Source organism: Miniopterus natalensis, chromosome 6, assembly GCF_054644295.1.
Source record: "Miniopterus natalensis isolate mMinNat1 chromosome 6, mMinNat1.hap1, whole genome shotgun sequence".
Classification (NCBI taxonomy): domain Eukaryota; kingdom Metazoa; phylum Chordata; class Mammalia; order Chiroptera; family Miniopteridae; genus Miniopterus; species Miniopterus natalensis.
This window is the reverse complement of record NC_142086.1, coordinates 43,956,482-44,224,628: the sequence shown is the minus strand read 5'-3', so window position 1 is coordinate 44,224,628 and position 268,147 is coordinate 43,956,482. Positions and strand designations below refer to the sequence as shown.

At 39.5% G+C, this 268,147-nt stretch overlaps 8 protein-coding genes and 2 pseudogenes across 9 annotated transcripts; 5 read left to right on the top strand and 5 right to left on the bottom strand.

Annotated features, from left to right (window-relative positions):
- Window positions 1-9,978: 9,978 nt before the first annotated feature.
- DTX3L (deltex E3 ubiquitin ligase 3L) lies at window positions 9,979-17,548 on the bottom strand. Its single transcript, XM_016199932.2, has 5 exons — window positions 17,359-17,548; window positions 16,326-16,531; window positions 13,118-14,665; window positions 12,496-12,713; window positions 9,979-11,577 (listed from the first exon to the last, which is right to left on the bottom strand). Exons 1-5 carry the CDS (start codon window positions 17,546-17,548, stop codon window positions 11,508-11,510), a joined length of 2,232 nt encoding a protein of 743 aa, XP_016055418.2. The 3' UTR covers window positions 9,979-11,507.
- Window positions 17,549-20,593: 3,045 nt separating this feature from the next.
- On the top strand, window positions 20,594-44,238 carry PARP9 (poly(ADP-ribose) polymerase family member 9). Its single transcript, XM_016200157.2, has 10 exons — window positions 20,594-20,608; window positions 21,401-21,542; window positions 23,922-24,769; window positions 27,504-27,731; window positions 28,783-29,001; window positions 32,274-32,334; window positions 36,083-36,460; window positions 39,603-39,739; window positions 40,362-40,536; window positions 41,903-44,238. Exons 1-10 carry the CDS (start codon window positions 20,594-20,596, stop codon window positions 42,295-42,297), a joined length of 2,598 nt encoding a protein of 865 aa, XP_016055643.2. The 3' UTR covers window positions 42,298-44,238.
- A 12,994-nt stretch (window positions 44,239-57,232) lies between these two features.
- KPNA1 (karyopherin subunit alpha 1) lies at window positions 57,233-114,030 on the top strand. Its single transcript, XM_016199931.2, has 14 exons — window positions 57,233-57,397; window positions 74,413-74,546; window positions 79,845-79,952; window positions 82,602-82,701; window positions 85,311-85,405; window positions 91,694-91,825; window positions 92,820-92,908; window positions 93,183-93,282; window positions 94,061-94,224; window positions 95,567-95,645; window positions 100,672-100,797; window positions 102,684-102,811; window positions 109,111-109,289; window positions 110,674-114,030. Exons 2-14 carry the CDS (start codon window positions 74,418-74,420, stop codon window positions 110,859-110,861), a joined length of 1,617 nt encoding a protein of 538 aa, XP_016055417.1. The 5' UTR covers window positions 57,233-57,397; window positions 74,413-74,417; the 3' UTR covers window positions 110,862-114,030.
- LOC148092893 (inhibitor of growth protein 1 pseudogene) lies at window positions 97,167-99,448 on the top strand (annotated as a pseudogene).
- Window positions 114,031-119,992: 5,962 nt separating the features above from the next.
- On the top strand, window positions 119,993-122,861 carry WDR5B (WD repeat domain 5B). The gene is made up of 2 exons (XM_016200156.2): window positions 119,993-120,127; window positions 120,488-122,861. The coding sequence occupies exon 2, from the start codon at window positions 120,561-120,563 to the stop codon at window positions 121,545-121,547; it is 987 nt and encodes a 328-aa protein (XP_016055642.2). The 5' UTR covers window positions 119,993-120,127; window positions 120,488-120,560; the 3' UTR covers window positions 121,548-122,861.
- On the bottom strand, window positions 122,240-152,528 carry FAM162A (family with sequence similarity 162 member A). The gene is made up of 5 exons (XM_016199930.2): window positions 152,410-152,528; window positions 131,036-131,158; window positions 129,195-129,303; window positions 125,345-125,453; window positions 122,240-123,328 (listed from the first exon to the last, which is right to left on the bottom strand). Exons 1-5 carry the CDS (start codon window positions 152,441-152,443, stop codon window positions 123,236-123,238), a joined length of 468 nt encoding a protein of 155 aa, XP_016055416.1. The 5' UTR covers window positions 152,444-152,528; the 3' UTR covers window positions 122,240-123,235.
- Window positions 150,289-150,430, bottom strand: LOC148092892 (U1 spliceosomal RNA; annotated as a pseudogene).
- A 1,000-nt stretch (window positions 152,529-153,528) lies between the features above and the next one.
- MIX23 (mitochondrial matrix import factor 23) lies at window positions 153,529-177,244 on the top strand. Of its 2 annotated transcripts, none has more exons than XM_016199928.2 (5): window positions 153,529-153,616; window positions 165,767-165,892; window positions 169,575-169,721; window positions 174,139-174,198; window positions 176,954-177,244. In XM_016199928.2, the coding sequence occupies exons 1-5, from the start codon at window positions 153,566-153,568 to the stop codon at window positions 177,002-177,004; spliced, it is 435 nt and encodes a 144-aa protein (XP_016055414.1). In that variant the 5' UTR covers window positions 153,529-153,565; the 3' UTR covers window positions 177,005-177,244. The 2 variants fall into 2 exon arrangements, with proteins under 2 accessions (XP_016055414.1, XP_016055415.2); XM_016199929.2 differs by lacking the exon at window positions 153,529-153,616 and adding an exon at window positions 156,665-157,010.
- Window positions 177,245-189,862: 12,618 nt separating this feature from the next.
- CSTA (cystatin A) lies at window positions 189,863-201,798 on the bottom strand. The gene is made up of 3 exons (XM_016200155.2): window positions 201,733-201,798; window positions 193,250-193,351; window positions 189,863-189,991 (listed from the first exon to the last, which is right to left on the bottom strand). The coding sequence occupies exons 1-3, from the start codon at window positions 201,796-201,798 to the stop codon at window positions 189,863-189,865; spliced, it is 297 nt and encodes a 98-aa protein (XP_016055641.2).
- Window positions 201,799-237,263: 35,465 nt separating this feature from the next.
- Window positions 237,264-266,977, bottom strand: CASR (calcium sensing receptor). The gene is made up of 7 exons (XM_087817881.1): window positions 266,556-266,977; window positions 264,017-264,323; window positions 259,317-260,201; window positions 249,297-249,527; window position 249,124; window positions 240,031-240,183; window positions 237,264-238,771 (listed from the first exon to the last, which is right to left on the bottom strand). The coding sequence occupies exons 1-7, from the start codon at window positions 266,738-266,740 to the stop codon at window positions 237,264-237,266; spliced, it is 3,270 nt and encodes a 1,089-aa protein (XP_087674007.1). The 5' UTR covers window positions 266,741-266,977.
- Window positions 266,978-268,147: the final 1,170 nt, after the last annotated feature.

Here is a 268,147-nt window from a genome sequence, read left to right as displayed (position 1 = left end):
TCTATTTGGATGCGTAATTATCATAAAGGTAAAGTCCTATAACTATTAAAACTCACTGAAAATTTGAGGGCACATGTACAGTGGTTAAGACAATACACTCAGAAGTCAGAATGTCTAATTTGGAATTTTGACTCAAATACTTATGAGCTGTGTGACTATAAGCAAGTAATTTACTCCTCTCTAAGCCCAGATTTCTTCATCTTTACAATGAAGACAATAATAGTATTTATCTCATAGTGCTAATATGTTATGAGATAAAGTAAGTAAAAACTTAGCATAGTGCTTAGCATAGAGCAAACACTTGATAAATGTTAGCTATTAGAAGTACCAGAAGTAGTAATACATATTTCCTTGCAATTATCTCACTGGGAGTTAGAAAGAGCACAACTTTTAAAGACCCATTGTGAGATGCCTGGAATCTCAAAGTTGGATACAACCACAATTTGTAGATGAAGGGTTAAAAGTTATCATCTGTCTTACCAATATTTTTGAGAAAAGTGACAACAGCAACTTTAGTATTGTGTATTGCTTCCATCCTGAAGTCAGCATTGGCTTCTGACAGGCCACAAGTCAAGTCCAAAAGCAAAGGTCGCCCATTCTCAGTCACGGTGTCTTGGATATTATAAAATGCAACCAACAGAGAGGCTTTACGAAGGGTCTTTTTAAACTTCATCAATTTCATCCACTTCCATTTCATCCACTGTACTCACTCTTCTGACAAGTTTTACTTTTGTACTGAGGTCTCCCAACTCAGCAATTTTTAGGGAGACAAAAACACTTAAGATGTTAGTTTTTATATTTGATTTGGGACTTGAAAGGCTCTGTTCTTTATGTTACTTACTGATGTTTTAAATGCTTAAAAAAATAGATTTCACTCATTGCCTTATTTTTAAAAAAAGCAACTCTTTGGCTAAATGATCATGTGAAGTTAAACATTATACATTGTAAAGACAGATTTACTCACCCAATCACAGGAAAACAAAAGTAATAAACATGACAGTAAATGATGGTGTTCATCTACTGAAGTAAACAGAGCTACAACTTGTTACTGAAAAGAAAGAAGTTTCCATTATGGCATAATGAAAGGGCAATCTACAGAGATAACCAAAGTACAAATACGCTGCCTATTTACTAAGAAGATTAGGTATGAGTAGGCATTTATAGACATAGGGAGAACAGAGACTTCTAAAGACTTCTCAAAAAATGCATTTTAAAGTAATAAGTACAAAACTAAATAGTTCTAAATTAAGAATAGGTAATATGACAAGAGTAGAATAAAAATTCCAGAAATAAGTCTCAATCTAGGAAAAAGTACAGTGTATGAAGTATTAAGAGGAATAAGAAAGTGGAGAGATGAATCATAATTTAATAAATATTGTTGGGAAAGATGACGGCAGACTGAGTGGAAGCTACACTGACACTCTCCCAGGACCAACTGGAATTACAACTAAAATATAGAAAAACCACCCTGAATAATCAATTGCAACTGAGGACGAGCTGGAGAGCACCCTCTTAACCAAGGAGGAAAAATGGAGACTGCATAGAGACTGATAGGAAGTGCAGAGGCACAAGAGGGCTGGCTGGGCTCCCACAGGAAGCAGCTGAAGGTCCAGAGGGATATCTCAGCTGTGGGGGGTTCCCAGTGAGGATTCTGGGGCCTAAACCCCAGGCTGGGCTTCCCAGTCAAGAGCACCAGAACACAGAAAGGTGCCCACATAACATCTGGCTGTGAAAAGCAGCTGGGTTTCTGTCAGCTGAAAATGCAGACACTCTCTTAAAGAGCCAATGCACAAAGTTTCATGTGCAGCCACTCACCTTGGGCTCCAGCAGAGGGAGGGCAGAATGGACTGGAGCTGTGCAATGAGAATCTAAGGTTGTGGGCTCTGGATATAGAGCTCAGAGGGCACCCCTCTGATTCCTGTGCCAAGTCATTCCCCCATACTGCAGAGACAGACATTTACTTTCCAAGCAGTTTTGCTTGAGGGGGAAGCAATTGTCCCACCCTGCTGGAAAACCTCTCTCTCTACCCTGTGGAGTTTCTACAGCTGGAGGCTCATTAAGAAAATCAAATTAATCAGCCTGCAGCCAGAGGCAGATCTCAGAGTGCTTTGAGTCTTTGTTTGATCTGCTCCTGGACCTAGGCCTTGGAAAAGCAGACTTTGGTGTGCACCTTGGTTGTGTCCAAACGCACTCAGCCCCAGCAGAGGAGACCTCAAGCCAAGGGTTGTTGACAGCTCCAAACAGGTTACTCAAAGCCAGTCACAAACAGCATCAGAAATTGGCCTGCACCAGAGACCTTCCAAAAATCCTGAGAGTCCTAGCAGGCCTACCTAACACATAGAAACAAACCCAAACAGGCGGCCAAAATGGGGAGACCAAAAAACAAGCCCCAAATGAAAGAACAAGAGAAGTCTCCAGAAAACAGCTAAATGGCCCAGCTGAGTGTGGCTCAGCGGTTGAGCATTGATCTAGGATTCAGGAGATAGAGGTTCAATTCCTGGTCAGGGCACATGCCTGGGTTGCAGGCTAGATTCCCAGTTGGGGGTGTTTAAGAGGCTGCCGATCAATGATGACTCTCTCATCACTGATGTTTCTATCTTTCTCTCTCCCTCTCTCTGAAATCAAAAAGATATATTTAAAAAAGAAAAAGAAAAAAGCTAAATGAAACAGAGATAAACAATCTATCAGATATAGAGTTCAGAATACTGATTGTAGGGACGCTCAACAGCATGAAAAAAGATATGGAAACTATGAAAAATGACCAGTCAGAAATGAAGAATGGCATAGCAGAAATAAAGAATACATTGGAAGGAATAGACAACAGATTAGAGGAAGCTGAGGATCGGATCAGCCAATTAGAAGACAAGGTAGAAAAAAATCACTCAATCAGAGATCCAACAAACAAACAATTAAAAAACAGGAAGACAGTCTAAGGGAATTGTGGAGCAACATAAAATGTAACAATATTCACATCATAGGAGTGCCAGAAGAGGTTGAAAGTAAGCAAAGGTTAGAGAACTTGTTTGAAGAAATAATGGCAGAAAACTTCCCTAACCTGATGAAGGAAAAAGTCACACAAGTTCAGAAGGCACAGAGTCCCAAGCAAGAAGAATCCAAAGAGGCCCATGCCCAGACACATCATAATTAAAATGCCAAAAATTAAAGACAAAGAATATTAAAGGCAGCAAGAGAAAGGCCGTCTATTACCTACAAAGGAGCTCCCATAACATTGTCAGCTGACTTCTCATCAGAAACTCTACAGGCCAAAAAGGAATGGCATGAAGTATTCAAGGTAATGCAAAACAAGGATCTGAAACCACGACTACTCTATCCAGCAAGGCTATCATTCAAAATAGATGGTGAAATAAAGAACTTCCCAGACAAAAAAAAATTCTAAAGGAGTTTATCACCACCAAATCAGCATTTCAGGAAATGTTAAAGGGATGGCTGTAATAATAAGAAGAAATAGAGAAACATAGGCATAAAGAATTAAAATGGCAATAAATAAGGACCTAGCAATAATAACCTTAGGACTTTAAGAGAGAGATCAACAACAATACAGTCATAGTCATGGACTTTAACACCCCAGTGACTTCACTACATAGATCTTCCAGACAAAAAGTCAACACAGAAACAGTGACTTTAAATGGCACACTAGATCAGATGGATTTAAGTGATATTTTCAGAACATTTCACCCCAAAACTGCAGAATATACATTCCCCTCAGGCGCCATGAGTCATTCTCAAAGACAGACCACATGTTTCGACACAAAACCAGTCTCTACAAGCTCAAGAAGATTGAAATCATATCAAGCATCTCAGATAATAATGGCATGAAATTACAAATCAACTGCATTAAAAGCACTCAAAAACATTCTAACACTTGGAGGCTAAATAGCATGTTATTAAACAATGAATGGGTTACCAAAAAGATCAAGAAAGAAATCGGCCCAGATGGGCTTGGCTCAGCGGTTGAGCATCAAACTAAGATCCTGGAGATCACGGTTGGATTCCTGGTCAGGGCACATGCCCAGGTGGCGGGCTGGATCCCCAGTTGGGGGCGTGCAGGAGGCAGCCGATCAATGACTCATCATTGATGTTTCTATCTCTCTCTCTCCCTCTCCTTTCCTCTCTCTGAAATCAATAAAGGTACATTTTTAAAAGAAAAAAATATTAAATGAGATCCATTCCTTAGACCACATACAAGAATAAATCCCAAATGTGCTAGAGATCTAAATATAAAAAACAAAAAAAAAGCATGGGTGATGATAAACTGGGTATAGGGGGAAAGTTTTAAAATATGACTAAAGTCCTGATGCAATAAAACAAAAGATTGGTAAATTGTATTACATGAAAACAAACAAAAAAGTTTTGCGTGGGGAAAAAAGCCACCATAAGCAAGCTCAAAAGACAAATGACAAACTGGAAGGAAATATTCATAACATATATCAGAGATAAAGGATCAATATTCCTAACTTATAAGGAACTTTTAAAAATTTCAGGGGGAAATTCTCAACGCAGTCTATGGAAAAAGATGCCCCACACTCTCTTCCTGGACAAGTCAGGGTGGTAATTGCCTTCCTAGAAGAGAGGGTTCTGAGGGAGTGGGGGGTCTCTGCGCAGCCTTGTGCTACGCATGCGCGGAGAGCCTGGCAGGTCAACCCTGTCGCCCCCTCCTCACCCCTTCCCCGGGAGAGCCTCTCACCATCCTGCCAACAAAGAGCCCCAGGAAGCGGGGCAGGCTGCCCAGCTCCTGGCAGACCTCAGGCTCCCCGCCTCCGATCTCTTCCGGCTCTGGAGGTCCTCCTGAAACTTGGTGTGCAAGTTCTTAGGTAGACCGGGGCCCAGAGCCCCAGGACTCTCACACCAGCAGCCAGGGGCTGGGCACGGCCATCCCCAGCTCCATCTGCCCCCACTGCCGGCCTGCCCCACCCGACAGGCTGGTGCCTAGATCTTTCGCTTTCATTTCTATGAAAACTGCTTCTGCTTTAGGTTGCAGTCTTGGCTAACAAACAGCAGCTGCCTCGAATTTATGTCACCCTTTTGAAACAAATATTGCTGTCAATCAAATTTTGGATCTAAGTCTTGGGCTCTATAGTTTCTCAGTCAAGTAACAGCAGTCAATGGCATCTGTACAATGGGCATAGCCATAACTACTTCATGATATTATTGTGAGGATTCAATGAGATAAAGTCTGTAGAGTGTCTAGCACATTTTTTAAAAATCAGTATTCTCAGGGATCTCGGACCCTTGATAAGGCTTTTCCAGGGGATCCTGAACTGCTGGAGTGGGGGCCACCGGAGCAGCAGGAGGTCCTGTCCCCCGGGGAGCCACTGGTTTGCCCAGCTGAGATCAACAGCTCCTGCACTTCTATACAGGGCAGTGCCAGAGCCACCACTCAGCACTGCAGGCAGCTGTGGTGGCCCTGATGTCCAGCCACCATGGGTCAAACAACCCCCATGCCTCTTTGTGCCCCATGGTAAGCAGGTGATGGTAGCTGCTCACTGCCTGGTGTTTATTGGGGCCACCCTGGACCAGCCGGCAGCCTCCCCCCTTCTCTAAGCACAGGTCAGGGCTGCAGGTACAGCACTGGGCCAGGCATTGTGGGCTACTGTGCTCCCTGGCAAGGGAGCTGCCTTGGGCTACCCATCCCGTTCTGCAGCCCAAGAGATGGTGCAGTGTGCAACACAGCTGGAAGGGCAGGCCCTGCAATTCACCACCCTGCTCACCAGTCCGGCCCCATAAGGGTCCCTTGGCCCTGCTCTGCCCCTCCCCTGCCTGCCCCAGCCCTCTTCCAGTCCTCGGGCAGCTGGAGGCTATGTTTTAGAGACTAGGAGAGGTGGTGGTATCTTTCCCCATTCTTGCCCCTTTCAGTCATCTGTGTCTCACAGAGGCATCTCTTCCACCACCCACAGGTGTTTGTATGAGCCATTTTGTAGAAATTATTTTTCTTTAATACTATTTTTTGCTTTGTCAGGGGCAGGTGCCAGGTCCTCTGGGGGAGGAAGGAACTGAATGGAGATCAGGTGGCTGAAACTTGGGCCACCTGGAACCCCTTTCTTGTCCTGTTTTTTGGCTCTAGGACATCAGTGCCTCACTGTTCGTCGGGAATGAGGCAGGACATTGACCACTTAGAATGTGAAGGTCTGAGAGAAACCAGAGGAAAGTTGGAGAGATCTGGACCTTGAGCACTATGCATGCACCTCAATAAATCCTATTGTCTAGTTAAACAAACAAAAAAAATCTGTATTAGTTCCCCTTTCTCCTGGGCATCCCATTCCTAACCCACCCCTCTTTCCCTACCTACTCATCTTCAGAAAAATATACTGGGTCCTTTTCATGCCCACTAAGACGGGTGGTGGTGGCTGCTCACTGCCTGGTGTTTCCTGGAATCAGGTCTAGCCTGACAAGACATTATTTAATTCAACCAACATGTATTGAAAACCCTTGATATGCCTGGCATTGTGTTAAGATTATAAAGAGCAATTGAACACAGACCCCTTCTCTCTGGGGTGAGCATGGGAGTAAAGAGAAGGAAGCAAAAAAGCACCCTAATACACATTTATCTGGTATATCACACCTGGTGTATCCTGGTGTATTATGGTACACTCAAAATAGGTAATTGAGGAGAGTTTAATAAAGGGATTAGATAGGTGTGGGCAAAGAGTAAAGAGAAACCAGTGAGAAATGGTGAAACACCATTGCCTTCTCCTTAATATCTAGGCTGAAGGGGCAAGGAGGGGGCATGTACTGAGCCTGGTAAGAGCCATACCTATAGGAGAAAGCCACTGCAAGAGAACCATGGCTGATTTGGCAAGACAGCAAGGGGAGTGAGTCCCCCGACCACTCTCTCTGCTGAACCTCCAATCTCTTGCTGGTACCTCCCTTTGCTGAACCCAGCCAGTAATCAGAGGGCATGAGAATGGGGTTGCTGCAGTACTTAGAGGTCAGTGCCCAGCACCACGCCAAGGCAGAAAGCTGGGTAAATGGATTCTGGCATCACTGATGGTTGCTGGTGCCGATTCAATGGGAATCTCCGATTTGGGGTGTGGTGAAGAAAGAAACTATTCAGTGCAAAACAGCTCAATTGTGATACAGCAGGGCTGAGGTGGCCCTGGGGTCAGACCCCTCTCAGGCTAGACAGCTCTGCTCTACTCCTCTCTGATCTGCTTTGTTCTGCACCAGTCTACCTGTTCTGGCCTGTGCTGCTCTGCTCTGCTCTGTTCTAGTGAGACATCTGCATTTCAACCCCAACAGGGAAACAGTTTTTTTGTATGCTTTTTTAATTTATTTTTAAAAATTTTATTATTGTTTAAAATATTACAGATGTCCCTTTTTCTCCCCAATGACCCGTTCCACCCTGTTCCTTCCCCCTCCACAGTCCCTCTCCCTACCATTGTCCATGTCCTTGGGTTGTGTATATATGCACATAAATTCTTTGGTTACTCTCTCCCCCTCCACCCACCCACCCTCCTCCATCCCTCTGACATTCATCAGAAACAGTTTTTGGTGGAAAGGGAAAGCGCACTCTCAGGGCCAGAGGAAAACTGACTTATATAGACAGAAGTCCCTGCCCCTGGCCCCTGATTGGTCTGTCTTCATGCAAATGAGGACTCCAAATCCAGTTTGATTGTGAGGCATTGTCCTGGTTGGTCAGGGCCATTCTGATTAGTTGATGAAGAAGCTGATGGGGACATAGCTGCACAGCTCTGGTTAGATGGAAAAAGCCTCAGTCCTATTGTTTGAAATAGGATTCCAGGAACTTCTTTATAAGGGCTGGCCGAGATGGCAGAAACAATACAGGCAGGCAGTGCAGACACAGGTAGTTCAGTGCAGGTTTTTCCCTGAAGTGCAGTTTACATGAGAGGTTCCTGGGTAGAAATGGGTGCTGGGATGTTTTTGTTTTTAATTTGAGCCCAGTTAGCCACTAGAAGCCCTTTTTACTAAGTATCTTCTTTCTCAAGGTCCACAGCGTTAATAGAGATAGGTATAAATTATTAAGGAACACAGGGAAATACATGATTCATAATTTAGAGGCAAGACTGAATGAAAGTTCATCTAGTAGTGACATTTGAGACCTTGAATGATGAATAGGAGAGTTCTAAGAGATGAATGAGGTGGAGAGGCATCCCAGAGGGAGGACACATAGAGCAAAGGCCATAATAATAAATGTATGGACTAAAGGTTTGGAAAAGCTGGTGGTGTGGTGTGACTAAACCATGGGGTTTTGGTAAGGAGGGAAGGACACGAGGTAAGGACATGAGAAACCCCTGATGGACATGCTGGGGAGTTTGACTTTATTTTCTAGGCCAGTGGTCCTCAAAATGTGGTCTGAAGATCATCATCAGCAGCAGCAGCAGCAATGGGAACTTGTTAGAAATGCAAATCCGTGAGCCCGACTTCACACCTACTGGGTCAGAAATTCTGGGGGAGGGTCTTAGCAATCTGCACTTTATTGAGCCCGCCAATGATTCTGACACAAGATCAAGTTTGACAAGCACTGCTCTGGGCATCAGGGAATCACTAATGGCTTATCATCAGAGGAGTGATGAGATCAGAGCTATTTTTTTCAAAAGATAGTTTTCAGTGGGAGGAAGAAGAGAGATGGGGACAGAGAGAGTTTTTAGTGGTGAGAGAACTATGAAAATACCAGCTGGGAAGCAAGATTTGAAGTGGAGACAGGGCTGATGATGATGAACATGCGGGACAAGAGGGAGAAGCCAAAGGTGCCACCAAGACTACATTTTAATGTATACTATTACTATATTTTACATTGTTGTTTTCCCAGGAAATAAAACTAAGTTTCCTACTCTATAAAATAAGACATTTCAACATAATTTTTGCAGTCCTTTTCAACTCCTGTGCCAAGCAAATAAAGCTGCGGAGTGACCTGCTGTCTTTTCACAGCTTTATGAAGCAGTGGCTGGGCATTGCATTGTATCACGTCTTAGGTGGCCTCACTTCTCTTTTTGCTTGTCCTTACCTTCACTGTCCTGGGCCTGCACCTCCCAAATAAGTTGGCAGCATCTTGATTTTTGCCTAAGGCTCTGTTTTAGAGGACTCAGAACCCAATCAATAGAAAATAGTACCCAACTCCCATATGGAAATCAAAGCAAAACCAGTACTACACAGTACGATAAATGTAAGGAAATACCACAAAGGTTTGATTTTTCTCCAAAAGTCTGCTTTGATGCTATCTGTGATATTGTGATTTATAATAGGAAATATGTATTTGGCCTTTGTCCCAGTTTGTGGCACAGACCTCCTAAGACCCTTGGAATTTCCTAAAAGCTGAGAGCCCATAAAGATGTCTTTTATGTTAATGGAGTGATTTATAATGAGGTGACTAAAAATGGGGCCTGGCTGCCAAAGGAACCAACCACATGATTAGAGGGTTGGAACTTTCAGTCCCACCCCCTGACCTCTGGGGAGGAAAGAGGGGCTAGAAATTAAGTTAAATTACCAATGGCCGATGATTTACTCATCATGACTATGTAATGAAGCTTCCAAAAAATCCCAAAAGGACAGGGTTCAGAGAGCTTCTGGGTTGGTGATCAAGTGAAGGTGCTGGCAGAATGGGATGCTCAGAGGGCATGGATGTTCCGTGCTCTTTTCCACATACTTTGCCCTGGGCATCTCCTCCATCTGGTCTGTCATTTCTGAGTTATATCCTTTTGTAATACACAGATAATCGAATGAGTAAACTCGTTTCCTGAGTTCTGGGAGTTGCTCTAGCAAATTAGTTAAATCCAAGGAGCAGGTCATGGAAAGGAAGGAAGAGATGAAACCTGCAGCCTACTCTTACCTTTGTAGTACTCTGTGTGTTAAGGGGGGAAAATATTAAGAAATGTGATTTTCACAGCTGAAAGTGACAGCAATGAAGTCGAATGTAGTTTGTTATACACTGTATGTGTTGTAGGAAACCACCAGAATCTCAACCTAAGAAAAAAGGAGTGGGGAAAGAGCACAGACAATCTGTTCCTAATGTGTAACTTTATTTAAAGCAGATACAGATGATAATACCTCCCAAAGAGCAAAAGCAGCAATCCAAAGGCTCACCAACCACTCGCACCATTAACTGCCTGTGCACACACTACACTGCAATCAAGCATCTAGACCTAAGCAGGAACCAAACTTTTGGTTTTTTGAAGCAAGCTAGCTAAAAGGTGAGTAGATACAAAACAACTACTCGTAACAGTGAAGACTTTACTGAATCACCAAAAATTAAATGTATCATCTGATTAACCAAAAAAAAAAAAAAAGGCTACCATTTAGTTTAAGCTTCCTCAACTCTCTGGACAAAGGAAGAGATTCTGGATTCTTCAAATAGGACTTCTTCAGGGGAAATTTGCTGTGAGCACTGTGTAGAAATGCATTTCTGAGAGAGGCCCGGAATAATAGGCACTCCCCAGCCAGCTCCATGGAGGAGAAGTCCCCCTATGGGAGGCAGTATAGCCCTGGGGTGCAGAAGCTGTGGGGACAGACTATCTCCTTCAAATCCCAGCACTTCTACTAATTAACTATGTGACCTTTGTCAAGGTATCCTTTCTGTACATTAGTTTTCTCAGTTATAAAATGAGGGTACTAATAGTATCAATCACACAGATAAAAAGATCTTATAAAGGGGATAAAATAAGTCCACAATAAATACTGACTATTACCCTCTAACCAAAAATATATGTGTGTGTATATGTGTATCCGTAGGGAAAGAAAAAGACATCCTGTTCATCCTTTTCGGAGAGAAGCTGGGATGTGGATGACCAGATAAGAAACTCAGTTTTTCAAATCAGGGTGAGGATTCCAGAAATGGATTCCTTATTCCTGCCTCTGCTAAAGATTTAGGGAGCACATATCCCTCTGCTGGGGTATTAACCCCGAGTCAGGCAGCAAAAACTTATTAAGCACCAACTGTATGTACCAGGCTCTGAGTCATGACAAATAATAGCCTTATGCTATTTATTACCCAAGGTTGCACAATCTTTGCTCCTGGCAACTTTTCTGGCCTTGAGGGAGGGGAACATGTGTCTTTTAATAATTTACCATAGCCAAAGCGTTCCCCCATACCCCCCTCCCCCATTCACACTAGGATTTTACCTTTAGGGTACTTAAAGGGCAAACCAACCAACCAGCAAACAAAAAAACTGAAGGACCACCCCAGAGATGGTAATAAAAAGAGGACCAATTGGCAGCTGGTATTTCAAATGAAGAGCACAGAAGATGATTTCAGACCCACAGCACTCCATTCCCCTCTCTCCCCAACAATGACACAAGAATGAGGCACAACACCTCTGCAGCAAAAAATCACACAGGTCTTTGGGGCTTTTATCTTTCATAAAAAGTAAGACTCCAGAAATGACAGACTATCAGATTCTTGCTCTTACATGAATCCCCTTGAGATGAGCATTTTAAAAAGGTGTTTCTACATTAGGATTTAGATTGGTATTTACTCTGCTTCTTCAACCGTGTCTTTTGAAAGCTTGGCTCAAGATATCCTGCCAGCAGTCTTCTTACTCAATTCCTTTATCTTTCAGCTCCAGCTTGACGCGTGTCAGATAATTAGCATCAGGGTAGCCAAACCTGCAGAAGTAAAAGCCCTTTAGCTTTATCACACATGATTTTAAAGAATCTGTTAAGCAGGTAACTGGCATTAACATTGTATTGCAAACATTAACAAGCAATCCTGGCGGCAGATGATTTATAATTATTTGTAAGTGTGCAGATGTGAGTCATTTAGCTAGTGAGTAAGCCTAACTGTGTGTCTAGGATCTGCCTTCCAACAAGATATTTTTATTTTCAGCTCATGGTAAGCAGTGACTCTCAAGAAATTATACTATACTATAAATTTATACTATACTATAAAATATATATAAAAACATGTTATATATAAAAATATAATATAGTATATATATTTATATTTTATATATAAAAATGTAGTATATGCTACAAGAGGATTTTCAAATTTGGAAAATTTGCAAAAGTCTCAGGGCCCTTTTGAATTCTAAGGGTCTGAGGTATTCTATCTGAATTTCACTAGGAACAATTGGGTTGCCTACAACACAACTTCCACAACATTAAATAAGAGTTTTTCTAAAGTACTATTAGCCAAGTGAATTAAGGATCTCTACAGAATGATGGAGGAGAGGGTAGAAGAAAGGACGCTCTTAAAAGAAGGCAAAGTAAATAACATTCTTAGGATCTACCCTTCAAATAAACAGGAAACCTCAAATCAAGTCATCTGAGATATCACTGATCCTGGATTCTGAAGACCCCTGCCTTTTGATGAAAAATTTAGTAACCGTATGATGCTTTCTGGTTGGGAGAGTAGAAGGTGATGGGAACCAATCTTTTTGCCTTTGAGATTAACATCTCTCAAAATACTGCACTATATCTAATCCCACTGCGAAAAAGAGTCCCTGATAGCCGTATCCTCAAATTGCCATAGTTTACAACCTCTAAATTCTGTTTAGCAAGTATTATATTTCAAAAGGTTCTCACTTTGCTGGTCCGCCATACTGGGACGTTTTGTGGTGGATATCATTCCATGTAATGACATCTGACATTCCTGAAGCTCGAGAAGTCCCCACTGTGAAAATTAGCTTTTGCTTAAAGGCCTTACAAAGCAGTGCCAAAACCTCTTCTCCTTCCTCGTTAGCAGGCAAGTATGCAGTTCGCAGTGTTCCAGAATATGGAAATCCTGGGTTTGGGTGCTCTTTCTGTGTGAAAACAAAACAATGTCACGTGAAAACACTCCGAGTCTAAATTTTACTATACTATGCAGATAGAGCAAATCAAAAGCAAAAAAAAGTATTAAAGGTTTGCTCATATTCCCATTAGTTCATATTTCTCCTCTTTTCCTAAATTCATGCTGGGAATATCATCCATCTTCCTGACTCCCCCCACCTTGACACATAATCATCATCCACCCCTTCTCTCCCTTAATAGACACAAGAGATAAGTTATAAGCAAACACTGTTACTTTCATAACTACTTAAAGCGATTGCCTATGACCACGGAAATAAGTCCCTGCAAAATCCACTAATTGGTAACAGCACAGTCTCTTGTGTGCTGGTAATCCTAGCACATTAGAAAGAAACCCAGAGATCTCAGAAACACTTACTGTTTGTATGCCTCCCTTCATCTCATAAATAATCTCGATGGAGCCACAGCTTTCATAACCTGGAAGTGAAGTTTTTAGGTAACGGGTCGTCATGGTTCCCTCTGGCTGATTTCCTTTCTGGACACCATAGGGAACCTGGCACAGAGGACAGACTGGCTTATACACCATGGCTTGGTCGATACAACGGGTGCAGAATTCGTGCTTGCACTTTGATAGCACTTTCTTGTTCTTAATGGGCTCCATACAGATGGGACATGGATCTTCTTCCTTGTCTACTCCTGACGCCCCAGAACTGGCAGAGCGCTGGGATGTTGGTAAAGCTGTTTCTGAATCATTACTATCAACGTCCATGGGTGTTTCATGATCCCCATTTGACTTCTCTCCAGCTAACAGGGGTATTCCCCCTGTGTTTAAGACATACTGCTTTGCCTTTACAAGGTGATTTGGCAGCCCAATAAAAGTTATTGATTCTTTATTTAGCAACAAGTGTACCCCTGGATGCTTTTTTCTAAAGTCAACAGTGAACTTGGTCCCAAACAAGTTCTTTCTCTCCTTGCCCAGAGGTTTCAGTGAAAGAACTTCTCTAATCAGCTGACAAGAAATATGTTGATAGGCATCGATGAAACTTGCATAAGCATGCATAGACAAATCTAACTCCTTGTCCTTAGGTTCAAATATAATGTAGGTTTTCTGACTTTTCCCCAAAACCTTATATTGAGTGTTGTACTTTTTTTCTATCTCTGATATCTCCTGGAGTAATTCAGCTTCTAAAAGCTTATAGTGAGCTATGTCAACCTCAATTCCATTCATCATGCACCTGGGAGTCAATATTTTCACAGGTGCCTTGACAAGACTTTCAGAGATTCGGAGGGCAAGAAAATATTTGGCAGCTGAAATGTCATTTTCTGTCCCAAGGAGAGTTAATTCTGCTCCATTCTCCTTTATAAAAAGCTTTTCAAACTGGTGACTCAATTCCTGTTTGATTTTATTTGCCTGCTTACTGTCTGATAATGCAACACTTTCCTGCCTTGTAGTTCCCATGATTTTCTGAAATTCACTGATAAAACAGTCTTGAGCTGCTACTCTGAGGTCATGTGATTGACTTGAGGTGAATTCTAAAGAGATCGTGTTCAGAGAACTCTCCCAGCTTTTTATTTTTACACCAAATCTTTTCTCTATTGACTCCATTTTTTCAGGATTGGTATATTTGAAGTATTCGAAGAAAGGCAGGGGAATTTCATAACTGTTGCCTTTTCCTTCTGACTTCGTTTTTGGTGCAGAGAGAGAACCGTAGCTGTTCTGGTCCAACTGATGGGGTGGCTCCCTCTCTGTTGTCAAACGGGATGATTCGCGTTTCTGCTCACTTTTTAGGAGTTGCTCACTGAAGAAGCCATGTATTTTTTCAATATCTCTGAAGTCACCACACACCTTCTCAATTCCATCATAGCCCTCCATTTTTTTGACATTGGGACAGAGAGTGGTTATGTATTCCCTCTGCTCTTTAGAGAACAGGTTACAGTTCAGGTCAGCTGTGACACTGAGGAAGATCTGAAATTTAAAAGGAACAAATGAAATCTCTCAGACACCCAAGCCCACAGTCTCCTCTCAGGAGAAACAACAACTTAGCACAGGGTGACTTCTTCCAAATCCTTTTCACAGAGGACATAGCACACTGTCACCCAGAGGTTCTCCACCCTGTCTGCACATCAGAATCACCTGGGAAGTTAAAAGGGGAAAAAAAAAAAAAGGCCAACGCCCAGACACGTCGCCAGAGATTCTGATGTAAATGTAGAGCCTGGGCATGAACACTTTTAAAGGCTCTGTGGACAAGCAGTTTGGATTCTAGAGCTGCCACTATCTGTTTGACCTTGGGGAATGGGGTGGAGGGAAGGCATTTTGTCTTTCCACGTAAGCTGCTGTTGTTCTCACAAAAGTCTGAGAGCCTGGAAGGGAGTCATAAATTTGAGAAATACGGTTTTTTTCCTATTACTTTTTTCCTAGTCTTCAACCACCTCTTATTTATTTATTTATTTATTTATTTATTTATTTATTTTACTAAACACCTAAGTGGATGAAGTGTTGCTGGACTCTCTAAACCCTAGCCTTTAGATGCTCAAGTATAAGGCAAGCACAACAAATTAGGCTAAAAAAAAGACAGGCAAATTGAATGGAATAAAAAAAACAAGATTTCTAATGTTTTGTTCCCCCTCAAGGCCTTTGCACATGCTATTTCCTCTGCATGTAACATCCTCATTCTAGATCTTCCTTCAAAATGTTTCCTGAATCCAGCCACTTCACACACCTCCATCGGGACCACCCAGAGTCCAAGCCATTATTGTCTTGCACCTGGCCCACTGCAAATCCTCCTAATTGGACCCTGACCTTCCACTCTAACCCCTTCCTACAATCAGTTATCCACACAGCAGCCGAAGTGATCCTTTAGAAACCCAAATCAAAGTATTCCACTCCTCTGGCTCAAAACTATCTGATGAATCCCCTAACATTTAAGTGAAAATCCAAAGTCCTTACCTTCATCCCCCAAAATCTGACCTCTCAAAGTTCCTCTTATAACACTCTCTCCCTTGCTCACTGCCCTAGCCACACTGGCCTCCCTCCTTGAAGCTCCTGGAGCTCAAGATGTAAGCTCCTGTCTTGAGGTCTTTGCTCTTGTGCTTCCCTCTGTCATTTATCTTGCTGTATTCTTCTTCCTAGCACTTGTCACTGGCAGACATTTTATTATAAATCTATTTGTTTACTATTAGTGTCTTTTTCCTTCACTAGAACATAAGGTACCTGAGGGCAGGGTCTGCTGTGTTCCTGGCTATAACCCCAGCTCCTGTGACAGTGCCTGGCACACACTGTCACATTGATTTGTCAAATGACTCTGCATGGCTGATTCCTTCTCATTCAAGTCTCAGGCCCAATGTCACCTCAGAGAATTTGTCTCTGACTCCTGGTCACAAGTAGCATGATCTCCTTTCCTTCCTTGCTCTGGCCCAGTCACTGTCTAAGGCACACAGCACTCTCTAAAATTGTTTTATTGTCCTTCTATGTAGCTCCCCACCCCCAGCAGGGACCTGTTATCCTCTGTGCCCCAGTGCCTAAAACAGTGCCTGGCTCAGCCAATGGTTGTTGGACCAATAATGAAAGCAAGGTGACTGGAGAGAAAGTTGCAAGTACATACCCAGCTGCTTCTTTCAATACTCACCTTTTGGACACGGGAATCCACAGCATTAGGAATATGTTCTTCATTTGGATGCTTCTCACCAGACCTAGCCCCTTCCTGTGATGGTGTTTGCACTTGAGACATTCCATTCTCCTCTATTGGATTTTCAGAGGGTTCCAGGAAAATAGTCACAAGTTTGTCGTCAACTGTAATTTGGTGCTTTTCTTTTTTCAACACTCGCTCCTTAGCTTCAGTGGAGACATTAAACACACACATACACACAGACATGGGAGTGATTTCAAATAATCGTGTTATTCAGGCATCTGCACCCTGCCCAAGCACCCCACAGTACGGGCTCCCTGCATGCTGGGATGGCCTGTTGCGATAGGGATGTGAGGGAGCTATTCAAAACTCACAGGTGGGCAGCTTCAGTTTTACTGTACAAATGAAAGCTCAATAATAATGAAACATCAACAACTCATGAAAAGTCGTCTCTGAAACTCTCTCGGTTTCCCTTTTCAGTCATATGGAATAATACTCATATAAAGTAGATTAAAAAACAGGGAGTCAACAGTGCAGACTCAGAATTTTGTAATTATCCGTATGCGTTTACTGACATTCATAGAAAAAGGCTGGAAGAACCAGACTGGTGTTCTTCTTCATTCTTTTCTCTCTCTTTTCTATAGTGTGCATATATTACTTTTGTAATCCTCAAAAATAAATCAATGGAACAGTTGTTTAAAACATAAAAATGCAATACCTAAATGGCAAAGGGTGACAGGCGTGGGGGGGAGGAAAAGGTGTTCTTCGGGGAGCTGAGAAAGACGAGTCAGGACCGGCCTGCTGGAAGGTGGCCCCGTCAGGCCAGGTCACCAACCGGACGCGTTGGGCTCGATCCTCCACCGGGGGCGGCGTTTCTTGGCAGCTAGAGCCCCCGGTTGCTGCGGCCGCACCAGACGCGCCACACCTTCCCCCACCCTCTCCCCTGGGTCGGCCCGCTGGGCCTGCCCGCAATCCCGCGGGGCTGGGCCCCAGGGACGACCTTTGCGCCCCCAGTCCCAGGCCTGGGGCTCACCTGCCCTTTCCAAGAACTCCACCTGGTAGGTGTGGGGGGTGCCGGGGCCCAGGTGTCGGACGGTGCACTCCCCGCCGCCCGACGGCCGGCTCTGGAAGTAGCTTTCCAGCTTCCGACGTATGTTCGTCGGGGGGCCGGGCTCGGACACCCGAATGAGCAGCGGGGACGGCGGGCAGGGCGCCGAGGCCATGGCTTCGGACATGGGGCTGCCGTGGCGGCTCCGGCCGTGGCTGGGCCTGGACTGAGGCAGGGGTGCGTCCCGCCCCGCCTTCCGGGGCTGCAAAGTTTCAGTTTCGCTTTCCCGAAGGCCCCTCCCCGTTCCCGGCAGAGCCGTTCCCCCTCCTCTCCTCGCAGGCTTCTCCTCGACAGTTCGCCTGGTGAGTGGGTAGCGTCCGCGTCCCCCGCGCGGTGGGCGACCGTCGCCCGGGGGTCTCCTCTCCCGCGGGCTTGGGCGCGGGCTTGGGCGGGCGCGCGGGCTGGCAGCGGGCGCCAGGGCCAGGCCTCCCATGTGAGGATGAGACCGGGGAGAGGCTGAAGTCCAAGTTTCTCCTGAGTCGGTGATTCCTTTGAGCTCTTGGTGGTGTTACCATTACACGCAGCTAAAATGTAATTCCCATTTGGAATTCAGATTAATACCTGCATTTTTTTTTAAATTGCGTTCACTTGCGTTATGACATATCACCTGTTACCTCCCTCCAACTTTAGCCTTTAGACTGGCTCTCGGGGTCTGCATGCCCTCATTCCTGGACTTGACCAAACAGTATGGACCACTGTGTACTAGGGAATAAAGGTGATCATGGAGCCCCCCACCTCACCGGAGAGTAAAGGGAGGTGGGGATGGTGGGTGGCATCTGAGACACAGGGACCATTGTGACCTGAAGCACAAACCGAGCACTGGAGCCTTGGAGGAGAATGAGATGGGTAAGGGATGTGATGGAGGAAGGGCTAGATCATTGCTGTCTAGTACAAATATAATGGAACCAAATATGTAATTTAAAAGCTTTTATGAGCCATAACTTAAAAAGTATAAACAGGTGAAATCAATTTTAATGATGTTATTTAACTCATTATATCCTAAATTTAATCATTTAATTTGTATATATCCTAAATTAATCATTCATCATGTAATCAGTGTTAAAACTTATGACATATTTTTACATTCCTTTTGTCATATTAAGTCTTTTCAATCCAGTGTTTATCTCACACTTACATCTCAGTTTTGGGACTAGCCACATTTCAGAAGCTTAAGAGTTGCATGTGACTCATGGCCCACATTGGACAGACCGCACAAGTCTAGGTAGTGAAAGGTCTTGGAAGATCAGTGGGGAGAAATGGAAGGGTTGTGAGCAGGGGAAACAGGAGAGTGATTTGTCAGATGTGCATTTTAGAAAAATGGTGTTGACAGCCATGTGGAGGACACATTTCCAAGCATGGATCAATAGAGGCAGAGAGGCCAGAGAAGGTTTTTCACATGGCTGGTAAGACTGGAAATGGGTCAGTCTTTATGGAGAGCAATTTGGCAGTACTATCAGAATTACAACTGCATAGACTTTACGATTCTGCAGTTAGGGGTCGGAGGGAGCCTTTCACACCTCTAAATTGAATCCAGGAAACATAATACCTATCCAAAAATAAAATGTAAATTGAATACATTTAAATCTTTAAAGAGAGTGTATTGACATAGCTCAGGCAAGAGGTCCTGAGGCCCTGAAGTGGTCAATGGGCAAGGAGTGTAGGGGCATGAGTGACTTAGGTGTTCTAACCTAGTTGATGGGTTGGTTATGGCACAAAAGAAAAGATTCTAGATTTCTGACTTGAGTAGATAAATGGTGTATCATTGATTGAACTGTGGAGTCGAGGAGAGAAAGCATGGATTTTGGAGGAGGTCATATAAGGGTAGGGAGGTGAATCTAGGCAAAAGGCCTATAAAGGTAAAGTGAAAGGTTACAAAAGAACCACGGGAAGATGGCATAGGAGAAGCTAAGAAAGCAGAGTTTTAGGATCCAAAGAAAGAGGTCAAACAAAGATTAGAACAGAAGAGAGTGTATTGGGATTAACCTCATGGAGGACACTAACGATCAGTTTCAGAGGAGTGCTGGGAGTGAGGCAGGAGCCCACTACAGTGGGCTGAGCAGGCAGATGGATGGAGGAGAGTCAACTTCTTCATGTTGCCCATGCAGAGAAAAGAACACAGTAGGAACCAGTGATGGAAAGTTGGGAAGGGGATTAAATATTCCCCCTTCAAGTCTATCCCTATGCCTTTAAAGCCTGATCTAAAGGAAAAAACAAGTGAAATACCATCTAAAGCAAAAGCCCACTGGAAGACTGCTGCCAAAGCAAACACAGACTTCCTTCTTTTGTGAAAACAGCAGTGCCCTCTGGAGGCAAAAATTCATCTTGTCCTCTTACTGTAGGATTGTTCGGGACTTGCTGTTTTTCCTGACCTGTAAGAATAATAGTGCTTTGATGCTGTACATAGCCGCACAAAATTTTTCTATTGCAAAGGCATTGCAAATCATTTTAGAGGCCTTTTGGCAACTATGTGGGCAGCAAGTATAGGCTACTGTGTCGTTAAGCATTTTCATTTCTACCTATTAGGTGGAAAATCATTAAAATAGTTTTTCCAGAGTTTCTGATTTTTATCCAAATATTCCCCTTCCTTATTAGATCAAGGAATTTATTACAAACTCAGTACACACACTCTGATAGGCATAAGTACAGTTCCTTTCTTCAGACACTCTCCAGGGTTCTTTACACTCACTCATAAGGCTTGTTTTTCCTCATTGCTTTTTTGAATGCTGTGCCCAGTCTTACCACTTGGTATCAATCTGCTCTTCTAACTATGTAAGAACCTGTTCCATCCTTCAAGGTCTGGTTCTAGTCTCACTTTCTCCCTAAAGCTTTCCTTGCTGTAGCCCACATGGCTCTTTCCCTTCTCTGAATTGCCATTACGATTTCAATTGGAACCTCTCTGTAAAGGTTAGAAGGTAAATAGTAACTATAGCAGCAAAACAATATTGCCTTTTCACCAGTAAAACTAAAACCTACTCAAGATCAGAAATCATGTTCAGTCTTCCTATGATGCATTCTTACCAAATTCCCTAAGATGCTGGTCAATGCTTATTGCATCCTTTGTGTTCATTCCTAGAAGTGGGCCCCCATATTTGGGAACAGCAGTCTATATTGGAAAAGCAAAACAGAGTGTAAAGATTTGAAGACCCCAGGGCCCTGAAGGATGGACTTTTCCAAGGTAAAAGTACTTATATATAAACGTATATAAATCATGAACTTTGATCAGCACATGAATAGTTCTTCCTATAACAGTAAGAAATCTGGGTCTTTGATTTGGTATTAGTAGCCCAATAAAAGTTTCTCCTTACACCATGTGAGACAAAGGGAATAAAGAATACGCTAATCTAATCAATGGAGGCACCAGGAGGATGGATGATTTGTAAAAATGTGCCCTTGGTGTCATTTTTATTTTGTCTACTCATTCAGCAATTCTGCTTTTGCAGGATGGGAAGAGGAGGATTGTGGAGGAAGAATAAAAACAAAGAAATAGAGAAAAAACACCTCATATGTTTAACCATAAAATTCTACATTCATGCTTTTGTCATGAAATAAGTAATTGAAAGTGGGTCCTTACTGGTAGATGGGGAGGTGTAGCTGATGAAGCTCATGTCCCCAAGTCTTCTGTCTAGAAAAAACCCACAAGCCTTTGGAAACTGGAGGTCTGTCAGAAAGCTTTGGGTCATTTTGGTCTGTGACATTTGGGCCTTTACCAGTGTTAATCTCTAACCCTTCAGCTCAGCCTGAATTAGAAATGCATTGATTGGCCCCCTAGGAAGCCGCATAGGGTCAATGTTTGCTAAACATTTAGTATTTCAAGTATGTCAGGCACACAGATTAAACAAATGAACAAACGTGTTCCACTTCCCCCTCAAACCCAGGGCTTTTAGTAGAATTTCTGTTGCGTTGTGATTATTAAACTGTATTTGTTATCAGTAATCTGTAGTCACTCAGTTTCCATTTTTTTTCACAGGGTGCTGGAGCAGCAGCTTACAATGAGAAGTCAGGTAGTACCAACTTAATCCCACTCTTGTGTCAGAAATTGTTTGCTCAGATCTATCCTCAGTGGAAAAAGGGGAATACAGAACGAGACTGTCTCCCCTGCAAGCATTCAGGTGCGTGATTGCAGGACCTTATGGCAACCCGGTGCCTCAGAAGGGGAACTGCCTCAGGGCCAGTGTACATCAGCAGGCATGTTCTCTTAGGGTTTCCATTGATCCCTTGCTTTGCCCACAAGATGTGAGACTCTTCTGACCACAGCCTGAGAACTTGGTCAGAAGAGGTGATCCACTGACTGTCCCTTGTTCAACAAGGGCTGTAAGAGGCAAATGGAACTTGCCTAATTCTAAGGATGGCCCACTTGAATTTTCAACCAAAGTGCAGGCCAGTGGGATCTGGCTACTCCCATGCTGCTTCTTTTAGGTAAATGAAGCCACCAGAGGTTTTTCTAGGTGGCTGAGATTAGAAATGGGAGTTAAAGTAAAATATAATTACTACATTTTACCTATTTTAGAACACACAGCTTTTCACATCTCTGAAATACAGCTATTCTCTGTCAATCATTAGTGTGCCATGGTTTAACCGGCATTGTTTTTAAGTGGCATATAATAATGATGTCTTAGCCCGTCTGGAGTAGCTCAGTTGGTTGAGTTGTCAGTTGTCCTTTGCACCAAAAGGTTGCCAGTTCGATTCCCCATCAGGGCACATACCTGGGTTGTGGGTTTGATCCCTGGTCAAGGTATATTCTGAAGGCAGCCAATCAATGTTTCTCACATCGATGTTTCCCTCTCTCCCTTCTCCTCTCTAAGCATGTCCTCGAGTGAAGATTAAAAAACAATAATGATGATGTCTTAGATTCCATGAAATACAGTGTCACAGGTTGGGTTCTTAAGGAAGGTAGAAACTGAGAGGGAGTTAGGAATGCAAAAGGTTTATCGTGAAAGGAAAAGAGAAGAAACTGGATTGAATAGGTGGAGCTGTCAGACTGTAAGGAAAACCTGATGAAGCTCTGCCAGTCTTAGATTGCCCATCAGGAAGGTCCCACATTGGACATAAATGACCTTGATCAGCCATTGATGGGGGCCACTCTGAAAATAGGATGGCCTTGGCTGGAAAGCTGAGATGGACCCTCAGGGGCTAACAACTGGCAGCTGGTGGCTAACTGTAGTCCCTCCTTCATAACCATATTGAAGGGGGACTCACATCTTCTTTTCCGCCACATGTAGTAAATAATTTTTAGTCAATCAGTTTTAATTCCACAAAACTAGAGTATGATATTCTACCCATTTGCTGGACCATGCCCCCCACAGAACATCCTTGACCAATGACTGACAGAAGTTGGATGAATATTCCAACTCCTTTCCCTTCTGGTGATATAACTCTAAGACACACTGTCGCCTGGTGGAGTCAAGTTTCATTTGATTTGTAACACATCCTTTGTTCATTTCCTTCCCTTTTCTGTCTTACTTTCTTACTCTGCCCTCCCATCTCATGCCTCTGATATTTTCTAGGATCAACTCCCAAGTAAATTTACACTCAAATCCTTATCTCAGAGTCTGCTTCTAAGAGAACCCAGACTGTGGCACTAAGACTATGCAAACAAGTTATGAATAAAGCCTCCACTTGATTTTGACTCATAATGAATTCCTTTTCAACATTTGTGCCTTAAACATGGTTCTTCCCAAGCTTACCATTTTTATGTGGATTTTAAAATTCATGAGCCCCTGCCCAGCCAGTGTGGCTCAGTGGTTAAACATCAACCTATGATCCAGGAGATGGAGGTTCAATTCCTGGTCAGGGCACATGCCCAGGTTGCAGCCTCAATCCCCAGCGGGGGGCGTGCAGGAGGCAGCCGATCAATGACTCTCTCTCATCAGACTCTCTCTCATCATTGATGTTCCTCTCTCTCTCTCCCTCTCCCTTCCTCTCTCTGAAATCAATAAAAAAATATATATTTAAACAAAAAATAGCCCAGCCAGGCGTGGCTCAGCGGTTGAGCGTCGACCTAGGATCCAGGCGATCGGGGTTCGATTCCCGGTCAGGGCACATACCCGGGTTGTGGGCTCGATCAATGACTTTCTCATCATTGATGTTTCTATCTCTCCCTCTCCCTCTCCTTTCCTCTCTCTGAAATCAATAAAGATATATTTTAAATAAATAAATAAATAAATAAAATTCATGAGCCCCCAAATACATAGTTTTCTTACCACCATCATTGTATCATAGTAGAGTAGCTACCACTTAATGGAGTATTTACTATATGCCAGACAGAAGACTAAGCACTTCATGGGTGATTTATCATTGAAAACTCTTGGGTATTCTTGGTCTAATTACATATCTAGGTGAGAAAGAGAATCAGGAAGGAGGCTAGAGGAAGTTCCTCTCTCTTTTGTATATAGGACACTCATTCTCCTCATGTGAAGCGGAATTACATTTTTTTCAAAAGAACCCTTGCTCATTTCTTGATTTTTTTTTAATCTTCTCTCCTTTTCCAGAGACGGACATTCTTGGAGAAAACTATATTTGGCAAATACCCGTTAATCACAATGACTTCAAAATTTTAAAAAATAATGAGGGTCAGCTGTGTGAAGTCCTCCGGAATAAATTTGGCTGTGTCTCTACCCTAGTCTCTCCAGCCCGGGAAAGTAACAGCGAGTCTCGGCAAGTCTTCAGGAAAAGGCTGACTCCTGGGCTAGAGCTATCTGTCTGGAAGGATGACCTCACCAGACATGCTGTTGATGTTGTGGTGAATGCAGCCAATGAAGAACTTAGACATGGGGGAGGCCTGGCCCAGGCCCTGGTGAAAGCTGGCGGCCAAGAAATCCAAGAGGAGAGTATACAAGTTGTTTCCACACGTGGTAAAATACCAACTGGTGAGATAGCTGTCACACGAGCAGGGAAGCTTCCCTGCAAATACATTATTCATGCTGTTGGGCCTCAGTGGGTGGAGACGGAGAGAGAGAGATGTATCATTTTTCTGCAAAAGGCCATTTTAAATATTCTGACGTGTGTCACTTCTGGCCATCTGCACAACACTGAGACAGTAGCAATTCCAGCCCTAAGCTCTGGGATTTTCCGGTTCCCTCTGAATTTGTGCACAAGCACCATTGTGGAAACTATCGTTCATTTCCAAAGGAAGAACCCTGCCTATAATTTAAAAGAAATTCACCTGGTAAGCAACGAGGGCCCTACTGTTAATGCCTTTAAAACTGCTTCCGAAGTCTTCCTAGGGAGCAATGAGCTGGGGACCTTGGTGAGTCAAGGAGCCATCCTTCCTTCCAATACAATGGTTGTGAACAGCCTGACTCTCCAGATTGTCCTAGGCCACATCGAACTGCAGGAGGTAAGCCTTTGTTTCTATTCTCTTGCACTGCCAAAGGGGATCCCTGAACTGTTTATTACCTATCAAGTATGTTTTGAGTATATACTATTTCAAACACTGTTTAATCTTGTTAAGGTTAAGAGTATGGACTTTAGAGATGGACCATCTGGATTTGAATACTAGCTTTGCCACTTACTAACTGGGTGACGTGAATCTAGTTTATCTTTTGGTCCTCAGTTTCCTCATCTGGAAAATAAGGGTAATAATAACACTTATATCTTAGAGTTGGAATCAATACACATAAAATGCTTAGAATAGAGCTCGGCACATGACAAGTATTTATAACTATTATTGGTATTATTCTTAGGCACCATGAGGAAATAAAACAATCCTTGATTCCAAGGAACTTAAAAGCTATTATACTCTTTTTATGTTAAAAAATTCTTTATTTGAAAAGTCTCATTGGTAGACAAACGATCTGAACATTTCTGAAGCAACCTACCAAGAGTAAACAAAAAAATCTTAATACAAAACAAATTCATAGTATTTAAGAGTATGTCAATTTGTGACAAGAGTGGAGTGGACTAAGAAAGATTACTTCAGAAGATGTGAGTTTTGGATCTGATCTCAAGTTATAATGGATATGGATTGCCAGGAGGAATGTCCTGGTTGTTAGAATGACTTGATCAGAGAAACACAGAGGATAATAGATAGAAAATAATGGCTGGACCAGTCAGGAGGCTTAGGTGGGGCTGTAAGTTGTTTTCTGAGTATATGGCTCTGTGCCAGGGGCCAGGAGGATATGAAGTGTGACTTAGCATTTAGCCAGGGTTCAGTGAGCTCAAAGGAGAGGACTCAGGCAGGGAGGGGAGGGAGTCAGGGTAACAGTGAACCTAGGTATTTCTGGGTTAATGCAGCTCCCTTGCTAGGCAGAGAGCACCTTGAGGATGGGGATCATGGCTAGTTCATCTCTGTAGCCCCAGAGCCCAATCTGGGCATGCTTCTAGGTGTTAGCAAATTATTGGTGAATAAGTGAAGGAGGAAGCAGGGAGCAGGGTGCTGCAACAGAAAAAGAGAAAGAATATAAATATTCTTTTTATTTTCTGGATCAATGATGTCATACTTAAGACTCTCCTTTGGTCACAATCAAATAGACTTAATCGTATGTGAAAAAATACCACGTACTGCCTGCAAGACAATAGAAAGAAGGTTGAGGGGACCCCCACAAAATGCAATGCAGTCAAACCTCAGTTCTTGACCATCTCTGATCTTGAACAATTCGGTTCTTGACCAAGTTGTTCATGGAAAAATGTCTCAGTTGTCCAACAAAACTTTCAGTTCTAGAACCCTTTCATTCTGATACCTGTATGATCAGTCACACGTCTCTCAGGCAACAAAGGAGAGAATGCTCGAGTATGAGTGAGTTTACCCCTAAACCCCGAACTGTTAACATCTCAGGAAATTGTGCTGTGAATATTTTCATGTTTTGTTTTTGTTGCTGCTTATTATTATTAAATATGTACAGTAAGTCACCATGGGTCCTAAGAAGGTTAGTGATAGCAGCAAAGTAAAAAGGAAAGTTGTGAGAACAATGATAGAGCTTAGACATGTACTGTATATAAGAAAGGTTAAAACAGGAAATCATTTGGGGGTCTGGAACAAATTAATTCAATTTACATTATTTCTATTGGGAAAATGATTCGGTTTTTAAACAAATCACTTCTCGAACAGCCTTCGGAATGAATTAAGTTCAAGAACCGAGGTTCCAATGTATTTATTTGATAAGTCATTAATATGCCAATTTGAAATTAAAGTGGAAACATCCTGATTGAATAACTTGTTCCTTTAACTAAAATTTTATTGTATTTATTTATTGCCAAGAACATTAGGAACCTTAAAATTTTTAAAGGGGGCCAGTTCCCCCAAATTGCAAATTCTGATTGTACTTTCAAAATGAAGCATTAATTAACATCTATAAGAAATACCTAAGTTACCCCCAAAGGGAGCCAAAACCATCAAGATGATTTAGGGGGATTTGGGCATGGTGGATGAAAAAGATTACAACCCTTTTAGCACAGTTCTTACAGCTAAGTAGGTGATATTACTTAAAATGTAAATACAGCCCATATGAATGTACAGTCTGTTTCTGAAAGGACATACGAAGAACTGGTAAAAGCATTTGCCTATAGGACAGGTGGGTGAGTGCGGGATCTGAGGACCCCACCAAGATGGAGGCCTACTTTTCACTGAAGATTTTTTTGTCTCATTTTTACTTTCTTTAACCATGTACTACTAAACTTTAAACAAACAAAAAAAAAATAGAAGGTAGAAATTTCCTGAGAAATTTTACTTCTGCTCTGTTTAAAGCAAAATAGAAAATTCACACAAAAATAGCAAAAAGAGATGACAGTGGGGCAGGGAATGAAACCATTCATTAATAAAACTTAAAATAAATCACAGGGAATGCTCAGAATCTGGGGATATGGGAGGTATAAGCCAGCAAGGGGCTGACAGATATTTGCAATAAAAATTGTATCATCCACACACCTTACCTAATTACTGAATAGGATAAACAGACTGATCAGATGATCGTTCTTTGGAAATATGAGTTTCTATCCATTATTAAATGGTATTTTTTGTGAATTTAGGATCTTCAAAAGTATTTTTCAAAGCTCTTCAGGGATATAAAGATTTAAATTAGTCATTTAACAAAAAGTAATTTAACAAGGAATCTTGTCCATTTTTCCCCTTTCAGACGAATATAATTGTTAATTCTGTTCATCCAAAATCTGGTATCAGATCTGGTCCTGTGTCAAAATCAGTTTTACAAAAAGCAGGAAATGCAATGGAAGAGGAATTTATCAAAGAACTGAGTCTGAAATCTCAGGATTCCCAGCTGCTACTGGTCACAAGAGGATTCGGATTGTCCTGTCAATATATATTCCATGTGTTGTGGTCTTCAGAATATTCTGGACAAGTTCTGGTAAGGTCACAATAAATTTATCTATGTAGCTTGTAGTCTGTGTGGTCTTTGTTGAATTTCCATCATGCCATTACTTTCATGAAATATTGTCAAGTGGTATAGTCCCCATTTTCTACCACTCCTGTAAACACCTGAAAATAATGAATAACTCTTGTGGTCTTAATAAATTATCTTAAGAAGTTCAATCTAAAATATTACCTAATACATGTCTAAATTTTAAGTGGGCGTACCGCCAATAGGCACAGAAACATCAGTCTGCACACCCATCCACCTCACCACACTGTGACCCTGTAGGCCGTTTCCCAAGTGGGCCCGGCAGGCAGCCTCTCCATATTTCCCTCCATCTGTTAAATTCCAGGAGGACCTGGGATTTCCTTTCTAGCACCATGCTGGTCAAACTTACTATCTGTGGTGCCTTCCCACCTGCCTTAGTCTATATTTTGTCACCATTTCTGGCTCTTTCCTGGCTAGAGGGCCCTGTAACCCCAAATTGGTCCTCCAGTCATCTCTACCCCTCAGTTTTCCAAGGTCAACCTCCCGGTGTTAGTATTCAGTTTGGATGTTGAAACATTAAGAGAAAGTTTAAATCTGCCAAATATACTAGCACTTCTCAAGGAGAAATTACATGACAGACCTTAAGTGACACTGAATAAATGCTGCTTGCTTATTTTAACCTCTGTCTCCTTTATGAAACTCCCAGGAGCTCTTTATGTTGACCTGGAAGTGGCAGGTGAGCGGAGATAAACTGGGCGGGTCAGCAAGGCCACATAAACTGGGGAAAATCATGGTGCCCAAAGGTCCTGAATAGCACATAAAGGACCACTCAGTTACTTCAGTTTCTTCAGCCCTTTCGTTTTTCATCATTTAACCTTATAGCTGTAGTGGGTTCCCTATGGAGTGGGACTTTTCCTGCCCTCTGAGGAGGCGTGGACACAGCCCCTAGGGAGAGTGGAGACTAACATTGTTAAACATGGGCAAGATCAAGGGGTAAGTGAAGTCTTATTTTTGATTTGAAGACTGATCTTAAAATTGTTTTTTTCCCCCCCTACAGATATTGAAAAATGCAATGAAGGAGTGTTTGGAAAAATGCCATGAGCTAAATAAAACTTCCATTTCTTTTCCTGCCCTTGGAACTGGACTCGTTGGCATTAGGAAGGAGAAAGCAGCAGAGATTATGTTTGATGAAGTTTTAATGTTTGCCAGAAACTCTTCTGGTAAACCGCTAACTATAAAGTTTGTGATCTTGCCTGAAGAACTGGAGACATGTAAGGTAAGTTAATATCTTAGAAATGTCCTACAGTTCGTTCGTTCGTTCATTCATTCATTCATTCATTCATTCATTCATTCATTCAGTCACATCTGTTTAGTATCTCCAGTGTAAGACATGGGGCTAAACTGTATGGCGTGGTGATATTCTAATTTGGTGAAATTTAACTTTTATAAATTTTCCACTTCAAGCATAGTAAAGAACGCCATTAGAGAAACCATGTTTAACCCACTGCCCAGCTTTCCTCTTTTCCTTTGTTGGCACTTATTCTTCCCTCTGGTCCTTAAAGGTAAGCAAACTCCTAGTTTCAGTGTGGGGTCCTGTGCTCCTCTCTCTTCTTTCTTCCTCTAAGAACACAGCTGTTCTTAAACTTCTGCCATAACTTCTGCAGAATCCTATCTTCTGAGCCAACTCCATCCCCAACCGTCATCCCCAACTCTCTCTCATTTCCACTTAGATACCTGACTCTCATCTTAAATTTAACATATTTAAAGCAAATTCTTTGTCTTTTCCCCTCCAATCAATCAATGTCTGTGGGCCAGTTAAGTTCCTTATTTGTACCTCAGTTTCTTCAGCTTTAATATGGGTATAATAACTACCATCTTAGAGAGCTGTTGTGAGAATTCAGTGAGTTAATACATGTAAAACACTTAGAACAGTACCTGGCATACAGTAACTCCTGTCATATTAGCTGTAATGAGCTGCAGTTCACTTAAGTGCTGAACTGAATACTAAATTAAGTGAATTATTTTTTTCCAATTAGAGTATAAGTTTTTTAACATCAAGAGTATATGTAACTACTTTTGCCATGTCCCCAGTATTGCCCTCAAATTCAATCTATTCTTTCTTAACTCGTCTGTAGGTGACTTCAGAAGGAAATCAGCTGTGGTCTGACACAAATGGAGGGACATGTGGGGGGCAGGGGCAAGTGTCTATATGTGTCTGAGTGCAGAGATCTGGTGTCCAGCTTCTTTCGTTTTCACTGCATCTCAGCTTTTTGCTTTCAAGTGGCCAGGTCAGCTGAGTTTCTCACATGTGAATAGGTCGTTGATATATTCAGCATAATTAGTATTTCTGTGCTGCCTTTAAAGTGCCATCTCTGCTTTATTCTCGCTTAGCTGGCATTTTCAGAAAGGACTTTAATGATGTTAAGGAAAACTAAAAAAGAAATGAGAGAAGATACATTACCTTACACTAGATTTTGAAGACATTAAGTTTCTGATTCTATCTACAGCAACATGGAAGTGCTAGTGCGACCTCCCAGGCGTGTGTCTGAGTTCTGGGTGTAAAGGGTCTTCTGAGTGCCCGGCCCAGAGTGGCTCCGAACATTAGTCCTGTTTCCCTCTCTCAGCCTGTCTCCATGTGGGTGGTTGCCATTTTATCTCCTTGTACAGGAAAACAGATTTATATTGGTTCCAACCTGCTCTTTCCAGGAACAAGTGTAAAGGTTCTTACTCCTTTTGCTGCCTGACTAGACACAAGGAGGTTTGTAGTGTTGCTGATTTCCTCTGCTGACTTCAAACTATCAGTGTGACACCACTGAAGGTGGAGTTGAGAAGACATGTGAACAATGGGCTCTTGTGAGCCATTGTCAGCCTCTGCCAGCATACCACTGTGTCTCGTCCCAGCCGACCTGCAACAAGGTGGTGAATTACTGCTTCTTGACAAAATGAATCATCCTGTCCTTCAAATGAAGTCCACCAGTTCCCCCAAGCAGAGGACTATAACTGGGCCCACATAGGTGTTCTGAGTATATTTTTGTACTGTTCATGAAGGACCATATCCCTACAAGAGGAATTAGCCACATCTAGAAAAGAAGGTTCATTCTTTCCAAACTACAATAAAAAATGTACATGGAAGTTCAATAAATGTAGAAAGATTAACCACAGTCTGAGGGCTGATAATAAAAATAGCTGCCCTGTATTACATCAGCCAAGTACTGTGCTAAGAAACTCATTCCATTCTCCCCCCCAATCCTGTGATGGAAAATCATTCATCTGTTGAGTTAACAAATATTTATTGTGTATCTACCTTGTGCCAGGCATTATGTCTCAGAATAAGGAACACCTCTTTAGGAACACACTACTAACGTCCTCACATTAGGCATTGGTCATTTGTGGACAGAGCTGGAAAAACTGCCAAATTCTTGCCATATTGTTCCACTTTTCCAAACTTACAGACCACCTGCTTGTTATCTACACATTTCTTCTAAGTTATTATACTAATTAAGTTACTGATTTCTTTCAAATTTAATTCAAAAGCCTTGCCTGATTGACTTCTCACCCTGCAACACATCCTGACATTTAAAGGGACTTTGAGAGAGAGCTGATTTTTATCCATTTTGTGTTGGCAGCTCTTCTTAATCTATTTATCAGCAGATGATGTTATCTTATTTGTTTTTTTCCAAGTTTTTGGATAGGGAGTGCAGGGAAATGCCCCATAATGACCTCTCTAGGTACAAAATATGGTAAGATGGAGGGCTTTTTGCTCTGGAAATAGCAGCTGCAAATATAATTCATGAAGAAAATGCCTACAGATTAAGAAATTTTATTGTTCAAGTTTCAGATGCAAAGCAAAATCTAGCTTTCACTTCATTATTTACCATCTTTTCCATGAAGCAATTAATGCCAATTGTATCAACTTTAAAAAAGGAAGACGCTGCTTATGGTAATTCCAAACTCTAGGAGAGATGAGTTTTTTTGTTTTTGTTTTTTGAAATAGACAAATCTTTGTCCATAGACTGCCATGTAATAATAATTACAATAACTAACATATTGAATATTTACTAAGTGCCAGATACAATATTAAGCACTTTATAGGAATTGATCATTTATTTGATCTACAGAAAAAGCAATGCGTATATAACTTTTTAAATATGAATTTATGTTATTAATTACAAGAGCATCTGCCTGTGTATATTTCTTCTTCAGGGCCATATCCAGAGCTTTAGTTCAGTGCCTAACACACAATAAGCAAGGCATTAATATCTGTTGAATGAATGAATGATAATATTTGCCTTGGAATATACGTTCTTCTTTTTTATACCAGATTTTGGTTTTCTTTCCATTTTTCCTATACTTGTTTCCCCTACATATTCCAATAGATTGTGGCGCTGTACTTGCTGTTCCCCAAGATTTTCCTACAGGCCGCTTTATATATGTAGCAGTGGAAATGGGGACTCACAGAGTGGATGAGGTCAAGTGTGGTGTGTGCAGGTAGAGGGAGGGATTTTGATGACATTGGTTAAAAGCCCTGTTCTGTTTTGCTTCTTGTAGGCTTTCATGACTGCAATGGAGAAGAGTAAGTCCAAGCTGCAGCCTCCCAACAACTACAGTGGTGAGTAAGAAATATATGGGCCTAGAAGTAGCATCTCCCACCCGAGGCTCATTCTGTTCTTGGTCATCTAAACTAGTGGAGGGAAGAAGAATAATAAAGAAGCCAAATATATTTCATTGTGCTCCTGCTTAGATACCAACCTGCTCTATACCTGACCGAGTTCTTGCTCAGTCCAGTTTTACGATATGAGCAGAGCGAGGCAAAGTTGCATTAGGTAATCCACAGTGTGGATAGTTCATTTACAAATGCTGTGTATAATTTTTTTCTAAGAAGAAGTTCTGCCCTTCAAAAGCTGACTTAACCAGCACTCTTTCTACTTTGAATGAGCAACCATCTTAATGGAGTTACCCTTTAATAATTATAGAAAACACATCTCAGTAATACCAGATAACAATAAATGGATTAATCCAATGCTACCCAAACCTAAGTAATCACTGGGATCATAATGGAAGCTTTAAAAAGCAAGCACACCAACAATCGTATGTATAAGCCCCAACTCTACAGATTCTGATTTAGGAACTCTGGGTCTGGGCCAGGCATGTGTATTTTTCAATGCCCCCTTTTTCAGTAGTTTTGCTACTGAACCACGTATGGGGATCACTGGAACTAAACCAATCCTGGTTGTTGGGAGCTGGAGAATGTTTAACTTTGTCTTATAATTATATTCCTTCAGTGGAGTTTAGGTGAACTGAGATGGAATTGCCTCATGACAGCTAGGTTGTGTACATCTGAAATAGTCTTTTCATCTAAAGTATTCGGTAGATGTTAAGAACACTAGACTTTCAACCAGCAATAGAAACTGTTAGGAGATTTCCCATTAGGGTCAAAATGATTTGTTTATACCTTTTAATAGAAGAGTTCAGTTATGGATGTTCAGTGGTCCAGCAGTGCTGGAAATAAAGGGGGTATTTTAAGAGCCCTGGTCTGTGACTGCACTTCTTATGAACCTGTTTATGTTAATCTGTAAAATGATAATGGCAGACTGTTGTGAGGATTAGAGATTATGTATGTAAAAATGTTCTGTAAATTGCAAAGCATGAAATAAATGCTAGGGGATAAATAATGAATGGACAAACTTCCCTTGTAGCCAAGAGGAGGGAGAGATTCCTTCTACTGCAAGGGATCAAGAAGAGCTTCATGGATGAGATGGTTCTAAGCTTGGCTTTGAGGATGGCAAGGTTTTCAATGACCAGAGTTGGTAGGGTGGGGCACCCAAGGTGAAGAAAGCCCACAGAAGCAAACAAACGCAGCGCATGTTTGGGGATGCTAGATAGCAGGAGTTTTGGGTGGGAATAATATGAAAAAGAAACATACAAATGTTGCTGTGCCATTTATCTGAATTATGGAGCCAGGCATTATCACCATTTGCTTCAGTAATTCTTAAGGACATCTATAAAGGAATTATAGCCCAGGACAATAATTGACATTAATAATGACGAATGATGATGATCTCAGATTATAAAGGAAAAGTTAAACCGTTTAGGAAGGCAGTGTGGTTCCATTAGAAATATTTAACTAATAGTTAAAATTAAGTATGTTTTGGTGTTAGAAGAGTATCCTTTAAGTGATCTGAACAATGTAGTTACCTAGAACAGTTCTTATTTCATGATAGTGATAAATAAATTATCAACATGTATTGTTTTTATTTTCTCCTGAAAAATAATGTAAGCTCCCAAGCAGAACAACGGTTAAACCTCCCCACCCCCTACCCCCCTCACCAAACCCTGCCCAGCCGGGCATGACTCAGCAGTTGAGCATCAGCCCAAGATCCAAGAGATAGAGGGTCAATTCTGGTCAGGGCACATGCCTGGGTTGCGGGCTCAATCCCCAGTCGGGGGCGTGCAGGAGGCAGCTGATCAATGACTCTCTCATCATTGATGTTTCAACTCTCTCTCTCTCTCTCTCTCTCCCTCTCCCTCTCCCTCTCCCTCTCTCTGAAATCAGTAAAGATATATTTTTAAATTAAAAAAACACCCCTACACCCACACTCACACACACACAGAGTTGTCTAAAACATTGGTTTATATTTTTACTCAGTGGGAGACCATCTTCCCTCTCTTCTAGGCCTGTCCTGATACTTTTTCATAGTTCCTGGTACCACCCAACTACTACATTAGGTAAAATATGCTAATTGCCACTATTGTCCTGGGATCACTCACTGGGAGGCAAAATTGTGTGAGCACTGGAGTCAGACTGCCCACACCTACTAATTCCATGGCCACCACTTACTAGTCCTAAAACCATGGGCAAGTTACTTACTAACTCTGAATTCATTCCCTCATTTGTAAGATGGGGCTACTAATAGTATCTGTCTCATTGGGTTGTGAGGATTGAGTGACATATGTAAAGCTCCTAGAATAACACCTAGAACATAGTAAGTTCTCAACTTACTTTTTCCCCCTCAAAATATGTTACTGAGATTCATCCATGTAGCTAAATTCACTACTTTTCATTGCTATAATATTCCATTGTTGAAGGACACGGGTTATTTCCAGGTCTTGGCTGTTCCAAACAAGAATGCAAACTTCCTTGTACACGTTCCCTGATACATGTGTGCCAAAGTTTCTTTAACTACTATGATTACAGGAGTGATTGTTTACATCAATCATGAATACGAAAGAATGCCAGTTGTTCTTCACCCTTCCCAACACTTGAGATTGTCAGACATACGAATTTTTGCCAATCTGGTAATTTTTTATATTCCTGGTTACCAATGAAGAGGAACATCTTTTCACACGTACGTGGGCCATTTGTGTTTCCTTTTCTGTGAATTCTTTTGCCTACCTGGCTACTGGATTGTTTCCTTTTTTTAATGATTTGAGGGAATTCTTTCTGTATTTTAGATACTGCCTCACCTATGAATTCTCTCTCAACTAGTCCATCCCCCCATCACTTTGGTGTGTTTTTTTGCAGTTTGGGTTCAGAGCCACCCTAATCCATCAGCAATTCTTCTCCTTCTCCTTCTCCTTGTTAATCCTCACCTGAGGATATTTTTCCCATTAATATTTAGAAAGAATGGAAGGCTGGGATTGAACCTGCAACCCAGGTATATGCCCTTGACTGGGAATCGAACCCTTCCGTGCGCGGGCTGACACTCTAACCACTGAGTACACCAGCCAGGGCAGTGATTCTTCTTCTTGATACATATCTTTACTCCTTGTGGAGGGGGTTGCAGAGAGAGGTATACATGGATGGGTATGAATCAAGTTCCATTTCCTTTTCTGCTGGAATATACTGTGTCCAGCAGCAGGAGCTGCTAAGCTCCCAGCTCTGGTTGTGCAGGTGCAAAAGGTCCTGTCACACACAGATAAGATGTAAACAGGAATCCTAGGTAGTGGAATTACAGGTATTTCCTTCTTTCTTTCTACTTCGATAATTTTCCAGTTTTTCAGCAATAAACATCTATTATTTTTACCACCAGAAATACATTTTTTAAAGGTATTTTCAATCTTTAAGCTCTACGGCTTTCTGAGATGTTTGAATCTGTATATTGGTAAATGCAACACAGCAGGGGCAAGACATGATAAATCCAACCTCTTACAAGCTAACTGTGTTCTCAAGGAAACTGGAAACTATACATTTAGATTTCCTTTATACCCTGCACGGCTCTCAGAGATAGTACTTAATTGAAGCTGCTATGGCAGACCATGGTGACAATATCCTGGGGCAAACACTGGCCATGGTGTATTGTTCTGCTCTGGTTTAAAACCCACCAGCCTTCTGTGGTTGCTTATAATAGTCTTTTCAGTCCCCCAGGGAACCAGAGAGAACCAAGAAAATGAGCTAAAAGCTAAATCTCCTGCCATCAATCTGATGGGATCTAACCGGGATAAGATGTTTGAGGCCCAAGAGTGGATCCAAAGGACACTGGCCCACCAGGGCCCGCACATCATTGAGAATAATCATATCTTCTACCTTGGAAAAAAGGAACATGACACCTTGTCTCGGCTTCAGGACACCTCAAGGGTCTCTATCTCAGAGGTTCTCAGTCTGGGAAAGGCAATTTTAGAGATTAAAGGAGCCCAGCCTGACCTCCTTGAGGTGGTTCTAATCATTGAACAAATGCTGTGTGCAATTCAAGAGGAAATGGCAAGAAAAAAGGAGCAAGCCCTTTGGAGCTTGTCAGGTGAGTAACTTCCTGTGAAGTTGGAAAGTCAGCTCTCCCAGCTGTCCTTTTGGGTGTGATTATGCATATATATATTTGGATAAGAGGTATATTAGAAGAGACAGAGAACAAACTATGTAGGTTCTGGGCTAGGCCATAAACTTTTATAACCATTTTGGGGCTCTGTTTGTAAGAGCAGGGTTAATGAATAGTAAATCAACACACACACACACACACACACACACAAAATTGAATTTACTTATGATGACATGGATTGCCTAAGAGGCAATTATCTGGAAAGCCTGGAGTAATCCATTCCCTGGCAGTGGGGGAGGAGGGGGTACATCTTTAATTCTGCAGATGGAGCATTCAAATGTGGACACATTCCACTTGATTTTTTTAAATTGAGTTTTATTGCATTTATTTGTTGCTGGCAACCTTAGGAACCCTAAAGTTACTTTGAGCCTTCTCACCAAAGTAAATTATTAATTGATACTGTTAAGTACACACAAGCATCACCCATTTAGTGGGGCAAAATCCATCAGGATGACTAGGAATTCGGGTCTGGAGGGACCCTTTTAACATAGCTCTAGAGCTAAGTAGGAAATTATACATTGAAAACACCACCTTAGGAGACAGAGGCTTATTTCATTCATTTATTCAATTAATGAATATTGCATCTATGATATGTACCAGGCATTGTTCTAGGTGCTAGATATACATGATAAAATGGACATTGTTTTCACTCAAAAATCCAATTGGGGATATAGAGAAGCAAGCAGGGTTAGTTATGAAAGAGGGTGAAAGTGCTCTGGGTGCACTTAGGAGAGGCCCCTAACCCAGATTTGGGAGGTCGGGGGAAAGCTGCTAGGTGGTAGTGTCATAAATGGGAACCTGGCTCTAGCCAGTTTGCTCAGTGGTTAGAGCGTCGGCCTGTGGACTGAAGGTTCTCGGGTTCAATTCCAGTCAAGGGCACGTACCTCAGTTGCAGACTCGGGGGGGGGGGTGCGGGAGGCAACCAATCGATGTGTCTTTCTCACATGGACGTTTCTCTCTCTCCCCCTTCCACTCTCTCTGAAAAACAATGGAAAAAATATCCTCGGCTAAAGATTAAAAAAAGTCATTCATTCATTAAATAAATAGAAAACTGAAGGAAAGGAGACCTTAGTAAGGCAAAGAAAGAAATTTTTAAGAAATCAGACCATAGTAGGGCCTAGATTATGCAAGACTTTATAGGCCCCATGAAAGGATTCAGTTTTTCTTGAAACAAACAGGGAGCCTTAAAGGATTTTAAGCAAAGATAAGGTCAGACTTGTATTTTAGAAAGATCACTGGTTGTAACATAGAGAATGGATTTAGTACAGAAATTCAGATGCAAAATTTCAAAGAATACCTTATATTCACCATGTGTTTATAAAAATAATGTAGACAGAAATAGTCAAAGTGAGTGGGAGTTTGTGGTAAATGTTGTATCCACATTCCATAGAAAACCCAGTGCCCAAAAACATGGACAACAATAATACACGAGAATGAGACCCAAGATTATGATTTCTACTTAGCTTTTTAAGTGTAATGTCTGTGGATATGTAAACTGACACTGATACCTCTCAAGAGAACAAGAGACAAAAAATACTGATCTCCTGTAAAGTAATGCTTATGGCATTACTTTAACTGCATTTATAAGGTTGGCCCATCCTCCCAGCTACTGGCAATTTAGTCGTGTAAGTCCCTTGTTCTGCTGCAAGGTGGCATTTTTAGTAGCTGATGACTAAGCATACTATTCCACAGCAGCAGTCCAGAGGTTCATACAGACTCATCCTCTCTTAATCAGATTAAGATCATCACTAACAAAATGGATCAGTTTGAAATGAGCTATTACTGCAGAGAACATCAACGATCCATCAGAATGATAAAATTTAAATAATAGAAGTTAGGCATCTCCTCTCTTTTATGTTGCTCTTTTAATACTTCTTGGCAAGCTTTTCTGACAGCAAGAGTTTGTAGATTTTGAGTCTCCAGTGCATGGCATGTAATAGGAATTCAATAAATGTTTGCTGAACTCAGGTCAACTGAACTTAATACTGTACTTCATCAGTGCGAGCTATTGCTCTCCAGTTTAACTTAGTCTCTTCCTTTGAAATTTCTCGGCTTTGGAGTTCCTTTGCTATGGAGTTTTGTCCCTCCTGCCTTCCAGATTTACAACTTGACCTTCAATTAAGTTTCTCTGGACTTATCATCTGTTTTTTGTAGTTAAATTCAGCCCACTCAATTAGATAATGTGCTGGGAATTAGGTCATTTTAGTATGCTTGGTCTAAAGTCAAAACTCAAACTGAAAGAAAGCCTTTTCGGGGAGTTTCCATTTTGTCTACCTGTATATTTAGTCCAATAAGGAGCTTCTTTGGACAATAACAGGTTGTCCCTTGAACTTAAAAAAGGAAGGAAGGAAGGAAGTTAAGCAAGAAAGAAAGGAAAAAAGGGAGGAAATACATGATACAATTTACTGTTAATCTCCAAACTTTGCTCTTCTTGGTTGGGTGGTGGCATATGAGTGATATATATGCCAAATATTCTGCCTTGCCCCCTACAGAAAGTACTGATGAAAGCCAGGTTTATAATCTTGGATCTCTCTACTTATTAGCTGTGTGATATTGGGCAAGTCACATAAGTCTCTGGGTTTTAATTTCCTTATTTGTAAAATTGTGGTTGTGTTTGTAATGATCAAATGAGGTAGAGGTGTGAAATCTCTTTGAAAACCTTGCTTTGTTATATAAATGGCATATCGTTTTTCATCTTCCTTAAAGTTTTCTTATGCCTCTTTTTTTGTTGCTGGGCATCTTGACTTAAAATGCAAACATTTCCTATGAGCATCACAATTATATATCATCATTACAACATTAGTGGGGGGAGATATATTAATGTTCTTTTTTTTCTCAGCCTCATAATCCAAATCACCTGAGGGCAAATGTATTAATCCTCTTATTTTTTCTTATGGCATCTCACAGTATTGTAACTCTCCTTGCCTGCCCTAAACATATGAGGCATACAGTTTAAACTGGCTAATCTATTCCTCCAAATTTCTTTAATTTGTTTCATCAAATTATTTTACAAACCTGTTGCCTCTTACAGAGCATTGAAAAAGAGTTCTGTGTTGTTCATTTTTAGGACAATGGACTAATCAGCAACCAAAGCACCAAGATGAAATGAAAGAAAATAAGTTTCTGAAATGTCTAATGCTTTCAGCTCCAGAAATTCAGGATCAAAAGAAACTGTTTGAAAACTGTGGTTTGCACGTTTTAAAGGTATACATAATTAAGGGAAAGGTTTGACTTATTTTGCTATTAATCCACTTGGTTCTGTAGCTGAAAGAAAACACTTACCTGCTGATGGCTCTAAGCTAGCTGCTCATTGACCAAGAATTTCAGAAATAAGGCTGAGAGGAGGCTAGAGATGGGCAGGTACTAGGGTATAGCTGGAATCAGGAGGTAGAAATTCAGGATGTATAGAAGCATAGATCAAGATCCAGGAAAAAGCTGCCTATCTTGATGCAAAATAAAAGAACTGGTATAGCATTTTTCACAGTGCATTATTATAATTTTTATCTCGCATTGAACTAGGAGCTTTCAGAGGGCAAACACGGTAAATATATTGTTGACCATTTCATTACCAGTGCCTGCACGTGATTGTTCGGTGCATTTTTATTAAATGAATTTGTCAAAGAAAGGACAGGGAATTTTGAAGAGATAGAAGTCAAACTAGTAGAAGGTTGGGGCCAGGAGAGACTCTTAGTACTTTGAAATGAAAAGCAAATTGCATGCAAAGGAATATGCACATAAGTGCCTTTATTTTTGAAGCAGTGGGGCAGGCCATTTAAATAGTAGTTCTCCAGTCTCTTTTTCAGTTTTTCATCCCCTTGGGTTCTAGGTAGAGAAGATAGACAACATGGCTCTCATGGCTGCCTTCCAAATAAAGAAGAAAATGATGAGCGAGAGAATGACTGGGAAACCTGTGAGCCACAGATTGTTTCAGCAAGTCCCACAGCAGTTCTGCGAATTGATAAGCAGAGCTGGCTTTCAAAGAATGTACTCAGTGCCCTGCGGTAGGTGTCAGCCCCTCAGTATTGCAGCTACTGTGTGTGGGAATTGGTGAGCAGACATTAGCAGAGGACTCACCACAAATAGCATTAGTTGCTGTGATGAGGGGATCATTTGCAGCTAGGATTTAGTTTCTATCAACTAGGAATGATGTTTCTCTCTCTTCCTCCCTCTCCCTTCCTCTCTTTGAAATCAATAGACATATTTAAAAAATAATAATTGTCTATTATATACATACCTGCATACATATCATATACATGTCTGTTCAGTTGACTTTGTTCTGAGCTTTGTCCTCTCTGCCCCGGAGGTAACAAGTAGCAAGAACTCAATGGGTGGAGGAACAGAGAACAAGAAGAAACTCCCAGGAAAGAAATCTTTGATTTTTTTAATCTCAAAATATTTCCTTGCCACATAAAATTGTACTATAATTTATCTGTTTACATATGGGGAGTTCCCTTTTATGAACTTCTGAAAATAAGGATCACGTCTGAGTCATTTTTGAAACTCTAGAGCTGTACAGCCCAGTATGGTAGCCACAAGCCAGCCACATGTGGCTGTTGAGCACTTGAAATGTGGTTAATCTTAATTGAGATACACTGTAAGTATAAAATACACACTGTATTTTAAAGACCACTACCAAAGAAAAACATGTAAAATATCTCCTCAATAATTTTGCATATTGATTACATGTTGAAATGATAACATTTGGATATAATAGGTTAAATAAATTTATTATTAAATTAATTTCACCTGTATTTTTTTACCTTTTTTTTAATGTGGCTACTAGAGAATTTAAAATTATATACGTGGCTTACATTGCATTTCTTTATTTTTAAATATGTTTTTATTGATTGTTAGAGAGAGATGAAGGGAGAGGGATAGAGATAGAAACATCGATGAGAGAGAAACATCATTGATCGGCTGTCTCCTGTATGCCCCCTACTGGGGATCGAGCCTGCAACCCGGCCGGGCCTGACCTCTTGGTTCCTGGGTTAACGTTCAACAACTGAGCCACACCAGCCAGGCTTACATTGCGTTTCTATTGTTGAGTGCTGCTCTAGAGCCTGATACAGTGTTTGGTTAAGTTCCAAGTAAGTGTAAAGAAAGAAAGATGGAGGTGAGGGAGGAAGGGAAGAAGGGACAGTAGGAAGGAAGGAAGCTATATTTAAATGTAAGCTATTATTATATTGATGATATCAGTATTTTGTTTCAAGGGAACAACTTTGGGTCTCTTTGCTACAGACACAGGAACTTGGGACCAGAAAGTTGTGATTATTTGGAGGACTAGATATAGAATATATATTAGTACCCAAATAGGCAATATGACTCTCCAGATCATAATAACTGTTTACTTTTTTTTTCTTTTATCAGACCCAAAGTATGGAGCTGGCATATACTTCACCAAGAACCTAGCATTCCGGGGCAAGAAAGCATCTGCCACAGATAAGCTGATCTATGTGTTTGAGGCTGAAGTACTCACAGGCTCCTTCTGTCAGGGTCATCAGGAAGATATTATTCCCCCACCATTGAGTCCTGGAGCCATAGATAGACATGACAGTGTGGTTGACAATGTCTCCAGCCCTGAAATCTTTGTTATATTTAGCAGTGTACAGGCCATGCCCCAATACTTGTGGACCTGCACCCAGAGTCCTGTATGGCCAAAAGAGCACTCATCAAAATCAATGATGCTGGCGCCACAGTCGAATTGGGGGAAATTCTCAAGAGGCAGTCCTGTTGATTTACCTCCATTTCATTTTAACAACTGACATGGCCTTGCTTTGGAGGAACTAACCAATAATGACCATCGATGACTCAAAGGGTGGTTTGAATTGTCAAGTGGGTTGTCTGTATGGACTCATTGTGTTAGAAGGAACCAGCTACATACTACTGGCATCTTAGTCTTTGTCTCCTGGGGCTGGGATAGATAGATACCAACTAAAACACTGTCAGGATCATCCCTCTCCTTCAAGTTGTTCTTTCACCTCTTTTACTATAGGTAATATCAAAAATGTTTTACATATAATGAAGAGACTTTTCTAGTATATAATCCAAGTCTTTTATTTTCTAAAATGATGAGAGTGTGACATTTTAGGACAGAGGATGATTTTAGATTTTCCAGATAATCTTATACAGTGCTTTAGATATCAAAATAAATCACCTTTGCTTTGAAAAATTACACGTAAAATGAAATTATTTTAAGTGGAAGGACATCAAAAGGCTGATATTCTACTGATAACCTGTGTGGATTCAGCCATATCAAGCAATACCACTCAAGCACCACTAGGCCAAATTATTAATTAACCATGTATTTCTTGAGTATCCTTACAATCAGTATTCTGAACTCTATATCTGATTGATTGCTTATCTCCATTTCATTTAGCTCTTTTTCTGGAGACTTCTCTTGTTCTTTCATTTGGGGCTTATTTTTTGGTCTCCCCATTTTGGCTGCCTGTTTGGGTTTGTTTCTATGTATTAGGTAGATCTGCTAGGACTCTCAGTCTTTTTGGAGGGTCTCTGGTGCAGGCCAATGTCAGACACAGTTTGTCACAGGCCCTTACTATCCTGTTTGGAGCTATCAACAACCCTCAGCTTGAGGTCTCCACTGCTGGGGCTGGGTGCATTTGGACAGGACTAAGATGCGCACCAAAGTCTGCTTTTCCAAGGCCCAGGTCCAGAAGCAGATCAGGCAAAGACTCAAAGCACTCTGAGGTCTTCCTCTGGCTGCAGGCTAATTAATCTGATTCTCTTAATGAGCCTCAGGCTCTAGAAACTCCTCTGGGTAATGAGAGAGGCTCTCCAGCAGGGTGGGGCAATTGCTTCCCCCCTCAGGCAAAAGCCGTAAATTGTCTGCCTGAGAAAGATGCCTCCAGAGTCTGGGGAATAACTCGGCACAGGAATCCAGACGAGGGTCCCCTGATCTCACTCTCCAGAGCCCACAGCCCCAGATTCTCCCCACACAGCTCCAGTCCCCTCTGTCCTCCCTCTGCTGGAGCCCAACGTGAGTGGCTGCACGCGAAACTTTGTGCATTGGCTCTGTAAGAGGGTGCCTGCATTTTCAGCCATCCCTCCCTGGCAGACAGAAACCCGGCTGCTTTTCACAGCCAGATGTTATGTGGGCACCTTTCTCAGCTCTGGTGCTTTTGGCTGGGAAGCCCAGCCTGGGCTTCCAGAGTCCTCAGTGGGAACCCCCCACAGCTGAGATATCCCTCGGGACCTTCAGCTGCTGCCTGTGGGAGCCCAGCCAGCCCTCTTGTGCCTCTGCACTTCCTACCAGTCCCTATGTGGTCTCCACTTTTCCTCCTTGGTTAGGAGGGTGCTCTCCAGCTCGTTTTCAGTTGCAATGGATCATTCAGGATGGTTTTTCTATATTTTAGTTGTAATTCCAGTTGGTCCCGGGAGAGTGTCAGTGTAGCTTCCACTCAGTCTGCCACCATCTTTAATCCAAGCAGCCATACATTTCTTGACCACCAGATGTTTTTCAGTCACTTTCTGGGTGCTAGGGATATGATGCTGGACAAGACAAATGTCTTCATACAGCTTTCAGCCTGAATAATTAGAAAGGCAGCTATGGACAAATGAGGAATTACAGATTCTTTGGGAAAATGTAAGGGGGAGAGGGATCACGGGTTGGGTGGGAAGGCCTTCTAAAAAAGTGAAACTAAAGCAGAGACCTGAAAAATTTGTTAAGAGTCAGATAAGTCAGGTGCAGCAAATAGCGAACAGAGTCAAAGAGTATTTATGCAGAGAGAATAGCTCTGTGACTGTGCCCAAATTTGGCTTCAGTTCTGCAATGTAGAGGCCAGCTAATCCCTCCATGCATCTCTTGCCTATTCTGAAATCCATATTTCTCTATGCTTCCAAACTTTTCTGACTCTCACATCCTCAACCTCTTGCATGAACACACTTTCCTTCTCATCTTGCCATAATCAGCCTTATTCCTCTTGAAAAAAGCATGCTTATTGTTTCATATGGCACTGCCCTTGGATTGGACAGGAGGACCCTAACTGTGGCCTTCCTCTCGCTGTGCCCATCTCCACAAAGTGAGGGGTTGGCATGTTCATGTATACCTCACTCCTAAACCAGCCAGTAGGTACCTGGAACCCCCAAATTTCCTGCCTAAACAGCTCTATGTCTACTTACAAGACCTGATGGGCCTCTTCTTGGGTCTCTCCTCTCAAGGGTGGAATATGCCACAGTCTGCATCAAGAATGGCCTCAGGGTGACTGTTTGCAGGGATGGGGCTTGGACGTGAGTCTCAGGTATTCATATGCCTGTGGATGATGCCTGTGGCTCAGAGCTGAGGATGACAAGATAGCTTTGAAATATCGAGCATATGTTTAATAGGGATTTCGAAAGAGAATGGAGGAGAAGCAGTATTCACAAGGGCAAGAACAAAAGAAAATCCATACCAAGAAACAGTGAAACTGTAGACCACCAAAGAGGCAATCTGTAAAGCGCCTAGAGAAAACAACCAGATAATCTACAAAGAAATGACAATTAGACCGACAGCACAGGTCTTGTGGTAGGCAGAATAATGTCCTCCCCAGCCCATTGCAAAGATATCCAGGCTTTAATCTGAATCTGAATGTGTTACCTTACCAGGCAAAAGGAATTTTGCAGATGTGATTAAGGTTACCCTTCAGATGAGAATATTAGCTAGACTATTCAGGTGAGCCCAATCTAATCACATAAAAAAAGTAGAGAACCTTTCCTAGCTGGGTCAGAGACATAGCAGCATGAGAAGGACTTAATGCCCTGTGCTGGTTACGAGATGCAGGGGGTTATGTGCAAGGACCAGAAAGAAGCTTCTAGCAGGGAAGGGTAGCCCCCAGCTGACAAACAGCAAGGAAACTGATATCTCAGTCCTTTAACTGCGTGGAATTGAATTCTGCCTATACCTGAGAGAGCAAGGAAGTAGACTGAAAAGGCTTCCAGAATGGAGTGAAGCCTGCCAACACTTTGATTTTAGTCCAGTGAGGCCCATAGCTGACTTATGACCAACAGAACTGTGAAACAATAAATCTGTGCTCTTTTAAGTCACTAAGTCATTGTAATTTGTTACGGTAGTAATAGAAAACTAATACGCTTTTTTAACAGCAATAATAGAAACCTGAAGACATTAGTATAATATTTTCAAAGAGGCCAAGAGAAATTAACTGTTAACCAAGAATTTTGTATTTAGCTAAACTTTTATTTTGCCTTAATTTTTGAATAAAGACACTCTCAGACCATCCAAAAACTGAATTATCAAAGAGACTCTCATTTAAGAAACTTAAAGGGTAGACTTCAGGAAGGAGGGTGGGGAACAAAAATCGAAGCTGCAAGAAGGCATGATGAGCAAAGAAATGGTAAATACGGACACACGTAAATAAGCATTGTCTTCATAAAACAGTAACAGGAACTTGGAGAGTAAAATAAGAATGAAATAAAATACTGAAAAGTGAACCATGTAAAATGGTAGAGTAATGACTACAGTTAAAGGGGTTTAAAGGCCTTGTGTTGTTCAAGAGATTAGAGTTAAATTTCTTAAACAGATTAAGACTTAAGGGCAGCTACTATAAGGAAAGAAATAAAGTATCTAACTTCTAAATAGTAGACCTAAAAAAGGGAATTTAATTGTAGGTTTGATTCCCAGTCAGGGCACATGCCCAGGTTGTGGGTTCAATCTTAGTCAGGGCACGTGTGGGAGGCAACCAATATCGATGTTTCTCTCTCTCCCTTTCTCTCTAAAATCAATGAAAACATCCTCAGGTAAAGATTTTTTTTTAAAGGGAATTAAAAAAAACAAAAACTGGGAAAGCAAGGAAGGGGGAAAAGGGAATTAAGGGAAAATAAGTCAGACAAACAGCACAAAATGGTAGAAGTAATTCCGAACACATAAGTGACCAAAGTGTGTGTAATTTGGACTAAACTTGCTAGTTAAATCACAGACTGATAGATTGGGTTTTAAAAATCCAACTACATACTGTTTACTGGAGATATAAAAAGGTATTAAAATACAGAAAGATTGAAAATATAGAAAAATGTAATTAGCAAATACCAAAAGAAACCTGGTGTAGCTTTATTAATAACAACAAAATAGACCTTAAGTTAAAAAATGTTATTTGAGAATAAAGATGACTTCTGATAATAACAAAAGATTCAGTTAATGTGTATGCAGTTAATAATATAGCCCCAAACTATATAAAGCAAAAACTGACAGAATTACAGGCAAAACTGGCAACTCCACTATCCCAGAGATTTAACATAGCCTTCTGAGTAATTAGATCAGCAGTAAAAAGAGAAAAAATTATACTATAGAAGATCGGAAAAACACAATGTTTAACTAATGTACTTTTTAGAACTCTATACCCAGTAATTACAGAATACACATTCTTCTCAATTTTACACTAAACCTTTATGTATACTGACCATATTCTAAGTTCAACAATTTTAAAGACATTTTCAGCTGGACCATGTTCTCTGACTACCATCCATGGTGCAATAAACTTAGAAATCAGTAAAAAACAGCTTAAAAATAAATGTTTGGAGATTAGCTATACACTTCAAAATAACACTTCATGGGTCATGAAAATGTAACAAATTAGAAAATATTTTAAACCGAATGATACAATATTACTAATACAGTTTGTGACATAAAGCTAAAATAGTGCTTAAATTATTCCTAACCTTAAAGCTTATATTAAAAAATATAAGCAGTGCACTCTAGTACACTCCTGGTGCTAAAATTTATATGGAACCAAAAAACACCCCGAATAGCCACGGCAATCTTGAGAAAGAAGAACAAAGTTGGAGGGATCACAATACCAGATATCAAGTTATACTACAAAGCCACTGTCATCAAAACAGCCTGGTACTGGCACAAGAACAGACATATAGATCAATGGAACAGAACAGAGAACCCAGAAATTGACCCATGCCATTATGGTCAATTAATATTTGACAAAGGAGTCAAGAACATACAATGGAGTAAAGACAGTTTCTTCAATAAATGGTGTTGGGAAAATTGGGTACATGCAAAAAAATGAAACTAGACCACCAACTTACACCATACACAAAAGTAAATTCAAAATGAATAAAAGACTTAAATGTAAGACATGAAACCATAAAAATCCTAGAGGAAAACATGGGGAACAAAATCTCAGACATCTCTCGTAGCAATATGTTTGTTGATACATCTCCTAGGGCAAGAGAAACTAAGGAGAAAATAAACAAGTGGGACTGCATCAAAATAAAAAGCTTCTGCACAGCAAAAGAAACCATCAACAAAACGAAAAGGGAGCCCACTGTATGGGAGAACATATTTGCCAACTAACGACACATCTGATAAAGGGTTAATATCCAAAATATATAAGGAACTCATACAACTTAACAAAAGGAAGACAAACAATCTAATTAAAAAATGGGCAAAGGACCTAAACAGACAATTCTCCAAAGAGGGACATACAAATGGCCAAGAGACATATGAAAAAATGCTCAACATCACTGCTAATCAGAGAGATGCAAATTAAAACCACAATGAGGTATCACCTCACACCTGCCAGAATAACTACCATCAACAAATCAATGAACTACAAAAGTGCTGGCGAGGGTATGGAGAAAAGGGAACCCTGGTACACTGCTGGTGGGAATGCAGACTGGTGCAGCCACTATGGAAAACAGTATGGAGTTTCCTCAAAAGATTAAAAATTGACCTGTCATTTGACCCAGTGATCCCACTTTTAGGAATCTATCCTAAGGAACCCAAAACACCAATCACAAAAAACTTATGCACCCCTATGTTTATAGCAGCACAATTTATCATAGCTAAGATCTGGAAACAGCCCAAGTGCCCAGCAGTAGATAGTGGATAAGAAAGCTGTGGCACATTTATACCATGGAGTACTATCAGCTATAAAAAAGGATCTTTTATCCTTTGGCACAGAATGGAGGGAACTAGAAAGTATTATGCTAAGTGAAATAAGCCAGTCAGAGAAGGACAAATACCACATGATCTCACTCATATGTGTAATATAATAAACAAAATAAACTGATGAACAAAATGGACCCAGAGACATAGAAGCATGGAACAGACTGAGGGATCACAGACATTGGTCTGGGGAAAGCCTGGGGATGGGATAGATATAGGGTGGAGGGGATCAGTGGGGATTAAAAGGGGACATCTGTAATACTTTCAACAATATAGATAAAGAAAGTTGAAAGGGAAAAAAGAATGTATCCAGACACATGGAAGCATGGAACAACAGACTGGTGAGAAATAAAATAAATAAATAAATAAATAAATAAATAAATAAATAAATAAATAAATAAATAAATAAAATAAATAAAAAATAAAGGCAGAAATTAAAGGACCCAACTTAAGAAAAGAAAATCAGAATAAACTTTTAGAATAAACACAGAAAATAAGAGAATAGAAGAAAAAAATACAACAGGGAGAAGTAATAAAGCCAATAGCTATTTCTTTGTAAAGATTTGAAAAATAGACAAATCTTTGGTAAGACTGATCAAGAAAAAACAAGAAAAGGTACAAATAAAGAATTTGAGGAATAAAAAGAGGATGTAACTAAAATATATTAGAGATCTAAAAGTAATAACACTAGAAGTAATTTTGTGCTGAAGTCGAAAATTAGACAAAATGTAGATTTTCTTAGCAAAATATAACACCAAAACTGACTGAAGAAATAGAAATCCTGAATTTTTAAATATGTATAAGTTGAATTAGTAATTGAAAATTAACCCACCAATTAAACAAGTAAATTCAACAGGTTAAATTGATTTTACTAGTGACATTTATGTAAATAGATGCACAAATCCTAATCAAAATATTCACAAATACAATTCAGCTCTGTATAAATAAATAAATCATAGTCAATTTGGGTTTATCTCAGATATACAAAGATAAATTAACTTTAGAAAATCTATTAATGTAACTCACCATATAAACATAGTTGACCCTTGAATAACTCTGGGGTGAGGGGCACCAGCTTTCCAGCACAGTTGAAAATCCTTATATAACTTGATTCCCCATGGATACCAAAATCTTTGGATGCTCAAATCCCCTATATACAATGGCGTAGATCAGTGCATATAGTTGGCCCTCCACACCTGCGGAATCCCAACTGCAGATGGAATACATTACAGGTATTTATAGAAAAAATTTTGCACATAAGTGTACCCATGCGGTTCAAACTCATGTTGTTTAGGGTCAACAGTATATTAAAGGGTATGCTCATTTCAATACATAGAGAAAAATCATTTGAAAAATGTAGGTTTACAGTTGTGAGAACAGGGAACAGAGTCTATTCTTGTATTATTAGTTATTGTATTATTTTCCATACAAACAACTGTAAAACTACTTTTGCCCCACTCTGTATATGTATTTCTATATATGTATTGAACATATATGATACATAAAAATGCCTGAATATATATATTTAAGATACACATCTCTCAAGTTTATATATTATATATACTATATAAATTACAGAAATATATATTCTACAATATTTATAATCCACCTTTTCACATTGCAGGCTTTATGGTGTCAATATTTTATGGTACATTTTAAAATTTCCAGCCTGGCTGGTGTGGCTCAGCGGTTGAGCATCAACCTATGATCCAGGCGATCGAGGTTTAATTCCCCGTCAGGGCACATGCCCAGGTTTCAGGCTTGATCCCCATGCAGAAGGCAGCTGATCAGTGACTCATCATTGATGTTTTTCTCTACCTCTCCCTTCCTCTTAGTGAAATCAATAAAGATATATTTAAAAACAAAAATTTCTAGTCCTGGTCATGGCTCAGTTGGTTGGGCATCATCCTGTCCACCAAAAGGTTGCTGGTTCAATTCCCAGTCAAGGCACATGCCCAAGTTTTGGGCTCAGTCCTCAGTAGGGGATGTGCAGGAGGCAGCTAATCAATGTTCTGCTCTCACATCAATGTCTCTCTCTCCCTTCCTCTCTTTCTAAAAATCAGTTTAAAAATCTTTAAAAAAAATGTCCAGCAAGTATTTTTAATTAGCAGCTAAATACCATTTAAAAGTCAGAATTTGTGGGATGAAGAATATAATTGATTTCTTATTCAAGCTTCCATGATCAAGTCAAAACTGCTACTCAATACTTGCATTTTTGCTCACTAGTTCTTTTTATTTTCTGAGTATCCTGTGACTATATGCATAGTTTTCTCAATATAGAGCTCTGAGTGTGTGCTCTTGTATGACTGACAGAGGTAAAATTTCAGATTACTGGGAAAACAATGGACTATCTCAGTAAGTGGTCTTGGCCAACTGGTTAAGGAAATGGAAAACAGTATATTTGGATCATGTTCTAGGTCGGGTTCCCTAGAAGCAGAGCCTGAGATGGGGATTCTTGTTCAAGTGATTTATTGGGGGAGTGCTTTCAGAAATATGGGGATGAGGGAGACAGCACAGGGCAGGGGAAAACTAGCAAAAGTGTGGTCTCGGCTGATGACTAGCTTTAGTCTTATTACAGGGGGAAGATCTAGAACACAAATTGTAACCATTAGAGTAAGTCCCGCACTGCAGCAAGGGTTGGCCTTTTGAACTCTGATACTAGTTATTGGCCTAGATCGGTCCTTGGGGGTGGGAGTGGGAGCCTTCTAGCAAGCTGGGCAGTTAGGCCTGCAATTCTTCAGAGAAGGGTGCAGCTGAGTGTTATCAGCCAGCACTCATAGCAGGTAGGGGAAGGGTGTACTGGCTAGATGAAGGGGCTACATCTGGCCAGTGCAAGTGGAAAAGAGTCATCAATTGTCCTTATTTGCCTGACCTTCCAGGTTTTAGCATCAAAATTCCCACACCCTGGATAACCCTCCCAGGACACACACACAAATTCCTGGTCTTCTGTGATGGATGTGGGAAGTTGGGGGGAAAACTACAAAATCCATGACTGCCCCCCAAAATAGGGGATGAAAGCCACACTGCTTTTAGTGTCGAATGGATACAGCATAGATTATTTGACATCTATGTTTTTTTCCTGACCATTGATATGGATAACCATGAGCTGCAGTTCATAGTAATGATCATTCATTGTTGCATCATTCTGAAGGATGTGACCTAAGTGTACAATTTAAGTACATTGTAATCATAAACACTAGCAGTCTATCCTTGGCTTTGCCTGTGGATTAACCATTGTGACTTGTGTAAGTTAAATTTTTTAGCATTGTGAATATGGCGGCCATATAGAATGAGTTAAGATAATAAAAATGAGAATGATTACAATACCAACAACAGCATGACCCACACATCACTGAAAAAGAAAGCTAAACGACTGTGTAATATTAACAACAGACAGAGGGCAATATAACTGGATTAGGAAGGTAAATAACAAAAACAGAGCATACTGCATAATATGCAGAGAAGAATTTGGGATTGGGTATGGTGGAGAAGGGGGTGTGAAAGCACATATGGAGACTGAAATTTTTAAGTCTGGAATGAGACAGACGAGTACTTCAAAATCAATCAAAAGTCTTATAGTTTTCCCTAAAGACACCCATACTCGGTTGAAAATAGTGGGCATCACACGAACCAACATACATTATTTTATCGTGCCTTTGATTGCTCCATGAGTTCGTAAGGTTACATTTCCAGATTCAAAAAAGTGTTCCCCCAGCTCTTAAGGTAATTTGACATGAAAAATGGAGTTCAAATTGTCATCTTGATATCAATTTAGATTTTAATGAAGCCACAACACATAAAACAAAGGATATTATATCTTGTCCAAAGACAAAGTAGATTTGACTCATTTATCTGCTTTCAGTGCAAATGTTAATTTTGACAAATTCTACTCAGTTTATAAATTTCTTACCAAAGAAAATGAAATGATCTCACCCGGTAAACACCTTATACAGAACACTGTTAAAAGAGGGGTGTGGTATGATTGATTACCTGTGATATGGAGGTTTTCATAATGAAAGTGTTTGGTCACTTTACTTTCCTCACAATGTGAAGAAGCATTTAATGAACTTTTTTACTTTATACAAATAGAAGGAGATAGCTCCCTTAAATATGTGTCTACAAGATAGTTATCATTGTTGCCAGCCATAGAAAAATGTTAAAATGTTGGCCTGTCATAAAGTCATATTTTGAAGTATGGAACAAGAAGAATGTCTTGCTCCAATTTGAAAATATGTTGAAGATGAGAATGGAGAGAAAGATTTCAGTGAAACAGAAACTTGTTGGTTCTCCAAAACTGTCTAATAATCTTTGAAGAAGCCATAAGGAGTCTAGAAAAGGAACAACCAACTGCATCTGAGTTATTCAGTGTTGTATGTAGATTGTGACAAAAACTTCAGAACCTAAAAAAAAAAAAAAAAAAAAATGTCCCTAGAAAAAGGCAACCACATTAAACAGAACTTTCTGAGGAGAGAGGAAAGGGGGGACAAGTGGTGATGAAATGCAGCTTGACTTGGGGTGTTGGACACACAATACAATATACAGGTGATGTATTATAGAATTATACCCTGAAACCTATATATTTTATTAACCAATATCACCCCAATAAATTCTATTTTAAAAAGAACTTTCTGAATTTCTTTACTAAAACTGTGATCTTAGTTGGGTTCTAACTTCAGTTTCACAAGTTCAAATTACCTCTTCTTTTTTTTCTTTTTTTTTTTTTAATCCTTACCAAAAGATATGTTTTCATTGATTTTAGAGAGAGAGGAAGGGGGAGAGAGAGAAACATCGATGTGAGAGACAAACATCAATCAGTTGCCTCCAATACGCACCCTGACAGGGGATCTAACCTGAAACGTAGGCATGTGCCCTGATTGGGAATCGAACCCACAACCTTTTGGTATACAGGATAGCACTCCAAATGAGCCAAGGCCAAATTACCTCTATTCTTTAAAACCATTTTCCCTGGGGAAGAGAGGTTTAACTTAACATGACATACAATGTGCTTCAGAGTGTTTTAAAAATGATGGGCATTTTAGATAAGGAGAGCCTGCATGGTTAATTTATAGATGCTAAGGGCCCTGATTGACAAGCAGTTGGTTTACGAAAGTAAATCTTAGATACAAAAATGGGTGGACATTTTAGAGAGTTGGAAATGAATTCCAGTAAGTTTAAAAATCTGCTATGCTAGTAAATAAAACCTATGGCCAAACAGTGTTGTTGAGAGAATATTTAGTTTGACATCATTTGTACCAACAATAACAGTCAATGTAGGCAGAATAACAGAGCTGTAAGTAAAAATTAATTTTATACTTGATTGTATGTAGCTTCACCATTACATTGAAGAAAAGAAAGATGTCCTAAAGGCTCCAGGCAGTTCAGAGGAGTATTAATGAAAAAAAGAATAAAAATATCCCACTGTATCATGGGACAGAAACATATCACGGCATTCTTTTTTTTTTTTATCCTTGCCTGAGGATATTTTTTTATTGCTTTTCAGAGAGAGTGGAACAGGGAGACAGGGAGAGAGAGAGAAACATTGATGTGAGAGAGACACATCGATTGGTTGCCTCCCGAACGAGCCCTCCCCGGGGCTGGGAATCGAGCCTGCAACTGAGGTGCTTGCCCTTTGCCAGAATCGAACCTGGGACCCTTCTGTTTGCAAGCCGACGCTCTAACCCGTGAGCCAAACTGGCCAGGGCTGCATTCTTTAATTTAATATAGGTAGTATGTTTAATTAGTTCTATTGTATTTACATTCTCTTTTAAAAATTAGTATAGAAACATAAAAATATTGTTATATTTTCTCACACATATTATTTGCTTGGTTAATCCTTCTATTTATTACTAGTTGCCATTTTTAACTAGTCCTATTGCTATTTTGTTTAATAGCATTTATGCAACAGAAAAGAAATGTAACAATACATAATTTCAAGTAAGTACCAATTTTTCACGTTTTTAAGTTAAATAACGTGTGTGATTATTATATATTATTTTCACACACATCAGATTGGCAAAAATAAAAAATGTCAGCCATTTCCAAATATTATCAAGAATGTTTAGAAAAAAGAATCTTATACACTGCTTATGGAGTATAAATTGGTACAATCACTGTGAAATAATCCAACAATATCTAGTACATTACTTTTCTCTTGCTGTTGAAACCTAGTGACCTAACATACCTATTATCTCAGTGTCTTCAGGCCAGGAGTCAAGGTACAACTTAGCTGGTTCCTCTCTTCAGGGTCTCACAAGCTGCAATCAAGGTACAAGTCAAGCCATCATTTCATCTGGAGGCTTGACTAGGGAAGCGTCTACTTTCAAGCTCTCTTAGGTTGGCAGAATTTATTTCCTTGTGAGTAGGACTGAGGGCCCTAGCTTCTTACTGGCTATCACCTGGAGCTATACTCAGCTCCTACAGACCATTCATAGTTTTCAGCCATGTGACCCTCTCTGTAGGCAGTTCACAACATGACAGCTCACTTCTTTAGGGCAAGCTCCAGGCTGTTAAAAAACTTACATATGAAATGTGATCATGGGAGTGGCATCATATCATTGTTGCCACATTCTATTGGCTAAAGTCAAATGTTCTACCCACATTACAGGGGTAGGGATTATACACAGCAACACCAAGTAGGCAAAGACTATGGGAGCGTTTTAGAATTCTGTCTACCATCTCAAGTAAAATTAAAGATGCAGTGTCCTAGTATCTAGCACATTCCCTGTATACATGAAGATATGTACATGAATGTTCATAGCATCATTGTTTATAATAGCAAAACTATTGTTTTATAGTTTTTAAATTTCTCAAAATACAAAAGATATAGTCAGAGACATTAGCTAATAAAATACCAGGTATGATATGATAACATTTTAATAAAAGCAACATATATATAGGAATTCTGTTTTGATAATGGCCAACTGCTGTTGTCTTGAACAAATCCTCCCACCATTGAAAACTGGACAAATATAAAGAAGATTAAGGCAGTGAACGGCTACCATGGCAGTGAGAATTTATGGGTCTAGGATTTGGAAGAAAAGGGAGCCATAAGGGATGAGCCAGGCATTTGCCATAACTTTTCCACCTGAGGTGATTGCTAATTCTGAAAGCAGTGGCTAGATAAAGCTTTTGGCTGTTTCTCATCAGGCTTAAGAGGCCTGACTGAGGAAGAGAGGCCCTACTAAATATGCCAGACTTTTGGTTTTGTTAACCTAAAAATAAAAGGCCTTTCAAAGTAAGAGGCAACAAGCATTTATTTGAGATCAAAGAATAGCTATTCAGGAATCACTGATTCAGAAAGAAACCCAAATAGTCTTCCAATTAGAGACTAAGGCAAGGGATATTTATGAGAAAGGGGAACAATTACACCAAGAAAAAGAAGTCATTTGTATTGGTGCAAATAACAATAGTGATGCTAATTCCACACAGTTTTTAAAAATTTCAGTACAGTATTCATCAGTCTGGTGAAATAATATCTGCTTTTTCTTTATCTTTGCAACCAGTTCTTTGGGACACAGTGTTGCCTTAGGCCCAATCCAAAGGTTATTTTGCCCTGCTTTAAGTTTGAGGCATAAGATGTGTAAGGCTGTTCCTCTGGGATGGCACCTCCGGCTCCATTTTAAAGTGACTCTGTTTATATTATTTTTACAGTTGGAATCCTCAAGAGATAGGATAACCTAGTTAGGATTAAGGATGTACTGGAAATAAACTAGTTTTCACAAAGACTAAAGTCCACCTCTGAATAATCTTAGCTCCTGAATGGAATAAAGTGATCTGTCCTCAGATTTACTGTGGTCAGGCATGCTTGCCCCTAAGCCTCTCAGAATACCTTCCCTTTCCCTAGGCCTCTAACTCAAATTCAACTCTGATCTTAGAAAACACACAATCAATGTTGAATACTGATGCTGCAGAGAGAGATCCAGGACAAATGAGCATTGTATAGCCTAGGATTCAGGTAATGTGATCCTCTTTCCCACACTTATGAATGTATTAAGCTATCCCATCTCTTTCATCTTGCTTCTTAGTGGGTGTTTTAAATCGATTTGATAAACCATGTCACACGTGAGACTTTCTATTTCTTGATCTCTGCTCGTCTGGCTTCAGTCTTTCTTCGCTCGAAGCCACTGCTCAAAAAGAATTCACCAAAAATATTCCATCCAATTTAACAGTAACAGTTAGTTGCCTCAAATTTTCGTTTGAGGGCACTGATTGAGAGTCAAGCAAGATTCTGTGTTTCGTTTAATTTCTTAATGATTTTTTATAACCCTCATACAAAATACAAAGGGGATGGGAGAGAGCTAAAAAAAGAAATAACCAGAAGCTTCCTCAAGCATGCTGCACGTGAATGCCTGAGACTCGGGGCACCGACTTTTAACACTTTCGTTATACTCCCTCAGACTTCATCCATCCCATCCTGCATTCAAGAAACGTGTACTTGATACCAACTGTGCTAGGGGCTAGATACGGATAGAGGTGAGCGAAGACCGATCCCCCGGAAGAGCTTCGAAGATAGGTTTGTGGACTTAACCTTGCAATTCAACCTAAGAAGTACCGTTTAGTTGTCACCCCACCACGACTCTGCAGCCTTTGCCATTGACTGCAGCCTTCACAGCGACTCCGTCTTCCGGCCTCGGACTCTTCCCCTGGTTCGGGGCTAACCGCTAGGGCTTCCAGTGAAAGGCCTCTGAAAGACTACAACTCCCGGCAGCCTCTGCAGCAAGGCAGCGGAGGGGCGTGCGCAGGCGCGCGGTCCGGCCCCTATGCGCAGACGCACTGCGAACGCCGGCTGAGCTGGGTCTTGCTGCTGGTGCGCGGCGGCGGAGAGTGAGGCCTGGTGAGCACCGCCCGGGTGCGAGCCGGCTCTTCGAGGCTGTGTGTGCGCGCTAGGTACGGCGGGCCGGCGAGTGAGCAAACGGCTCACCCCAACAGTGGCACCGACGTCGGTTGCCGTTAGCCTGGTGAGTGCTGGGGTCCCCTGCGGTCCCGGCCCCTCCCCCTCCCGCCGGCGGATCCGGCAGTTCGGCGGGACCCGGGAGAGGTCTCGGGCGAGGTCTTGGGCTGAGGGCGGGCGCCGGCCGTGCTCGAGCTGGGTTTCCTGGGCCCAGGAGCTCGCTGCGCGTCTGTGCGTCACGGGCCCGGCACTGTTAACGGCCGCACGCCCGGCGGAGTGGAGGGTGGGGGTGGGGAGCACTGGTGTGATCGCCATGGGGAACGCCGGTTGGGGCGGGGCGGCGGCGGGGCTGGAAGCGGCGCCGGGGACTGCGGGGCGCCGAGACGTTGGGGCGGAGAGGAGGCGAGCGCGGAGCGTGCGCCGCGGCCGGGCGCGAGCGGGCGGGGGTGGCCTGCGCGGGGAGCTGTGACAGAGGCTGGGAGGGGTGGGGGACGTTTAAAAATCTTAACCTTCGCGGGAAGGGACCGTCTCGGGATTCAGAAGTTACAGCCCAAGCGGGAGCCGCTGGTTTGGAGGGAGGTACAGGAGGTGGGGGACAAGGGTGGAGACCGACGACTGCAGTTTACCGATGTCATAACAACACGGGCCTGTAGTGGCTGACAGGGGTGTGGTAATTATAGGAATGACAGAACTTCGTCTGCACACAGAGTGTGTAAGTGGTGATTCCCGGGAAACAGCGGAGTATTAAGCTCAAAATGGGAGAAAACTGAAGGATTACTGGAGTCAGGGAAGTCGTTGTGAAGGAATGTTTCAGGTTCCAATGAAAGTATTTAATGTTCCACTTTTAAGTGGAAGATGCCACAATAATTGATTTTTAAGGTTTAAATTTAGAATAAACAATTTTGAAGCATTTTTCTAAAACACTATTAAGTAATATTGCTAACTCTTTCAATCCTTTTTCTTTAAAAAGTTTCTTCAAAATCTCTGTTTCTTAGCAGTAGATGAATGACTTTTTCCTCCCTCTTGTTGCTTCAAATCTCATTCTTGACATTGTTTTTTCCTTAACTTGTTCTTGCATTTGTAATATTTTGGAAGTAATTCACAAGTTATCCCCCCTCCATTTTAAAAATTGAAGAGATGAAATTTTAACTTTTCAAAGGAAAGTGAGAATGAACTGTATTTTTACTGTAGTACTTTATTCTTGGAAGGGATTGTTTTATGTGTAATACCTGATTTTAAGTTGGAGGACATGAGCGAAAGTAAAGGAATTAGCATTTATTGAGGTCCTTTCCAGGTATTGTGCTAAATACTTTATGTATATTAAAACATTTAACACGGTAACTCTGAAGTAGATACTAATTTTTCCTATTCTACAGATGAAAGCTTTGAAGGTCAGAGAAGTTAAGTAATTTAGGTAAGGTCATCCAGCTCCTGTTGGAACCGGCCTTAGAACCCAAAGTTTCTGCCATTTTAAGAATTATTGCTCTTCTCTTCTTAGTTGTGTTTTCTTTATTTAATCCATTCATTCAGTGAATACTTATGGAGTGATCAGGTGTCCTAAGACTGGGGATATAGACATGATCGCGACACTGTTTTTGTCCACATGGAATTTATAGTGTAGTGGGGAAGACTAACAAATACCGAACATAAATACTACATGACATTTTATCTGTTGTCTTAATTGAGCAGAAACTGTACTTTACTGAATAGCAAAGGAAGTTCAAATAGAATCAAACAACATCATCCTTGAGTTTACAGTCTAGTAGGGAAACAAAACACGTTTATAAAAACTTAGAATAAACTAAACAACAAATAAATGCCTCACCTGAAGTCAGTATACTTGCACTATGTTACTTTAGGTCTTTACAGACGTTTCTTCACAGAACTACAAGTTAATAACGCACTGAGACTTTTATCTAGGATTGGTACTTAAGAAAAGGCACCGTGAAAAAAAATCTTCATTGCTGTCCAAGACACTATTTGTATTTTATTTATCAATTTTTATAAAGTAGAGACCTTAGAGACAATTAAAAAAACAACAACCACCCAGTGATAGGCCTTTTACTTTTCTAGTTTTGCTTTTTTTAAAAAAAATTTTTTTTTTAAACAAATGACCGCTTTTATTAGATCATTTGTGTTTTGTAAGCCATCCTGTTTCACTTTACATTTTGGCTGTTGGGAGGCTTAGAACTGGGTCCAATTTTTGTAATTTTCCTTAGCCTCAACTGTGTTATAAATTATACCATATAGTCTGGAATTGCTCTCAATTGACTCCTGGACTATTTCTTTGTTCCCTGTTGCTCTCAGTTTTGTTTTTATCTTTTCCCTTTCATTTGAAAGTAGAGATTGTATCTTATTTTTTTAATTTACAGTATTTTAGCTTAGTGTTTGTTGAATTAATGATAAAATCTTGATGATTTCTGATGTTTGTGTTTTTACATCTGTCAGATTGTTTTTAGAAGTGTGTATGGAAACTTTGTAGAAAATCCATTAAGACTTTTGGCCATGCAAGTAAAGATGACTGACCCTAGTGATAAAGATAATTCCCTATTACTCTCTTTGTTTTAAAATCTCTGTACTTTGCCAGGTATGAATTCAGTGATAATGGAAGAAAACATTGGAAATGGTAAACAATTTAATTAGCTGATTGGGGCTGATTTTACTCTCTTTTTGCTGCAGTAAGTAGGAGGTGGCCCCAGGTCAAAGAGGGGGTCAGATAGGGCCTGCATTAGAAAATGTTGAGGCCCTGCAGTGAAAGAGCAGGGATGAAGACTGATCACAAACAGTACAGTTCTTTTTTTAAAAAAAGATTTTCCAACTCTATAAAACAGACCTAAGTGACAAAAATGGTTCTGACCTAGTGTAGTAGAGTAATTGGGACAGTTCTTGAAAGCAGGCAATAATCCACAATGTGGATAATGGGGATAATCTCCTCCACATAACAAGAATAATGCTGCCCGTCATATACAAAGATAAGTCTGCTTACTCATCATCATTGATTTTCCAGTGTGAGGAGGAATATATGCTGAGTTGTCCATGAGTTTCTATACTCTGACCAACAAAGCAGCTTGGGGTCAGAATGTGGGTTTGTAGCTATGGAACAGAGACAAGCAGAAAGTTTTAACGTCTATTGATGGGTCAGACACTACATCAGGTACTTTCACTTAATTATCCTTGCAAAACCACTTTGAGGAGGTGGTTATGTGTACAGGATGGTTAGGTAACTTGCCCTGCTTCACGGAGTAAGTGGTGGAGCTTGGATTCAGACACAGGGTTATTTGGACTATGTTCCCATCAATCATTAAAGCTTGATTTTGTTTTTTGTTTTGGTTTGCAGTTCAGTGTCCCCAGCAGAACAAACTAGACATAGTTTGTTTAGCATCAAGAAATAATTTTGTGAAGATTTAATTTACTGAAAGCTGAAAGCTGTTCATGTTCCCTGCTTTATTGTTATTAAAAAATAATTTAAAAAAAAATTAGAATAATACCTAAAAACAATTGTCAGCTTTCCCAGCCTCTGCACATTAGAGGCTAACATTTTCTTTCTTTTAGCTGTTTCATATTTATAAATAACTTGGTTCTCTTGCTATTTCTTGATAAAGCAGTGTTGGACATTATTTAATAACTTTTCTCCACATCTCCACACTGCCTGTACTGTCCTCCCAATATAGTTATTGCAGGTGTTTATTAAGTAAATATTTAGTGTGTTTACAGTATTACAACTTTCAGTATGCACAGCTGAGTCATGTAGTGTATTGTGTCATTTATTCACTCAACCAATTTTTATTTTTCCAGGAGTTATTACCCCACCCCTTCATTTCCTGGGACAGTTGTCCTGGAAGCCTCTATTCTGTTAATGCAGTCTGGACTGGTTACTTTCTAGGCCTACTTTATAGTTGTTATCCTGGAGTTTCTTTTTATGTCATCCTTAAAATTCTCTTTGCCCCTTTCCTATATTGGATTTTTTATTTCCCATATTTTCTTAGCTTTCTGAGAAAGAGTACCTGGGAAGTAAAGACTTTCCGAAAGCTTCCACAATTGAAAAAAATCCTTATTTTACCTTAACATTATCAATTATTTGAGCATAAAATTCTAGGCTTAGAAATTATGGAAGTCATAACTCTATTGTTTTCTGCATTCTAGTGTTGCTGTTGAAATCCAAAGCCATTCTGATTCTTCTTTTTTATATGACCTTCCCTGTTATTCCTCCAGTCTCTAGAAGCTTTTAGGATATTACTTTTAACCCCTGAATTCCATAATGATGTGCCTAGATGTGGGTCTTGTTTCATTTAAGGGCACTCTATGGACCCTTACAAGCTCGGAATTCATGTCTGTTCTGGGAAATTTCTTTTATTATTATTTGACTTTTGGCAAAATAAGTCTTAGAATTATTCTTCTCAGTTCTTGACACCTATCAACAGACCATACAAGCTCCTTTAAATTTTTCTCTTTCATTTCTGAGCCCTACTTCCATTACCTTTTCCAGCAAGCACCCACTCCATTGTGATTGCTAGTTCTTGGATTGTATATGAATTATTGTAAAATATGTAGAGGGTATGTGTGTATTTAGTTTATTTGCAGTCATATACCACTTAATGACATTTCAGTCGACGACGGACCACATATACTACGGTGGTCCCATAAGATAACGGAGCTGAAAAATTCCTGTCGACTAGTGACATCATGACATTAGTCCTATGACATCTTAGCCTACGTGTTTGTGGTAATGCTTGTGTAAATAAACATACTGCACTGCCAATCATATAAAACTATAGCATATGCAATTAAATGGTAGGCTATACCATGTAGGTTTGTGTAAGTGCACTCCATGATGTTTGCACAAGATGAATCAATATCACATTTCTCAGAACATGTCCTCATTGTTAAGTGGTACATGATTGTACAGTTGACCCTTTAGCAGCTTGGTTGGAGCAACAACACCATGCAGGACAAAATCCAGGTATAACTTTGACTCCCAAAACTTAATTGTCCCTTGGTATCCTTGGGGGATTGGTTCTAGGACCTCCTCCCTTCCCTGTGGATTCCAAAATCCACTGTTGCTCAAATCCCCAATATAAAGTGTCATAGATCAGTGCATACGGTTGGCTCTCTGCATCTGCAAACTCCCAACCGTGGGTCAAAAACAGTATTGGTATTTATTGGGAAAAAATTATTAGTGTAAGTGGACCTATACATTTCAAATTTGTGTTGTTCAAAGGTCAGTTGTATTGTGTTATAGACTTGATCTCTATTTTACTTTTTTAACAGCATTGTTTTGCAGACCTTCCTGTTTTGTTGCATGTACATATAGTTGTATGTAATGTAGAATTCCATAGTGTACATCTACCTCATTTTACTTTTTATTCCCTAATAATTGATTGAAACATGAATTGCCTTTCTGGCATCACAAATACATTGGTAAATATACTTTTACTTGTCATTCTTATGGATCTGTGTGAGAAGTCCTTTGGGATATACTGTACCCAGGAGTGGGATTCCTGGATCATAGAATAGAGCTAGTTTATGTGCTTACTAGCAGTGCAGGAAGGTTCTTGTTTGTTCACATCTTTGCCAGTACTTGGTTTTATCCAACTTTCTATGTTGGATAGTTGTAAAGTGGTATCTCATTTTTTCAGTTTACATTGTTTGCTAATGAGTTTGAGCATCTTTTGGATCCTTTTGGTAATTGTCTATTTTTGTCCTTTGTCTATCTTTTCTTTGGGTTTCCTGTCTTTGTTTTTAGTTGGTTGAAGTTCCTTGTGGAGATTAGATTGGAATGGACTGTTGTTTTGGGACTTGGAAAATATTTTCTCTAAACCTGTCATATTTCTGTTAATTTTGTCCTTATTGTCTTTTATTAAACAGATACTCTTAAGTTTGTTTAGAATATCCATTGTTCCTTTGATAATCTCTTCCTCATCAGTATTTTGTTTTCTCCATTGGAATTTGGGTATTGGGATTCTAAGGTGGTTCTTTTAATTTTCTTTTCCTTCCTATTTTCTCTCTCAGTCTTTTTGTTCTGTTGCCAGAGAGATTTCCTCAGTGTTATCTTCCAACCCTTCAAATGAAATTTTAATTTCTATATTTTAAATTTCTTAGAGCTCATTCTTATATTTTAAATATAGATTTTATTTCTTGGAAGAGTTTTTAGGTTCACAGCAAAACTGAATGGAAAGTGCAGAGTTCCCATCTACCTGTACCCCCAAATGCACAGTCTCTCCTACCAACATTTGTATCAGAGTGGTACATTTGTTATAATTGAATCAACACTGGCACGTCATTGTTACCCAAAGTCCATAGTTTACATTAGGGTTTATTCTTGGTGTTGTATGTTCTATGGGTTTTTACAAATGTATAATGACATATATCAGTCATTATACTATCATACAGAGTAGTTTCGCTGCTGTAAACATCCTCTGTGCTTTGCTATTTATCCCTCCCACTCTTCATACCTCTTGCAAAGAACTGATGATCTTTTAATTGTCTCCATAGTTTTACCTCTTCCAAAGTGTCATATAATTGGAATCATACCCATACATTTTTCAAAAAGCTCTCAATGTGGCAAATATAATACACCTTCCCCTCCCAAAGAGGAGAGGAGTGGAGGGTATTTATATAATCAGTCAATCTCATTTATGGATAGTGGTATAGAAATATTTAAGAAAATATTAACAGAATTAAAAAGCATGGTACTCCATGACCAAGTGTGTTAATTCCAAGAATCAAGAGTCGTTCAGTATGAAGAAATCTATTAATAGCTCATTATATTTAATAGGCCAAAGGAGATAAACTGATCATTTTAATAACTGGCAAAAAGGCATTTGATATAATTCAACACACATTTCCGGTTTTAAAAATTTTAGTAAAGTAGGTACTTATTTATATATATATTTTAAAGAGAGTATCTCAAAACAGCACTGCAACATGGAGATCTCATTCATTGCTGGTAGGAATGCATGATGCTGCAAGCACTTTGGAAAATAGTTTGACAATTTCTTATAAAGTTAAACATATACTTACTATAGACCCAGCAGTCTCACTCCTAGGTCTTCACCCAGAAAGATGAAAATGTTTGTTCACACAAAAACCGTGTGCAAATGTTTATAGTGACTTATTCATAATCACCCAAAACTGCACACAACCTAAATGTCTAGTAAATGGTGAATAAACTAATTGTGGAAAACAGTTCAGCCAAAAAATTAATGAATTACTGATAGATGCAACAACATAGATGAATCTTAAATTAGTTAATAGTGAAAGAAGCCACACTTAAAAGGCTGCATACTATATGATCCCATTTATTTCACATTCTGGAAAATGTAAAACTATAAGGACAGGAAATACATAGTGATTGCCTGGGGCTTGAGGGACTAGATTTACTAGAAAGAGATCTGACAGAATGCTTTGTAGTGAAGAAAGTGTTCTTTATCTTAATTGTGGTGGTGTTTACTTAAATGGTAAATTTTACTGTATGTAAATTATACCTCAATAAACCTGGCCTTTTAAAAAAACCCAATATCATGTTTAATGGCAAAATACTGGACATAGATCAAAATTAGAAATGAAATAAAAATGCCAACTCTAACCTTTGTTGCTTAACATTGTTCCTGAAGTACTAGTAATATTTTTGGAAGGAAAGTGAAATGGGATACAAACTTTAAAATGGAAAAGGCATAAGTTACAATTTTTTAGAGGTAGTAAATCTTAAATTATCAGCTGAAAGTATTAGAAACAATTCAGTAGCTGATTTAATTCAATGGCTGGCTTAAAATTAATTTATAGTAATGAGTAATTTTCCTGTATACAGACAGTAACCAATTAGAGTATAATTGAAGGATTTAGAATAGAAGGAAACTTCACATTTATTGTAACCAAAAAGGTAAATGGAAATACATATTTAATTCTTGAATGAAACATTGTAAACATGTTGTTTTCTTTTGACTGCTTATCTGAATAAGTCAGGGGACTCTTTTAACCAGACAGAAAAAATTATTTGGACCAGGGGTTCTCAAATTTTTTGGCTTCAGAACTTCTTTACACTCTTATTGAGGACCCCAAAGAACTTTTATGTTATTGTTTTGTATCTGTAAATATTTACTGTATTAGAAATTAAACAAAATTTCAAAACACAGGAATGTACAGCACATAGTTTGTTAGGAATAAGAATGACAAAGCCATCACATGTGAAGTCTCTGAAAAACTTATGAGTGAAAAAAGCATGTAATATCTTAGTATTACAAAAATAGTTGTCATGAGATGCTGTTTGTTTGTTTTTTTAAAACATATATTGTCAAATATGAAAAAGTTTGAATCAGTCCTGCATTAGTGGTGGTGGTCATGGGGAACTGACTATCACACTCAATATTACTATAAATTTGTGCAGTATTGTAAGAGGATACTTTTATAACATCAAAGTTTTAAATGTACATACTTTTGACTTTGAGGTTCCATTGTTTAGAATTCATTCATGGATATAATTGCACAGTGTGTGCAAATAAATGAAAAAATATTGGTTATAGCATTGTTTGTGTTAGAAAGTTAGAGACAAGCTTAATTGTGTGATGTCTAGGGTCTGGTTATGGTATACTAGTTAATTACTGTATTAGTTAAAAAATGATTTAGCTCTATAGGTATCGATATAGAAAAGTTTGTCCAAAGTTGAAGTGCAGAACTCTATGTATAATTATCCCATCAGTGTACAATAAAAACCAAAAGAATATGTGTATTCTTGTATAAGTTTTTAAAATAAATCTCTTGCATCTGAATACTTTTTTAAAAGTATGTTTTTATTGACTTTAGAGAGAAAGGAAAGGGGAGAGAGAAAGAAACATCGATGTGAGCACACACCCCAACGGGGGATTGAGTCTTGGGCAGGTGTCCTGACCAGAAATCGAACCTGTGACCTCTCGGTGCACGGGATGACACTCAACCAACTGAGCCTCACCAGCCAGGGCTATAACCAGTTTTTGAAAAGATATACAGAGAATTTGAATGAGGCTTTCTTTAGAAACCAGGAAAAGTGTACTTTGATTTTTCTCTTTATACCCTTCCATATTTGGGTTTTTTTAAAAAACGAGTTTTTTTGTTGTTTTTTAAGATTTTTAACTGATTTTTAGAGAGGGAGAGAGAAATATCAGTGTGATGCTTAACATCAGTTGGCTGCCTCTTGAACATCCCCCACTGGGGAATCAAGCCTGAAACCTGAGCATGTGCCTTGACCAGGAATCAAACCGGCAACCTTTTGGTGCACTGGACAACGCCCAACCAACTGAGCCACACTGACTGGCCAGGGCCTTTTTATAATTTAAAAGGAAGGAGTATTTGAAAGGCAGAAGTACACTGTATGGATGGGAGGAATTGTTAAGAGTGTTGGAGTCATTTGTGAGTTCTTGGATACTGCAGTTTAACAGAAAAAGTAAGAAAGAAAAAAACCTAGAGGCCCTGGCATTTCTCAAGTATACCTGCCCTTTTGAAGAATAGTTGCTCCAGTCATTTGGGATTTACTGTTGTTCCTCTTCAGTTATATTTTCTAACATCTGTGTCTTTATTTTGTCGTCTTCTCTCTGCTTCGTGGGTCTTTCTCTTTCAACCTCAGTTGCTGAAACTCATCTATTCTTCACAACCTATCTGAAACATCGTCTTCTCTTTGAAGCCATCCTTGATCATTTTAGTAAGGAGATCTTTTTTTGAACTTTTAGAGCAGGGATGGGGAACCTTTTTTCTGCCAAGGGCCATTTGGATATTTATATCATCATTCATAGGCCATACAAAATTACCAACTTAAAATTAGCTATGAAAAAAGCTCCTAGATTTATTGAATTTTTGAGTCCCGCCTGTGGTTGCCTTTGCATGGCCAGATCACATGATTTTGGCCCTCAGACCAGACATTCCCCGCTCCTGTTTTAGAGGTAGTTGTAGCTATTTCTTCAAAACAAAATTTTATCAGGTGTGAGCTATATATGGGCCAGATAGTGGAAGTATGCTTTCATATGTTACTTCTCTTCCCCTCATAAGCTATCTCCACTGTGAAAATGAGGAAACCAAGACTTACAGAAGTTAAGTATTTTCCCTACATCATTGTGTTGAGAAGTAAAATTGAAAATGGGGGCCCAGCTGGGCGTGGCTCAGTGGTTGAGCATCGACCTAGGATCCGGGCGATCAGGGTTCGATTCCTGGTCAGGGCACATGCCCGGTTGCGGGCTCGATCAATGACTCTCTCATCATTGATGTTTCTAGCCCTCTTTCTCCCTCTCCATTCCTCTCTGAAATCAGTAAAGATATATTTAAAAAAAAGGGGGGGGAGGCTTCAAGTCCAGACTTCTCTGGACTTGCTGCTTATGTCACTTTAATAAAAGAAAACAAATGAATAATTTTTGTGTGAACATTCCTTTCCTCTTAGATTTTTTAAAAAATTTTGAAATAATTTCAAGCTTACAGAAGTTTTAAGAAGACCTCTACTCCTGTTTACCCTTCATCCACATTCCCCAATTATTCATTTTATCTTTACTCCATTTGTTTTATCATTTATTCTCTCAGTATATGTGTACTGTGTTCCCAATATGCCTTTTCTTAATTGCTTGTCCTTCCAATTCCATGTGGAATACAGGCTTCCAGTTACTTAAGTCTAGTTGGCTTTTGATCTTTTCTTGTTACTGTAGGCTTTCTCCTTCCTTTGACCTGAAATTTCTGATTCTTGACCTTAGATCATCATTGCAACACTGCTGTTATGCTATTTTGTGATATTTTGGAGCCAAAATGCTGCCTATTTCAGGAACTCAGCTCCTTGTATCATTTTTCAGCAAGTAAATATGATTTCTTTAGAATTATTTGCAAAATCTTGTTTGTATTGCACCTACCTTTCAGTCTAATACAGTCCAATCTGTCAAAATACTTCTGGGTAAATGTATTAGTTGGCTTGGGATGCCATAAAAAAGTACCACAGACTGGGTGGCTTAAACAACAAAAAATTCATTTTCTTATAGTTCTGGAAGCTATAAGTCCAAAATCAAGGTCCCAACAGGGTTGATTTCTGGTAAGGCCTATTTCCCTGACTTGCAGGTGACCACCTTCCCCCTGTGCCCTCACATGGTCTTTCTCTGTGCACATGCTAAGAGAGAAGGGGAGAGAGTACAGTGTTTTCTTCCTGTTCTTACAAGGAAAACAGTCCTGTTGGATCAGGGCCCTAAAAGGCCCTATATCTAAATATAGTCACATTGAGAGTTAGGGTTTTAATATATAAATTGGAGGGGGAGGGCACAATTAAGTTCATAACAGTAGAGCACAGGGTTTATAATCAGGAGACCTAAAATCATGTCCTTGCTCTCTTTTCTATTAAGTGTGTAACCCTGGCCAAGTCACAACTTCTGTGAGCCTCCTGAAACCTTACTTATAAAAAGGATGAGAATAGTAATTCTTACCCTGTAGGTTTGTTAAGAGATTCAGATAAATTAGATGATGTTACACAGCACATTGTAAATCAGTTATTCTCAACCCTGGCTTGCATGAAAATCATCTTAATAACTCTTTTTGTGACTTCTAACCTGACAGCATAAGGAGCTCTGCAGATCAGCTCTCTAGTAAAACTGGGGGAAATAACTAAAAAACAATTATTTAAAGCCTCTGGAAATGGTCCTAGTACATGCAGTTAATGAAGAGCTTCCAGTTGGAGGGAAGATTTTCTTACTGAGAGGAGCAGGACATCGGAATTTCTCATCTTGCCCCCAGCTACCTGCTGCTGAGGCTTAAATTCTGGGAGAATGCAGTGGACGGGTAGGAGACTACTTTCTGTCCAGATCCCATTTGTGGAAGAGAAGTTTTACCTTGGGCACAGAGCTACTGAGAGTACTAGGGAACAGATTACCTTTTCCCTTTTGTAAAGGTGGTAGTTCCATGTCAGGAGAGTCAGGCTGAGAAAACCTCAGGCTACTGCCTATCCCCCATCAGATATGCAGCTCCTAAAAGGAGGTGTCACCCAGAGAAGTGTACTGTTCACACCCCCAGCTTGAGAGCCCTGATTCAGAGAATTTGCTTGGGGATATGGGGGAGGGAAGAAGTGGGTCCTAAAACAGATAGTTCTTTTCTTCTCCTGAAGGAACTGACTTCATTTGCAGTAGAGCTGGAGACGTTCAAACTTAAGAGTATTTTCAAAAATAGTGGAGGTTATGGTGAAAGGCAGAGGTAGGAGATTTGTAGATTCAAGAAGATACTGGCTAAATTGCAGGCTAGCTAGTTTTCTGGAAAGAACTGGAATAAGATACCTGGAAGGAGTCTTCCTGGGGCCAAAGCAAATTTCAAAACCTGACCTCTGGAACTACTTTAAAGGAACATGAATTTGATTGGATTTCTTTGTAGAGCAATTTATGCCTGAGACCATTGTTGAGAACAATAGAGTAATCAGCTGGCAATGATTAGTGGAGGTTAACAGCTGGGAGTTAACAGGGAAAGAAACAGAGCCTTGCCAAACTACTGTCTTGGCAAGGAGGCTGTGGGCATATTTAGGCTATCCTCCCTGAGGATCAACATCAGAGGCTTAACACTGCAGGGAGGGGTGTGAGGATGAGAAAGTAGTCTTCTTTAAAATAATCCAGCAAGTTACTTAACAAATAAGCAACTAAAAACAAAGAAACCTGTGTGAGGTAACCAGAGTTGCTACAAAACATTATATAAAATACTGAATTTCCAGTAAAAAGTTATGACATGCAAAACAAACAAATAGACCAAAAAAGCAGGAAAGTATGTTTAATACACTGGAAAAAACAGACAGCAGAAACTGCCTGAGCCTGACCAGTGTGGCTCAGTGGTTGAGCGTCAACCCATGAACCAGGAGATCATGGTTTGATTCCTGGTAAAGGGCACATGCCCAGGTTGTGCACTGATCCCCAGTAGGGGGCATGTAGGAGGTAGCCGATCAATAATTCTCAATAAAAACATTTTTAAAAAAGTTTTATAAGGACTAAAAAATATTTATCATGCAAACAAACACAAGAAAGCTGGAGTGGCTATACTAGTATCAGAAAAAAGTGGACTAAAACAAAAATGATACTAGAGATAAAGAGGGACATTTTATACAAATGAAAGAGTCAACTCACTAGAAAGATAGAACAGTTCTATGTGTACTTAATAAACAGCACAAAATACATGAAGCAAAAACTGGCAGAGAAGGAGAAACAGATAATTCAACAATAATGGTTGGGAGACCAATATTCCACTTTCAAAAATGGATGAAACAACTAGGTGTAAGGCCAACAAGGAAACAACAGTATAAACCAAGTAGACCCAGCAGACATCTATAGACCACTCAGCAACAGCAGAATGTACAGGGTGGGCAAAAGTAGGTTTACAGGTATAATACAAATTAAGAATACAATCATAATACAAGAATAAGCTTTGTTTCACGTACTCACAACTGTGAACCTACTTTTGCCTACTAGGCCACAGAACAAACCCTAATAGATTTAAAAAGATTAAACTTTAAAATAGCCCTAGCCAGTTTCGCTCAGTGGTTATTAGAGTGTTGGCCCGAGGGCTAAAGGATCCTGATTCCAGCCAAGGGCAGGTACCTCAGTTGCAGGCTCAATCCCTGGCCCTGGTTGGGGCATGTGTGGGAAGCAAACAATCAATGTGTCTCTCTCACATTGATGGTTTTCTCTCCCTCCCTCCTACTCTCTCTGAAAAACAATGGGAAAAATGTCTTCAGGGGAGGATTAAAATAATAATAAATAAGTGAAGAGATTAAAATAATACAAAGGATGTTCTCTGATGACAATGTAAAGAAATTAGAAATCAGAAATTTGGGGAAATCATAAATGTGAAAATTAAAGAACATACTTTTGAATAAACCGTGGGTCAAAGAAGAAATCAAAAGGGGAATCGGAAAATCTTTGAGATAAATGAAAATGAAGTTACCACCTAAGGAAACTTATGGGATACAACCAAAGCAGTGCTTAGAGGGAAACTTCTACCAATAAATGCCTATATTAAGAAAGAAGAAATGTTCTGGCCAGTGTGGCCTGGTTAGAATTTCCATATATCAAGAGGTGGTAGATTCAATTCCTGGTCAGGGCATATTACCGGGTTATGGGTTTTATTCCCAGTTGGGACGAGTATGCAAGGCAACTAATTGATGTTTTTCTCTCCCTCTTCCTTCTTCTTTCTAAAATCAATAGAAATTAAAATAAAATAGAAAGCAAAGTTCTGGAATCAATAACCTAACCTTCCACCTTAAGTCACTAGAAAAAGAAGAGTAAAGTAAATCTAAAGCAAGCAGAAGGGAGTATATAATGAAATTGGAGTAGAAATGAATGAACTAGAGAAAATTAAAAGCAATAGAGAAAATTAAGGAAACCAAAAACCGGTACTTTGAAAAGGTCAACGAAATTGGCATACCTTTCACTAAATTGACATAGAAATAGAGAGAAGATTCAAAGTACTAGAATCAGAAAGGAAAAAGGAAACATTACTACTGACCTTACAAAAGTTGAAAGGATTATAAAGGAACACTTTGAACAACTGTATACTAATGAATTACATAGCTTAGATAAAATTGATAATTTTTTAGAAAAATAAAAAGTACTAAAACTGACTTGGGAAATAGACAATCAGAATAGACCTATAACAGGCACAGAGATTGAATTTGAATTAATCATAAAGTTACCTACAAAGAGATGCCCAGGCCCATATGACTTTACTGCTGAATTCTACCAAACATTTACAGAAGAATTAATACTATTTCTTCACAAACTCGCCCCCAAAATTGAGGGAGAACACTTACCAACTTATGAAGCTAGTATTACCCTAATAGCAAAGACGTCACAAGAAAACTGCAAACCAGTATATCTCTTATGAATATGAACACAAAATCCTGAACAAAATACTAACAAGCTAAATTCAACAGCATGTGAAAAGATTTATATACCATGACCAAGTGTTATTTATCCCAGAAATGCAAGGTTGGTGTAAAGTTCACAAACCACTTAATGTAACATATCAGTGAAATAAAAACAAAAGTCACATTGTCCTTACAATAGATGCAGAAATGATAAAATTACTCAAAAACGGACTAGAAGGGAGCTTCTCAACATAATAAAAGATATCTATAAAAATGCAAAGGTAAAATCATACTTAATGGTGAAAGACTTGGAGACATCTAAGATTAGAGTTAAGACAAGATTGTCTGCTGTCTCCACTTCTATTCAACATTGTATCGGAAATTCTAAACTTGGTAATTATGCAAGAAATAGAAAAGGCATCAAGATTGGAAAGAAAAAAAGCAAAATTATCTCTGGCAGATGACATGAGCCTATATGTGGAGAATCCTAAGGATGCCACTAAAAAATTATTAGAACTAAGTTGAGCAGGGTTGCAGGATACAAAATCAGTATACAGAAATCAATTGTATTTCTTGTTATGAACAATTCAAAAGTGAAAATTAAGAAAACAATGCCATTTACAATAGCAGAGAGATTAAAATACCTGGGAATAAATTTAACAAGAAGTATGAAACAGTCTGAAAAGTACAAAACATTATTGAAAGAAATTAAAGAAGATCTAAGTAAATAGAAAACATCCTATATTCGTGGATTGCTAGATTTAACATTGTTGAAGTGACAGTACTCCCCAAATTGATTTACAGATTCAGTGCAGTCCACATCAGAATCGTAGCTGACTTCTTTGTAGAAATTGACAAACATTCTAAAATTCATATGCAGTTGTAAGTTATCCAGAAAAGCTAACAAAATCTTGAAAAGAATAAGATAGGAGAACTTACACTTCATGAATTAAAAATTTATTACAAAAATGTTCATCAAGACTGTGAAATTGGCACAAGAATACACATGCAGATAAATGGAATAGAATTCAGAGTTGAGAAATAAAACCATGATTTTCAACAACTATGCCAAGACCTTTCAATAGAGAATAGTCTTTTCAACAAAGGATACTAGAACAACTGGGTAGCCAAATGCAAAAGAATGAATTTGGGTCCTTACCTCGTACCATATGCAAAAATTAATTCAAAATGGATGAGAGACCTAAATAAGAGCTAAAACTTTAAAACTCTTAGAGGGAAACTTAGGGTTAAGAATCCCTAAGTATGCCACTAAAAGTATGAACAACAAAAGAAAAATTAGATTAACTTGGACTTTATCAAAATTAAGAACATTTGTGCTTCAAAGGACACCATCAAGAAAGTGAAAAGGCAACCTATAGAGTGGAAGAAAATATTTAAAAATCATATATCTGATAAAGGACTTTTATCTAGAATATATAAAGAACTCTTACAACTCTGAAAAAAGACAACCCAATTTGAAAATGGGCAAAGAATCCGAATAGACTTTTTTTAAATGGAGGATATACAGTTAGAAAATAATTTTGTGAAATGACATCTAGCCCACTAGGATGGCTAGAATCAAAAAGTTGATAGCAAGTGTTGGCTAGGATATGGAGAAACAGTCAACACTTACATGCTGGAGGGGATGTAAAATGGTGCAGCCACTTTGGAAAAATAGGCAGTTCCTCATATGATTAAACAGTTACCATATGACCCAGCACCTAAGAGGTATGAAAACATCTACGCCAAAACTTGTCCACAAATAGTTATAGAAGTATTAGTCATAATAGTAAAAAAGTAGAACCCAAATGTCTATCAGCTGATGAACAGATAAATATAATGGGGTATATTCATACAGTATGATATTATTCAGCCATAAAACGGAATAAAGTACTGATACCTGCTGCAACATGGTTGAACCTTGAAAATATTATGCTAAGTAAGTGAAAGAAGCCAGACAGAAAAGATCACTTGTATGATTCATATGAAATACCTGGAATAGGAGTGATAACTAATGGTATAGGGTTTCTTTTTGAGGTGATGAAAATGTATTTAAAAATTGACTGTGGTAGTGGTTGCACCTAGCTAAAAACCATTGAATTGTATACTTTAATAAAGCTGTTAAGAACAGTAATCATTTCTGGTATCTCTATGAAATGGACCTGGGCATGTGTACATGTAAAAGGCTGAGCTGTTAGAACAGAGCTCTTTACAGTAAGCTAAGCTCATCTGTTTCTTTCCTCTTATTTTTGTAGAAATCATGACTACCCCAGGAAAAGAGAACTTTCGCCTGAAAAGTTATAAAAATAAGTCCCTGAATCCTGATGAGATGCGCAGGAGGAGGGAAGAAGAAGGACTGCAGCTACGCAAGCAGAAAAGAGAAGAGCAGGTAAGTTCTTTATTATTAATTCCTTTTAACGAACTTAATGTTCCATTTTAAGCCTGAAACCATTTTCCATTAATTTTAACAATGTTATATCTATATCTGTATCTGTATCTATATATATCATCATCTATATCATCTATATCTATCTGTATATACATGTACATATATATATATCCCACAGACACACTATCAAATCAACATATTTGGGGGTAGGGGAAAAGTGAAAAACAGGAATGAAGAAATCTGTTCGGTTCTCATTTTCCCACTATAACCACTGTTTATACTTTGGCCTATTTGTTTTTAGTGTATTCTGTTTTTCTAAAGTTGTAACTTTCTTAAGACTTTATGTGCATTTGTTAATGAATTCTCAAGTGGCCAACAAAACATTGCTTTTCATTGTAAACCTTATTTGAAACTTGGTAAACCTGTACACAGGTAAAGAGCAAATAATTAAGTTCATAAACCTATCCTCTGGGTTCAGTAATTGTTAACAGTTCGCCTTACTTCATGTCTGTCTGTCTCTACATTTCTTTATTATGTAATATTTTAAAGCAGAGCCTAAGGAATATGTCTTTTCACCCTTAAATTGATTTTGTATTATTCAGAAGTACATGTAGGATATTACTTTTTAAAAAAAAAATATATCTATTGATTTCAGAGAGAGGAAAGGAGAGGGAGAGAGAGAGAGAGAGAAACATCAATGATGAGAGAGTCATTGATCGAGCCCGCAACCCGGGCATGTTCCCTGACTGGGAATCGAACCCCGATCGCCTGGATCCTAGGTCAACGCTCAACGGCTGAGCCACACCCGGCCGGGCGATATTACTTATTTTTAAATTTTGAGTTAATTTTATTTTAAAAAATACCGGGTGTTGCCCGGCCAGGCGTGGCTCAGTGGTTGAGCGTCAACCTAGGATCCAGGTGATCGGGGTTCGATTCCTGGTCAGGGCACATGCCCAGGTTGTGGGCTCGATCAGTGACTCTTTCATCATTGATGTTTCTACCTCTGTCTCTCTCCCTCTCCTTTTCTCTGTCTGAAATCAATAAAGATATATTTAAAAAAAAAGAAATGCAGGGTGTCCCAAAACATATATACACACTTTAACAGCTGGTAACTCACTTAAAATTTTCACTCCTTTTCAGGTTTAACTGATTTGAAATAATGGATGAAGCCAGACTAAGCTTTGAACAAAGAAAATTTATCCACTAGACTTTTTAATTGGGATGCATACATAAAAGATAAAGTTTACAGTACAAAACGGGCAACAATTGATGAATTGAGGGCTCACAAATACTGAACCATCATTCTTGATTTTTCCAATTCCATTGCTTCGTGCTATCAGCAATGCCTGGACCAGAACGGTCATCAGTTTGAAAACAGGCATTGACAAAAAAATTACTCATTTCTGTAGGTTCTTTTAAAGTTTGAAAATGAACTGTTTTTAATAAACACTGACTTTGTAATCATTCAAAGCGTGTGTACAGTTTTTTGGGACACCCTATATATTTCCCAAAACCCATCCTCTGTTATTGATGGCTACTTGAAGTGTTTCTTCCACTCTTTCCATTGTAGAATATTTAGGGAGATAGAGGACACTAAAACATGTCTGTGCACTTATGGAATCTTTTTCATTTAAGTTTTCAGGACTGCAAAATGTTTTTATGTTTTTTAAAACTTCTACTTGAGTTCTGTCATTTCCTGTAAGAAACTCAGGAAATTTTATTTTCCTCTAAAGTCATTTTGTGTAAAGCCTTCCAAAACATCACTGTGGTGGGATGGGAATTGTCATATCCTTGTTCATAATGTGCATTCTTTTCAAATGTTTCCCAGTCATAATCTGTATTTCCAGTAATCTTTTATTTCCTCAGGATGGAAAAGAAAAATTCAGTAATTTCCTTGTCACACAGCTTGTTAAATCCTTTTTGAAATTCTTCATAAACGCCTTTACAGAGATGTTGGAAATATATTTGGCATAGGTAGAAATAGTCTGTCCTGTTAGTCTGGACGACAGTTATGCAACTTCCATTCGGAATTAAGTCATTTTTATCCCAGTGCATATTAAAATGGATATAAAATACTTCTCCAAAGTCAGCACTGTCATCATCCGGAAGTGTTAGCAAACTCTTTCTGAAAACAGGACTGCGTTCTTTCAAGCCTTCCAGTCCTGGTGTTTGGTAGTACGTTATTTTTAAAAATCATTTTAACCTGAGAACATCTACAGGAGAATCTGGAACTCACCGTCAGTTTACCTTCCTCTAAAAATGCTTAGGACAAATCGTCCATCACTTTCTGCAAAGAAATTTAGAGACATAACACTTAGAATACTTAGGTGACCTTTTTTTTTTTTTCTTCTTTTTTTCCCCCTGCTAAGGAGAGACTTTTGAGCTTGGAAGGACCATTTGACCCCCACACTACAAAAGCTCAGTAAAAGGCAAATGAGTCAGAACCATTCATACCTGAGAAATAAGGTAGTCTTTCATAAATAGTTTGCAGTTATAGTGCGCTAGACCTGCACTACAAGCAGTGTTAAAGGGTGTCCTTTAGACAAAGTAAAATAATACCCTACGTTACTTTGACACAGATTCTAGATATCAAATTATTTTATTTATAAATATTTCAGTAAGTATCTCTAAAAGATAAAGACTTTGGAACTTAAACCAGAGTAGTGTTATTGTACCTTAAAAAGTTGACAGTTCTTTAACATCAAAGCACCTAATCAGTAGCCATCAGTTTTTCACCTCAGGCTTTAGCAACCTTTGATGGTCATTGCCTAGATCCATTACTAAATCATTAAATGACCATTGCAACGATCATTCCTTCTGCTTTTATTAGCTGGTAGGTCACTCAAAAGAAGACCTTTTCCTCAATAAGTGTTTGGTTTTCCTGAATTACCTATCATACAGGAAAGAAATACTTTGATTCTTTCCCTTGTTTTTAAAATAAAGAGTTGGTTCCTTAGCATCCTTCAAAGGGACCAGTAGAGTGAGTCTGTTTTAATGTTATTAGGAACTTAAGATGTTTAACATAATATTTCAATTTATTTCAGTTACAACTCTATGCTGTCTTTAAAAAAAACCTTTTTGGTTGTATAGTTGACATATAATAAAGTGTATAATTTGATGTTTTGATATATTGTGTGAAACAACCGCTGTAATTAAGATAGTGAACCTATTTATCGCTCTCAGAACTTTCTGCTACACCTTTATACCTTTTCTCCACCCCTTTCCTATCTCCAAGCAATTTATAATCTGTGTTCTGTCACCACTGATGAGTTTGCATAAGTGAAATCATACATGTATTTATTTTTTTGTCTGCCTTCTTTCAGTCAGCTTAATTAGTTTGAGGTTTGCTTATGCTTTGTATGTATCAGTAGTTCATTTTATTGTTGAGTAGTATTTTGTCGTATGGATAAACCACAGTTGGTTTATCCACTCGCCTGTTGATAGTAATTTGGGTTGTTTACAGGTTTGGTGATTGCCAATAAAGCTGCTGTGAACATTCATAGCCAGCTCTTATGGATACATATTTTCCTTTCTCTGGGATAAATATCTAGGAGCAGAATGGCTGGGTTGTTTAGTAGTTGCATAGTTAAGAAGCTGTCTGCTGTTTGCCAAAATGAATTGTACTGTTTGACCTTCCCCATCAGCAATGTATGGTGTTTTAGTTTCTTCACATCCTTGTCAACATTTGGTATGGTTAGTCTTTTTCATTTTACTTATTCTAAGGTGTGTGTAAGTAGTATGCCATTATGATTTTAAAATTTGCATTTTTGTAGTGACTAAAGTTGAGTGTACCTTTTCACGGGCTTATGTACCGTCTATATATCCACCTTAGTGAAGTCTGTTTAAATATATTCTTTGACCAACAGGAATACGCTTGTGTTTTAGACATATTTTTTCAGCCTTTTTCTCTTTTATTTTGGAGTGTTTTTATTGCAGTGTCCATAAATCCATTAATCTTTTTTTTTTATATATAATATCTAATCTGTTAATCCCACTCAGCATACTTTTCATTTGAAAAAATTTTCATCTCTAGGTGTTTGATTTGCCTTTTCCCCCCGTTTTCTAATCTCTCCTTCTCATGGTTTATACTTTCCTCTACTTTTTGAATATGTGGATATATTTATAAAAACTATTTTAATGTCCTGGTCCAGTTTGCCGCCTTTGTCATTTCTAGGTGATTTTGATTGATGTGATTGATTTTTCTCTTCCTCATGGGTAGTCTTTTTCTACTTCTTTTGCGTGCTTGGTAGTTATTAATTGAATGCCAAGCATGTGACTTTGACCTCTTTTGGTGTTGGAGTTTTTTCTATGTATTTTTAATAAGTATAATTTTGTCTTTTAATGTATATAATTCTGATATTGTCATTGGATGTAGTTGAGCTACTTGGAGGCAGTTTGCTTTTATGTTTCGTCAGGCTGGACCAGAACAGCCTTTAAGGCTAATTTAGCATCACTACTGAGTCAATAACCCTTCTGAGTATTCTACTCAGTGCCCCATAGATTAGGAGTTCTGTTCTGTTCTGTTTTCTTTTTAATCCTCACCCAAGGGTATTTTTTCCATTGCTTTTCAGAGGCGGGGGGGAGAGAAACATCAGTGTGAGAGAGAGACATTGATTGGTTTCCTCCTGCATGCACCCCAACTGGGACCAGTGATCAAGCCTGCAACCAAGATATATGCCCTTGGCCAGAATCGAACCTGGAACCCTTCAGTCTGTGGACCGATGCTCTAGCTACTTAGCCAAACTGGCTAGGGCTAGGGGTTTTTGTTTTTTTTTCTATTCCAGCCTGTCAAAACATAAACTACCCCTTGATCTCTGTGACCTCTGAAATTGTTCTGCATACCTCTCAGAAGTGATTCGTTTTCCAACTTTGGATCTTTTCCTCACACACCTGCAATGATCAGTACTAAGCTAAAGATTCAAGGAATACCTACAGATTTTTGGAGTTCTCTGTTGATATCTCCCCTTTAGGACTCTGCATTGTGGATTTCAGGGAAGAGGGAAATGGCCAAGCATGCCCCAGTTCCATTTTACAACCTTACCTTTTTTATATGTCATGCAGTGAGGGCTCTCAGTAAGTTTTACCTCATCAAGTGATAGTTGTAGTAGATTATGGGACTGTGGAAAATTCTGAAATAGTTGCTCATCAGGAAAGGTTGAAGGGGGCACAAACTTTAGAATTTTCCAAATGATTATCAAAAGGCTCCATCCTTATTACCTTTTAAGTGGGGTGACTAGTTTTTTGGTATTAAATGCCCTTGTGTTAAAATTACTTTAGTAACAGTCTTTTATTTTTCAGTTATTCAAGCGAAGAAATGTTGCTACAGCAGAAGAAGAAACAGAAGAGGAAGTTATGTCAGATGGAGGCTTCCATGAGGCTCAGATTAATAACATGGAGATGGCACCAGTAAGTAAGATAATGAAAGAAACTCTTAGTGTTTCTCTGATGATAGGAGGTTTAGATAGGTTACATGTCTACAAAGAGTACTTGACATTTGATTTTTAAAAAGAAGCCATATATGTAATCTCATGATTTACTAAATGTTTATTATATTTTGACTAACATGCAGATAAACAGGATTAACTGAATTATGAAGATTAATCCAGCTACTGAAATTTACAAAAATAATTAAAATAAAATTATTCCATAACCGTTGAATAACAGGATACGTTAATGGAAATCCCTATTTGTTACCCATTTCAATTACAAAATTGGATATGTTTGTATGATTTTAAAATTTGGTTCCTTATCACTTTTGGAATTTTTAACATAATCTGTTTTGTAACTGTCTTGAGGTTATGAAAACAGATAAAAATTGTGCTTTATATGGATCACACCTGTCTACATTTCCAGTTTATGATGATAAATTTGATACTGTTTTATTAGGACATATATATACACATGGTTTTCAAAGAGAAAATCCTTTTCTTTTACCTTAGTCACCCATTGTCTTTCCCTAGTGACAACCACTGTTATTAAGTTCTTACTCTTTTGAGAAAATAAATTTTCTCCCCCTCCTTTTTTTAAATGGTGGCATATTATGCACAGTATTGTAGATTTTTTCCTTTTTTCCACTTCATAGGTCTCCATTTTTTATGGACCAGTTATACTATCATTATGTGGTGAATTCTTCTAGACCCTTCAGAAAGTCAAGCTGTTCTCTTTTTTTTAAGTGGATGTTAAATGAATATGAAGTATTTTGTGGATTAGATTACGGTTCTACAGATGAAACAACCAGTAGGAGAGAGTTAGAGAGAGGTAATGATTGATTGATGTTAAGGAATTAGCTCATGTAATTGTTAGAGCTGGAAGTCCAAAATCCATAGGGCAAGCCTGCTGGCTGGAAATTCAGGTAAGAGTTGTAGTTTTGAGGCTGAATTCCTTCTTTAGGACACCTCAGCCTTTGCTCAACTGATTGAATGAGGTCCACTCACATTTTGGAGGGTAATCTGCTTTCCTCAAGTGTCATATCATATCTAAAAAGTACTTTCACAGCAACATCCTAGACTGGGTTTGTCCATATAGCTGGATACCATAACCCAACTAGGTTGACACACAAAATTAGCCATCCTAGTCCACTCTTTGTCAATTTGACATCCATATACAACTCCTTAAACCATACTGAGTCTCAGATAAACACCAAGAACAAAGCCATACCTCCACATAAAGTGATATAACTAACCTGCATGCAACTTATAATGCACTGACCTTTTCCCCAGAATAGGATGCAAAGTTCTTGATTGTTACTTGCTTTTCACCCTGATGTCCTGTAACTTAAATACTATGATGTAGCCTGGCCGGGCATGGCTCAGCGGTTGAGGATCGACCTAGGATCCAGGAGATCACGGTTCAATTCCCGGTCAGGGCACATTCCGGGTTGCGGGCTCGATCCCCAGCCAGGGGTGTGCAGGAGGTAGCCAATCAGTGACTCTTTCATCACTGATGTTTCTATCTCTCTCCCTCTTCCTTCCTCTCTCTGAAATCAATAAAGATATATTTAAAAAATAGAAATAAAAATACAGTGAATGTAAAGTTAGTACATTTTGTTATTTGATGAGGAGATACAAGAGGGAAGAAAACAAAGATAAAGATACATATACATAATAGGATTATATAAGTACCTTTGTTTATTCAGGAGTTAGTCTTATAAGTTTCAAAGTACAGGTAGTTTATTTTCTGATTCTTAAGAACAAAATGCTTCATTCTCCCCATGGGAATTTCTAAGTATTAGATAATGCTTACCAACCATCCAGCATTTTCAACTCAGTGCAGCTTCCTTCACAGTTCATCTTGTTGACTGTAACCCTTCATGAAATAGTAAGAACTTTACTTCATTGGCAAATGATCTTGAGAAGAAAATTAACTACTAATACTGGGGATGGGTTATAGTAGAATGTGGAAGTGTTCTAATAAAGCAAGAAAATAGAAATTTTAAATAAATTTAAGGGTCAGCTGTTCAGTTTAGCTGTGGCTGGAATCTGTGATTTATATAAGATGACTCTGTACTCATTCAGTAAATATTTGAGTGTCTACCGTATGCCAGCTATCAGTGATAGAGTGGTAAGATAGGGTCTTTGGCTTTCAAGGAGCTTACAGTATATTGGGGGAACCTGGGTAGTAAACAAATAACTAAGAAAAATATATATCTGATAGTGAAAAGGGGTGGACCCAGGGTTAAAATAGAGGGATGGGATGGAGATGGAGTAGACCCTTTACATTTGGAGGTCATGAAAAGCAGCCTTTTAGAATTTAACATTTAATCTGAATGACAAGGAATAGCTATCCTGTTGATAAGTAGGGAGAGGAAGAATAATGAACACCTTGTCTTAGTATTTACTGCTAAGATTACTACTTTCTCACTGTTGTGAGCTTTTTAATGATAGAGTTTGACTTCATCACATTACTAATCGTCATACATTTCTACATGTAAAGATTATCTTTTGTGTAAGTCTTCTAAATGTGATTAACTTAATAACATGGCCACAATTTATACTGTCTTTATCTTTGAATTAAAGTTAAAATTTCCTTGTATTTGTTTTTTGTTTGTGATCCCAGGGTGGTGTTATTACTTCCGACATGATTGAAATGATATTTTCCAATAGCCCAGAGCAGCAACTTTCAGCCACGCAGAAATTCAGAAAACTGCTTTCAAAAGGTGAGTATACTATTTATTTACAAAATACTACTTTCCCATGACCTATTGTTCACACCACAGATAACTTGCTTTGGAGTTTGTCTATCAACAGAATACAAGGATGCATACAGACATATATATGTAATTAATAAGCCATAGCAAACTTTTTGATTTCCTTATTTATTTGTGTGATCTTACAGAGACCAGAAAACAGCATTATTTTTATTTCTGAGCCATCTTATAAAAGACCTTAAAGTGGTAAGAACAATAGTCAATATTTTATGTTAATTCATATTGAGAAACTACACTCTTTTTTAAGAAAAACTTCAAAAATACCACTGAAAGAGCAATAATTGTTGATTTTAATGCTTTAATGAAATTAAGTATGGATTTATTGGTGGCCAGGGTGACTACCTTTTGTAGAATTAGGGTAGAATGGAATATAATACTGTCATCTGGGCAAGTAAAAAGAACTCTGAACCATATTCATGTCAATAGTAAGTACTTAACTGACCGCCCCCAGTAGTAAGTTACGATTGTTTTATTAGTGAGAAGTTAACATACTCCTTGAGGCTAACTAGAATAAAAACCTACCACTATAACAACAACAAAAATTGTTTTTTGCATGACAGCTTATTAAATATTTGAAGGCCATTATCATGTACACCTTCCCCACCCCTCTAAAAATGTCTCTCTTCAGCAAGCTGAGCCTAATGGATTTCTCACATAATGTGTGGCTTTTTAAGGCCTTTCACTACTCTAGTACTTTCCTGCATGTATTGTAGTTTTCCATCCTCCTCTTTAGAAATGTGATAACTAGAATACAGTACTGCTGATGTGTTATTACTCTCAGGAGTGAGAGATTGCCTTCCTGAGACTATACATTACAGTAATGTACAGTACTTCGGTTTTCGAATGTCTCCCTTGACAAACATCTGGGCTTTCGAACACCATAAACCCGGAAGTAAATACTTCGGTTTTCGAACTCACCTCGTAAATGGAACATGCCACACAGCTTCCTCTGAGGGCAAGACCCTGAGGCCTAGCTGTCAGCTATTGATCCCTCAGTTTTTGAACATTTCAGAACTTGAACGGTCTTGCGGAGCGGATTACATTCGAAAACCGAGGTACCATTGTATTCTAAGATAGCATCAGTTATTTCAGTAGTCATGGCACAGTAATGTTTCATTGTATTCACAGCATTCTAAACTCCTTAGTATTTTTCTTCATGAACTGTTTTTAAGTTTTGTCTGTGAAGTCATGCAGATTGTTCTTGTTTTTAATTTTTTAAAAATTCAGTTGCTGAGTTTTGCTTTACCTGTTGCTTTCTTGCCAACTTTGGCTTAATGTTGTTCTTTTTATATGTTGTTTTTGTCAATCTAGCATATTAACTACTTTATCTTTATTATATCACCAAATTTATTTGTTGTGTTTATCTGAATGGTTGGTAAAAATGTCAAACCAGGCAAAGAACATGTCATTAGAGCTCTCTCCAAGTTATCATTGTACCATTAGTCACCTCTTGCAGTAAAGCCATTGACTTGGCTAAGAATTCCTAGTAGTACTGTAGTCTAGCTGCCATTTGTCTTGGATTGCTACATAAATGTCATAAAAATTTTTGTCAGATCTCTTGCTGAAATTATTATGCTGATTGATTAGGATATTTCCTATTTATTTGCCCCCCAAGTTTCTACTGACTGACTGACTTCATTTATAAGCTACTCTATTGTTATAGTTGAAAGTGAAGTTTCGCAAGTCATCCTTGGTGCATTCTTGCTCTGGTTTCTACTTAACAGCTGCAGAATTAAGTCTTGCAGGCACACTCAGAATATCCTAATCTAGTTCTTTTTTTCTTCTTCTTTTTTTTTTTTGAAAACTTCTTTTTTGAGCCAAACTGACTTTTGCTGGAAAGCAAGATCTCAAATGCTCCCCTAATCCAGTTTCTTTTTTCCTTCCTTTCTTTTTTTGTTTTGTTTTGTTTTGTTGTTAATACTCACCAGAGGATGTTTTTCCCATTCTTTTTCAGAGAGAGAATGGAAGGGGGAGGGAGAGAGAGACATCAATGTGAGACAGATCAATTGGTTGCCTCCCACACACATCCTGACCTTGGGGTGGGGGGCAACCAGCAATCCAGGCACTGCCCTTGACCGGAAATTGAACCCACAGCCCTTCAGTCTGAGGGCTGATGTTTTAACCACTGAGTCAGACTGGCCATGGCCTAATTCAGTTTCTTAAGACAGTTTATGTTAAATAAAAAAGACAAACAATAAACCCATACACAGATAAAGGACTAGAAGGAAGTATACCAAAATAATAACAGTTGTTATCTTTGCTGGTTTTCCCTCTACTTCCTAAGTTTTCTAAAATACTTGAGGTAGTAATTTTAATTTTTAAGAATTCTGCCCATCATTTCCATGTTAAGGCTTACCTTATTGTGAAATCTTTCAAGCTACCATAGTCTCAAAGTCACTGAACTCAATTTTACATTTTTTTTCTTTTTTAGATTTCCAACATGAAAGAGATGCTAAAATAGAGGGAGGGATATTGTGAAATAATTTTGAGCTATAAAGTTTTTGCATTGAAATCAAAGAATTATTTCTCTTCTTTCCTTTTATTTTATGGGGAGACAGAACCCAATCCTCCTATTGATGAAGTCATCAGCACACCAGGAGTAGTGGCCAGGTTTGTGGAATTCCTCAAACGAAAAGAGAATTGTACACTGCAGGTGCGAACCTTTTCATTTCTTTTCTCATACCTTCTCTTTGCAAACTCACATTTTGTTACTTATTTTACTATATATGAAGGGTTAGTTTTTTATAATGATACTCCCAATAACCGTATTGCAAGTTTCTTTGATAGTTTTAACATCCAGGCCCTTGGTTTTACTCTTTAGAATTTTTGTCATTTTTAGTCATGTAAAAGATTATTTTATGATGATTGTGGATAATACTTAACCAGTAAGGAATCCACGTGTGAGCTATGTAAAATTTGGTTTTGAAGGATTTTTAGATTATACTCGTTAGCTTTCTCAGGGCTGTGTAACATGGGCTAGATCAGAGACTCACTAATCCCCCAATCTAATTAATCTTCCCCCCTACCTCAGGAGAGCTGATGGGGAGGTAGCCTTGTCAGGAATCCATGTGCTTTCTGCTGTTAATTTAGTCTATCAAGACTGTGCTATGTGAGAATTACAAGAGGAAATCCTCAACTTCTGGATTGGATAACTTTCACAGTAAAAAGAACTGCTGTGAACTGACTCATCCTGGGACTTATTTAGAAATTTTAAAATAATATTTTGTTCCTGAATAAAATTGGACTCTTAGTGAATTGGTAATTTTTCAGTAGCTAGACTTTCTTGGAGTTACCAACTGAATTAATTTCTCTCTTCTTTAGCAAATACCTGTGACACCTAAATCCTCAAGTACTTCTATGATCTCATCTGAAGGATTTAGGCAACTATAAAAACTGGTTAGGTACCAAGTAGATTACAAAATGGGGTTATTTTTCCATGTAAATACTTGCCAGTAACAAGTTAATTATAGCGATTACTTTTGGCTCCTTGTTTGCTTTTGCCTTACTCTGAGGCTATAGGAATTGGGGCATTTTTGTACATAACTCTCTCTCCAGGTTCCTTACTGTCCAGAGTATTGTAGATAATTCTTAAGACTTGGTGCTTTGTCTTGATATTTTCTCTCCTTTCCTCCCACCCCATCTTTCTCCTCTTTTACTCTCTTTGTTGCGGTGATGAGTTTCTTCCAGAGGAAAAACAAGATATCCAGAAAAGGTAGAGTACTTCAGTGACCCATCAGTTTTTCTTCTCCAGTTTGACATTTACTAATCCCCAAGTTCATTTGAATTAAGATTCTGTTTTGCTAGCTGTCTCCTGGATTGTAATTCTGGTCCCCATCTAAGGCCAGGATCACCATCACCTGAAAAATTATCAGGTTCACCTAAAAAGCAAGGAAAGACTTTTCTCAGAAAAAAAGGAAATCCAGACAATCAACACTGCAGAGAACAGAGCCTGAGCCCATAAGCTACCTGCCAAGAGAACCAGAGGAACCAAATGAAGAGCCTTACTGCAGTTTATCATTTGAAAAGCTTTGTAGGAAGAGGGAGGTAGGGAAAATTATTTTGTTCATGTGAAAATATGTTTCTATCCTGTCTCTGACAATGAGAGTAGTTCCAAGGTACTGAATTTACTCCTGGATCTAACAGTTTTTAATAGGTGACTCCAGGGGTCCAGTTTCTTAATGCACTAAAGAAAAATGGTATAACCTAGACCTAAAATGGAAAGTCAGAGAAATGGGTGTTTCCCCATCTCTGCATTCTCCGGTACTCCCTACAGAGTACAGCATGTTCTCAGACAGTGCCCTCTCCTGGCTAACACATGTAAATTCTGTAATTTTTTATTCTAATCCCAGAATTTGTATCTTTAAAACATCTGAAGATGAATGCCTTCAGAAATCTCTAATTTGCTTCTATCTAAATTTTCAGATTCCACCCTTTTGAAAACTAATAATAGGCTGAAAGATCGAGAAATTATTCCTCTGGAAGTGACCACCTCATGATTTTCACCTTAGCTGTCCAAAGACTGAGAAATAGTCAACCTGTTTATTATCTAAAGGTCATCCCCACCTTTTCTTCTGTGTACATTTAAACACAACATGGTGTTCTTTCTCCAATGTGACTAATGACCACCCCCAGAAGCAGGAGCAGTAAGTATATTGAAGGGGAGACCTTAGGGCCAGGAGGTTTCATGCTCAAATAATTAGATGTGCTCTGGTAAACTTGGAGGGTACTCCTTCCTCTGGCTTCTTGGAGAGCACTATGATGTAAGTTGTCTCAGATACTCCTACCTGCTTGCTAGAAAGTTGAATAGTGTGTCTTTGGAATGGGGCTTTTGCCATTTCTCTTCCAGGAAGAGAATAATAATATGGTCATAATAGCTAAACGCACTAATAAATCCTGTGGACAAACTTTATTCGTTCATTCCATAAAGGACTGTGAATCCTAGTAAAGGGTCTCTTCACTTCCTTTCTGGCTTTCCTTATTCTGAAATCAGTGAGGTGCCTCAAATCCGAGAGATAAAATCTCCTGCTTCGGGCAGTGCTATCCAGATGCTCTCTTACCCTTAAACGAGATGAACATGGGTGGAATCTAGGATTTTGGTAACAGACGGTACCATTTGCCTAAGAGCATCCTGAGTCCAGGCCCAGAATCTGTATTGTCCTTAGCAGTGCTAAGATGTTACATTCACAAACCTTATAGAAGCTTATAAAAATATTTAGAAGTAAGTAAATTGCCCCCTAGCTCCCATAATTAGACACGTACTCTCCTTAAAATCATAAATTTGAAAACAATTGGTTTAGTTTCCCCATTTCTGCCTCTCGCGTCCCTTCTAAAAGCTTAATGTGATAAGCTGCAGTAAGCCTTCATCCTCCTTCGTCTTTATCCATCTTCACTGAGCCCTCTACCCTTCTTGCAGGGTTGCTCAGATGACTCAGGCGCTGTTCTCTGCAGAGTTTTCTATCTGGGTTTATTTTTCTGATGTGAGCCTTTCTTTTCACTTGCTCTCCAGGTGAGCCTGGCATTTGCTAGGAACCAGAGTGGACCCAGCAAAGTGGCCAGCAACAGAGTCCTGATCCAAATGGAGAAAGGGAACCAGGCGTACCTCAACCTGGAGTGGGAAACTTGATAGGAGGTCAGAAGTATTTCAGCTTTGGATTTTCATTTTCCTTATTTAAGGAACTAAGAACCAGAAGGTAGAGACAGAAAGGGAAGAGAGAAAATATCAAATCTTCAGTATGCCCTTCAGATTTCAGTTTTAGCCTTATTTAGCAAGTTTTGGATAGTGGAAAATAACGGAATTACAATTTATAAGCAATTACAGCTGCGTGACAGGTTGTTTCCTTGTATGGTGCCATTCTTGGAACACTAAGAATATAGTAGTTTAAAACGACAACCAGGAAATAAAGATGATAGTTATTCTTGCTACCATTTGTTACCTTAGGTAGTACTATTTTTTATATATATTTTCATTTCTTCATGTTACTGATTTGTTTGTGAGTCACACGGTTACTTTACTTAAATTACTTTTCCTGGCCATTTCTATCATAACTTTATGCAATTGTGCTATCAATTCTGGGCTTTCCCATTTCACAACTATCTTTCATGTTAAAATCTAATCAGGCACACAGAGCCGAAACATTAACCAAAAAAGTGACCGCATTACCCAGTGAAAGCATTTATCACACACATAATACATGGGTATAGAAAATTGCACAAATATAGCTTGATGAGTTTTTATGAGGTAAACATTAATCAGCACCCAGTGTGTATGTATGTTTTAATGCCTTATTAATGCATGAATATGATTTAGTTTCCAGTGGCCTTCTGATTATAAGTTATTTGTCTATTTTTGTCCTGGTAATGGCAGAACTGATTTCTTATTTTCATTTTTACCAAGAGGGACCTTGAATCTTTGTGTTCAGAGGTTGTCATCATTGTGTACTTCTAAGTAATAAATGTGACTCTGGTACATTCTTCTTTTGATGAGATGTCCTGATTTCTAATTTTCTTCCATTCATATTTAGGCTATTTTTTACTTACTCCATATTTTCCTAATCATTGTCACTATTTTATTTTGCTTCTCCATTTTACTTACTTTAGTAGCATCTGAATTCTCTCTCATTTCCTGTGATACCGTTGGTCATCAGACAAATAGCAGTTTGGAATCTGGCAGCAATTAGTATTCTGGTTTCTTCTTGTTGATACCTCTTTAATATATCCTTTACTCAGATTATTGTTACCATTTGTTTTGCATTAAAATCACACTACAGTCTGTTTTCTCTTTGCTGTAGATTGGTATGTATGCTGATCTGACTCATTATTTACAGATTGCTTTGCCCCACAGTTTTCATTTCTTTGACTTGATCTTTACATACATGGTAACTCTTTGTTGAACTTTGAGCCTGTCTTCTGATAGGAAAGTTTGCTTTTGTATTCACATCATACATGTCTGTTTTACTAATGAATTTTCCTAGTAAGCAAAAGAAGCTGAATAATCTGACATCATTATTTGATATTTGTGTCGCTAGATACCAAAACTACAGTTGAAAGATTCTTGTTAGTGTTACAAGTAGGCTTCAGAGAGGAAACTACAAAAGAGGGAGCCAGAGAGGCAGGCTTTAAGTGTAGAATAGAAGGCTATAATCTAGTTCTCTTTGACTGGCTGTGTAACATTACTCAAGTCATTAGTCAGATTGTTGGATCTTTTTCTAATAGTTTCCTCATTCATAAACTAGAAGGGCCAGACTTCTCTGGGTTGCTGTGAGAAACACCTGAGAGTATGTGACTAATGCTTTGAAAATGCTATATAAAGTGCTGTATAAATGTAAAGTTTCAATTCAGACAGATTGAAATGGGTTTGAGCATTGGTCTCAGTAGTGATTTAGTTACAGGAGGATATTTGGTGGGTTATTTTAGAGCGAGAGAGAAACATTAATTGATTGCCTCCCATTGGCAACCTTTTTGGTGGATAGGACGATGCTCAACCAACTGAGCCAGCCAGCTGGGCTGATTGGTTTAATTTGTGATAATTCAGCATTTAAAAGTCTCCTGAACTTTCCTCATAACAAAAAGTTAACAGACAGAAATATGTTCCTTTTACGTGTAAGGGTGCTCTTGATCCAGTACTCACTGCTGCTGTAATATCAGTGTTCAGCGTGGCTACCAAACCACTGCATCTCACTTGTGGATATCACATTTATAGGTTTCTTTGAACATCCTCTTCTTTAAACATCTTGTGCTATGAATTTGCTATTATTCGTGTGACTTTGAACTGTGCTAACCAGATTGCCTTCCATTTCTTCTTCATCTTTTGCCCCTTATGATTATTTGTTTTTCATGTGACAACTGCCTTTCAGTCTACCTAAAAGCTTAGAAGAGTCATAGCTCATTTTTTTTTTTTTTGATGACTTTTTATTGCTCTCTCATTCAAGGGGCATACCACTGGATTTTTTTTCTTCATATGAGCTTCATTAAAGAATAATTAAAAGACAAAATGGGAGAAGGAAACAAAAACTAAGAACTCAACTAAAATAGAACTGTAAGAGTTAATTTTGGGATTTTAATAATTTCTAATTTCTAGGTTCAAGAATCAAGTTACTATAGAATGGGTAGGATTGACCATAATTTCACATCAAGAGGGTATTTGCCATACCCTCTGTTTACCAGTTTATCAACCATTAAGAATGCTCTTTTTAAAGTCTTACCTCTGTGCCTTGGTTTGGAGCCTTCCTATTTATTGGAAGGTCTTATGCTCTGAAGTTGCCATTTCTTTTAATTATATGCCTGTTAGTTTCTTTTGGCGTACTTCCTTATCATTTAAAATATCTTTTGCCTTTTTCACTCTGCCTGTATTTTATACATTTTACACTAACATCCTCTCCCCATTTCACTTTTCCCATCCTATAGAAATTAATTTATTAGATAATGTACGTGGTTTGAGGCCAAAAGGTACAGAAAGCTTTACAGTAAGGAGTTTTTCCTTCCCATCCTTGTTCCCCATTCACCCTGACCTCTCCATGTAGGTAACAAGTATTTATAGTTTCTTGAGACTCCTTCCAGAGATAGTCTGTGCAATAAGTAATGCATACATTCCTTCTTAGCCCTTTTAGAAAATATAGTATGGTATCATATTAATGTATACTGTTTTTCATTTTTAAATATAATTTGGGAGATCATTCCATATCAGTATATGAAGCACTCCCTCCTTCTTTTTATGGTCTTGTCAGCTCTGCCTTGATCTGAAATTTTAGACACCCTGAATAGTCCTCTAGGCTGCTGAGGTATTTCTTCTGGGAATTCTTTTAAAATTAATATAGTGTTCACCTGATACATTATATGCAAATAATCTCAGGGCTTTTTTCTTCATGTACAGAAAACCTTATTGTTATAAGTAAGCAAGCTGTTAAATTCTAATAAGATAATGAAATTATTTTTATCTTTATAGTTTGAATCAGCTTGGGTATTGACAAATATTGCTTCAGGAAATTCTCATCAGACCCGGATTGTGATTCAGGCAGGAGCTGTGCCTATCTTCATAGAGTTGCTCAGCTCAGAGTTTGAAGATGTCCAGGAGCAGGTAAAAAAATGAAACAGATAAAGAGAAGCAGGTGAAAGAATACAATTTTTCCCTTCGGTCTTACATTCAGGGCCTCAGTTTTACCACTTGGCCATGACAATCTATGATTCATTACAGGGAACATTCTAGAAATCTAAATTACCCAAATAGAAAATTTCCTAGTGAATGTAGGTAGAATTTCTCCTAGAAACAAAACCATTTTTCCTTCCAACCCTGAAATTCTTTAAGCCGTATAGATAAACTTTTTAGACTGCGTAAGCAGTTACTGAGCTTTTTCTTATAGGAATCTAGTATTTATTGAAGTAGCAGGTCTTTGCCGTTTTTGTGCACAAAAGACTTAGAAACATGAATTTTTTATTATTGCAAACTTTATCAAATTCATAAATATGAATCACTTCTAAATGAGAATGCTTTCCTCCTGCAGCTTTATTGAGGTATAATTGACTTACAATAAACTGCATTTATTTAAATCTGATAAGTTTTGACAAATGTATATACCCGTGAAACCATTATGACAATCAAGAAAGTTAATATATCCATCACCACTGAAAGTTTCCTGCATTTTGATTGTTCTTAAATTTTTGTTTACTATTTTCTTTTGTAAGCAAGCTTAAAAAACATTTTTAACCTGCTGAGTAAGCCATAGGAATCACTGCTCTGTACCAAGAGCTGTTGTGAACTGTTACATAGGGGTGGGTTCCCAAAAGGTAAAGAATATGTATAAGAACTGTTTTTTTCTTTATTAAGCTTACTACCATAAGTGTTCCCATGTACACTTTATAATATTATTGATCTTTCCCCAATCCCACAACTATTTCATCTGACTCCTTGATGAGGAACTTTGGGATATTGATAATGTCCATGTATAATATGTTGATTAACTACTGTATAATTTTGTAAAGAATTATTGTGATTTGTTGACTTTTTTTTTTTTTTAAGAGTTGTAAGAGAATTAAACTCTACAACCTGCCATTAATGAATGATTTTTTCACAGGCAGTCTGGGCTCTTGGCAACATTGCTGGAGATAGTACCATGTGCAGGGATTATGTCTTAGACTGCAACATTCTTCCCCCTCTTTTGCAGTAAGTTTCTAATTTTTTTTTTAAGTAATGAAAATATGAGAAGTTCATTAGAAAGCAGTGCATCTTCGGAAATCATTTTGGATTTTCTGTTATTTTTTGTTGTAGACACTTGTTCAGATCATTTCTTTAGTCATCCTGTCTTATTCCAGTCCCCAAATTCTGAATTATTTGGTTAGAATTAAACTTTATTGTTCTGGAGAAAATGGCTTAGTATTTATATTAATGAGAGTTAATGTTCATTATATTGTTTACCTCTGTGTCATCATACTTGTAGGTTATTTTCAAAGCAAAACCGCCTGACCATGACCCGGAATGCAGTATGGGCTTTGTCTAATCTCTGTAGAGGGAAAAGTCCACCTCCAGAATTTGCAAAGGTAAGGATTATACTTGTGGGAAATTGGCAGAAAAAGTACAATTAAAAGAGTGAGCAACTAATATTAATATGAAAGGAAAGAGATGATAAAATTCTAAGAAATTTTATTAAAAATTATCTGGCCCGGCCAGGCGTGGCTCAGCAGTTGAGCATCGACCTAGGATCCAGGCGATCATGGTTCGATTCCCAGTCAGGGCATATGCCCAGGTTGCAGACTTGATCCCCAGTCGGGAGCGTTCAGAAGTCAGCTGATCAATGACTCTCTCATCATTGATGTTTCTATCTCTTGCTCTCCTTTCCTCTCTCTGAAATCAATAAAGATGTATTTAAAAAAAAATTATCTGTTTTTAGGGAAATAGGGCTTGTTTTTATTTTTATTTGGGATACATTTTTGCTGCCTGTTAAAAGCTCTGAATTAATCTTTAAACTTAGAAGTTTTTTGTTCGTAAAGTATCTAAAATACAGAATTTCTAGCTTTAGCACTTGGGAAAGTTCCTTTACTTGTTCTACAAGGGATCTCTCAGAATTGGTGTGTATTAAACTTTACTCTCTTAAATTATTTTCCTTGAGCTTTCACTGCCTCATCAAAGTAAGCTACAAGGCCACTGACAGCATTCCCAAAGATAGACATGCCACTTGGCCACTTGCTACTCCATCTCTAGAAGTACCACTAATCACCCCAAAAGTTAGCAAGTGTGTGCCTGGTTGTTTCTAGAGTTTATCACCTCACTTCTGGCTTTTATTCTATTGAATTTTATAATCATACCTTCCTTTTACAGGTTTCCCCCTGTCTGAATGTGCTTTCCTGGTTGCTCTTTGTCAGTGACACTGATGTACTGGCTGATGCCTGCTGGGCCCTCTCATATCTATCAGATGGACCTAATGATAAAATTCAAGCAGTCATTGATGCAGGAGTGTGTAGAAGACTTGTGGAGTTGCTGATGTAAGTTATCTTTAAGAAAATGAGCCTGCTTTTTCTGTCCCAATATTAATTTTTTTAGTTGCTGAACTCAAATATTTATTTGTTACATTGACTTACTGTGCTTTGGGCTTCTGTTCTTTAGGAACTTTTGGAAAACTGTGTAATTCCAGCTCAAGTTTAATTTCCTGAGACCAACCACTGGATAGTGAAAGGCATATTGCCACTAAAAATAGTCATTACTTTCTATCTCATTTAGACCTTATTCTGGACTGGTATACTTTGAATTTTATTTTGCTATATCTCCTTGTGATACTTCTGATTTATGGAGTGGAGAATTTACAACATAAATAAAGATTGTATTATTCAAATTTTTAGATAATACTAAAGAAAAAAATTAGTGATAAGATAATGGGGAAATGATACACAGTTACAAGGCACATGAAATTTAACTCAAGTAAGTACAAGGTAGATGCCGGGAGACACTGCCCCAAATAAGACATGTGGAATGAATTGGATCATTGTAATGTACACAATGCAAAACTCTGGCATTATAGCTGGTTGCAGACTGGGTGCACATCAGCAGCATAATGCTATTGTGAATTAAAAGCAATCTGATGCTCTAGGAGTCAGAAGTACAGCATTTAAAATCTGGGAAGTTATCTTTTGTACTCTTTGGTCACTAGATTACTATATATCTTAACTATTTCTTTTTAATCATCCAATCTTAAATATGAAGGAACTGTCACTGTTTTGAGAAGAGTAATCTTATTTAAAAGGGAGAGAAAATGGGATTTTTAAGGAAAGTTAAAGGATATTAACTTATTTAGCCTGAAATAAAGACTTAATATTTGTCTTCAAATATATAGTTTTGTGGAGGGTTTTATTTTATTTGTTTTTTGACCAGTATGTCAGGAGTGGTTTAGCAGAGTGAGTTCACTATTTGAAGTGTGAAGCCTGGCTTTTATTTTCAGGTTATTTCAAGTTGATGTATTTTCAACTCTAAAAAAATGCTATATAAATGTTAACCATTGCTCTTCGTTGTATCAGCAACCATAGGGACCAAGTAAAGAGGAAATGAAGACTGTAACAAACAATGAGAGGGAAACCTTAGAATCCTGGTGATAGAATACCTGGGAAATATTATTAGGAAAGATTTGTAGTGGTTTTTTTTTTTTTAATCCAAAATACTAAGTAAAGGGAGAGACAGCTCTTCTAGGGGACAGCAAGCATTCTGTCATCATGACAGGGGTCCCTTAATAACCACCATCGGTAATTTTCTGTAACGTTATTTAGTTTGGATTTCAGCCCTAAGGTAAAGAGACTAAGGATAGAATTGATATAACATTTCTTTTTATGGTTGCAGGCATAATGATTACAAGGTGGTTTCTCCAGCTTTGCGGGCTGTGGGAAACATTGTCACAGGGGATGATATTCAGACACAGGTATGAATAAGTGGCAACTATTTTTTCCTTCAAAAATAGTATATTGAACCCCATGTTTAAGTTTCTGTTATACTATTCAATTCCATATTATTGGGGAGAATTGATACTTTGTTTCATTAATGTTTGTTAAAAATTAGGCAACTACTTTCACTATCTGTCTGTTTTGACCTGGTACTTGTAGCAGTTTTGGGGTCCCTTTGATTTAACTTAACCTTTTGGTCAGGCAGGTTTATTTCCCTCTACCCCTACTTGAAATGGTTCTTGTGAGCATCAGAAGCCTCCAGTAGCATCTTTTCTCTGTCTCTGTCATCTTTGTCTCATCATCTCTGATAGCTTCCTTCTTTTTGTACATGGTAAGTCTGCTATGTGAGGAGGATTCTTGCCTTGTAGTTCCTAACGTCACTCCATTCAACTTCTACATCCAGATACATCATTCACAGTGGATTATCCTAGCCATTTTTCTTCTTGATCTCTCAAATACATTGGTGCATTGCTGTCGTCTTTAAATGATCTTTCTAGGCTTTGTGGTGGTGAAGTGTTTTCAGTCTCCTGCCTCACTGACTATTTCCCTTTAGTGAGCTCCTTTTTCTGTTTCTTCCTTTTTGTGGAAATCCTCTGGGAGATAATACTTCAGCCTCATTCACTGATCTTTTTTATAAATTCAATCATTACTTTGTGTGCATGAATTGAGAATTAGGTTTTAGCCTTACCTTAGCTTTTTCTTAACTACCATTTACTTTCACAAGACATTTAATGTCTTTTTTAATCTCTGAAATTTAGGAAGATTGGATTTGTTTTCTGAGGTATCTTCAAACTTCAGTGTTTACTTTAAATTTATTCTGTCCATTAGGGAACTCATTATTTTCCCTTATCTATTTGAGCCTCTGCTTATTTATGTGCCCTGTTTTAGTGAAGGGCACCAACAGTTGCCTGAGGCAAAAACCTGGACATCAGCTTGATGCTTCTCCACTGCTCTCATTAGTCTCTAAGTCTGTTACTCCATCTCTCCTTATCCCTTGTAGTGCTTAGTTCACACATTTCTTGTACCATTCCCATGTTACCAGAAGGATGCTTGTAAAACACAAATTTGATCATGTATAATCTTTTACTTATAATTTTTTATGGCCCTCTGTTGTCCCTGGGTGATGTTTAAGAACATTTAAAATCTGGTAGCTGTGGAATGGAATGCTGTGCAACAAAAAGCAGCAGCTCTTAAGCCCTGATATAGAAAGCCCTCCAGGTTATATTGCTTATAAAGAAAAACAAGGGGCCGTGGAGCAATGGCAGTGCCCCAAGGTCAGTGGTGTGACTTGTTGGCCAAGCTGCTAGTTCAGGATTCATCTCAGGCCTGTTCTGGCCCTGGACCCAGTGGCCTCAAGGAGAAGGGGAAGCAAATCCTGAAGGAACTAGGTGAGTACTATGAGAAGTTTAAATGGGAGACAGACAGAACCTGAAGAGGAGAGTGTTGCACTGCATTCAGAGAGCCCTGGTTCGGAGTCAGGAGCTAGGTGATGAGAAGATCCGGTTGTGAGTCGTATGGTGGAGAACTGGACCAGGCAGATGGACAGTCATGTGGAACTCTTTGAGGCACACCAAGAGGTCAATGACACCACTGGCCACAGTGGCAAAGCCAGCTAGGATGAGTCCAAGAATGAGACAATCACACAGGCAGAAAAGCTCAGGAGGTGCCAGTTACAGCACAGAAATGAGAAAATTGGGAGAATGCAGCTAATGATCGTGACCATGATGTCGTCACCTCTGGAACGCCCAAGGAGAAGAAAGCAAAGGCCTCCTAAACAAGTGCTTCAAGGCCAAAGCAGAGAGGGAAGCATCTCCCGTAGACCTTCCCATTTAACCAAATGAGCTCACTTACTGTCTATGCAATCAGTTCTCCTATGGAGAAATAATCGATGAGTGCCCCATGGAATTGCTCCACTTCCCGTGTGTAGGACTGAGTCATAAACCACAGAGCAAGTGGTACTGTCTCAGATGTCAAGGGGAGAACGAGAAAACCACAGACAAAGCCCCGGAGAAATCCAAAAACGAAAGGATTTATAGCAGGTAGATGGTGGATTTCCCTAACAGTGAGAACTAAGCCGGTATATTTATTACATCACCACCCTTGGTGAGGCGCAAAGACTGTACAATGTATATTTTTAAACAATGTTAGAAAAGGAGCCCTATTTTTGTGTGTCTGTGTGTGGGGATGGCAGTGATTCTCTTTGCCTTTTGTTTTCATTGGTACACATGTGTAACAAGAAAGTGGTCTGTGGATCAACATTTTAGGAACTACAAATATAGGTTTAAATTAAACACTAAAAAACAAGGGGCAGAATTGTGTGTAAAAAGGGGTAGGGAAGAAAGGAGGGAAAAATAGTATACTATATGTTTATGTTTGCATAAAATTTCTCTGGAAGGATACATAGGAAACTAATAATATTGGTTGTCTCTGTAGAAAACTGGGTGTCGGGGGTACTGGAATGGAAAGGAGGCTTTTAAGTATATTGTTCTTCATACTTGCTGTATTTTTAAACCATTTCAGTGTATTTACTATTAAAAAGTTTCTATGTTCCCCTTCCCACACCATATTTTATGTTCTTGCCATTTCCCCTTTAATTAGCTATGACCACACTCAGCTCTGAGCTTTAACACATACTTTCTTTCCCCTGCATGGAACATATCTACCCCCCATTCCTGCTCTGACCACTACCTCACATGGATCCACACCCTGCCACTGTTTTCTCATCTTCAGGTTTGGTATGACAAAAACAGTTTTCTCTGAGAAACTGTGTTTGCTTTCATACTCTTTTTTTTTTTCTTTTTTAATTTTAAAATTTTATTTTTGTTTAAAATGTTACAGATGTCCCTTTTTCTCCCCAGTGACCCATTCCACCCCGTCCCATCCCCCTCCCCAGTCCCTCTCCCCACCATTGTCCATTTCCTTGGGTTGTGCATAGATGCTCTCATACTCTTAAGTTATGTGCTGCTGCTTTTGTTTCATCCATCATGGCACTTACCGCACTGTATCACACTGCCTAATTACTAGATTGTAAGCTTCTAAAGGGGAATCTGGGTCATTCTTGTTCATTTTTATGCCTCTGTAATCTAATAGTTCCTGACACAATGTATAGGAACTCAAGTATTTATTGAAGTTCTGAATCTGTACATCTAGTTATGACTTTCTCTCAAGTTTCAGTCCCATGTCTCCAGTAGCCTGTTAGGTGTTTCTGCTTGCATGTCTCACATTTGTCTCTCTCAGTGTATGTTCTCTCGCAAAGCATGTTCCAGCTCTTGATTTTTCCCATTGCAACTAATGATATAACTCTTCATCTACACTTGAAACTTTGCAGTCATATTTGATGTCTCCATATCTCTCACACTTTGTATAGTAAGTCACCAGGTCTTGTTGATTCTTACTGTTACCAGATCCACTTCCTATTATCTTATTTTGGTTCCTGTTTTTTCACACACAGGGTTGTTGCTGTACCCACCTGATTTATCTTCCTACTCTCCCAGTTTATTCTCCCTAATAATGACTTAACCTTCCCTAAAATAACCTTGTTCACATTACTTGTTTTCCTCTTAGAAACAAGCTTCTTTAATGCCTATGAGATAAAGAGCTTTGAAAGACGTTAAGGAAGACTTGAAGGAATTTGTACTTAAAGATTTTAGTCTCATTCTTCTCTTTGGCCTACTGTTAATTTTGGCCTATTTTCTTAGTTTGGTACTTCGTGGTAGCCCAATCTCAGCATTTTCTCATTTTCAACCTACCTGCAGGGTCCTTTCTATTCTTTACTTTTGAAATCTTGTCTCTTTTAAAGTGCCCCCCCCCCCCCCACACACACACACACTCCCTATGAAGTCTTTGCCCGACTACTCCTCCTCAAGTATTGTTTAATTTCGGATGTGTGTATTTTCCAGACCATGTGTTTTGGCATTTTAAAAATTGCTTTGTGACATCTTTTATACTGTTACTTAGAAAGGTTGTACCTGTTTAAAGTTTTATTTTTGAGCTACGTTAATTTAATAGGCAAAAAAGAAAAGACTTCCTTTTAATTTGCATTCTTTTCATTCTCACATTCTTGTGAGATAATAGCATCCCTCTTATCTGTTGCATTTCCCCCCTATTTTTTTCATTGTTTTTATGCTTGATAAGTCCTTCACGATCCGAAAACCATCTATTTACTCATATTTTCTTCTGTCTTATGGTTTCTCTTTTATATTTACTCATTAAACCAGCTGCAAATTAATTTTTGTAATGGGTTAAGAACTGATTTTTTAAAAATGTTTTCAACAGGTTAACCCCTTTATTCTAGTTTCATCTATTAAATAAGACCACCAATTACTGTAGGAGGAAAGGATTAACTTTATTATATACTTAATTCTTTATAAAAAGCTGCATGTGATTTTGGACTTTATATCTATTCTGTTGTTCGTGATTGATTCTTGAGCCCGCCACCTATTATTTTAGTCATGACAACTCTATGATTTTAGGTTTTGGTAGGGTAGATCTCCTTCATGTGTATTTATATCTTATCTCCCTCATCTTTGTAAGCTTTTCTGGTAGCTGGGGATGTATTCTTTTTATCTTTGTATCTTATAAAGCACCTGGTATGCTTCATTATGTATTTGGTTCATTGACTACCAGGTAGAGGGTTATCAGAGGACTTAAAAATCCAAGACCACTTCTGAATTTCTGGCCACTTGATACAGTACTCATCCAAAGGCATTTTAATATGCTGTAGGGATAGGAAGGTAAATAAGACATTATTATGCCTTACTAAGTACAGGTTTAGTATTTGAGAATATGTACAGTAAAACTGCTTTAAATGATCTTAGAAACTAATTCTTACTAGCAGTGAATACTTTTTTCACATATATAAAGTTATTTGTTTCTAAAATTTCAAGGGGAGAAATTAAGTTATTTGCCTTTATTTTTTTCTAAAATAAAGTTTTTGAGTTAAAGATTTACTTATATCTGTTTGGATAAATACAAGAAGTAAAATTTTCAAACTTTTCCTTTAAGGTAATTTTGAATTGCTCAGCTCTGCAGAGTTTATTGCATTTGCTGAGTAGCCCGAAGGAATCTATCAAAAAGGAAGCATGTTGGACAATATCTAATATCACTGCGGGAAATAGGGCCCAGATCCAGGTAAATTCATATAGCACCTGTCTTTTTTGTATATTTTTGTAGATAAGTAAGACTCTTTTTCTGTCACCCTTTAAAATATATTTTTTCATTATTGCCTTGGAGACCATTTCCAGCGTTGTTGTCTTATTTGATTTGTCTACGTCTGTCTTTTTTAAAAAGTCCTACTTTAAAGAGGTTAAATCTTTTGAACTTATATTTGGGCCTTGGTATTTTCCTTTGCCTTTAATGATGATTTGCCAAGATGGTGAAATAGTGTCTTGTATTCTTGCAGTATTTTGTTGGACTTGATGCTAAACAGATTAGCTTTACTCTTGCCAAGTAAAATACTTATTTTCTAGTGGACTAATGTATTAGATTGCTTCAATTTTTCATGAACCTTTGAGGACCCATTTTTCTCTAACTGATTATCTGCCTTTTCCTTTTATTCTTGTATCAATGGGAGAGTAACCCAAGTGGAAGACTAGCAGTGGGCCAAATGGTCCAGCATAGGCCATGAGAAAGGCTGGAACAGCAGGTTGAATTTATGAGACTTTGAGCTGAGTGGAATCAGAGGTCATCTAATCTAACGTTCTCATTTATAGATGGAACTGAGGCTTAGAAAAATAAAATGATTTGCTCAAGGGCACCTCTAGTAAATGACAGGACCAAGATGAAGTGTCTTTCTGCTAAACTTTGCTTACTTCCCTCATTGGTGTAATAGAAAAAGTTCTTGTCCAGGAAAGCATGGGTTAGTCATCCCCTAACAGAATGCTATCAGGGACTGACATTGGTAGCTATTGCAATTCATAGCTTACATACGAGAGGATATCAGCTGCAGTTGATTGCCTGATAATCCACCAGGCTCTTATGTAGAACTCAGTTTCTTGATATAGGAAATGATATGAACTCATTTTAGGTTCTTGAGCTAAAGAGAAGCATGAAGAAAGTAATTTGAGGAAGCCTACTTTCATGTTAGTATATGAAAGGGACTGAGTAAAAGTACTCTGTCCAACTAAAGGCTATTCTGGTAATCTGGATGGGAGGTGGTGGCTTGGAATATGATGATGGCAGTGCTAACGGAAAGGAAAAGATGGACTCAGAGCATTTTAAATTGAAAATGTAAAAGACGTGACTGACTGAATTTTGAATAAATAAATAAAAAAAGACTTTGTGAACTTCAGCGATTTGAAAGGAAACCTGATACAGAGGGCAGGCGATGTGTTTGAGGCAATTAGCAGATCTAAAGTAAGCGGTTGGCCATCCTGGGCTGGGGCTCCAGTGAGAGGAGTACCAGAGAGTTACAACTATGTCAGGGTGGATGCTATGAGAGAAATGAGAATAGCAGAGGAACAGAGAATTGAACTTTTATATAAGTTATTGTGGAATAAGAGAGGACAATAAAAGAGGAAACTCAGAGGGAAAGGTAGATTATAAGGTCATAGACTCCAGGGAGGGTGTTATTGATACCAAGTATGGCCAAAAAATTAGGGATAATGAGAATTTAACTTCTTCCTGTTTATTTTTAACAGGGGGAGGGATGTCATTAGTGGAACTAGCTGAAAAGTTATCATTAGTATCACGAACACTTTAAAAAAAAATGTTTTTGTTGATTTTAGAGAGAGAAGAAGGGGGGGGAGAGAGAGAGAGAGAAACAAACATCGATCGGCTGCCTCATGCACACCCACTACTGGGGATGGAGCCTGAAAACCCAGGCATGTGCCCTGACCTGGAATCGAACTGGAGACCTTTTGGTGCATAGGACAATGGCTCCATCAACTGAGCTGCAGTGGCAAGGGCAAATCATGAACACTATTTTTATTATATTAGTTTCAAGTGTACTGCATAGTGGTTTAGAAATTGTCAATATTATAATTTCCCTTCCCATTTAATTTTTTCTTTAATTTCAGACTGTGATAGATGCCAACATTTTCCCAGCCCTCATTAGTATATTACAAACTGCTGAGTTTCGGACAAGGAAAGAAGCAGCTTGGGCCATCACAAATGCAACTTCTGGAGGATCAGCTGAACAGATCAAGTAAGTACTAGCCAGGTAGCATCTTACAAGTTAAAGGAAAAATTATTTTTTCTACCAGTTAAAAATGCTCCATTCTAGCCTTGTGGAAAATTGTTCTCAGTTTCATAATTAGACTCAAGTATGTATTTTATTCCTTATACCTTTCCCATGACTTCTTGCTGAAACAGATTCTGGGTTGTGGGAAGTCAGGCAAAGTTGAGGTTTGAAGCAGCAGAAAAATTATAGGGGTGGCTTCAGCCCACTCTGGAGCTGCTTGGTCAGAAACATCTTGAGTAATCTAGAAGGTTACTTGTAGAATCCTTAGAGTACAGCTTTAATAGCTAACTCTTGCTATTTCTAGTTATATGTCTTAATTGGACCAGACTTGAAAGAGAGGTATATCTTAGGGTAAAGTGCCAAATTCAGTAGAGGCAAGTGTCTCCTAAAGTACTATAGTATTCAGTAAAGTGAGAGATAACCTGTATTAGCTTGAGACTTAAATGGCCCCTTGGGTAGCAGCTTATAATCTTAATGGCTAAAAAAGGCATATATGTGGGTAGGAATCATAGAAAAGAATGAAATCTTACATTTGTGACATTATGGATGGACCTAGAGGGTATTATACCAAGTGAAATAACTCAGGGAAAGACAAATACCATATGATTTCACTTACATGTGGAATCTAAAGGACAATATAAATGAAAAATATATATAAAGAAAATAGAAACAGACTCATAGGTACAGAGAACAGACTGAGAGTTGCCAGAGGGGAGGAGGGGCTTGGTGGACAGTGAAAAAAATGAAGGGATTGAGAAGTACAAATGGGTAGTTACAAAATTGTCATGAGGATGGGATGTGAAGTACAGCACAGGGAATATAGTCAATAATATTGTAATAACTATGTATTTGGTGCCAGGTAGGTATTGGAAATAGCAGGGAAACACTTCGTTAAAGTTTATATCATTGTCTAACCACTAGGCTGTACACCTGAAACTAATACAAAATAATATGGAATATAAGCTGTAATTGGGGAAAAAAAAGAATATGGATAGAAATTAATTCCTCAAAAGAATATTTTATAATTAAATGCTAAATTATGGACATTCAGTATTTCAGATAGAATAAACTGAGTAGTGAAGAAAAAAATGGATCCTTGCCTTAACTTTATGGGGAATTCAGATGAGGGGAAGATGGTTTTGAATGAGTTAAAACATCAGCCCCTTCCTTATCTGTAGTATCTGGGAAACAGCTACCTCTCATACTGTTGCTTTGTTGGTTAAATGTAGGCTGAACCAATGCTAATTTTTAGTGCTCTGTTGAAAATTTAAAAATGAAAAGGTAAAGTAATTCTAACATTTTTAGAATTTGATCAGGTACGAAAGATAAGAAGTATTTACCTGAAATAATAAAATTATAAATAGGTTAACACATGCAGTAGCTATTTTGGTAAAGTACATCATGGACAGGTTATTCATGGAAGACTTTCAAGTGGTCTTGTATGAGGTTAGGTCTTTTTCAACTTCCAAGATTCTGGTTCTGGGGTATAGCTAGTCCTTGAATACCGTTTTGTTATAGTGTAGAAACTTAACTCTTGTTTATATCAATGAGCCTATGGCAAAATTGGTTTTGTTATGTGTTGTTTCACGTAAAGTTGCAGAATCTATGGACAGTGTTAAGCGAGGACTTAATGTATGTACTATGATTGTAAGTATACCACCACCAGATGGCAGTAATGTACAATACTATAGAAGTTGTTTGAAGCATTGATAGTCAAGTTTTATGTTCAAATTCAGATTTATAATTATTAGTGGTCTCTTCATTGTATACCAAATCTATTTTTTTAATTGAAGTGGTTAAACTGTACACATACATATTTTTAAAACATTTCTAATATATGTGGTAGCTTTCATCAGAAAGTATTTAGAGGTATTTCACTCTATTAGAGAAGAGTAGAATGGCTACTATCCTGTTTAAAATCTGGCGTAGCTATTTATAATAAGTTAGTTTTCAATATCCTAGTAGTTTCTTCTTAACTAGATAAAGAATTTTCGTAAGATTATTAACAAAAATATTATAGTCCAAAATACAGAAAATAAACTGGTTTTATCTCTGATAAAGATATGTGTGGCTTCTGCTCATTCTGGTTGGGAAGACAAGATTTATATGCAAGAACCAGTTAGAATAACTTAGAAAATATCCATAATTCTATGTTAAATTAATCAAATACAAACATACTATTCTTAAGAATGAGGTATAAAGAATATTGCCTGGAATTAGAGAGAGTTTCATGTAAGAGGTGAAAGTTGTCATTTGGGTAGAGGTTTGGCAGTTTTAGAGGAGAGAGAATAGCATGAGGGAATATGCACAGTAAATGTTACTGGAAGAGGTAAATCAGTCTTGTTGCTATAGATTAGAAAGTCTTAGTCCTGGGAAGACTTGGAGTGAAAGAAAATAGTCTTTTGAGGAGAGGAAAGACAGCAGTTCAGATGCCATTGCATTAGTTTAGTGTACAGTGATGGCCACGATGAAGATAATAGCTGTAGCGTGGATATGTATCTCAGCATGGGAAAGCAGGGTCTATAGGACTTAGTGGCAGGCTATAGGTAACAAAGGAAAGGGAAAAGTCAGAGATGACTGGGGAAAATGTTGGTGCTGTTGATAAAAATTAGGACACAGAGGAAGCAAAATCCTATTTGAAGGTGATGGTTTTAGACACAGTGAGTTTATTGCTCAGCTGAAGAAATCTGATTTTATCAGTTCTGTCTCTCAAAGCTCACTTTCCTCCATTCTAGAGTATGTGGATTTCTTCCCCATAAATTTCTCCTTCCTGAAGGAACTCCTAAATGTAAAATTACCAATTAGATCAGCCCTCTCAGGTTTGAGACATTGATATAATTTGAGAAATATAATTCACTTTTCCAGATAATGTATTCTTATGGAATAAATTTCCTGACCCTGAAAATTTTCTTAAGTAGCCTTTTCCGCCACAAAAGCCAGCTGGCGTTGATGACCAGTGCCCAGTTTACTCAGTTGTTCGAAATGTACCACCCATAGGAGCCACTCCCAGATTTAACCATAGAATTGTGCTTGCTTTCCATGCAGTTTTCCAGTCATCTTTTCAAGTCTTCACACTTCTGAGGGTTTTCTCAAAATAATAAAGCTTTCCAACTCCTACACAGCCCAGATGCCGCGGTCACGTGTCTTGCATTTAGGTGCAGATTGTTGTCTTTAGAAAAATTTGCATCAGTAGTGAAATACCACTATGGTAGTCTTTAAATCTTTAGTAGTTGCGTCAGAAAATAACACCTGAAATTCCTTCTGATCTTGTAAGGTATTTAAGGAATAGTAGTAGTATCTTTTGACTCAGTGATGCCACCACTGACCTGAAAGCAAATTGTCATCTGCTGTTTGTTTGCATCTGGTAATCTACATTAAAATATTTTAAATGGCTAGAATTCAGAACCCAAAACTCTTTAAATGAATAATGCCAGAATACAAAGTACTGATATTATATTTTCCAAATAAAATCTACTCATCTTCAGAAAGCTGGATTTACTTATTAGCATATTTCGGGGTAGAGTTTTTTTAATATTTGAGTCAATAATCTTGTAGTTCATTTTTAAATTATTCATTTATAAGTTCTAGAAGCTTTCTAAGAACCTTAAAATTTGTTTTCAGTCTTCAATCAAGTTTTTAGTACACTGGTTTTCATAAGCACCAATGTTACCAAACTAAATGAACTTTTAAAGGTAATGTAAGGGTCAGAGGTGAGCCAGGATTTTTAGTGGGAAGAAGATCACATCAAGAGCAGACCATGATCAAGTTTGAGGACAATTTGGAGATCGTGAACAAGTCTCTGAAATACCTATTGGTGTTCAATAGACTTGCCTATGTAGGCCAGTGAAGTTATAAGTGCAGACATGTAAGTCATCTATTTAATCAGCCACTATAAAATTTTGCTGTGGTTTTGTGACATAATGAATCTGTGGTTCCCAGATTTTTCCAGTTGAGGAAACTGAGGCACAGACAACTCAAATAACTTTCCCAAAGTCATCCAGCTTGTAAATAGCACAGCGTGAATGTAATAGTGGTGGTTGTCTCTGGGTACTTTTTATCTTTCTCAGTGCTTTTTGTGTTTTCTAAATTTGCAACAACACATATTGACAATTATAAAAGAGGCTTGGTGTTTGTTTTTAAGAAAAATAATGAGAGCCCTGGCCAGGTAGCTCAGTTGGTTAGAGCCACGTTCCCATACACCAAGGTTGTGGGTTCAGTCCCCAATCAGGGCATATACAAGAATCAGCCAGTAAATGCATAAATTAGTGGAACATCAACAAAACAGAGGGATAAAAAGAAAAATAACAAGAATTATATAGGTATGTTGAAGAAAAGGTTCACTAAAAATTGGTACAAAGGAAGGGGAAATGGTCAGCAATGGCTTTAAGGCTAGATAACTGACCTATTCTGTTCATAGCAATGTAGTTTTAATTGTCAGAAAGTATTTAAATAAAATTAGGCACAATATTGTTACATTTACTCCTAAGTAAATAATAATGCTAAATAAGACATAAAACTACTTCTTAAAAAAATTAAGACTTTTTTTACAATGTTTTTAGATTTATAGAGAAATTGAGATAGTAGTACAGAGTAGAGTTCCTATTATAACGGGTGGGGGCCATATTCGGCCCCTGAAATCATGTGGTCTGGCCTTGCCAAGGCAACTGCAGGCAGGACCCAAAATTCAATAAATCTAGGAGCTTTTTTCATAGCTAATTTTTAAGTTGGTAATTTTGAATGGCCCATGAATGATGTTATAAATATCCAAGTGGCTGTTGGCAGAAAAAAGGTTCCCCACCCCTGCTATATACCTTCATCACCTGCACAATTTCCTCTATTAACATCTCTCATAGTGTGGTTACATTTTTTAGAGTTAATGAACTACTAGTGATACATTATTAACTAAAGTTCATAGTTTATATTAAGGATCACTCTTTCTGTTGTACAATTCCACAGGTTTTGATGAATGCATGTCATGTTTCCACCATTGTGTCATACAGAATAATTCACTGCCCTAAAAATCCCCTCTGCTTCACCTATTCATCTACTCCCACCCTTGAAATCTCTGGCAACCACTACTATTTCTGTTGTCCTTACAAAAATTTTACCTTTTCCAGAATGTCATATATTTGGAATCATAGTGTGGAGTCTTGTTACACCAGCTTCTTTCACATAGTAATACGCGCTTAAGGTTACTTCATGTTTTTTCATGGCTTGATTGCTCATTTATTTTTCTTTTTATTGCTGAATAATGCTCCATTGTCTGGGTGGACTACTATTTATCCATTTCACCTATTGAAGGACATCTTGGTTGCTTTCAGTTTTTGGCAGTTATGAATAAAACTGTTGTAAATATTGGTGTATAGGTTTTTGTATGGACATAAGTTTTTATCTCAGGTGGGTAAATATTTAGGAGTACGATTGCTGGGATTGTATAGAAAGCTTTGTAAAAAATTGACAAGCTGTCTTCCAAAGTGGTTTATCCTAATTTGCATTCCCACCGACAAAAAAATGAGTTTCTCTTCCACGTCCTTGCCAGGATTTGCTATTGTCAGTGTTTTGGGTTTTATTCATTTCAGTAGGTATGTAGTATCATTGTTGTTTTAATTTGCAGTCCAGTAATGACACAGAGTGTCCCAAAAAATGTATACTAACTTTAACAGCTGATTCTATTACATTTTGAAAAATGTATTTTAACAAACACTGCCTTTATAATTACTCAGAGTTTATATACATTTTTGGGGAGACTTGGGATACTCTGTATATGATATTGAGCATCTTTTCATATGCTTATTTGCCATTAGTATATCTTTGGTGGGGTGTACGTTCAAATCATTTGCCCATTTTTTACGTTGAGTTGATTTCTTATTTTAATTTTTAAGAGCTTTTTGTACAAAATAGAATGGCCCTTGGGCCTATTGTGTTGTGCTGACTTTTGCAGTAGGTGTGTCATGTTTCAGAGGTGCAGTTACCTATAGAAGCAAAGATGAAATGAATCAAAATTACTCTATTTTATGAGTTGCTCATATTCAAAGAAAGAGAGTATTCCTGGAGTCCAATAATTGTGGAAGGAAAAAAGAATGGAACTGACTGCTAGAGAACTGGTTTTCATTTCTTTGTGTGTTTTTTGTGTGATAAGGTGTAGCTTGTATGGGTGCCTATTTTTATCTCTAGTCAGGTTGAAGATGACCTTTCCACCAACCTAATAAGTTTTATTGAATTAAAAGCTTTGTTTGACTAAATCATTCTTTTTCTTAATTTAGGTACCTCGTAGAACTGGGTTGTATCAAGCCACTCTGTGATCTCCTCACAGTCATGGACTCTAAGATTGTGCAGGTTGCCCTAAATGGCTTGGAAAATATCCTGAGGCTTGGAGAACAAGAAGCCAAAAGAAACGGCACTGGCATTAATCCTTACTGCGCTTTGATTGAAGAAGCTTATGGTAAGATAGAGTATTGATCAGATGTCCTGAAATTATTTTCTTTTTCTCTTTGCTTTTCTGGCCTGTCCATATCTGTCATCAGCAAACGCATACAAAAAATTGTTCTCTTACGAATGATAATGTTTAGTATGTAGAACTGGAAAAGAAAATGTATCGTAAATATGAAGAGAATTGAGTACCCTTCACTTTAGCTAGTTTTACACTGGCCTCTTAGGATCTTCGCAGTTCCCTGACTGCTTTTCCTGTGGGTGCTCTTCCTTGTCCGTCTGCGTCTCAGTAGCATCCATATCTACTCTAGGTGACGCCTGACTCCCTTTCTCTTGTAAGATTGAGAGTTCTGATTTTACATTGCACCCCCTAGCTTTCTGTGTTCCTAAAGAGTTCCTGACTTTAAAGGTTTCTAAGAATTTCATCTTAAAGAGTCACTTGGTTTCCTCATTCTTCTAAATCTCAGTCTAAATTGTATTCTTAATCATCAGTTTACCAAGGTACTTTAACCTTTTAAGTTCCCTGAGTGATTTTAATGCATAGCCTGGGTTAAAAACCAATGTTCTGGGGTTTATTCCTGAAATTAGAATTAGGAGTCATGGGGGGTACATTCAGTTTTCAAATTTATCAGCTAATTCAGAATTGTTTTCTAAATGATTTTAACAATTTATTTTTAAAAAACATGATTATATAAATATACCTACTTAGTGTAAGGGATTTTGAAATATATAAAAAAGAAAAATGGTTTTTATCCAGAGGTCTTTCTCCACAGAGATAACTATTGTTACTTTTTAAATTTATATATATTTTAATATGGATATTAAAATGAATATATATTTTTACCTTTGAGCAATGTTAATATTTATTTCCGGTATTGTTATAGCTGCCAGACTGCTTATGGATGCAACTAAAAGAAAGCCTAGCTCAGATGGGCTTGCACTTAAAGGAAATATGTTGGCTAATTGTTCTAGTCTTTTAAGTTTAGGCAGTAGAAACAGATTCTGACTGAGTTAAGGATATTACACATTCATTGAAATGATACTGGATATCTCAGAGCCTAGGTAGATAGAACTAGAGCCAAGAATTCATTAGGCCATAGGTACTGTCCAGTAGGAAGGAACTATAATGCGACTGGCCCTCGGCACTGGATGATGTGCTGACTGTTACAGAAATTGCTGTTTCTGGGGACTGGCTGTTGCTTGCATATGGGTTTAAGGTATCAGTTTGTAATACTGTACTAGCATTCAGATGTAATCCCCAACAATACTTTCTGTGCTATACAGAATTCATATGAGATAAAAGTGGAGAAAAGAGTCTTTACCTCAAGGAAGGAGACATTGCTTCATTGGAATTTCCTACAGATAAACAACAGATTTTCCTTTATTCTGTATTCTAGGTCTGGATAAAATTGAGTTCTTACAGAGTCATGAAAACCAGGAGATCTACCAGAAGGCCTTTGATCTTATTGAGCATTACTTCGGTACCGAGGATGAGGACAGCAGCATTGCACCCCAGGTTGACCTTAGCCAGCAGCAGTACATCTTCCAGCAGTGTGAGGCTCCTATGGAAGGCTTCCAGCTTTGAGGCAATTCACTGCTTTCATGTTCCTGTGTCAGACCAGGCTACCCAGTCTCGTCCTCTTGTGGAGCCCACAGTCCTCATGGAGCTGACTTCTCAAATGTTTTCCATAATACTGTTTGCGCTCATTTGCTTGCCTTGCGCACCTGCTCTCTTACACACATCTGGAAAACCTCTGGCTCTCTGTGGTGGAATACCCTTCTAAGAAAAGAGTAACCAGAACAGCCCACTCTTAAGGAAAATCCCTAGGCTTTGGAGATCCGCACGTCTATATTATAAGAGTCACGGGAATATACACATATTAATGTGGCTCTGTTTTTGTTTTTTTGGCGGAAAAAAGAGGACTCCTCATTCCCTTTTAAGTGGGAAAAAATACTGACATTAAAAAGATAAGACTAAAACTTTATCTTGAATTTCACACAACTACTTGCAACAAGGGAGATATTTAGACCTGTTGTGTATACTTCAGAGTACTTTTCATGAGTTCTTCCACAGTGAACCCTTGGATTACCTGGTGGCTTTTTCTAGCCAAATTGCATTAATTCTTACTGAGATTGGATGGTTTTCTTTCCTCTGTTGGCGCCATTCTTCACAGATATTAAAGTTAAACCATCTGCTCTCTCACCTTCAGCCTTCAGTGAATGTGCTTTCTAGTTGTCAGGAATGCTGAAGAATTAATACTTTGATTTTCAAATGTGATACTGGTTTGAAGATTTCCTTAGAGCAGAAAGCAGAGGGGCACATATTAATTTGTGTGGCTGTTGCTTCTCTTTGGTCTTCTGTGTCTTAGGATTTAAAAGTGGTTAAATTCTAATGCTGGTTGAAGATTGATTTAGAATCCTTAGTAATCGAAACCATATTCTGTAATTCAATAGCAAAACAAAAAGCAAACAAAAGACCCCCTCCAATTTTCCCAAACTTAACCAGTGTGATTAGAGGCTGTGTTTCTGCATTTAAACAGATGTTTCAGGCTTTGTGGTCCTGATAAGGTCCTCATTAAATTGGAGTTCACCCTAGGTGCTTTTCCCCTCTGTGACTGGCAGAGAACACATACTTTTAAAGGTTACTTAGGGACTTTTTTTTCTTACTGGGTGCAGCTTGATTTTAATGTATTCATGCTGCCCATATGATCCCTTTAATGTAGCATCCTTACCTTGAACAAATAGCTATCTTCTCAACATGACCTGTTTAACCCAAGTAAGGGCAGTGATCTTTTTCTTACAACCTCTTTATCCCCTGATCATTTCATCTCCTACTAGCTGGTATTGCCCAGCCAAGTTGCCCTCCCCTGTCATGAAATAAAGTTTCTACCTTCTGACTCATTTCATGATGACTGCAATATGTACCTGCAAAAGGCGCTTCCAGTACTGTCTTCAGTGATCTTCATTTGTGCTTGGACTGGAACGAAAAAATAGCTTAATTGCCAAGAGAACTGCAACTGAACATACGACTTCTCGGTGCTAGTTGGCCATCTTGACTCAATGTTGGGACACACTATTGGAGATTTATATTTGTTGATGTGCTGTTCAGAATGAATTCTGAAGGAAAAGTTACTCATTTCTGTTTTAGAGAATACCCTTTTAATACTCTTTAACCCTGTTCTCTTCTAGAATTTTAACCCCAAAGTGTAACGTTTATTTGCAAGTTCCCCTGACAAACTATTATACATCTCTGGTAAATCCTGCTGAATGTTAGGGATATTCAGAGCTTTCGTACCTCATCATGTTGTCATTTAAGCAGTCAACTTATATGACCTGATTTAGACTTTTAAAAAATCCACTTCATTTAAAGTAGAAAGATAAAAACAAAGGACATTTCAGCCAAGCCTATGACACAGCCTTCGCATCTAGCCTGTAGTCTTGTCTGTGCTCTGGATGGATACCGTCTGATGTCTGTCCATCATTGATGGAACAGTCACTGCAAAACTAGTCAACTCTCATTTATAACTGTTACTTTATCTAGTGCTGCTTTGTGCTCAAAGGACATTTTAGTTTACTGCACTTGACCTGTAAAAGACTTTGATTCTTTGTAATTTTAGGGACAAGTTAGGTGGTTAATTTAAAGAAAAACTTTCAATGTTGCCTTGACATCACATTAAAATATAACTTCTTTCAGAAGGTTAATAGAAGCACTGATTCATAGTAAAAATCTTGTTTTTAGCTTTGAATTTTTTTTGTGGCTGAGTTTTTTAAAATTGTAAATTACTGGTAACGTCATTTCTCTAGGATGTTTAAATTTATGTACCTTCTGTTGGATAATTTTAATAATTTTCAGTTCATGTTGATAAACCAATTTGAATGGAAAAAATATAAAGCACACAAAGTTGTTTCTCCAAGTTAGAATAGCATACGTTGGAAATTTTTGCTAGCAATTGCAGGTGTCTCAATGAATGAATGAATTAAAACGGTCCACTCAACTGATGTGGTCTATTTTCTGTTTAAAACAGAGGAATTTATCTTGCTCCTGTCCTAGAAGTTCATGAGTCATGAGATAGGAGCTAAATTTTTTTTAGAATAGAATTTTTTTTTAAAATATAAAAATTGGAATTGACCAAAAGTTAAATCCAGCATAACTATTAGAACTGAGAAAGCCTTTTTTTGGTAATAGAAATGACATTTCAGAAGGTAACTATAAGTCCTATTTTTAGTTCTGTGCCTGGCAGGTTCTATTAATTTATTTTCAATATATTGAATATACCCTATCACTAAGCTGTTACTCATTACAAAAGCATGTTAATTTCAACACAGGAAAACTGGTTTTATATACGGAGGAGGGGGAAAGTGGCTTGATTCCCTCTGCCCCCTTTTTTTCTCCTTCAGACTTTCAGGTATAGTCTTCATGATGAGAACTTCAGTGGGGGAAAAGCATTGAGAAGATTTGGGAGTAAAGGCACCTTGTATCCGAAGGACCAGAAGGTAGATATAATTATATTGGGAGATATTGGGAAAGGTAAAGATGATAGATGTGCAGAATGGTGAGATTTAGGAGATGGAGTTTTCCGTGAAACACATTAGTTCGTATTCTTGTCACTAAGTAGTTACCTTTGTCAGCTGTACTACTATTGAAAACTAGATTACCCTAGGATTGTTTCTTCCATCTGCCAAATAAAACTGGGTCATTTTCATCACAGATGTAAACATTGACAATTATCCCGTAATAAATCTGAATTATCCCAGATTGTTGCTGATTTTGCCTAAGAAAATAGTATATTTTATAAACCAAACTTCCCCACCTAAATCCTTTGTTGTACATGGCTATCCACAGGCAACTTTGAATTTACTTCTCTAGTGTTAAATAAATATTTTAGTTATTTAATCCCCTAATTTGGGATTGTATTATGAAGGTTTACCTCGGGTTGAAGGATTTTTTTTTCTTGCTGACTAGTTTTGTGAACATTTATTATTAATAGATAAGTCATGGCCGTTTAGAAGTCGGTTTACAGTTGTGAGTATGGGAGACAGTATTGTTTTATTGTATTTTCCATATGAACAACTGGAAACCTATGTTTGCCATACACTGTGTGTTAGAAAATTGTGATGTCTAAGGGTGATGTCCAGTAAAGAAAAGAGGTCTACTTTTAGAAAGGGGCATTGTTTGTTTTTCATATAAGCTATATGCTACTTCCTACATTCCAGATTTTGCTCATTTGCAGTGATAGGTGTCCCTACACATGGGAGTCTCATCTGAATTTTTTGCCATCTGAAATTAACAAAGCCGTTTTATTCTATTGTGAGGCGAGCAGATATATATATCCAGTAAGGAAATATTTGGCCTACCTTATCAAAAGTTATATATAAAAGTAATTAAATGCCAGGCGTAGCACTAACAAGTACAGCAAATCTAGTCCAACATGAGGAATATTCTGTGTTTTAATGTCAGAAAGGATAGGCAGTAACAGTGGGTATCAGGGCATTAGAATAATGTGATCAAGTGAAACAAATATTAAATGCTAATTTTAACATCAAATTGCTTCTGGATATAAATGTATCTGGAAGTTTGGAGTAAGAAGAAAGCATTAAGGGTTAACTGAAGTTCCATCCTGTTTTCAACTAAGGGGAGACAAGTCCCAGTGTGTTTCCTTACGGGTCAGATAAAGAGAACTATTTTAGCCCCTGTTTCGTTCCCAGTCCTTGGCTGAGGGCTTTCACTTGTTCTCATTTAATCCTCCAGCTGCTTTTTGAGGTGGCTAGTTGTCGCTATGCTCTAGGTGACAAAATCAAGACTTAGGAGGATTTACTTTGCCTGAGATCACAACCGTTAGATACTGTCAATCCAAAGATGGGGAAGAGTCTTGCAGGTTTTATGTCAAAGCAAGCAGCAGTCACGGTGGAGGTGTTCTGTGCCGGGAACTCCCAGAGCTAGACTTAGCCGCCACAGCTGGGCCAGCTTTTTTTGGTGGGCCATTCTTTCTGAATCTTCCTCAGCAACAGCACCCTTCAAGTGACTAAATCAGGTATAACTTACTTTAAGGTTACATATTGTGTGTAGACCCTCTCGGCCCAAACATCTTTCCCCTTCTGTGGTGCTAAAATTGTGTATGGCTCCACCAATAAACAAATTTTAAAATAATACACAAATAATTGATTTTGAGTTAACTAAGCATAGTGGCTGCTAAACTCAGAGCATATTTCCATTCAACAAACTCACAAGTAGAAGGTATAGACATAGAATGAAAGGCTTTGGAATGAAGAGTCCTGCCTTAGAAAGCGGTGCCATCCATGGATGTGAATTTAACACAGCTGACTTCCTAAAGGAATATCGTCCCAAGGAGTGTCAAAAAGATCACCTTTTAATGTATGCTGTTGAGTATGTTCCACTTACCTCATCATTTTAACCACTCTATGCCCTTTTTCAAAGTGTTCTTATACTTTGGAATGGCTCTAATGATTCTTTGTGCTTGAATGCAGTATGTCAGGCCATGGGTGAGTGCCTTGCACCTATTAGACCTTCAATAAATACTAAGTGAAGGAAAATGTATCTATGTGATATTAGTAAAGGGTAGTTGGTTACAAAAAAGTTCAAAGGAATTTATGCTGCTGTTTGAAATTAGGATTAACAACTCCTAAAGCTATTGTCTTAAAATGTGTTTTTTAACCTTTCAGGAAACATGATTTGACCTGAAGTTTACAAAAGCAAACATTGTCATAGCAGAGGTTGGTTATATAAAAACAACCTATGCCTTCAGAGAGAAATTAATGGGTATATTTTACAGGATAGGATGGCTAATATAAAATCAACCCCATTTGTTTATATATACTAAAAATGGTTCACCAGTCTTCTGGCACAGTGTAAGGTTAAAAACTTGGCCAATTATATCCAACTGATGTGGAAGTTGGTGGTTGCCTTAGACTATTAAATAGGGTTTTCTTATTTTTACAAATATGTATTGGTGCATGAGAACATTATCCATTCCTCCAGTTTGACAGATCAGTAGAAACAGAAAGATGGTGTATTTCCTCATTACATGATTGCTTCTCTACTATTTTTGAGAGATTCCACTGACCACCTATTTTTTTCTGAAAACAAAAGAAAATCTTAAAGCAAAACACAGCCTTATTTCCTGCAGACTACACTCGTCTATAGTACAAAATTGTTGGGTTTATAAGTTTACTGTAGCCAGCTTAGATGATTGTTGCCCCTATTTCATTTGCCATTTTGAAAAAGTCTTGTTTTAGAAAAAAAGTAATTTCTGCCCCAGGCTGGGTGTGGCTCAGCGGTTGAGCGTCGACCTGGGATCCAGGCGATCAGGGTTCGATTCCCAGTCAGGGCACATGCCCGGGTTGCGGGCTTGATCAATGACTCATCATTGATGTTTCTCTCTCTCTCCCTCTCCTTTCCTCTCTCTGAAATCAATAAAGATATGTTAAAAAAAAAAAAAAAAAAGTCATTTCTGTGACATTGAATTTTTTCCCAAAGAATAAAGGTACTCTTTAAATTTCTTTTCTATACCCATTTAACCTGAGGAAGCCAATGAAGTCCAGCAGTGTGTGTCCACAATATGGGTCACTTCCTTACCTAAACCACTTGGGCCCAGCATTACTTAGTAGAGTGATGGGGAAGGAGAAAGTAGAAACCCAGACGACCACTGTGGTGGGGAGAGAACAGTACCAGGTTTGAGAGAGATCTTGGCAGGCTGGGGTGTAAAATGCCATAAAAGGAGTGTAGAACTTTGCCAGATTAAGTTGTGATTATGAGGAGAGTCCTCTTGAGAAGTCAGCAGTGGCTGTACTGGTTTGTTGGGGGCAGTCCCAGTTTTTGGATCAATTAACACCTGTTAATTATTTTAGTGCCTCCTTTCACTTTAAGAAAGTCTAAGGTTTGGTAAGTTACATGGCCAGCCCATATTTAAGCCCAAGTAGATTTTCATATGTTTAAATTGCTGGTGGTCTAAAACAACTGGATATGTACACAGTTCTATTAAGCTTGATTTTTGAGGACCGGATTTGGTCATCAGAGTTACTACTACAAAGCAAGTCAGTCAAGATGGCCCCGAATGTTGGAAATCACTCCCAGACAATGTTTAGGTCTGAAACACATACCGAAAAAAATTTCTTTTTATTAAAAAACAACCATAGGCCCTGACCGGGTAGCTCAGTTGGTTGGAGCATCATCTCCATATGCCAACAACATTGGGGCTTCAATCCCTAGTCAGGGCACGTACACAAAACAACCAATGGATGCATAAATAAGTGGAACAATCTCAATCTCTCCCTCTCCCCCCTCCCCCTCCCTCTCTCTCCTCTCTCAAATCAATAAATTAAGTACCCTGGCCTGTGGGGCTCAGATGGTTGAAGGTAGTCCCATACACCAAAAGGTCACTGGTTCAATTTCTAGTCAGGACACATACTCGAGTTGTGGGCTCGGGCATGGGAGGCAACCAATCAATGTTTCTCACATTGATGTTTCTCCCTCTCCGTCTAAAATCAATTGAAACATTTTTATCAAGAGATTGATTTTGGTACTAAAATTTTTTCAATCAAGTTCTAGGAAAACGAAAATTATTTTTCTGGATAGTCCTGTCAACACATCTTGTGTGCCTCCTTTCCCTCATGATTGTGGTATTTCTAGTGGACTACACTCCTGCATCAACAACCCACCCTAGTCCTCATGTTATATGTTTACCTTGCCTAATTTTCTTTCTCTACCCTCCTAGTGTGTAGAACAGTTACTGGAAAAGTAGATTTGCTTAAATTTTTTGAAACGAAGCCTACACTTTGCTTTCTGAAGTGCTTTTAAATTTAATGAGTTAATTAAAATGGAAGTGATTTCAATTGTTGCAGAATGTAGAGTGATTCTAAATTTCCCAGTAAAAAGTCACACTAATCCAGGCTAATGGGAGGATAGGAGAGGGAGGAGGCAGAGTTTAATCAGAATTGAACTTTAAGATACAGTACAGTGAAAAAGCTTTGTCTTTTAAAAATGTTACAGAGGGGAGGGAGGTCCATGTTATCTAAGAAGAGTCGTGTATAAATGGAAGCTCCAAACCATTTAAAAAATGCTCTTCCCATTCCCAGCACCCCCTCATTGTGTTTCTCTCATTGATTTGCACTAGCTAAGACTAAAGCATTTGTGCAATTTCTGTATAAATTCCAAACTAAAGTAGTAGGGTCTTAAAGTAATGAGGTTTTTCCTATAGTTGATGATTATAGGTGATCTAATTGTGCTGTTGTACCTTATAAAGGCAAGACTTGAGATTATCCCTTACATGGTTGGAAACCCTTTATTTCTAAATGGTTTTTCTTTTTTTAATCCTCACCTGAGGATATTTTTTCATTGCTTTTCAGAGAGAGTGGAAGGGAGGGTGGAGAGAAAGAAGAGAGAGAAACATTGAGAGAGACATCGGTTGGCTGCCTCCCGCAGGCACCAACCGGGCCCCTTCAGGCCAAGGGCGGAGGCGCTGACCACGGAGCACCCCGACCAGGGCATGTTTTAATTACTGACCGACAGAAAGCAGGCGGGGAGCTCGGCTCTGGGGAAAATCTTTTAAAACAGAACACTTACTCAGGCACTCTTTATTGGGCAATTAGAGGATTGGAGAAACTACCAATTTGTTGGTAAACCTATTTTTGTTTTAAAGAGAGTCAGTGACACCTGAAAAACATGTACAGTTTAACACCTTCAAGTCCATTACTCATTTCTTAAAACTAGGGTAAGCTCTCTAACGCCTAATTATGAGCAACCTTACACATTCCTCGCCCCATTCCACCAACTACTTTGTTCTTTTCTGTCTCAAGCACCTATGCAGATCTGAACTTGTCTTAATTTTCCTTGGAAGCTTAAACCGTAAAGAGGGGCTAAAACGACGTTTACTCGGTTTCCCCAGCACGACCATGTGCATGCGCTGGCCTTTAGAGGCCCCTAACACATTCTTCTGCCTTCCCTAAACGTTTAGGGAATACGTTATTATTTATTCTTTTTATTGTTTTTAGAGAAAGAGGGAGAGAGGGAGGGGGATGGAGGGGGAGAGGAGGAGGAAGAGGAGGGAGAGAGAAAAACATCCATTTGTTCCACTTCATGCTTTCATTAGCTGACCCTCAAGTGCCCTGACGGGGTGTGTCTGTAACCTTGGCGCTCTAACCAACTGAGGTCCCCGGCCAGGGCTTTTAAAGAACACTTGAAAACCAGAAGTCGCTGCTCCTCCTGCCTATTTGCAGCCTTGCTGTACACGCCCCCAAGCTCTGCACCACAAGGAGAAGGGAGCAGAACCAAAGCCACCCGCGAAGGAGCTCACCGTGGTCACCGGCTCTGGGTGGGCCGACCACCGCAGCTGCATTTCCAAGATGTGCCCGTCTGGGCAGCTCCCGTCCCAAATGTAGGCTTAACCCTGAGGCTACGGGCAGGGGAAAATGCAGTCCTTTCTTGTGACACGGTTTACAAAAGGAAACAAATGTGTGCGTTACGTAGTCACTGCTGGCCAGTCAGCTGTGGTACATTCTCGTTCACCTTCCTCCCGGGCTAAGGCTGCTTAGCGTGCTTCCGTGAGGAAGGCAGGGGCGAAGAAGACCGGAAGGGAACCCGGCTTTTTTGCGCAAGCGCACGAAGGCCTATCCCCATTGGTCACTTCACGCAGAAGTAGGGGGGGCTTCCTCTGCGCATGCGCTCGGTGTCACGCCCGCTGTCTAAACAACTGACCTGGCGGCGAGGACCAGTTTGTATCTGCCGAACGTAGCCGGCTGGCCCGGGACTCAAGTACCGGTGTCTACGCAGATTTCCTCTTAGCTTCTGAAATCTTCTGTTTAAAGCGGTGCTGCACTCATACTCAAGTGCCTAAAGTATGTCAGACTGGTAGGGTTGCTCAGTGTTCTCAAATCTGTCGCAATTGGGGGAGGGGCGGTGGGAGATTTTGTAGAGTTTGCCGCCTCCCCGCCGCCGCGCAGCTTTGGACGGCTGTGTACGTTCGCAGAATACTCAACATTAATACCCTACTTGCCGACAGCGCATGGGACCCTTTTACTAGTATTTCTCAAGTACTTGTTTACAGAGGGGAGCGAGAAAAAACTGAAGTGGTCCAAGCCATGCTGCTGAATCAGTGATTATCGTAGTTTAAAGACGATCCAGAAATTATAATCATTAAAGACCATTTATTTTTTAGTCTGGTAGTCTAATGTTTTAATCTTCATTTTGCTGGGCAGAAAGTCAGAATACCGGACTGCCAGCTTCAGGGCCGGACGCCTAGCCAACCTGGTGACTTGGAGCTTCAGAGCCATGGCAACAGAGTCAGACGCCAAAGCGGAGTCGGCCCTCACCTCAGCAGCCAATCCGAGCAAAGGCGTGTCTGAAAAACCAAACTATGCTCTCAGAAGTACTCTCGTGGGACATACGGAGGCAGTATCCTCGGTTAAGTTCAGTCCTAACGGAGAATGGCTAGCAAGTTCTTCTGCTGATAAAGTAATTATAATTTGGGGAGCCTATGATGGAAAATATGAGAAAACACTTTATGGTCATAGTCTGGAAATATCAGATGTTGACTGGTCATCAGATTCCAGTCGTCTTGTTTCTGCCTCAGATGATAAAACTCTAAAGATCTGGGATGTGAGATCTGGAAAATGTTTGAAAACGCTGAAGGGGCACAGTAATTATGTGTTTTGCTGTAATTTCAATCCACCATCCAACCTCATAATTTCAGGATCTTTTGATGAGAGTGTGAAAATATGGGAGGTGAAAACTGGAAAGTGCCTCAAGACTTTGTCTGCTCATTCTGACCCAGTTTCTGCTGTTCATTTTAATTGTAGTGGGTCCTTGATAGTGTCAGGTAGCTACGATGGTGTCTGTAGAATCTGGGATGCTGCATCAGGTCAGTGTTTAAAAACACTTGTTGATGATGATAACCCTCCTGTCTCTTTTGTAAAATTTTCTCCAAATGGTAAATATATTCTCATTGCAACTTTGGATAATACTCTTAAACTATGGGATTACAGCAGAGGCAGATGCCTGAAGACATACACTGGTCATAAGAATGAGAAATACTGCATATTTGCCAATTTTTCAGTTACTGGTGGAAAGTGGATTGTGTCTGGTTCGGAGGATAACCTGGTTTACATTTGGAACCTTCAGACTAAAGAGATTGTACAGAAATTACAAGGCCATACAGATGTCGTAATCTCAGCAGCTTGTCACCCTACAGAAAACATCATTGCATCAGCAGCATTAGGAAATGACAGAACAATTAAACTGTGGATGAGTAACTACTAAACCCTTTAGGAATCAAGTAGTAGAGCCAACTTGGCAAAAAGTTAGATATTTTAAAAGATGGTCTCTCTTAATTTTGGCATGGTTTTGTATTTCTTTTTAACATTGTCTTGAATTATGTAAGATTTTTAAACCTATAACCTAAATTTACAAAGCAAGACAGTTGGAAAAGCAAGTCTAGAACCCATGGCTTCTGACTTTTAATCTTTTTTTTTTTTAAATATGTTTATTGATTTCAGAGAGAGGAAGGGAAAGAGAGAGATAAAAACATCAATGATGAGAGTCATTGATTGGCTGCCTCCTGCATGCCCCCTACTGGAGATGGAGCCCGCAACTCAGGCATGTGCCCTGACTGGAAATCAGACTGAGGTCACCTGGATCAGATGTCGGTCGATGCTCAACCACTGAGCCTCGCCCGCCGGGCAAGATTACTTATTTTTAAAAGAAGTACATTAAAATTTACCCATATTTAAAACATTAGTTTAGGTAAGATATAACATAGGTGTTCCCAAATAATAAATAACTAATCTGCTAAAATGTATAAGAAATGATGCTTTTTGATAATAAATTTTCAAGTGATAAAAATCAAAGAATTTGGTATGGAATTTGGTATCTAAAAAGAAGCTATTACTCTAAAATAAAGTATATAGACAGACATTAACATCAGATTATGAAGCTATAGGTAGACTGGTATGTTACATTTTACTGAGTATTTTATTAAACCAAGTTCCCAAACAGCTGCAATTACTGCTTTTTAATCTGTTATAACCCTCTTAGGAGACCTAGCAGGTTAAGATGGCTGTGAGGACTTGTCACCCACTATTATTTGTGAGAGAATAAATGAAATACTTAAAACAGAAACCAGTATCCACACCTAAATATGAGACAACTTGGCATCCCAAAGTGAGATACATACCAGATGCAAATGTTTATCTTTCAACACTAATAAGAAAATGCATTTGATAGACTTTCATAATTGAGTTTAGTGTAAAGGCAGCAGGACCAGGACCAGTTGGGAATTCTAAGCCATGGAGCAGAGGAGGTGACTGCTGGCCCCAAGCAACTCCATGATGCTTGGATTTCAAAGTCCTCAGAAACCTGTGGCCAGATCACTCTCATCACCTTGCCAGGACATTTTCAAGGACTGTGCTCCTAAAAGCTCTGTCTGCCAGCACACCCCAGAATGGCAAAGTGTAGTCAGTCTGCTTTCTAGGGCTCTGAGAAGAACCATGGCACTTGAGGTCAGCTCTTTAAGTTGCACTTGGGCAGTGTACTCAGCTGGCCTTCCTTCTCTCTCCAGAAATGAATACAAAGAAGAGAGAGAGAGAAATGCAGAAAAGCCATTTTGGCTTCTGGGGAGAAGTCATTTTGGTAATGGGAATTAAAGTAAGATACAGAACCTGACTCTAAAAAACAGTTAATATTAAAGTTGAAATAAGTTGTCTCATTTTTCATTTCTTTCATTTTATCAAAAAAGCTGAGAGTCTGCATTTAACTTGGACCAAAGCCATGAAATTAGACAAGTCAGTTAAGAAAATTTATTTGTACCTCTAGAGCAAAAACAGGGAAATGGTATGTTTGCACAAACCATTCTTTTATGAAATGGATCCTCATACCAACATTCTTTTTCATACAGGCTTGTTGATGACACATTCCTGGATTTTCAAAGCCAGCCAACATGGAGTCCTCTGCTACTCTGCTTTGGCCTTCATCGCTGCTTCCTCTCTCAGACGAGCTTTCTTTTCTAAGTTCAGGCTTGTTAAAGACTCATGTCTTTTGGCAGCCTAAAATGAAACAAATTTGAACAAGTAATTATGCCTGTTTGGAAACGATGTCATTATCTTCTACTGATGTCAGCAGATTAACGAGGGCAGTACAGGAATGGAATGGTCTGCTGCATGCACACTGGGCACAGCAGTCCCCTCTGTGTGACTTCTTCCTCTGATGCTTCACAGAACAGCAGTCCATCCATTCAAGCACTTCTCTTCCTCTCTGGCCTCATTCTTTAAGTCTTCTAGTCTCTTTTCTTCTCTGTTTTCTCTTATAATTTATTCCCTTCTTTCCCTTTTTCCTCCCTTTAGTATTAAATACCTTCTCATTTCCATTTTTATCCCTTTTTTCTTTTACTTTTCTTTGTTGCAACCATTTTTTCTTCTCCAACTTATTTGCATACTTTCATACCCTTCTAGCTCCTTGCTCCTTTTTTACCGAAAACATTGAGCTTTGGGGATCCCAGACTTTACCTAATACTACCATCGATGACTTCCAGCAGCATCTGTCCTACTGCTCCACCCTTTGACAGCAAATGGCAGTGGGAGAGAGGCAACCATCCTCTTTCCTTGCTTCCCTCCCTGTGACCTGTTACATTATATGTGAAGCTTATATTAACAGAGCAGTTTCAAAATTTTTGTACCAAATAAGTGACACCAGCACTCTATAAGATAGTATTTTCTTATATCTGTGTAATTTCACATGTAAAGAATTCTAGAAAACCCTATCTCCTGTTCATATGCTTCTGCAGATTTCAATCTGAGAACTAAGCATGTGGGGTCAAAAAGGCAGACAGAAGAAAAACTGGAGTGGGGTGGGAAAAAAGCTGTCACCCAGGTCTGCACACTGCCCTTCATGCTCCCATAAGGTCAGGCTACATGGTCAGTATTTTCCATCCCAAGACTGAGAGCTGGAAGTTCATTTCCTTTTACTCTAGGCTCTTAGGATAAGGAGGCCAGTTACCACTGGGTTTGTAGAAAACCCTTTTTAATATCTGATAATAGATACAAGACATCTCTTTCCACAGGGAAACTGATACACAGAATTAGACATGGTTGTAAAATAAGAATTTGACCAGTGCTGCTGCATATAAAACTATTTTAATCATAAGATAGTGCAGTATGAAGTTTGGTAACTTGCAAACTTGGCTCTAAATTTCTATCTTGCCACTTATTAGCTATGTGACTTTGGAGAAATTAACATCTTTTAAGCTTTGTGTTCTTTTATAAAACACAGATAACAAGAGAATCTACCTCTTAGGTTATTAGGGTTACTGAGGTAATTAAATGAGTTTAACAGTGCCTGCTATAAAATAAGCACTCAGTAAGTGGGAGCAATTATACTATCACCTCAGTTAGGTCTAGGTTCAAACTGGCCCTGCCATCAAGGAGATGTATGACCTTGGGCAAGTTACTAAAGCTTTCTAAGCGGTATTTCCTCAGCTAGAAATGAAGTCCTAATGTACCTATCTTGCAGTCTTGTGAGGTTCAAATGAGATAATAACAGTACTCGGAGGACCGTACGTATTCAATTATTGACAGCTATTATTATCTATGTTAAAGATTTCTGGGCTTGCATTCCTATGTACCACTTAGGAACTATGGCCTTTAGATATATGGCTCAGCTTGGCTGAGCCTGAAGTAGAGAACAGTGATAAGACTGCTCACCAAGATTAAAGCAGATAGAATGAAGATAAATAAGCCCATGTACTAAGAGTGCTTTATAGCCATGCCTGGAGCTACCATTAAATTTGCTGGTTCATATTTCTTTTTCACATTATTTATGACATCTGTGGATTACTAAATACTTTTTATTTTACACAAAACTAACTTAGTCCTTCCCCTTGCCAAGGTTAGGATTTGCTGTTTATCCCCAGGCATGTTATCCTAGGTTTGGCCCTACTATATCTTTTTTTCTTTTTGATAATTTCTTGCGTAGAAAGTAGCCTCCTCAGAGAATAAATATGAGGGTCAATCCCTAATTTCTTCTAGGTCCTTTGTGGAAAACAGAGAGAGGAAGTCCACTCTCACCTTCTTGCCCTCAATCACCATCAAGATGCACCCTGCCACTGTTAGGGCAATCATTACATAGCTGATCTTCACCCGCATCTTGTTCTTGGCAGCATCAAGCATCTCAAACCTAGTAATACAAAAAGATTGTGAGTGGAAGTTAACTTTCTGAAGTTGCCAGCAGGATATAAAGCTCCGTGAGCCACAAGTCAGAAGCAGAGTGGTGCCCTATAAATATAAAAAAGGAGGTGGGGCCTAGAAATCTTGTAGGACTTAAGGGAGGATGGGGTATTTTCACAACTCACTTTATATTCATATATAAAATACAGTAAGCACAGATTTAAAGTAGAAAAAAAGGAGAAGAAAGTGTAAGGCAGGAAGTGAAGCAAGGAACAAAGTCCTCTCTCCCCCCAACCCCCAAAAAAGGTAAGGCACATAAGCTTTCTATGATGGGCCCTGATTTTGGCTCTCAAGTTTCACATTAGTAGCCAGTGTTAAAAGTAAAACCAGTAGTTGTTTCTCCTTGAGGTTCTCAAGAGGATATTATATGATATAATGATTATCTGAACAACATCCTGACAATGGATACTATAATGAGCCTCATAAGTTTTAACACGAAGCACAATTCAGAAGAAAACAAACACAGGAGAGAGTTAATGTGATTTTATATCCAGCTTTCTGTTCTCTGCCTTTAACCAGGATAGATTTAGGAATATCTGGATCAGCAGAAAGACCCTTTAAGCAATAATCCCTTAATGTTTATCTTTAATGTTTTACTGAAATTGAGTGACAGTGAACTTTAGTTCTTTCACAATACCTCTTCTAACCTGTCCACTGAATACAGACCCATGTGCCTTAACAGAAAGTTGAGGGTTGGATTATAATTCTTGTGTGAAAGCTGAGAGGCCAAACAAGAAAGAAAAGGCCCTTCCACCTTGGTGATTCTGCAGGTGGGCAGTGGGTTGAAGTTCTATTACCTGAGTGTCTGGTATAGCTTTAGGGCAGGGCATGTGGAGTCCCAATGGGCCCAGGATAGAGAACTGGGCTGTTCAGTGGGGTATAAATAGGAAATGATTACCTCTATATCACGGTATGGAATCTTTTTTCTGCCAAGGGCCAACTGGATATTAATAACATCATTCAAGGACCATACAAAATTATCAAAAATTAGCTATAAAAAAAAGCTCCTAGACGTATTGAATTTTGAGTCCCACCTGCAGTTGCCTTGGCAGGGCCAGACTAAGTGATTTCACAGGCCATATATGTCCTGTGGGCCCAGACGTTCCCTACTTCTGCTCTAGATGATGGGATTGAAGTGCTAACTTTCTCCCTGCCTCCCAGATTTTTAACACATATTACATTTGAAATCAAGGGACTTAAAATACTTTTAAAATGCTTGGGCCCTGCCCAGCTAGTGTTGCTCAGTGGTTGAACGTCGACCTATGCACTAAGAGTTTGCAGGTTCAATTCATGGTCAGGGCACATGCCCAGGTTGCAGGCTCGATCCCTAGTGGGGGGTGTGCAGGAGGCAGTCAATTGATGTTAATGTTTCTTTCTCATCCATGTTTCTCTCCCCCTCTCCCTTCCTCTCTCTCTGAAATCAATAAAAACCTATTTTAAAAAATGCTTGGGGCCCAACCAGGCGTGGCTCAGTGGTTGAGCATCGACCTAGGATCCAGGCAATCGGGGTTCGATTCCCGGTCAGGGCACATGCCCGGGTTGCAGGCTCAATCCCCAGTTGGGGGCGTGCAGGAGGCAGCCAATCAATGACTCTCTCATCACTGATGTTTCTATCTCTCTCTCTCCCTCTCCTTTCCTCTCTCTGAAATCAATAAAGATATATTTTTAAAAAATAAAAAATGCTTGGGCCCTGTCCATTGTGGCTTGGTTGGGCATCAACCCACATACGAAAAGGTAGCTGGTTCTATTTCCAGTCAGGGAACATGCCCAGGTTTCGGGTTTGATACCTGCTAGGGGGCATGCAGGAAGCAACCGATTAATGTTTCTCTCTCTGCCCCTCTCCCTTTCTCTCTAAAAATCAACAACAACAAAATCTTTAAAAAAAAACTTGGAAGGAAGCACAGGATTTGAGATGCTGCAGGTGGTAGGAGCAGCACCCTGAAAACATATCTACTGTGATGTAAGACCTGGGGCCCAGAGAGGCGGCAATGTGCACAGAGTTCTCCAGGCATTGAAGTTGGGCCTGTAGGTAGGAGGAACCAGGGACAACTGCTCAGGACAGTGAGTTGCTCTATTAAGAGCATCTAAGATCCCACCAACCACAAACTACCCATATTGACAATATTTTATGTAAACTGATATTTCCACCTGAAGTGCTGTGATCTTCATGAAAAGTGATACAGTTTACATCTAAGCGATCTGGAAATCACCTACAAGGCAAACTAAAGAAGGTGTTCCACAGCAAAGTCTATAGAGCACCTATTAGGGCCATGGGTATATACCAGCTTGTTTTCTGCTAAGATTTTTAGGAAGAAATTGGGACAGGCAAGAAATTGATGTCACTGATATTTCCCAGGAGAGTACACTGTCACTTGAGCAAAGAAGGCCAGGGCTCTCCCGCTGAAATAATTTTTCCTGATTTTTCCTGCTGAAAAGAATATGCTACTTAATTTGACATGTAAGCAAAAGGACTCTTTTTTTAAAGCTGTTGTAAACAGAAGGCAAATACTAGTTATCTTCCTGGAAAAAGATACCCTGAATGAGCCTAGATCTTTTGCAATCATGACTTGAAACCAGAAACCAGAAGGTGCAGGAATAGTTTTCTTGCCAGAAGGGAACATCTAGGAGCTTTGTCGCAAGTTCTGGTCTCTGAAGAGGATGATACCCCACAGGGGAGATGGCATCTATTTCTCAGAATCTCTGTTGGCCAAGATGCAAACCAATCAGTGGAGCAGTGGTTCTCCACTGGGGGTGATTTTGCCCTATGGAGGGAAATTTGTCAATGTCCAGAGACATTAAAAAAAAAAAAAAAAGTATTGATTTCAGAGAGAGGAAGGGAGAGGGAGAGAAAGAGAGGGAAACATCAATGATGAAAGAATCATTGATCGGCTGCCTCCTGCACGCCCCCTACTGGGGATTGAGCCCGAAACCCAGGCATGTGCCCTGACCGGGAATTGAACCTTGATCTTCTGGATCATAGATTGATGCTCAACTGCTGAGCCACGCCAGCTGGCTGGAGACATTTTTGATTGTCATTAATGAGTGCTATTGGCATATATGGGGTGAAGAGGCCAGGGATGCTGCTAAACATCCTATGTACAAGATAGACCCCAGCAACAAAAATTATCTGGTCCAAAATGTCAACAGTGCTGAGGCTGAGAAACCCTGGGTTAGAGGAATCTCTACTCATCATCTATAGACTCTGAAAAAGTCCCAAGATCTCAGCCAGAGCTGGGTTAAGGAAGCTGGTGGCAGGAGGCACTCTTTCCTGGATCCCAGAGAGAGAATATGTTGCTTTTAAATATTTTTATGCCTATGTCTGAACACTTGAGTGAATTGTATAGAATATAGTTATTGTCACTGGTACCTAACTCATACACCCAGATTACAAGAACCTAAAAAGAGTGAACATCACTGTTCAGTCACATTTCTGTAGCTAGGAGAAATCAATTCAGTTGACTTCAGAGTATGCTATTCACTAGGCACTACATGACATATCAACGATAAGACAGACTGTCTAGCCCTGTTTTTATACCAGGTACTTGATAAAGAGGAAACATTTAGAAAAGTGAAAACTGTTTTAAAATTTGGTTGAAAGGTTTGAAATAGTTAGACTCAGAGGAACTGCTTTTCCTTTAAAACAGATCAGTGAGAAACAATAGCTGCTTACAACCCTAGGTTCAGCACTCACGAGACAGTCTCTGGGATCTCATCTTCCTTTTTGAAGCGACCCGACCATATCAGGATCTTCCTCTCCCAGTCCGTGGGTCTGTGCAATGGCACCCTGTGGCTGTAAGTGTCTACGAGAAAAACAAGGCGAGGTAGCTCACTTATGTGAGATTACGACTCAAATTTAGCAACAAAAAAATGGTACTTGTGCCATTTTAGAGCTACTGGGTCTAAATTTATATCACCTGAGTAGGTTTCATTACTAAGTCTGGAGTACAGACAACCATCAGCGAGGGTGAGGAAGAGAAGAAGGCCAAGGGCTGAGCCTTGGGCATGGCCCAAGAAAGGGGACAGGAGAAAGAGGCAGCAGGGGAATGGCCTCTTTGGAATGGCCAAAGAGGACGAATAAGAAAGGGACAAACCCACAAACTGGAAGAGGGAGTCTTTTACAGAAAGGTGAAGTCATTGAAGAGAAGGAGCAGAAAAGGTTAGGGAATCACAGAATGTCAAGGTTAGAAGGGACCTTGGAGACAATCTCATCCAAATCCACATACTGCCTACACCTTTCTTACAGACGGACCTTCTCCTTGACTGTTACCTGCGTGTCACAGTCACTCCCACCTGCATATCTTAGTTTATGCTGTTCCTTTCACTTAAGCAGAAGCCAACAGCAGAAGAACAGGAAAGTCAATAGGAAAAACATCCCAAGAACCAAGGTGAGAAAAGAAGTTTAGAAGTATAGAAACAGTGCCGTTGTAGTTTTATCTAGAACTTCTAGCACTTGGCACAACTCTCACTAGAGTATTTTTCTTCTCATTTTAAGTACTATATACCCATTATAGACAATTCAAAGAGTAGAGATGTGAAAAAAGAAAAAGATAAAAACCATCCCTAATTCTTTTGTTGCAGCAAAATTCCTCTATTTTTATTTTGGTGTGTTTCCTTCATCTTATCCCCATAAGTATCTATGTATGTGTCACTTACATCTGTATGATGCTTGTGCTACACACAATATAAAGTTTTTTATCCTGCTTTGCTCATTAACATTATAACACTTTCATGCTAGTACATGGTATTTATAAGCACCATTTCCAACAGCTGCATAATCTCATCAAGTGGATCTGACAATAATTGATCATTCCCAGATTATTTGACATTTAGATTTACTTCTCATTTTCCTATTTCATATATTTCATATAAAAAGTGGAAACATCTTTACACTCAAAGCTTTTCCCACATGTAGGGATTATGCCTTAGGATAGGTATCCAGAAGTGAAACACCAGGTCAAAAGGTATAAACATTTTTAAGCTCTTGATAAATATATTTTGAGGATGGTTCCTTTTTACTCACCAAGACCTGCCTGACCCAAGTGTACTCCCAGGAAGAAGCAACAAGCAAATAGTTCCCAGGACCCTACAGTTTATAAATTATACGCCTTCTTCCTGTAGTGGTGACAGTGAGAAGGGTTTGAGTGAGGGACAGGACTACACATGGCTGAAGTTAATGCCCAAGCCAGAGCTTAGCCCAGGTTATATTTTGCCCAAAACATCATTTCTTGACTTGGTTCATCTTTGGGGCTCCTTAAAACATATATTCTAGACTACTATTTACTTTGGTGCCTCTATTCTCCAACAAAAAGTGACAGTCTAATCTTTGAGGCAAGAAATAAAAACGACAAATGAGGAAAATGAAGAAATAATTGATACCTGTGAGCACAGCCAATGGTAGTACAATTTGGGAGGCCTGAACTATGTGACAGTGTAATGTAGTGACCACCTGTCCTTTAGGTTCTTTTGATTCCAAATTGTCCTACTCTTCAGGAGCTGCCTAGTCCATAATTGGAAAAGCTAACAAAAACTTACGGGATGGAGGTTTTGGACTTTCCTGTGGTTTGGTGCAAAATCCATTTATTCTCTTCAAATCAGAGTTTCTGGTAAGCCTCAGAGATGAGGAAGCCTCACTTTCACATAACCTGAAACAATTTCCTACAAAAGAGAGAAAAATGTTTCAGAGAAAGAAAAGCTGTTGTCCCCAAAAGAGAAATGACTGTCAGGTATATATTTCATTTAACAAAATTAACTCATTTAGAAAATCAACACATTACTCCCTATATAAGATACATAAACTATGTTTAGGGGTGCCATGCTTGGTGTCGTTTTAAAATATACATGTGTTGCTGACTAGAAAATTAGGGATTTACAACATAACATTTATCAGCTATAAGTTTTATAAAAGTACTTCTCACAGGTCTTATCATAACAATAATGGTTCTGGTAGAAATATTATGTATTATGGCACCCGGCTGTTTAGGTAAAGATTAGCAACCTCCCAGACATGATAAGCCAAGATGCCAAGATGCCAAGTTGCCAGTACTATTGGGGCCAACTCTGGGTAGGGCACTGCAATGGCAAGGGGCTCTGGAAAGCTTTGTTCCTTCCAAGTCATAATTTGCCAATTAACAATCAACTTTAGCCCTGGCTGGTGTGTGCGGGAGGCAACCAGTTAATGTGTCTCTCTCACATTGAAACAAACTGAATTGTTATTTGATCATAATGTGATGATAACAAGGAATAATTTTTTAGTAATACCAGTGGTATTCTAGACAGGATTTTGAAGTTATTGTTTCAAGATGCATACTGAAGTATTTATGGAAGAACTGATATGTTTGGGATTTGCTTTAAAATAATTATGTAGGGAGTAAGGAGTGGGTGGGGTTCAAATTAAACAATATTTATTGGCCATGTATTGATATTGTTGAAACAGGGTGGTAAATATATGGAGATTTTTAATACTTCTCTGCAGATGCCTAGAATTTAGATTTAAAAAATTACCAATCTAGCTGGTGGGGCGTGGCTCAACGGTTGAGCATCGACCTAGGATCCAAGAGATCGAGGTTCGATTCCCAGTCAGGGCACATCCCTGGGTTGCGGGCTGGATCCCCAGTAGGGGGTGTGAAGGAAGCAGCCGATCAATGACTCTCTCATCATTGATGTTTCAACTCTCTCTCTCCTTCTCCTTCTCTCTCTGAAACCAATAAAGATATATTAAAAAAAAAATTTACCAATCTACATATTTATATATAATACAGTTTTATATATTTATATGTTTGTGTGTATAGTTTGTCTTTTTAAAAATATCTTTATTGATTTCAGAGAGGGGGAGGGGAGGGGGAGAGAGATAGAAACATCAATGATGAAAGAGTCATTGATTGGCTGCCTCCTGCATCCCCCCTACTGGGGGTCAAGCCTGGAACTGGGACATATGCCCCGACCCGGAATCGAACCTCAATCTCCCTGGGCTGTGTGAGTAGTTTTAAAATTACACATAACTCATGACTACATCCAAAGTTGATTTTTAAAATTGATTTCAGAGAGAAGAAGGGACAGAGGGACGGGGGGGGGGGGGAAGAGACATGAGAAACATCCATCAGTTGCCTCCCACATGAGGATCAAACCCACAACTCGGGTGTGTGTCCTGATCTGGAACTGAACCCGCCACCTTCTCATGTACAGATGACATTCGAACTAACTGAGCCACACCAGCCAGGGCTAAAGTTGATTTTTTTGTTTTGTTGTTGTTGTTAATTCTCACCCAAGGATATTTTTTTCCATGGATTTTTATAGAGAGTGGAAGGGATGGGGGAAAGAGAGAGAGGTGAGTTCAAAAGATATACAGGGACAAATGAGAATGACAATACGACATATCAAAACTTCTGGGATGAAAGCAGTAATAAGAGGGAAGTTGTATAACTGCAGGCCAATCTCACGAAATGAGAGAAATCCCAAGTTAACAACCTAACATTACATCTTAAAGAACTGGAAAAAAAACAAAAGGAACCCAAAGTCAGCAGAAGGAAGAATATAATAAAAAATAGAGCTGAATTAAATGAAAGAGAACAAAAACACTATACAAAAAATTAATACAACAAAGAGCTGGTTCTTTGAAAAGATTAATAAAATTGTCAAACTCTGGCCAGGCTCACTAAGGAAAGAAGAGAAAAGACATATAAACAAAATCAGAAATGAAATAGAAGTCACCACAGACATCACAGATATATAAAAGATCATACTAGAATATTATGAAAGACTATATGCCACCAAATTCAATAACCTAGAAGAAATGGATAAGTTCCTAGAAATATATAATCTTCCTAGACTGAATCATGAACAAATGGAAAATCTAAATAGACTGATAAACAGGAATCAAAATCATCATCAAAAACCTCCCAAAAAAATAAAAGTCCAGGACCAGGCTGGTTTCACTAGTGAATTACACCAAACATTCAAAGAAGATCTGATACCTATCCTTTTCATTCTTCCAAAAAATTGAAGAAGCAATACTTCCTAAAACATTTTATGAGGCCAACATAACTCTGATACCAAAACCTGGCAAGGCCCAGCTGGTGTGGTTCAGCGGTTGAACATCGACCTATGACCCAGGAGATCAAGGCTTGATTCCTGGTCAGGGCACAAGCCTGGGTTGCGGGCTCGATCCCAGGTAGGGGATGTGCAGGAGGCAGCTAATCAATGACTCATTGATGTTTCTATCTCTCTCTGCCTCTCCCTTCCTCTTTCTGAAATCAATAAAAATATATTTAAAAAAAAACAAACCTGGCAAGGATAACACTAAAAAAGGAAACTACAGACCAATATCTCTAATGAATATGGATGCAAAAGCCCTAAACAAAACACTAGCAAACTGAATACAACAATACATCAAAAAAATAATACATCACGATCAGGGGGTTCATTACAGGGGAACAAAGGTGATTCAGTGTATGAAAATTGATCAATATAATACACCACATTAACAAAACAAAGGATAAAAATAATGTGATCTTATCAATACATGCAAAAAAGCATTTGCTAAGATACATCCATTTATGATCAAAACACTCAATAAAAGGGTATAGAAGGAAAGTACTTCAACATAATAAAGGCCACATACAACAAACCCTCAGCCAATATCATAATCAATGGTGAAAAACTGAAATATTTTCCTCTAAAATCAGGAAGAAGACAAGGATGCCCACTCTCACAACTCTTATTCAACATAGTTCTGGAAGCCCTAGCCAGAGCAATCAGGCAAACTAAAGGAATAAAAGTCATCCAAATTGGGAATGAAGAAGTAAAAGTATCACTTTTTGTAGCTGACGTGATTCTGTATATAGAAAACCCTAAAAGCTCTACCAAAAATAAAAAAATTTTAGAAATAATAAAATACAGTAAACTTGCAGAATACACATCAATGTACAAAAATCTGCTTTCCTATATACTAACAATGAAACTCAGAAAAAGAAATGAAAAAACAATTCCTTTTGCAACTGCAACCAAAAAAATAAAATACCTAGGAATAAACTTAACAAAGGACCTATATACTGAAAACTACAAAACACTATTAAAAGAGATTGAAAAGATACAATTAAATGGAAACATATACCATATTCATGGATTGGAAGAATCAACATAGTTAAAATGGTCATACTACCCAAAGCAATATACAGATTTAATGCAATCCCCATCAAAATTCCAGTGTCATTTTTTAAAGAAACAGAAAAAGTCACCAGATTTGTATGGAACCACAAAAGACCCCAAATAGCCAAAGCAATCCTGAGAAAAAAGAACAAAGCTTGAGGTATCACACTATCTGACTTCAAAGTATACTCCAAAGCTACGATAATCAAAACAGCATGGTATTGGCAGAACAGACACACAAACCAAAGGAACAGAATTGACAGCCCAGAAGTAAAACCACTGGTATATGAGCAAATAATTTTTGACAAGGGAGCCAAAAACACACAATGGAGAAAAGAAAGCTTGTGCAATAAATGGTGCTGGCAAAATTGGAAAGCCCCATGCAAAAGAATGAAACTAGATTACAGTCGGTCCCCTTGTATAAGAGTTAATTCAAAAGGGATCAAAGACCTACATACATGTAAGATTAGAAACAATAAAGTACATAGAAGAAAACAGGTACTAAACTTAGGAACCTTGGTTGTAGAGAACATTTTATGAACTTGAGACCCCAAAGGCAATGGAAGTAAAGGCAAAAATAAATGGATGGGATTATATCAAACTAAAAAGCTTCTGCACAGCAAAAGAAACTGACAACAAAACAAAAAGGCAGCCAACAGAATGGGAGATGTTATTTGCAAACAACAGATAAAAGTTCCTTATCTGACATATGATTACATATATTTTCTCCCATTTCATGGGTTGTCTTTTCACTATCTTGATGATGTCCTTTAAGTACAGAAGTTTCTAATTTTGATGAAGTCCGATTTCTTTTTCATTGCTTGAGCTTTGGTGTCATATGCATGGTCACAAAGGTTTACTCCTATGTTATCTTCTAAGAATGTTAGTTTTAGCCTTAACATCTAGGATTGTGATTATTTTCTTTTTACCCTATTTATCTTTAAATATATATTTATTTATTTCACTTTTTAAAAATTTTTTAATTTTTAAAATTTTATTTTTGTTTAAAATATTACAGATGTCCCTTTTTCTCCCCAATGACCCGTTCCACCCCGTCCCTTCCCCCTCCCCAGTCCCTCTCCCCACCATTGTCCATGTCCTTGGGTTGTGCATATATGCATATAAATTCTTTGGTTACTCTCTCCCCCTCCACCCACCCACCCTCCTCTATCCCTCTGACATTTGTCAGTCTCATCTATGCTTCCATGTCATTGAATCTATTCTGTTCATCAGTTTATTAAGTTAAATATATATATATTTATTGATTTGAGAGAGAAACATTGATTTGTTGTTCTCCTTATTTATGCATTCATTGATTGCTTCTTGTATGTGCCCTGACTGGGCATCGAACCCACAACCTTGGTGTATTGGGACAACGCTCTAACCAACTGAGCTATCCAGCCAGGGAAGGATTGTGATTCATTTTGAGTTAATATTGGTACATTGTGTGTGGAAGGGAGGGATCCAACTGCATTCTTTTGCATGTCACTATCCAGTTCTCCCAGCATAATTTGTTGAAAAGGCTACCCCTTGGATTGTTTTGGCACAATACAGAAAATCAATTGTCCAAAAATGTGAGGCTTTATTTCTGACTCTCAGTTCTATTCCACTGATCCATATTCCCTTGTGTTCTTTGTTGTGTTTTGCCACAGAAGTCTATGTTCTGTGTTAGTTTGGTGGTCAGCCAATAACTGAACAGAGACTTCTTTAAATGCATTCCACCAATAGGTTTGCCAGCCTTTGCTGAAGGACTGTGTGTGTGTTGGGCCATGCTCCAGGGTAAGGGCTGTGGGGCAGGGGAGCTGTTGGCACTGAATTAGCTCTGGGTCTTATAACAAAACAAAAAAAGAAAAAGCAAGCAACCCCCTAAGTAGGGGTTTCTAGGGAACTGCCAGACAGGTCAAATAGTAACAGTTCTCTGGGGCTGGGGGCTGCGGGCATTGCAAATACATTCTGCCTTCTTCAGTTCCTGCTAAACTGCTGGTTTCCATAGCTACTGTGATGGCAGGTCTATTAGTTTTCAAGGCTGCTGTAAAGCTGAAAGGAGATAGGAATCAGTTAAACTCCACCAGGCTTGCTGTTCTTACCATGATTAAGTCATTTTTCTTGGAAAAATGCTACTCATATTGCCACAACCTCTGGTTATTTTCTAGAGGTCTGCAAAAATAGATTTTAAGAATTTTTGGCAATGTTTTCATTTTATGTAAGAGTGGAGTTTCAGAGGTCCTTACTCTAACACACCAGAAGCTAGAACCTCTATTTGTGTAAAGATTTGTGGTTACCTGTATTCTGATTTCTTTCATAAAAGGCCTCATATATTCTAGTTTTCTAGGTCTGTAACCCAAGAAAGCTTTGCCTGGGTCTCAGTAACCACACCATCAGTGCCACCTAGTGGCAGCAGGTATACACTACAACAAGCTTGCTTGTTTCCTCATTTTATTTTTTTATTATTATTTTTTATAAAGAGAACATTTAATATGTAATGGTTGAGAAGCTTTCAGACATAAGTGACAACAATCAATAAATGCAATAAGTCCAAATAAACTCAAGCATGATTTCAAAGAAAAGATGTTTTAAAAAATTGGCCACACATTTAGTTAAGTACTAATAAATATCAGAAAGCAATACCGTAAAGCACCAGAAAGTAAGCATAAATAAACCTCAAAGAATTGACAGCATATAGATTATGAAGTCTTATCACTATGCAATTTAGTTAGGTGTTAAAAGCAAAGAGATATCAGCTAAATATTTTGAATTTATATGCATATATGCACAACCCAAGGACACGGACAATGGTGGGGAGAAGGACTGGGGACGGGGAAGGGACGGGGTGGAATGGGTCATTGGGGAGAAAAAGGGACATCTGTAATATTTTAAACAAAAATAAAATTAAAAAAAAAAAAAAGAGTACAACTGAAAGCACTGAAGCATTATGGCAGGGATGGGCAATGAGTTATTATTGTCTGCAGAATGGCAGAAACTTTTACCACACTTTGCAACTAATTTTTCAGAATTCAAATAGAATATAAAGGGAGTTATAATAAAAATAGCTGGCTGTGGGCCTGTCATTGTCACTGACACCTTGTGAGAGACTCTAGATACTAGCTAGAGGAATTTAATGAAGGGCTTCATTGTTCCATTTTATGTTTTGTTGAGGGTTTATTTATTTTTTTCCTAATTTCTTAGATCAAATACTTACCTCATTAATCTAGTCTTTATTACTAAAGTATGCATTGAAGGTAATCTTTTCCAATTACTTTTGTGATTGTTTTGTGTGTTTTTTACGTAGGAGTTTATTGGAAGATATTGGAAGATTATTGCTTAATTTCAAAATGTTTCCTCATTTTAAATGTGGTTAATGTCTTTATTTCACCAGGGCTGATTTGAAGATTAAACGGAAAAAAATGTTATAGCATTTGGCAAGATGCTTGAAACACAGCAGGCACTCACAAATGTTGTTTGTTTTTTGAAACACTACTTAAAACATTAATCTTCAAAACATTTCCAGAGCACTTTTTCTGACCAAGATAATTATGCAGTTACCAGGGCATGAGAAGATTCTATGAAGCTCTTCAAAAGTCTTTTATGGCTGTCAGGATTAGAACAAAATTATTTAGTGGTGTGTTCTCAAACTTGACTGTGCATGAGAACCACCTGAATGGCTAGTTAAAACAAATCACTGAACACACCCACCTCTGGTTTCAGAATCAACAGTTCTGAGGTGGAGGTTGGGGGTTTGCATTTCTAACAAGTTTCTAGGTGAAGCTGCTACTTCTGGTTTGGAGCTACACTTTGAGAGCCACTGTATTTTTTTAAAACAAATTGTGGTAAAATATACATAACACAAAATTTACCATTTTAACCATTTTTAAATGTACAGTTGTGTGGTATTAAGGACATTCACACCTATTTACTATCGGTCACATAAATGCACATTTGGAGATACTCAACAAATAATAATTGAGTACCTACCATGTGTCAGGCATTGTTCCAGGCAATACACAAAAACAGATAAAAATCTATGCCAGCAGAACTTACATTCTACTGGAGAAAAATATACAGTTGATAGTAAGTGCCAGAGAGAAAACATAAACAGAGGGGACATGAAGTGTTTGTGTGCTTGGAATGGAGCATGTGTGTGAAATTTGAGATAGGCGAGTCAGGGAAGTTCTCTGATAATGCCACTTTTGAGGAAGTGAGGAAGCTGGCTATACATATCTTTCTGAAGATATCAGAATGCTAGTCCAAATAGAAACAATAGTAAGTGCAAAGGCACTAGAGTGGTACTGGAAGAGTGAATAATGTGAAGAAAAGCAGGATCTGAGATCATAGAGGTACCTGAGGTGGAGGTGGAGGTGGGGGTAGGGACCTGAAGTCATGAGGGATTTATCTAGATCAGAAAATTCCTCCCAACTTTTTCTTACTACAACTTCATATTGGATGCCAATAATTTTTACCTCTCTAAGGTATAAATGCTGATTAAAACATATACAAATATGATCTTATTATACATATTAGCAATAATAGACCAATGTAAGAAAATAATTTAAAAAAATGACCATTAAAAAATGAAGTACTTGATGTGATCTCAGTTTTTACTTTGCAATTACAAAAAAAATGAAAGCATACAAGTTTTAGTATCATTATTAAGGCCTTCATTTTCTTTTTTTTTTAAATACATCTTTATTGATTTCAGAGAGAGCAAAGGAGAGGGAGAGAGAGAGACAGAAACATCAATGATGAGAGAGTCACTGATTGAGCCCACAACCCGGGCATGTGCCCTGACCGGGAATCGAAACCCGATCGCCTGGATCCCAGGTCGCGAAGCTCAACCGCTGAGCCACGCCCGGCCGGGCGGCCTTCATTTTCTATCTCAAGGAGATAGAAATTTTTGCCCCAGAAATCCAAGCCAAAAATTTTCCATCATCTGGTGGAGCACAATTAAAAGCAAACATACAGCTCCGCCAGTGTGGCTTAGTGGTTGAGTGTCGACCTATGATCCAGATCAAGGTTCGATTCCCAGGCAGGGCACATGCCCAGGTTTCAGGCTCGATTCCCAGTGGGGGGCATGCAGGAGGCAGCCGATCAATGACTCTCATCATTGATGTTTCTATCTATTTCTCTCCCTCTTCCTTCCTCTCCCCAAATCAATAAAGACATATACATCTTTTCAATTAAAAAAAAAAAAGCAAACATACAAATTAAAAAGAAAGCAGCCCTTTAGCCCTCTGGTTGAACTTGGAGCCTGTCCCTGGCTGACAGTTCTGCATCCCCAGGGCCTTAGCAGGAAGTCAAGATGAAGCCTCACAGCTGCCTCTAAGGCCCTGACTGGCAAATGGCTGGTTAATGTTAAGAGTAGAGGTTCTCACCCTGGCTGGGTAGCTTAGTTGATTAGAGTGTGTTCCCAATACGCCAAGGTTGCAGGTTGAATCTCTGGTCAGGGCACACACAAGAAGCAACCAATGAATGCATAAATGAGTGAAACAACAAATCAATGTTTCTCTCTCTCTCTTCCTTCCTCTCTTTCTCAATTTTTAAAAATTAAAAAAAAAAAAAAAAAAAAAAGAGTAGAGGTTCTTAAACTTTAGTGTGCAAACTACCCAAAAGACTTGTAATCTAGATTATTAGACCCCATTTCCAGTTTCTGATTTAGTGAGTATGGGTGGAGCCTGAAAATTTGCGCTTCTTACAATTTCCCAAGTGATATTCATATTGTTGGTCCTGGGGCTCACAATTTGAAAAACAGTGCCTTAGAGGTATTGTTGCTAGCTGGACACTGTTATGGCTCAGCTGGGATGAGGCTGGTTCAAGTACTGGCTTCTACCCTGTTGTCCCCTCCTTTCCATACAAAGTCTTTCCAATCTCATGACGGACAGTACAGAGAGGTGGGGATGTCTTTTTTCTCAGAATCTTTTGAGACCCTCATGGAGAGAAGCATCAATGATGTGTCCTGGAACACGACCAATCTCTGGGAATCAGTGATGATAATTGAAGGTTCAATGAATGCTAGATGACAAAGAGGCTTTTAGAAGATTATCTAAGTGTTTCCTAACCTTTGTCAGGATCAGTTGTCAGGTGGGTTGCAAGTATGTTGCTAGCTATGAAGTCTGCCAATGATTTGCTTAAAAATAAAATAATGAGCCCTGGCCAGTGTGGCTCAGTTGATGGGCGTCATCCTGTGCACAGAAAGGTCATGGGTTTAATTCCCAGTCAGGACACATACCTAGGTTGCAGGTTTGATCCCCATTTGGGGAGTGTATGGTCGATGTTTTTTCTCACACTGGTGTTTTTTTTCTCTATCTCTCCCCACCCATTCCTCCTTCTCTAGAATAAAAAATAAATAAATAAATAAATAATCAACCACGATGCTGGAGGAATCCCAGGATGGAATGCAGAATTTGACAAGCGTCTCTAACTGTATTAGAAATGTATGAAATAACCTAACCTTATAACCTTCAAGGTGGGGAAAAAGGGAGCTGACCTAAGTAACTTTGGAGAACATCATTTTGACTGGAAACTTAAGACTAAAGACAAAAAGAGCTATACATAAACACTGTACTCTAACTGGCAGATTTTTTTTTTTTTTACATGAGCATGGGTTAACAATTCTAAAACTATTTTACAAGTATACTAGGGTTGAACAAATAAGTAAACAAATGCTGGATAATGAGCCAGGTTTCTCACTGTCACAGAAAGAAGTTCCAAAAGCAAGGGTGGAAAGCTAGAAGAAACCCTATAGTGCCAGATGAGAGCCAGAGACCACTATACGTACTATTTTAGCTTTATATACTTACATGTTATATATATTGTTTATATGTTTGTAAATTATAGAAAGATGACATAAGATAGATAGGACAGGTACAGGCATAATTATGTGTGTACACATGACTTAGCATACATGTATTTCCCAGCTCTGCACACTGGGTGGGCCTGGAATTAATGACATTTCAGTAGCAACAGACACACTCAGTGCCCAGATCTTGGTTTCTAATACCAATATCCAATAAAGGGAACTGGAGCTCCTTGGAGAAAAACAGCTGATTCTAGGCAGGGGCAGAGAAAATACAAGATGAATCTGGAACATCCTGTAGCGCCAGAAAGAAAAAAAGTGTTCAAAAAACTAAGGGATAGGGGCACATAAAGGGACACAGGAGCTGATCTGTTACAGCCTACACTGGAATAATTTGAGCAACAAAATAAATAATGTAGCAATAGATTATAACCTAAGGTATAACATATATGAGTCCATACTGATATAAATAATGACTGGATGAATGAATAAATGGGGGAAAAGGGACAAATCTTCCTTAAAGAAAAATCCCAAATAGATGCAGATACTCTTCCCTCCTGGGTTCCTTTTTCCTGGAGTATGGGCTGGACTTGGTGACTTGCTTCTAAAGAACAGAGTATGGAAAGGAAAAAATAGTGACTTTACATGGAAGAAACAAACTGGCTAAAATCACCAGTCATAAATCATGTGGATATTGTGTACTGCCTAATATAATGTGATGGGGACACTTTACCTCTGTGCTATTTATTCTTCCCCCTAACCAATAACCCTAGTCTCATCATGAGAAAGCATCAAACAAACCCAAATTGAGAGACAGGCTACAAAATATCTGATTGGTGTTCTTCAAAACTATCAAGATCATGGAAATCAAAGCATGTGACTCTGTCACAGACTAGAAGAGAACAAGGAGACATGACAACTAAGTGCAATGTGATATCCTGGACTGAATCCTGAAACAGAAAATGGACAAGAGAATAACTGGTGAGAACGAAATTTTATGTTATTGCTATAAAAATGTCACTCACTCACTTGCACTCCAGTATGCTTTTGGAATGGGAGAGAAAAAGAAAGAAATAGGGTACAGTAGGAAACGTGCCCAATTCAGAGTAGACCAAAGATCCACAGGTGAAGGTCACCTTGGTACCCTTGGCAGAAATGAAATGAGAAAATTACACATAATACTATATATCTTGTCACATCTTGTTATTCTCAAGTGTGGTTGACATGACCTGGGATCCTTTTAGAAATGCAGGCTCTCAGCTCCCACCTAGACCTACAAAATTTTCAATGAGATATCCAAATGATTCATATGAACATTAAAATTTGAGAATAAAGACACCCATATTCATTCAACAGCTGCTGAGTTCTTACTGTGTGCCAGACACATGGAAACCAATACAACATTCTACAAGGTCTAGGCCAGTACTATTTAGCCTCAGCTGGGAGCATCACAGAAACACAAATTCTCAGACCCCCACACCAAACCTTCAGAATCTTCTGAGGTGGGTCCTAAAAAATGCTTTTACAAGCCCTCCAAGTGATGCTTAGGCATACTAAAGTTGGAGATGCACTGCAGCAGAAAATTGGATTTCAAACTTTGCATATTGGAATCACCAGAATGAAATCCCAATTTCTGAGAGCAGGACCTCGACATCAATCTTTTAAAAAAGATTCTCTAAGTGATTCTAACGTGCTGCCATGTTTGAGAATTGCTGCTCTTTAACACAACCAGCTAGAGTCCTGTTGAACATAAGCTTCATGAACGGCCAGAGTATATCTGCAGAGCTTAATACTACGTCTCCCCTTTGTAACAGTTAACTTACTGACCAGAAGCTCAACTTTACTTCGAACCTGTGCATATCAATAATATGTAACTCATTACACTGGAAGTTTGGAATCTCTGTGAAGTATGTCCAGCTTTCAGATTTTACAGAGCTCGCAGTCTCTAATACACTACTCAGTCCTTAATGATATGCAGTGTGAACTGGCCTACAGTTGTCTTTCCCTGTGGAAAAGGCTTTATTTCACATCCCTCCTCCACAGCAGCTGGAAGCCCCTCACAGGTAAACACAGCCACTATCTTATGATTTCACAGTGAATGACCAGAGCTCACAGAGCTGATCCTACCGCAGTGACATGACCGTTTGCCCAACCCCCTCATTCTCTTTTCCTAATGCTCCAGTAGCTGCTACCATGACCTCCACCGGGAGAAGCTTGTTTCTGGGGCAATGATGTTCCGTTTTTCATGTCTCATGGAAAGATTTTCTAATATAAATACTTATAGTACTCATGATGGTCCACAAATGCCCATTTAATCCTTTTAGAATTGAAATAGGGTATGGCTATTCCTAAAACGTTTCCTGTGATAAGAAAGGGCAAGTCTGAGGAAGTTTTTTGTGTGAATCAGTCCATTTTAAGTCTCAGGAAGAAAAAGCTACATGTATGCCTATCCTGAGTATAGCACAGTTAATATACATACCCTATCTCATCAACACTGTATTTTATAATTACAATGAATTGTATGTCAAATGTTTGTAGCTGCTCTAATTGACCTAGTAGAAAGAAGAATTACTAAGTTAGGGTAATTCTCTCATTTAGAGAGAGAGAGAGAGATGTGAGAGAGAAACATCCAATGACTGCCTCCCGCACTACCCTCCGACCGGGAATTGAACCCACAACCTAGGTATGTGCCCCAACCAGGAATCAAACTCACAACCTTTTGGTGTACGAGACAACACTGTGGCCAACTGAGTCACCTGCAGGGCCACCCAGAGAACTTTCGGAATACAGAACCACTGACGTAATTCCCACATTAGAGGCAAAGCTGGACTGCACTAAAGAGCAATCACAACAAAACAAATGAACAAGACTGAAAATGTATATATACACACTTTGAATAATGATTAATTCCAATAGGTTAAATCTGAAAAGAAATAAAGACCTATTGAGCTATCAGCTGTTAAAGTGTGCAGGGACACCCTGTATTAACTTGCTTTGAGCTTTCCAATGATCAGACCCGAATGGTTTGATTTCTCCTGTCTACAACTATTCTGACAAGGAATGGATTTTGTCTGACTTCAAATCTGATTTGCTTGCTCTTGTATGTGACATAAACTCCTGGATCTGCCTGCCAGGCTACCATCACAGCCTAATCCTGCCTTGTTAAGAGTCCGGGCTGAAGTTCGAGGACTCAGAATCTAAGTGATGACACTGGCCCAGCTCACTGGCTCTGGGTGTTGTGACTACCCATGCTCCCCCACAGGAAGAGTAGTCCTTTTGTCTGCTACGCCCTCAAAAGGAGAGAAACAGGAAAAATAGCTTTGAGCAGGAAAACAACAATAACAATGATATTTCTGGAAGATAAGTCCTAGTGCAGAATGTAGGACATGCCTGGGGGGCGGAAGGGGGGGGTAGTAGGGGTGGGAAGACATAAACATGGAACCTCCCTTCAGATGGTGTCACAACATTGTATTCAAGTGGGGTGTGTAAGGAAAATGGATAGCTATAGGTCCTAATGGAAAGGGTCCTAACACACTGAAAAATACTGGGGAGGAAAAACTGGCGAGACAGATTGACATAATAAGTTTTTGTGGACTGGCTAGATCCCTAATCACCATCTGTAACATTGGTTCTATGGGAAAAATCTTTTAGAGTTGGAAAAAACACATATTTATAAATAAATCTTTGGCATCTGTCCAGTTTTTAATTTGGGGGAAAACTATGGAAAAAAGTCTTGCACTTCTACGTATCTGGTGGCCAAACTTCAGTGAGATAGGGCCACTCACTGGTGATTTTTTTCCCCCCATCAATATTCCAGCCCACTTCCAACAGGGGCTGTTTCAAACTCTTGGCCTTGGCTGTTGACCTAAATCAGCTTTGTGACATAAACAGATTCCCTATTTCTCCATCTGTTTTCTCAGCCTTCCCTGCAGTCTCAGGAGAACACAAGTCTTTCACTCTGAAATAATGAACCCTTTCATCTGTGATCCCTTTTACCAAGGGACGCTGTACTAAACTTATACCTCATCACCTCTAGATCCTTCCTTTCCACTGTCCTTTTAATGCCAAACCTTGTCTCTGCACTCTTAAAAAAATAAACTTGAAATCATAAAAGTTAACACTTACCCATTACAGAAAATTTGGAGCTAAAAAATAAATAAATAAAAGTACCCATAATCAAACTATTCAGGAATAACAACTTAGTGTATTTCTTCCCAGACTTTTTCCTATGCTTACATATAACATATACGTTAAACTTTTTTTTAGTTGATTTGAGAGAGAGCTCGATTTTTTATTCATGAATTCATTGGTTGATTCTTGTATGTGCCCTGGCCAGGGATCGAACCCACAACCTTGGCGTATTGGGATTATGCTCCAATCAACTAAGCTACCTGGCCAAGGCCATATACATTTTTTATAATCACATAATAAATACTCTATCTTACTTATGTCACAAATACTTTTCCTAGATATTAATTAAAAATATTTTTGATTAGCTGTGTAACATCCAACGCACAGATACAACCTGAATTCAGTCATTCCCTATGGCTGGATTTGTCTCCCATTTTTACTATTACAAATAATGTCTCAGCAAACAGTTTTCTCCATAAATCTCTGACAGTATTTCTGATTATTTTCTTATAATCATGGTAATAGAGGGCTAAAGGATATGAGGGTTAAAGGATATGAACCTTTGCCTGGCTGGCATGGCTCAGTGGTAGAGCATCGACTTATGAACCAGGAGTCGCGGTTTGATTCCTTGTCAGGGAACATGCCCGGGTTGCGGGCCGGGTCCCCTAGTAGCGGGTGTGCAGGAGGCCGTTGACCAATGACACTCATCATTGATGTTTCTATCTGTCTCTCCCTCTCCCTTCCTCTATCTGAAATCAATAAAAATATATATATTTTTAAAAAGGATATGAACCCTTTTAAGATTCTTTATGTACAACAAACCACTTCTCAGAAAGGCTGACTCGGTTTACACTTCTCTGAATAGTTGATGAGAATTCCCATTTCATCACACCACAGTGGCACTGAGAGTATACTATTTTGGACAAAACATTTACTTGTTCTTAACAGCTTCTATAAATAAAGTAATAATCTGCTTCCTTTCATAGCTTAAATGACTGAATAAGTGGCATGTATCCACTACCTTGACCTCACCACCCACATATTGTACTACATTGTTTCTTCTCCCACTCATTTTACTAAAATTGTACTAATAACATCATTGATCTTCCTAATCATATATTTTTTAGATTCTCATCATTAGCTCATCTGACTCCACTCTTCCCATCTTTGTGGCCATTTGACTCTACTAATCTTATCCTTCTACAAGGACTCAGTCCCTCCTGACATTCTACACCGTTTTCTATGACCTCCATGATCTACCTTCTTTGACGTCCTCTTTGCCACTTTGTTATTTACATTACGTGAGGACTCTAAGGTTCAGCCTTTGCCTCTATCCGGTACTCCTCTCAGGGAGGACTTCTCCATTCTGTTTTAATAATCAGCTCCACAATGATGACTCCCATATATTTCCCTAACTTTACCCCTCCTTTGTCCTCAGGTCTATGACTGAGAGGTCCCATCCTTACCTATAACTCAATGCCACCCACTCAATAATGCACCATCCTCTCTGCCAAACCCCTTCCCAACTTTCTTATTTTTGACGACAGGGCAACACTCTTTCAGTCCTCCATACTCAAAAACGTCAAATCTTTGAGTATTTCCTTTGAGCAGACAAAGACAAGTGTATGTCTCAATCATACTAGTAATTTCTTCAAAACACTTCCCAGATATATTCGTCTTGAGTCATTTCCATCATCACCTCACACATGGATTACTATACTATCTTCATAGGTAGCAGCTATTTGTATTATATGTAACAGCCATGTTAATTTTTAAAAATATTTAACAGTTTCTGCTCAAAGGCTTCCTTTTTGTCCAAACTCATCTGATCCACAACCTTCAAATGGCCACACCTTATCTTCTATTACCTCCTGACCGATCATCCCAGATCATCCTTTCTCCTTACTGCCCTTTCGCCCCCCATACCCTCTCCAGACTCATTACCACCCCTGCCTGTGCTCATGTAACTCTCCCATCCCTTGTTTCAATGGAGCCTTCAGTAGATAATCATAACCTACACTACTTTTCCTTTCTCTGAATTTTTAAACCCAGTGGAATGCTAGCTCTTGGGAGGGGAGTAGCAGAGAAAGGCCCTCATTTATAGTGTTTGCCAATAACCCTCACCATGGCAGACTTCAAGCTATCAATGTAACATCACTGATTGTGAAATTGGGAAGAGATGTGCACAAAGCCACTAGGAACTGGCTCCAGGACACCACAGAACTGAAAACCTGTTGTAATAAAAAACTTTATATTGCCATGTAAAAGCCCTCCAAGTGTACTATATAAGTATGTTTGTTCATTACAATAAACTTCAACCCAAGGAGTGGCAATCCACTCATTTTCTTTTCCTCCCTCCCTCCTTTCCTTCCCTCTCTCTCTCTTTAAATCCTCACCCAAAGATATATATTTTTTCCCATTGTTTTTCAGAGAGAGAGAGAGAGAGAGAGAGAGAGAGAGAGAGAAACATCGATGTGAGAGAGACACATTGATTGGTTGCCTCCCGAGCCCCAACCAGGGCCAGGGACAAGCCTGCAACCCAGGTACATGCCCTTGGCTGGAATCGACCTGAGACCCTTCAGTCCGAGGGCTCTAACCACTGAGTCAAACCGGTCAGAGCAGCCCACCCATTTTAGAGCTTTCATAGCGTACAGGGCACAAAGTGTGTACTTAATAAAAACCTGTTGGCAAGACCTGGAGGGGGAGAGAGGCAAAGCCAAACACTGGAGCAGTAGAAATGGGCATGTACTCATTTAAGGTTGGTTAGCAAGAACAAACAAACAAACAAAATAAATGTAGTGGAAATAAAATCAGAATGGGAGCCAGGAGATTTTGGTTATGGACCACCTTTGTACTCATGTGACCCCTGGCAAGTCAATTTCTTTCTTGAGCCTTAAGTTTCTTCATCTTTAAAATTAGGGGCATGGACTACAGTACTTCTATGATACCTCTTGATTCTAATGCTCTGTGATGTGGGCTGAACTGACAAGGAGGTTGCCATGGTCCACTGAATTGGTATAAAAGTGATAATAAATTCATTTTAAAATCCACTGATAAGTCGAAGGAGTTTAGGGCAGTAAAACTTTCTGAAAGTGTGAAGAAAGGTTCTTATAAGGCCCTTCCATTCCTTTGACTTAATAATTATTCTGTAGAAAGACACAATGTCCTGAAGGTTATATCTGTTTTCTTCTACTTTCAGAAAAGAGGTGAGATAACTCGCCTTGTATCTGCAGTGATACTTCCTAGTCTATCTCATCCAAAAAAATATCTATTGCCTGTCTACTATGAGGTGGACACTGGTAAGTGCTGACGATTTAGTAAAAACACCACAGATCCAGTCTTTACCTTCATGAAACCCACACTAGTGTGGGTCAGTAGCTATTTAGTTCCAAATCATCTGTATCAATGCTTTTAAAGTTAAAGAATACAAATTGATCTGAGTAACTGATGCAAGCTATGGACCCTCTCTCCATAAACAGGTATATAAGCATAAAAATGTGAATATGATTATATATTATATATATTACAATTTCAGATGTTCATAGGACTTCACATCTGTAAAGTGGTCCAAATATTGCAAGTTAACCCTGACCTACATCTACAAAACAATAAACAAATTCAAACTCATAAAAGCCCATATTCTGTTTGCTAAGGGAGCATAGCAAAGATTTTTGACAGAAACAATTAAAAATAAAAAGCCATCATTTAAATTATTAAGCTTTGGCTATTTGAAATTTCACTCACCTAAAGTATCTTATTCCAAGTAATATTCTGGATAAGTGAGGTATACAGTGGTCCCTTGATACCTGAGCGGTATTGGTTCCAGGACCCACTCAGATACCAAAATTCAAGGATGCTCAAGTCTCTTATATAAAATAGCATAATATTTGCATATAACCTATGCACATCTTCCCCAATGCTTTTAGTAGCCTTTAGAATACTTATAATACCTAATACATTGTAAATACTATGCAAATAGCTATTCTGCATTATTTAGGAAATAATGACAAGAAAAAGTGTACAAGTTCACTACAGATGCCACCATCATAGACCTAATTAGACAGTAGACATCAGCAACAAGGTACCATGTGTTTTTGTGGACTTTGTTTTTTTGAGTATTTTTGATTGGTGCTTGGTTGAATCTGTGGGTAGTAGGAGGACAGACCTCTACATTACTTGGTTCAGGATGCTTGTCACATCAGCTTTCTTACTTGAAAATCCAATTGCATATGGATATGTGCTTCCCTTTCATAAGTAAATCTGCATTTCATGACTCTCATTGCACATGAGACCCAATTAGCCATGACAAATACATAAACACACTTCAAGGAGGCAACTTGAACAAGGGCAAAGAGCACTAGCTCCAGAATTAGAGGGCAGGCTCATCTCCTGGCTCTAACATTGTGAAGGGAAGTGATCTTGGACAAATCGTTTAACCTTTTGACCTATGTTTCTTCATTTGTAAAATGGAGATGGGATGATAAGACTTACATAAGAAGGCTACAGTGAGAAATCAGTCAAAGTAAAATAATATATGTGAATGTATTTAGCTATAAAACGGGCAAAAGTTGGTGAGCAAGTTATTTGGACTTGCTCACAAAGCATCGGGCATTCATAGAAGATCACTTGGAAAGAGCTGCTTATAGAACATCTTCAGTGGATCTATCTGGAGTAAAATTGTTCTTAAATTGCTCAAGCAATTTTTTCTTCTTCTTTAAAACTGGGGAGAACGCAAACGCAGTCCTCCACTACCACAAATTATGCAGTGGAGTTTCCCACATTTGAGAAAATTGCAGGGGTAAGCACATCCAGAGTGCAAAACCACCTTCCTGATTATGGTATCTCCCCTGCCAGGTAAATATGGAATTTTGTTTTGATTGAGTGCCCAACAGTGAAGTTCTTAAACATCAAAAGTCTGCTGAGAGGCTTTGGAATCTTTATAATGCATAAATATATTCTCAAGGCAAGAAGATGAACTACTTATAAACACTCCCTTAGTTCCTATGTAGTCAAAGTCCCTTTTACTCACTATATTTTAGCTTTTTTACAGAGCAACAATTCTTTCATTTACAGTGCTGAAAAGCTTTGTAACAGTTAAAAGGGATGTACAGTAGCCCTGCCTTTTCGAGGGGGATACATTCCAAAACCCCCGGTGGATGCCTGAAACAAGGAATAGTACCAAACCCTGCATATACTACATTTTTTCCTATACATATGAACACTTTACAGTTTCTCTTTGGCATATCCGAATTGCCAGCATCACTACTCTTGTGCTCTGGAGCCATTATTTAGTAAAATAAGGGTTACTTGAACTCAAGCACTGCGATACCACAACAGTCAATCTAATAACCAAGACAGCTACTAAATGACTAGCAAGCTGGCAGTGTATACAGAGAAGATGAAGGAATGGTTCATGCCCAGGGGTGAGATGGAGCGGGAAGGTGCAAGATTTCATCATATTACTCAGAACGGCCTGAAACTTCAAATGTATAGGTTCTTTATTTCTGGAATTTCCCATTTAACACCTTGCTGACCAGCTATTTCAAACCAGAACTCGCCCGTGTGGCCAGCTACTTTGGTCAGTAAGGTGTTTAAAACTACTTAAATTAGTGTAAGTGCAGACACGAGTTATCTCCTGACCCGTCAGCAAGGTGTATTTACAGACCACAATTGACCATGGGTAACAAACTGTGGGAAGCAAAACCGCAGATAAGGGGTGGGGGACACTACAGTATACAAAAGATTTTAGCCAAATTAGTTGAACAAAACTGAACAAATCAATAAAATCAATCTCTTTTAGTGGAGGGGGTATTTGTTTTCAAGTAAATAATATTCTCCAATTTGAGACATGTTTTCTAGTCCATGCTCCACTGGAATGCAAAATAAACTATGTACGTAAAGAATAACTTTTTTTACATTACTTAATTTACAATGTACACATATTATTTCCAAAGCCAAGTTTAAGGTGATTCTTCCTTTAGAATTTAAATTAAATGTCTTTTTAGTAATTTGGTACCAAGGAATAAAAGATAAATCATTGAGCCTTATCAAAAGTTATTAAGGTGACCAAGAGTGATTTGCACTGGTGCCAAGAAAAGAGCCAAGAGGTAAATGCTAATTTCTTAGTCCCTAATCAGGAAAAGCTCTGCTGGTTCCCAAGAAGGCAAATTAGGCTCTGAATCCAAATACTCATTATATAAATGTCTACTAGGAAAACAAACTGCAGAGCCTGCATTTATATAACACTTGACGAAATTCAAAGCACTTAATTGTAGAACTGTTTAAAAGAAATGCATCCCCCATTTTAAGGAAACAACTGTGAGACCTTTAAATCCTTTGCCTAATCAGACACTAAAATGGTAGGAAACTCCAGACTATAGGTTTTCTCGGACAGCAGAGATAAACTCCAGATGGGGGGCCAGGGGGGACTCAAGTAGAGTAACGGAGAGAAGGGAGAGGTTACGGTGTAAAGCTGCTGAACTATGAATCACGCAATGAGGGAATTCTAGGGATGGAGGGTGAACTAAGAGCCGAGCTCCGAGGAGGCTGGTGATGGGAGGGGGTTAGAGGCGGGGGAGCAAGGGCTCCTAAAGTTGGTGGGAGCTGTGTGGACGGAGAGCCAGGCGCGAGTGTCAATCCGGGCCAGCCCGCGCGCCTGCTCAGCAGTTGCTCGCTTATACTTGCTCGCTCCCATTATCACCACCATGCAGGGAGAATTCCGAGCAACTTGAGGGAAGTGCGTGATGGCACCAACCACCTACCAGGCCTGGGAAAGCTGCAGGAGTCCTCCAACCCCAGGGGCTAGGCTTCCCGCCCTCCCTCAGCCCGTCCCGCGTCTCACCCGCCGCCAGGCGCAGGCCGCGGAGGCTCCCCATGGCCACCTACTCCGCCGACCAGCAAGGCGCCTCGGGGGAGGCGATGACGCGGGAGCACGCAAAGTCACTGAGTGCGGTTCGGGGAAGGACGCGGGCGGCGAAGGAGGGGGTGGGGCTGTGGGACGTGAGGGTGGAGCGAGCGGGTCGTGCGTGACGCACTGGACGTATGGGCGGGGCTTACGGGCGTGACTTAGGTGATGTGTGGGACGTGCGTGACGCGCAGAATGTGCGAGTGGCGCGTCCTGCGCTTCCGTCTTGGCGCAGGGTCGTCCGCGCGTCCTTAAAATGTTCTTGTAGAGTATGGGCGCAATGGGCGTTTGCAGTATTATTCTTTGCGTTTAAGAAAGTAGTCGTTTAAAGTAGTGGTGTGCTCAGTGTAGAACTTTGGCGAACTGCAGACTCCTGAAGTCACACTGCCTAGGTGAATCAGTATTTCAGTACACTGTCCTAACAGTGTTTTCAACGAGTATGATCCTTTATCAAAAACACGTAGCTGGGGCCCAGGGGCCCCCATCCCTTCTTGGCTTTGGGAGTATCTCTTAGGCTAATTGAGACATTAGTATGTATATTTCCTATTTCTTTTTACCGATTTTTATAAAACTAAACATTTGCACACCTAACACCTTTTCAACCCTCATGCACCCACGCTGCCAGAAATGTCTTGGCACTTCTTAGTGGTCCCAAATTCTTAACAAACGAAGACCCCTCAGCTCTAGGGACGGGAGCTAGATAATAGAGTGGGAGGGTTAAGAAAAACCACTTCTCCAGGTTTCCTCCTCGATCGGCCTGGTTGGTGCGACCAGGAAATCGTTTCCCTTTTTATAGGAAGATGGGATTGGGGTAAAACGATCCCTTCAAGTTTTGACATTCTTCGATCCATGCACATAGGTCAGTTCTAAGAGGACATGACGAAGTCGCAATGAAAGTTATCTCATAAAGGGGTAGGAGTGAAATGAAGGACAGCAGAGTTCCAGGTTTTCAAGCGAATGATTACCAGGGAAAAGACAAGCCTAGAGCTCAGCTTTCTCGCTAATTTCCCTGGAAATATTTTGTCAGGCGGCGCGGCGGACACCTTTGCTCCCCGGTGATTGGCTCGCGTCCGGGGCCTCGCGTTTGTCCAATATGGCGGCGCCCAGTGGCGGTGTGAGCTGTGAAGAGTTCGCCGAGTTCCAGGTGATGGGGTTTTTCCCAGTGGCTGGTGTGTCCTTTCTTTTGTCCCCGTACTCTGTTCCCTCTTCTGGCTTAGGAGGGGGTGCGAAGCAGTCGTGGAAGAAGCGGGCAATTCAAAGCTCCTTTTTTCGAGCCATTGGAGGTCATGGGGGGCGCGGGGTTGGCCTTAGGGAGCCAGGCTGCTCCTCGGGGGTCATGGTTCTCTCTGAAGCCCAGGCCTTGAGTAACCGTGCTGGAAACTCCAGTGGTTGCGCGGTGGTAAAGCCGAGCTCCGGCCCGGTGGGTGGGGATTGTAACAATCTTTTAGCCGTTCGCCGAAATCTGTTCCTAGCCTGTACCATTCTCCTCGTATTTTAAGTTGAGCATTTGTAGGACATTTAAAAAAAAATAGGTGGAGAGTTTATTTACTCGATTAAAAAAACACAGTTTGGTACAAGTTTTACTATTTTGGTGAAGTATAACATTTGGAGTCTTGGAGGGGCGATTAATTCTAGTACCTGCCCTGGTGTTGCTGCCTTTCTAAGCATTAGAGAAAATGTAACATTTAAGAAAAAGGCTGTATCTTTTATATATTCAAACACCAGAGGTCTGGGGTTAAATATTAACCCCAGAATTAAAGAACAAGGGTTTGGATTTTGACCAAGTCGCAAGGAAAGTTATCTGTTCCAATGTAGGCACAAATGTGAGAGACTGTCTAGGTAAAGAATTGAATTTAAAAATCATGACCTTACAAATGTGTTTTTAACTGAAGATATTGAAAAGTCATTCCACGTGTCACTGATTGGTCTGTAGTAAACTTTGCTTTGAGCCATTTTGTAGAGAGTTGTATTCTTGAGGATAACCTCAACAGACTGAATTCTTTGACAAACATCATTTTACCAAAGAACTTTATGTGGGATTTTTTTTTTTTTTTTTTTTTTTTTTTAACGTGGGGTCATTATTTGCACCCACTTCAGCTGCTTCTCAGACTAGCTCAGCACAGCAGCTGACTTCAGATGTGATCCGTGTTCCCAATAAAGACAAACATTTGTAAAAATCTTAAATAGGATTAAAGAAGCATACTGAATTTTAAAGTATATGGGCTATTTAAGGTTTATTGGCCCATTTGTAGCCTCGGTTTTTATCACATTAGTACTATGATTTAATTTGAGTTAATACACTCAATATAATTTTGCAATGATAGTTTTAAGGTTTATGAGAAAGAGCCTTGGTTAGTGAGTTAGAAGTTAAGGGTTCTACGACTGCTTCTGTCATTAACAGCTGTGGAACCTTGAGCTCATAACTTAACCCCTTTGGGAATTAACTTTTGAATCTATAAAATAAGATTATGTAAGTAACATTTAAAATTTCTTCCATCTCTATAGTTATTTGAATCTTTAAAACCAAATTTCAGTGGATCTCTTTTTGCTATTAAAACACTGACTTTTCTTTGGAAGGTCAGATAAAATGTTATAAGTGGGGCAAAAGCTAAACTGCCTTGCAGAACCAGTCCATTCACAGATGAAAGATCATAAAATCAGTCTCATTAGTGAAACCTGGGGGAAGTTTCTAGATACTTTCTCTAGGGCTTTTCCAAATGCATGTTACAATGGAGAATATCCTAGGTTAAAAGTCAGAAGATCTGGTTTCCCAGAGCTGGCCTTGGCAGATCATTTAATCTCATTGTAAATGAGAATAACAGTTGCCCCTACTGCCTCAGGCACACAAGTACATAAGCGAAGGTGCTATAAAATTGTAAAACTTTAGGATAGCATTTAGGTTTTGGTGAATTTGGTAAAATTGTAAAGCGTGGTTAACTGGCATATTCACAAATTATTAAGCAAAGCTTAAATTTTTTAAAGCTATGCAACCATTACATTTTCTATGTAAGTGCCCTAAATGTGAAAAGCACTGCATTGAATACTGTATTTCTTTTGATATTTTTTTCCTCCTTATATTTTTGTATGTATTTTTTTATTATAAAGATTGTGTTTTTTTCAGAATTTTATTATGAAAATACTCAAACACTACAGAAAAGTTGAAAGAATTGTACATTGAACACTCATGTACGCACCATCTAGATTCTGTAATTTGGTGATTTGCGGTATTTATCAAATAACAACCCATCAATCCACCTTTTAATTTTAATTTTATTTATTCATTTTGAGAGAGAGCAAGGGAGAGGGAGAGAAACATTGACTGGTTGCCTCCTGGGAGTATGCACCTGGACTGGGGGTCAAACCCACAATCTGGGGATGTACCCTGATCGGAATCAGACCCAAGACCTTTTTGTGCACAGGATAATGCTCCAACCAACTGAGCCACACTGGCCAAGGCCACCTTTTTATTTTTTTGAAGCATGTCAAACTAAGTTGTGGACATCCCTAAACCTGTCTTTCATCATGCATATCATTAACTGGAGTTCAATATTTGTTTACTTGCTTTCTGTAAAATTTGCATTAGTGAAATACACAAATCTTAAATATACCATTATTTAAATGAGTTTTGACATTTATATACAACTCCATCAACATAAAGAATAATACCATTATCTCTGAAAGTTTCTTCATACCCCTTCCCAGTCAATCCCTGCCCCTGACAACTAGTGTTCTTATTTTTTTCCATATAGGTGCATGTTTATTTATTTACTTATTTGTTTATAAGTTTAGAGAGAAAGGCAGGGAAAGAGAAACATCGATTTTTTTTGTTTTGTTCCACTTATTTATGCATTCATTGGTTGATTGTTGTTCATACCCTCACCAAGGATCTAACGCGAAACCTGAGGCATCCAGCTGATGCTCTAACCAACTGAGCTAACTTAGCTAGGGTATAGGTGTAAGTTTTGTTTTTGTTTTTTCTTTTTAATCCTCACCCGAGGATATTTTTTCCTTTGCTTTTTAGAGAGAAGAGTGGAAAGGAGGGGGAGAGAGAGAGAAACATCAGCGTGAGAGAGACACATCAGTTGGTCACCTCCCACTTGCGCGCTGACTGGGGCTGGGGATTGAACCTGCAACTGAGGTGCTTGCCCTCGGCTGGAATCAAACCCGGACCCTCTGTCTGTGGGCCAATGCTCTAACCACTGAGCAATACTGGCTAGGGCATATGTTTTAAAGTTTAAGAGTTTTTAAAGTGTTTTAAATTTTTACAATTCTTATTTTTCTATTATAAAAATTGGACTTAGCACTCCTGGAAAACATCCTATTTCCAAAATGAAATAAAATCCAGGAAAGAATGTTCAAAATTGAATGTCTGGAATCCCATTTTAACACTCAGCAAGAATTTATTGGATATTGTATTAGTTTGCTAGGGCTGCCATAACAGATATCACAAATGGGTGACTTAAACAACAGAAATTTATTTTTTCACAGTTCTGGAAGCTAGAAGTTCAAGACCAGAGTCCTATCAGGATTGGTTTCTGGTGAGCCTCTCTTCCTGGCTTGCAGATTGCTGCCTTCTCACTGCATTCTCACATGGCATCTTTATACACGTAGAGGGGGAAAGATCTCTGGTGTCTCTTTCTCTTACAAGGATACCAGTTCTGTGGGATTAGTGCCCTACCTTAATTACCTCCCTAAAGGCCCTATCTCCAGATATAGTCACAGGAATTTTGGGAGGATGCAATTCAGTTCCTAACAGTTATGCTAGGTACCAGGCACGTGGGAAGACCCAGTGGACTGGATATAAAACGTAGAAAATATTGAGAATATGAGTAAAATGCTGTAACAGTTCAGAGAGAGAAAACTCGAGATGGTAATTGAGTTGGGCTTTAAGTGAACGGGATCCAAGGGTATTTTAGGTAGAAAAAACAGTATATAAGGCAATTTTATGTATTTTGGGAAAGCAGCCAATCATTATTGGTGGAATTCAGGATATGGGCATGGGGCACATTGAGATTACACAAAAGATTGGAACCAGATTGCGGAAGGCTTTGGATGCCAAGTGTGAGGTTAGGGTATCATTTTTGAACAGCGGGGGGGCGGGGGGGGGATATCAAATAGGTGTTTTAGGAAGATTCATCACTTAAGCCATGGTCTTTGTTTAGGCTCTGTCATTTTTGCAACCTGCTTTGTGATAGGTCTCCTTATTTTTAGGCAGCCCTTTCTCTAATATATCCCCCCTTCAATCTAACTTCCATAATCTTGTGGTTTTATACTGTTACCTTCTAAATTTTAGAATCTAAACCATGCGTCTACTTTTAGGCTTATATGACTAGGTCTACTTAACATGGCATACAATCCCAAAGTGCCTCTCTCTCGTTATATCTCTTATCACTGTCCTTATTCATGCAAGTTTCTCTCCCCCAAACCCATGCCTCCTCCAACATACATTTGATCTCTGTTTTCCAACCATGTAGGCCTACTTTTCTCTGAACACATTATGCTCTTTCTTGTTTCCATGCTTTTTTTCACTGTGACTATGAAATCCTTTCTTCCTGACCCTTTCTGAGATCCAATTCATATATCACCTGAACAAAACCAACTAGTATTCCTTCCCAGGATGTTTAAGCCTTAGTATTTCTGCTAGGAATATTTATTCATTTATACACAGTTGATTTTGAGTTATATGGTAATTAGGTATAGACTAAATAGACTACCTCCTAGCATCAGTGATGGTTCCTCTTGCACATGTCCAGGTGCTCTCTGTCCCTGCGCCTGGGGGTGCTGGCTGTTGGAGGACTCTGGCAGTTGCAGGCAACTCTTTGTCTCTGGCTTAGGGGGAACACAGTGTGAGACTGCTGTAAAAATGAGGTTTGAGGAAGCAGGTCTGTCTGAAAAGAGCACGTGGGACTACTTGTGGGTACCTACAGGCAGAGGATAAGGAGAAGAAAGATTAAATCTGAGAGCATTTTTGGAGTACATTTATATTTTACTGAGCTAGCATAGACCTTTTTCCACTCCCAACCCTCATGTACATGAAAAGCTGCCCAAAATAATAAAAGGAATTTACCGGGGGATTAACCTTAGGAGTAGAATATAGTATAATTATAGAAGCAATAAAAGTTTTTCTCTACTCTTTCCTACTACTAAACACGGGCCTCCTTCAGTACTAAAATTGCCTTCCAGGAGGATGAGATTTTACCCATAATTGCAGGTAAGAAATAAAATGCAATTCTAAGATAAAGTACCTAAATAATTTTAAAGAGCCTAAAATTAGAGATTCATGATATATTAGAATTTCTTCTTGTTTTGAGGAAGATAAAAGATGGGAGAAGCTGGAGGCACTACAAAATAGTTTGAATAGTTCTCTTTTTGTTATGCTTTGACATTTTTAAGCTGATTAGGGTTCCAGGTTCTATACAAAGCTGTAGCCTTCAGAGAGCTACTGACGTGTATTTTTGTATTATCTCTGTGAATTTGGGTTGCAGTCTATTGTGTACGATCTGCTCAGGGACATCTGTATATTTTCTTGGTGAATTTGTGAGAGAAAGAGGGTATGCCTTTGGGGCTAGGTGTCAGGTCGGTAGTCAGTAATTCCTTATAAATGAGACACATGATTTAATTTTTGTACTTATACCAACTTTCCAGTTGCTGTTAGTCTAGTGAGGGCCTCCCAGGCTTTCCTCTAGACCAGTGATTTACAACTGGTATGCAGCAAGAATTTTTTAAACATGCAGTACCTGACTAGTCAGGGGCACTGACCTCTTTCCTTTAGATTGTCAAATTTAAAAAAATGACAACAGCCTGGCCTGCGTGGCTCAGTGGTTGAGCCAGGAGGTCATGGTTCAACTCCTGGTCAAGGCACATGCCTGGGTTGTGGGCCAATCCCCAGTGGGGGCATGCAGAAGGCAGCTGATCAGTGACTCTCTCTAATCATTGATGTTTCTATCTTCCCCTCTCCCTTCCTCGCTCTGAAATCAATATCAACATATATTTTTAAAAAAATAACAACAGCCAACACTGCCACTTGGTGTGAATGAATAAAAATTATACCTATTTTTTTGGGTCATATTGGCAAAAAATATATTTTTTGGTGTGCCGCAGAATTTTAGTAATTAGTTTATATGTATCATGAGATGAAAAAGGTTGAAAATCACTGCTCTAGACCTCTAGGAGTTGTCTTCAGAGCACTAGTGCTTTTTCCACTGTAAAGAAATGTGTGCCTGGTGGGTTTATAGTTCTCCCTTTCCAATTTTGAGAGAAATTTCTCTTCTTTTCTTATCTTTAGCTTTTTTAGTATCTTTTTTATTGTTGTTAATTCTCGCCCGAGGATATTTTTTCCATTGATATTTTTTTTAGAGAGTGGAAGGGAGGGAGGGAGGTGGGGAAAGAGAGAGAGAAACATCAATGTGAGAGAGACACATCGATTGGTTGCCCCCCAAACTCACTCTAACTTGTGCCAGGAATTGAACCTGCAACCCAAGTATGTTCCCTTGACCGAGAATCAAACCCTCGACTAAGCACTGAGCCACACTGGCCAGGGCTTTTCTAGTATGTTTTCTGTGACATTTAAGAATAGCTTAGTCCTGCAGGCATGGCTCAGCGGTTGAGCATCAACCCATGATCCAGGAGATTGCGGTTCGACTCCTGGTCTCGGCACTGCACGGGTTGCAGGCTTGATCCCCAGTGGGGGTCGTGCAGGAGGCAGCCGATCAATTAACTCATCATTGATGTTTCTGTCTCTCTCTCCTCCTCTCCCTTCCTCTCTCTGAAATCAATAAAGACATTAAAAAAAAAAGAATAGCTTATAGTTCTTAACAATCCCTGAACAAGTACATTATTAGTTTAGAGACTGTCCTATTTTCTTGAACTCAGCACTGTCCAATAGAACTTTCTGTGATGGTGGAATTTGTGCTATCCGGTATAAGTAGCCACTAGCAACATGGGGCTCTTGAGCACTTGAAATGTGGCTAGTGCAGCTGAGGAACTAAATTTTAAATTCTATTTAATTTTAATCAAAATAACCTCATATGGCTAGTCTCTACCATATAAAAGCCAAGCTCTAGATCATATATGGATAATTCTCTAGCACAGAGAAGAGTTGATATAGTTGATAATCCTCATTTGTAAGTTCTATTGGTAAGACTGTGAAATTGATTGATTCAGCACCTAGTGATGAATTCCTACTGCTGTATAAGGAACTTAACAGAATGTTCAAATTGTTTCATTGGAGAAAATTTGACTATATAGCTACCATCAAACTCAGTTAAAGTTCCAGGTAATTCAAAACTCTAGGCAGTATCAAGCTAGATAATCTTTCACCTGGATTGCTTCATCAGTCTCCTAACTAGTACATCTGCGTCCGTCCTTGTTCTTGTACTTCCATTTTCCTCACTTTAACACTTTAAGCAATCGTTTCAGAATACAAGTCTGATTATGTAGTCCCACTTTACCTAAATACTTCATTGGTTCCCCATTGTTCCCAGGGGGAAAAAACTAAGATCCTGTCATGTAACCTATAATGGTTGGCCTCATTTCACACCGTGTTTTCTCTATCTTAAGCCTCATTAACTTTTGAGCCTCATTAACTTTTGAGTCTCTATCTTAAGCCTCATTAACTTTTGAGTTCTTGATTGTTGGTCCCCTTCACAGCTATAGTTTATTTCAGTGATCTCTTCTAATCCTATGACTTTAAATAACATCAACTTGTTAATACAACTCTAGCCCTGCTCAGTGTCAGATTGGTATATTCAGTTTTCTACTCAGATATCTAAAAGGCATCTCAAACTTAATATCTCCAAAACAGAACTTAAAAGAAGCTTTTTATTCTAAAAAATTTTAACATACACAAAAGGAGAGATAGTCCCATGAAGTCCCACATACCCGTTCCTTAGCTCCAACAATTAATTCATGGCCACTGTTGTTTCGTCTGTATATTCCTACCACTCCCCCATCCTAACCAGATTATTCTGAAGCACATCCCAAATATATCTTTTTTCTATAAATATTTGTCGATTGCTCTAAAAGATTACAATTTTAAACATAGTACAAGTATAACATACAATTAACAATAATCATAAATATCATCAAATACCCTGAGTCAGAATAGAACTATTGATCTGCCCACTCCTTCCAAATCTTTTCTTCCCCCAGTTTCTTCCTCATCATCAAAGGCCACAACATCCCTTCTATTGCTCAGGCTTCAAACCTAGAAGTTATCCCATATTTTTTTCTCACTCCCCTACTACCAATTCAACAGGTCTTGTCAGCCCTACTTTCAAAATAAATCCTGAATTCAGCTTCCTTTCCCTAATTCTACTGCTATCACTTTATCAAACTACCTTTATCCTGCCTAGATCACCATAGTAATCTGCTAAATGCTCACCCTGTTTCCATTCCTCTCTAATCCATTCTCCATATAGCAGCCAAATTTTCTTTTAAAAAATTAGTCGTTTATATCATCCCCGTGCCTAAAACTTTGTTGCCTTTAGAACAGAATCCTTGTTTCCATGGTCTCTGTTGTGCTTCATTTTATTCTACTTTGACCTTACCTCATACTGCATTGGTACCTCGGTTTTTTGAATGTAACCCATTCAGGAAGACTGTTGAAGCTCTAAAACATTCGAAAACCAAGGGATCAACAGCCGACAGCTAGGCCTCAAGGTCCTGTCCTCAGCAGAAGCCATGTGGCATGTTCGATTTCCCAGCCATGTTCCAAAACCGAAGCATTTCCTTCCGGGTTTATGGCGTTCATAACCTGAAATGTTCGTCAAGAGAGACTTTGGAAACCCGAGGTAGCACTGTACTTTCTCCCTTACTCACTCCTAGCTCACTCACCTTCTTTCAGTTCTTCAAACCCTCTAAAGTTTGTTCTTGCCTCATAGTTTTTGACTTATTCCCCCAGGTTTTCTTATAGTTGACTCATTCACATATAGGTCTCAGCTCAAATGCTTCATCCTCAGAGTGGCCTTTCTTGATCTCCCTATGTAAGGTAGACCCTTCAGTCCCACCCAGTCGCTCTTCATCCCTGTGTTACCTTAGTTTGTCTTCTGAAACCCCTTATTTGCGGTTTCAACATAAGGTCAACTACAGTCTAAAAATATTTGAAACAAAATTTCAGAAAGAAACAATTCATAGGGTTTAAATTCTGCACCTTTCTGAGTAGCATGCTGTCCTGCTTCAGCCCACCCAGGACATGAATCAATGAATCACTGCTTTGCTACCTGCCCATTAGTCATTTAGTAGCTGTCTTGGTTATCAGATCTACTGCCTTGATGTTGTAGTGCTTATATTCAAGTACTCTTACTAGTAATGGTGCCAGAGCATAAAAGGGCTGATGCTGGCAATTCAGGTATGTCAAAGAGAATCCATAAATTGCTTTAAGGGAGAAGGTACGTATGTATAAGGGAAAACACAGTATATATAGGGTTCAGTACTGTTCGTGGTTTCAGGCATCCACTGAGTGTCTTGGAAAATGTATCCCCTATGGATGAGGCGGGGGGGGGGGGGATTATTTTACTGAAATTACCTTGTTTATTGCCTTGTCTCAGAATTTTTTTCCATAAAAGCAAGGAGCTTTTCTGTTTTATTTACCACTGTTGCTCTGGTGGTTAGAATGGTGCCTGACATATATTAGACATTAATGAGTATTTTTTGAATGAAGAGTGAGTTAATAAATGAATGAACTCTGTGGTACTCTCTCTAATTACTATATGTTTTAAAAAGAAAGATTGTTGAGGCCTCTCAATCAAGGAAAGCTTTATCTAAAAGGTATAACTTAAATGTTGGCCTCAGAAGATCAGTTCAGTTTTAAAGGAGGCTATTTTTTTTTTTAATAAGTTGTAGGAGGTAAAGTTGGCGAGGTAGGTTAATGTCTGCTACTTACCTGTTTTTTTTACTCTCTAAATAGTGCTAACTATCGTTTGTTTGGAATTTGCCACTTACTGACATGATACACCCTCCACTGTACATTAAACATTATTTAAAGTTGCTTAGTGAATATGTTGAGATTAACCCCTAAGAATTCCAGTGTACAGAGAATGATGATGCTATTGACAAAAATAGAAAGATACAAGAAGAGGGGATAAGATAGTGAAGTTGGTTTTAGACCTGACATTGGCTTGTGTTTTATTAGTTGAAATTATGAGCCTTCTACAAGCTATTTTATTTCTAGATTGAAATTTAGAAAAGATCATTAACTTACTAATGAAAGATTAAAAACTGATAGGACTAGAACCTGGACCGCAGACTTAGTCTGAGTGGCCTAATGGTTATTATAATTGGGAACAACCTAAATGTTCATTAATGGGGAAGTGGTCGGATAAGTTGTGGTACCTCCACAGGATAGAATATTTATGTAACTATTAAAAATGTCTTCAAGGTGTTTTGTTTTTTTTGAAGGACATGCTTTTTTTTTTTTTTTTAATATATCTTTATTGATTTCAGAGAGAGAGGAAGGGAGAGGGAGAGAGATAGGAACATCAATGATGAGAGAATCGTCATTGATCGGCTGCCCCCGGCACGCCCCTGACGGGGGATTGAGCCTGCAACCTGGGCATGTGTCCCGACTAGGAATCGAACCGCGATCTCCTGGATCCTAGGTTGATGCTCAACTGCTGAGCCATGCCCGGCCTGGCTTCAAGGCGTTTTTAATAACAAGGGCAAAATGCTCATGGTATAATGTCATGAAGCTAGACTTTAAAATGTTACATAGTACCTCAATTTTATAAAAATATTCATATTTATTTATAGGAAAAAACTAAAAGGATGTGTTAAAATGTTGATAATGATTAACTGAATGATTTTAGCTTTCTTTAAAATTTAAAAAAAATTTTTCTAAAATGAATGTGTAATGCTTTAATGCTATTAAAAATTGTTTACAGCCTGGCCACGTGTGGCTCAGCAGTTGAGCATCGACCTAGGATCCAGAAGATTGTGGTTCGATTCCCTGTCAGGGCACATGCCCAGATTGTGGGCTCGTTCCCCAGTTGAGGGCATGCAGGAGGCAGCCAATCAATGACAGCTCGCATCGTTGATGTTTCTCTCTCTCTCTCCCCCTCTCCCTTTCTCTCTCTGAAATCAATAAAGATATATTTTTTAAAAAAGTTTTAAACAAATGGATGAATAAAGAAAGAAAGGAGTTGGTTTCAGTCATGGTTTTAAGTTTGGCGAAGGAAACAAATAGGATGTTATGCTGAGGGAAATCAGGCAGCATCCCATCTAGCAAACAGAAGGGAGTTCCCTACTTGAAATTCAAGCACATTAATATTGAGCATGAGCTTGGATGTTTTCAATAATAAGTCTCTTCCTATAGACATCATATATGTCTGTTTTCTTGATGATTTTGCAGAGATTATGTTTGTTTGTTTATGGGTGGGGAAGGCAAATTTAAGAAATAATTTAAAGAGAAAGGTATACTAAACCTTTCCTAGTGTTTGTGCTGTCTGGAGGCAGAATGTAGCTGATGCCCAGTTTCTCTAGTGACAAATGAAAAGAAGTACCCTAGTCAAAATGTTGGGAGAAGGGTCTATGCTTGTAGGCTTACTCACCAGAGTCCAAGTCCTCTGCCCTGTTGTTACCATTTTTCTTTTGATTGGCTTGAGAGTTGGAGCCTTTTTCAGGGAGAGGAGATCTTTGGGAAGTATGAGCTAGGGTTCCTATAAAAGGTAAAACTGATGCTTGCTTGTTCTATATACAAGAAGGCCACGAAGAGATTTGATTCCTTGTCTAGCAACATATTTGGTTTTACTTATTTTTGTTACAAAAATTATACACAACCATAGTAAAAAACAACTCAAAAACTAAAAGCCTAAAAGGGTATAGATTAATTTTAGCAAGTTAACCACTAGCGATAGTTTCTTGTGTTATCTTTCCCGAAGTTTTCTACCTAGCACCACATTTTAGAATGACAGGGAATGGAAGAAGCAATTATGCTGGATTGATTTGGACAATGTGGTAATTGAGCTCAGTAGAACTCTTTGTATATTGGAGATGGAAAGAGCACACACTGTTTGTTATTACTGTGGATTTAAAAATGAGTTAAACAGTTTTTACCCTTAAGATGATCACATGGGAGCCAAGGAAACAGTGGTGGTGCCCATTATTAGAATTACTATTACGTAATTCTTGTAATGAAGGTTTTCCTCTGGTTGCACTATGTTTGGCGTGGTTTCCCCATTCCTAACTTACAGGGTTGTAAAATATCCAAGAGCTTTATTTTTTGGTCTAAATGCCTTTTTTTAAAAAATCACTTAACTTCCCATTCAGGTTATTATTCTTTTATTTTAAATATATATAGGAATTACTCAAGGTGATGAGGACGATTGATGACAGAATAGTACATGAATTAAACACTACGGTTCCAACAGCTTCCTTTGCAGGGAAAATCGATGCCAGCCAAACCTGTAAACAACTTTATGAGTCTGTAAGTGTACCTTTTGAGTCTTTTTTGTGTGATTCCTTTATGCCTTTCTTTGCAGGCAAAATAAGAACTCATTTGATGTACAACTAAACTGTGGGTAAAAGAATGACATATTTTTTCTTGCCCACACCTGAGGGTGTGTATAAGTTTTGATCTTATTTTTACCAACTGAAGAAATGTGTGATCATGTGCACAGTTTGTGAAGAGATGGTTCTAAGGAATGGGAGTGGTCATTTGGGCCCCCCCTCGGGAAGGCTTTAACTTAAGGAAACCTTGTGCACAGAGGGATGAAGGAGAGAGGGAAAACAGTCAAGTAAATTAACAGGGAAACAAGACCAAGGGCTTAGAATAAATCAATCCTGAGAAGCCAGACAGCTGGTATAAGAATTAAAACCCTTTACCCCCTTCTATGTCTTCCTTCACTCATCAGAATGGGGAATAGAAGCGTTTGGCAGTTGGGAGAGAAGGAAAGTCACAGATAAATTGTCTTTTTCTGAGACTAGTTTCTCAAGTATGTATTTTTATTGATTCTTAAAGATTCCCTTTATTTCTTTAATTTCCAAAAGTGGAAGGAAATGATGTAGCTAAGTATTTTTTATAGTTTACATACATATTTTCTTCAACATGGAAGCTAAAGTTCAAACGGCATTTGCTTTTTTAGGCTCTACTGCAAGATTACTATTTGAATTCATTATCTTATAAAGAAGGTTTTACTTAAAACCAAAAGTCCATTTCTTAGTTATGAAAAAAAAAAATCAGTTTTGGATGAGCTTATTCATATCCGTTAAATTTAGACTATTAACTGCTGCTGTATTTGTTTTGCTTTTAATGAAAGTATGTTATTTTACTGAGTGGTCAGGTAATTCTAGTGGCTTGAGAAAATCGCAGGGTTGTGAGCTTTAATGAGCCACACTGGCCATGGCTTTTGCTTGATTTTAATGATAGTTAACCAAGGGTCATTGTCAAGGTTCTAAAAAAACAAACAAATGGTGTTGGGTGGGGAAGTTAGAATTTAATTTGGAGTTTATTTAGAATCAATCTTTGTTTTAGAAAGAAAAACACCAAAAATATAATTAGGAAAACTGTTGGCATTATATTTCCCTTAAAGACAAAACACATTGTTTTAAAATAATGATTAAAAGATGTGAAAGTTAGAAAAAAAGAAGTTTCGAAGTTCTGATAAAATGAAATAAAACTGGAAAGTTCTAGATAAGCCCCCTTTAGACTAGTTTTGAGTCGTTCCCCTGCCTCCCCCACGCCGTTGTTTCAGGATTGCTTCCCCCAATCAGAGCAAGTACGTTTGTAATATGCTTATTGTTCAGTCCTTCCTGTAACCAAAGGCCTGCCTTGCCTTTTACCAAGTTTCTTAATAAATTTTACCTCAGTTCCTTTGATAAACACTTCATATATATCAGAAACAGTTCTCCTGTGACCAGATCCTAAGCATCTGAATTGCTGACGAGTTATGCCTGGTTTAGTGCAATATCTGGTAGGCTCCTGTCACATAATCTGTTCCTGTTCCTTGTTATCAAGCGTCCTCATTTCTTTGACTTAGATGTACAGAAAAGTCCATGCGTATTCCTCTTGCACATGGCTCTTAATTCTGAATTTTATTGAAGTATGGTCATGAAAACCTGATTAAAGTAATTGATTATACAGAGTAAAAGATGATTTGCCCAGCAATTTCTCTTCACATCGAGTGGGTTCCCAGGGCACTGAGGAGAAGTAAGCAGCTGAGGGTAGGAAGGTGGTCTGCAGCTAGAAGCGTATCCACAGGAAGGGGGCAAGTTAAGGAGGGGAATAGTGGAGGAAAGCCTAACCAAAGAAGGAAACTTAATAGTGAGAAAGACTGAAAAGAAATGTACAAAATTTGAATGTGATTTTAAAATGCAGATAAAAAAATGTCAATTGTAATTGGAAAATAAAATTTTTAAATATTAAAATAAAATTCTAAAAACTAAAAATATAATATGCAGGCTGAAAAGGGAGACTATTTTGTTACACTTTTAGTTGGTGCTAGTGTTATTTCATAATTTGTTGGGGTATTAGACAAAATATCAAAATGATTAAATAGCATCTGGTATCTGAGCAGTGTATGGAGTCTTGTTGCCCCTAAATATTAGAGGTAGAAAGGATATCAGTGATTATTTTTTCAAAATCCATAATTTTACAAAAGAGGAAACTGAAGCCTGGAAATGCTAATGATTTAGCCAGTCTTACACAGCAACAGGAGAGCTTCTTAACTCTGAGGATGGTTCTTTTCTTTCTATTCTCTTTTGGAAAGAGTAGTTCCCTACCCTCATTGGCTGCTTTAATTTCCTATAATTGTACTTAAAGGAGTAAACAAGTAAAGAAGCAGCATATTAGCCCATTTCAAATATGGGCCTTGGGGCTGTCCTTGTGAATCAAATGTTACAATGGAAAAAATTAGCATGTTAGAGAAATTTACTGTAGGTAGGGTTAATGTCTATCAGGCAGTTTACTTTTACTTTCCTTCTCTTTCCATGGGTATGATTTATAATTAATGTACTTTTAGTAACTGCACTCTAGAAATGCAAAGGTTTATTCTTTCCTGGTAGGTATTAGACCAGTCATTCTCAACCTTAGGGTCCCAGTATGATCATTTAAGAGATGTATTTCAAATAACTTATGAAGAATGCTTGTAGAATGGTTAAGTTAGCCCTACATTTTATATACATAATGGTTGGGTTATCCCTGTTATAACTAGTGCCTTAAGTTATTCTCTCTTCAGAGGGGAGGAATGATAATTACACAGAGCAAGTTAACACTTAAATTTTAGTTGGACCAGGTGAACCACTGTTATTTATCTACCATTATAATGGTGAATGCATATTATTTTAGCGTTTTGCTTTTACTGTGCCCCAAGTTTTTGGGGTGTCATCAAATTAGGCTATGATATAGGAATGTGTTTGAAACATGACTATCACACTTCTTGAATCAAGGCAGAAAACAGATGTGAATTGTTATATTGGATTTGCTACATTAGCATGAAGGTTAGTAAAAAGTTGCCCTGTCAGATGTCCTGTCAATCAACACACACAATTGGTGGAACCAATAATCTGTACTTTATACATAATGTTTCCTTATTAATACTTAAACTTTAAAATCTTGAAAAGGACGGTCTTACATAGGTAAAGTAATTTTATTTTCCTTTATTGTAAATAAGAGCTCCTTTACATCACTTACTTTTTAATTCCTTGTAATTGGTGACAATATGAGGCTGAAGAAAGCATGAAAGAACAGAAAAAGAGGAAGAATACCAATAGAAAGTGGCCCAGAAGATATGTGAGAGTGCGCATGGTAGAGGAACACATGGATGGAACAAAGGGGAGAGGGGGGAAAAGGAGACCGAGGTGATAAGCCCAGTGTGGGCTATGCTGGAAGAGGGAAGCCTGAAGAGGGCAGGATGCAGGAAGAGGGGCAGGAAGCCCTGGGAGCTTATTGAGGAACAACACAACCTTGACCACCGGCAGAGGTGCTTCCTTTGATCTGTTCTTAGGGGATTTAGCTGATTAGTACAACCTTCTCCTCCATAGATAGAATTTTTAAAAGTTGTTTTAGGAAGTATTACATTTCTATAGTCTAAGGATTTTTTTTTTTTTTTAAACACTAAAATGTGATAAATTGGTGTGATTTTTCTCTTTTCATTCCTTTGTTCTTTTAGTTGATGGAGGCTCATGCCAGTAGGGACAGATTTATAAAAAATTGTATAGCTCAGACTTCATCAGTAGTAAAACACCTCCGAGAAGAGAGAGAAAAGAATTTGGATGATTTAACATTATTAAAGCAACTTAGAAAAGAACAGACAAAGGTAAGTTGAATAAGGTTTTAATATCTGAGGCCAAGTTTTTCTAAACAGCCTTCAAAATAAAAGCAGGTTTTTTGTTTGTTTTTCAAATGTATCTTTCTTGACTTCAGAGACAGAGGAAGGGAGAGGGAGAGAGAGAGACAGAAACATCAATGATGAGAGAGTCATTGATCGGCTGCCTCCTGCACACCCCACAGTGGAGATCCAGCCCGCAACCCAGGCATGTGCCCTGACCGGGAATTGAAGCACGATCTCCTTTATCATAAGTCGATGCTCAACCACTGAGCCATGCCAGCCAGGTTGAAAGCAGGTTTAAATATGAAAAATTTAGAGTAAGATATAGTTATTACTTTAAAAAATGACCAAGAAATTAAAACTTCATTTTTAGTGGACTTTATTACATTTGGAAATATCCAATAGTAAATTGATAAATTAATGTACATTGCATGAATGTATGTGGTATAGCAGCTTCAGCTAAAAGAAATATGTAATCGTATTTTATTTCCATTCCTTTATATATTCTGCTGTTAAAGGTAAAAGGATTAATTTAGACCAATGCCACATCAGAAAATCTAGGGAAATCAGATCTGTATCTATGTCTTGAGGCTTGACTCGATTTCTTAAATGTATTTACATTTTGAAAATACCTCTAGTTTTATCTGTAGAAATATGCTGAAATATAATACAGATAATTAACTTCAGGATGTTAAGCCTCTTCATCCATAAAAATATAGTACAATTTAATATAACTAGATACACTAGAACCTCTTTATAATTTACTTTCCTACTGTGGAGAAGTTGCTATGGGTCTTTGGCTCGTTTTGGACACTCCTTTGTTTCCATTTTCTCTCTCATTCCTGCAGCTTTTGCTTTTAAGAAAACAGCAAGTGTCCACTTAGTGATGCATCAGAGGAAGCCTTATTTTATAAGAGTATAGTTAATGAAGAAGAACACTTTCCTTATAGCCCTTAAATGTGACATGTCAGGAGAACAGTTGAAATGTCTATGTACTATATTTTATTATGTGGAATGCATTGCTGCCTCTTGGGGGGTCACTGAAGGGATAGCTTTATTTTGATGTAATTTCAAACTTACAGAAAAGTTGCTAGAATAGTATAAGGAACTCCCATGTGCCTTTTACCTATATTCACCTATTTGTTTACATTTTGCCCTACTTGCTTTACATTTCATTCTCTTCAGCGTCCCTTCTCCCTTGATCCTTCCCTCCTTCTTTCCCAATCTTCCTTTCCCTCCCACCACATATGTACAACAGAGCCTTTTCCCCTGAACCTTTTTGAGAGTATGTTGGGTATATTGTACCCCTTTAGCCCTACATATATTGGTCATTTCCTAGGAGCAGGCATTTTCTTACATGACCACTGTACAATTATCGAAGTCATATCTGTATCTTAAGATGCCACATTAGATGACTTACTGAGCCTTGCATGTCAGGTGAGGGAAAATCCATTGTGGGATGGAATCATATTTTTCATACTTAACAGTTATGAAGTTTGCCCTGTGTTTAGTAGATGTAGCTGAGCTTTGAAAAGGGGGCCTTGTCATCTCTTCTAAGTCTTTCTTGTCTCTGTGCACGGTGATTGCACACTTTCTCAGTCCTCCCACTGATGCAGTATGTCTCACTGGATACAGGGTTTACCCGCTGTCTTCACTGCTCTCTTTGGTCAGGAGACTGCTTCAGCCCTGTTTCATACCTGCTTGTTCATGGGGCAGTGGTGGGCTTCTCAGTCAGGGAACTTCTGCTCTGATGGTCATCTTACTTTACTGTTAGGGTTTATGAAGGCCTAGAGATAATTTCTAGAACACTGGTGAAAATGTAGTTATTTTTGTATTTTGTATTTTATATTTTACCAGACTCTTGAAGGTATTAACAAAACTGCAGGGCAGGGCTGGTAAATCAGAATCTGAAAAATAACTATTTGCTAATTAAGTCAAACAAGAAATAAAGTGACTTGTTAGTGGAGAGCAAAGTTCAGAAACCAGTGAGTGTTTGGGAGTGTCGCCCTGTTTGCTCCACCCTTAGTTCTGCCCTCTGCCAGAGAATCACCAGGGCAACCACTGTAAAGGGGGAGCTTTAGAAACCAGTCAGTGAGTTAGGAAAGGTAGCTTTCTACCTGATATCATATAGGACTATAGGGAAACCATGAGTAATACTTAAGCAAATAAGGAAACTGGAATTTCTTTTAATTTTTATTTTTAAGTTTGCTGTGGAGATTGTGGAATCAGAAAGAGACAGCTTTTTAAAAAAATGTTTGTTTATTTGATGAGAGAGAGAGAGAAACATCGATTTCTTGTTCCTCTTATTTATGCATTCACTGGTTGATTCTTGTATGTGCTCTGATCAGGGTTCAGACCTGCAACCTTGGCTTATTAGGACAGTGCTCTCTAACCAACTGAGTTTCCTGGCCAGGGCAGGAAGAGACAGTTCTTAAGAGCTGTTCCAGCTCTACCTCCTCATTTTCTGTGTGAGGAAACTGAGACTCGGAGATACTGACATCCTTAAAAGCACAAGCTAGTAAGTGGTAGAACTGGGACTTTAATCCATCTCTTATGACTCTGGATTCAGTCGTGTTTTTACATTAAGTTGTGATAGATGGCCAAATTCTGATTACTTTGGTGGACATATTTTATTTATATACAGAGATGCCAGTCTAAAAGTCCCCAGTTCTTTATGTGAATCCTTAACTCAGAAAAATTACACTCCTTGCTGGAACTATATAACTGCTGTCACCTATTAGTGGCCTTTGAGAGGAAGTTTGCCTGTTTAAGACCCAGAGCTTTTTCAAAAATAACCATCTAAAAGGTAGCATTATGTTGGTGGCATTGAAATTTGTTACATTAGTCATCTTCACAATATCTCCCTACCAGGGATTTCCACCTTTTGTTTAACCACTACTTAAGGGGGCTAGGGATTCATTATCTTCTGTGACAATGCATTCTCTCTTTGTAATTGTTCATAGGTTTTCTTTTATATTGTGAAAACCTGCTTCCCTATAATGGGTAATTACTGCTCTTTAATGTTCTCTCTTGGAGCTATATAGGATAGGTCTATACCCATTGCTACTGATATCCCTTTAAATATTTGAGAGCAGTTATTTGGCATGTTGTTTGAAGCTGTTACTTCTTTGGCAGACAGTCTAGGCTTTGACTGAGCGGTGACGCTTTAATGATTTCTGGTCTATATAGCTGAAATCTGAAACTGAGGTGGCTTTGGTATACGCAGGTGGGCTTCTGTAGGCTTGTTGCTCCTTAACAGCAGAGTACCAGTGTTGGGAAATGCAGCCCTTCCCCTTGTTCCCCACTTCGGTCCTGTGTAATGGCCTAAACTCTGACACCAGTTCTGAGTCTAGGAAGGGCGTTTACAAGGAGCCATTGGATTGGTACCAAGTTCCAGTCTTATTAGTGTTACATGCACATTTCTCATACCTCCTGCCTGAGCTATAATCCTATTGGTCAGGTTCCTTGGCCTGGTTCTCTGACTCATGGTTGCCCAGATGTTGTCTAGCACTCTGGCATTTTGTCCCCAAATTCCTGGCTTGGGTCTTGACTTTGGCCTGAGGAAGTCATCCTGGTTTAACCTCCTTGCTGTCTCAACCTGTAGTTCATGCTTTTTTCTCCTAACTTTCCTGAATATTTTCAAGCCCTTTTCCTAGAATTGCTAGCTTCTTTTCTTTCAAGTTTCTTTGGCCAGAAGTGACTAGGAGTATGATGGGCCATCTCGGCCTAGCAATGGAATTTGCTAGTTTTATGATTAGGTTGGCAGTTATAAAGAAAATTAGAAAGACTGTAGCATTTTTTAACTCAGACCTCTGGAGCTGTATATGGTGTGGAAAACTCATGCCTTTCAAGGTCACTTGGGCCTTATATATTCCCCTTCTTCTCTCTGTTTTTTCCCCCTGATTCTTTTTTCTTAATTCAAATCAGGCTTCCACCTCTTTACCATCCTTTTTATTCTTCTGTGCGGTCTTTGGAGATCCGTATTATAGGATCAATAACTAGAACTGAAATTATTGAGTTCAAGGACATGTGAATTTATAGATTTGTGATAAATCTTACCAAATTGTCCTTTATAGAGGTTGCACCCATTTATCTTTATAGGCCATTTTTATTTCTTTTGTGAACTACCTGGAAATTTGAGATTTTTTTTTTTAAAGCTCTCAAGGTGATTATAATATGTAGAAAAGCTTGAGAACCTTAGGTGTTATAAGGTTTAACAGTTGATTGGTTATGGAAAGAATGGGCTATGCGTGTGTCAAAGAAGGTTCCAAAATCTAGCCCAGGTAATACTGTTAAAAAGAATGCAGGGGCAGCAGCTGATCTTGTTGGGAGAACATTATAGAGTTTGGTTTTAGTTTTTTAATTTAAATTTTCATAACTTAAATTTGTTTTTCTTGTCTTGCAGTTGAAATGGATGCAGTCAGAGCTGAATGTTGAAGAAGTGGTAAATGACAGGAGCTGGAAGGTATAAAATAATATTAGCTCTCTGAAAGACCTAGGAGGGAACCAGAGGAGGAGGAGAGAGGAGAGCCCCGGGGCTCCTAGAAGAATAGAGACCCTTCATTTACAAGAACTGAGGATTTTCACTTTGGGGGCTGTGGGTGGGGGAGCATGGTTAGCATCCAAATAGAGTCATCTTATCAAAATTAGCTTCACAGTTATGGTACAATTGTGACTTGTCATGGTAACAGAGTTGGAAACATTCTGTATGTTTCCTAATACTAATTATGGGCATATTTGATATTTAGAGTTTTTAGTATAGTTAACTCAGAACCTTCACCAAGGTTATTTGTTAAAATTCGCCGTTTTGAGCCCATTTACTTTCCATAAATGTTTATATCATTAGCTACTCTTCACAGTTGCTTGTTTTCTAACATCTGATCCTGAAACATTTTTGTACATTGCTTTTTGATACCTGATACAGGACTTTTTATGGCTCCTAGATTCACCTGCATAGCTCTAACTAGGAATTAGATAGAGGAATGGGGATTCCAGGACTTTCCATGTAGTTAAAAAAAAAAATCATGAAGTCCTGACTTTAGTGTTCTAAAAAGTTATATCTATATGCCCCTCTTCCTTTCTGGAGGGCAAAAATCTATTAAATCTGAAAGAATGCACTGAAAATTTTGTTTTATCCTTTGAAAATAACCAATGAAATGGGCTTAACCCAGAGAGAGGTTAACTGAACTAAAAACTAGCATGTACCAACTTGCAGAGCCATGAATAAATTGCAAAATACAAATTGATTTTCTTTGCTTTATTACTTTTTTTTTTCTCCAAACTCTAAGAGAAAGTTTATTTAGCAAGTCACAGATGTAGTAGAAGTGAGCCATAGAAGAAATGGGCTCAGGAAACAATTTAATGAGGCAAAAGAAGGGCCCATGGAGTTTAGGTGAAAAGGAGAGGCAAGAAAAATGCGCCTGGGGGAAGGGGGTGAGGAAAGGCTAGGGTGTGCTCCATAGAGAGAGCTGCATACATTTCTTTATTCTGTCCTCTTTGCCCAAATTTCCTGTTCCTGCCCTTTTCACTAGTGTGATAAGGTGTTTGCTACTTGAAAGATTTTTGGCAATATTTGTCCATTTAAATTCTCCAGAGAGATAATATTTACTGATGGGATGGGGGAGGGGTACAATAAATAACTGGTTTGAAAAATCCAGTGCAGAGGTTGATGTATGTAAAGCATATCGTAGTGGGAAGAGTGAAGCATTTTTGGATTTGATACTAGTTTTAAAGGAAATATACTTCATTTGCCCCACAGAAAGTGAGGTTCCCCACTTGTTTTAAAAAGAAGAAAATGTAACTATGGTGCGTGCAGTCAGCCAGCAAAAGTGGTTAGGAAGTCATTTAGGAAAAGAATTTGGAGAAGCTCGGCTGGGTTGTTAATACCGTCCCAACTAGTGTGTCAAAGCCACTAATCTGAACCTCCTCTGGTCTGAGCATTGGGAACTTGAAGAAATGCTGGGAACTGACATGTGATGCACTATAAGCAGGAAGGGTCAGAAAGAGTCTATACATTTTAGACACGTTTTCTTTTAATTTTACATACCAAGATATACATACCAAGGAGTATGTAACATGTAGAATTTAAAGAATGTTAATAAAGTGAACATTGATGTATTTACCACCCAGCTTAAGAAGTTGAATAATGGCAGCACCTTAAAAGCTCCCTCTGTATATTTTGCTTTTATTTTTATTATTTATTTATTTATTTATTTATTTATTTATTTATTTATTTATTTATTTATTTTTTAAATATATCTTTATTGATTTCAGAGAGAGGAAAGTAGAGGGGGAGAGAGAGATAAACATCAGTGATAAGAGTCATTGATTGGCAGCCTCCTGCATGCCCCCTACTGGGGATTGAGCCCCCAACCTGGGCATGTGCCATGACTAGGAATCCAACTGTGACCTCCTGGTTCATAGGTTGATGCTCAACCACTGAGCCACCAGCCAGGCTGCACCTTTTCTAATTTTATATATGTGCAAGTGCGTGCATGCACACACATTCCCCTTTGTCACACAAATGTAAGTGTACTGTCCACACTGTTTTTTCCCTTAGTAGATCTTGGAGGTCCTTTAAAATCAGAACATAAAGAGGTTCCTTATTTTTAATGCTTACATTATATTTCATTGAATGGCTGTATCAAAATTTTTTGATAGCCCAGCCCTATATTGACAGACAGTCATAGAATGCTCTTTTAACATTTATGATACATAATTTGTTTAGATTTTTAGGAAACAAAGTAAATAGAACAACACATTATATAAATTTACACAATTTAACCAAAGACTGGTCTCCCTTCAAGCATATCTACCTGTGAGAAGGATCTGGCACTCATTTAGAAAAGCACAACAGATGTCTAAATAAATTTTAGCTTATAAAAAAAAGGAAAAAAACCTTAAACTTATATATATTTTTGCCTGTTCAAAATATGTCCAGAATATGAAACTGAAATGTTTGTTAGTTACTAAATATGCTAGCTTGTGATTATTTTCTTGAATAATTTAAATTTTATTAAAATTGCCTTATAAATGTATGTCAGGCTTTCCATGCTCTTAGCACTTGATCAGTCAGTTTGAACTGGTGAGAAAACTCTGCTTCCTAAAACTGTTGACCTGGGGCAAACGGTTATGTCTCCTAAGCCAGGATAAATTTAATTTAGCTCCAGGCCTGACTTATACGGGGTAACTCAATGGCTTCTTTCTCTTTAATCTCTTAGGTGTTTAATGAACGCTGCCGAATTCACTTCAAACCTCCAAAGAATGAATAAAAAGATACATTTTTTAAAAAGGACTGGGTCATCTCATAAGAGCTAACCATGACAGACATCAACAAGGCGGGCTTCCTAGGACGGTTTCTGAGCCAACAGTCCAAGACCTTTTGTTGATTTCAGCCCTACTTAGCAAAGACCTCAATTATAAATAATTCTGATAATTATGGAGAAATCAACTGCTATTTTATACTGATTCTGTTAAAAAAATGTTTTGTAACTATTAAAATAATTTTCTGACTCAGTGTATATATTTATTTGATTATTTTCCAAGTTGAGACAGTAAGTTCTTTCTTTTTAACCCTCACCCAAGGATGTTTGTTCCATTGCTTTTCAGAGAGAGTGGAAGAGAGAGAGAGAGACATTGATGTGAGGGAGACACATCAATTGGTTGCCTCCCGTACGTGCCCCAATCGGGGTGGGGGATCAAGCTGCCACCAAGGTAGGTGCCCTTGGCCAGAACTGAACCCAGACCCTGTAGTCCACGGGCAGACACCCTAAGCACTGAGCCAAACTGGCTAGGGCGAGACAGTAAGTTCTTATAGGAGAATATGAACATGATTTTAGTATCTGATTTTATTTGTATTACATCTTTTTATTGTTATAAATTTATTGGCATGAACTTGGATCTTTTTAGTCATTGATGATTTTTATCCCTTTATTTATTTTTGTGGGTTTATTGCTCTTTAGTGAAAGGGCAGTATTATAGGCTAGATGCTGTCCAAAGAAACTTTCTCTTAGTACCTTAATTTCCTTGTTTTCAAATGCAAAGACTAACTTTGGGTGGGTTTTTTCCTGGACAGTACTTCCATGGACAATGAAAAGGAAAGCAGTAAAACAAATTCAGAAAAGGGAAAGGCAGAGGAGGGCTTTATGATAATATTCAAATAAGTCAGTAAAAAAGCAATACCTATAATGTCAGGATTTGGTCACTGCAAAAAAAGGCACTAAAAAGATTATTGTATTAGTTTCTATTGCTGCCTAACAAATTACCACAATTTAGCAGCTTAAAATCACGCCTGTTACCTTGCACTTCTGTAGGTCAGAAGTCCAGGCAGGCTAGACTGGGTCTCAGCTCTGGGTCTTGCAGACATCAAGTTCTCAGCCGGGCTGCGGGCTGCAGGCTGCATTCCCTAGGAGGAGACTCTGCTTCCAGCCTCAGCCAATTTGTTGGCTGAATTTAGGTCCTGTGTTGGAGGACTGAAGTCCCTGTTTCCTTGCTGTCTATACCCTTGGGAACCACCTATGTTTCTCGATACAAGGCCTCCTCCCTCTTCAAGCTAGCAACAGTACATTGAAACCTTTTTATTCTTGGAATATGACTTCCTATTCTGGTGTAAGCTACGCAAAACAGTTTTTACGGGGTCCGTGTGATTAGTTTAGGCCTACCGTGATAATCTCCCTTTTGGTTAACTCGGCATCAGTTGATTATAATCTGAATAAATCTGCAAATCCCTTTGGCCAGGTAATGTAACTTCACAGATACAATGTTTCACATTCACAGTCTGAGGGGTTAGAGTGGGATATCTTGGAGAGCCATTTTAAGATTCTGCTTACTACAATTTAAACAGCCACATGGCTCTGGCACAGATTGACCAACTGGGTCATGGGTAGGGCTGTGTATTCAGTATGTTGACCTTTGTCAGATTATGCACTTGAAAGTGAGCAATAGAACTATTAAGTGATTGCCATTCTTTTAATAAAACTTTTGAGCACTTAACTGTGGGTCAGATACTATCTTAGTTGTTGGGGATATTGATAAGACCCACTTAGGTGAAAATGGTAATCTAGTCTTTTCAAGAAAAAATTTTCCAGAGCCAGCAATAAAAAATATTGTTGATAGGGCTTACCCATTAAAGAATGGTGCCTGACAGAAAGTTGATGTTTAATAATTATTGGGAATATTAGTGAATTGCAAGAATACAAGTAAGACTCAACAAAGATCTTCCTGGTGCTCAGGAGGGAATTCAGAAACAGAATCTTAGGATTTATAACAACCTTTCCAGAATTCCAGGTCTGCTAAAAGACTAGCTCATCCAGTTAGGTTAGGATGCCCGCATCATTCCAATGTAACATGAAAAGTGCAATTATGTCAATGTGAGTGACTTTTAGTGTAAGTGAATAGTAGGTTTTGTCTGTGATGAATGGCGTTTAAAGCCACAGATATGAAGAAAGGATGGTGTTGCTCTTGAAAGTTGGTTTACCTGCTGATCATAGTCTTGTATGTAACTGCTGCCTTAACAACAATTTGTTGATGTTTTTGCTTGAAGGATAGGTAGGATTTAGCCAAAATAAGAGAAGAAACAATGTGCAAAAGTTCAGAGATGAGTTTGGCGCTTCTTTGGCAGGACAGAAGATAGCCATGGGAGAAACACCGGAGATAACCCATTTGCAAATTCCTTTAACAAGTATTTGAACGCCTCCTATATTCTAGGCACTGTTAATACATCACTGAGCAAACATAAAAATACCTGCTCTTAATGAGCTTACATGTAGTGAGGGGAGGCAGATAGTAGTAAAGTAAGTTATGTAGTGTACCAAAAGGCGAGCTTCCCTGCCCTAAGAAGGGGGTAGCAACAGGGAGTGCACAGTGGGTTGCAAATGACTATTACCAGGTGATTAGGCTTTATGGTGCCCTTGTCTTTGAAAAGATGATTTAACTAGAGACTGAAATATACCAAATAAGTCCAGTAATAAAAAGGAAGTTTTCTAATAAGTCTCTTTTTAAAGTTGTGCTCCAAAGATAACCACTTTGGGAAGTGGAACGATAATGTGCTGTCGCAGTAGTCTATGCTTATGTGCCACACTACCTACTTTATTATTTTTAAATATGTCTGTATTGATTTCAGAAAGAGGACAGGAGAGGGGGGCAGAGAGCGAGAGAAACATCAGTAATGAGAGAGGCATTGATCGGCTGCCTCCTGCACGCCCCTCACTGGGAATGGAGCCCGAGCCCTGGGCATGTGCCCTGACCGGGAATCGAACCGAGATCTCCTAGTTTATGGTTGATGCTCAACCGCTGAGTCACACTGGCCAGGCCACACTACCTACTTTAGACCATTCAGGAATAACTTGTAAACTGGGAGATTAGTCAAATGCATGGTCTCATTTCAAATCAAGAAAATTGAATATTCTGTCTAGAGTTAGGTGATCTAATCAAATATGATAGAGATCACTTAGGTTGCTCATGATTTCCATGTGTACTTGCCCTTGTAGTTATGCATTGATTGACTCTTTAGAAAAGAAACCCAAAACTTTTTGTATAGTTGAGCATGAACATTGAAGAATAAAGAAAATAGTGAAAAAGTACTTTCTCCTGATCGGGGCAGCATTTTCAGAGGAAGCCTAATTTACCCCAGAGCATTATTGGGGTAAAAACCCAAATAATGTGTTGGGCAAGAAACCCAAAATGTTAATAAGGTTTAAGCAAAAGAACTCTCAGCTTCTAAATGCAGTGGCCGGCTGAGGGCAACCCTGTAGAAGGGGAGAGAATTGCTCCAGGTGAATGTGTGGGTCTCCTTGGGGCACTAGGAAGGGACAGCAAATCCACAGTCACTTAAAGATCATTGCTGCAGATTGAACTACTTTTTTTCACTTCAGTTTTTAAAACTGGTAAAATTTGCCTCCTGATTAAAATCCCTCAGTGGCTTCTCACTGCCTTGAAGATCACCAGCTTCCTTAAATGGCTTGCGACATCCCTGGTGCTGTGGCGCCTGCTACCTCCAGCCTCGCCGCTCTCGCCATGCACTGTGCGCCACACCAACAGGGCACTGCTTTCTGATCGTAGAAAAGACCCAGTCTCACTTCCGAACTTCTGCACACGCTCCCTCTTCCCTGCCCTACTTCAGGTCTCAGCTGTCACTCCTTTCAGCAAGCCTTTCATGACCCCTCAATTACATATTAAGTGTCCCTTTTATGTGCTCCCATGAGCAAACCTCTGTCATGATCTTCACCCTGCTGCCCCACGGCTGGTTCCCCTCTCTACTGCCAGCTTTTGAGGACTGGCGCTGTGATTCTCAGTGCCTGGCACGGATAAGCCTGCGACACGGCTAATTCTCTTCCTTATATCCATTGTGCCCTTCCTGACCAACAGAGTCCTGACTTTGTCTGGAGTGGCAGTGTGCCCAGCTTCCCTTGCAGCCCCAGTGAGGCAGTTTTGGCTAATGAGATACCAACAGAAGGTGCTGGAGCATTTCTGAGAAACTAACTTACCTTCATAAAGGCATTGTCCCTTCCTCCTCCTTTCTACCTGGAGTGTGTTTAGGGTGGCTAGAAGTGACAAGAATAAGGGCTACTTGCCTGTGTGGTGACAAACACGAAGATAAAAAACATTAGGGATGACTGAGCAGAAAGGAGACAGCACTTTTTTTCTTTTTTTTTTTTTGAGGTTTTTGGCCTGGCCAGTTCTCTAAAGTCACCTCCTGCTATAAAATGCTGGATTTCCAAATTCCTGAAATGAGTCAACCTTGGTTGCTAGGTTAAGGTGCTCAGGAGGACTTGTTTCAGCACGCACAGAGGTGGATGTGATGATTTCGAAAACATGCTTGTTGTTTGTAAGCGCATGCTTCCAAATGCCAGAGGATCTTGGAGAGGTGGTCGGTCCTCTCAATATCTTGTTTACACCAATACCAATTGTATTGGTATAATTTGTTTGTGAAAACTTCCTTAACCCAGAGGACAAATAGAAAATGCAGCCCTCTCTGTCTATAACAGCATCATCTAGCAATGTGTAGAAATGCAAATTCCTGGGCCCCCTCCAGACCTTCTGAGAAGAACTGGGGTGCGGTTCTGCTCTTTGAGTTTTAAAAGCCCCAGGGTTTTCTGATGTGTCCTCAAAAAAGTTTGAGGACCACTGTTCGAGATCACTGTTTTCCACATGAGATGTCCCTAAATGCTGATTTGCAGCCAAGGCTAGCAGGCTGGATATACTTCAATTTAAAATACCACTTTCAAATATTGGTGCTTTCCTGGGTGCCCCGCCCCCATTACGAAGGGGAGCACTGGAAAGAAAGGGCAATTCTGGTGCGGTGGGGCAGAGTAAAAACCCACCAGAACAGCACCTCAGGTTCTTAGAGAGGCCTTGGGTTCTAGTTCTGGCTGTGAGACCCAGTTCTGCACAGGTCCCTCTTCTCCATGAGGCCTGGCTGTTTGGCAGTTCCTAGATTCTTAAGCAGATGCATGTTTATGATAAATGCCTGCGATACACAGAATAAATTAAGTTCTCCTGAACCAGAGAAGCTATAAGAACATTCAGGTGGCCAAGCAATATCTCCATGTGTAAATATTCCATTGACATTAGGACACTCTTTCCTCACCCAGTACTTTTTCATATTGTTTAGAGCAGCCAGGATGTGCTTGCACAGCTTCCTGAGGTCCCGTCACTGCGTCTGAACTTCAGGTTCCAACAAAGGAAGCCTCAGAAGAGTCTTTGGCCTTCTAAATAAGAAACCAGGCAGGAAACGATTGACTCACTCCCTTACGTAAGTGAAGAAACCTGTTTCCCAAGACAGAACCAAGTAGGAGTTGCCTATAACCCTCTGAGCCTTCATGGGGCCCAGTCCCAGTCATTTAAACTCACGCGCTGTGACAGACAATCCTGGGAGTGCCTGACAGACAGCTGGGGCTGAGTCCCTCACTCTTGCCAGGCAAGACTACATTCTCTCAGTCTCTCTCTCTTTGGGTAAGAGAAAATAATTTTTGCAACAGAATACAACTTCTCGATTCCAGAATCAACTTCAAATTTGGTGGGGGAAATATTTTAGCAATGTAATTTTTTCTTTGGTTGCAGTGGTACTGCTAAGGGAAGTCAGGTCTTTTGGGAAGAAACTTGTTCATTTATTTTGATAAGCCCTAAATGGCCAACTAACTTTTGAACACTTTTTCCGTCAGTATTTTATCCAGTTGTAGGTCTATTTTTTTTTCTTCTTACTCTGGGAATCACAACAGCTCTTGGAAAATAAGTCTAATTGTTCAAATACTACTTCCTTATCCTTTAAAACAAACCACTCCCTTTAAAAAAATCATCTCCTAGGTTAACATTGTTTTTAAACTATTCAAGTTTTTCACTTTTTAAGCAATTTGTAATTTACTATGGTATATATTAAATATGGGTCCAAGTGATTGTCTCCAGCCAAAATGTAAGTTTTCAACAGCATTTAGGAAATAAAAAATTATTTTCACACTGTTTTTATTTAACCTGGCTTAAACAGATTTAGGTTACATTTCCTGTCATTTTCTTTTTCTGTTCCCATCATCTATTCTGTTTTCACTGGCTCTCGGTAGAATACTTTGTAATAAATTTTTAAAAAATATATCTTTATTGATTTCAAAGAGAGGAAAGGAGAGGGAGAGAGATAGAAACATCAATGATGAGAGAGTCATTGATCGGCTGCCTCCTGCACGCCCCCTGCTGGGGATGAAGCCCGCAGCCCAGGCATGTGCCCTGACCGGGAATCAAAGCCATATCGCCTGGATCCTAGGCTGACGCTCAACCACTGAGCCACGCCCGGCCGGGCTGTAATACATTTTTAACTATGAAATATATTTTCAATTTCATTAGGGCAAGTATTTACATTAAACTCTTTTTTCCTTTTAATCACAGCAGTGCTCAACCCAGCTGACATTAGAATCACCTGGACTCTTTCCCAGAAAGTCTTATTTAATTGGTCTACAGTGGGACCTCAACCTGGATTTAAACAAAAATAAATTAAGTGATTCTAATATGAAGGCAAGATTAAGAATCACTGCACACATTACTTGACCTTCTTTCCTATTTATTCCTATTTATTATTGTCTTCTCTTTAACATGAAGTCTACCTAGCCAGCAGCAAGATACATTTACCCATTTATTCAGGTCTTTTATTTCTGACAGTGAAGTGCTGTAATTGTCTTTGCATAGGTTCTGTATGTTCCTTATTAGATTAATTCTTAAACAGTGATGTATTCAGACTTTCTATACCAAAATCAGGATAAAGTAAAATAAATCTAATTAAGCTAACTATTGAGTTTTGTATATCTTTGACCAGCTGCAGTGTGTATACAGCTATATATATTTATGTCCATGTTTGCATTGCTCAGAAAAGAATTCTTATTTTTAGGTCAGTGGGATCATCTCTGGTAATCCCTATTACCAAAGAACCCTACATCATTAATACTAGCCAACCAGTGGAGATTTTTTAGTTTACTTATTGAACTAAATGTCTGTGTGCTAGGAGCTGAAGGCAGATAAATAGGACTGTTTCTTTATTATGAAGCATTAAGAGTTGCCAGTGGTTATTTTAAAAATTCACTATTTCGAGCTCCCACTTATGTATCTCCTTCAGGGGTCAGAATAGCTGAGCAAATGAATTCTGAGCTTGCGTTAGTAGAGTGTAGAGGTTAAGAGCATTAGTCCTGGAGGCAAACAGCCTCAGATCATGTTCTCACTTTACTCACTAGCCATGAGGCCTTAGGCAAATACCTTAACTTCTCTACATTTAGACTTCTATAAAGAGAGGATAATAACAATATTCACCTCATGAGGTTGTTACAGGAATTAAATGAGTTATATGTGTAAACTGTTTAGAATACTATCTGGCATATAACAAGCACTTAATATATACTGTTATTATTATTTGGGGACAAAGGGGTTGGCACTAGTAGAGCAGAGTGCAGAGTACAGAGGGAGATGTTATTTAGGGCATCTTTAAAATTGTTTCCTCTTCTCTTTCCCCTCCCCTGTTCCCTCTGTTCTCTTTCCCTTCTCTTCCACTTCTTCTTCTCCTATCCTTTCTAAATAATTCAGTCCAAAATCCATTAGGTAGGGCCAAAGAAGGAATATTATGAACAATTGTATGCCAATAAATTAGACAATATAGATGAAATGAACAAATTCCTAGAAAGAAACATTATCAAATCAACTCAAGAAGAAATTGTCAATCTAAATAGACTTATAATAAGTGAAGGGATCAAATTAGTAATAAAAAACTTCCCACAAAGAAAAACCCAGGCCCATATGGCTTCCCTGGTGAATTCTACCAGACATTTAAAGAATTAATACCAATTCTACACAAATTCTTCCAAAAAATAGAAGAGAGAGGAATACTTCCCAACTCATTCTATGAGACCGCTATTACCAAGATACCAAAACCAGACAAAACCATCACAAGAAAACTACATACCAATGAACATGAACTTAAAAATCCTCAACAAAACACTAGCAAATCAAATCTAGTACATAAAAAAGAATTACACCAAGACCACATGGGATTCATTCTAGGAATGCAAGGTTGGTTTAACATTCCCCAAGTTAATTAATTATTCATGTAATATACTGTGTGGATAGACTGAAAAATAAAACCACACGATCATCTCAGTAGGTGCATAATAAAATTGGACAAAATCTAATGTTCTTTCATGATAAAATACTCAAGAAAGTAGAAGAGAATTTTTTCAGCTTGATAAAGGACATCTACAAAAACCCCATAGCTAACATCATACTAAATGGTGAAATGCTTTCTGGATGCTTTCTCCCTAGGCCCAGGAACAAGACAAGGATATCCACTCTCACCATTTCTGTTCAACTTTGTACTGGAGGCTCTAACCAGTGCAATTAGTCAAGAAAAGAATAAAGATGATCCGGATTGGAAAGGAAGAAATAAAACTATCTTTGCAGGTGATATGATCTTGTAGTATATGAAAATCCTGAGAAATCTACCAACATACAAGTTCAGCACAGTTGAAGAATATAAGACCAATATACAAAAATCAATTGTATTTCTTTTCTTCTTTTTTTTAATCCTCACCTGAGGATATTTTTTTCCATTGCTTTTCCGAGAGAATGGAAGAGAGAAAGAGAGAGAGAAGCATCAGTGTAAGACACATCGATTGGCTGCCTCCTATACAATCCCTGGGGCCTGGGATCAAGCCTTCAACCGAGGTACATGCCCTTGGCCAGAATCAAACCCAGGACCCTTGTCTGCGGGCTGGTGCTCTAACCACTGAGCAAAACTGGCTAGAGCAAAAAAACAATTTTATTTCTGTACACATGCAATTGACAAGCCGAAATGAAATTAAGAAAACAGTTTCATTTATAATAGCATCCATAAGAATAAAATACTTAGGAATAAATTTAACAAAAGAAGTGCAATATTTATACTCTGAAGACTATTAAAAATTGTTGAAAGAAACTTCAGAAGATATAAATAATTGAGAAAACATCTCATGTTTATGGATTGGAAGGTTTAATGTTAAGATGGCACTACTTCACAATCTGATCTACAGATTCAGCACAATCCCTATCAGAATCCTAGCTGACTTCCTTGCAGAAATTTATAAGCTGATTCTAAAACTCATATGGAATTTCAAAGGACCCAGAAGAACCAAAACATCTTGAAAAAGAACAAAGTTGGAGGACTCACATTTGTTGAGTTCAAAACTTAACTACAAAGCAACAGTAATCAAGAAAGTATGGAACTGGCAAAAGGATAGACATGCAGATTAATGGAATACAATTGAGAGTCCAGAGATGAATTCATGTGCCTATGATCAACTGGTTTCGACAAGGGAGCCAAGACCTTTCAATGTAGGAAAGAATAGTCTTTTCAGCAAGTGGTGCTGGAGCAACTAGACAGCCACATGCAAAAGGATGAAGTTGGATCCTTAACTCTAACTATTGATAAATATGAACAAAACATGTATAGGGCCCGGCTGGGCGTGGCTCAGCGGTGGAGCATCAACCTCGGCTCCAGAAGATGGCAGTTCAGTTCCCAGTCGGGGCATATTCCTGGGTTGCGGGCTCAATCCCTGGTCCGGGGCGTGCAGGAGGCAGCCCATCAATGATGACTCTCTCATCATTGATGTTTCAACTCTCTCTCCCTCTCCCTTCCTCTCTCTGAAATCAATAAATATATATTAAAACAAACAAACAAAAAACATGTATAGGATTTCTATGCCAAGAACTACAAAATATTGGTGAAAGGAATCAAAGAAAACCTAAATAAATGGAGAGACATATTGTGTTCATGGATTGAAAGACTTGACCTGGTAATTATATACATTTTCTCTAAATTGATCTATAAGATTAATTTAAATTCTTATCAACTTATTTATAAATATAGATAAACTTACTCTAAATTTGTAAGGGAAGGCAAAAGACATACAATAGCTAAAACAATTCTTTAAAAAGTGGGAGGAATCATTCTACTTGCTAAGACTTACTATATAGCTACAGTAATCAAGATTGTGTGGTACTGGTGGAGGAGAGATACATAAATCAATGAACAGAACAGAGGATGAGAAATAGATCCATACAAATAGGCCCAACTGATTTTTGACAATGGCACATAAGCCATTCAAAGAGGAAGGATAGCCTTCTCAGAAATGGCGCTGCAGCAATTAGACATCCATAGGCAAAAAAAAAACAACACACCAAAAAACAAAAAAAACCCCTTGACCTGAAAATTAACTTAAAAGGGACCAAAGACCTATATGTAAAACTAAAACTTCACAACTCATTTTTTAAAATTTTTTTTAAAAAAATTTAATGTTTTCATTGATTTCAGGGAGAGGAAGGGATAGGGAAAGAGAGATAGAAACATCAATGATGAGAGAGTCATTGATCTACTGCCTCCTACACACCCCTATTGGGCATCAAGTCTGTACCCCGGGCATGTGCCTTGAGCCAGAATTGAACCATGGCCTCCTGGTTCGTGGGTCGATGCTCAACCACTGAGGCACGCTGGCCGGGCAAAACTTCACAACTCTTGGTAGAAAATATAGGAGTAAATTATCATGAGCTTGGATTTGGCAAAAGATCCTTAGATCTGACACCAAAAGCACAAGCAAAAAAGAGAAAATACTGTAGATAATTTGCATTTCATTAAAATTAAAAACTTTTGTTCTTCAAAGGACACCAAGAAGTGAAAGACAATCATAGAATAGGCAAAAATATTTGCAAATAATAAATCTGATAAGGGACTTGTATCCAAAATATGCAAAGCACTCTCACAAGTCAATAATAAAAAGACAAATAGCCCAGTTAAAAAAATGGTCAAAGGCTCTGAATAGACATTCTCCAATGAAGATATAATAAACTCATGCCAAGATACTTGACCTCACTCATCATCAGGGAAATGCAAATTAAATCCCCAATTAGATAACAATCCACACCCACTAGAATGACTAGACTAAAAAAAGTCAGGTAATAACAAATGTTGATGAGGCTGTGAGGAAACCCAAACCCTCACGCACTGCTGGGAGGGATGTGAAATGGTGCGTCTGCTCTGGAAAACAGTCTGGTAGTTCCCTGAACAACTAAACAGAGTTACCGTATGAACCAGCAGTTTCACTTTTAGTTATGTATCCAATTGAACTGGAAACATGTAAACACAAAAACTTGTGCACGAGTATATAGCAGCCTTGTTCATAACAGTCCAAAGGTGAAAGCAACTCAACTATTCATCGGCTGATGAATGGATAAGCAAACTGTAGAATATCCATAAAATGGGATATTATTTGGCCATAAAACAGAATAAAACATTGGTACATGCTACAAAATGGATGAAACTTGAAAACATTATGTTAAGTGAAAGAAGCCAGTTATCCAAGACCATATGTTATATGATTCCATATATATGAAATGTCTAGAATAGGCAAATGTGTAGAGACAGAAAGTAAGTAAATTAGTGGCTGCTTAGGGGCCGGGGCAGGGAAGAGAATGGGAGATGACAGCCAAAGAGCATGGAGTTTAAGGCGATGAAAATATCCTAAAATTGGCTGTGGTGATGGTCGCACACATTTTGAATATACTAAAAATCATTGAATTGTATACTTTTATTGGAAAAAGTATACAGTATGTAAATTATATCTCAGTAAAGGTGTTAAAAAAGAGAAAAATGGCAATTAAATGAAACACATGGTTTTGAACTAGAGCTTTCTGCAATAAAGGACACTTTGGGGATGACTAGGGAAATTCGAATGTTATCTGGGGATTAGATGCAAGCAAAATGTATCAGTGTTAATTTCTTCATTTTGGTGGTTGTATTTCAGTTATTCAGGAGACCGTATTTGCTTGTAAGAAATGCAAAATAAAGTAGTTATTGGTGATAGGGCATGACTATAGGCAATTTACTCACAAATGTCCAGGAAAATGTTGTTTTGCAGCTTATCTGTAAGTTTGAGATTGTTTCAAAATATAAATATATTTTGTAAAATACTTGATTTAAATTTCAAATGTGAGAGTGGAGATGGAATGTCAGATTCTCAGCAGCCACAGGGCACTGATGGCTCACGGGGTAGCCTGCCTAAGGTGGGGGTGGTGGGGGTGGGGGTGGTGAGGGTGGTGGTGGGGGGGGTGTGGCCACGTAGTAGTATTATCCTTTAGTCAGTTGATTAGAGCTGGCTAATTTTTACAAGATTTCCATTGGACATCAATTTGTATGGAATTTCTGCTCTAAAGCAATAACATCAATTTTGAGAAGAAAAAAAAAAGGTAATTATTCTTTAATACAATAGACAAATAGTTGAGGGGATTAATTTATTTAAAAAGAAATGTTACTTTATTGATAGTTGCATTTATTAGCAGGGATCATTAATCAGTAACCGGTGGAAGGAATCAGAGTGCTTTTTCTTGCCCATTTTTATTTTTAACTTTTAAATTTATCTTTATTGTTGAAAGGATTACAGATGTCCCCTGCCCCCCCCATTGATTCCCTCCTCCCCACTCACACCCCCTCTCCAGGCCTTCACCACTCTATTGTCTGTGTCTATGGGTTATGCATATATGCATATAAGTTCTTTGGTTAATTTTTTCCCACATACACTCCTTCCCTCTGAGAATCCTCCATCTGTTGCATGCTCCCACGTCTCTGGAACATGCAGCTAAAAGCCCGTCAGCTCATCTTCCTTGCATTTGTCAGCCTGGTAACCAGTAAGTGTCAAAGACTGCTGTTGTTGAGGAAGAGGTTTGAATATTTTTATGTGAATATAACTATCAGGACCTACCCGCACCTGAAAGAAAAAAAACAAAGAAAAAACAGGAGATTCATTTGCATGGATCTATGACAAGCGAGAATCTATAGACTTCTGAAGACCTCACTGTGATAGCTTTTTCGGAACAGCATTCCTAGACCAGCCTCCTTAGACCCTTGATTTTCATAAACCTGCCATCTTATTCCATGAGAGAAAAGGCAGGCTAAAAGCATGGCAAGAGGCATAGGTCCTAGGTGTGTTTTATTTTACTATAATCTAGGAACAAATGAGTTGCATTTCATTTTTAAAGATGCACAGAGCAAGAAAACAAGTGACAGTCTTTTGAGTGATCCTGACTTCCAAATTGGGACACTTTATTTGCCACATAATTTAAGAAGGGAGAAGAAATGCAGAATTGTCCTAGAAAATTTGAGATTTGTGGTTCTCATATCTATATTAGAATCTACTTTTAAAATGGCCACTGGTAGGACTGACCAGGGCCCAAGGGGTGGACAGTCTGTTCTCACTTCTAAAGTAAAGAGATATTGCTGGGAAGTTACTGGTATGAAGATTCAAATGGTAGTTTGGGCATGAATTCAGGACCTAGAAAGTCATGGTAAGAATTACCACTTTTGATCTTGGTTAAGACCATAAAAGTTTTGTCTTAGAATAATATTTATTGTGCTCTGATGTCCCTTCCTAACCTAATTTTAACAAATGCCACTTATCAAATGTTAAACATTGATAATGGGTCAGACACTATAATGAGCATTTTACATACATGAGTATATTTACTTCTTATTATGGGCCTGAAGAAAGGTGGATCAATGATGATTTTATACATGTGGAAGCAAAGCAGATTCAGGGAGATTAATTTTTCATAAATCTCTCAGCTAATAAATGACAGAGCCAAAATTCAAATCCAGGCTCCAACATTTATGTTCTTTTCACTCTACAGTGTAACTTTTTAAAAGCATTTGTTCTGTGCTTCAAACAGGGCACCAACCTTTGCATATATTATTAGAAGCAATAGTTAAGTATCAGACTCCCTGGGTTCTGCTTTTATAGTTGTGTGGCCTCTGTTAGTTACTTCACCTTCCCAGGGCTCAATTGTCTCATCAGTAACACAAGGAAAAAAAGCATACTTATCCAAGAGATTTGGTTGAGAGGATTAAATGAGATAATGTTACAATCCTAGATCTTAGAGCAGTGCCTGGTACATTCTACATGCTAAGTAAATTTTTGGTTCATTTATTCCACAATACCCTGCAAAGTAGGTTATTATCTGCTTTGTGCAAATAAGGGAATGAAGGCTGGAGAACATGAGGAGCTGCAGTCACACAGGTTTTGATAGTCAAACAAGTCAAACAAGGGTTCAAACCCAGGACCAAAACTTACAGTCCTTCCTTTTTACCACCTGCCTCTTCATGGGTACTTGAGAAAGACCAGAGAAGGTCACATCACCATCAAGACCTTAAATCTAGAGAGTGGCTCAGAGCAAAGGGATTAACAGCTAGACTGACAGGAAGTCTGAGGGAACTGGGCTCAGTGACTACAATCCAGTTGGAGAAATTTGATAGCAGAAGGAAGGAGCAGGAGGGAGGGAGAGAGCAGGGGGAGAAAAGAGATGGCAAGAGAAGACTGTGGTTAAGACTGAGCAGGTGATCTTAGGGAGGAAATTGTCAAGATAGTTTTCTGATGAGTTTTTTAAAGAAATACACAAGCTAATTAATATGTGAAAGTTATGCACTTAGATTAATTATATATTATTAATGATCCCAATTTTGGTGGAATGTTTCTTATTGAACAAAATCATTTTTTCATTGGAAAGCATTCTTTTGCAGCTGTGAAGAAAGCAGATTGCTTTCTGAGCACAGGGCAGGCTCTCATTCATGTGCACCTCCCCCCCCCCCCCCCCCAGCCTGGCATATTTCAGGAGCTCAGATTTGGTGAACTGGGCTGATCCACTTACATAACCCAGTATTGTGATTTTCTCATGCTGAGCTGCTTAGCACCACTTATTTTCTTTGCTAAAAACATTTTTTAAAAATTATATATCTTAAGTAATTAATTGTTTGTTAAAGAGAAATAAGCCAGACTATGCCCCATTCAAATAATTTAGTAAAGATCTAGTAAGTGCATTTGAATGCCCGCTGTTATTATTTATTAAATCAGGATTATCATTTTCTCAATACAAAAGGACAAAATAGCTCCCAAGTATCTGTGGTTGACTTGAACTAGTTCCCTCTCAGTAAATACACACGTTTTTTTCTTCAGTTGGAACTGGATCAATACATCATTTAATTTTTAGATATTGATATAAAATTAATTTAAAAAGATTTTTAATATTCCAGTGCTTTAAACTATACCTTCAGTTCCACAGTTGAATCTATTTATTTGAGTTGCAAAAATTATTTAAATTATATTAATCCAAATGCAAAAAGGGAAAGAGTGGTTTAAATTATCTTCCCAGCTAATGATTCAAGTCATTCCTTAGATCCACTTTAGTGAGGTGTGTAGAATCACGATGCTTTGAGGCAGAATAAGCTTCAAGAGAGCATTTGGTTTTGCCCTGGTTGGGTGGCTCAGTTGATAAGGACATTATCCTGGACACCAAAAGGTTGCCAGTTCAATTCCTGGTCAGGGCACATACCCAGGTTGTAGGTTCCATCTCTGGTTAGGGTGCATACAGGAGGCAACTGATCAATGTTTCTCTCTCGCTCCCATCCTCTCTCTCTGAAAATCAATAAAGACATATCCTCGGGTGAAGATTAAAAATAAAAATAAAATAATAGATAGCATCTGGTCAAGCCCAGGTCTTCAGGCTCCCACTTCACATATTAAGCAGCTGTAACTACAAGCTAGACATGATCTGAACTTTTATGAAACCTTTTTCTCTACAATTTCTGGAAATCAGATTAAGAATCAATATAAGGAGGCTTTCTAAATTAATAAGAAAAAGATGAAGGAAAAATTCTAACAGATGCCAGAATACTTTTTTATGGGGCCATTATGTGTGGTTTTTTTCAGTATGGTTCCAAACAATTATTTTTGAAATTTTCTAACCTGTAATAAAACATATAATAAAATCTTTAAAAAAGAAAAAGAAAAAGATGATATAAAAATATACCGTCATCTATTAAATTTGATAGTTTACTACTTGGGAAGTATGCTATGTAGGCATCTTGATTTAGGACAAAGAGAAGGAACAGATTATAGGATAGAGGTGACAGGGAACATCACATAAAGTGAGAAATACAATGTCTTTTGGTGCCAAAATAGATACTGAGCTCTAACCTTGATGTAGTAATTTATTCCAGCAACCACTTGGGTTTTGTATTCTACAGCTTCAAATTCTTCGTAAGTCTCATTTGTTTTTTCTTCCAGCTGTGGCTTCACCTTAAGAAAAGAAGAAACAAATGATCAAAAATAAATTTGATTCCATTTATGTGGTTTACACACCTAGGACCTCATGTTCCTAAATGATGATACTGAGAAATATGAGCTATTTTCGTATTTCCAAGAAAAGAAAACGCCTACTTTAATAACATTACATGAGCTAACTAAAAGGTCAAATTTTGTTGCTTTAGGTGGTATTTACATCATCAGTGTGGTGATATGGTAATATGACAATGTGGTAATTTTTGACTGGCAAAGCTCTAATAATTATATATGTCTTTGATTAATAAAAAAGGGAGAGCAATAATTACTATTTCATTAAGAATTAAAAGAATAATTCCTGATTCAAAATTGCAAAAATAGCATCGTATATCTCAAGATCCTTCATTTAATCCCATCTGCAAGTCCCTTTGCCATGTACGGTCACATATTTACAGGACTCAGGAATCGGGATGGCCATCATTCTGTCTACCAAAGAGGAATATAGCTTAGATCCCAGAATTTCTGAACCAAGGATGAGAAGGGAGCAAGAGAGTCTCAAATTCAGTATGTAAACTTGTATTGAATCCGCGTTGTCAGTGTGGGTCCTTCATTCCTGCTCCCAGCTGGGCCTCCCGTGTTAACACCCAGCGTGGCCTCTCCGGCTCAGTCTGTGCTAAGAGCGAAGCTCCAGCCTCTGCCAGGATGAGGAAAGGAAACAGCTTGTCTTGCAGGGTGGACAGTGAGGAGGAAGGCTCGGGGCAGCCTCACTGCTCCTCATACAGATCTCCCACCAACCGTCCTGGGTTTAGCCCCACGCCTCACTGTCCTCTCCATCAGTTTCTGGTGTTGCTCCCGCTTGAGGTATTTGGGGGTGTCCACAGCGTGAGCCTGCTTGCTTCTGGCTCAGACAGTCCCCTCGGTGGCCTAGGCTCTGGCTAGATGCCTCAGTCATTTCCCAATGTTCACCTGTTTTCCATCTTCCAAAGTTTGTCGGAATCTCTAAGGGGGGCTTTGCCTATCTCCTGTTGTCTTTATATTTGTGTGTCTGTGCTCCTTCCCCTCCAACCCTTTTCTATTATTTAGAGGGAAAAGGGAAATAAATGTGTGTTACTGCCTCTTGTTTGTTGGGCAGCTGCCTCCCTGGCCCTCGCTGGAGCATTTTTGTGCGCATGTGCAGCTCCAGGCGGGCCTCCGGTGCATCTGGGGTTCTCTTGGGGCCGGCAAGCCCTGCCCAGCAGGATTCTGAATGTTTTGCAGCCTTTTCTATCGGCGCCTCAGTTTGGGTGCCAGAGCTGCTTTCAAACATGAAGACATTTGCAGACTAGGCGTCCCCAGAACACTTTGGAGGGGCAAACCCTTCATGGACTACCTACCACCTGTTTCTCCTGTAACCTTGAGATGGAAAAATGAAGCGCCAAGTAGAGAAAGGAAGGAGACAAATCGTGAGAGAAAATCAGAAACGGGGAGAGGCAGTGCGCAGGGCAGAGAGGAGAAGAGCGGACACGGGCGGAGAGAGGAGTCAGCAGGGAAAGGGGTTGCTGTCCCATTGCAGTCAGCACTGCACACCAGACAAGTTAGAAAGAGTTGAAAAGGGTTAATCTCCATACAAAACCCCAAATTATCTATTTAAACCTCTTTTACAAACAAGGAACCTGAGGCTGTAAAGAGAATATGACTGCTTAAGGCTGATACATTACTAATTATAGTAATTTAAAGAATTAAGTTTCTCTCCTGATAACTTAAGTGTCTGATTTATCTGTTGCAGTTATCTGTGAGCCTTCTGGTTTCCAGTCTTTTGGTCACGTTTTTACCATACATCAGAAGTTTTTATTTCTATCTCTCCAATCTAATCTGCAGCCTTTCCATTGTATTGATGCAGTCTGCGAGTCCAGAATTTTCATGAGAGAGCTGATTGCAGTGGTCCTGGTTTGTTTCGGTAAGTGCACCTACCAGAGTGTGCACCCTGATTCCACTCAGCCCCCGAGAATCTGGGGGGCATTGGTTCCAAGACCCCCTGCAGATACCCACAGATGCTCAAGTCCCTTATAGACAATGACATAGTACAGTATTTATACAGAGCCTGTGTTTGCATATAGGCTACAGTGTACTTCATTTGTGTGTTTTTGGCAGAGCTTGGTGTATGGCAAGTCCATTTTGCTTTTTGGACCTTTCTGGGATTCTTTCCCCAAAATATTTTTGATCCTTGGTTGGTTGAATTTGCAGATGTGAAGCTTGTGGATACGGAGGACCTACTTACTTATTACCTGTAGCCTTGCTCCCCCTTTCCAGGAAAATAGATTTGTGTTGTTCTAATGTTGGATGCTAGGAACCTGGGGTGAAGAGATTGAAGCTGAGGAGCAGGAGAAGGGGCAGAGTAGGAAGAAGCTCCTCAGTGAAACCTTGATTTTTCAGAAAGCAGCTTGGTGTTGAAAGGCCCCCCAGAATGGGTGCTAAGAGGGCGAATGTCAGCTGGGAGCGGTGGTCAGGAGCCTGGTGGAAAACTGAGCTGAACACAGGTGGTGTTCACTGTCCTCAGCCTGCCACGCGTGGTGGTGGCTGAGGTGCTGGCACAAACAGTGTAGGCGTATCGCTTGGGCCCCAGCCAGGGGAAGGGTGCCACCAGGGGGCACCTGGTAAAATGCATTTACCCCAGAGCTATTCAAGCATTACTGCTGCAGAGCATGGATCTTGGTGAATTGTTTCTCTGGAATCTGAGGATTCCAGCCACGTGGCACCCAACACCCAGGAGTTTACTTTGTAATTGTTCTGCAGAATCGTTTGGACTATGCTTAATTTAGGAAAGAATGGATCGAAAGGTAACAGTGGCAACATGGACAGGCCATGTTTTGGGAAGTTTTACAGGGTAAGGGAGGAGAGTTCGGGGAGCAGCATGAAAGTGCAATAGGGCTGCTTAGAGGTGACTCGTGGACATTTGTTGTCTGATTATGTTTTGAGGGAAGGGGGGAAGTAAGGGCAAGGCACCTGGTACTCCAGAAGTGATGGCCCCTGGCTCAAGAGAGGAAGGGCTGGCTTTAGAAAGGAGAACAGAGTCTTAGACTGGAGGGAGGGATGAGATCAGCAGCGGGTAAGTAACCTGGGGCGTTCTGACGCGGGATGACTGCAGTCTTCTAGGAGAGGAACCCAGGCACCCGCTGGAGGGGCCACGGCCACGGGAGGGACTGAGGAGACACAAGGCTCAGCTCCATCTCTGTGCGGTTTCTAGGAAAGGACCAACAGGATATGACAAAGAGGAGGCTCTGGCAGCCCCAGGGGTCTGTAGCGGTTGTTTGTTGGCATGAATTCATAGATTTATGACGGGTTAGTTTTCTGTGGTTTTGCATCTTCTTTGAGCAAAGTTTCCTGAACCTGGAGCAGAAGCTGAGAAGGAGGTGGTGGCCGTGGGAGTGGTAGGATGCCAGAACTCGCGGGGTCATGGAAATCAGGGGTGGAGGAGAAGATGGAATCACCCACTGTAGGTCCAGGCTGGATGATTGATCCAGTGAGCCTACGTTTGTTCCGATGCAGATGGGAGGCTGAGTGCCTGAGGGATTCTGGTGTGGCTGAACGGCAGGTTCTCTGGGTGTGGGACAGTGGGAGAGGTGACTGATGAGGAGGCTATAGTCAGAGAGTGGAGCACAAAGTTGTGGGTGAGTGAGGGCCATGACATGCTAAGCCCCGGTGTGTGTCCATATGGCATGCAAATGGAGTGTTTGTGTGGTGTCCTGGCAGACGAAAATTGTGATGTGTGTGTATGCCAAGAGTGGTGCTCAGTAATCAGGTTTGATGTGTGTATGTGTGTGTGTGTGTGTGTTGGTGTGTGTGTTTTATGTGTATGTACCTGTGCATGTGTAATAATAGCTCTTATTTCTAAAAATAATTATTTAACATTTCTTTCCTGCCCATAAACATTGTCGGAATTCTCAATTTTTTTTCTTTTTTCTTTTAACATATACTATAAGATAATGGATCAGCAATAATGGCCTAGAAGCTGTTGTTAGTAGGGTCATTCATTAGGTTCTTAATTACATATACAAAGTGGGGCAAAAGTAGGTTTACAGTTGTTTGTATACAAAATACAGTAGTTAGTACATAAATAATAATACAAGAATAAACCCTGTGTCTTTCGTACTCACAGCTGTAAACCTCCTTCTGCCCCACCCTGTATTATGGCTTTTCATGGGTGTGGCATGTATGGCTCTTTATTTCCATGGGTGTATCTCTTATCTTCAACCTATTTTGTGAATTTCCTTGAGGGCAGGGACTACTTTTATATCTTTTATATCCCTTCACACCCTATAGAAATTCACACAGTACTTTGTACATAATCAATGTTTTCTGAATGAAGAGACTAGGTTTTTATTGTGACAACTTGTTTCCCAAAATAGGAAAGAGGATAGGAGAGGGGCACAGCCAAGATGCCCAGCTAATACAAAGAATCTTGGAAGAGGAGGCTACTTTCGGGTGCACTCTGGCCCCAAGTACCCTTAGCATTCTTTAGTAATGATTCTACAATTACCACCCAGTCCTGTTATCTTCAGAATGGGCAAACTCTTTTCTTCTGCCTTCAAAAATGTTTGTCTTCTGAATCCCAAGCCCTTTGTTTGATCTTCTTTTTCTGACCTCATCCAACATCCCTCTTTCATTTTGATGTCAAATGCCTTGAATATGCAGTTATCATTTTTTATGTTCTCCGCCCTCTATGAGATGACTTCCCCCTCCTTTCCCTCCGTCCCCAACGAGGTTCTTCCCTCAGTTGGCTTTCTGCTAAGAAGCTCTCCAACAACAACAGGAAAAGCCGATAAACTTCAGCTCCTCCAAGAACACCTGCATTTTAATGGGTAATTTTCCAAATAGAAATACATTTTAAAAAATCAAAGGAGCCCGGCCGGGCATGGCTCAGCGGTGGAGCGTCGACCTGGGATCCAGGCGATCCGGATTCGATTCCCAGTCAGGGCACATGCCTGGGTTGTGGGCTCGATCAATGACTCTCTCATCATTGATGTTTCTATCTCCCTCTCCTTTCCTCTCTCTGAAATCAATAAATATATATATTTTTAAAAAATCAAAGGAATAAATCTATAAGGTAAATGACAGGTAGTGGTGGTTGTCTTTGGGATTCACTCGGATCATACTAGGTATGTGATTACCAACACCTACTCATTTGCCTGGCCCTGCCTGGGGACCTAACTGATTCTATAATCTTGGAGAAGGTGTTGGTTAAATTTCCTCACTTAAAAGTGGTTATAGTAATACCTGTCTCTTGGGGTTGTTTGTAGAAGAACAAATGGTATAATTTGTGTGAAGGTGCTTCCTAAACTATAAAGTGCTTCCAAATGGACTATTGCCTTATCTTCCCTAAGGCTCTCTCCTGTAAGAGAGGGAAGATAAATGACAACTGGGAGTGTGACCCCGGAGCAGCTGAACTACCACACAGTAATTATTCACCTGAAAGTAAAGGGGCTTGACAAGCAACCTCTAATGTCTTTCCTGGTCCAAAACCTATGATTATAAAAAAGTACTTGATTGAACATTGTTTTATATGTTCCAGATATCTTGATTTCCCTAAATGGACTGGAAACTCCTTGAAGGCAGGAGCCATATCTTATAGCCTTGTATCTTCTTTAATATTTAATACAGTGCCGACACCTAAGAGATATTCAAGAATAGATTCACTGATATCCATTTCCCATATTGATTTAAATCCGAGGCCTGCTGCTTGCACAGAGAAGGTAAATTTGCCACGCAGTATCTCCCCAGGGTATTTCCCTCACCCCACACACTTCTCTGCGTTCCTGCCGCTGTCTGGTGGGAAAGGCAGGAGGTCAAAAATCTGGAGATAGGCTAGCTTCTTGACTAGGTGGTTATTACCATCTTTGAATCTCAGTTTCATTATCTGAAAAATGGGCATGATGCCTTTCCTCCCTGCCCCAGGAGTTATAAAGATCAAATGAGAGGTTGAATGGAGGGCAAAGCTTTTAAAACTGCAAAGCACCTTTCTGGGATGATGTAGCTACTATAAACACCTCTCTCTCATTCTAAGTCTCTGACAGGATTTGAGCCTGAGATACACAGCAAGAAAAACACTTTCAAATAAATTTTATCATTTAAGATGTGGCTCAAAGATGGGTGTTATTAACAATGCAAGGCCTTTTGATAGCTTTTTATTTAAGAAGAAAAATTCTTGCTAATCAAGACAGGTTTTTAAAGATCGTTAAAATTAAAATTTTCCACCCTGCACCAAACTAGCATTGCAGGAAATGTGAAAGGGACTGCTGTAATAATAAGAAGAAATAGAGAGAGAAACATAGGCATAAAGAATTAAAATGGCAATAAATAAGGACCTGTCAATAATAACCTTAAGGGCTTTAAGGGAGAGACCAACAGCAATACATTCATAGTTGTGGACTTTAACACCCCAATGACTTCACTGGATAGATCTTTCAGACAAAAAGTGAACACAGAAACAGTGACTAAATGGCACACAAGATCAAATGGATTTAATTGATATTTACAGAACATTTCACCCCAAAGCTGCAGAATATACGTTCCTCTAAAGTGCACATGGGTCATGTTCAAAGACAGACCATATCTTAGGACACAAAACCAGTCTCTACAAGTTCAAGAAGACTGAAATCATATCAAGCATCTCACATCACAAGGGCATGAAATTAGAAATCAGCTACAGTAAAAACACTCAAAACCATTCAAACACATGGAGGCTAAATAACATGTTATTAAACAGTGAGTGGGTTACCAATAAGATTGAGAAAGAAATAAAAAACCTCCTGGAAACAAATGAAAATGAACACACAACCACCCAAAATCTATGGGACACAGTGAAAGCAGTCCTAAGAGGGAAGTTCATAGCACTACAGGCCTACCTCAAAAAACAAGAAAAATTTTTAGTAAACTATCTAACCCTACAACTTAAAGAATTAGAAAGCTCCCCTCTGAAGCCATCTGGACCAGGGCCTCTGTTCGCTGGGAGTTTTTTTATTGCTGCTTCAACTTTATCAGATGTTATTGCCCTATTCAGGTTTTCTGATTCTTCCTGACTCAGTTTTACATGATCTCACTCATATGTGGAATCTAATAAACAAAATAAACTGAGGAACAAAATAGATCCAGAGATATAGAAGCATGGAACAGACTGAGGGACCTCAGTGGGAAGACGGGGGTGGGGTGAGTGGCGAGAGATTAATCAAAGAACTGATATGCATATATGCATAATCCATGGACACAGATAATAGTGTGGGGAAGGCCTGGGGGGGGGGGGTGTGGGGTGGAAGGAGTCAATGGGGAAAACAGGAGGAATATCTGTAATACTTTCAACAATAAGGGTAAATTTAAAAAAGTAATTTTCCACTCTGGCTGGTGTGGCTCAGTGGTTGGAGCATCAGCCCGTGCACAGGAGGGTCTCAGGTTTGATTCTTGGTAAAAAGGCGCTTACTTGGGTTGCAGGTTCAGTCCCCTGCCCTGGCTGGGGCATGTTCGGGAGGCAACCAGGGCCCTAACATAGAGGATCCCGTCTCTTCCATTTACACAGGATACTGATCTTGTTTGCCAAACAGTGTCGTAGAACGAAGTTTCAGAGAGAAAAAGGAAGAAGGAACGATACAAGAAAATAGAAAATGATACAAGCCTAAAATAGTAATTTATATATTTCTCTTTTCATAAAATATGCAATAGAATAAATGTTATTATATGGATGACAGCTAATCAAACAACATTTAAAAAGTTGTATCAACTTGCTAAAAAACATTCAGAGTTGTATTTTCATCATAATGAATTTTGGAATCACCATAGACAATCCTACTTTTCTACTGAATAATCTTCTTCTAAATACAAAAATTCTCCTTCTAAATAGGAAATTCTAAAAACCTAAATCATCTTCTAAACACTAAAGGCCTAAAACATTTTTCTACTTGGCCAAGTTTGTAGGAAGTTTGTAAGTGGACTGCCTTTACAATGTTGTTCTTCATTAACCCATTTAAAAAAATTTCCCTGCAGTGCGTTTGAAGTCGTTTGTCAAATTGTTAACAACTTCAGACTTTAATTACATGTTGGCTCCACTTGGTGAGATTAGAAAAGTTTCATCAGAAACTGAGTTAAGAATCCTAGAATCATACATTGTCAAAGCTTTAGAGATGATCCAATACAAAGTCTTCTTTTACAAGTGGGAAAACTGAGGCTCAGAGAAGGGATGTGACTTCCTCAAGGCCACTTTCACAGTTGGGATTATTAGAGGTTTCATCTAAAAATACTTTTAGTTCTAAGAAAGCCTGAACAAAACTACACATTTCCCAGTGTGCTGGTTTTCATGTTCACCCACATCACTCAGGGCCAACCTAGGAACCAAGATTTTGGATCAAACCCTTCCATGGGGTGCATCAACTCACCTCATTAGCAATCTCCTGAATTTCTGGAGTGGCAGGTTTGGCTTTAGTTAAACCTCCAGGCATCATTTTGGCTACCTGTGTCTTTGCTGGGCAGGAGACTGGAACTGAAGTGATCAGGTAAGCGTGGAGACTCCTGTTTTTAAAGAGGGTGTTGGTGTGTTGCTCACAAGCTCCGCCTTCAGAATGTTTTATTTTTCTTAAAGAGCAAAAGGCACAAGAAAAATGAGTATGTCTTGAGACAAATCTTCCTGCTTCCTCAACAGAATAGCGAACAAGAATTTGGAGTTAGGAGGGGCTGAGGGTAAGTGGGCGTGCCCAGGGAGTCCTCCCAAGCACTCCCTGCATTCCCTGACAGTGGTTCCCTCCTGGAGCCTCTGAGGAAACAATCTAGCTAAGTCAGAGTTTTCCCATGGTTTAAAACCTCTTACATAACATTTCATTTTTTAAAGGAATATTTATGAATAATGTCAGGACTGATTGTTTAGAATTTACTTGATTTTATAAAGAAAGTAAAAGATTTATCTGGAGAACCATGGCTGGATAATTGTATTTTACATCTATTTACATTTCTAGAACTGTTTAAAATCCAGAAAAACACAAAGACTAAAACAACAAACACCTGTATTCCTATTACCCAGAATGAAAACTTTTAACATTTTGTCCTATTTACTTTCTGTCTTTTCTTGTACTTGTTTTTGAGAAATAAAATATCCCCCCTCCCCTCCAACACACACACAGAGGGAAACTACATTGTGAGTTTGGTATCTTCTAGCCCATTTTTATACTTTGACTTAGTCATATGCTAAACATATGTTCTGTTATGCTTTTTTTCTCCTCAACTTGTTTTTGTCACTTCCTGTTGATGCACGGATGGATCAATCTAATTCGTTTCCTTTACCTTTATTCCATGATAGATCCATCCATCACTCTACCCGCTGCCTGCTATAGGCGGTACCATGCTTCATACGCTTACTCCCCTACTGCTGGAGATTTTGGTGGTTTCTAGTTTTTTATCCTTATAAACAATATTGCATTTTCCCCCTTTTGTACAGATATGAGGGCTTCTGCACACAATTTATCTAGAAGTAAAATTGTTTGTTTTGTGTGAATATTTATTTGTATTATTTTATTCAATTTTTGGAATATGTAACATAGACACATAATAAAAATGTTCAAAAGGAACAAGAATTTGCAATATAAGGAATTCTTCACCCACTCTATTCCTCAGCCACCCTCTAATCTCCAGAGACAACTACTGCCATCAGATTCTTGCAGCCTTCAGAGATATTCTTCACACACACAAATGTGTAAATAGTTAACTACACACCTACATATACACACATGCATATATACTTTTCTTTCACAAATGGTGCAAATGGTACTCTACTACATAAACTATTATATACTTTGCTTTATCCCTAACAATATATTTTGGATATTGTCCTACATTCTTCATAGAAAGGTGCTTCATTCATTGTAATGTTTGGCAGGTGCTTGACAAGTTCTTGGAGACAGGTAGGTGTCTTGCTGGGTAACCTAAGGGGTGCTATGCAGACGGCTGTCCGTGGAATGCTTTCACCCAAGTATTGAGAAGAACAGCAAATATGGAAGACATGGTGCTTACTCAAGGGGTCACAAATCCACTTAAGACTTTGGCTCAGCTCTGACCACAATAATTCTTGACTTTTTCCAGTGAGTTTCCTGTCAGGTTCTTTCATATCTTGGCCTCCAACTTTTTTCCAAGGCCACAGCCCATTTCTCTGTTCACCAGCTAGTCCAGGTGATCCGTACTTAATCTCCCCAGTGGTCACATGTAGTGTAAACAGCATATCTTCTGTTTCCTTTCTAGAGTCTGTGCCCTGTTACTGTCAGGTATTCCCTCTTGATTTGCAATAATTTCTTTTAAAAGCAAAAACTATTGTCCCAAAGCAAATATTGCTTTAGTCTTCACACTCCTACTATGATATCCTGGTTCTTTTCAAGGTGGTATGGAAACCTCTGGCTGACAGTCACATACAAGGAAGAGTAGAAAAGAAAAGCATAAAGAGTAATATCTCTGTGTTAATGATTTAATTCATTAAAACACACAATTAAATACACATTTATTTTTAAGTACCTTTAAGATTGCTTTATTGGATATTGTTTTATTTGTATCAGTTAATCAAGCTATTTTTTTCTTTAAATATGTCTTTATTGACTTCAGAGAGAGGAAGGGAGAGGGAGAGAGAGAAATAGAAACATCAATGATGAGAGAGTCATTGATCGGCTGCCTCCTGCACGCCCCCGTCTGGAGATCGAGCCCGCAGCCCGGGCATGTGCCCTGACTGGGAATCAAACCTCCATCTCCTGGATCCTAAGTCGATGCTCAACCACTGAGCCACCCTGGGCAGGGCAATCAGGCTATTTTTATGGAACAGCTTTCTTATATGTCTCATATTTTTGTCTGTGAGCTCATCTTCTACAGGTTTTACCTTTTATAGGAGACTTCCCTTGTGGGGGACTGGGTTATGGGCTTCCGTATTGGGTGGTAGCTTCTACTGGACCCTACAGGGCCCAAACTAGGTCTTATTTTACTGTTGGCTTAGGGCTGTAAAATCATGAAGATACTGAGAATTTGGGCTTATCTCCAGCTTCCCGTACAGGCCTGGGGCCTGGACTTTGCCAGCTGACTGGGCTTCTACCCATGGCTGGGTGCATGTATGGATACACTCACTGTACACCCCACCATTTCTATTCTAGGTATTTACCCAATGAAATGAAAACATGTCCACACAAATACTTGTGTACAAATGTCATAGTTTTGTAATCATAATAGCCTAAAACTGAGAATGACCCAAATGTCTACCAATAGGTAAATATATAATATATAATATTATATAATAATATTATATAATAATATTATATTATTATATATAATAATATTATATATAATAATATATAATATATAATTTAATATATAATATTAAAAATATTATATATTCATATGATAGAGTACTACTCAACCACGAAAAAGAACAAATTATTAATACATTCAATAGCATACTAACTTTGACTTAAACACAAGTGGAAGTGAAAAAAACATCAAGCAAAAGAAGTCAAAAGCAAAAGACTATGTACTATATTATTCCATTTGTATGAAACCCCAGAAGAGGCAACATTATAGCAACAAACAACAGATCAGAGATTGCCTGGGGCTGGGGGTGGGAGAAAGGGTCAACTCAAAAGGGCACAAGGAGCCCTTTCAGGGTTATAACTGTTCTACATCTGCGTAATATAAAATTATACACTTAAAAACAATGGGCTTTATTGTATGCCTCCCCAAATCAGGATTTTTTTCTAGGTGTTATTTAAAAACTAATTTATAAACTTTAACCATTTACCAGCCTCTCCCTATATCCCCTACTCCCAGCCTCTGGCAACTACCATTTGACTCTCTGTTTCTATGAGTTTGACTTTTTTTTTTTTAAAGATTCCACATATAAGTGATACCATGCAGTATTTATTTTATTTAGTATAATGTCCTTCAGGTTCATCCATGTTGTCATAAGTACCAGGATTTTCTTTTTTTAAGACTGAATAATATTCCATTGTGTGTGTGTGTATCTATATCTATATTTATGTCTGTAATCTATATCTATATGTACATCACTTTTTCTTTATCCATTCATCTATTGGACACTTAGGTTGTTTCCATACCCTGGTTATTGTGAACAATGCTGCAATGAATAAAAGTACTGGTATCTCTTCAAGATAGTGAATTTGTTTCCTTTGGATATATATACCCAGAAGTGGGATTGCTGGATCATATAGTAATTCTATTTTTAATGTCTGGAGGAACCTCCATGCTCTTTTCCACAGTGGTTGTAACAGTTTACATTCCTACCAACAATGCGCAAGGGTTTTCTTTTCCCACATACTCACCAGTATTTGTTATCTTTTATCTTTTTTTCCCAGTCTTATTGAGATATTGTTGACATACAACATTGTATAAGTTTAAGATGCACAATATGATGATTTAATTTTTGTACATATTGCAAAATAATTACTACAATAAAGTTAGTTAATACAACCATCACCTTTTTGTTTTGTGTGTGTGGCAAGAACTTTTATAATCTACTTTCTTAACAACTTTTAAGTATACAGTACAGTATTGTTAACTATAATCACCATGCTGAACATTATATCCCCAGAACTTAGTCATCTTACAACTAGAAGTTTGTACCTTTGACCACCTTCACCCATTTCCCCCAACCTCTGCCCCTGGTATTGACCAATTCACTCCCTGTTTTCTGTGAGTGTTTTTTTGTGTGTGTGTTTTTTTAAGATTCTACATATAAGTGAGACCATAGAGTATTTGCTTTTCTCTGTCTGACTTATTTCACTTTGCATAATGCCCACAAATTCTGTGCATGTTGTTGCAAATGGCAGGTTGTCTTTCTTTTATATGACTAATATATACATATATATATTAATCCACTTATCTGTAGATGGACATTTAGGTTGCTATATCATATGGTAACTTTATCTTTAAATTTTTGAGGAACCTCCATACTGTTTTCCATAGTAGTTGCACGAGGTTCCCTTTTCTCCACATTCTCGTCAACACTTGTTGTGTGTTGATTTACTGATAATAGCATTCTGACAGGTGTGAGGTGATAGCTCATTGTGGTTTAGATTTGCATTTTTCTGATGATTGGTGATGTTGAGGACCTTTTCATTTACTGTGGTTTTGGGTCTTATGTTCAAGCCTAATCTATGTCGAACTGATTTTTATGTAAGGTGTAAGATAGGGTCCATTTTCATTCTTTTGCATGTGGATATCCAGTTTTCCCAACACTACTTATTAAAGAGACTGTCCTTTCCTCATTGTGTATTTTTGCTCCTTTGTCAAAAATTAATTGAACATATACACATGGGTTTATTGTTGAACTCTGTTCTGTTCCATTGATCTATGTGTCTGTTTTTATACCAGTACTATGCTGTTTTGATTACTATAGCTTTGTAATATAGTTTGAAATCAGGAAATAGGATGCCTCCAGCTTTATTCTTGTTCATCAAGACTGTTTTGACTATTCAGGTTCTTTTGTGGTCCATTTGAATTTTAAAATTGTTTTTTTCCATTTTTGTGAAAAATACCATTGGAATTTTTATAGGGATTACATTAAATCTATAACTTGCTTTAGGTAGTATGGGTATTTTAACAACATTAATTATTCTAATCCATGGACATAGAATATATTTCCATTTATTTGTGTCTTCAACTTCTTTCATCAATGTCTTACTGTTTTCGGTGTACAGATTTTTTCAAGTTAAGTTTATTCCTTGGTTAAATTTGGTACCCAGTATTTAATTCATTTTGGTGCAGTTGTTAATAGGATTGTTTTCTTAATTTCTCTTTCTGATAGTTTATGGTTAATGTATAGAAACACAGCTGCTTTTTTGTGTACTGATTTTGTATTCTGCAACTTTACTGAATTTGTTTACTAGTTCTAACTGTTTTTGCTGGAGTTTTTATGGTTTTCTATATATAATACCATATCATTTGCAAACAGAGACAATTCTACTTCTTCCTTTTGGATTTGGATGCCTTTTATTTCTTGCTTAAATACTCTGGCTAGAACTTTCAGTTGATAGTTATTGTGCTGATAGTTATTTTTTTAAAAGTAGAATGTACATATGAATTAATCTCTTAGGAAACTTCATCCTAATTATATGGCTTATGGCATTCTAGTCACTTGGAGTTTCCTGGACATCCCTAACATCTCTGACCATGAAAAATTCCTGAAACTGCAGGAAAATGTTTTTATTGCAAAAGGTAACAAAAATTTTAGCCAAAATAAGGCAAAGAAAAAAATAATTCTGGTCATAGGAGGCTCTGGCTTTCCACTGAAATGTGGTTTCCATTAAGGGATAGAGAATGAGGCCCCAAAGAGATCCCTAAAAGGTGAGTTCTGAGCCTCCATGTGTTGGAGGTTAATACCTTGCAGTGGATTAAGGATGGAGATGCAGTAGGAGGAAGGAGGCTGGGATTGGGATGTAATGTGGCTGTTTAACCTATATTTGCTTCTATGGGCCTCAACTTGGCTAACTTCAATGAGGCTTATGCAGATGTGGGACTATGAAGGTGGGACTGTGAAGGTGACACTAACGTAGCTAAAGCCAAAGGGTCTGGCTGCTGTGCCTGTCCTGGAAACCTCTCTGAGTGCTAAGACACTAAGGATGACGGTGCGAGCATAGTTTGGAGAGTTATAGAAACAATGATGTTGTCAAAGTTCCTTCAAGAATAAATCTTTCAGCACCCTGCAGTTTTTTCCGCTTAAAAAGTAAGTGTATGGTTTCATGTCTTATATTTAAGTCTTTTATCCATTTTGAGTTTATTTTTGTGTATGGTGTAATATGGTGGTCTAGTTTCATTTTTTTGCATGTACCTGTCCAATTTTCCCAGCACCATTTATTGAAGAGACTGTCTTTACTCCATTGTATGTTCTTGCTTCCTTTCTCAAATATTAATGGATCATAATGGCATGGGTCAATTTCTGGGTTCTCTGTTCTGTTCCACTGATCTATATGCCTGTTCTTGTGCCAGTACCAGGTTGTTTTGATTACAGTGGCTTTGTAGTATAACTTGATATCTGGTATTGTGATCCCTCCAACTTTGTTCTTCTTTCTCAAGATTGCTATAGCTATTAGGGGTCTTTTTCGGTTCCATATAAATTTTTGGAGTATTTGTTCTAGATCTGTGAAATATGCCATTGGTATTTTAATTTTTAATTGCATTGAATCTATAGATTGCTTTGGGCAGTACGGACATTTTAATGATGTTAATTCTTTCAGTCCATGAACACAGTGTATTCTTCCACTTGTTTATATCTTCCTCTATCTCTTTGTGAAATATCCTGTAGTTTTCTGAGTACAGGCCTTTTATTTCCTTGGTTAAGTTTATTCCTAAGTATCTTAATTTTTTTGTTGCAATGGTAATTGGGATTTAAAAAATATATATATATCTTTATTGATTTTGGAGAGAGGAAAAGAGAGGGGGAGAGAGAGAGAGATAGAAACATCAATGATGAGAGAGCCATTGATTGAGCCTGTAACCTGGGCATGTGCCCTGACCTGGAATTGAACCCCGATCACCTGGATCCTAGGTCGACACTCAACCGCTGAGCCACGCCTGGCTGGGGGGGGATTATTTTTTAGTTTCTCTTTCTGAGAATTCATTATTGGTGTATAAAAAGGCCCTCAATTTGTGGGTGTTAATTTTGTGTCCTGCTACCTTGCTGAATCGATTTATTAAATCTAGCAGTTTTCAGTGGAGTCTTTCGGATTTTCTATGTACAGTATCATGTCATCTGCAAATAATGACAATTTTACTTCCTCCTTTCCAATTTGGATGCCTTTTACGTTTTCTTCTTGTCTGATCACTGTGGCTAGGACTTCTTGTACTATGCTGAATAAGAGTGGTGAAAGTGGACACCCCTGTCTTTTTCCTGTTCTTGGGGAAATGCTTTTAATTTTTGCCCATTGAGTATGATGTTGGGTGTAGGTTTGTCATATATGTCCTTTATTATGTTGAGGTATGATCCCTCTATTCCTACTTTGTTGAGAGTTTTTATCAAAAATGGGTGTTGGATTTTGTCAAATGTTTTTCTGCGTCTATTGATATGATCATGTGATTTTTGTCTTTCAATTTGTTTATGTGATGTATCACATTTATTGATTTGCAAATGTGGTGCAGCCACTATGGAAAACAGTATGGAGTTTCCTCAAAAAATTAAATATGGAACTCCCATTTGACCCAGTGACCCCACTTCCAGAAATATATCTTAAGAAACCCAAAACACCAATCAGAAAGAACTTATGCACCCCTATGTTCATAGCAGCACAATTTACAATAGCTAAGATCTGGAAATAGCCCAAGTATCCATCAGTAGATGAGTGGATAAAAAAGCTGTGGTACATTTACACCATGGTATACTACACAGCTGTAAAAAAGGATTTCTTACCCTTTGGACAGCATGGATGGAGCTGGAGAGTATTATGCTAAGTGAAATAAGCCAGTCAGAGAAAGACAAGTATCACATGATCTTACTTATTTGTGGAACATAATGAACAAAATTAATTGATGAACAAAATAGATCCAGAGACAGAAGCAAGGAACAGACTGACAAATCTCAGAGGTAAGGCAGGGATGGGAGAGTGGGTGGGAAGAGATTAATCAAAGAACTTATATGCATAGATGCATAACCCATAGACACAGACAATTGTATGGGGGAGGTCTGGGGGTGGGGAGGATGCAGGATGGAAGGGGGTCAATGTGGGGGGAAAACAGACATTTGTAATACTTTCAACAAAAAAGATAAATTAAAAACAAACAAACAAAACAACAAAAAAGCAGTATAGCAATCATCATCTTCTTCTCCTTTTCCATAGGACAAAGGAACTGGTGATCTCAACAATCACAATGGCCTTTGGGCACTCTCAGAACAATGCAAAAACATTTGTATGACCTCAGGGATCATTCAAATATTGGCTCAGTTGCCTGGTCCTTGCGTGGAGTTGTGTTTTTGCCCTTTGAGGAGAGAGGGAAGGGAATTGTAGGAGTTTACCTACCCTGGATACTGATCAAGTGACCTGGCAACAATGGGGTTGGCTGTCAATTTTTATGACTAACAATAAATGCCAGGGTGGAGTAATGTTATGCAATCAATGTTACTGCACCTCTTCTTGGGGTGAAAATTCTTTCCTTGTAGAAACACACTGGGATCATAGGCATCTCCTAGCATGACTTTGCAAGCTTATGCCTTGGGATAAATGGACCCATGCATAAACATAGGGCCATGCTCTCAAAGGTTTCTAGATAAATATTAATTTATGAATTTGGCTTTGACTTGGATTACTTGTGTTGCTGGGTTCAATGTAGCAGTGCTTCCGAGCATAGGATCTGGGGCCCACCTACACCAGAATCTCCTGGGATGCTTATTCAATGCAGATTCCTGAGCCCTATCCCATGTTTATTAAATTGCAATCTCTGGGGTGGGTCCTAGAATCTGCATTTTTAAAAAGCTCCCTAGGTGATTCTTGTGTGCATTAAATTTAGAAGCCCAGCAACTTACAATGTTTGTCTCCTAAACTTACAGATGCAGTAGGGAGGTGAAAAGGTAGAAATTTGGACAAGCAGTCCATTGCTACATGAAAGCCATTTTACAAAGAGAAAACAAATGAAAACAGGTCAAGGAAAGAGCTAGAGCAGATGTTGGAAACATGTACTATTCATATTGAGTTAGATGCAAGTCAATTGTAGAACATCCAGCAGGAGGCATGTAATATTACAGTCCTTAAAAGTAGTTTATTCTAGCTCAATTGCCATGCCACCAATACTAGCTGAGAATTTTGTGCTTGGGCGGGTGAAACTCTTAATCAACAGGGGACAGATGTTGGTCACAACATTATCCCATTGTCGATCAAAAGCCAACTGATTAATATTTCTCCATAACAAGTGGAGTCTCTTTGCCTTCTGTGTTACTTCTATTTTAACCTTTCTAGTGTTCCTTTTCCCCTGCATTGATCCAGCCACCCTGGATCAGTGCAGAGTTAGACATTAAATATTCTTTTATTTTACATCTACTGATATTTAGAAATACTGTATTCTTATAGAGGGCTTTCTAAAGACTTAAATAGAGCATTAGCAACCCAAAACTTACATTAAACTGAATAAATTAGGTCTAGTACTTCTTAGATGCTAGAAACCTCCAACTTAAAAGCTTATTGCACAGAAACCCAGGGGCAATATTGCTAGAAATTACTCAAATACACTGACAGTTATTGTTTCACAAGTTCTTTTAAATTCATGCTTCCTTGCTGTTCTTACAGGTATCACTCCATCAAATCTTTCATCACCCCCTTCCTGGATTATTGCTGACACTTCCTGCTGGGTCTACCCTTCTAGTACCTCCTGAAAACCAAACTCTTTCTCATAACTTTAAAAATTATTGCTCCATAACTTGGAAACTCCCTGTCATCTATCAAATCTATTCTAAATTCTTAAGAATCTCACTTGAGTACTCAAGGTTCTTCTTGAGCCAGCCTTCTCTCTCGGAGCTCCCCTCCAGCTGAGCCTCTGTGTCTCTCACCACACCCCCATTCTCATTTATGCCCCATGCTCTTGCTCATATAATGGCCCTGGAAAGGGATGCTACGCTTCCTCTTCTCCATCAGCTTACATTCAATGCTGCTTTAAAAATCATACCACTCAGTCTCTGTGGTTCCTCTTAGCACTTGGTTTGCACTATGTATTCTTATTATCTCAGTTATTACACTCACATTCTGTTTATCTTCTCTGTGATCTGATTCTAATCTCTTCCATGGCAGACATGGTTGTCTTGGCTGCTACCCATCGTATCTCCTAGATTATCAAACACAACATCTGCCCAGCAAATTCATAGGTCTCACCACTTTCTTATTGGGAGAATGGGCAACTTCCAATGTAGTCTTATGGAGTCCTTGAAGGTCATTGCCTGAACATATCTTGGTCAAGTTCTCCATTTTGTAGTTGAAAAAACTGAAGATCAGTTTGGGTTCATAGTGCTTGTTAATCACAGGACTGGGACTAGACTTAACCACCAATTCAAATGGTCTTAAGTATCCAAAATAAAGAAAAATCCAGTCTATCACTTTGCCAGCAGCTTGTAATACTATCTGTTGTCTATCTGCTTAGTTGTGTCTCACTAATGATAAAACATAGTTCCACACATGCAAGAATGATAAGGGTAACCGTCTTCTTTTCTTCATACAGATTAAGCTGGGCTTATATTTTCTGCATTTTTATACAGAAAATGGCTGGGTTCTAGAGACACAAACAGCTTACAAAAGCAGGGCACTCCTGCCACCTGTGAAAAGCCAGAGCCTTGTCAATCTCGGTCATGGGCAGCAACTGAGGATGAGTCAGGGAGCAGGTCAGAATTGATAAACCTGTGGAACAACCGAAGCAGGTTTTGAAATTGCAAACAGAACCCTTATTTGGCTCTGGTTATCATTCCTTACTTATCTACCTGGGTTTAAATATAACTCATACAACCCTAATCATGACCTTCGATTTTCCATCTTGAATTGACTTGTTTCCACCCTGAGATATTCTAAAAAAGGATTTAAATCTGCATTCCTACGTGCTTAAAACACAGTACAAGATAAACTTGAACTGTAGCGTCATTGAGGGAACGAACTGGAAGAGCGAAGAAAAATAAGAGTAAGAAGAAGAAAAAATTAAAGCCAAGGTGAGGTTATTACACCGGTAGGGTTAGCTGCCAAAGGCAAGCCTGCAGATTTGTCTTTTAAGGTCCTTGGGGCCAAAGCAAAGACAGAAACAAGGTCAGTTACACAACCGGGGAAGAAAAAAGAACAAACTAGCTGCTTATGATAAGCACAGCTATTTCTTGACAGCAAGGCATGATGGACATGTCTGGGAGGGGATATATGTAAAGTCGTGAGGGCTATCTTCAACACATCCCCACAGTAAATGCAAGATCCATGAGACAGAAATTGTTTCTGTCCAGCTCAGTTCAGAAAAAGCAATTTTGAGTAGCAAAATGATCAGTGTGAAAACGCCTTAAGCTAGCTTAATTCAAAGATAAAATCTAAGTATCTAGAAAACTGGATTTATTGGGTCACCTTTAGGCAGTCTTCCATAAATATTATTTTTATAGCATAGTAAAATCTAGGAAAATTCCAGGACAAGCGGAATGGGGAAACCGAGACAGATAGTTAAACAGCAGTTTGAAACCGCTTAGTAAATCCTGCCTTCCCTAAACCAAGGACACTTGAGAGTAAACGGTTTGTGTTAGATGGGCCAGATACAGAAACCCAGGTACAGAAATTAGGGTACAGAGACCTACCAGGGCAGGAAGCCCTGGATGCCTACAAGGGGCAAAACTGGGAAAACAAGAACTTCACCTCAGGGTAACCTATCCTCCCCTATCATATTGCTTGTCATGTTGTTTAGACCCCCTGAGCATTCCTCCCTAAAGATAACATCTAGGCCTCAGTTGTATTTCAGCTCCAGGCCCAAATAAGCAGCGAAGCCAGACTAGTGACACTGTGGCTGCCTCAGGACCAGCTACATTGACTGACCCCCTGCCCTGGCACCGACCAATCAATGGAGACCATGACCCTGAGAGAGCACACCTGGAAAGCTGATGAATATTCTATTGAGACCCTCCCCTGAGACCTCCCCTAAGATTTCCTGCCTGCAAGAAAGAGATAAATATGCTCAGGACAAAGGGAAGCACACCAGTGCAGTTTCCTTTCCTCCTCTGAGGGGACCCCATGAGACTTGCAAGCAACGGAGCAATGGGCAGCAGCAGCTTGTCCTGGGCTTATCCCCTGAACCTGTCTCCCAGGTCCCCAAACCTGTCCCCTTCTCTCTCTCTGACTTCTCAGTGAGCCAAAGCAGCCCAGCCCAGGCCCTCCTGTTGTTTCTTCTATGCCCTTCCTTGTTTCATTGTCCTAAGTATATTTTTGCTGCGGCCAATAAATTCTGGCTTTATTTTCTATACTTCGTCTCTTGATTGAAATCTTTCCCTCAAGAAGACAAGAACCGAGGTCTCCTCATTGTCTCCCTGGTAATATTATTTCTCGAAGGTGGGCAGCCAGGAGTTCAAGGTTATACCCCTTGATGAACAGCTGGGCTTCTGATTCTCTGCACTGCTGACCAAAGGCTGGTTCAGATGTTTTTACAGTTTGATGAGTCACTCATCTAATCTGTTTTTATAAATGAGTTGTTTGGCATTGATATGCCTGGTCTGAACCTAAGCTTAAGGCTTAAGTTTGATCCGGTCGTTTGATCCAAGCCAGTATAGTCACAAGGCTGCGAGGTTGTCGAATTCCAGGGGCATTATTCACACTGTGCCTTAAAAGGGAGCTCAAGTTTGTGGGATGCTTTTATTAAGGATATTTTCTAATTTTTCAGTAAAAATGTATGTAAAGGGCAAGAAACCTTTTATGGGATGGACTTAAATTCATCTGAGTTTTCAAAGAAAGGCTTGCTGGAGGTAGAATGCATAGTGGTTATTATAATGGGCTTCAGAATCAGAGATGGCTGGGTTTAAGAATCTGTGTAATGTCCTAGCCTGCCTGTTTGGCTCAGGGGTTAGAGAGTCAGCCCACAGACCGAAGGGTCTCAGGCTCGATTCTGGCCAAGGGCACGTACCTCGGTTTCAGGCTTGATCCCCGGCCCCAGTCAGGGTGTGTGTGGGAGGCAACCAATCAATGTGTCTCTCTCACTTCAATGTCTCTCTCTCTCTCTCTCTCTCTCTCTCTCTCTCCTTTTCACTCTCTCTGAAAAAGCAATGGAAAAAAATATCCTAGGGCGAGGATTAAAAAGAAAGAAAAAAAAAAGAATCTACATAGTTCTGTAATCCTTGGCAAGAATTTTGCCTTTCTGAGCATCAGTTCCTTGTCTGTAAATGAAGATAATAGTGAGTACCTCACAGGCTGTGAGGATTAAGTAGAAAATATGCAGAGTATTTTGCTCAGTGTCTAGCATATGTATAGTTAGTGTTCCATAAGTGGAAGCTAGTTGTAGTTTCATTTTCAGATATCCTAGCAATCATCCTTACACTTTGCATCATCAGCTGCATCCTGAAGGATCTAGAAATGCAAAGAGAAATGAAGAGAGTAGAACAGGATAGAATAATGCACTTGGATTTTTGGTTTAATTTTTAATATTTGAAATAGGTAAGATAGAAAGTCTCATCATTATAACAACACCAAGTTGAGTATCTAAGTACTTTTATCTTTTTTCCTTTTTTGATATAAAGTGTGGTCCTTAGTGGAGTTCTGGGTGGGTAATGCTGGATGGTCTCTTGGTTTCAGGGTCTGCTTTTTTGTTTGATTAATTTTCAGAGAGAGAGGAAGGGAGGGGGATAGAGAGATAGAAACATCGACAAGAGAGAAACATCATTGATCAGCTGCCTCCTGCATGCCCCTCACTGGGGATTGAGCCCGGAACCCCGTGCCCTGACCAGGAATCAAACAGTGACCTCTTGGTTCCTGGATAGGCGCTCAACCACTGAGCCATGCCAGCTGGGCTCAGGGTCTACTTCTGACCGAACCCTTCATCTTCTGGTTCTCCTCCTTCACTGTTCCATAACTTGGTCCTCCCACTCCCCAAGTCAGAAAGATGGGTGTCACCCTCCACTGTTCCCTCACTCTCAGCCCCCTCCTCCAGCAATCACCAGCTCTTGTTAGTTACACTGGACTCTATTCACTCCTCTGCATCTAGCCTGCACCACCCCCCTTCACTGCCTCTCCTCTGAATCACAGCAATTACCCCCAAACACTCTCCTCTTCATTCATTCTGCACACAACGGCCAAAAATTTCTTCTAAAAATTAAATCTGATCACATTGTATTCTTAATTAAAACCCTTTAATAGTGTTCCTTTGTCCGTAGGATACAGTTCTCACTCTTTACCATGGCTCACAAGATCTTTCAGATTTGGTTCCTGCTGACTTCTCCTAGGGTGCCTTTCTCCCTGTCGCTTTGCTTGTGCTGGAAATCCCTCCCTGTCTATCCATTTGGCTGGCTGATTTCCTCTTTATCTTTCAGGCTTGCTATGGGCTGAAGTGTGCCCCCTCCCAAAATTCATGTGGTGAATTCCTAACCCCCCAGTACCTCAGAATGTGACTGTTTGAAGACAGGGTCTTTATAGAGGTAATTAAGTTAAAACGAGGTCACTAGGGTGGCCTTAATCCAATATGACTGGTGTCCTCATAAAAAGAGGAAATTAGAACACAAACATACAGAGGGAAGAAAGACCATGTGAAGACACAGGGAGAAAATGGCCATCTACAAGCCAAAGAGGGAGGCCACAGAAGAAACCGACCTGGCTGACACATTGAGCTCAGACTTCTAGCCTCCAAAATTGTTAGAAAACAAATTCCTGTTGTTTAAACTACTCAGCCTGTAGTTCTTTGTCATGGCAACTCTAGCAAATTAATACAAGATTTAAATCCTTAGGACACACACAACCCTGGCCCCCCACTCCCCAACCACCACCTGTATGTCTCTGCTACCTACTCCTATAGCACTTTATAATTGTAATTTCTCTATCAGAGCTCTTACCACAGTGTATTGTATTATCTGTTTTACCTTTCTCTGATTCCTTATTTTGCTTTTGTTTTTTGGTCTGTATGCCTGTCTAAGTCATATGCCTCATAGGCAGAAACTATGTCTGTTCACCATTCCATCCCCAGTGTCTAGCATAGTGTCTTACACATTCCAGGCATTCAAAAAATAGTTGAATGAATTAGTGAACAAACTGAAGATGGCTTAAATCCTCGATCAAGAGACCCAGGATGTAATTTTGAGGCTTTTTCTGAAGATTCAATGTCAGATGGTTTAAAAGGATGTTAACCAGTGAGGGGAGGTAGAAGAGGATGTAGGGGGGATAAGTGGTGATGGAAGGAAACTTGACTTGGGGTGGTAAACACACAATACAATATATAGATGATGTATTATAGAATTGTACACCTGAAGCCTATATAATTTTATTAACCAATGTCACCACAATAAATTCAATTTAAAGAAAAAAGGAATGTTAACCAGATTATGGTTCTCAGCACAAATCACGGGAATCATCTCCCTTCTACTACTCTGGTTACACAGCAATCCTAAAGCCAAACAAGACAATGGGAATGGCAAACCACTTTATAGCTCCAAATAGAACTAAAGATAACTGATTCAGATGTAAGAAGAAAAATAAAGTGGTTATAGATGCAATTAGATCCAGATTCAGCAATGACAGAAGAGTTCTTATCTTTCATAATTCTTCACTAGACGTGACTCAGTCAGGTGCCATTCCTCCTGCTAAGTACCATTAATTACTCTGCCGCATCTGGTCTGCAAGCCCACGTGAGAAGGTGGGGCTGCCAGATAGGCAGAGCAGAGCCTGGAGACAGAGGGTGGAGTCAGGAGTTATAAAGTCCAGGATGGGTAGTCAGACCAGATTTTCACCCAACAGGCTCTTAATGACTCAGCTAACCTGTGAACCAAAACTCTCATAACCTGTATGACATACTCAGGTTATTTCCTGTTTCTGCAGCCAACTGCGGAGCGATGGTACAATTGTAGCAAATCTCCTCTTTGATTTGCCGAATACTCTTATTAAGCACATTAATATCTGAGAATTAAAAGAAAAAATAAGCACATTTTCTGTGAGACAATCAAGAAATTGACAAAAGACTTATTTGTTGAGCAAGGGAGCCTGATCAGGGCCGAGATGATCTCAGGAGATTTTTCTTTTCTTTTGTACTCTCGTTGTTGAAGATCCCTGCTCTTGTTTATTTTTAAAAGTCTTTTTATTGAGGTATAGCATATATGTGATACACAAATCATAAGCTCAATAAATGCTTCTGGTTTTTAAAATAATATTATTTCTCTGATTATGAAAACAACAAATGAGGGGTGTAGAAAAATTTGAATATGTGCAAAAGAAAATAATGATTATTGATGATCCCAATCATCATTCTACCACACAGAGATTCCTTTTAACATTCTGGCGAGGAACTTTCCAGCTTTTTGCTATAGCCTCTGTTCAAGTGTGTACTTTATAAAATGTTGATTGCACAGTTCATACTTCCTTTATTATTTTTATTGTGAATATTTCCCTGTATTACCACATTATGACATTTAACAGCACATAGAATTTTATCATGTGATCTTACACTATTTAAACAAGTCTCTATTACGGAGCATTTAGGTTGTTTCCAATTTTTTGCCAATACCAATAATGCTACATAAACATTATTCTATATAAAGTCCTGCCCATGTATGTCTATTGATTATAGGAGGTTACTGTTCTACTTTCCTTAATGAAGATGATCAGATGCCCTGATTTTGTGGGTTAGGTTTATTTTATACTTTCTAGTCCCAGGGTCCTTGGTATTTTTGGAAACATATGGCCACAGTAGAAAGAAATACTCAGCTGAGGAAAGTGGGGTTAGAAGTGGAAAGTAAATTTGCCAACTTATGTCAGTTGATGGGATGATAATGATAGATGCAAATTGTATAAGCAAGGCATCTAAGGACCCATGTAAATACTGAAAAATACAAGTGTGGCCAAATAATATTTCAGATATGTACCTATATTTTTACTCTTCTTATATGCCTTACCTGCCCATTCAAGCTAGTGGTCACCCTGCTCTCGCTGTCTTTTTTCCCCCCAATTATTTTACTTTATTTTTATTTAGAGAGGAAGGGAGAGGGAGAGAGAGATAAAAACATCAATGATGAGAGAGAATCACTGATCGGCTGCTTCCTGCACGGCCCCTACTGGGGATCCAGCTGAAACCCAAGTATGTGCCCTGACCGGGAATCGAACAGTGACCTCCTGGTTCATAGTTGATGCTCAACCACTGAGCCACATAGGCCGGGCTTTTTTTTCCTTTTTGTTTTTCCAATTTATGATGGCTTTACTGGGGCATAATTCCATCTGAAGTCGAGGAGTATCTGTACCTATTTTCCATAACAAAAAGAAATCCGAAGAGGATTTTTGCTTTTACAAAAAAAGGTGAAAATGAAAATGTCTTTCAGCGTTTGCACTGCAGTAAGCCATGAAAGGCAGCATAGACCCCGAGGGCTGAGAGTGGCACTGCTTTTATTATACATTACTGTTATTTTAGGTTCTATGTACTATATGGTATGATTTAGTACGTTATTTTCGGGGCTTGGTGACACAAACATTTTTTTCCATGTAAATTAATGGTAATTATGTACTTTTTGGCTTTACACCATTTTGGCCTACAAGGTTTCAGAGGAATGCTTTTCTTTCAGATAGTGGGGGAAACCTGTACAATTTTGAGGCAGATCCTCAGGCCAAAGCACGAATAAAAGTAAATACCAAAGTCTGGTCCCTGATTGAGAAAATCTTCTATTCTGATGGGAAGGAACACTTGTGTTAATTCAGGTGCCCTGGGCAGAGTCTTCTGGTCAAGGCTCAGCCACTATTCAGTGTCAGGCATCCCAGAAAACACCCTAGTTTTATTTTTAAATTTTTTACATGAATATGTTTTATTTATTTATTTATTTATTTAATTTTATTTTTGTTTAAAATATTACAGATGCCCCTTTTTCTCCCCAATGACCCATTCCACCCCGTCCCTTCCCCCTCCCCAGTCCCTCTCCCCACCACTCTCCGTGTCCTTGGGTTGTGCATATGTGCATATAAATTCTTTGGTTACTCCCTCCCCCTCCACCCACCCGCCCTCCCCCTCCACCCACCCGCCCTCCTCCATCCCTCTGACATTCGTGAGTCTCATCTATGCTTCCATGTCATTGAATCTATTCTGTTCATCAGCTTATTAAGTTCTTTAGATTCCACGTATAAGCGAGATCATGTGATATTTGTCTTTCTCTGCCTGGCTTATTTCACTTAGCATAATATTCTCCAGGTCCATCCATGCCGTCCCAAAGGGTAGAGATCCTTCTTCTTTACAGCTGCATAGTATTCCATGGTGTAAATGTCCCACAGCTTTTTTATCCACTCACCTACTGATGGGCACTTGGGGCAGAGAACACCCTAGTTTTAAAGCTGAACGGGCCAAGCAAACCCAGGCATCTGGTTACCCTCGCTTGAGACGCGGTCAGGGGAGCGCAATTCAAACGTTTACGGGGAAAATGGTATCATCAGTGTCTGCCCAGTAAAGTGAACGGCCTGGATCGGGGAATCTCTCATCTCTGCCCGTTCCACATTGGCCTGACTCTCGCCCTGAAGCTGGCCCGCGGCAGGGCCCTTCGTCCTCGGACATCTTTCAGGGCCCCCTGGAGCCCGCTCTCCGGGAGCCCCTCCGCCGGCTGCCCCTGCTCGGCCTCCAGCCGGTCCCTCGGCCTGAACACGAAGCGCCCCTGCTGCCCTCCAGGCTCGCTCTCGGCGACCCCCCGCTGGGAAGCCCCGCCCGGCCGGTCCTGGCCCCGGGCCCACGGGGCGCGGCGGGCGGGGTGGGCTGGGGGCGCCGCCCCCCACATCTCCGCCACTCCCCTCCCCCCTCGCCTCCAGCTTCTTCGGCGGCGGGAACTGGCGCGGAGCGGGGGCGGGGGCGGGGGCGGCCGGGGCGGGCTGTTCGGGCTGCTGGGCTCGGGCGCGGAGCGGGAGCCGGAGCTGGAGCCGGAGCGGCAGCCGGAGCGGGAGCCGGAGCGGGAGCCGGAGCGGGAGCGCGGGCCCGGGTTCCCCGCCGTGGCCGAGGGGCCGCGCCGGGGCGCGGGCGGGGGGACGGCGGCTGCGGGGGGACGGCGGCTGCGGGGGGGCGGCGGCTGCGGGGGGGCGGCGGCTGCGGGGGGGCGGCGGCTGCGGGGGGCGGCGGCTGCGGGGGGCGGCGGCTGCGGGGGGCGGCGGCTCGGTCCGGCTGCGCCCGGCTTGGCGGCTCGGGCGAGGCTGCAGCCGCGGGCGCCGCTGTCTGAAAGGAGGGCTGGTGCGTGTCGGAGGGCAGGAGTCCGCGAGGCTTCCCCGCTCCTGCTCCTGCGAGGTTCCAGTCCAGAGTCGAGGGAAGGCAGACAAGGTGTCTATCTGAGGCCAAAATGAGATCGAAAGGATTGCCCCGGCTAAGGGGGAGGGGAGTGATGGAGGGAGAGATCTGCGGGGCGCAGCAGGGGGTAGGGCCTTGGGGAGGCGCTGGCCGGGTGGGGCATCCGTTGGTTAGAGCCTTGGCCCCAAAAGCCAAGGTTGAAGGTCAGGCCGCATAGAGGAATCAGCCAACGAATGCATAACTAAGTGGAACAAACCGATGTTTGTCTCTCTCTCTAAAATCAGTAAATACATAACAATGTTTTTTAAAAAAAACAAAACACACCTTAAAGAGGAAGTAGCTTCGCCCCGCCGGGCGTGGCTCAGCGGTTGAGCGTCGGCCTGGGATCCAGGCGATGGGGGTTCGATTCCCGGGCAGGGCACAGGCCCGGGTGGCGGGCTGCAGCCGATCAATGACTCTCTCATCATTGATGTTTCTCTCTCTCCCTCTCCCCCTCCTTTCCTCTCTCTGAAGTTAATAAAGACATGTTAGAAAAAAAAAAGAGGAAGTAGCTTCAAGGTGCGTTGAGGCAGATGGGATCCCAGGCCGCCTGGCAAAGGCTCCTGTGCCTGAGTGGGGCGGGGCAGAGGCCCCCTGCCCGGGCTGGCCGGCGTCGCCTGCACACCGGGTGCACTGGACACTTGGAGCCAGGCTGCCACTCCTGTTTCCCCAGCTTTGGCACCCTGTAAGGTTCTGGAACATGGCACCACCCAAAGGGAGTGAGGGGAACCCCCAAGGAGTTGAGGTGGTTACCTTGTGAGATGAGAGAGCAAAATAGAAACAAATATAGAAAATCAAGTTATATTTCTTTAATAGTTAGGCTTTTGATTTGAGATTTATATCCACTCTAATTTTTACATTTTTTTGGTAGAAATTACCACAAATTTAAAAAATCTTAAAAGTGCTATTGTTTCAAGTCCCAAGATATTTTTATGAGGCATAAAGTTTGTTTTTAAATCATTTTTTATTTTCGATTATAGTTGACATACATTATTATATTAGTTTCAAGTGTACATCCCAGTGATTAGACACTACATAACCTAATAAGTGATCGTTCTGACAAATCTCACACCCATCTGACACCATACAGAGTTATTAGACTATTATTGGCTATATTCCCCATGACTGTTCTGTAACAACCAATTTGTACTTTTTACTCCCTTCACCTTTGGTGCCCATCCCTTAACCTCCTTTCTCATCTGTCAACTGTCAAGACATTCTCTGTATCTGTGATTCTGTTTCTGTTCTGCTTGTTCATTTATTTACTTATTTATTTATTTATTTATTTATTTTAGATTCAATTGTTGATAGATATGTATTTATTGCCATTTTGTTCATATTTTTTATCTTTTTTTTCTTCTTAACAAAGACCCTTTAACATTTTATATAATACTGGTCTGGAGGTGATGAACTCCTTTAGCCTTTTGTCTTGTCTGGGGTGCTCTTTATTTGTCCTTTGATTCTAAATGATAGCTTTGCTGTGTAGAATAATCTTGGTTATTCATCACTTTGAATATTTCTTGCCTACCCTTTCTGGCCTGAAAAGTTTCTGTTGAGAAATCAACTGACAGTCTTATAGGAGCTCCCTTGTAGGTAACTAACTGCTTTTCTCTCACTGCTTTTAAGAGTTTTTCTTTGTCTTTAACCTTTTACATTTTAATTATGATGTCTCTTGGTGTGGGACTCTTTGGGTTCATCTTGCCCTTCCTGGACTTGTATATCTACATCCTTCAAGTTAGGGAAGTTTTCTGTCATTATTTTTTCAAATAGGTTTTCAGTTTCTTGCATTCTCGGTTCATGTCCCCAGTGTGCTCCCCTTTTCTGATGAGGCTCCTTAACAGAGAAAAACTTACTTCTGGAGAAAGGCCATTTTATAATCCCTGTGTCCTTCCAGAAGTTTTAAGGCTGCTTGTTGCAAGGAATTGGTCTAAAAGCAGCTGACTTCTTTTTCTTCTATCCACAATTTAAAGACATTTTACACAGACTGCCCATAACTGTAGATTCCCTACATTTTGTTCTTGTAGCTATTGTAGTCATCAAGCTGACCTGGGGAGAAGAACAAATGCAGAGGTCCTTGTTTCCTCTCACACTTTGGAGTCTGACTGTGTGGAAGAAAGAAAACACCGAGAGGAAGTCCAGTCCAGTCTTACACAGAATTCGCTGTTGTGTGAAGCAGTCTAAGTTATCCTCCTCAATCACAGCAGAGTTCGTGGAAAACTGATGTTTTTTCCAGCAGAAAGGAGAAGTAAGGTTTGGGGGGGGGGGGGGCTTTCTAACCAGAATTTTCAAGTAAAACCTACTGTAAGGCAGCGATTCTCAAACACAAGAGGACGAGTCTGGGAATCTCTGAGGTGAAGAGAGAGGAAGGACAGGTGAAGTTTGAAAAACCTGCATTTGTATATCTGTTTGGAAGATCAAAGAAAACTATTCAAGAATATAGAAAATAATGGATATTCTCTTAATGTAATAAAATATATACAATTCAGTCCTAAAGCCAGAATCTTACAGATGAAATAATAGTATATCAACAAAATCTTAGGAAGAGGTGTTAAGTTTTGTCAAATATTTTTTCAGTCTTTCTGGAGATTATCATATGATTTTTTTCACTTAGATCTCTTAATATGGTGAATTATAGTAATTTATTTTCTAATAATGAACCAGCCTTGTATTCTGGGAAAAAATCCATTGGATATGGTGTGTTATTTTCTTAGCATGGCATTGCATCTTGTTCACTAATATTTTATTTTAGGATTTTTTGTATCGATGTACATAAGAAATATTGTCCTGTCATTTTATTTGTGCAATTTCTGTCAGGTTTAACAATCAGTGCTATGCTTTATTTCATAAAAAGAATTTGGATATTTCCTCTTCTTTAGAATAATTTATGTTGCATTGGGACTATCTGGTCTTGGGAGATGTGATATAATTTCCCTTTGAAACTGAGCCTGGTGCCTTTTTGTGGGTAGTTCTTTGATAAGTTTCCCAATTTTTTTTTTAATGGACATTGGTCTGTTTAAGCTTTTTATCTCTACTGGAGTCCATTTTTATAGACTGTATTTTAGTAGGATCTTATCCATTTTATCTGACTCTTCAGATGCATTTGCATAGCCCTGTACAAAGTAGTTGCTTATGACTTTTAAAAATATTTTCTGTCTCAATGGTTGTTTCTCTTTTGTCATTTATTATTTTGTTTGATTTTTGTTAGTTTTTCAGAAAACCAGAATTTTGATTTTTTAACTAGTTCTTCCTGTTCACCTCCTGCAGTTTTTCCCCTGTAATTCAGTTATGCTCCACTAGGTGGTACTAGATACCTTGGCTAAGCCATCTATGAGCTCAAATTAGTTTTTTGCTTAAATTCCATTATAGATTTTAACTGAATATTTTTCAAATAGAAATCAACAACATCCAGTATTTTAATAAAAACTTTAAATTTAAGTGTTTCTTTAATATCAATAGAAATCAGCATTGACCAATCATATATATGTACTTTAAAAAGCCTAAAAGGCAAACTATATGAAAATATTTTTCATTCTATCAGTAGCTAATCCTTTTCTTACCTCTGGACTGACTAGAATGCTATTTCTTAATTTCCTCTGATGTTCTCTTGTAGTAATATGTCAATAGGAAACTGGGTAACATAATTTTCTTGCAGTTTCCTTCTGCTACTAGTTCTAGGATGTTGGGGTTTAGGGAATAATTTTGTGCCTGATTTCTTTTACTTGACCTTAAGTTTCCTTCTTTTTTTAAAATATTCAAAGTTTCATTTTTATCCCTTCTCTTGACAAAATCAAGAAATGAAAATATGTGATCTGCTGAGACCAAAAATCCCCATCCCACCAGGTTACTTTCTTCAATTACAGGGCAGTAACTTTCCACTGATTCATAGAATGACATCACTTTTTTCCCCATCAGCTTTCTAACTGGAAACTCATTTAGACTATTTTACATATGATGGTTACTTATCTTGTCACATCCTAGCCACAAATCTGTCATTGCAAATAATTTTAGAAAGTTCTATGCACAGAAACACATGTAAAGTTTCTGAGCAATAAACATCCCTATACCACCACTCAGATTAAATAATTATTAATATTTTGCCTTATATTTTAACAAATATCTGTATTTTGGTGAAACATTTAAAAGTAAGTTGCAGGTATTGTGACATTTACCCAAAAACTATTCAGTCATCATCCCCTAATAATAAGGACATTATAATAAAGATAAAAACTACATTATCACATCTAAGAAAATTAACACTTTCTTAATTTCATCTAGTAAGTAGTCCACATACACATTTTCCAAATTTTCCGCAAATTCAAGTTTCACACATTACTTTTGGTTGCTATTTAACATTTTTTAGTCTAGAAAGGCTTTGGAAAATAATGACACTGACTTTTTGAAGACAACCAGCCAGGACAGTTGTGTAACTTTTTGTTGTATTGTCATTTAATTCTAAGGGCATATTGTCAAATTAACTTTAGGACAACTAATTCCTATTACCATGTGAAAGTTTTCAGGAGTTGCAGTGGTTTGAAGCCACAAAATCTTTTGGTATGACTGATTTCTTTCATGGTTCGGGAAGTCTGGCAACCATAGAAAGCCAGAGCAGAAACGCCCACCCCTTGCTGACACCTACCATTAGAAAAGGGTAGTGTAATAGTTTCCTATTGCTGCTGTAACAAATTACTCCAAAACTAGTGGCTTAAAACAACACAAAGGTCAGCAGTCCGAAATGTGTCTCACTGGGCTAAAATCAAGATGTTGGCAGGGCTGTGTTCCTTTCTGGAGACTCTAAGGGAAACTTCTTCCTTGTTTTTCCCAGCTTCTAGAGACCACCTGCATTCCTTGGTTTAGGGTGCCTTCCTCCAACTTCGAAGCCAACAGTGTAGAATCTTCAAATCTCTCTCTGACTCTGACCTGGACTTTACTGCTTCCTTCTTCCACTTATCAGGACTCTTTTAACTACAATGGGCCGGCCTGAATAATCCAGGATATTCCCCCTATCTCAAGGTCAGCTAATTAGCAATCTTAATTGCATACACAATAGAATTTTCCCTTGCCATGTAAGGTAACATATTCAGTTTTGGGCATGCAGATGTAGACATGTGGGGGCTATTATTCTGCCTAAGACAGGAAGTGACCTGACAAAGATTTCTAAGTTACTCACAAGAGTCTTTTTAATACATCGCAACCTTATATGTTTGTTTGTTTTGCATGGGAATTCAGTAAAGGATGATCCTATGATTAAGCCTATTCAAGGGATTTTAATAAAAAAGGCATTAGAAGGATTTTATTACAAAATTACATTCTCATAACCTTGTGGTTCTAGAGGATAGTGATGGTTTGTGTATCTGATATATCTGAAGTCAGATTGTTTCGCTTGTTAGTTTTGATTTTGATAAGGAATCCTAGTTAAGTGGTTTTTGTGACTATAATTACAGAACCCAAATGACTTAAATCTTCTAATTCAGTTCAACCCAACATTCTAGTTATCTTCTTCCATCTCTTCAAGGTACAGTAAGAGTCTAAAAATGTAGGTGGGCTCACACACCTCCTTCCTGGATTATCTGTTCAAATTAGATTTGAAGTGAATCATACTGTTGACACCTAGTATGAAGGCTTAACACTTTACTGAAAGGTGAGATTCTGGAGTGGTCTGGAGCCCACTCAACATTCACAGGGCTCTTTGGGTGCTGGCCTCTTGTTATGATAATTTTTATAACTGTTTATGCAATAGAATTTTTGTTACTGGCTAAATAAATATTTTTTTCTCAGCTTTAAGAAAAATCAGACTCATTGATGTTTCATTAAATGCAATAAAAATCTGTCCCACTAGTGTAAGTGGCAGATGAAAATTGTTAAGTATTACTGATCAGGTAGGGAAATCCAGTTTATTGGGAAAGAAAAATTAAGAGGTTTTAGTTACTAGAAGTGAAATGTTTTAAGTGAGTGAATTTAGGGGGTCCCTTGGGGGAGTCAGACAAAATAAGAAAGAAGAAACTACAGAATCTTGAGTATATAACAGGGAGTTGAGCTAAAAAAAAAAAAAAAAGCTAGAATTGAACTAGATGTATCAGAGGGTTCAGTTAAGTCTGAAATCTCTCTTCTTGGGTGCCCTGATTATGAAGTCTACTCTTTAAATTAATGATATTACAATGGGAAAACCACAACCTCCACCTTGGGAGAAGGTCTAGAAGGAGTTTGGGAGGGGCTTGTGCAGTGGACCACAGAAGTGATCCTGAGGGCATGGTCTTGGATTGCAGATCACAGAGAAATCAAGAATGTTTTGGGAACTTTAACTATGCTGAATGTTCCACCAAAGTGGTTGTTTCAGGGGAAATAAACCGAAGTGTTTTTGTGTATCTGCATTACATCATTTATTCTACCCGATGGGAAAGAATCCCAAGGCAATGAGAATTTAGAGTTTATTTCTTCTGTGTGCCCTTAGATCCTGACCAAGAGAGCCACCTGTAGGGGAAAACAGAGAAACTAGAGATACTGCAGGATTCCTAGGAGCTAAGTGAGGAGAGTGCCTCACCTCCATTAAGAAATGTGCAGGAGAGGGGTCTTCCAACCATGGAGGTGGTCTCCAAAGAACATATGAGGGCCCGCCCCATGAACAAGAGTCAGCTTTAAACACCTTCTGGGTACCAGTCATTATGGGGGCTTTCTGCCCAACTTAACTTTTCTTCCTCTCTGTGCCCCAGCCTTAGAGGGGTTAGCCATAGATGTAGGGAGGAAAGGTCATAGGGCTCATGGAGTAAATAAGGAAATAGCTGACCACACCCCGTTTTCTGACTATTGGTTTCTCTTTCTGCAGGAGGCCTGAGCTGAGGGAAAGGGAAGAGGCCTCAATAAAACCGTGTTATTCAGACTTTGACTCCCATGTAAAATTGGACATTTTAATTACTGATTAGGACCTTGTGTCTCCTAAGAGTTACCGGAAAGGCCATACCTAAGTTTTTTATTTAGAGGCAGAACTAGCCTCATGGAGCAGATTTTAGATGGATGGTGGGAAACAAAAAGTTACTTCAGGGTTATATCCCACGAGTCTTGCTCGTTCCATATGATTATACAATTGCAAAAGTCTAGGACAGAGATGTCTGGTGCCTTAACTAGCACGTTGAGGGGAGGGAAAGAGGTCAAGAGACTTAAAAAGAGGTGAGATTGAGGAAGGCTAATACCATTTTGTTTGTTCTATGTTTGGCTTAAAGTTTACTTAGCCATATTGTGTAACAAAAAAAGTGATTTTTAAAATTATTCTTTGAATGTTTTACCTTCCACCTTATCTAAAGTCACTTAAGATTGGCCAGGGTGTAGGGAAATGGATTAACACTCTCCAGAGCCTATCCAATCAAGAGCTCACAATTGATTTCTTCTAATCTACCGTCCACCCTAATCTAGGCATTATTAGACCTTAAATTGTAGCTAAAATACCTCAGGTAAGGCTGTGTTTCTTCATTCCCACTCCCCCCACCCCCTTTCCTCATTTCAGTGAAGTTATATAACTTTACAAAAGAAAGAAGCAAACAAACAACAAACTACTTTCCTCCCCTGCACTCATTCCCTCTTCTTCCTTTCCAGTGAAACTTCATTCATGTTATTCTGCGTGGACATGCTCTTCTGTGCCTTGCTCTCCCCCTTAACCTTACTTCTAAATTTGATTATGTGTTTTGACATAGCGCACACACTTGTCACATCTGACGTCTGTGGCTCTCCCGCAATGGGATTATAGTGTAATTTCATTTCCTTAGCCGTCCCCCGGGTGTTGGGCATCTGGATTATTTCCTGTTTGCATCACAGGACCTCGGCAGTGTGTCAATGCTCCCCTGGGCGTAGGTCTCCTGGCACGTGGCCCAGGCAGTTTTTCATTTTGCCAAAACACATTGGTGCTAATTAATTTTGTTGCCTTTTGTATTATTTCCTTGGGAGTGCAAAGCCCAAGAAGGATCTGTCCAAGCCTTTTAAACAGATTGCCCTTTTGCCAGAGGACAACCAGAAAACTTGAACCAGCTCTCAGTTGGTTCATCTCAGGATAAGATAGATCATAGTAGATCACGTAAGAAAATACAGAGAGACTTTGCCTCTCAAGGAGGCCTTTCTGATATGCTTCAAAGAATTACTTTTTTTTTTTTTTGACTTAACAGAAATTTATTTTCTAACAGTTCTGGAGGCAGGAAGCCTAAGATCAAAGTGCCAGCAGGAGTGGTTTCTGGCAAAGCCTCTCTCCTTAGTTTGCAGTTGGAGCATCAAATAATTACTTTTGGAACCTTGTTGTAAAGATCTTAATTTTATTTAAAAATGTTTGCTTTTCAACTAAAATGCTAGCTGCTTGGCAGACTTTCAGGTTCTTTTTGTTTGAGTGTTTGATGGACTGACTTCTTTTGTGACAAATGGAACCAGTCAAATTATTGAAACTCTTTTGTGTGATTTTTTGACTGATGAATTTTTTTTTACCCTCTAACAGATTTTTAACATTGATATTTTATTATAGAGATTAAAAGTAACTTACAAAAAAAGAAGAAATAGAAAAATGAAGCCCCATGTACCAATCACCAGCTTCAACAACCATTAATTTTGCACTGTTTTTTCTTATCTTTCTCCCTATATACTTATCCCTCTCTCCCACCTCAAGGTATATTAAAGCAAATCCCAGGCATTCTATGGTTTCACCCATAAATACTTCAGTGTATGTCATGTTTTTTTAAAAGACCAGTATAGATAAGAGCACAAATGGGGTAAAATGTTATCAATAAGTAAATTTGGGTAGAAGGGGTATAAGTGTTTTTTGTATTACTTATTTTTGCAAATTTTCTGAAGTGTGAAATTATTTTTAAATAAAAAGTAAAAATAAACAAACAAAAAAACACGACCATAATATCATCACACCTGATAATCCAGGAACAGATTTTTCTTGTTTTACTATAAGTCATGTTCATGGGAAGAAATTAAGGGAAAGCCCCCAAAAATATTTAAAAAGAAAATAAAAATTACTCATATTTCTAAACCCAGACTTAATCACTATTAAATGATTATGATTTTTCTACAGGTTATTAAATAGACATATATACACACAGACAGACATATGCATATTATGTAAACAAACATATGCATATTATGTAAAAAGTCAAATAGGACTGATGGGCTTATAATCAAACATACCAATTCCCATCTTCCCGTCGCCTCCATCCCCTGAGCTGCTTGCCCTTGCGCACGCTCTTTCATCTGACAGCAGGCTCTCGTTCATGGAAAAATGCCAGCTGCAACTCTGTTTTAAGCATAATATCTTTCTGATTTATCACAGCTGTTAAGATGAAAGGGAATAATATTTTGCTTTTTTCCCCTGGCAGGAGTGTTTTTTATTTTGTGTTTGATCTTAAAAATACTTTGTGGGCAGTGGATATTCTAGAATGTCTCATTCATTACTCACTCTGACCCCCTTCTAGCATGTCTTCCTATACTATAGAGGCTGGAGAGCAAAAGCTACATTTCCAGACTCCCTTGCAGCTAAGGTTCTGCACATGGTCAATAGAAGATTTAGAAAGCTGATGTAAATGGGACCAAGCACAATGGCGGAGAAGTTTGGTTCCTCTTGCTGCAATATAGGTTCTGGTGTCTGGTTCCCTGTGCCATTGGTGCTAAGTGGAAGGCAGGTGAGGTAATGAGGCTTCTGTCAGAAAAAAACCATGGAGGGGTTAGGTATTTCTCCTGGCTTCATTGTTCCTGAATGTGTAGCATCCAAGCTTGATCATCAGAAGTTTAGAAGCATCTTAATACAATATAACAAATCCCTTTCTGCTTAAACTAGCTAGAGTGAACTCTATTGTCTCCAACTAAGAAGCTCGATAGTAGAAATCATTGAATTCTATGCTACTTCTTGAATATGTATAAGAAAACCCTCTAAACTTTGGTCATCTGTGGTTTTAACGATTTTCTATATTTTTCCTATGCTTCGGAAGGTGACACTTTTACATCAATCATTTTATTTGGCAAATAACAACAGTTGGCAATTATGGCAGGTAATATTATATCCTCTTTATATAAAAAACTGAGACAAAGAAAGATTAAGTTCTTTATCCAAGGATGTAAAGCTTATCTGTTATATTGCTTAGAATCCCACTTCTGGTTTTCCACTATTTCATATACCTAGCCTGTTCATGAGTAAATAAAACAAATAAAAAATAGTTCCATAAAAGTCCTGGGACCAAGTATAGTTCTGGCAAAATTTTACAACTGACCTAACAGGGTGATTCTTATCTAAGTAGGTATGCTTATCTGTTTAAAACTTCATTACATGGTTATTATTTTAAATTCTTGATTTTCTGATATAATTTAATGCTTACTGTACAAAATTTTGGAAGTATAGACAATTCTAAAGAAGCAGAAGTCTCTGTTTATAATTTGAATGTTTTCAGAGATCAGTTAGAAATGAAACATTTGAAGAAAATTGGGAGATTTTGAGCAATAACCACATCTTTGGGTTGATGTTGAGGAGAACAGCCACATTCTTCCAAAGTCATTTCCTGATGTTTCTGTCAGGGATCAAGTCCTGTACTGACCCTGAAGGTTGTCTTGGGCTTTGACCTCTTACCTGTTTTCATTATACTCACAAACACTTGCTCAGCGTGTGCTGGGAACTCAGTCCTAAAGTTAATTGGTTTTATTGGTTCTAGCCTCCTACTCTAGCTAATTATCTGAGTAGCCAGTGTCTAAATTTCAGAGGGAGGTGACATATCTCCTTAGCTCCCTGCTGCTTCTAATCCAGCTGTTGGTATAAACAGGTACCTCTACCTCCACTCTAAACTCCCTCAATTCTTGTGAAGGATTCAGGGGAGGGCAAGGATGTGCTGGTCATCGCAGCAGAGAAGATGGTCCCCATTTGCCCCATTTGATGCCTTGGTTGTCCCTTCAGATCCCAGATGCACCTTCATGCTGGTTCTGCCCAGTTTCCTGCCCTCCACTTGGCCTTCTTCTAGTAGTAGTTCACCACTTCTCATACCCCTTGCTGAGCAGTTCCCCTCAAGGCTAAAACTCTTCTCCCTATCCTTGAAATGCACCTTGGTTCCCATGACTGGTCCTACCCTGTACCAATAGTATCCCTGACTCCTATTTCACTCCTTGCACAGTAGCAAAGTTCTCACTCAACCCCTAGTCTTTTATGATCCAGGATAGGAAATCCAGGGTCTCCAGGAGTGACCTCACTACAATAACTTTCTTCCACCTACCCCAATTCCACCCCCCTTTGGGGGATGACTTTGTCTCCGATAGACTCCTAAAATGACCTGCTAGCTCAGACCTATGTAGGCCACCTCCTCTAGTGATTAACCAGCACTCCTGTTGATGTTCTATTATTTTTCTATCACTGATAAGTCAAATGCAGATGAGAGGAGGGAAACTCTGGCTCCATTCAGAGCTAGCCCACAGCTTATATTACTTTAGTCAGGCCAAAAGGAGAAATAACATCGCCCTTAAGCACAACTGTTGTAGACAGAGGTAGGGCAGCCCTAACTTCCCCAGAACTGAAGCTAATGCAATTAGGCAACTTTTAATGATCATAGGGAGTTTCAGGGTGAGTGTTATATGCTAATCATTACCTCTAAACTTCCAACATAAAATTTTAAAGTCTTCTAGGAAACTTTTTCATTTCAGTGAAAATCCTTAATACTGTGTAATTCATTTTTATTTTCAAAAGAAAGATAAACAGTTTCCCATTGCCAGAAGACTCTAAGGAATCTTTCCAGAGAATCTAAAGAAAAAACTTCTGACCTATTTTACAGAAAAGAAAAACAAACCCAGGTTTGTTGAAGCCACTGTTTTTCAAGTTTCTACGACTAACAGATAATAGATTGAAAATGGTTGCTAATGATCTAAAACCAAAACCCAGAAAGACTCAGAAAACAAGATTTATACTTCTCCAAACAGATTTGGAGAAAAAGAATATTATCAGAACTTTCTTCTGGGAGGAGAGAGAAGGAGCTAAAGAAAGAGCAGGTGTGGATCTCTGAGAAAGGCCCTGGCCTATTCCCTGAGCTGGCAATGCTCAGGGAAGGAGATGACAATAAAAATGTTGTGCTAATTTCTTGTTGCTGCTGTAACAGATTACCACAAACTTAGTGGCTGAAGACAGCATAAATGTGTTATCTTATAGTTCTGGTGGCCAGAATTCCAAAAAGGGTCTCATTGGGCTAAAATCAAGGTGTTGACAGGGCTGGTTCCTTCTGGAAACTGGAGAGAATAGGTATTTTTGTTTTTTCCAACTTCTAGAAGCCGCCTGCATTCCTTGCTCATGGCCTCCTTCCATATTCAAAGGTAGCAATGGCCAGTGGAGTCATTTTCACATTGAGTCACTCTGACACTGATTCTTCTGCTTCCCTCTTCCACTTTTAAGGAGACTTGTGATTACATTGGGTCCACCTGGATAATTCAGAATCATTTCCTATCTCAAGGTCAGCTGATTAGCAACTTTAATTCCATCTGCAGCCTTAATATGTAATCCTTGCTATGTAACATATCATCATAGGTTCTGGAGATTAGGATGTGGGCATCTTTGGGGGCCCTTATTTGGCCTTCCACAAATGCCTATACAGGTTTAGAGATATGTGTCCCATTTTTCTTCTGGAAGCTTGTTAGCCTCCATGAATTCTTCATACCAGCATGAGAGGCAGCAGTCAAGCAGCCATGGCAGTGTAGGGTGCTAGGAGGGAGGGCCTGAGAGCTGCCCTGTAGTTCCCAGGCCCCAGTGCCCTCTCTCATGAGAGAACTGGTAGGCCTGGGACGGGCTTAGCGGTTGGGACAAAGCAATGCAACTGAGCAGATCACTGTGGATCCCATGACTGGGGACCATATGAGAATTCAGTGCCTCAGAGGATGCTAGCATGAAGGCATGTCAATTACTGGGGGACCAGATAAGAATGTTCTCAGAGCCCGGCCGGGCGTGGCTCAGCGGTTGAGTGTTGACCTAGGATCCAGGCGTTTGGGGTTCGATTTCCGGTCAGGGCACAGGCCCGGGTTGCGGGCTGCAGCCTATCAATGAGTCTCTCATCATTGATGTTTCTTTCTCTCTCTCCCTCTCCCTTCCTCTCTCTGAAATCAATAAAGATATATTTAAAAAAAAAAAAAAAGAATGTTCTCAGAGATGTCAACAGCAGCTGCCCATGTCTGAGGAACCCCATCCTCTTTACGCTACAAAAAAACCCTCCTGGAAGGAAGGAGGAAGAAACCTCTGAAGTCAGACCCCCAGAAATTTAAATTGATTCAGAAAACTGTACACCCCCCTTCAGTGCTCACAGCCCACAGGTAAGGAGGTTGGACATTGGTTCGAGGTTGCAACTTACTCTGGCATGGGTATACTATGAGAGGCCCACTCTGATTCAGAAAATTTGAAGTTACTGAGAAAAATCTCATGTTGACTAAGATGAAGTTTCTGTCACTAGGCTGAATGGGAATTTGAGAAAGAAACTAGGCTGTTACAGAAAAATAATGCAAGTTCATATTTCACACCCTTGATTTTGCGCTGAGTTATCCCAGCTACATGTAAATGAGGACAATGATATCGAGTTTCCCTTTCTGACAAGAATAGTGGGAGAGACTGCTTTATTTGCAAGCTCTTGGTGAAATGAAGCTGGGTGTAAACGGTGTTTTCCGTGATGAGCCCCCTCCTTCAGATCAGCGACATGGGTGAGCTGCACAGTGAAGTCAATCTTGGGCAGGATGAGTGTGTGTGATTTTGCATAGCTAATAGCTATTTCCACATAACTATTCTGACACATAAAAATCAAGCCATCAGTCTTTCACCTTTTTTATGAAAGACCAAGTAAAATGCTAAATATGAGCCTTCATTCAGCTCTGTGCCTTGCTCAGGAGGTGTGACCAAGGTAGGAGCAGCAGGCTGGGCCTGCCTGGGGGAGCAGATGTCTCATCGGAGTCTTCCTGTGTGAAACCAGTCATGCACCCACATAGCGCCCTCTATTGTCTTTTCATCCAAATTAACAACTGGCATATCAATAGGTTACTTTAAAACACATGCAAAGGCAGCCCTTTGGAAGAAAGTGGTCAGAGGAACAAGCTATAAAGTTTGAGGTCTCACACAGATATAATTGCTATATTTGGCCTTGGCTTATGAGCAGCATTTAGAATGATCTGAGAAACTACTGACTGGTACAGTCTTCCCTTGGTGCTGGAGATCTGGGTGCTGACTTGGCTTCTTCAGCAAGAGCGACATAACTAGGGCTGACACCTTGACCTGGGCCCTGAGTTCTTGGGCTTATTATGGAGAAAGTTATTGTCATCAGTGGGCTTGTCATTAAAAGCTGAATGATAAACAAGCTTTGTTTTGTATTTTAAACAAGTGAAAAAATAATTACAATATCAGTAATAATATTAACTAATATTTATTGTGTGCTTACTATGTGCTAGGCACCATGCTACAGTACTTTACATACATTATCTCATTTTTTTAATAAGAGAAAATTTATTTAGAAAGTCACAGAGGTAGAGAAATGAGCTGTGGAAGAAAAGGGCTCAGGAAACAAGTTACAGAGGCAAAAGAAGGGCCCTTGGAGCTTAGAAGAAAGGGAGAGACAAGGAAAAACCAACCTGGGGGAAGAGGGTCAGGAAAGGCAAGGGGTGCTAGAAAGAGAGCCACCCATACATTATCTCATTTAATCCACATAAGAGCTCTGAGGAAAAAAGAATGATTATTACCCCCATATTAGAGACAAAGAAGCTGGGGCTTAGCAAGGTGAGGGGTCCCTGTCTGTGCTCACCCAACTTATAACTGACCAACCCAGGGCTTGCACCCAGGTTTCTCTGGCTCTAGAGCCTGAATGCTCAGCAATATGCCATTCAGCCCCTTTAACTACCCATGGGCAGGCTTCCACCGCTGGAGGGAACATGGCATGGCATTTGGGGGTAGAGTGTCAGGCTAATGCCCTGGGAGGGCTCTCTTGGAACCACACCTTCTCACCCCAGCAACTGGTAGGAGGCCAACGACTGAGAACCTATCCTCTACAGGGGCAAGGGTAAATCTGGCCTCAGGCAGCCTTTGGGGCAAGGACAGGGAGAGATTTGGGGCCCCTGGGGTCCTGAAAGGGCTCACATAGGGCTTAGCTCATGGGGTGGGGAGACAAGGAATATGGAGCTGAGTAATACTGCCTCATATTAAGCAAACTGTGACTTTTCTCAGTTTATATTGTCCACGGACCGTTACAACAGAAGCGTTTTCTTAAGGAGAAAGGTACATCTAGCAATATTAATGACAGATACAGCTCACTGAAGTTCCGCAGTCCTTTCCCAACCATTTGAGGTGATTCTGTATCATCCTGGAATCTAAACATGGCATCACTATCACATTCTGGACCAACCCAGATAGATTGGTACAGGAGGAACCTTCTAGATGTCACATGACAGCAGCAGCAAGTAGAAGACCAAGTATCATAAATAGGAAGGGACACATTCACCTCTGGTTTTGACCCTTTAAAGTTCCTCCCCTTGTCCAGGCGTCGGGCAGCACGGGGGACATTCTTTCAGACTCCTAACTGGAGCCGTGGCCGAGCTGATGTCCCGTCTCTCTGCGCCCTGTCCCGGGCCGGGCTGTCCCCAACGTTCAGGGCAGCCGTTTCAATATGATAAAAAAACAAAAAGGAGGGGATGGGTGGGCAGCTGACAGCCTGTTCCCTCTGGGCTGTTGGGCCGGGGAGAACAGAGGGAGAGTCATGAGCAGCAGATGGGACCACGGCCATCTCAGCGCCCGGCGGGCTCCAGCCCCAGAAGCAGGCGGCTCTTCTTTTTTCTAATTTTCAAGGGAGCATCAGTCGATGCACTGTCATTTCAAACAGTGCGACCAAGGTCGAGGCGTTGGGCGCGGCTGTGACTCCTCGGTGCTCCGAGGAGAGGAGCGGGGAGCAGCCCCGGGTCCCTGGGGGATGGGCGCACCCCGGGCCCTCCCGCCGGGCCGCCGGGCTGGCTTTCTCCTGCCACCTTACGAATGCAGCCTGTTTTCTGTGACAGCGCTGCTGCCTCCGCCGCTGATGACGAAGCTCCGCGCATTGGCCACGACCCGCGCCGGGGACGTGTCTTCAGGATCCTCCGTCGCGGGCTGGCGGTCGGCGCCCACGGGCGCCTGCGGGCCGGGCTCCCGCGCGGCCAGCTCGGAGGCGGCCTCCGCGCCCTGCAGCGGGGGTGGCGCCTGGCGCCTGGCCAGGGGGTCGCCGCTCCTCTGGGCCTCCAGGGAGTTCCGGTGCGTGGCATTCCTGTGGGCCGGGGCGCTCTTCTGAGGCTCGTCAAAGCTCAGCGAGAAGGTGACGGTGCCGCTGCCGAAGATGACCTGCTTGCACCTGGGCTGCGGCTGCGGCTGCGGCTGCAGGGCCAGGGGCGCCCGGGGCTGCGGCGGCTGCTCCTGCCGGGTCAAGGCCCGCGGCTGCCGCGGCTTCTGCCTCTCGGGCTGCGGGAAGGGGTCCTCGCTGTTGCTCTTGCTGCTGATGGAGGAGGGCGGCGTGGAGCCCGTGGAGCCCCCCAGGCTGTTGGAGCGCCGGCGGGAGACGGTGCTGCGGCGCAGGGTGGCGCGGGCAGCCACCTTGAAGGCGTGCGCGGCCGTGCTGCAGCGCACCTCCTCGATGGTGTTCCGCGACGGCTTGAAGAGGATGATGTAGACCTTGTTGAAGAAGATGCAGGCCAGCAGGCCGAAGCTGGCCGCCAGGATGGCGATCACCTCCACGGCCGACACGAACTTGCCGTAGGTGCTGGCGTAGGCCGGGATGAAGGAGATCCAGACGATGAAGAAGATGAGCATGCTGAAGGTGATGAACTTGGCCTCGTTGAAGTTCTCGGGCAGCTTGCGCGACTTGAAGGCGAAGAAGAAGCAGATGGCGGCCAGCAGGCAGGTGTAGCCGATGAGGAAGCCCAGGGCCATGAGCGACCCCTCGTGGCAGGTGATGAAGATGACCTCGTCCTCCAGCTCCTGGTTGCGGTAGCTGGAGGGGGGCGCCGTGTACAGCCAGATGGCGCAGATGGCGATCTGCATGAAGGTGCAGAGGAAGACCAGCAGGAACTGCAGGTTGAGGCCCCACCACTTGCGGTGGAAGCTGGTGGGGATCTTGGCCTCAAACACCAGGAGGACGCGGTTGGTTTTCACCAGGATGCAGGAGATGCAGAGCACGAAGCTGATGCCGAAGGCCGGCTGGCGCAGGCGGCAGGTCCAGTCCTGGGGCTCCCCGATGAAGAACAGGGAGCTGGAGAAGCAGCAGAGCAGCGAGAACAGGAGCAGGTAGGAGAGCTCGCGGTTGGTGGCCTTGACGATGGGCGTGTTGCGGAACTTGATGAAGACGCCCAGCACCGAGGCCGTCAGGAGGATGCCCAGCACGGCGAAGAGCGTGAGCGCGATCCCGAAGGGCTCGGTCCACGACAGAAACTCAATCTCCTTGGCGATGCAGGACGTGTGGTTCTCGTTGGACCAGAAGTCATCGGGGCACTTGTCACAGGCACTGGCATCTGTAAAATGTCCCAGCGAAGAGGAGTGACTGAGCGGCACAGACTAACATTTGTGAGCGGGAATGTGGCCGTGAGGGCACCACAGGTTATGGGGTGTCGGTCACTTGACATGGTCCTGATGAAAAGCTGTGATTTTTACATGATCAGATAATATATTGCACCCTGACTTATGTTTAATCATGTACTTAGTTAATTGCATGTACCTTTGATGATCCTGTGATTCCCCCCGCTTTGTACATGGTGGGGAGTGTACATGTTTCCTTTAAGACTCTCCGCTGATGGTTTGTAGCAGGGACAAGTGTCTGCCCAGAGGTATGACATAGTCCATCAACTTTTCACAGAATGAATCAAGCTCAGCCTTACTCATTTTGGACATGTGGAGGGGCTTTGTAGACATCAGAGAAGACATCCTCTTAGATTAAGGTAGAGTATCTCACACATATGACCTGTGCATTCCTCCATGGCCTTCCAATGAAGGAAGATACAGACTCATTCAATCAAGGGACATTTATTAAGTCTCTGCTGTGTCCCGCGCAGCATGCAGTGCGGGGAAATGAAAGGAGCAAGAGCATTCTAGTCAGAGAGCTGGATGGGAATCCTGGCCCTGCCATTTACTAGCTGTATGACCTTCGTCAGGCTCCTTAACCTCTCTGGGCCTTAGTTTTCTCATCTATGAACTGGAAGCAATAATAACCCCATTATTATGGGGAGGGTGAAATGAGATAATAACAATTATAGTTAATACTTATAGAGTGCTTCCAATATGCCAACCGAGGATTTTACTGAACAGACATTTATCTAGAACTTACCATGTGCTTTACACATATTAACTCATTTAATTCCCACTTTAGAAATGAAGAAACTGAGGCACAGGAAAAACATAAGACAGCAAGTACAGTGCCAAGCACTGAGCAGGCAATCTATCCTGGCCTATTAACTCTGGAGCCTGGAACAGACAAAAATTTGTCTATTCAGAGCCCCTGAACTATAAGAGAAGAAAAACCAATATTGGAAAGCAGTATCAAAGTAAAAGAAAGATGTGTAACGGGTATGTTGGTAAGCTCTCACGGTATTATAAGACATCTAACATTCCCTTCCTATCCCCCAGCACAGTACGATGCTCGGACATACCTTGTTAAATGAGAAAATGTACTAAGCACCGTCTCAGCCTAGCCCTTCCAGGGACTTCACTGACTTGGACCAAGTCCTACATGGTGGACCAAGCCCTACACAGCACCCACAAAGGGCTGTTTCTTTACCTGTCTCATCGCTGTACTCGCCATCAGGACACTCCACACACTCAAAGCAGCAGGTGGGCTCCCCCTCGATGATTCCTTTCCTGGTCCCTGCCAGGCAGTCTCGGCTGCAGTTGGAGAAAGGCACCTGGAAGGTGGAGAGCACAAAGTCAGGGGCTGCATCTGTGGGGTCAATCTTACAGCTCCTTTGACACATGCGAGGGGGAGGAGTTGGGCGCAAGGACCGGTGGGGCAGACTCTAGGCCTATTCCAGGCAGAGGAAGGTCCAGAGACCCTGCCTCCTGGTATCTATGAAAGGGAGTGGACGAGTGAACATGCAAGTGCGCATGCCGCAAGCGCTCACACACATGTCTGTGGGATTCTAAGAAGATTAATTGTTGGGAGTTTACACTGTGACCAAAATCTTCCTTAAATGACCCCCCTTCCATTCCCTCCAGGTCCCAGAATGAGATATCTGTTTACTCTCCATGGTAGTAAAAGTTAGAGACAAACTAAAAGATACAGGGACATGAACCTACACACAGAGGGACAGTCACATGGGGAGATGTTGAGATGAGGGGAAATTTGTTTGAAAATGAGACTCTAAACTTTGCAATGAATTGCAATTCTTGCAATTTCATTTTAGGCTCCACAGGGAGATTTCTGAGGCCCTCAGGGGGGCAGGCAGGACAGGCATGGAGGGCTCAGAGTGGATCAGAAAGGTATATCAGGCAATTCTTAAACAAAAGAAAGCTGCAGTAGCTATGTTAATTTCAGATAACAGAGGTTTCAGTTTACTTATTTGTTTCCTTAATGGACTTCAAGTGCACAGAATTTGATTAATCATAATCCTTGTTTCTTTCCATCATTACTTGCTCACTTTTGACTAGCTTTTACTTAGTTTTTTGTTGTGTTTTTTTTTTATTTGTTAATCCTCAGGGGAGGATATTTTTTCCTTTTTTTTTTTTAGAGAGAGTGGAAGAGAGAGAGTGGGGGGGAGAGAGAGAGAAAGAGAGAGAGAGATATTGGCTGGCTGCCTCTTGCACGTGCCCCGACTGGGCTGGGGATCAAACCTGCAAACCAGGTATGTGGCCTTGACTGAGAATTGAACCCATGACCCTTTGGCACAAAGGCTGATCCAACCACTGAGCCACACTGGCTAGGGCTAGTTAGTAATTTTTAATGGCTACCACCCAAAACAAAAGCTAAGACTGGGATAATAACATTACATCTAACTATCTGCTTTCCTCTGCCCCTTACTTCCACCCCTACCACATATTCACATCCTGGGTTCATCACAGGCAAGTAATACTAAATTTTCAAAGGACAGACCAATCTAATCTTATACAAACTCTACTAGAGGTTAGGAAAAATAAAAATTAAAAAACAAACACCCTCTAACTCATTCTTGTAAGATCACTATAACCCTCATTCCAAAACCAGACAAGAACAGTACAGAAAAAAAAAAGTACAGGCCCATCTCACGTATTAAGTTTTCAGAAGTAGTCCTAAGTCAGGAATTTGTGTTCGAATGATTTATAAAGAGAGTTCTCCCACTGGAAACAGGAAGATATGGGAGGAAGTAGAACATAGAAGGGAGGGGAGGAAGGGTGTGATCTCGAGCAGTCTCTCAGAGGGCAGCTCCTGGCTGGCTCTCAGGGGAACTCTGGACTGAACATTATGCCTCAGAACAGTCCTGACCTGAGGAGAAGGGGCTAGGGCTTTCAGACTTCCACCCACTCACTGGCTAAGGGTCACCTGGGGGAAATGTAAATTCCTAGGCTCTTCTGTCACTCTGAGCCTGTGGGTTCCATTAGCCTGCAGGCAGTCTTTTGAGAAAGAGCAGTGAGTTCTGGTTATTGGATGCAAAAATACACAGAGGTCCTGGAGGTACACAAAAAGTATAAGGAATGTGAAAGGATCTGGGAAGAGTACAACTATTTTCTACTTCTTGAAAATAGATGAAAAATACTAAAACAATGAACAAACAAACTCAAAAGGGCATAAAAAAGAAAACACAACATGATAATGTTAGATTTATGCCAGGAATGCAAACAAGTTCGATATTAGAAAATTTGCGTTATTCATTGCAGTAATAAACTAACAGAAAAATATGATCATCAATAGATGAGAGAAAAGCATCTGATGAGCCCTGGCCAGGCGGCTCAATTGGTTGGAGTGTCATTCCAACCAAAAGGTCTCCAGTTTGATTCCTGGTCAGTGCACATACCTAGGTTTCGAGTTTGATCCCCAGTTGGGGTGTGTACTGGGGGCAACTATTTGTATTTTCTTCAGTTTCTTTCTTCAGTGTCTTATAATTTTCCAAGTATAGATCTTTTACATCCTTGGTTAAGTTTATTCCTAGGTATTTTATTTTATTTTTGGATGAAATTGTAAAAGGGGTTGTTTTCTTAGTTTCCCTTTCTGAAAGTTCATTATTGGTGTATAAAAATGCAACTAATTTCTGGATATTTATTTTATCCTGATACTTTACTGAATTCACTTATCAGTTCTAGTAGGTTTTTGGTAGAATCTTTAGGGTTCTCTATATAAATTATCATGTCAACTGCAAATAGTGACAGTTTTACTCATTCTTTTCCAATTTGGATGCCTTTTATTTCTTCTTCTTGTCTGATTTCTGTGGCTAGGACTTCTAGTACTATGTTGAATAAGAATGGTAAAAGCAGACATCCCTGTCTTGCTCCTGATCTTAAGGGAAACACTATTAGTTTTTTTCCATTGAATATGATGTTGGCTGTGGGTTTGTCATATATGGCCTTTATTACATTTAGGTATGTCCCCTCTATTCCCACTTTGCTGAGAGTTTTTATCATAAATAGGTGCTGGATTTTATCAAATGCTTTTTCTGCATCAATTGATATCATCATGTGATTTTTATCCTTCATTTTGTTTATGTGATGTATCACATTTATTGATTTGAAGGCACTGTACCAGCCTTGCACCCCCAGAATAAATCCCACCTAATCATGGTGCCTGATTTTTAAAATGTATTGCTGGATCTGATTTGCTAATATTTTGTTGAGAATTTTAGCATCTGGGTTCATCAGGGATATTGGCCTATAATTTTCTTTCTTTGTAGTGTCTTTATCTGGTTTTGAAATTAGGATAATGCTGGCCTTGTAAAATGAGCTTGGGAGTGTTCCTTCCTCTTGAATTTTTTGGAATAGTTTAAGGATAAGTATTAGTTCTTCTTTGAATGTTTGGTAAAATTCACCTGTGAAGCTATCTGGTCCAGGACTTTTGTTTGCTGGGAAGTTTTTGATTACTGCTTCAGTTTCATTACTTGTAATTAGTCTATTCAGATTCTCTAATTCTTCCTGATTAAGTTTTGGAAGATTGTATGTTTCTAGGAATTTATCCACTTTGTTTAGATTGTCCAATTTGTTGGCATATAGCTATTCACAGTATTTTATTACAATCCTTTGTATTTCTGTGGCATCAGTTGTTACTTTTCCTCTTCCATTTTTAATTTTATTTGGATCCTATCTCTTTTTTTCTTGATGAGTCTGGTTAAAAGTTTGTCAATCTTGTTTTTCTTTTCAACAAAGCAACTCTTGGTTTCATTGATCTTTTATATTATTTTTTTTAGACTCTCTATTTCATTAATTTCTGCTCTGATCTTTATTTTTTCCTTTCTTCCACTCACTTTGGGCTTTGTTTGTTGTTCTTTTTGAAGTTCCTTTAAGTGTAAAGTTAGATTGTTTTTTGGAGATTTTTCTTGTTTCTTAAGGTAGGCCTGTAATGCTATGAATTTCCTTCTTATGACTGCTTTCACTGTGTTCCATATGTTTTGTGTTCTTGTGTTCTCATTTTCATTTGTTTAAAGGTAACTTTTGATTCTTCCTTGATCTCATTGTTAACTCATTCATTGTTTTGTAACATGTTTTTTAGCCTCCATATCTTTGTATGTTTTTCAGTATTTTTCTTGTGATCGATTTCTAGTTTCATGCCATTATAGTCAGAGAAGATGCTTCATATGATTTCAATCTTCTTAAACTTATTGAGACTTGTTTTGTGTCCTAACATGTGGTCTATCATGGAAAATGTTCCATGTGCACTTGAAAAGAATGTATATTCTTCTACTTTAGCATGCTCTGAAGATATTAAGTCCACTTGCTCTAGTGTGGCATTTAGGGCTGCCATTTCCTTGTTGATTTTCTGTCTGAAAAATCTATCCATTGATATCAAAGGGGTGTTAAAATCCCCATCCTCTACTATGGCTGTATTACTGTCCATCTCTCCCTTTATGTCCATTAAGATTAGCTTTACATATTTAGGTGCTTCTATGTTGGGTGCATAAATGTTTACAAGGGTTATATCCTCTTGTTGAATTGATTCCTTTATCATTATGTAGTGTTCTTCTTTATCTTTTATTATAGCCTTTCTTTTTAAATCTGTTATGTCAGATATAAGCGTTGTATCCCAGCTTTTTATTTGTTTGTTTTTTGAATTTTTATACAGGTTTATTTGAGCCAAACTGACAGCATGCTGCGGAGCAAGATCTCAAATGCTCTCCCCAACTTTTTTTTTCATTTCCATTTGCATGAAATATCTTTTTCCATATCTTTATTTTTAGCCTCTGTGTATCTTTTGTTCTGAGGTGGGTCTCTTATAGATAGCATATGTATGGATCTTGCTTTCTTTTTTTAAAAAATATATCTTTATTGATTTCAGAGAGAGGAAAGGAGAGGGAGAGAGAGAGAAACATCAATGATGAGAGAGTCATTGATCAGCTGCCTCCTGCACGCCCCTGACTGGGGATGGAGCCCGCAACCTGGGCATGTGCCCTGACTGGGAATCGAACCCTGAGCTCCTGGGTCCTAGGTGGATGCTCAACCGCTGAGCCATGCCCGGCCGGGCTGGATCTTGCTTTCTTATCCATGCAGCTACACTATGTTTTTAATTACAGCATTTAAGCCATTTACATTTAAAGTGATTTTTGAGATACATATTATTGCCATTATATTCTTTATAACTATGTTCCTCTTTTTTTCTTTTCTTTTTTCCTTTTTCTTTTCTTCCTTTTCTTCCTCTTAAAGAAGACCCTTCAACATTTCTTGCAATACTGGTTTGGTGGTAATTATTCCTTCAGCTTTTTCTTGTCTGGGAAGCTCTTTATTTCTCCTCTAATTTTAAATGATAATCTTGCTAGGTAAAGTAGTTTTGGCTGTAGGTATTTGCTTTTCACAACTTTGAATATTTTATGCCAGTCCCTTCTGGCCTGAAATGTTTCTGCTGAGAAACCAGCTGAAAGTCTTATGGGAGCTCTCTTGTAGGCAACTAACTGCCTTTCTCTTGCTGTTTTTAAGATTCTCTCTTTGTCTTTAACCTTTTGCATTTTAATTATGATGTGTCTTAGTGTGAACCGCTTTGGTTTTATCTTGTTTGGGACTCTGCACTTTCTGGACTTGTGTGTCTTTTTCCTTGGCCAGGTTAGGGAAGTTTTAAGCCACTATTATTCCAAATAGATTCTCAATCTGTTCTCTCTTCTTTTTCTGGTATTCCTATGGTGCAGATGTTGTTACACTGCATGGTGTCCCAAAGGTTCCTTAAACTATCCTCATTTTTTTGGATTTTTTTTTTTTTCTTTTTGCTGTTTTGATTGTTTCTGCTATCTGGTCCTCCAAATTGTTGACTTGATCCTGTGCTTCATCCAACCTACTGTTTATTTCTTCTAGTGTATTCTTCATTTCAGACATTGTATTCTTAATTTCTGGCTGATTGTTTTTTATGCTTTCTATGGCCATTTTCATGCTGTTGTAGTTCTCACTAAGTTTCTTGAGCATCCTTATAACCATGTTTTTGAACTCTTATCTGGTAAATTGCTTGTCTCCATTTCATTTAGCTCTTTTTCTCGAGATTTCTCCTGTTCTTTCATTTGGGGCATGTTTCTTTGTCTTCCCATTTTGACTACCTTTTTGTGTTTGTTTTTATGTATTAGGTAGATCTGCTATGTCTCCCAGTCTTGGTAGGGTGGCCTTATATAGTAGGTGTCCTGTGGCTCCAGTGGCACAGTCTCCTTGATCACCTGAGTTGGGTGCTCCAGGAATGCCCCTTATATGGGTTATGTGAGCCCTCCTGTTGTAATTGAGTCTTGATTCCTATTTTCCCATTCGTGGATGGGTTCAACCCTCAGGTTGGCTGACTGTGAGAATTGGCCTTGACAACAGTGTACAAGCTGTTGTGCAGGTGCTGAGCATACAAAGTGGAGTTTGCCTCAACATGATCTGGTGCCTGCCAAGATCTCCCTTTGGATATGCCACTTGTGAAGGCAATTTGATCCTGCTCTGATGCTGTCTGAAGCTTTCCACTGAGTGTGTTGGTTCTGAGGCCTCTTGGGAAGGACTATGGTGCAGGTCAATGTCAGACCCTGCCTGTGATTGGCCCTGGGCAACCTGTTTGGAGCTACAAAGCGTTCCACAGTTTGTAGCTTCCTCTGCTAGGCCTAGGTGTGTGTGGGAGGGTCCAAGCTGTGCACCAAGGCTGGCTTCCACCAGCACTGAGTCTAGGAACAGGTCAGCAAAAGGCCCAAGGGACCCCTAGATCCACCTCTGCTTGCCTCCATCTGCTGGCTGCCTATTAGGCTCAGTTACTGAAAGAGCCTGGCGGTACTCAAGTTGCATGAGGGAAATTCTCAGTGAGACACCAGGTAGGGTGAGTGGTGTTCACCAGATTTATACAGGTTCAATATTGGTGCCAGTGCTGGGTCAGAGGCCACTCAACAAAAGTCCCAGAGTACACCAAGTCTAGCTGCCACCTGCCAGGCATCTGGTTTCCAGGAAGCAAGACCCAGGAAGAGATGAAGAAGAGAGCAAAGGATCCTTAAAAGAAGATTCCCAGGCTCTATCACATGACACTGCCACTTGCATCGCATTCTGCAGGGTTTAGCCATGTGGCCACACTTAGCTGAAAGGCACGCTGGGAAATATCTTTATTCTGGATAGTCATGTGCACAGCTAAAATTGAGTTCTATTATTAAAGAAAAAAGGGATAACAAATATTGGGGGCCTTTATCAGTCTCTGTCATGCTTCTTTTTCTCTTCTTCATAATGGTTAAGGAACAGGCTCATGGTCATACAGTGTCTTATTGGAGAGCTGGGATCCACACCCAGGTCAGTCTTCCAAAGTCTGTACTTTTCACTGTTCCAAATCCTGCTTTATAGTAGTCAGGGATTAGAAGAACGCCACTCTCCAAGCCCTCTTACTGCATCCTTCTGCATTCCTCAGCCAAAGAGAAATCCCACCACCAAAAGAGTGGGCTGAGGCAGCCACCAGAAGAATCCATTTTGCAAAAAGCCAGAGAGTATCTTCAAGTCTTCCTAACTGCTTCATCAAAGATGCTTACCTAATTCCGGCCAAGGAAGTCCATCTGAATTCTAATACCCCAATGAAGATGTCTCTTTTCCTTCTGATTTGTTGCAATAAAACAAGAAAAAAATTATGGAGAGCACAGTGTAGAGGATGGAGCACTGGGATCAGAGTCAGAGCACTTGGATCTTAGTCTCAACTCTTACACTGACTGTCTTGTCTTGGAAGTCACCTTTGCCTTCCTAAACCTCAGTGTCCTCAACTGCAAATTGAGAGTGTTGGATACAAAGATATTTAAAGATTCTCTAAATAAAAAAAAAGAAAAAGACCCTCTAGCTCTAAAGTGCTTCATAAGAAAGTAAATTGAGACATTGATTAGGATATTATAATGCTATATTAATAACAGTTTGTATTGATATAGTATAATTCAGTTTATAGTATATTGTTGCACCTTGGATCTCATTAACATCTTTGTGAGCTATGTAGGGAAGTTATTAATACATTACTTGTAGTTAAATATAGATGGCATTTTTGTGGTCATTTCTACAAAAAAACACAGAAAAAAGAGTGTGTACTAGGTTTGAGGTAATGTTTCTATGGGAATATTAGATTTAACTTATAAGTCTATCAACTATTCCAGGGACATAAATGACTGAATTCATGAGGATTCCCTGTTATTCATTTACCAGTGTTTAAACCCTCAGTGTGCACAGGCTAGTAGGGGATGTTTGGGTTATAGAGAACTATACAAGAAATAGTTCTTGCAGGAAGGGAGATGAGATATATACCTATTAGAGGCAATCAATTATGTGCATTAATGGAGGTAAAAGATAACCTGGGTGATTTAACAGCAGGGAATCAGTGATTGTACAGCTGATCAATTTAGATTCCAGTCAGTTGTGATCATTTAGACAAGGGTATAATTAGTGGATAGAGTTTTATAACCTCTGGAGCCCCAAATCTCTGTCTGGAAAAGGTCCTGACATGTTTATCACTAAGAATCCATCCTCTGAGGTAGAAGCTCACAATGACTCACACACTGTGGATAAGATTCACTATGTATAGGAGACCTTTGCGTAAGTAACTATACTACATATTGGGAAACAATGATATTGTTGCATCTGATCAGAAACCCACCCACCCAAGGGGCATTTGGTAAAGAGATGAAGTTGACTCTTTGGTCTTGTTATAAAAATTAGTTCAAGACTCTCAAATGTGATATTAGAAAGACAAATGCAAAGAGTAATGTAGTGGGTCTCATCCAGGCTTCTTGGGAGAGCTAAAGAGGATGCCTTGTCCAGGGTTTGTTTCTACAGAGGACCTGGGTCCTCAGGAGCCTACTACATCCTGGGACACAACCACCACAGAACGGCCATCATTTCAGCACATCATGCGTTTTTTTCCTTCAGTGAACATTCACTGGGTAATGCGCATTTGGTTATTAATCAGGCATCTAGATGCAGAGATACTCAAGGGAGGGGGATCCTGACCGTAGTCACAAACATCCTCTTACTTGTTACAGATCTCCCAAGGAGAAAAAGAAATTGTCATTTTGGTTGATAGATCAGCAGCCCTGAACTGTTTGAATCACTGGGAATTACCTCTGTGTAAATTTATTATCCAGGCCCTGACTTGAGTGATGTTTAGATTTGCTTAAATATTTTGCTCTGGTTGGGGAAAATTTTAGTCAAGGAAACTATTACTAACCAGGGAGTCATATTTGTAAAGAATAAAATTATTTCAACATAATAAGCATAAGGCTCAAGTTCCAAGGATTCTCCTCTGTACGCTAAGCACGCGTGGATTTCACAAGGAGCCCTGAGCTTGCAGTGTAAGTGAGCTGAGGGGAAGTGGACTCATCACTCTGAAAGTCCAGTGGTGAAACAGCCCAAGGCCCTCCAAAGCCCAGCACAGTTTCCTGCCATGGTGGAGACATCCGGGTTCTGATGGACAGCACATACCTCTCTGGAGAACCCACTCCACAGGATTTTCTCCTCACTGATGAAGAGCCTTTCTCCTTTCTTGGCATAGACGTTGTAATAGCCAACTTCCTTAAACACAATGGAGCCATCCTCTGGGGAGAGATGCCAGTTGATGATGGAATAGTTCCCCACCAAATCACCACATTCATCAAAAGTCACCTGTTCCCCCATATTGTTGGTAAAGTTTAGGTGACGCAGGTGCTTCAGGACCTAAAGAGGAACAGAGATAAATATTCTGAGCACAAGTCACAGGGCTGCCACGTATGGTTATGTAGGTTTTGCACGGTGCAAGGACAGTAAACTAACGTGTTCTAACAAAGTGGAAGGAACATGACTTGAGGTAGAGGTCCCTTTTTCTAATTTATCCTAGGCTACTTGCATGTGTTAGCAGCAGCCCTGGTAAGCTAGGGGCTTTAAGTGGTACTCAAATTGTACCTGGGATAGGAAACACTTTCTTGAAATCAGGAAAGAAAAGAGGATACATCTCACCAAAGGCCAAGACAAGGCTTCTGCAGGTGCATTATCACCTGGTGGTGCCCCAGGAGGGGTGGGTTTGTAAGCCAGAGCCCATTCTTGGTGTTTGCTGAGATGGGCTTTGGGGAAGGAGTGAGGCACTAAACGCTCTCATGATCCGCACCATCTTTCTCTATGCTACTGCTTCTATGGAAGTGTCTTGTTACCAGAAATAACAGAGAGGTGAGTGGGAGGAAGAAATAAATGAGGCTATGGGGGGATTCCTTTTGTAATAGTTGTGTCTAATCTCTTATTTTTACAGGGTTTTATGGGTTGTAAAGCCCTTGTACAAAAAAAGTAGTGATAATAATTACTAAACTTTCCTAGTCATTTTACTTCCTTTGAGGAACAATGCTAAATATACTTTATATTTATTATCTAATCTAATTTTCACAACAAATAGTACTATTACCCCATTTTATTGATGGGGAAATGGAGGCACAGAAAACAAAAGTATCTTTTTCAGGGCCATACAGCTAGCGAAGGGTGCAAAGCCTGTGCTCTTAACGGGTGTGCCCTCAGCAGCGTCATCAGGCTCCTGGCTCGGCTGCCTGCTGGCTCCTGACACGGGCCAGGAGGAGGCAGCGGGCACTCAGCAGCTTATCTTTCAGCAGGACCTATCCGGTGCCAGGGGTCACTGAGGCACTAAGAAAGAGCGAGTCACAATCCAACCTGTGAATATAGGGGTGCTCACTTCCATTGAACCTCAAATCAAATACAGCTATCTACAAGAAGGAAAATACACTGGGACCAAGTAGTTTATCCCAGGAGCTCAAGGTTCGTTTAACACTCGATTACATTAACATGCTACAAACAAGGAACCATATGATCATCTCCATAGATACAGAAAAAGTGTTTATAACATCCAGCCTCCATTTCAGATAAAAACTCTCAGCAATCTAAGAATAAAAGGGAACTTCCCCAACCCTATAAAGGGGATCGATGAAAAACCTATGGTAATTACATCATACTTAACTGTGAAAGGCTCACTGCTTTGCCCCTGAGGCCAGGAACAAGACAAGAATGTCTGTTCTCACTATGGCTGTACAACATTTTACTGGAAGTTCTAACCAGGGCAATTGCACTGGATCAGGCTGATTCAGACTGAAACATAAAGATCTAAGTTCTACACTCAAACAAAAACAAATAAGCAAACAAACAACTTTCAGATAAAGTGAAAAGACATAGGATTCACTTTTTGCAAAAAGTAGGGCTTTTATGTAATTGGTTGGAATTTAAACCTATATACTGAAAAGCAAATTACTGAAAACTATAGTATGGGATAAAGGGCCCACAAAATTTCTCCCTTTGAGCTATAACTATAATCTATGTTCATGTGTTCTAATTTAAAAAGAAAAACAAACCTTCCAGGTTAAAACAAAGAAACAAGCAGGCAAACAAACAAACAGGGACATACTAGCAGAATTTGTTTTAAAATGTGCTAAAAGATTTTACTTAAGAGTGGTAGGGTAGACATATCAGAAGAATTATGGTTTTCATAGGATAAAATATTAACTTTTTTTCATAAAAGAAACAGAGAAGTCTTGAGTTTTTCCAGAGAAATATCTCCTTTGTGATCTTTTAAGAAAGCTGCAGCTACATATTATATTTTGCATGTCATGTTTTCGATCATGAGCATACATTTAATTTTCCGTAAACATTCAAAACATGGAATAATCTTATTATAAAGCTTCCACCACTTTGTTGAGGAAAAGGGAAGATGGAATCACCAGAGTGCAATAATGTTTTAGTAACAGTTGTGGGTTGCCTGAAGAGAAGGGAACATCAGAAAAACTATTCCATGTAAGAATGATGACAGTACTATGCCAGAAGATGAAGGGAGCAACAAATGGCTAAAATGAAGGACTGAAAGTCTCTTCTTAATACAGAGAGAGCCCAGAATTATTTAATTAGCTATAATAAATTAATTCAGGCTAATTGCATGAAGGATCAGCCTTTTTTTTTTTTTTTTTTTTAAATAAAAAAGGCAAAAATAGGTTTAAAAAATAAGTTTCTTTTCTTCTTTTAGACATATTTATTGGTATGGATTAGGCTAATAAATTGTTCCTGACAAAGATTCTTAAGAAGTCTGTGTCAATTTTAAAAAATAGGAATTTAAAATTTAATTATTTCTGGATCTTTATTTCGCAGTAATCCTATTTATACTCTTAAAATCCTTACCAAAATGGTGTTTTCCCAAAGTCATTCAGCTCATTGATAATGAAGAAGCATATTTCAGCCCAAATTTATGAAGTCAGAAGTATTACAGTTTTATTGGATGAAAGTTTTCTGTCAACTTCTCTGAGACCACTCATGCTCCCCTTATCTATGTACGTATCCTTGCACTATCCTTGTCACCCACTTAACCCCTGTCTTCCCTCCGTATTTACCTTTGTTCCACTCTCTTCCTTTAGCTATTTGTTCATTCAACAAATATTTATTGAAGAACCAGCATGGGCCAAGCAGGCACTTTCTTTGTTCCAGATGGACAAACAGATGTTCAAATACTCTAACTTGGTCAGTCACGTCCACTCGTACTTATTTGCACACTGCACTTCCTTTTTGTGTCTGTGTATGAAACAATTTCAGGAAAATTGGTTTCCCCTGGTGAACACCCAGGGCCTAAGGCTGTGGACTAGTGTTTTCACTATGAAACCATCAGCTGACTTGGCTAGCCTCTCAGGAGCTAGAAACCGTGTGCCCAGAAGGACAGTTGGGCATGTGGTTCTTTTAACAGTTACTTTGGCCTTGTCAAGGAACAGAACAGCTGGGGTAGATATGGCCTTTCTTCCTGGCTAGATATGACTTTGGGCAAATCATCTCAGCCTCTCTGAGTCTTACTTTCCTCACCTACGAAAAGATAATACTCAATACTAATATTTACTGAACACTTGGTATATAGAGGCAATATCCTAAGCACCTTATACATATTAACTAATGTTATTCTCGTAATAAATTTATAAGTTCCATATCTCCATTTTTTCAGGTGAAGAAATTGAGGCACATCAAGTGACTTTTTAAGATTATAAAGTTATTAGGTAGCAACTGGGATTTAAATCCAGCTAGTTTGGTTCTAGAGTCCAAGCTCTCAACCATTACTACCTCCTCAAGTGTAGGAGTCAGATTAGACAGTCTATCTATTAAGTTATCTATTTCTAGTAACAACAAGTTAACTAGTGTAAAATTGAGGTTGAGAAAGTGGATATATTTTAAAAATAGCATGGTGGAGACATGTACAATGTTTGTGGCAACACAAGAGGCCATAATCAAAAAAGGGGCGAAAATTGAGTGACATTCAGATCTCCATGAAAGGCCTGTACTTTCCCACCCCGGGACTTTCCATTGTTTTGTATTTTTAATCAACTTTATTGAGGTATAACTTACATAAAATAAAATACACCCATTTTAAGAGTATCATTCTGAGTGTGAGCAAATGTATATGCCTGTGTAATCGCGATTACCGTCACACCAAAACGTACCCTGATGTCCCTTCCAAATCAGTCCCACCCCCACTTGCAACCACAGGCCACCGTGACCTGTTTTCTGTCACTAGAGGTAGGATATCATATAAATGGTACCATATAGTATGTACTCTTTTCTTTCCCTAATCTGGACATTTTTCATTCAGCATGATGTTTTTGTGATTCATCTCCGTTGTTGGGTGTCTTTCCTTTGCAGTTTACCTTTCCTCCAAGGAATAGATCCTTTCCAGAAATCCTATCCAGCCTTCAAGGCCCATCTTGAATAACATCTTTAATTTTCTTCTTTACTTCAAAACCTAGCCTGAATAGTGTTTCATCCTCACAGCAGGTATATAAATAAAATCATATGAGTGTTGAATTTTTCAAGTCAAAAATTTCACCTTGTCCATTAATAATCAATTGTTTACTAAGTCACATCTCTAAGTTATCTCATTAGACATCTTTAATATTTCTTTTGCCATGGTCTCTTGCAAGTTTTGCATTTAAGTACCTAGTTTTCCTCATAATAGCTTGCATAACAGGGAAGGTGGAGATAGAAACCATTTCACCCTTAAAAGCAATGGTAAGGAGTCTTTAAATTGATAGTCATTGACACACAGGAAAGCAACACAAGCTACAAAAAAACTGAGATATTTCCCCCAGAGAAACCACTGTCCTTCTTTTAGAGTTTTAAAAGAAGCTAATAGTTCCAGTAAAAAAGAAATTTTATGAAATTTTACTTGAGATTATAATTCAGTATAACATGCTTCTAAATTATTTTATTTGGGGAAGAATGTGAGGAAAAAGAATAAATGAAGGGAAAGCGAAAGGGGGAAAAAGCTATTAGAATGACTTAAACATAGAAGATAATATAAAAACACAAAGGGACTGACAGGTTCACAAAGAACACTAGACATTGAGGAAGACACATACTAAAAAAGGTACAAAAATGTATAATATGCACACACTTAGATGGCCACATATTATCTTTTTTGTGGTAATATAGGGTGTCCCAAAAATGTATACACACACTTTGAATAGTTATAAAGGCAGTGTTTATTAAAATACATTTCATTTTCAAAATTGAGCTATCAGCTGTTAAAGTGTGTACACATTTTTTGGGGACACCCTGTATTTCCATCTTGTGGCCTTTTAGGATATGTCCTCCAAAGGATTGTTTTTTTAATCTTCACTCAAGGATATTTTTTCCATTGCTTTTTAGAGAGTGGAAGGAAGAGAGAGAGAGAGAGAGAAACATTGATGTAAGAGAAACACATCAGTTGGTTGCCTCCCGCGTGTGCTCTGACCGGGCTGGGGATCTCAGCCTGCAACCCTTCAGTCTGCGAGCCGACGCTCTAACCACTGAGCGAAACTGGCTAGAGCTTCCAAAGGATTTTAAAGTCAAACTGTTGCTCAGTATAAACATAAGAGGGAATCATCCCTTGGCATGGGTTAACCGAATTAAGCCAAGACTAGAGACTAGAAACCCTCCCCCTCTACTCTTGTCTAGGATCCCCAGCTCTTACACAGGGCACCACTTCCTAGCACAGAGGGAAAGTGGTAAGTGGTACAGGATGCACAAAGCACTCCCTTCACACAGCCAAGGAGGGAGAGTTCACACAGATAAGGAGCCGATGGCTCCTTGCCCACTTCCTGTGCTAAGAGGGTAGGGAAAACCCTTGACCAGTTCTCTTCTCTAACTTCAGCCTTATTTTCTGGCTCCACCTCTCCACCTCCTTTGCTCTCACTCCAATTCACTTCCCCTCTCCCAGCCCCCAACAGTACCAGCAGTTCCTGGAAAGATCAGTTTTGTTTGGTTTCTGTTATTACCATGGGTCTGTCGTCACGCATGCCTGTTTTTTTGTCAACCGAGTGGCTTGCGTATGATGGAGGAAAGTAGGAAGCATGTCTTGTGCACAATCATTCTGACAGAAAGGCGGCAGTTCCATACTTACTCACAAGATGTCCCATTCAAACTTAATGGTTGGGAGTGTGACCCGGGCTCTTCTAATCACAGCCTAGAATACCCTGACCACAGCGCTTGATTCAAGGTTGAACAATTCTCTGCAAAGGACTCTAGGTAGTGTTGTCAGGTCAGATCAACTAGCCTGCTGCTCATTTATTCATTTATTCTACACATATTCAGGTGCGAAGTGTTCTGGACACAGCGCTGAACAACACAAACATGGTTCTTGCTCTTACAAAGTAGTGCAATGGTGGAGTCAGAGTGAAAGAGCTGATGAGCAGCGTGAGGAGGGCTTGGGGTCTCCATGGAGGTGAGGAGGGAACTGTGTATTGTATGCTCATAAATTACCTGCTAGTGTTACTTTTAAGGCATATGAGTTAGTTGATTGATAAGTTTAGGGGGGAAAAGGTCAACAGAAGAAAATTGTAATTGTCAACTAAAGAGCTATGGAAGCTTGAGCTGGGTGTATAAATGGCAAAAATGAGGAAGAAAGAATGGTCAGAAAGTGTGTGTGGGGGAGTGTGATTTGAAAAGACTTTCAGGAGAAAGTGAATTTTGAAAAAGAGTTAAAATTTGAGGTGGACAATGATAGAGGAGACAAACACGGATGGCTCTTTGGGTGGGGGATAGTATGAAAGCAAAAATTCTATGCCAAAAGTAATTAGTGTCTTGTGGGGAAGTGCCAGGAAGGTTGGCTTATAAGAGAATTGAGAGAAGGTGAGGTGGGATTCCAGGCTGAGATTCTTGGATTGTATTGTACAGATTGCATGGGTGATAGGTTTCCATGTAGGTCTTAATAATGAGAGTGGATCATTGCTGGTCCATCTTCTGATAGACACATGGCCAAGATCTTAGATTCCAGAATGCTCACCCAACTGCCTGGGATCCTGAGGCTCAAAGGAGACATACAGCAACACACAAGACATTTTGGCCAACACCCACGTTATTCCTCCTTAGAGCTCTCGCCTTATTTTCCTGTTGGGTCTCCTGGGTGAATTGTGCCAGACTGTGTGTGAGCCAGGAGGTCGCATCATTACCTGTACTGGGGTCAGCTGAGGGGTCTGTGTAGAGGACTCTCTATTTTGGCTGTGTTGCTTCTCCTTCCTCCTACTTTTGGTAATAGCACCCTGATTTTACTTGGGGGATCTGTTCCCTGCCTTACTCTCAGCCTATGTTGTTTGGGAGGACTCCACTCCTAGCTTCAGGAGTGAATATGTGGCCCTGGACTGGCCAATCAACATAGATTTTGGGATTTTTACAGGAGATCATGGGAAGTAAGGAGAGCCCAGCAGTAAGGACTTTCTGAATCTGAAGCTGCTGCAGAGGCTGAAAACTGTTCATGCTGAAGAGTAAGGAAGAGAGATGTGGAGATGACAGCATCTAGTTGCACCTGAATATTTCTGAGCTTTTCAGTATTATGAGCTACTAATAATGTTACTTCCTCTGTTTAAGCCAGTTGGCTTTGGTTTTCTATAGTACGCAGGTAAAAGTCCATGTCTTGTCTATAGTCTGATTCTTGGCTTTTTTCTCATATGTCCAAGCTCTGATCTTGACCATCTGGATCTTATATCCTTGTCTGGGAGAGAATTCACTGAAGAGCAGAACTGTCACATTACCCCCTGGAAGCCTCCTTCCCTTCAACCCCACCCTAGGCTTTCGAAAGCTGGGTTCCTCTTTCCAGGGCACATGCAAGGGAAGGGAGAAAAGACAATCGTATTTACTCAAAGACTGTCCCTTTTCCTTCTTCTTAAAACACCACAACTTAGCATCATGGCTCCTGAAGTCTTGTTGGTCTTTGACCTTCATTAGAGCCTCTCTTTCTTTGGCAGGATTGGGGTTGTGGGTGAGTGTAGTGCAAGGAAAGAAACTTTAAGGACCTCACAGAGATGAGAAACTTTAGCCAACAATGATGTCTGAGTCTAGACAATCATGCCTTATCCCCTGAGAATCTCTAAAATGGCTGACACAGTTTATACGTTCTTTGTTTCTCGGTATTTTTTCACAAGGATCTATGGTGGTTGGGTTCTGCATACAAAGCTATTTTAATTTTTTTTTTTTTTTTCCTAATTGATTGATTAATTAGAGGCATATTGAAATCCTACTATAATAATCACCATCTGTTTAGAGTTTAAAAATTTACAAATTGCTTTCACATATATCATCTCATTTCATCTTCAAAAAAACCTAGAGTGGAAAGTAGGCTAGAGATTAGGCCATTTTATAGGAGAAGAAGCTGTCTTAGAACAGTGGCTTGCCTAAGGAGATGCAGCTAGTAAATGGGGGAGCTAGAGCTGAAGTTGGAGGCTAGGTCATTCAACTCAAATTCAGGGACTCTTCCCCCCCACCCCCCTTGCCATCATGAGCTCTCTCCCTAGGTCAGCCTGGAACTGAGGAAAATAGAAAAAGTAGTGTAAAATATTATCTGATTTAAAAATCAAGGTACATTCATCTATCAATGGACACCCAGGTTGCTTCCATATCTTGGCTATTGTAAATAATGCTACAATGAGCATAGAGGTGCATATATCTTTTTGAATTAGTGTTTTTGTTTTCTTCAAATAAAGATGTGGTATATAATTATATGCAATGGATTGTTACTGAGCAATAAAAAAGAATGAAATCTTAACATTTGCAACAACATAGATGGACCAAGAGAGCATTATGAAAAGTGAAATGAGTCAGAACGAAAAAAACAAATGGTTTCAGTTATATGTGCAATCTAAAAAACACACAAAACCAACCAAACAAAGAAAACACAATAAAAATGGACTCATGGAAACGGAGATCAAACTGATGGTTGTCAGAGTGGAGACAAGGGGGGTGGGGGTGGGGGTGGGGGTGGGGGGAGGGGAGTGAGGGGATGGGTGAAAAGATGAAGGGGAATATAGTCAATAATAGTGTGGCAAGTTTACACTGGGACAGATGATTAGTAGACTTAGTGTGGTGATCACTTTGTATATAAGGCATACAAATGTTGAATCACTATATTGTATACCTGAAACTAATATAATATTGTACACCAACTATACTCAAATAAAATAAAATAAAATAAAAAATAAAAATACATATGCAAGACATGAATGGGTATGTAAGATGCAAATCAGGCCAGACTTATCTTCAGAAGTTCTAGGAAATGAAAATATTACGATGTCTCCTACATGTAATTAAAAAATACAAAACTAGACTAAACTATAAAATGAATGTTAGAATTCCACTTAAGTTCCGATTATTTTCTATTATAACTATTTCAGTGCTTCTTTTTGAAATATTCAATATCAAATCATTTTAAGGCAAGTTTTATCTGTGCCCTTGATTTGCTTGTGTCCTAAGCTTAGTTGGCCTGTTGGGTGATCCAGCATATTATACTCTGAGTAATATAATGGCGAAGTGGTGACTAAACACAGTAGCACTAGTTTTATGTCTGTTAGCATATGGAACATAATACATACTCAACAGATACTTGTTACTCACAGGGAACAGTGTCTTTAACTTAAAGCATCAGAAAAACATCCTCCACTCAGTACCAAATCTGTCCCAGGATATTAAAAAACTTTTAGGGCCATACTCTAGATTAGGGGTGGGGAACCTTTTTTCTGCCAAGGGTCATTTGGATATTTATAACATCCTTCACAGGCCATACAAAATTATCAACTTAAAAATTAGCTATGGAAAAAGCTCCTAGATTTATTGAACTTCGAGTTCTGCCTGTGGTTGCCTTGGCAGGGCCAGACCAAATGACTTCATGGGCCAAATGCGGCCTGCAGGCTGGATGTTCCCCACCCTTGCTCTAGATATTCTGAGCCTCTAGGCTAAAAGACAGTTGAACCAAGGCTAAAGGACAGATGAGCCAAGGCTTGAAACAGATAATCAAATTAAATTACTACCAATTGTTCAGAAGTCAGTTGCTCAGACATTTGAAAAGACAACTTGAATCCAAAGCTACATTTAATGACCTTATTTAGATCTTGTCTTTGCAATAACCATTCTCTCGGTCTTGCCTGGATCAGCTCAGCTCTGCTTTTATGACACAGAGAACCGCTATCTAAGAGAAGGATGTACCTGCCAAGCCTCAACCTTCTTGATGTCGGCACAGGAGCCGTTGGTGAAGAGCCCTCTCCCAGGTAAGCAGGTGTATATATCTTGCAGGGCATGAGCAATGGAGTAGACGGCCAAGTAGACGTTGTAGGAAATCCGTAAGTGTGTATAGTCCATGTAAGGCGTCTCAACGCTGCTGAGGTTCTCGTTCCCTGTACAGAGGGGTCGGAAGGTAGTGGAGCCGTTGCTCATTCTGCCGCCTTCTTCTTCTTGGCCTCTCAGGAAGGTGTCCATGGGTAAAGGTCCTTTAGCACCTTCTTGGAGGTGGCAGTTAAAGGTTTCTTCCCAAAACTCCTTGGCAAAACCATTGTGGACAGACTTCCTGGGATGGACTTTCTGCAAGAATTCCCGGAAACCTGGGATCTGTCCGGCCTTCAGAGCGAATCCGATGGTGCCCCCCACCACGTGGAAGTACTCCGGCATGGCGATCAGGGAGGAGCTGGCCCAGGCCTCGCTGGCCAGCCAGATTCTGCCGGTGATATTGCGCCGGACGATCTCCTTGATGAGGGGTTCAAGGTCTGGGCCGCTGGAGAAAACGACGATGACTTTGGCCGTGGAATTCTGGATCACCTCTACCACCTGCTGGATCTCTTCCTCATCAGAGTACTGGGAGATGAGCTCACTGAAGTCTATGCAGATGTCCCTCTCCTCAGCTTCCTCTCGGAATTTCTCAATCCCCGGCCGGCCGTAGTCGTCATCGGCTGCAATTGTGCCCACCCAGTTCCAGCGGAAATGCTCGATAATGTCTGCCATGGCGGTGGCCTGGTGCTCGTCGTTGGGGATGGTACGGAGAAAGGACTTGAACTGATTCTTATTGCTCAGGAGTCTGCTGGAGGAGGCGTAACTGACCTGGAAAGGGTCGGAACAGAGTGAGTGAGTGAGTGCGTGGGGTGATGGGTGAGCCTCAAGGCTGTGTGGAGGTGGCTTGCTGAGCATTTATTAATAACATTTATCAAATGTTGTTCTCTGCAGACACGAAGGAAGGGTGGGGACAACCAGAATCTGTTCCTCTCCAGTGTGAGCATCCAAGCGCCTGTCAGGCTATCGGGGAACATTCTAATTCCCAGGGGATGGGTCTTCACAATGCTGCCTTCAAAAATGGATCTGGTCATAAAGTCAACCCACCCACAGTAGGATCTATTTATTCTTTCGAGGAGAGAGTTCGTGCACGGGTCCATAGTTTCCCCTCACCTCCTCTGTGCTGCCTCATTGATTATACTATGCCCATGCACGTATCTCCTGCCTGTTGGGTCCAGGTTCTCATCTGAACATTTTAGCTTCCCCTTTACTGTGATGAACACTTTGTCCATGACTCACTTCTACAAGGTATAAGTTCCCTCTGGGTTATGAACCTAAATCTCTTCAGAGGAGCCCCAAGGGATTCCCCTTTCCTAGTCTGCCTAGTTTCTCTCTTCCCATCGGTCTCCAGCTATTCACTCTCTTCCCTCCCCTACTCCGCCCCTTCCCGCAATACTTTAGATAAAAGTACCCTCAACTGCAGTCATTTCTAAGAATTGTTTATCTTCTAGGCTCAATTAGCCGTTAGGTTTATTAGGCTCAATTCCCCTGCACCACAATAACAATGATGAACATCATTAAATATAGTCAGAAAAACATCCTTTCCTTTCCTGGCTTCTCAGTGGGTTCAAGCACCATCCAGAACCCCTTCCTCTCTTCATTTCAGGTGATGGCTGAGGCCTCCTGACAGGTTTTTGATGTGGGTCTCTGAAACCTAGAGAGGCTGAAAAGGAACCCTGGAGAAGCTGCATGCTGTGTTTCCACTTCCTTAGAAATAGCCAGTTCTACATTTGAGCATGGGTGTGGGCCACCAAAGGAAAAAAGCCTTTCCTTTGACAGTAAAAGATCACTGCCTGAAGAAGTATCTGAATATCACATAAAGCATTCATTGATGCAGAGCCTCCCCCATTTTTTTTTTTTTTACCTTGTGGCAAACAAAGAAAATGGGATTAATGGGAGAGGCTGACCAGCCCTGGTGGGAGGTGCTCTGACCATCCCAAACGCTGGCAGGCTTTGGCTCATCTGTAGCACTCCTGTGTGTCTTGGCTCACCAGTTAGGAAGTTCCAAGTTACTGGACAATTTCTTCTGACCACCAAAGCATTTTTATACTTAATGGAATTTTTTCTAGGTAATGAGGGGTATTTAATATCACTTGTTCTCCAGTTTTCTAGAGAGATTTTGATACTTCTTAAGAATATGAAGTTTAAGAAATTTGGGGGAATGTCCTTTTCAATATTTATCACCAACTGAAACAATTAATTTTATATGTTCAGTGTTTTAAAATGAATTTTTTCAATATGTTCCTTCTTATCAATGAATAGTTTCTACATCAAAAACATAAAAGGCATTGGTCTAGGAAAGAGCTGGGCCAACCTGGCTAAAAGGCAGGCATTTTTATTTTAATAAGAACTTTGAATTTGAAAGTTATAATATAAAACTGACAATTTTTTTTCTTTGATCAGAATAAGCCTCTTCTTGCTGAACTATGGGAGTTAATGAGATAGGTAGTTAGATTAAATAATTTGTTGAGATGTTACTGTTTTTAAGAGAGCTCTATTTGCAGACCCAATCAACAGGCTTCTGAATCAAGTTTTTACAAATGAAAAACCTACTTGGGCATTTTGTAAATCCATCCATTATTGCTTACTTCTTGATTTTTTGAAAACTGGGCCAAAAAGGATTTTAAAGTTATAAAAATGAAAAACAAAAATATCCCCCATGTGTATGTTTCTCTTAAAAAATGCATTCCTAACATTTGTCCAGTTTGGGGATAAACACCACTTTGTACCACCTCCCACCAAAAGCCCTTAAAGACACACAAATTTTTTTTATTGTGAGAGGGGAGAATTTCACGGATGATTCACTAAACTGTTCTAACCACGACGCATTATGGTAGAACAGTTCAGCTAGTCTGCTTGTTCCATCCACTTGGTGGCGTGAGTGGCATAGAAATACCACTGACCTCACCCTGCAGAGCAGTGGTTCACTCTGCACATTAGAATTGCCTCGGAAGCTTTCCAAACTCCCAACACCCAAGCTGCATCTCATATCAATGAAACCAGGATCTCTGGGGAATAAGACCCAGGCATTGGTAGTTTTAACTCTCCCTAAGCAATTCCAATATTCAGCCACGGCAGAGAACCACTGCTGTAGACACACTTACATTGGTTTGACTGATAATCTTTACAGTCTTTTCAGCACTATTAAAATTCAAATTCAATTTAACCTTATCTTTCATTCAAACCACAAAAAAATCAAAACCTTTCCCTTCATTTTCTTTCTTGATGACAATTACATCTTTATACCTGTTGGCCATGGGATAACGACAACCTACTTTAACTGTGTATTGAAAATAATTCTGCCCCATATGTGAGATTGACAAGACGCATATTTGCATCTTGCCCACCACATTAACTGGTGTGGGCTTTGTTAGATCATTTTAGCACAGAAGTTACAGAGCCAGGGCTTCCCCATGGGAAACACCTTTAATTCCCTGAAGTAAGGATTTGGGAAATGATGATGAGACTTTCTCAGTTGTCACGTGTATATAAAGGGATAATGGCTATCACTCAGCAAACAAAGACCTCACAATGTAGAGATGTGCATTTATCAAGGGTACTTTATAAATTTTAAATATTAGACAGCAAAGAAGCCCACAAAAAACTGAAATTTGATTTCTTAAATGTGACTCATAATTTAATTTAAAAATTGATATAATAAGGAATGTATCATAATTGAGCTGATTCTCCCATCCATGGACATTTAGGTTGTTTCCAATTTTTCACTATTATAAAGTGATGTCATAGATGCAGAAATATTTGCATGAAAAAAGGTCTGCTCTATAGCGTTAAGGGGTAAAAATCTATAGCGTTAAGGTTATAAAATGGCATTTAGAGTTTGCTGTCTCTTTATTTTTATTTTTGGTGAAAAAGTATGCATCTTTGAACAAATGTTTATCAAAGCACTTGTTTCAGTCAATGTGCAATTCCCTGGAAATGCAGACATCTCCCCACCTAGGCTGACTTCCTGCAGGGCGGAGGTGCTTCTTCATACACACTCTATAAATAGTTGTTGAATGAAATAGAATATTTTCCATCTCTAGGATGCGCAACATAGCAAGTAAATTTTCCTGTTTTGTGAGCAAATATGCTTTGTTTCCCTCTGGGCTAAATTTTCAACCAGATGGTTGAGAGGCTGAGCTGTTTAAGGGCACAGGGTTAGGGGCATATTTGGGGTTTGAAATGCTGGGTTTACAGCATATGGCCTCATTCCTTTTAGTCAAGGCAGAAGAAAGGTCATTTACCAAAGGAATGGAGTGGAAAATAAAGAACTGAATACTTTGGGGGGGGGGGTAGTTTTAATCAAGGTATAAAAATAAATAAAAGGCATATAAAAAGTTTTATATAAGGTATATTTAAATGAATTTGGGAAGAGTTGTGAAGCTCTAGTTGATGTTTAACATTGGGGGACTCAGAAATACCAAATGGTCTTGATCCAGTGTCCCAACTAATTAAAAGGTCTTTTGTGCCCATGTAAAGCCAGAGATAGGAAAAGAGCAAACTGTTTGGACACTGGGCATGGCAGTCCCCCAAGCCTGGCTGTCCTGACCCCGTCCCACACTGCCCACCTACGAAGGCCTGGGTACCTGGGGAATGTAGAAGAGCCCCAGCAGGTTTGCCACCGCCGTGGAGATGCCGGAGCCAGTGGCCCCCACCACTGCAATGGTAGAGGGGATGTGCTGCGAGCAGTTGCAGAACTCATCAAGGTTCAAAGAATCAATCTTGTTCTGGGCCACAAAACTCAGAGTGGCCTCCAAGGCTTTAGAAACAGTGTTGCAAGTGTCGAATATCCTGTATCCCAGCGTCATGTTGGGAAGAAGGGCCGGGCTGCTGTTTATTTCCTCCACGGCAAATATCATAGCTTGTAACCAGCGAAAGCCCCGGAAATTATACCTGGAAGAAAGAAGAAATGGAAGAAAACGGAAGGCTTTCTGGTCACCTTCTTTAGAGTAAGGACTGGGCAAAGCTGGGCTGGAATCATGGCTCTGTCACTCTTTGGTTTCAGGAGGTCGTGTTCTTTGAGACTCAGGGCCTCTCTGTACGTGGGGATAACACCTACCCCATAGGTTCTCGGCATGGCTCTCACAGGGAGCAATAAGAATGAAGACTGTTATTGGTAACAGAATGAATAATCTATACCTGACTCATCCAGCAAAGAATTTGAGGTACAGTAGTAATAAAGATATTTAAAAAGAAAAAGGAGTAGGGGGGAAAAATAGATCAGGATTTTAGTATGTGGGAGCCCAAGGATAACCTCAAATTTGCAAAGTCACAAATTCAGACCATGACAGCCCTGGAAGTCAAATGGAAAAGGGAAATGAGTGAGCTCATCTTTGTAAACAAACAAACAAGCAAATACTATGCATAAGAAGGCTGTTCACGAACAGTGGTTATTTCTGGGTGGTGGAATATGAGTTTTTAAATTGTGTGCTTTTGGTTTATCTATACTTCCTATTTAAAAAAAAAAAAGAGCATGGGTTGCTTTTCAAACGGCATTGTTTTAAATAAAAATCAAGCAAATTAACACAGAGAAATAGGGTCAGTGACATAGTTTTACTCTCCAAAGACTTGGCTCAGTGTGAGGGCTTGATAAATGTGCTGAATCAGTGTGTCAGTGCCCCCAACAACTCTGCAGGTTGTCTCTTTACACCGTGGGTTGTCCTACTTGAACTCAATGACAGGAAGTGAGAAATACAATCTGTTCTATCCCACTGTATTGTTTAGGGTGCTAAAGGTCCCGATCTAACTTTTAATGTGATGTTTTCTTGTAATCATTTTCTTTATGGTTCTGTTACTTATTTGTTTAAAACCTGCAAAGTTATGAAGAGATATTATAGAATTTTTGGCTACATAAAACATTTATACTGCTAAGCTAATTTTGCTCTTGTTTAATATAATAAAAATATATATTATTTAAGGTCAAGCTTCTCGCTTGCCCTTAGGTATGCATGTGGCACATGTACAACTCTGTCCAGCAAGGTACAGCAAAGGGATATCTGTCCACATGGGTTATGTGAAGGACAGAATCAGGTCAGTGAAATTCTGCATTTAGTTTTTCTGCTTTCATAAGAAAAATGTGAAAATGTTATCGAATTTGTGAGCTCTTATTAAAACATAAACAGAAATCCAGTTTTGTTGGAATAATACTAGTTTTCATTTTCATTTCCCAGCTACTAGGAAGACCAAGGATCACTTTTGGAAGTTGCAATTCTCAGAAAGAATGTATTATTCTCATAGAAGATGGGTCAAGATTTGGGGTGCAGTAATGGTCTCTGCTGTCCAGATGAAAGAAAATGATACACAGCCCACTGTACTCTGCAAATCCTATTTGAGGGAATCGTGCCTCGTTTTAGGTGCCATATCCTAAAAGAGCCATAATAAATTAGGGAGCATCAGATGGAAGACAATCACAATGGTGAAGGGTCTGGAAAGCATGTCACAAAGTAACTATTTAGAAAACTGAGACTATTTGGCCTGGAAAAGAAATGATTCAGAGAGATATATGAGCTGAATTCACATGGCTGAAAAGAGTCCAGTCAAATTAGGTGGATTCTGTGCTTCTCCATCTGTGTTAGCAGGGGAATTTTAGCTTTCTCTGAGAAAGACTTTCTAATGGGAGTGGTCCCAAAATGCTATGGGCTTCATTTTGAAGATGCCTGGGTCATGCCAACCACTGAGGTTTTCTTCTACTCTAAAAGTCTTTAAGAAAATAGGAGTGACACAGGCAACACTAAGCTATTACTGACCATTGGGGCACTTAAGGTCAATTGGAGATACTACTACTCAGGTTTGCTAGACCTACAATAAATTTCCATCTAGGTACTTAGTCTTGCATTAAGCAACGCTGCTGCCAGGTGAATGTTCAATGATGGCTTGGTTCCCAAGTGACCAGGCATATATTCCAACAGACTATAGATTTTTCTACTCAGTATCATCGACATTTTACTTTTGAAAAAATTTCTTTAAAAAATTCGAGGTAAGGGGTATAATAAGTTTCAGCATGAATACCAATCACTGTTTTTGAAAAGAGAGACCCGAGTTTGAAAAAATTGTTTTGGGTTTGGTACAGCTTTTCTCCAGCCCCCCAGAAGAGAAGAGACTCTTTGACTTGGTTTCTTCTCTTACCTGATACATTCCACAGACTCTGGCCTTGACTTTAAATCTTGATCTTTGGCTGCTACTCCAAAATGAATAGGAAAGAGCCCCCCAAGGATAATGTCCCCTTTCTTCTGGGCTCGCTGGTCGGGCCCATAGGCAGAAGTGCACCAGGTAAATGCCAAGAGGATTAAGCAGCAGCTATAAAGCGCCATAGTTCCGCTTCTACTCCAGGAAGAGAGACGAGAAGTGCTGGAGGTTTGGAGACTCCAAGAACTTTCCCCCTTGGCGCAGTTCACTCCCTGCAGTGGGGACACATGTCTACAGAGTGACTAATAACAGAATGGAAGTCGTGGCGTTTGAATTTCCATTTCTGCTTTCTCCATTGCAGACTAGTGAGGTGGATGGTCCTGGAGCCTTTGGAAGCCACATCATGTAGAGACTGTCTGTGATCCTTTCTGAAAGAAAAGAGAGACGAACTGAATTCAGCTAAGCCTAAATGCCATCGTGTTATGGTGACTGCAACAGAGGTGGCTCAGAATTTCTATGTAGAGAAGCTGAAGCAGGTGGGGAAGGCATGGCTCAGAGTCTCATTTTCATAGCAGTTCATGTAAGATACAGAAAACTTTAATTGCTCATGTGGGAGAAGGAATGTGAGGGCCACATTTTAAAAAGGCCATTGATAAGCTAAGGCCTCCGCTGATGTTGCCGCTGGATTTTAATCCATTTATTCTTCTGCATAAATAATGCATAGAATTGGCAATTCCCTGTATAATAATGATAACATTAATGATACTTTATTCAGCACATATGTTCTTATAGAAAATATAGAATGAGTCATATTTAAGTTTACATCTGATTTTAAATCAAACAAAAATGTCAGAAAAGGCCAGTTATTTTTTTTATCTTCACCCAAGGATATTTTGTCCATTGCTTGTTTCAGAGAAAGAGAGAGGAACATCGATGTGAGAGAGACACATCCCCTGGAATGGGCAGGGGATCGAGCCTGCAACCAAGGTATGTGCCCTTGACCGGAATTGAACCAGGGACTCTTCAGTCCCTGGGCTGATGCTCTAATCACTGAGCCAAACAGGCTAGGGCAAGGCCAGTTATTCTTTATTTATTATGAGGGCCACCTTTTTTTGTGCCTCATCACAGGTCTCTGGTTACAATTTATAATATGACACTCCATAAACCTTTGAAGAATAGTTCTTGAAAAAGATGCAGATAAAACAAGGGTCTGGATGTGTTCTACAAAGGTCGACAGCTGGGTGCCTTCGCATGGCTCTCCTAGTAGGAGCTCTCTGCTCTTCTCATTCTACACTCTGTGTCATCCAGTCTGTGGGTCAATTAACAATTACATGTTGATGTCAGCTAACTATACAGCCTCTCCTGAGTTTCAGGCCCAAGTATACAACCATCAGCTGGGCATCTGCCCTTGAACGTCCCACAGGTGCTTCCAACTTGACAGGCTCTAAACCCACCTTCCTCCCAAACTTGTCCCTCTACCATTGTCTCTCGCAACAAATGACGTGCCATCCACAAAGACACAAAATGAGAAGTCATCCTTGCTTTCTCCCTCTTCCCATCATTGTCCTTCATATTCAAACAAGCACCAAGTC

Bases quoted from the DNA above. Each gene is read 5' to 3' on its own strand.
- MIX23 (XM_016199928.2), top strand. From the start codon at position 153,566: ATGGCGGCGCCCAGTGGCGGTGTGAGCTGTGAAGAGTTCGCCGAGTTC. The intron at 165,893-169,574 runs GTAAGTGTACCT...TTGTTCTTTTAG, and splicing joins GTAAACAACTTTATGAGTCT to TTGATGGAGGCTCATGCCAG. The intron at 169,722-174,138 runs GTAAGTTGAATA...CTTGTCTTGCAG, and splicing joins TTAGAAAAGAACAGACAAAG to TTGAAATGGATGCAGTCAGA.
- CASR (XM_087817881.1), bottom strand. From the start codon at position 266,740: ATGGCGCTTTATAGCTGCTGCTTAATCCTCTTGGCATTTACCTGGTGC. The intron at 264,324-266,555 runs GTAAGAGAAGAA...TCTTTCTTCCAG, and splicing joins GAGTCTGTGGAATGTATCAG to GTATAATTTCCGGGGCTTTC. The intron at 260,202-264,016 runs GTACCCAGGCCT...GACCCTTTCCAG, and splicing joins GGCTCTTCTACATTCCCCAG to GTCAGTTACGCCTCCTCCAG.
- PARP9 (XM_016200157.2), top strand. The intron at 27,732-28,782 runs GTAAGGTCACAA...CCCCCCCTACAG, and splicing joins AATATTCTGGACAAGTTCTG to ATATTGAAAAATGCAATGAA. The intron at 39,740-40,361 runs GTATACATAATT...CTTGGGTTCTAG, and splicing joins GTGGTTTGCACGTTTTAAAG to GTAGAGAAGATAGACAACAT.
- FAM162A (XM_016199930.2), bottom strand. From the start codon at position 152,443: ATGGGGAGCCTCCGCGGCCTGCGCCTGGCGGCGG. The intron at 129,304-131,035 runs GTAAGTTTTTGT...TTTTTCTCGTAG, and splicing joins AAGTCCAAAACCTCCATCCC to ACACTTACAGCCACAGGGTG. The intron at 123,329-125,344 runs GTGAGAGTGGAC...GTTTCATTTTAG, and splicing joins TGGTGATTGAGGGCAAGAAG to GCTGCCAAAAGACATGAGTC.
- CSTA (XM_016200155.2), bottom strand. From the start codon at position 201,798: ATGATGCCTGGAGGTTTAACTAAAGCCAAACCTGCCACTCCAGAAATT. The intron at 193,352-201,732 runs GTGAGTTGATGC...TCTTTTCTTAAG, and splicing joins TTCAGGAGATTGCTAATGAG to GTGAAGCCACAGCTGGAAGA. The intron at 189,992-193,249 runs GTTAGAGCTCAG...TTTTTCTTTCAG, and splicing joins GAATAAATTACTACATCAAG to GTGCGGGTAGGTCCTGATAG.
- DTX3L (XM_016199932.2), bottom strand. From the start codon at position 17,548: ATGGCCTCGGCGCCCTGCCCGCCGTCCCCGCTGCTCATTCGGGTGTCC. The intron at 16,532-17,358 runs GTGAGCCCCAGG...TCTCCACTGAAG, and splicing joins GGAGTTCTTGGAAAGGGCAG to CTAAGGAGCGAGTGTTGAAA. The intron at 14,666-16,325 runs GTGAGTATTGAA...TTTAAATTTCAG, and splicing joins TGGATTCCCGTGTCCAAAAG to ATCTTCCTCAGTGTCACAGC.
- KPNA1 (XM_016199931.2), top strand. From the start codon at position 74,418: ATGACTACCCCAGGAAAAGAGAACTTTCGCCTGAAAAGTTATAAAAAT. The intron at 79,953-82,601 runs GTAAGTAAGATA...TTGTGATCCCAG, and splicing joins ATAACATGGAGATGGCACCA to GGTGGTGTTATTACTTCCGA. The intron at 91,826-92,819 runs GTAAAAAAATGA...ATTTTTTCACAG, and splicing joins TTGAAGATGTCCAGGAGCAG to GCAGTCTGGGCTCTTGGCAA.
- WDR5B (XM_016200156.2), top strand. From the start codon at position 120,561: ATGGCAACAGAGTCAGACGCCAAAGCGGAGTCGGCCCTCACCTCAGCA.